The sequence below is a fragment of the Onychomys torridus genome, chromosome 14 (genome assembly GCF_903995425.1).
Source record: "Onychomys torridus chromosome 14, mOncTor1.1, whole genome shotgun sequence".
NCBI classification, from domain to species: Eukaryota; Metazoa; Chordata; class Mammalia; order Rodentia; family Cricetidae; genus Onychomys; species Onychomys torridus.
In genome coordinates, this window is record NC_050456.1 from 4,598,793 (window position 1) to 4,880,290 (window position 281,498).

Genomic DNA, 281,498 nt, shown 5'->3' on the forward strand with positions numbered 1-281,498 from the left:
AACATACAATTTTTGGTAATCAGTTTGTGAATTCTCTAAGTTATCAGACACTCCTTGTCCTCCGGGTAAGACTTTACTTCTTTTTTGGAAAGTTGGAATTTGCTCATATTTTTTGTGTTTATTTGATTGTGATGGTGTCAGGGATAAATACAGAGCAGTTGTTTTCAATTTTCCTGAGCATATCCTGTGGAGTGCTTGCTTAAACAGATTTTGAGCCCTACCTTGGGTCTCCAGTAGGAATTAGGTAGAGTGTAATGAGCTGATGGTGATAGTGATGAGGAACCACTCTCTGAGAACGTCCTCAAAAAAAAGTCTGGCCTCTCCTTTTAGTCCAAGCGTAGGAGGGAGGGAGGATAAGATTATTTGGAGAAGAGATTTGCTTCAGGTCAGAAACTCAAGGGTGTACTTATCTTGTACATTATTCCAAGTCTGGAAATGTCTTTGTTCTCAGAAGACATTCAGGCACTGAATCGTGTGTGTGTGTGTGTGTGTGTGTATGTGTGTGTGTGTGTGTGTGTGTATGTGTGTGTGTCTGTGTCTGTGTCTGTGTGTGTGTGTCTGTGTTCTTGTTTATTTAGCAAGAAGGCCAGGCCTGCCATTTTTATTTATGAAGTGTAAGTAAAATTTCACCAAAGCCCAAGAAGACAGTTGGAGACATTGGTTTCCTGACATGTTGTATCTCATGACTCCCAAGTTGATGAAAGTCCCTCAGCGAGCCACCGTGGGGCTGGGGTGCCTAACAACCAGAAGCTTTGTCTCCAAATGTGTGCTATGTGCAGGATCACTATAAACAGGGGTTCCCTGTAACATTTATGTTATTTCTAACTCTTGGGCTCATGAAACTGGGATAATGATGACCAAAAACTAAAATTGTTTAGATGTGAGTGTAAAACAAAACAAAACAAAGAAACCCAACAGCTGACGTGGGGTGGCAGTACATGTCTTACAGAGAGGGTCGGTGACAGAACCTCAACAGCATGAGACAGAGTTTCAGGAACATGAAGATCTTTCTTCCTACTGGCCTTGCATTTTTGACTCATTATTTTGTTTTTCCCTGTACACTTTTGTGACAATGATGAAAAGGCAGACACAGGATTGACTGAGGGCCAGATGTGGTGGGATGTGCAGGAACTATTTGCTGCATGAATGGTGTAGGAAAGAACACATAAGACAAGGGTGAGGCTTCTGTGGGAGTATTGACCCCATCTTCTGCCCAAGTGCTCCATCTAGGCTGAGTGAAGGGGATCCTACCATGCTCCCTGCCTCAGATAGCACTGCCAGAGAACTCTCCCACATCTGAATCCTCTGTGTAGTGAAAACTTTGTATGGAGCTTGTCATGGTAAACGCTTAGCAAAATTATGACAAATAAGTCAAAGCTTAGGCGTCAGTTCCCTACTAGTGTTGAGTCCCTCTTAAATGCTCACAGGAGACTACTGTGATTCCTATGAAACAAACTCGTCCGGACACTGGGCAATGAAATTGGTTCCCTGCACTCACTGAGGTTAGGTTAGCAGAGAAATCATTAAACCAAAGAATCAGTGAACCAACAATTTTGGACAGCTTTGCAAACAAAGAGTGGTCTAAATTTTCTTCAGAAAACAGAACCAAGAGGGTATTACTTGACTATGAAGAATTGCCTCCTGAGAGACTGATGGTTTTTTAGGCTGGACTGTGAATAAGGTTGAGACCAGGGCAAGCGGGAGGGATAATTCCATTTCACGCAGGAAAGTCTAAGAACCAGGAGAACTCATGGTTTAATTACTAGCTCCATTGAGTCAATTATTAATCTTACCCAGAAATAACCTTAACCACACAATCCAAAACAATGTTCAATCTGGACACTCACTCCATGGCCAGTCAAAATAACATGCAAAATTCACTATGACCCCTTGGTATTCAAGATGTGTAAACATGCAGGAGTAAGCTAATAAACCAAAGCAGTTAGCCAATACTGTGGCTGGCTAAGATGATCAATCCAAATCAATCAAGCACTATGTAAAAAGAAAAAAAAAGTAGCTGCTGTTCTAGAGGGCCAGGTTCAATCTCAGTACCCACGTGGGAGCTCACAACCGTCTGTAACTCCAGTTCCAGGGTATTCAGTGCTGCCTGCTGGCCTCTGTGGGTACCAGGCATGCAAATGGTGCAGACATACATGCAGGTAAAATATCCATCCACATAAAATAAAACTGAAATAAAATAAAAACAATAACTTGTGGTAAGTTCATCTTAATCTTTTATCTTATATAGTCTTCACTATGGGAACAGTTCAATATTTTAAGGGTGACACGGTTTGCTTAAGATCACAATTACTTTTTGAATAATGTTGTCATGGAATTACTTACTGGGAAAATGTCTCTGATAATATATGTTTAAATGCAAGTTTCAAGCTCTAGAAAGTGAATTGATGCAATAATGGCAAAATTCAATGTCTCTGGGCATGTTCTTTCCAGGAGCATCGTGTGCTCTCAGAGAATGTTGCCATTCCCTGGACTCCTTTAGAGTAACGGGAACATTGGAGTGCTCACAGTGGAGCCTTCTTCGACCAAATGCACAGAGAAAGATCATCCGAACTTGTTACTTAAATACCTGGAGTAAAAAGAACGTTTGCTGCTCCGTGGGCTTGCTTTATTTGTTTGGAACCAGTGAACTTTATTTAAAGATGTTAGGGCTGACATGTTCTTCACTAAGTCACAATTAACTCATATGAAGTTTTTGTGTTATTAGAGCATTTTAATGTCCAGCGTGTTCTTTTTCATATTCCCTGAGTTCCCCTCTGACTTTAGTAGACATGAGGCCTGGCATCATGGCTTACTGGAAAGTGAAGCCATGTGAATCTGGCAGAGAGGAATGAAGTTCACAGGAAGTGTTGAGTGCAGAGCCAAGGTTTCTGGGAGTAGTTAGGCAGGAATCGAAGCCTGGATTCCACTTAGCTCTTGGGAAATGGTGGATATCCTTTTTCTCCATCTCCTTATCTAATATTGGGGATAGCAAAACAATTTTAGAAGGAAGCAGGCTTATTAAAATACTTTGAGAGATGGGACACAATTCAGTAAACATGAGGGCTGTGACTCACAGAGCTCATTTTCTTCCTTGAGAGTAACAGACTTGATGCTGAAATAAATTAAGTCCTGCCTCTGCCAAGCATGCCAAAAGTTATAGACAAGATGAGTCCTGCTTCCCAAACACTTCCTTTATTTTATAATTCTTCAATTGAAAAATTTATGGTTCAGCTGGGCAAGCACAGGATATAGAATTAGCATTGCATATATTTGAGGCATAAAACTAAAGTCAACTTGATCTGGATTTTTCAAGTTTTCTTCTCTAAAATGGGCAAGCAGGAAGAGTGTGTGGGGGAGTTGCTTGAGTCCTGCTCGGCAAACTACCTGAAACCATAAAAACTGGAATAGTTTTCCAAGGTATATTTTTATTATATAAACCATATACAAACAATGCATTTAACATATATTTAATACTTAGATATGTAAAATATAATTTAGAGCAAATTAATGATAGAACTATTGGATGCTGTATGTAGCTCCCACAGGGTGCTGTATGTAGTTCCCTCTGGATGATGTATGTAGCTCCCACAAGACTCTTTTAGACATAGCTACTTGCTGCCACTAAGGACACTTAGGCCAGCATCTGGTAAACAGCCTTCCTGCATAAATGACCATGAAAAGCTTCAGAAGACAGTTACTTCCTTCATAGTTCATTTAGGCCTTAGGAACTTAGCTCCCTTTCCTACTTGATAGGTTTTTCTGCCCTAAATAATGAGTTCCTCTGCTGGTGCTGTAAGTCAGATCAAGTTGAATTGAAAAAGTGTAACAACAGGTTTATTGAGGGCAAAGCAATTCCAGGCAGATTCACCTGTCCCAGAGCTCAAGGCCAGAGGAGTCACATGCCTGAACCAGGGCAGGAAGGTTTTATAGATTGTAGGGGAGGGGTGATGATGTGTCTGCCTCAAGTTGGGTTTGTGTCCAAGTAGGATCAAAAGCTGAGAGCTGGGGTTGGGGATTTCGCTCAGTGGTAGAGTGCTTGCCTAGCAAGTGCAAGGCCTTGGGTTCGATCCTCAGCTCCACATTAAAAAAAAAAAAAGCTGAGATCTTAGGTGGGGACTTGAATGACTGGCAGCATCAGGGGACAAAGCTGCAATACTCACCAAGAACATGGAGCTGAGCTTTTGGTGACTTTCCTTTGGAGATTCTAAGTGAGAGAGGGGCAGGGGAGGAATGGGGCTTCCTGGACTGTGAAGGGACGAGCCAAAGGCTCCAACAGAACAGTGCTATAGTCTCCTTCTTTTTAATTTCATGCCTGTTGATGACTCTTGAACATAGCTACAGATAACATCCTTCCTTGTAGGAAACTCCTCCTGGAATTTGACTCCAAACACCTTCCTAGTCTTTACAGCACCCAGGGAAGAATATCACCAAAGTTCTCTCACACTTCACTGCCTCCTTCCATTCCCTTTTGTAAATAATTGTTTCAACTATGCCTGTGGTTAGAACTGGGACGCTTAAAAGTATCACATTTCTAAAGATGGCACCAGAGATGAGTTAAAGATCTCTCCAGAAGGCCCCAGGCATGGCGGCGTGGCAAGCCCCCATTGATGTCACTGTCCACTCAGGGCTGACCCTATCCTTCCTTCTTGCGGAGACTGACTGTGGTGTGGGAATCCTCCTTTGCCTTCTCTTAAGCCAGGGCAGATGGTGATGTTTTTCTCTCAAATGTGAAGACTTCTCTTTCCAGCTGTAGCATCTACACACCCAGTCCAGGAAGCATTTCCCTCGGCATCCTGTTCAACAAGGACGAAGCTGCGTGTTCCAGGGAGGAATGCGCAGAAGGCCTCCTGCCTTCCTCAGCCTTGGCCCCTTAAAAGGGAGATGATCATAAAGTTAAATATCACCGAGTATTTCCTCTGAAAATGAGTCGCACAGATGTGTGCCATCATCTTGCTGCTATCCTCTCATTTCCAGGACAAATAAAAGCGGACGCTCCATGTGGCTGGTGTCTGTTGTGCTCGCTCCCTCTTTGTGGATGAGATGCATGTTGCCAAAGAGTTTTTGTTGTGGCTTGACTGGTTGTAGTGGTTTGTAAAGTGAGTGTAGCTGAGAGAAATTTTCCATCCGTGAAAATGAGGAACACCACTTTAAAATTTGAGGAGTAAAGGAAGAATTGTTACAAAATAGCAAGTTGACTCAGAAACCCAGTGATGACAACCTGCGTAGGCAGATGCTTGTGGTGGGAATAACTTGGCATTTGGAATCTGGAACCTCCATTCTGACTTCAACTCAGCCAGTAACTGTTTTTCAGACACTGGTGGAGACATGGCTAGTAACCAGATGCAGAGGTCTGCAACCACTAGCTAGAGAGCTAATGCTGGGCTTTGCTGTTGACAGGGCAAGTCTCTTCTCTGTGCCTCAGTTTACTCATGTATAAAGTGGAGAACACAATGGTATCTACACCAAGATTTTCATCAAGGTTAAATGTGTAAATTATTTTATATGATTCATAAGATTCTAAATAATCATAAATTGAACATTTCATCTCTTTCTCCTCTTTGAGTTCTTCGTCATTATCTGCCAATCTGCAACTTTTCAAGTCCCTCTCTTCAATACAATGGTTCTACATAGGTAGGAATTTTTCTTTTCTTTCTTAATTTTAATACAATTAGCATTCAAGTAGATTGAGAGCCATAGAGCCATTTATTTTCATTAATTAATGATATGCCAGAATTTTATTTTAAAATATTTCAACCATGATTAACAGCTCACTGTTTAATCAAGAGGAGCTGTTCTTAGGAATGACACAAACAGAGCATTGTCCCTGACATGCTGTGAGTCTGGAGAACCAGACCCTGAGGGGAAATCAGTAATAATGTTTCAGTCTAGTCCTAGACTTGAAGTACCTGGGCTTCGTGTCCTGGCTCCCATTGTTCTCTCTACTGGAATTACTCTTGGCCTCATCAGGGTACAGACAGCAGAGCCATCCCTTAAGTCACTCACTCAGTTAAGAGATCCCTTGTTAACAAGACTCTCTACCCTGCCGCGTTCAGTGTGCTCTACTGTGAAGTACTCTTCCATGTGCTGGTCTCTGGCTTTCACCACAGTCTGTGAGGCTCATAGCTACATGGTGTAGTTCATTGTACCATAGATTGGAGGAGAAAAGCTTTATTCTTTCATAAATTGAAAATGATGTTTTATAAATAGTAGTTTTAAGTTCACAGCCAAACCAGGAAAGCGCAGAGATTGTTGTACCACACCCCTTATGCAGTGTCCCCGTCACTATCAGAACAAATCCCCAAAATCAGGGTGTTAGGATTTTATATTTGGTGAGCTTGTACTGATGCATTATTATCTCCTAAGCACAGTTTACAGAGTTCCCTCTGCTGTGGTGTATTCTAAGTATTTGGATTTGAATTTGCTGTATAGCTGAGGCTGGTCTTGAACTCCTGATATTCTTGCTTCTACCTCTGAAGATCTAGGTTTTCAGTCATTGTGCTGCTGCACCGAGCATAACTTTCTTACTTTAAAAACAAGCATGTTAGTGGATTTATTCTAGATAAAAGAGACTCCCTTTCTCCAGTCTGTTGTTTTTAGTTTATCACAATGTATTCCAAGCTGTGCAGGCTGTCTTCCTGGATATTCTTCAGTAAGTGCCTTCTCAAATAGCTTTCTAATAGCCTCAAGTTCTCTTTTGTAACTCATTTGCCAGGAAAGAGTACCAATTATAATACACAGTGCATATGTGTATCAATATATGCACACTTCAATTATTTACAAATGTATGTGATTCTAGAAAGAGCAAATACTTCTCAGTAGCTATGATCCTGTAGAGAACCACGTAGAAGCAGAAAGATAGTTTTATGTGAATAATTTCCTAACATAGATTCTTCAAGTAGTTCCCTTCTTGGCTGTGAAGAACCATTTACCTGTATAGGAGTAATGATCATCTTCCCCCTCAGCAACACATGATCGTAAAGATGACTCATTCTTTGGATTCCATTCCATTTGATCCATTCCCTTGGATTCTGATACATGGTATTGTTTAAAATGCTTACATTTGATCTACACTGTTTAAGTTGCCTTTTAAAAAGGAAAACAATTATCCAGACATGTGGTAACATATTTAAGCAATATCATAGGACAAGTAATAAAATATACAGTGGCTTTCTGGCCATTCCTCCTCACACCTATTTATCCCATCCCCACTTCTTTCCCCTCAACCTGCAGAGCTCAACTCTTACTGAGCTCTAGGGATGCCCAGTGTTATGGTTTGGCTATGGAAGGCCCTCACCTCTTATAAACTGGAGGCTTGGTCCCCAGTGTGCAGTACTACCTTAGGAGATGGCGAAAGCTGTAGGAGGGAGGACATGGGTTAGAAGGCTGTATCTTGTTCTCAGCATCTCTGGCCCTCTCTAGGCTCTGCTGTGGTTATGTGAAGAAAGGTGCTTCCTTTCTTTGTGTTCCTGCTTTCAGGGTGTTCAGCCTCTTGTAGATCCATAGCCATGGAACAAGGCAATATGGATGGAAACTGTGGAGCTGTGAGCATAAATACATCTTTCGTACTGCCAATCATTTCCCTTACATATTTTCATGACTGAAAGACTAATACAGAGGGCCGCCTCGACCAGCAAGGATGACTCAACACCGGAGCTCTTCTTTAAGCAGTTTATTCAGGACCTTGTTAGTAGTGATGTCTCTCCCCGGGCAAGCCTCTCCCAGCCCTTAAGTAGGTCTGGGCTACCAACCCCAGACAGCCACGTGGGCACTATCCATAGGTCCACGCATATGCAAGCGGCACACAAATCCAGCCATAGCCAAATAAGGAGCTGTTTATCACAAAGAGTACTTGCCGTCGGGAAGGCAGAGGGTGGAAGCCAGCGCCAGCTTTAAGGTGCGGCTACACGCAGCTCTCTACAATTTTCCTCTGATTAATGTGAATTATTTTATTCTTCCTGTAGTATTTATGGCTTCTTGAGGTTTTCTAATTTACTTTGAGTATTTGTTTGTGGTCTACCACCTCCCATTCCCCATGTAGATAGGCTTTCTCAAGAGCAGACTTTGCTTTCTTACAACTTGTTCTCAAATGTACCTGAAACAGGTGTCCAGTAAGTATTTTCTCAAGGGCAACTGGTTTCATAAGCTTTTTTGAGATATAAATGACAGACATTGTATGCTCTAGCTGTAGGGTACAACTGTGTTTTGAGAGATTTCTGTCTCTCTCTCCTCTCTCCTTCTATTTAAATATTTCTCACTTCTCCCTCCTCAAGAGTACCCTGGGGTGACTGTGGGAGTGGGTCTCCACACTCAATGGGCAATGCAATCAATCCTTAGCAAAGGACAATGTTGGGGTACCACAGTATCCAATCTCATATAGAGTCATAGTAACAAAAACATAATAAATTTACACAGAAACAGACACACAGACCAATGAAATAAAGACTCATAAATAAACCCACACAGCTACAGCTACTGAGTTTTTGACAAAGCATCAAAAATACACACAAAAAATAGAAAAAAATTTACAAATGGTGAAAAAAGAAAGATTCCTATGTAGAAGACTGCAACTAGATCCATATTCCTCAGCCTGTGAAAACATCAATTAACAATGGACTGGAGACCTCAGTATTAGATCAGGGACTTTGAACTGCTGGAAGACAACACAGAAAGGGGGCTTTAAGGCGTTGTCTTACATAGCGTTTTCTGAGAAGACGCCAATAGAGCAAATAAAACCAAAAATTCACAAATGGGATGACATCAGTAAAAGCTACATAGCAAAGGAAGTGACCACAAGTAAAGAAACAGCCTACAAAATGAGAAGTAGGTGAAGAGCCAGCTTATGGGAGTATATATGACAAGAGAGTCACCCGTTCAAGTCAATGGGTTAATGAACAGAATAGAGAGATGCTTAGAGCAGTTTAACTGCTACCAGGATTGTTATCCAATGTATCTGTGCCCCGTACAACTTCCTATATCCCTTTGTAGTCAACTTACTCCTTCCCACCCCTGTTTCTCAGTGAACACTCACTCACTTTTGATTACTGTAATTTTGCCTTGTGTTTAAATTTAAGTCACAGGGAATTACATATTATAAAATCTTTTCTACCTAGTTTCTTCTTAATATTTCCAGCCAGTCTGAGTCTTGATTGCAGAATTGAGGCCATTAATATTGAAAGTTATTATTGATTGGTTTGTGCTGATTTCAGTCATTTTGATTTTTTTCTGTTTGTGCTCTTACTTGTGCTTTGCATTTCACTGACTAGAACTTCAGTGTTTTCTCTCTTGAGTATCTTGCCTGTGTTCCTTCCTCTCTGCAGTCTGAAGCATTCCTTCCAGTATTCTGTTCAGAGTTGGTTCATGGGACATGGAATTGTCTAGGTTGTTTGTATGTATTGTGAGAAGTTTCTATTTCTCCTTCAACTATGGCAGATAGTTGCTGGGTACAGTATACTAGGCTGGCAGTCATAAGCTTTTAGAACTTGAAAGAGATTGCTCTAGTTTCCTCAGGCATTCAGTGTTTCCATAGAGAAATCAGTGATTATCTTGACAGATTTTCCTTTACCTGGGGCTTGTGGTTTTTGTTTGTGTGTTTTTTGTTTGTGTGTTTTTTCTACAGCATCTTTCAACATGCTTTCTTTGTTCTATAAGTGTTTTAACTATGATATGCTGTGGGAAGTTTCTTTTTCTGCCCATTCAATGTTCTTGGTGTTTTGTGTATATGTGTGAATATGTCTTTGTTTTTCGATTGCAGAAGTTTTATTCTCTGATCTTGCTGAAGATCTGATCTGTGCTGTTGACCTGGGGTTCTTCTCTCTAATCTGCTTATAATGGGAAGGTTTGTTTTTTTTTTTTCATGTGTCTCATGTTTCCTACATGTTCCTCTCCTTTCCTGTGCTCGCTTATTTACTTACTTACTTACTTATTTATTTATTTACTTACTTACTTACTTACTTACTTATTCATTCATTCATTCATTCGGATTATTTGCTTGTTTGGTTTAATTCTCATACTTTATCTTCAAGGACGGATATTCTGTTTGGTCATTCTACTTCCAAGACTTTCCCTTGGGCTTTCTCTCTGGGTTGTTGAGTTTATCAGTTTTATCTTCATTTCAACTAGAGTTTTCTTTACTGTTTCTCTTCATTGACTTTGGTCTTCAACTCCTGGATTATCTTCAGCATTTCATTCAGCATTGTATTTGTATTTTCATGTATCACCCAGGCGTTTTTTCTCTTTATGTTCACTGAGCTGCTTCTTTGTGTCTTCTTCAAACTCCTTGAAAACTTTGATTGTTTTTTAAGATTCTGTAATCTGGAGTTCAAGTACTGACTTCTCATTGTAGAACATTTCTACAGGACTGGAGGATTTGGAGGTATGGATATTACTTTGATCTTTTATATTGCTTTTACTTTTTGCACGTGGACCTGGACATATGGACTTCTTTTGTTAGTTGAGCTGTGTGTCTGATACAGGCATAGCAGGCTGGGGCAGAGTACATGGTTTGTGGGTTGGTGTAATGCATGTGAGTCACAGTCCAGGGTTTTCATTTCTGGTCCATTGGGTGTTCTATGTGTAGGTGGTACTGACTAGACTAGGACACTGGGTGTAGGATTTGGGTTTGTTTCTAGAAGTGAGGATCAGATAGACTTACCCCACTGGTCCCTAGGGCAAGATGTGCAGGACTTGGCTGTGCAGAAACATTAGATGTAGAGCATGAAACATGGTATTTTACTTTTTGAAGCTAATGTTAGTTGGAATGTCACCCTAATTTCTTTCTCTGCAAATTTATTATTTATACAAGGAAAAGCCACTGATGTTTGTATGTTGATTTTGAATCACAGTATACTGTAGAAAGTATCATGTATAAGAGTTTTCTGGTGGAAATTTTAACATCTTGCAGATGCAGAATCATATTTTCAAACAGGAATTTCCTGTTGGCATTTTTCATATTTCATTTTCTTTTCTTATTGTTTTACTTAAAACTGAGCGATATATTGAATAAAATTATAGAGAATAGGTACCCTTATCTGGTTGCAGATAATTTGACTTTTTCCCTATTTATGTTCCTTTTATTTCTTTCTCTTGTTATAGTCTAGATAAGACTTCAATCACTGTATTGAAGAAAAGTGGAGAGGGTAGGCATCCTTGTCTCATTCTAGAATTTAGAGGAAATGCCCCAGCTTTCTTCCATTTATTATGGCATTGGCTATAATTTTGTTAAATAAAGTTTTATTATGTTGAGGGATGTTCACTCCTATTGCAGTTTTTATAGTTTAGTGTTTTTATCTTGAAGAAAGGTTGACCTTTGTTGAACACCTTATGTATCTATTGGGATGAAGACTGTATGTTTTATATTGTAAGTTTCTTTATCTGCTGAATTGTAATTACTCATTTGCATGTTAAACCAACCTTATATTCCCAGTACAAAAACCAAAATTGTCATGGTAGGTAATCTTAACATATCCTCCAGTTAGGTTCACAATAATTTTGTTGACAATTTTTGTCTAATTATTTGAAAATTTAAACTGATAACTTACTATTTTTGTATCTTTGAGTTCAGTAGTTGGATTATCCTCTTTTGAAAGAATCATGTTGTCTAATATTTTAATGTTGTTTCCTATCTTACCCATCTGTCCACTAATGTATCTCAGATATTTTGGGCCACGGACTTACATATTGTGCAGACTACTTTTGAATGTTTACCCCTATTACCACTTGGTCATGTGAGAAGAAAACCTGAAAAAAAGATACAGAAAAATACTTCAAATAAATTATATATCATTAATATATCACCAAACAAGATAAGGAAATAATGCAGAATGTGCTATGAAAATCAAAATTATTAGGTTAACTGAAAATTTTACATGGATGAGGCAAAGGAAGGGGCTGGGAAAGGGTTAAATAAGGGAGAAAACAGGAATGATGAAGATTGTCATGGAGGGAAGAGAAAAGTGCCAAGATATTAAATAATGTAAGAAGAGGAATAAAACATAACATTAAAGATTACAATGAAAATCCTGCTAAATACCTAATAAAAACAAAAATGAGAAGGGAGCGGAGGAGGGTGAGATGATGAGCCAGGGGAAGGTGATGTAGCAACATTTCTCCATAGAAGTCAGAGACGGACAGTCCTAGGTATAGGTGGGGGGAGGGGTGTCAGTGAGTCTGTGGATTCTTGTCTCTTACATGTTTTATGTTGCTGTTGAGTCTATGTTGGAAAAGATTTTTAGGTCCACCAGAGCCATCAGGGATAATAAGCTGACTATGGTACTATGCTTCCTTCTTTGTGTCTCATGGCCTGTGATGGCCACAGTTGGATTAGTATTCTGGGCCAAACAGTCTCACTGTCCTGAGATTTCCCATATTGCACTGTGCCAAGAAGGTCTTGAGGCCATTGCTCAAGTTCATCACATTTTCAGGAGTTCAGTTTTAATGTAAGATAAACTTTTTATTCAGAGAAGGTAAGCATACATTCACTGGATGCACACATACACACACATCTGAAAGGGATTCAAGGAGAGAAAGAGGAACGGTAGTGTTCATCCAGCAGGAATGAGAAAAGAAATGGACAGAGTGAGTAGTAGGAGCTAGGAAGAAAACTGAGAGTACCAGTAAAAGTGAATCGAAATGATTATTAGGTTACCACTTGCTAATCTGTCAGGGAGAGAATGCTGTGTGCAGTTAATGGCCTCTTCTGTGTATGGAGATTATGGTCTCCTCCTGATTTGTCTGTCTTCAGTGGGCATTTGCCGGTATTAACGGAGCTCTACAAAGATTTCACACAAAGCCAGGAATGTTTTAGGTCAGTGTCCTCATTTTATTATCCGTTGGCCTAAAGAACGCTGCCTATTAGATAGCAAGATGCCTTTTGAAGCGTCAGTCAGTTAAGAGGAGCCGCATTCAGTCAGGAAGCTCTAGGGAAGGGACTAGGGGCCTGCCAGAATTTCACATCTCCCAGCCAGGATCAGGTCATGTGATTGTGTCTAACTGCAATGGACTCTGGGAAATAAATGAACAAACTGGTTATGACAGTCTCTGTTTAATAATGCTCAGTGCCTGAGTCTGAGTATGTTGCTTTTCTAAGGAATAAGGTATTGAAGTGCTGGGTAGCAAGGGACAGTGCCTGTCACACAGGGCCATCAGCTATCCATCACCCTTTTCACTGAATGTATATAATGCAGGCAACTTAGTTATCAGTGGAGAACTGTATCCCAAATATCCCTGTAAAAGCTGATATTCCTGGATATTCTAGTCCTTTAACATTTCTCTAGAGGAAAGTGCAGCTGATTTCTTAGATTTAATTATAGGTAGAGCCAGGATAGAAATAGAGCAGGAAGAAAATGCATCCTATTTCTTAAAATGTGTAATGAGAAAAGATGACAAAACTTTCATTAAAAATAAAAGACCAGAGGAGACTGGGAGTATTCAGGGTGATATGGCCATAGACTTTTTCTTTTTTTCTTTATTCTTCTCTTGTACATTTCATCCCAACCACAGTTTCCCCTTCTTCCTCTCCTCCCAGTCCCTCTCCCCTCCTCCTCTCTCCCCCAGATCCACTCCTCCATTTCCCTTCAGAAAAGAGCAGGCCTCCCATGGATATCAATCAAACATGACATTTCAAGTTACAATAAAACTAGGCACACATCCTCATATCAAGGCTGGACAAGGCAACCCAGCAGGAGGAAAGGGGTCCCAAGTGGAGGCAAAAGTCCCACAGGATGACCAAGGTACAAAGCATTACATATGCAGAGGACCTGGGTCAGACCCATGCAGGCTCCCTGAATGTTGGTTCAGTCTCTGTGAGCCCCTATGAGCTCAGGTAATCGATTCTATGGGTTTTCTTGGGGTGCTCTTGACCCTTCTAGCTCCTACAGTCCTTCCTTATCATCTTCCTCAGGATACCCTGAGCTCCTCCTAATGTTTGACTGTTGGTCTCTGCATCTGCTCCCTTCAGTTGCTGGATGAAGTCCCTCTGATGATGATTATGCCAGGCTTCAGTCTATGAGTATAGCAGAATATCACTAGGATTCTATTGCTGTGATGAAACACCATGGCCAAAAAACAAGTTGGGAAGAAAGGGTTTATTTGGCTTATACTTTCCCATCACAGGTTACTGTCAAAAGAGGTCAGAACAGGAATTCAAACAGGGCAGGTGCCTGGAGGCAGGAGGTGATGCAGAGGCCATGGAGGAGTGCTGCCTACTGGCTTGCTCCTTATTGCTTGCTCAGTCTGCTTTCTTATAGAACCTCAGACCACCAGCCCAGATGTCCCTGCCTACAATAGTCTGGGCCCTCCAACATCAATCACTAATTGAGAAAACACCTTACAGCCATATCTTATGAAGACCTTGCCTCAATTGAGGTTCCCTCCTTTCCATTGATTCTAGGTTGTGTCAAGTTGGTAAAACAAGCTAGCACAGTTAGAAATATTCTTCTACATTTAAGTCATTTTTTTTTCATTCTGAAAGAATACTTTAAATTTTATGGGTAAAAGAAACAATGAGGCATTTTAGAGGTGACATACACGTTCATTTTATAGATGATATGAATAAAAAATGATTGAGGGGAAACAAAGTATCTATGCTCACCTACACTTATTTTTGAAACTCTGATGACCTGGGCTCCAGGCCAAAGCCTGATCCTAGAAGGTGTACTGAGCTCCATTGTAGAGATGTGGAAACAGTCATTGGAAAGAGTGAATAACCCAGATTATGTAGCCATGGTGGTATTTTTGGCTACATTAGGAGCCCAGAGGAGAAACTTTCTAAATCTTATACAACCTAGCAGAGTAGTGCTCACCTTGGACTGCACTGGAATCATTGGTTAATACTTAAAACTCTGGAAGCCTTATTCTTACCCTACAACAATGAACACTTATTCACACCCAAACATCAGTACGCATTTAAAACAAAAAAATGTAATAATAAATTGAGGTACTTTTGTTATGCCACACAAGGATATAATTTTTTGGTCATGCATACCTAAAGATATGATTAACTGGGTTGCTGAATCAAACTGATTCACAGCTCATGGCTTCTTGAACATTCGGTTTTGTGTGCTATTTTATGACTTGAAAGCAAACACAGACATGTTTCTTGTGTCTTATTTGAAATGTCACCAGGTGGCATCATCTTTTATAGTTATTCCTTTTATTTTCAGATGAGTCACTCTGAGGAATATGCTCAGTTCATGTTGCAACTCAGTCCTTTGCACAATTGACCCAAAGCTTCCTTTATCTGTGTGGGGAGTCTGGGTGTTTATAAAGAACAATGGAGTCATTTAGAAAAGTAAACCATGATTTCTGCTGATGCTATGCAGAGTATTTTAAACTCTGTTTTTTATTTGTTATCCACCTTAGTCCACTTCCTTGAATAGGTTAAAAACTGCTTATGGATCAAGGGTGGGTGGGGTGGGGGTTTGGGTGGGTGTGGTGGGGGGTCAGAGTGGGTGGGGTTGGGGGTTGGAGTGGGTGGGGTGATGGTTTGGAATGAGTGGGGTGTTGGAGTGGGTGGGGTGGAGGTTTGGAATAGGTGGGGTGGGGTGTTGGAGTGAGTGGGGTAGGGGTTTGGAATGGGTGGGGTGGGGGGATTGGGTGGGTATGGTGGGGGTTTGGGATGGGTAGGGTGGGGTTGGGATGGGTAGGGTAGGGTTGGGATGGGTAGGGTGTGGTGTGGGGTGGGGATTTGGGATGGGTAGGGTGGGGGTTGGAATGGGTGGGGTGGGGTTTGGGATGGGTAGGGTGGGGGTCTGAGGTGGGCTGGGTAGAGTGGGCCAAGAAGACTTGACCCTGGTCTTTGAGCCTCATAACTGATTTAAATTCTGGAAATGGCAATTGAATCATTTACAGCTTTCACATTCTCAATCTTTCCAGCCTATTTAATTTAATGTTAACTGGGAAAAGATTTCCAGGAGAGTTCAATTTAACCTTTTGGAACTGAGAATGTGGTTTTACTTCCAGATGCATCTGTGTCCATGTGTACACAGATACCATATTAAGTCTTACAGTTGGGTAAGAAGGAAAAGGACAGAGACCCAATTCTGTTAGATTATTCTGTCTTGGGATCAAAGCAGAACTAACTATTCCTACCACCTCAGAGTCCTTCCCCTCAAACCCTAGTTAGACAAATTGTTTTTTCAAGTGCCACTTACGTTCCTCACATGTTTTTGGGGAATTGGGTGTATGTACTTTAAAAAATAGTATGTACTTCAGCCCCTTTGTTGTTTTAAGCAATACAGCCATGCTAAAATGGTTGATTTGAATCCCACACTTACCATTTAATAGCTATGACTTTGGGAATTATGCTTAGCTCCTCTGAATCTGAGTTCATTAGTCCCAAAATGAAGATAGCATTGTCTATAGCTAACTGTGATTACAGGAATTAAAAAGACACGATTTACATGTGCCACACTTTCTTTATCCATTTTTCAGTTGAGGGGCATCCTCAGCAGTGAAGAACAATGATATCATGAAATTTGCAAGCAAATGGATGGAACTAGAAAACATCATCTTGAGTGAAGAAACCCAGACTCAGAAGGACAAACATCGTTATGTACTTACTCATAAGTGGATACTGGATGTGAGGGAAGGGATGGCCAGACTGCAACCCATAGCTCCAGAGAGTCTAGCTAACAGGGAAAGACCCTAGGAGGGACACATGGATGACCCTGCAAAGAAGAAGTGGATGAGATCTACATGAGTGGACTGGGTGTGTGTAGGGGTGGCAGAAGATAAGGAATGGGGGATGAGAACATAGGGAAATGGGAGGGTCAAGCTGGAACAGGGACAGAGTGGGAGGGCAGGGAGAGAGATACCATGATAGATAAGGACATCATGGGAATAGGAAGAGGCAGGGTGCTGGGGAGTCTCTCAGGGTGCCTGGACTGGTCTACTCTGGTGACCGGTCTAGCGAATAACCTAGCTGTCATCATAGAGCCTTTGTCCAGTGATTGATGGAGGCAGATGCAGAGATCCCTGGCCAGGCACCAGGCTGTGCTCTGGAATCCAATTGATGAGAAAGAGGAGGGATTCTGCAGGTGAGGGACATCAAGATCATGATGGGAGGACATGCAGAGATGACCAGCCACACTAGTGGAAGCCCATGAACAGTGGATTGGTGGCTGTGGAGCCCTGATGGGACTGGACTAGGCCCTCTGGATACAGAAGACAGTTGTTTGGCTTGAACTGTTTGGGGGGCACCCAGGCAGTGGGATTGGGATCTATTCATGGTGCATAGGCAGGCTTTTGGGAATCGGGTACCTGTAGTGTGATGCCTTGTGCAGTCTTGGTGCAGTGGGAAGGGGCTTGGACCTGCCTAGGCTCAGTGTGCTGGGCTCTGCTGACTCTCCATGGGAGACCTTGATTTGGGGGATTTGGGGATGCAGGGTGGCTTGGGAGAGAGGGCTGGGGGGGGAATCTGTGTGTGGTATGTGGAGTGAGCAGAAAATTTCTTAATAAAGAAAAATGAAAAAAAGACATGATTTATCTGGAAGACCTACTATAAAGTCAAGATTTTATTAATTATTTATCTATCTATCTATCTATCTATCTATCTATTTATTTATTTATTTATTTATTTGTGGTTAGCTAAGAAAGGTCCCCTTTCCTCGTTGTTTTCTTCACTCAAAATACTTTCTCTCAAAGAAACTGGCAATCGTTGGCATGTAAATAAGAATTTATGTTACTGTTGATGATTCCTAGGGGAATTCTCCAGAAGTATTAGCAATGGGTAATAGTAATGCATGCTCTGTCTGCACATGACAGTTGCAGGTGGATAACATCTCTTCACAGTAGTGGAGGAAACTCAGTGAAGGTGGATGTTTGTCTGCTCAGGGGTCAGCGAAGTCCTGACCTTCCTGCTCTTACATTCAGTACTGTGTTTGTGAGGGGGGCACCTAAGCAACTCAAGAAAGTCAGGATGGAGATGCAAAGGAGGAGACGCATGTCCTGGAGAAGGAAGAAGGTTGGGCATCTGTCTGAAGAAGCAATTAAGGGAACCAAAGACATGCCCTGTGTCTCTTTAGTGCACTAGAGAAGACACCTCAACAGAGCCCACATCAGTCTGGTGCATCTGAGACAATCTACACCAGCATGACTTGAACTAGCTAAACACTTTCAAAGACACTCTTGTTAGACATAGGTCAGAAATGCCCTAAATCTGATGTTCTGGATCCGTTGACTTTTTGTTCTAGGTCTAGGGAATGTAGAAAGGCTAATAAGGCCAAATTCTGCTATCTCTTCCTCTTTGAGGTACTCCTTACTTACAAAAGGAGATTTAGACACCATGATCCCATAGAATTTGGCATAGAGAAACTCAAAGCAAATATTTATTTTGCAAGGATGGGTTAGCAGTGTAAAGGTAGAGAGATTGACCTTGTCCAACCTTAATGAAGTTATTTGAGCTGTTAATGGAGTACATTATCTCTGATTAATAAACATTAAGAAATTGCCATTTGATTTCTGGTAAATATTTAATAACACTTGTGGACTGGACAACAGAAATGGAGTAAAATTTAAAAAGAAGCTACGTTTTGTCATTTGGCTTAAAGTCAACTCTAAGCTATTACTCAAAGAAAGATTTGTGTTGGATGGCACTGTTCCCCTTTGTCACAGTCTGTTCTTGAGGCTGTCAGGTCCCGCCCTGTGGGAAAGTGGACAGCCTCAGTGGACCCTCGGGCCAGCTGGCTGCCTGTTGCTGACTCACCCTAGAAGCACAAACCTTGCTCCTTCAGGTTTCTTGAACACACTGCTGTGTCATTCAGAAACATCTTTTGGCATAAGTTCTGTGTGATTAGATTCAGCTCTTTAGTAGCCCAGGGTCTGAGATTGTTGATGTCACAGGGGACCACAATACTGGCATATGACTTCAAACAAGAGATCAAAGTGAATTCCCAGACCAGTTCCAAGTGGGTTTTGAAACTGCTGGAAAGGGACATCAAACATTCATGACTCATTCAGTGTCTACACCATCAAAAGAAAAAAAAAAAAAAAAAGAAAGAAAGGAGCACTCAGTGGGGGTCTGATACGTGTCTAGTCGTGAATCTGCTTACTCTGATAGACCTATTCATTATGGATATTTGATCCCTAGTTTGCATTCTGTCCCAGTGTATAGATGTCAATGCAGTATTCTGCTATCAAACATGATTATAGGACAGCTTTGGCCAGTCTAAACATTGCCTAGGAGTTGTTTACCATGCTTGATTTATACTCCTTCTGGAGTATGCATGCTATTAATTTCTGCTTGAGAGTTTTCAATAAAGCAAACATTTACACAAAGAGGGTGATTCCCTATTTGCTGCAGGCTTGGAGCAAGCAAGTGCTACCTAAATAGACATAACCATATCCGGATTCCCAAGACCTCAGACTCATTTAGTCACTGTACAAGTTGTGCCAGAAGGCAAGAGACAGTGTCTTTCTCCGAACATATAACAATGTGTCTTGTTCACTGGCGGGAGTTGTGTTCACATGACCACGACAGGAGAGCTGTCCTGTGTGTCTTCTTCCCATCCCACTTGTGACTTAGCAGCAAACAGACACACTTGACACACTGACAAGCTTCAAATAGAGCAAAGGAGGAGGAGAGATGTCAACGTGACTTTCCACAGGAGTTACCAAGAATTCATCCCCCCAGAGGAAGTTGTGAGTCACAGCTTGTCCATGGAAGTATTTGCCAAACCTTAATGTTAAGAGCTGGGGGTGTTAAGCCATCCAGAAAATGTATTTATGAACTTTCATTCCTCATATGCAATGAAAAAGAATAGCAATCAAACTCACTCTTCTCCACAAAAGTCGGGATTTATAATGCCAATATGCCAGTCAAATTTGATACGCTGACTCAGCAGCTACACATTAAGGCTAATCACACTCCAAGAAATTAGGGAGTCTCCGGGGCTGTACAACTTGTTGTGAATTTGAGGCAGATAGCAATATGTTCTGTACAATAGGATTCATTTGAAAACTAAATTGAGATAAATAGAAACACAGTAACACTTCTTACAGCTATCCCTAGATTGAGGGTGCAGAACTCTATGGAGTTTGGGCATCTCTGATAGAAACGCTCATCCTTGGGGCTTGAGACTTGGCTACAGTGAGGTCTAGTGGAGGTGGCTGTTGTAAAGGAGCAAGAAAAGGAAGAGTTGCTTGCCTTGTGGGACAGCTCTTGGTGTCTCTCAAGGAGAATCCTGTCATATTGAATTAAACCTGAGCTCTAACACCCTAAGAAAACTACATCTCAGTCACCCAAATGAAAGCCTTAGAGCTAGAATGGAATCCCTGTGTAACATCTACAGTCATACGAGTTTGAATTCTATTTTGAACCTGTAAATAGTTCTTTTTGTTTTTAACTGAAGTATTAGAGATATGAAAAAATAACGTTAGTAAGTGAAAACTTAAAGGTCAATATATTACATGAATTTTTTAACAAAATATCTGATATTTTTAAGTAAAATAAAATAAATTAATTAAAATCTTAATTCTCTGAAATGAGAATCCATTAAATCACAAGAACACTATTTTAATCTACCTAATAGTTTGCAAAATTTTAGAATTTAGCTATCTTTTCATTTTTTGAGACAAGGTCTTGTAGCTGCAAGTTTTTCTGTGTCCTGGCCTGCTGGTGTTTGGGACAACTCTCTCCCACTCTTGTCCCCCAAGTGAACACACAGAGGCTTATATTAATTGTAACTGCTTGGTCATGGCTCAAGCCTTCTGCTAGCTAGCTCTTACATCTTGAATTAGCCCACAACTGTTAATCTATGTATCACTGCATGGTCCATGGCTTTACCTGTGTCCCATCACATGCTGCTCCTGGGCAGCTGCTCTCATCTCTCTCTGCCTTCTCCCTCTCTTTGAATTTTCTGCCTGCCTCTAAGCTGCCTTGCCCTAGGCCAAGTGGCTTTATTTATCTATCAATCAGAGCAACACATATGCACAGCATACAGAAAGACATTCCCCCATCAAGGTCTCATGTAGCCCAGGCTGGCCTTGAACTCCTGATCTTCCTGTCTCCACCTCCCAAGTTCTGGGATTATAGGCATATACCTCCATATCTGGTTTGAAAACTTTCATCGGTAAATGTCAATACCACCCTCCTACTCCAGAAAATTTCGCTAGTTCCTTAGAGGAAACTGCTTCCTTCATCTCTTTCTACCACATTTTCTCCTGTAGGGCAGTCAAACCATTGAGTATTGAAGCCAGTAGTAATTAAACACTGGTGAGGAGCATATTGGTCAGAATTACCATATGTACCATGCCAGGCTTTCCAGGGCCAGCAAAGCAATAGTTTATTGACTGTAGCTATATGTGTGACGAAGGTCATATAATTAGGGAGTTGACAGTGTCTATTGAGTCACTTGATGTTTTAGCACACGTCTACTTTGTATCAGACACAAGTCAACATTATCACTTAGTGCCTTTATTCTCACAAGCTAATGTCCTGAGAGGAGACCAGTACCATCTCCTTCTCTTTTGTATTGTTTCCTAAACTTTCTCTGTCTTCACATGCCATCATGTTCCTCGATTTATCCTGCAGGTCATCTGCTTCACTCTGCTATTGCAGAGGTATTGAGGCCTGGCCAGGAGTTTAGCCAAGAGTGAATAGCGGCAATGTGTCAGGACAAGACAGCTTGCTAGAGAGAAGCATGCATGAGAATGAGACCCAGGAGGCAGGTGAGGTGCAGAGTCTCTGGGATGGGAGAGTGAAAGCACTGTTTGGCAGAGAATTACCACCCTGCAACAATCCGGAACCTTTCCTACTCTGCTGTTTCTTGTGGCCTTTTTGGTGGATACCTAAGTGCAGAAAGTCTATGTATTGGCGCCAAGTATCCCTGACCAAGAACACTCAAGCTTGCCTCACCTTGACTGGCTAAAGTGGAGACTGTGGGGCAGAAGATCATCTGGACAAAGGGGAAGCATGAGCGAGTGTGTGATGCTCATTGTCTTAGTCAGGGTTTCTATTGCTGGGATAAAACACCATGACCCAAAACTGTTGGGCGGGGGAGGGTTTATTTGACTTATGTTTCCATATCACTGTTCATTATCAAAGGAAATCAAGACAGGAACTAAAACAGGACAGGAATCTGGAAGCAGGACTGATGCAGAGGCCAGGGAGGGGTGCTGCTTACTGGCTTGTTCTCCATGATTTCCTCAGCCGACTTTCCTCTAGAATTCAAGACCACAAGCCTATAATGAGCTGGACTCTCCTCACATTAATTACCAATTAAGAAAATGCCCTACAGGCTTGCCTACTTGCAGCCCAATTTTTTTGAAGACATTTTTTAGATTGAGACACCTCTCTATGATTCTAGCTTGTGTCGAGTTGACATAAACTAGCTAGGAAACAAAAGAAATTGAAACTTGATTAAGTGCAGATGGTTCATAATTTATTCTAACAGCTTACTGTGTGGGTGGCATTCTTCAGTGCAGGATGATGGAGAGACCTCACTGACAAATTGGGGACTGGGACTAGAAGAAAAGCATGGGTAGTTCATTTAAGGGAGCTGGTGGAGTGGATGAAAATGGGGGGTTCAGCCAGGGGGATCTCCATAGATGACTGAGTCAGGAAGGGATAGGATGCTACAGTGCCAAGTATGACTTTCACATTCCTGGAAATTTTGTTGAGAAGAACAATTATCTGGAAGCAGAATTAAGAAGCAAGGACAATTGCTGAACCTGCTAGCCTGGTGACATTGGAACATGAGAGAGAAAGTAAGAATTCTGCAAGTAGACTGTGGAGGAGGCAGTGTCCTTAAGGAATTCAGGGCTCAGGAAAAGCAATGCCAATGAAGGTTTCTGTGAGGTCTGAGGACACCCATAGACCATGCTGATAATAGATCAGGCTTGCCAGAGAAGAGAGAATAAGAAACCAGATTATAGCTGACTGACCTCTTGACTTCTGTTTCTGTACAAAGATACCGTCTGACAGAAGCAACCTAAGGGGGAAAGGGCTTATTCTGGTTCACAGTTTGTGCCACAGGCACTGTTCAGCATGACCACAAAACCAAATTGGTAAGAAGTTGAAACAGATGACCCTATCTCAAATGTAGTGAGGAAGCAGGGAATGATGGGTGCAGACCGCTGCTTGGTGCCTTTTCTCCACTAAAACAGCCCAGGATCCCAGCCAAGGAATGGTGCCACCCATACTTGTGAATTGACCAGCTGAAGGACCTTCACGTAACAACCCATCCTTAGAGTTCATGAACAAAACCACTATAGACAGTTCCATGAAAGCATCCATTTTATTCTTTGTTGGTGAAAGTTAAGGAATAGGGTCTTGTGCTATGTGATCAGTACATGCTTACTTGTAAGAAACTGCCACATGCTTTCCCAAGTGTCTCTATCAGTTTGTGTTTAAGTCTGCTCACATATGAGTTGCATACATTAACTTGTGAATGATGAAAAACTCCATATTTCCACTTTAAACTCTCTTTTTCATGCTGTTGGTAGTTTGCTGGATCCAATTTGCCAAGTATCTTGAGGAATTTTGTCTGTATGGTTGGAGGGAAGGCTCTGGAATAGTTATTTACTCCTTTATCTGGTTAGTGGTCACAGTAGGTCTGGCCTTATATAAACTAAGTGAGGACACGCTCCTTGCTGCTATAGGTTTCTGAGGTTTTCTCTATAATTCACATTATCTCAAGATTTTGATATAATCTGCCAGTATATCCAGGTAGTTCCGATATTTTCCTTGTTGAGAAGTTTTAGCTACAAATTTTCTTTGAAAGGTTGATAGGTACTTAGGTTTGTATGTTTCTTCCTGAGTGAGCTTTGATAGTGTCCCTTCAAGAAATTTGTCAGTTGCATTTGAGGTATCAAATTACTGATGTTTATAATTATATCTTTAATTATATAATTATACCTTTTTCCTGTCTTCCCTTCCTTTCTGCCTCACCCCTTTCTTTCTTTCTTTCTTTCTTTCTTTCTTTCTTTCTTTCTTTCTTTCTTTCTTTCTTTCTTTCTTTCTTTTTTATGGCTTATGAGATTGTTCCTCTTACTGATCCCTTAAAACACAGCATTTGTCTTACTAATGTCTCTGGTTGGGTTTTCCCCAGTTCTATGCAGTTTTCTTTTCCTTACTGTTTCCTTCCTTTGGGTTTTATTCAGTCCCATGTTAAGGGAAGTTTAGATAATTACTTTTAGCATTTTCTGTATAGATATTTAGTGCAAAGATTTCTCCTTACTGACTTTTTTCCCCAAAAATCTTTATGTGATGATTTACTTTAATTCAAATATAGTTTCTAATTGTCTTATCACTCTCCTCTACTAACAATATATAAGCTTGTAGCTTAATTTCCAAGTATGTAACAGCTTACAATATGTTCTTGCTACAGATTGCTGGATTAATTTTCTTAGTATTAGAAAACATGAGTTAGTTACTTTGTTCTTGGCGGAACTTGACAGAAGCGGCTTAAGGAAGGAGCTACTTATTTTGTGTCATGGTTTAAAGGGAAGCAGTCCACCCCAGTGGAGAAAGGGCTACACTCACATTGTCTCAGTACATGGTGGTGGGAACAGGAGGGTCCGGTCACATTGTAGTGCCCACAGGAAGGAGCAAGCCTGGGGCAGATATGGAGTAGAGCTGGAACTCTAGAGGCCCACAGGGCTATGAGCTAGGGAATAAGTGTTCAAATACAAGAACTTACAGGAGTCATCAAATAGCCAAACCATAGCATTTTCCTCTGGCTCCCAAAGGCTCATGACCATCTTTTACTGAAACAGGTAGTCTGATGAACTACCTATATTTTCAATAATTATAACACTGTTAAAAATCTGTTTTTTTTTTCTGAGACTCAAGGCAGTCACTTAACTACTAAAAACAAGTTATAGAGTTCTAATACACAATGACATAGAGTAAGCATTCCTATTCTAACCTATTTGAAAGGAGAGAATTAACAGTGTAGCTGAAAAAAAGTCTCAGCTGAAGCAGGACTGAAACCAGTAAATACAAACTCTATAGCTCTGTCTGTCCTCCAGAGTACAAACACTGCACTCTGGCATCAGCTCGGTTGCAGTGTGCTTGTGTGGCCTTGTCTTCCCCACCCTGCTGCCTTTAGCACACATACGATCTCTGTTGGGCCTGGACCTGCTGTTTTTCTTGGCATATGTCTCATGTCCTTGGCATCAACAGCAGAGTGGAATCTCCACTGCAACATAAGCACCAACATCACAGAGTCACAGTCAATATCTCAGGGCCTCTCTGCTATACACTGCCTTCCTCCACTAACTGTTTTCTGGAACTTTGGACCAAACTTCTTCCATCCACTTTACTTTGGGGGTGTTATGTTAATCCAAGTCCAGCACTATGTGGACAGTGCCAGGTTCTGGTGGCAGCGTGAGATGAGGTAAAGCCCATTTTACAATAGCTCCCTGGTCTCTGATGGCTACATGGCTGACACAGGGTAAACATTTCTCCAGGGAGCACTGGTAGGGTGTGGTGCCCCAGAACCAGAACTCTCTATATGGGAACTCTCCATTTAAACAAAAAGTTTTTAAAGAGAGTTTATTTTTTTCCATACCATGGAGGTTTTTTTTTAAATAGAATATTTTAATTTATTTTTGACAATTTTGTGTATGTAAACAATAGATCTCACTCATCTCCATCACCAACTCCTTCCCTCCCCCTCTTCTCAGGCACCCACAACACCTTCCTCCCCAGTTAATGTCCTTTTATGTTTTTTCATGACTGACTGAGTCCAATTAGTGCTACTTGTTAGAAAGTTGATTGATCTTGTTGACTTAATCTTATGCAGGGAACATAGCTGCATTTATTCTGTGAGTACAGTGGCATATCACGTCCAAGAGACCCCCTTCCCATCCTCCAGCTCATGCATCTGTCCTCCCACTCTTCTGAGATGTTTGCCAAGCCTTGGAGTAGATGGGTAGAAGATAAGATGTGCCACTTAGGCCCAAGTACTCGCTAGTCATTTATTGTCAGTACTTGGACTGGTTATGAGTTTTTGCATTAACTGCTGATCACTCAGACAGAAGCTTCTCTGGCCAAGGTTGAGAGCAGTACTAATCTTTGTGTATAAACATAAACACTTAGAAGACAATTTGACATGTCCATCCAGAGAGACAGAAGCAGCGGATGTCCAGGTTTACAGTAGCATACATGAATGCTGCTTTCATCAAGCCCCAAATCCCATCCAAAAGTGATTGGTTCCCCCATAGCTTTTATGCTGCTTCTACACCATGGGTAAATATTGCCTGGAAGGTTAGTATTGTAGTGTGTGAAGGTCACTGCTGGCTAAACACCATCCACACATTTTCTCCCCTAGTGGACTAAATAGCACCTTCAGCTTTGAGATAGTTAGCCAGCAGAGAGGTTGTTTCTGAGCTCCATTCCAGCTTGATTTCTCTGTCCTGTTACCAAAGTGTATCAATGGGTCATGTTTTCAGCAGTAAAGTCTTACATCTAGTTCTGGTACAACCTGAAGATTTTGACAAGCTAAATCTTTTCCTCAAGGCACCATTAATTCCTGTTGCTCTAGTGAAAAGCTCTGGGTTTCTCTTTAATGATTCAAATCTCTGCAATGATTGCAGCTGCTTTCTCTGCCCAAGCATGTCCACAACGTTAAATGTGCTCATGTCACTATTCTTGGACATATTGTACACTTTTCATGTCTTTCTGTTCCACTTCCTCTTCCCTTTGGATGCTCACTACAGATGCCATAGCCTTCCTGTTTTGTTGTCTTGAAATTCTTCCAGTAAACCAATCACCACATTACTTTTCAATTCAGTGTAAGCTCAGTTTTCCTCACATGAGCAGAAATATCCAAGTACTTTGCCAGAGTGTAACACAAATGGCCTGTGTCCAGGTCCTGATATAGTCCTCCAGCCCCTGAGTCTCTTGATCTGGACTTTCATTGCTTATCTATTGTATTCTGTTCTTCTGAACTCCTTCCAGGATTGTACACTAAGCTCTGCTTGTATCACAGTTGGACTTCCCTAGCCACAGTTTCAACCATTTCCACATTCCTCCTACAAACCAGGTCCAAAGACCTACACTGTGGTCAGATGTATCACTGTGGGGAGACTCAGTGCCAATTATCTGTATTAGTTACTTCATCTTCTTGTGACTTAATACCTGACGAGAGCAAATGAATGCAGGAGAGTTTGGTTTTGATTCACAATTCCATCATTCTTGGCAAGGAAGACATGCTGGCTGAAGTGATATTTGTGGGTGGTGAAAGCTTTTATCATGGCTCATTACGTCCCAGCCAACCAGGAAGCAGAGAGCTTGGGCTAGAACTGGAGATGGACTATAATCCCAAGGTCCATCTGCTAGTGGCCCACTTCCTTCTGTTAAACCCTACCACTTAAGAGTTCCACAGCCTCCCAATAAGGCACCACTAGCTGGGGATGGAGTACCAAGACAGGTGAGCCTATGGGAGAAATCTCACGTCCAAACCCATTATATATATATATATGTGTGTATGTGTGTTTGTGTGTGTGTGTGTGTGTGTGTGTGTGTATGTATATATACATATATATACACACATATATATGCATACACACACACACACACACACATATATATATATACTGGGACATTGTGCATGCAGGATAAGAGATCCATCTCAGAGCTTCATTCTCACCCCTTTCTGGTCTTCCTTAGCAGTAGAGTGAAATTTGTTTCCGGATCCAGAATGTATTTACTTATCATTTGTACCTTGTGCACTTGAAAGAATGGCCATTCTGCCACTCTGGGTGGTTTTCTTTATCAACAGTTTGCTCAGGTTGGCCAATAGAATTTCTCAGGTTCTCTGTTACTTTAATTAATCACATACAGAGGAAAACATTTAATTTTTTAATTAATTATTTTTGTTTTTAGATACAGGGTTTTTCTGTGTAGTTCTGGCTGCCCTGGAAATAGCTCTGTAGACCAGGCTGTCTCAAACTCAAAGATCTGCCTGCCTCTGCCTCCTGAATGCTGGGATTAAAGGCATTTGCCACCACTGCCCAGCAAGGAAACATTTATGTTTCAATCTATAATGTTGAATTAGCTCATTTCTGCTTTAGCTGTATTAGTTTTCACATTTTGCTTTCTAAATCCTTATTTTTTGCATTTATGACTATTTTGTTTTATTGGAATTTACTCTTTTGAAGATATATATATATATATATATATATATATATATATATATATAATCATTCTTTTATTTCCCCCCAAAGATTCATTACTTTAAAATATACTTTAACATTAAGGTAATTGTTATAAATTTATTGTTTACCTGCAGAGCGTGTGTGTGTACATTTCCACATAATTTTAACTAATACAATTTTTACATTTAAAGTAGTTTTGTCACTAGACAATATTTACATGTTGCACTTTTGGTAGTATTTCCTACTTTTCAATTGTTTTGCATTGAAATGTGCTCTTAATAGAATTTTGATACTGTGGTATTGTATTCTCAAAAATATTGTGCAGGCTAATAAACTTATCTGGGGTCAGAGAACAGGACAGCCACAATATTAAACATGAGGATAGGCAGTGGTAGCACACGCCTTTAATCCTAGCATTTCAGAGACAGAAATACCTCTGGATCTCTGAGTTCCAGGCCACATTAGAAACAGCCAGGCATGGTGACACACGCCTTTAATCCCAGAAATCCAGCCTTTAATCCCAGGGAGTGACGGCAGAAAGTAGAAAGATATGTAAGGTGTGGAGACCAGAAACTAGAAGCATTTGGCTAGTTAAGCTTTTAGGCTTTGGAGCAGCACAGTTCAGCTGAGATTCATGTGGATGAGGACTCAGAAGCTTCCAGTCTGAGGAAATAAGACCAGCTGAGGAACTGGCAAGGTGAGGTAGCTGTGGCTTGTTCTGCTTCTCTGCTCTTCCAGCGTTCACCCCAATAACTGGCCTCAGATTTGATTTTATTAATAAAACTTTTAAGATTCATGCTACATGATACAATGATACAGTTAAATTAAAGCCACCAGTTTATGCCATGCCATCTTTTGCCTTCCTAGATTCTTCTTCTTCTGTATGTATTTGGACTGTTAGCTAATCATCTTTACTTTTTAGAAGTGTATTTAATCTCACTTCCAACTAACTTCAATGTAAATCTCTAAGCAATAATAGTTTATCTTCATAAAATAGTATACCTATTAACATATAGAGTGAGGGTTTTACAGTGTTATACTTCTTAAAATATCCTAATCTTTGGACTAATGTTTTTTAAAATAAATTTTACATATATATCTTCTATGACATAGAGTACATTTATACTTTTATTGAATTAAATAATCCATTATTTTAGAATAACTTGAAACTAGAAAATCTTAGCCAATAATCAAACTATGAAGATCTTTAATTCTTTGTACTCTATCTTGCATCAATTCTTTCTGCCTGAAGTATTTGCAACACTGCATGCAGTGTGCATGTTGGCTCTGGATGCTCTTCATCACCTGAAGTCTTGAAGTCTTGATGTGTCCATTGTTCATGAAGGGTATTCTCTGTATGTAGTACTTCTAGCTCTAGCACATTTTGTTCTTGATGTATCTTCTTGCTTTTGTACTTTGTAGGACTGATTTTACCTGTGTATGAATTCTACTTTGTTTAATGTTCCTTTTTTTCTATGGTTGTTCTAAAGATTTCTCCCTTTTTCCCATTTTCAGCACTTTATTATGGTGATATTTTATTTGTCCTGAAATGTGATTTTATTTGTATGTTAATAAATAAAGTTGCCTGGGGGTCAAAGGTAATAGCAAGCCATAGCAGAAGCTGGGCAGTGGTGGCACGCGCCTTTACTCCCAGCACTTGGGAGGCAGAGCTAGGCGGATCTCTGTGTGTTCAAGGACACAGCCAGCATGGAGACACATGCCTTTAATCTCAATACCAGCCATAGAAGACCTGGAGGTCTGTACAGACAGGAAGTGATGAGGAGGTCATGTGGCTGGGTTTACAACAATTGAGAAGGCAGAACAGAAAGTCAATAAAAGGACAGACACACAGGAAGTAGGCCTCTTGCTGAGGGGAAGGACAGCAGCAGCAATGAGGGTAAGAAAGGGTTTTTAGCTCTTAGCTACTGCTCTGACCTCTTGGGCTTTTAACTAGGCATTTGGCTCTCAGTTTCTTATTTAAAAAAGACTGTTACATCTACACTTTAGATAGGACAATACCTACTTGTACAAATATTTATTCCTGTAAAACTGTGACTTTGGGGATTTGAGATTTGATTCTCATTATAAAAAAAATCTTGAATATCACAATAAAATTTTATCTTATAGCCTGTCTTTGGGGATTCTAGTTGATATGCATTATGCCGTTTGATTCCACATATAGCCCTCATCTTAACTTACCCATCTGCATTGCTATTACTACAACACACCACAGACTGGTAATTTGTAATCAGCACAAATTAGTCTCTCCTAGTCATGGGGGCTAAAAGTCCAAGACAAAGACCCAGCTGCTGGGTTTCAGGTGAGGCTGCTGCTTGCTCTGGAGGTGACCACAGCTCTGTTCCATGGTGGGAAGTAAAAACTAGGCTCTTTTGTGAAGGCATCTGTTTCAGTGAGGAGATAGGAAGGTTCATGCACAGTTACCTTGAACACATCCCTCCCGACAGGGCCACTCGACAGCACTGGAATCTCACATGGTCCCTTCTCTTTCATTCCCTCTCTTTTGTTTCTCTTCAGGTAACCTCATGATGTGCCTTCAGTGGTGCTGTGTCTCCTGAAATGATGAGTCTCTTCTGCCTTTTCTCCCATTTTCATTTGACTCTTGCTGTTTCCATCTCTTTCCTGAAATTCACGTGTTTGTGCATTTTGAATAGTAATCTGGCTGGGAACTTTGAAATGTTTATTTCAGGGATTTGAAACTAAATTATGGCTCTGAGTTGTGATCTGCTTCAGTTTTATTCCTTATTTTTCTCCTGTAAGAGGGCTTTTTTGTTCTTGCTTCGCCTTCATTGTTCATCAGAGAGGAAAAGGTTTCCGCTGTTCTTGCCACTGCTGCTTGCACACATGTTCCTGGTGTTCTGTTCTGGCTATCCTGGGAGGGACAGCTTTTGCTCTAGCTTGCATGACAATGGATAACTGAGATGGTATAAACTCCATTTTTGACTAAAGTCCCCAGGGTTGGACAAACCATGTGTTACTATAACGAAATGCTGGGGGAAATCAACTTTAAAGACAAGACGATTTCATCAACTGGCGGCTTTTCAGGTCACTTATTGCCAGTTGGCTCTCTGACTTCTCCACTGTGGTTAGCCAACTCATTCTTTTAGGAGAGCACACTGAGGAAGCCTGTTCTCCTCATGCCAGAGGTGAGCCCATTGCAAGAACACAGAACCTCACCCTAGGCCCCGTCTCTTGAAACTCCCATCATCTCCCCAACTCCCAATAAGACTTTTGAGGGACACTTTTCCAAACAATAAAACCAGGGTGTCTCATGGTGGTTCATTCTTTGGACTAAGATATTTGCTAAAATTTGAATTGAATTTATTTTATCAATGTATATGGCAACCCTGGCTTCTCTGTAACTATTAGGAAAAATCTTACACTTACTGACTTATTCATTTAAAACATCTGTCTCTTTGGGCACTAGTTTAGTTATATAACCTCCCTCCAGTCTCCTTTATTCAATAAAAGAAATCAAGACTGGTAGACAATGAAGCTTGTTTTGATCACTATGGTAGGACTGGCATTCTTCCATATGTTTGTATCCTAGGTGCTGTTTAGAAGTCGGCACAAACTTTTGACTAAATATTTAAAAGAAAATTAGTTTTGTTTTACATATGTGAGTATTTTGTCTGCATGGATGTGTATGTACCATGTGTGGGCTTGGTGCCCAGAGTGGTCAGGAGAAAGCAACAAATCCCCGGAACTGCTGTTGGTTGAAAGCTGTCATATAGGTGCTGGCACCCAAGCCCATGTCCTCTAAAAGAGCAGCCAGTGCTCTTCACAGCTGTCATCTCCCCAATTGCTGCCCCTCATCTTAAAACGTTTTCACTTTTACTAACATCAGAATGCATGTTGAAACATTCTGATCTTAACTATTTTGGTATTTATTTTGATGACTAGATCTTGGCTTATGAAGTTCTGAACTCAGTCATCAAGTTAGTAAATGAGGCAACTGCATCCTTCAGAAGGTGCTGCACATGGAAAAGCCACGTCCTCAGGCAGTGGGTTGGACTTAGTAGCCATTGCCCCCATTCACTGCCAGATTGTGTGACAGTGACTCACAGGCACATTTCTAAATATACCAGCAGCCTTGCAAAGGGTTTCAGGGCTGTGTCTGTCAATTACGGGCATGGGAAAGGCCAGAAGAGCACAGGCTCTCATCCTCCTTCCAGTGCCCTCCCCGCTCTGCCTTGGGTGTGTTGAAACACTGTGATTGTCCACTTTGAAGCATTGTCTGTTGCTGAGGACTTCTTACTGGAAATGAGTGAAATGTCTGTGGGAGGCCACCCCGCTTAACGGCCCACTTCAGCTTTCAAAAGCCTTTTGTCTAATGAATGTGTCTCAAAAACTCTTCTGTGAGATTCACCAACCTCATTCCTTCCAAATCATCGATTACAGTCCACAGTCTCAGCTGAAGAAAAGATTCACTGTGGAGTTGGATGCTGGCCCTGTTTGCTGAAATCGCCTTAGCCTCTTCTGCTGCTAACAAAAGGAGCGCAGTTCTCAGGCCACCCTAGCTCTCCTCTCCACTGTGACTTCTGAAAGCAGAACGCCAGCAGCACTGAGCGATATAGAAAGTCTTCTGAGACTTCAATGTGGCCATAAAATTGGGTGGAATCTGACAGAAATCTCTAGAAATTAGCCTTGAATAAAAGAAAGTTGTTCTGCACTCCATTCCTTTGAACAGTGGTCCATTATTATTATTTATTTTTACTCAACACTGTAACCCTGCCAATATCTCTCAGCCTATATACATAAAGTCAGATAACAAGAATCTGTGATTCAAAGAGCATTTCAAATTAAATTAAACATTAAAAGACATTCTAAAATCAGTATTCAACTTTACATCTAGTTTGATTATCCCATTGGTAAGCTGTAATTTCAAGCAATTCACACAGTCATATCCAGATCATCCATCACAACAGTTAATTTCAGAAACCTGTCATTGTGTTCTGTCCAAGTATCAACATTTCCCTGAAGATTATGGCACATACTTTCCCATATTATTTAGACATATAAAGAATTCCAAAGAGAAACCTTTTTCTTTTTGTCTGATTTTAATGTGAATCAACTATCCCCCTCTCTGAATCATTCAGAGAACTTTTAAACAGTGCTTATTACTTTATTATCTATTATTTATCTATTACTTATTATCTGTGATCCATGTGCTTATGGCAATGAACAGCGAGGTTTATAAACAACTAATTCTGTGATCATCTGCAGCTTCCTGAAGGTCTGGAACCACATTATATGCTACTTGACACAAAAGTAGACCATACTTATTTCTGAAGAAAAGTAATACTGGTTGAGACTAAACCACTTAGATATACTTTGTACTACAACTAAATTAATGATGCTAGAAAAAAATCACCTAGCAACATCTGACATTAAAAGATTCCACAACAAAAGTAAACCACATGAAAGGTGAGAGAGAAGACAGCCCAAACTTCATGCTGTAGGAGTCACAAGGAGAGCTCCCTGTGCCCTGAAATAGGGAGGGAGAAAAGAAATGAACACTGAGAAAGACCTACAGAAAGCAGAAATAATCTGACGTATATTGCTCACCCACTGGATTTATTGTGGATTTAAGTTCAGCTAACTTGAACTTAGCTGATTATCTTTGTCTAAGAGAAGCAGGTAATGCTATAATTAAAGTCAGGGAGACTGAGCCAGAACGTCCACTTTCCCACACTTTCTTGACACTGAAAAACATGTGGCTGGTATGCCAGTTTGTAGTACGTTTCCATGCAAGGGGTGCTGATGGACCAGGCTGGCCACACTACTGTCATGGGGTGGATGGTGTAAGAAGGACAGCGAAAGAGTGGATGGCTGCTGCTGGGTTTTCAGGATGCCCAACAAACAAACTCAGTGTTCTACATGTGGGTTTGGCTCCTCTCTGGATTATTCTGAATAACCCATATTAAAAAAACTAAAAGACAAAGAATTACGTGTGTATATGTGTGTACATGTGTGTGCATGTTTGTATACATGTGTATGCCAGTGCATGTGCCTACATGTGCACATCTGGGGACAGAGGTTGACATCAAAGTGTCTTCTTCCAATTGCTCTCTCCCTCATTGTTTGAGACAGGGTCTCTTCACCAAACCTGGTGTTCACAGATTGGCTAGCCCAGCTGGCCAGCAGGTCCCAGGGATCTTTCTGTCTTTGTATCCTCTGGCTGGGATTGTAGGTGTCTGCCACCATGCCCCAGCTGTTTACCTGAGTGCTGGGATCCAAACTCAGGTCCTCATGTTTGTACAACTCTTTACCAACCAAGCTGTCTCTGGGCTCCAAGACAAAACATCTCTAAGGTAAAATGTTTGGTAGGGATTACTGGTGGATTAACTGGAGAGGATGTTTTTATAGTATGTGGGGTAGATGACCCACTTTCTAAGGCTATGGGAAAATATTTATCTGGTGAAACATGGGAGTTTTGAAAGTTTTACATTAAGTGAGCTGAAAACTCAATGCTTTTTTTGTGTGTTTTTCAATAATTTTCTCATTCCTTTCCTCCTTTACTCCCTTTCCTTTCTCTTCCTCATTTCCCTCCTCTCCCTCCCTTCCTGCTTCCCTCCCTCCTTCCCTCCTTCCTTCTCTCTCTCTCTGTGTTCCTGCTCTATGGATGGTTCAGTAAGATGATGCATATTTCTTCATGGTAAGTACCTCAGGGCATGTGGGTAGAATGTTTGGAAGGGAAGATACAAATGGCATGATGTATTTGGGACTTAGTGAACTTGCAAACATATCTGGCTTTTGGTGTGTGCCCAACCATTTTGTGATAGGTGTATGGCGTTTTTAACTTGGTTACTTTTCCAGAGTCTGGGTGCTTATGTTTTTGTGTGGCTTAAGCTTTTTGTTGTTTTGTTTGTTCCTGAGCTATGGTCTGAGTCACTCACCAACCAATAGATATCACCCCATCCCCATATTTGAAAGGAACCCCAAGACTCTAAACCAATTAAGGAACAGAAGACCCAGCAGAGCACAGCCTGCTCCTGGGCTTGACTCTACTTGCTTTCATGACCTTGACCTGTTTTCCTCAAAGTGAATAAAACTAAACTCAGGTTCTCCTTTCTCTGTCTCTACCACATAGAGCTACCAAGTAAGTACTATGCAGTGTTCTATGGTTAGAAAAAATATCTCATTGTTGGTGCTAAAAAGAAAAATTAGAATGAGATGGGCAGGAATATAGAAAGTCTTATTGCTTAATTTTGTCTCTCCTGGCACATGGTGGGGCCATCTTTTTGGTTCATCTGTACATTAAATGACCTATCACATCTGACTAACACTAAAACATTCATTGCTTTTTACTGATTTTTCTCAGCTTTAGTCTTTATTTCTTTGTGTTTGTGGATATCCTGTTCTCAAAAACCAAAAATAAAATCAAAATACAACAGTAAACTCCCACGACTGAGGACGTTTCCTTTGTAGAATGCCATGGGTCAGTGGGCTCAGAGACACAGTTCTTTGTTACTCAGCTGCCCAAAAGCACTGATGGCAAGCTTCCTGAGTCTTAGCTGGGATCTTGCTTTGAGGAAGGTGAATTCTTAAACCCATCTTAGCAACAATGTTTAAGGATGTTCAAGGTTATCAAGTCCAAGATCCATTAGAGAGTTACACCAGCATTTCAGTATGTCACACAGACTCAACACATATACCATCCATATGGGTAAAAAGAATTTTCACATTCATATGGACTAAAAGTGAAAATAACTTTTCTTTTTCAAGAAACATCAATATTTTGATGTAATATGTGGTATGAACATATTTTTGGAGATTCTTATTTAGATGGCAACCCTGAATACAATGGTTTATTTTAGTGACTCAACTTTGAAGGATTATTTTTAGTGAAGTCAGCTCTAAGTGAGCATGAGAGCCAGGCTGGGTAGATCAGAAGTCAGGCCAGCAGGGCAGTGTTGTCCATTGTTTTACATGAAAGTTCCGCATTCTATGATCTATGCCATTAGCATGAAGTGGACCAAAACTGGTGATCTGCCTGTGTGACCCAAGATTCTTCTTCCAGTCAAGGTTAGCACTTTATATTGCTGGGCCTGTTTCTTCAGATGAGTTTATTGTTAATGAAAGACTTCTATGAAAATAATGTGAATATGAACACCACACACACACACACACACACACACACACACACACACACACACACGTGTGTGTGTGAGTGAGGCATAGAAGACACAGAATGCTACCTTTACGGGCAAGTCCTTCACTTCTCACTGCTGTACTTTCTTTCTTCACACTTCCCAAATCAGCATCCTACTGAGCAAATTGGCCAAGCTGGTTTTCTGGTTATTTGGGTTAAATTGATTAGGATCTATTTCCACTGGGAAACCTAAATTTCAAACAGTAATGAGACTCTCTGCTGATGGTTTGATGTTAGGAAGAGGACCTTTCTCCCAAAGAGAACATTCCCTTTGTGTGTGTACCCTCCATGATTCCTGCTTCTCAGGACAGTGTTGGAAAGGTCAAACTTGAATAATTACACTGCAGTCCTTGATAACTGACTCTGCCTTGGAGCTGGCACAAATGAGCTGTGATACTAAAGCCCTTAGTGATAGCATGCTGGGTCCTCTCTGTGACATTTACTGTAAAAATCCAAAAACAAACAAAGCTTACTGTCCAGAAATCATTTTATTAGGATTTTCATTGGCATTTTTAATTAATATATTTCTAGTTCTCTTCAATAAAAATGTAGAGTATGTGGTGGAGGGATAGGTAAAGGAAGCATCTATTTTTTTTTTTATTGCTTGTAACTTCTGGTTTCATTTTCAGCCTCATTGTGGACAGTTTTCTGTGACAATATCTGCTAAGAGTGATTCTCAACCATGGACAATGTTCACAGCAGGTCAACATTTATTCACGCAAAGTATTTTTGCTACTAGCATTTGCTATGTGGAAGCAAGAATTCCTACCAAACATCTTGCAGTGGCCAGAGATGCTCCTTAACAAAGAGCCCTGATGCAGACCTGTGGACTCTTTCCTAGTGTTGGGCTAAATAGCTACCTGCTCCCCACTGTTCACTTGGGAGTTGTTTCATTGTCCCCTATTGTAAGCAACTTGTTGAATATTCTTGGTGGAATTTTTGTGCAAACTTGTATTTAGGTTGACCTAGATGGAAAAGAAAATACTGTTTTTAGACATAAAAATTACTCCGCGAAATGCACTCTTGGAGGTTTTAATCAATGTTCTCCAGCTGTTTTTCTAGATGGTGTTTGAACATTAGCACGACAACAAAAGTCCTATCTTGATGATTACTAAAGGCCTTCTGCTTACAATACCCCAGCTTATTTAAAATGGTATTTTAGCTTTAGCTAGGTTCACACGAGTTCCATAAGACAGAAATGGAGGACATGAGCAGCACCTATGGAGGACATGAGCAGCACCTATGGAGGACATGAGCAGCACCTATGGAGGACATGAGCAGCATATAGGGGCTCCTAGTTTCACTCTAACCACTCAGAACATTTTAGAGACAGAAGTTATTAGCTGAGGTTTGTGATACCTGCTAATCCTGTTTCAAGGATGGAGCCTTAAGACTTGGCCATATCCTACAAGCAAGAGGCCTTTATTTGATGAGAGTTTACATGGTTTTACAAAGCCCATATTTACACAGTCAGGTAACAAGAGAATGACATTAGTTGAGAGCTGAGTGTAGAACCCAGGGTATAGCAAGTGTAAGGGTTCTGTCTACCTCGGAAGACTTCCCTTCTCTATTCCACCAAGAGCCAACTGATGCGCCAAAATCAGCTGGAAGCAGTCTTTGAGAGGAATGATGCCCCTATTCCCATCTACCTGCTTTTTTTATAATAAGTGAAAATCTGGGATGTAAGGGTTCTGTCCTTAATTACATCATCATCCTGGGACATGGGCCAGCCTAAAAAGCAGGTGGGCCCTCTGTGACCCTCCCCCTTTCTCTTTTCTGCTTTCTTCCCTCCACTTGGTCTCTCTCCCTCTCTCTCAATAAAGCTCTAAAAAGGTAACTATGGCTCGTGACTTTCCTCCAGCATGCTCCTCCGCCGGCATGGCTGCCACGGGCGGTGGCCAGCCACCAGCAGCACCGCTTTAACCAACAGCAAGTGCTCTATACACTTTACTTATCATTTCTTTAGACCTAACACAACCAAATTCTTGAAATCCTGGGGGCAAGTCCTTGGCCCACATTCTTTGTTTTATAGAAAGAGCACAGCAGCTTTTCATTCTGTCTAAGAATGAAAGCAAAATGTTAGCTGAGGACGATGCTCAGTGGTGGAGCACTTGCCTTATCAGTAGGAAGCCCAGTGGTGTGCATGTATATGAATAGGCATGTTCTCATGTGTGTGGATACTCATGTATGGGGATGCATATGTGTGCACATCATTGAGGAAACTCAAGGTTGACATCAGGAATCTTCAACTGCTCTTCCACCTTAATTGAGACACAGTCTCTCAATTGTATTCAGATGTAAATCTGGCTTTTTCCCTTTCTCCACAATTTCCTTTTTCTGCTCTCTGTGTGTTGTGATTATACACAGTCAGCTATTACTACCTGGAATGTTTGTGAATTGGGGGAATCTGAACTCTGGTCATCATAGTTAGATGGCAAGTGATCTAACCACTGATCTACCTCTCAGTCTTCACTTTCACATACTTTTGGAAGTGTTTCAATCTTTATGATTAGTATCTGTGAAATACCTCTTCAGTAGCCTGGTTGATGAACCAAAACAGCTTCCAATTTCTGCTAAATTTAAAATGCCTTCAGGAAATGTCTCAAGCTTTCTTCAACTCTCTACCTGGCCCCCACTACTGTGCCTTATGAGTCACAGGGGCTCAATATGTGTATATTGAGCCAAACAGAACATGATCCATTTCCCTCAATCTGTGATTTCTAACTCTGTAGACTGTTAAGTAAAAATTAAAAATGAATATTTTAATGAATTGTTTTTCCTTAGCATATTAAATATATCTTTCTCATTCTTGTTCCCTTCTTCTCTTGTTATTCAGGTCTCTTATATTTCTGGGGCTTGACAAACAGTGGTATGTAATGAAAGAGAAGAAAATATCAGAATTACCAATGCTCTATGTAATGAACCACAATAATATATTACAGAGATTCAGCTGTGTATTAAAGCCAAATATTCCCAGACCATTTGGCAAACAGTTAGGCTCCTTTGAACTGCTAAACTAACAGTTAGTTAGATAACTAACTCCCCTACTGAGCCTAGGAGACAAGCTGGCTGGAGACACATAGCTTTGTTTCTTGTGCTAATGAAGCTCAGACTAGCCCCTTGCCTTGAGGCCTAGTGGCTCTCCAGAGCAACTAACTGAGAACAAAAGAGGTTTTTACATATCAAGGTAGAAGGTAGGGTGGAACAAGATTCCTGAGAAGGCAGAGAACCACATGGCCAGGGGTAAAAAGAAGAGGTGTTTTCTGTAGAGGTAGATAGAAGACGTGGCTAGGGGAGAAGGGAAGAACACAGAAGTAATGTAGATGGTAAGGCAGAACTCTTGTAGAGTTCATCAGAGCCAGGAGTAGAGAGCAAGTAGAGATGGAGGGCGAAGAAACAGAGGATGAAAATGAGGCTGGAAGCATAAGAGCTTAGTTGTTAGCAGGACTATGAGAGGGCAGTAAAAGAGGACAATGAGGAACTTAGTGTCAGGACAGAACTGAAGCTATGGAGACAGGATTCCATCTCAGAGAAATAAAGTAGATGGACAAAAGCTTGGTGTATCTAGATTTATTCCTGCCCTGAATGCCTGATGGAGGTGAAGCTGTAAAGATAGAATTTTGTCTTAGAGGAATAAAGTCAACATAAGAGGATAGTGTACATAGATTTTTTCCCCCCCTCAGGCATCCCACACCAGATGTAGCATCTTCCCTTGACCCTGGGTAATCCATAGCTTTAATTACCCTAAGTTTTACCAGGAGGGTTTATATGTGATTCCCTTAACAGACTCCTAAGTAGTAGATACAGAACTTTACTGTTTTTGGTAGCTTTTCCTTAAGGAGCTAGAATTGACCACATATGGATGGATTTTTCTCTGTTCTCTTGAGAAGGAAGTTTCTATCCCTATTTTCAGAAAATGAAGCCAGTCAACCTCCAAAGGGAACAAGCTATCATGCCATCAGACTTGCAGTACTGCTAATTATGCACAATCATCAAGGTTCACTTTTTCTAGACAAAAGTCCAAGGGTAGCAGTGTTCCAGTTAACAGCTCTTCCTCCCAAGCAGGAGGGCAGCTGCTAGCAGTATCAGAGTCTGACAGGCCCATGACTCCAGAGAGATACATTTTCCCACCCTCAACCCCTCCCCAGAAACAGGTACCAATGGGCCATTGGGGGACTAGAGAGTACGATCCCTCTCTGGTTAATGCCTGGTTCACTGATGGGTCAACAACCAAAATGAACAACAAAGTGAGATGGAAAACAGCCACTTATAGACCTGGGGATGGAATGGTCATTATTGACCAGGGCACTGATAAATCAGCCCAACATGCAGAAGTTATAGCCGCACTATTGGCAATAAGACAAACCATAAAGGACAATTATAAACAAATTTATTTATACACCGATTAATGGTGTGTGGCAAATGGCATAGCAGTATGGTCAGGTAAATGGAGAAATAATGGATGGAAAATTAATGGTAAAGACATGGTCAAAGGCAGCATGGCAAGAATTGGATGAAGCAAGCAGACTAATCAAAATCATAGTATACCATGTAGATGCGCACACCAAGAAACAGGACGAGACAAATAAAAACAATGAAGTAGTAGACAAACTAGCTTCAGCATTAAGTATACAATTAAAAGGTACATGGAAGGCAAACATTGATCCAGAAACAGGAACAGGTAAAATACAGAGAGAATGGATACAGGTAAGACCATTAACTAAGGACATACTTATAAGCACAGAAGAGATACTGAAACTCCATGAGTAGTTAGGACATGTAGGTATGCATGCACTAAAAAGTTGGTTTGATAAAAGAAATCTTAAATTAACATGGCAGACAATAAGGAAAGCAATCAATAGTTGCAACAATTGCCCAAAGGCTATGACAAGATTAACACACAATTACCAAGGGATAATAGGACACTGAATGGAATTTAATAGAATCTTACAAATAGACTTCATAGGACCATTAAACAATTTCAAGGGGAACTATTGCTGTACCATAGGAGGCATAACAACAGGTCTTGGGATGGCCCAAGAAAGCACACACCCATACAAAAACACAACAATACTTACAGTTTGGGGATGGTGCGCAGCATATGGAACACCTGATATAATACAATCAGACCAAGGAACTCATTTTAGAGGAGCCAAAACACAAAGAATGGCTAGAAACTTAAACATTCAATAGGATTTCCATAGAGCCTATACTCCTACAGCAGCAGGAGCAATAGAAAGATGGAACGGAATGATTAAAAAACAACTAGAGATGCATAAGAGAATACCACTGTCATTAGCAATAAAAATAGCAACTTATGAATTGAATACCAGACCCAGAATAAATAGGAAGTCACCAATAGAAGAAGCTATACAAAAACAACATACAATAGATTATCCTACAGTTATAGATAGAGAAGTAATAAGGAATCCTAATTGTCTTTACAGGAACCAGAAGAATAACAAATTATCCCAAGCAGAAATAATAGCACCAGGAACAGGAAACAACATGTGGATAACTCAAGGTAAAAAGGACTTGAAATTAGCCAGGCTGGAGGATACAGCATAAATGTGTGTCAGGGAGGTGATATTCATATGAGCAACTCTCCTGACAATTTGGCTAATAGCCATTGCAGTATACACAGTACTGCCAATCTTAGAATTTGTCTTTCCCTTCTGTAACATCATTTACCAAAGAAATGACTCACACAACACAGTCAACAATATCAATCCTGGATACGCTTCTGCAGCATCCAGAACAGCCAACTTCACAGTATGTTGGATACACTATCTGCACAGGAGGCAATAAGAATAGCAAATGTGATGTACAAACTAGAGGCAAGCGAACTATACGCTATTGGGGCCTTTGTGTACTCATTTTTCTATCTCAGGTTAGTAGATGCAATGGCACACCAACGCTAGCACCATTGGACAGTACACCCACAACAGACCCACAACCACACCACATGTTATACAAGTGGGCACTAGGAAACAGAAAACTGTTGCTACACCAACAATGTATGATCTAGAAATTACCACTATATTGGTCAGCAGAGAGAAGATTTACACATTATATAGGGAAAACACATAGTTTTTGGCAAAAATATGCAGCATGTTTAACATATGGCTGTTATAAACGTTGCGATCAATATAGAATGGCACTTAGTATATACCATCCAAACAAAGAATATATGTTAGAATCAGGAGATAGTGTTAACACCAACATACATGAGCAGAACCCATTAAAATGCCATTACAATGAATTGTGGACCAACAATACCAATCATGCAGCCATATACAGCATGTATTGGACAAAGAATTCACATATCAGAATAAACATATTAAGGGTAAACTCACAATATAGAACCAATACAATGGGAATAGAGACAGAACCAGAATTTGACTGTGAACTAGGCATAAATAGCTCCTTTGTGAGACAATATTTTGCACCAGTAATAGCACAATAAATGGAGGAGATAGATCTGATGTATAAGACATCAGAAAGGTGGGAAGAACAAGTATATAATTACAATGATGATTATTATGATGGTGATTTCCCTGCTAGTACACCTACAACACCTACAAACAACACCTAAAGTAACTACAACAACTACAAACCCATGAAACCCTGTGAATTGGACTGCATGCAATAATGGTGAAATGGTAAAACGATGGCCAATAGTATCTGGAATAATACCGTTTCCCAAACCCTGGGGAAATAGATGTCCTACTAACTTATGGAGAAACATTAAAAAACATAAATTAGATGTACCAGGACAAAATAATACTAACTGTTTATGTGTAGCAGACTATCCTAATTTACCATTCTATGGTAACTTCTCTGTATTATATAGCACAGATAACCCATCAGTAAAAGGAAAGGAATGGAAATGGGATGACTGGACAAAGATATTGTAATTAGGAGTAGAACACTGGAGATTTCCAATCATGCTTACAGATATTATACAAGAACCTTGGGCTTCAATGAGACACATAATGAAACCTAAATATGATTGCAACACAGACCACAACACACATCTGCATACTTACAGTAAATTACACATTACACAGGGAAAAACACTCTTTTGCATATGCATGTATAAACATGTCTGAAGCAAAGACAAACATTAGGCAAAACAACAATACGAAAACCATAGTGGACCTACATATAGGACCTACATATACTGGGAGAACATCAAGGTCAGTACAAGATTTAATAGCAATCACAGATACAATAGGCCAGGAAATACCATGGCTAGGAATTTTTGTAGACAGTACTGCAAATATAACAGCTACTAAACAGGTCCAGGCAATAATGAGATTCAATGATGCCCAACAAGTAATTTGGGACTTTTTAACCTAACCTTAGCAGAATCACTAACACAAGGTGCCACAAACTTGAGAAACAAATTATCATGCTTTACCGAAACAAATAGTGCAGCGGTATGGACTAACTGTACCACAAATAAAGCAACAACAACAATAAATTTGAGTATATGTGGTAAAATTACCATAATAAACAAACATATGTCACTAATAAAATTTGACAGCACACCAATATTAACCATAGGCATGATACATGAACCAAAACATAAAATACATAACATGCTAGGTGGCAGTAAGATATCAATTTGCTGGTTTCACAAATCTAAAGACTTACTAGACATGCCCATACCCTGGGAAGTCAGTGCCAATGTTACTACAGATGAAGTAGGAGCAAAAATTATCTTCATATTTAACAGAGCAATTGAACAAAAGGTATACAATTTCACAGGTATAAGGGAGGTAGAATATATCCCACCGTATGTACAAATGACAAAACCTATGAGAATAAATAAGCTAATGGATCTGGATGACCTAATGGTACATTATAAAAATGGGATAACTAAATCAGGTAGTTTTTGGCAAACTTTGGATTATGAAATGGATAGAGTAATTGAATTACAGCACCATAATCTCCCATATTATTTCTTCATGCTAATGCCAAATCCACAATATAAAGAATGGAATAAGACTGAATGGGTAGTACAAAAACCTAGAGGATCAATGAAATCACATACACAATATTGGGATAGAATATATTATCTCCCAATATCAAGAAGTAAGGATTTTCTCAGCAAATGTTCCAATACACCATTAATTATATTTAGAGGAAATATGACCAGACCAAATAAAGAAAATATTGGATTATATACTGTTCATTTTCCAAAAGGATACTTAATACCACCAGAAGGAACCCCAACTAGGCACCAGCTATCATACCAGACCTAAAAAGTCCAGCTAAATTAGTTTTATACTAAAAATTGAAATTGCAATAGATTTGACAGCACTGAAACCACCTATGGAATATTGTAGTGATGTGAATTTTAGATTCGATTTAGACTACTCATCGCCAACAAGAGTAGGAAGAAAACCACTACAAGCAATGGCAGTAGCAGCCTTTATGGCAGGAGCAATTTTAGGTGGAATAATGGGTGGAGGAGTATCAGCAGCAATGAGAGAACCAACAGAGGCAGAAATATACCACATACAAGAAGTAAATAAGAAAACAGCAGAAGCTTTAGCAGCTATATCAAATTCTATAGATGGAATGCATACACTAATATGAACTATGCAAGGTGAGATAAAAATGTCACAAGATCTTTATAAGGAACAATTCTCCTATCAAGCAAAACTTATTAATACTGACCATAACATGATGATGTGTCAAATGTATCGAACTCAAATCAGTAATATGGATAATGAATTAAATAGTTTATGTAGCACAGGGTTAGGGAGAAGAACAAGAGACTATCAAAGCATACTAACCCCTGAATATGAAAGTTCATTGCACAGATGGATTATGCAATATACATTTATTACAGATCTTCTTACAAAATTCATTTTCAGCATATCATTCCAAGGCAATACCACAGCTATATACTGAAAGAACAGGAGTATCAGAATGGAACCACTAATACTTAGCACCCACAGACCATTACTTATGGACCAATATGAATGGTACACCGGTATACATACCATTAGAAAACTCTATATCTTTAGGAGCAAATACATATGTATATTTACATCTACCAGAAAGCACACTTGAAACTAGTCAATTGGCAGTAACTACCATCACACAGTCACTAGAAGATACAGGAGATTATACTTTCTTGATATATGCTAAATATTTACCCACTTTAGTTAGCTGCATAAATCTTAATGAAACCACAATGAATGATGATATCACAACATTCAATATTACAGAACCAGGATGCTATATGGTACACAACTATAGCATCCTACAAATGAATTTCACTAATTATGATGGTAAAAACATAACCAAACAAAGAGTGACCACATTAACACTAGAAGAGAAGCATTATTTTGATATTTCACACTTATTCAATGACCCAACAGAATTAGAACATCACAAAACATTTGTAGAACAAGCAATAGAGTTACAACACATTGCAGATTTCAATCAGAAACAATTAGAATCCATACATAACAAAATTAAGGAACAAGTTGCAGCCATATATACATCACAAGCACAAACACACAATCTAGTGAATTTGTTAAGAACAAATACATAAATAAACAAGGACTGGGCGAAACAGATGCAGAAATGCAGCTTATGGGATTATTTAGGCAGACTAGTCAGATTAGACCTAATATGTACACCAGTTTACACATGGTGGCATTGGATAAAGTTAGCAACCTTTTGGTTTTTAGTAATTTTCGGGATAAGTATTGCTTTATGTTTGTCTGAAAAAATCAAATGCTTGATAATAACTCCATGCTTAAGATGTCTTACAGGAATCAAGTAACAGGAAACCCACTTTGGAATCCATCAGGCAGATGCTTCAATTTACTTAGTACAAATGGAATGTGTAATTTACTATATACCACATACCAAAAATATATGGAACCATTGACTGACATTTTCCATAGAATAGGTATATTATCTATGGCAGGAATGATACAGGGATACAAATACTGCACCCATAAATATGCAATGTTCCACCTATCAGGACCAGGTGAGGTAGACAACCTCCCAATGCTCTTGATGCACTTAACATTCCACTTGCCAATAGAAGGAGGTACACATGGTATGAGATTAATTGGAGATGGATACATGAGATATTATGGAACCATGCAATCTAGTATATATAGAGTGAATGTAATGTATAAAATACACAGAAATAACATGGATGCAGCCCTACATATAAGTGCCGCCTTAGCTGCAGCATATGTGGGCCATGGTAACCACAGAATATATGAAACATATAGAACATGGCTAAAACATAATCCTGCTGAAGCATTAATAAGCATTGACAAAGATTTCCTGAATGACCCACAGTGGGAAACAGGAGAACCAATGTATTTACAAAGCATATGTACTAGAATATTGTGTAGAGATTTTGTTATAGATGTGTTAAAAGAATTTGCAGCTTATAGCACTTTGTTGAAGTTATATAATCCATATATAGATAAAAATATAAACATAAACGACCCAGAATGTGAAGAATAAGAATGCTAGGATTAACAAATTAGGATAATATATTGTAAATTCCCAGGCTGCGACCTCATGTGATGCCTTTTATGTTGAAGACATTTCATGCATCAGGGGATGGAATGTAAGGAAAAGTAAGGCCTAGGGTGAACAACCCTGGTCAGGAGTGATAAGCAATAGAATGATGTAAGAAAACCACAAATGGAGTAGTGATAAGCTATAAGCTATATGTGGATGTAGGGATAAGACTAGAAACCTAGCCAGAAAAGAATATAAAAGATGAAGCCCCAGACCCAACCAACAGAGCTCGTCAGTCCCTCGCTTGAGACGACTCTCCTCCACCAGAGACATGGGATCCTGTCCCCAGTGCAGACGTGGCTGACCAGAGGAGGGCTGACCCAAGATCCAGAGGAACAGACATGGTAAGTCCGGACCTGTATACCTGGAGAGGTACTCCTGCTTCCACTTGGAAGACAGGATAAATATTGCTTGTAATCTTACTGTGTGAATAAATGAGAGTTATACCAAGTCTGAATCAAGAGTGATTATTCCTCCCCCGTAACTGGGGTATGTCCTAGCTACAACTATGCATTTGCTAGCTCCTTGGGGCTATTTCATGAATTCTGGCTTTGTTCTTACTCTTTTATAAAGACAATATTTGCATATTTTTCTACCAACTACCATATATCCCATAATTTTAGTGTTTAGGTACTCTTCACTTCTCCTTGAATTAATTTTGCTTTTTTTTCTTTATTATAACCATCTTTGGTGTTCATGAATTCCACCTCATTTCTGGATTAAGCTTATAAGTGGTTTTGAAAACACCAGTGTTTAGACATTTATTTTCTTTGTATCTTTGGCTTAATTCATTTCTGTTCTTATGTTTATTGGTTTCTTTTTTACAATTTTCTTTGAAACTTACTTTTAATTTTTAAACATATTCAGTTTCCAGTATGATTGTATCTATAACTTTGAGTAATATTTTTATTTTCTAAATACATGGAAGTTTTCTGATGATCTCTGCATATTCATAAATGTTATTGTGAACTGCAGAATGATCATTCTTCAAAGCATTTTAATTTTTTTTTTTTTATTTGTTGGTTTTGATTTTTTTCAAGACAGGGTTTCTCTGTGTAGCTTTGGTGTCTGTCCTGGAACTCACTCTGTAGCCCACACTGGCCTTGAACTCACAGAGATTCTCCTGGCTCTGCCTCCCGAGCGCTAGCATAAAAGACGTGTGCCACCACCACCCAGCTAAAATTTGTTCTTACAGCAACTTTATTATTCATTTATGCATTAAAATTTATTAGTTACAATGGCTTTATCTGTCAGATTACAGCACATAGTTGTGTCATTTAAATCTTTCATTACTTTATTGATATTTTTGTCTGATGAATTCACCAATTATGCCATACACTCTGAAGATCTACTGGTAGGGCATGAATTTATTGCTTATTATTTCATAGTTTTTTATTTCTTGCTTGGTATATGTTAATTCTCTATACTAGTTTGCAATTTTTGAATCTACCTGATGATTTAAATCTTCTATCCATAGTGATTGTGCTGTGGATATCGCTCTGTGTAAATAAAGTTCTGATTGGCCAGTGGCCAGGCAGGAAGTATAGGCGGGACAAGAGAGTAGAGAATTTTGGGGAGTAGAAGACTGGAGGGAGACACCGCCTACCACTGCCATGAAAAGCAACATGTAAAGACACTGGTAAGCCACAAGCCATGTGGCAAAGTATAGACTAACAGAAATGGGTTAATTTAAGATAGAAAAGGTAGATAGCAAGCACCCTGCCACGGCCACACAGTTTGTAAGCAATATAAGTTTTTGTGTGCTTTCTTGGTTGGGTCTGAGCGACTGTGGGACTGGCGGGTAAGAGAGATTTGTCCTGACTGGGCCAGGCAGGAAAACTCTAACTACATGATTGGATCTGACAGTGATTTATTGGGATGTCTATTTTATATCGATCTTACAGTGATTTATTGGGGTACCTATTTTATATTGATCTTACAGTGATTTATTGGGGTGCCTATTTTATATCAGTTTAGCTGTCATACCTTCCTTTTCTTTTTTGTCTAAATGTGTTTTTATGTGTATATTGTCTATGTTTATATATGTGCACATCATCTAGTCTCTTTTAGGGTTGACCTAGTGTTTCAAAGACCCAATTCAGTAATCTTTGCAAAATCAGAGATGGGCATCTACCAGTACGTTTGAAGTTCAGGACATTTCCATCACTTGAAAATCTGACCAATGCCCATTTGCAGCTCATCTGTGCTCCAAGACCCATTCAACCACTGGACCGCTGAGCAGTGGTTTTGCTCTGTAAATGTGCCTCTGATATTTCATATTTGATATCTACACACAGATGAACATAAATAAATGTATATTTAAATCTAGGTTTGTCTATGCAAGGAAACAGGCAACATTTGCCTTTCTTTTCTGTTTTTTCACTTGACAGTGATTCCCAGTTCAGTCTCTTTTGCTGCAAACATAATTTCATTTGTTCTGTGGCTCAGTATGTCTCCATGAGAACATGTATGTAGCCGTAAATTTTCTCAGGTTCCACTCGGGCTCATGGTCCCTCAGCCACTTATAAAATAATCATTCAGAAGCTTAATATTAATTGCCAATTGTATTTGCCTATAGCAGGCTTCTTGCTAGCTAGCTCTCATAACTTAACTCATTTATATTAATCTATAAGTTGCCACATGGCTGCCGCATTACCAGTCTGCTGGCACCTTGCTGCTCCTTTGGTGGCAGCTGGTGTCTCTCCTCCTCTCCTTTCTTCTCTCCATCTACCTGCTTGGGTTTCCTGCCTGCCTCTAAGCTGCCTTGCTATAGGCCAATGCAGCTTTATTTATCAACCAATCAGTGCAACACATATTCACAGCACACAGAAAGACATCCCATAGCACTTGTATCATATATTCTTCATGCATTCATTCGTTGGTGGGCATTTAGCCAGGATTCATTACCTGGGTTTTGTGAGTAGAATGGCAATAAACAGGATATGCAAGTCAGCTGAGCTGCATAGCTTTATGCTTCTGGCTTTCTTTATGTGGCCTTATTTTGTCATTGTTAGTGGCTTAGTTTTATTTTGTTTGGTCATGTGCTGAAAACTGAGTCTCTACTAGGTTTAATGCTGTGGTGCTTATGACCCATTTTGTGACTTGTACTCCCTTCATTGTTGAATAGTATTCCTTTTGGGGCTATATTTGTTTTTTCCTTATTTGGTTTTCTGTACATTTTATGTATACATTTCAGAATTCATTGAGATGCCTAATTTAAAATTTTAAAGTAATTCTCCCCAACTTTCATCTTGATAACTGCCAACTTTCACTGTCTCTTCAGAATTCCACTAACACAGACGAGACATTCATTAGATTTTTATTTTAATTCTCATTTAAAAAAAAAAATTACGTTATCTACATTCTGGGCAGTTCTCCTGTTTTTCATACTCTAATTTACTACCTAAACTATACTGTGAGTTTTTACACACACACAATACACCACACACACACATCACACACACACACACACACACACACACACACACACCAAACACACACATACCACACACACATAATACACACACACACACCACACAGACATACACACATCAAACACACACACACCACACACACACCACATACACACACACACCACACACACACATATACCACACACACCACACACATAAACATGCACACAAACACACCACACACACAATACACCACACACACACACCACACACACACACCAAACACACACACACCACACACACATACACACACACCACACAGACATACACACACCAAACACACACACACACCACACACATACACACACACGCACACACCACACACCACATACACACACACACACCACACACACATACATACACACACACACATACACACACACACAAACATGCACACACACACCACACCCCCCCCCACAATACACACACACACACACATACATACACACATACATATACACACACACATACATACACACACACATCACACATACACACATACACACCACACACACACCACACACATACATACCACACACACCACACACACACCACACACACACACACACCACACACACACACACACACACACACACCACACCACACACACATACACACACATTCACACACACACATCACACACACATACCACATACACACCACGCACACCATACACACACACACACACACACACACACACACACACACACACATTCACGCACTCACTCATATATACATTTCCTTTCTAAAACTACTTACCTCATTGCCAGAACCATGTGTTATTTCCCCATTCAGATGCTATATCTATAAACATAGAAGCCACACTTCCTGTAGTGTGGCTGTCAGATGATGGCAATATCTGCAGTCTTTGTGGATTAATTGTGCTGCAGTTGATAATGCCTGCCTATGGCCTCACTTCCTTGTATGATATATTTTTTGGCTTTGAAGTCTTGATCCTTAATTTCATTAATTCTGATTCTGTGTGTGTTTCTGCAGAATATGTTGTTTCTTGCCAAGTTTCTCTGAGCAAGTGAGCCCAGAAACTTAAGAGCACGATGGTGTCACTAGGAAAGACACCTTCATTTCTCACATTTCTTCATGTATCTTTAGGTTATGCAAACCATGAAAATTAGTGCTGTTTCCATTTCTTTGTTCATTTTAAAGCTTAGTTCATGTTTCCATTTCATAATATTTTTAGATACTAGGAAGATTTTTAAATTAATCTTCACGATTTTTTAAAGAAAACCAGTAGGATTTGAGGTTTCAAGTGTAATATTAAGTGCCCTAAATAAACAATTTGGAACCTTAAAAGTTCTATATGATAATGAACTAATGCAGCAAGTCCTTGTGTCTATGTGTCCAGGACACAGCTAGTGACTCTCAGCTGGCTCTCTTCCCTTCTCTGTGTTATGTAAAGATGCCATCAGGAAGTCATCTTTTTGCAAGAAGAGGTTTAGTTGTTAGATATTCTGCAACCCACAGACTAATTAAATCCTTATTTTCTTTTTTCTTTCTTTTCTTTCCAAAATGCATAAATCATCCACATACAGTACATGCATATTTTTAAAATCCTCAGAGTGGAAACATTTTAAGACTAAGTAGTTTCTTCTTCTACCCACTTGCTCATGCAGCAACAGCCACAATTTATGCATGGTTCTAAATCATATTTCATTGTTACATGAAGCAAATGGACTTCATCAGGCTCAGTTAGAGGCATACTTCCTATTCGCTTATAAGAGAAGCATCTCTTAGTACTTTTGTAACATATTCTGGGGTTTCTTTTGATGATGCTGTGAGGAACTTTCATTATGTTGTGGTTATTGACAGTCATCTACACTGAGAGTCAAGGCATTTGGCTTCCATTGCTAAACCTGTGATCTTAAAACAATGGATGTGATTTTCCTCCTTAATACCTCTCTTCCAAGTATATTATTTTCATAAATATAGAGATCTTTAGTTTCCTGTGTGGAAAAAACTCCTGACCCAATATAGGTGTTTATCAAAACTTTTTTAGTGTGAATAAATTTACATGCCAATTTTGATCTAGGATTTCAGGCTATTATTTATCTGATGCCACAACTTTGGAAACTTAACTCCAAATTCTATAGTCTCAGGGAATACATTTTGCCATCCAAACAGCTAGCCTTAATATTAATAGTAGTGGGTAGTGAGGTCATGGACTCTGACTTATATGATGCCAGCAAGTAGTATTGAAATTAAAGGTAATCTCAGTCCACATTGTTTTCTTCTAGACCAAAAGCACATGTAAAAGCATGTGTCTGATGTTTTAAAAGGGATACATTTTTCAGATTTTATAGCTGTCCATTATGTTTAATTTGGGGGCTGAGCCTTTAAGTCCAGCAAAAATTTTTTTGAACATGCCACATTGCTCTATATAACACTTTTACTGATGAAAAAAAGATTGAGCATTCTTTCCTCTACCATATGGATCCTGGAAAGTGAACTCAGGTCATCAGGCTTCACAGTGAGAACCTTTACTCACGAGTCATCTTGCTATCCCAGTAAGATTTTACATTTTTTTACTTATTTAGCTATGCAGCTACCATTTTCTGGAGGGTGTAAGAAGGATAAGGTATTAATTACTGGTGACTTTGATTTCTCAGAGTTTAAAATGTCTATATCTTTGGAAGTCAAGCCATCTTATGTTAGAGATAATCACCAGGATTGATATTAGGCACCAACTCTCGATATAAGGTCTTACATCATGTAAATTGTCTGAATGTTGATAGTTGGAATGCTGTTCTCTGATAATCTTTTTGCATACTGTAAAGATGTGTCTCTGCCTAAGGTGCCTTCTGATTGGTTTAATAAAAAGCTGAATGGCCAATAGCTATGCAGGAGAGGATAGGTGGGACTTCCAGACAGAAAGAGGAACTGAGAAGAGGAATCTAGGCATGCAGATTTCACCAGCAGACTTGGAGCAAGTCAGTTGTGCTATACTGAGGAAGGTAAAGAGCCATGTGTCAGATTATAGACTAAAAATATGGGTTAATTAAGGTATAAGAGCTAACTAGAAAGAAGCCTAAGCTAAAGACCAAGCTTTCATAATTAACAAGTCTCCATGCCATAATTTGCAGGCTGGTAGTCCAAAGAAAGTCCAATGAGAAAGCTTACTACATATGGCGCCCAACATCCAGCCACATAAATTCACATAGGGCTTGAGAAAGCTAAAAATAATAATTCTGATCAGAGTCAGATACAGCTTCCCAGTGGCCTTGGTCTCTCAAACAAGCACAGAACTTGTAACATGCAGAGGCACAGCCCTTTTAATACAGCCAACCTTGAGCAGCCTGTGTGCTACTGGGGCAGGAGACTAGATAGAAACACCTGCTCTAACATAGACGCAGCAGCTTCCTGGAGCTGGGACCGTAAGGCTGAGGGGGGCAGAGCCAGTTGCTAGTGCCATGTACTAAGATAGTCACACAGTAGAGGGCCTATCCACCACCTAGCAGTTTAAGCTTTGGCTCATACAGTCAGAGGATGCTGCAGGTGCTTAGTAAAGCTAGGTCCAGACTGGAAAAAAAAAACCTAAACAAGTAAACAATGCTTTAAAATGTGCTTAGATGCTTAAGGACAAAAAAGAAATTGAGTATATAGACAGTCATAAAAATAAAAAATAAAAAATAAAAAAAATAATAAAGTCTTTAAAGAAAAAGCAAAGTAATTTAAAAAAAGCCATGTTAGGATGAGAAATACATAGGACATCTGGATCCCATTATTTGCTTTGTTGACTTTAAATTTTTTGAATGTTGTTGACTAAAGGACAAACAGTACTAAGAGACATTGGATTATAGAAAAAATGCTAAATTAAACCAACCTATATATTTTAAGAATGTCTTAACTTCAGAATGGAAGTCAGGAAATATGTTGCATTGTGGGAGAGGTTATGCCTTTATTTCCACCGGAAACAAAAAGCTATGGATTCCTTCAAAATTAATGAGGATTAGGTTTAACCAGGGGAGACCTCCTGAAAATCTTGGCTACAGTCATGAAGAAAGAAACCAAGAAAACCTACAGGACAGGTGACATGTATCCTTCTACATGTATCTTCTACATGTATCCTTCTATATGGAAACAACTCTGACACTGGATGTGATGTGATAATTCTTGTTAGCTACAGAGTTCTCGTGACTTATTGTTTCCTCCCATCTTTTCATATGGCATGGCTGGAAATTTATATTATGGTTTGGTTATGCAGTTCAAATGAGCTTATAAAGTTGACCAATGCCTTTTACCTGCTCAAACATAGAATAAAAAATCATCTTTAGCTAAATTGTGCACACTGCACATTTTATACTTGTATTAATGTGTATATGTTACCTTTAAAAGTTAGTGTATTTTTAGAAAAAAAAAAGGACCAGACACCAATAAATGCCCTGGCCAGCAGGGTTTCAACAGGGGCCACCCACCTGTGGGAGTGAATGAAAGGAACAGGGGACATGGAAGATGACAGCAAGACAGGATTCTGATCAAGCTACAAATTTTATTTTCCTCAGCAAGGCTTATATAGCACAGGAGGGGAGAGGGCAGGAAGGAGGGAAGGGGAAAGGGGTGTGCAGAATGTGGAAGGGGTGCAGGACGTGGGGGACAGGCAGATCGTGCAACTGCAGGATGTTGGCTAAGGGCCCATTTGTTCTGTTGCTAGGCTACCTGACCATGGAATGCTCTTTACATTCGGTTGTCATGGCACCTGACTGTGGAATGTTCTCTTATCTTTGGGAGCCTCTGGTTAGTAAACAGGTGTTATTGCTCTGGGTAAGGGCAGTGGGCTTATGACTTGTTCTCTGGCATAGCTAGTACTTTTCCATGGTTCATTTTTGGTTCCTGACATCTTGGTCCCTGACAAATAAAGACAAGTAGCCCAGGTGATCCAGCTTCTCAAAATGCCTCTGTTGTGGTTTCCTCAAAGTTCTACATGCAGAACAACTTCAAAGCTGCTGGCTGAGATGTCCATTCTCACAGACTACTCCAGCCAGGACTTCAGATAACCCCGCTACTTTCCCATTACACAGAGACTGGACAACAAATAATACAAATAGATCTCCTAGGACTTGACCATTACCTCAATTTTCTTAGGGCCCCCTTAGGATTCCATATCCCCCAAAGAAAGGAAAGCAGTTTCGAGAACATGACACCCACATTCCCAAGAGGTGGGGTGGGTGGTTTTAGTCATTTGGTGGTTATGAATGTTTATCATCATTTAAGAGGGTTGGTTGCAAGTTGTTAATGGTCATGGTCAGGGAGGAAACTAAGCAAGGGAGTTTGGATTCCAAAACCTCTTTCTGAAAAGAAAAAAGGGGGAATATGGGAATTGTTGGAGGAAGTTTCTCCGTTCCATCTAGCCCTGTGTTCTGGACAAATCTCTCCCACCCAAGGTCTCACAGCCACTTATGAAATAATCACTCAGAGACTTATATTAGTTCCAAACTGTATGGCCTTGGCTCTTATATTAGCTAGCTCTTTTAACTTAATTCAACCCATCTCTATTAATCTACGTTCTGGCATGTGGGTTCATGGCATTGCCTGCCCTCTCACATTTTGCTTCTCCTGGTGGTGGCTCACAGCTTCTGCCTGACTCCACCTTCTTCATCTCTGTCTTCAGTTTGAATGTATCACCTAACCTTATTTTGCCTCACAATTGACCAAACAGCTTTGTTTATCAACCAGTGATAGAAACATATATTCACAGTGTACAGAAAGATATTCCACAGCAGGGAGTGATAGGATAAAATAGTAGATTATTGAATCTACTTTTAAACTAAAAAGAAACTATTAATCACACATTTTTTACATTGGTATGGATTTTTATATAATGATAAAAATTTAAGGTTATTTTTGCTATAACATTATATATATATATATATATATATATATATATATATATATATATTCCTACTCTTGTCTAGGGCATTGTACCTATGCAGCTAATTAAAAAATGTAAAGTTCTAGTCTTAGAAAGCTATTATTTCAAACTCTTTAGGATATAAGATAACAATCAAACTAGTAGTAAGGGCTTAGATGTAGACAGAAATAAGCTCTATTTAGCCGCATGTATTTTAGATAGATAGGTGGTCTTCAAACACTTCAGAGACCTATACAATATGGCATTACAATGTTTTAATAACATAAATCTTTTCATGACAGTGAGATACATCCGCTCCTGGAAGTACCAATTTACTTCAAAAAAGGATAATGGACAATGAAGAACCTCCATAAGGAGTATGCTTTCATTGTGACAAATTCAACCACTGGGCAAGAGATTGCTAGTGTCTCAATTGCTGACAGTATGCTGTCCAAGTTGGACATATGGAGCACAAAAGAAGGTGACTGCCAAACTTTGCCAAGACAAGAAAATCCTTTAAAAATTCCTACTTCACAGAAAAGTCTGTCAGATAATCTACATCTGTAGGCTGAAGATGGATACTCCAATGTTATGGAAGAACCTTAGGTGACTGTCCAGGCATCCAGATCTCCCTGTCATTTCTATAGTTTTAGAAGTTGTTTGCTTTGCACTTCCTGTTTACTCAGGTAAAATTTTATCTTTTTCTGGTTTCTGATAGGGGTTGAAGACTAGATAGTTATACCATTTTTTTAAACCAAATTTCAAAAAATTACAAAAGAGGTATAAAGTGTGTAGGTTTGAGAGGCATAAAAATTTAAGTTGTTTATCTAAAAAAATGTCTAAAAAGATAGTTTAAGGCTGGTAATAGAAATTATGACAGAAAGTGAATGAGGAACAAAACTTTGGACTCACCAAGATAGGATAGATAATGGAGCATTTTCTCTGATTTTTGCCAAAAGCAAATGGACTGGATTTTGTAAATGTAATTCTTACCTGATAATTGTTCTTATTGTATACAGTTTTAATATGTTAGTATTAAAACTTTTCTATTTAGTTAGAAAAAAGGGGGAAATGTTGTGGGAAAGTCTGTTTGCACACTGAAAAATGTGTGGCTCTGCCTATGGTGCCTCCTGATTGGTTTAATAAAAAGCTGAATGTCCAATAGCTAGGCATGAGAGGATAAGCAGGACTTCCAGGAAGAAAGAGGAACTGGGAAGTGGAATCTAGGCAAATGGATTTTGCCATCAGACTTGGAGCAAGTCAGATGTGCTGTACTTAGGAAAGGTAAAGAGCCATGTGTCAGAATATAGATTAAAAAATATGGGTTAATTAAGTTATTTAAGAACTAGTTGAAAAGAAGCCTAAGTAAGCTAAAGGCTGAGCTTTCATAATTAGTAAGTCTTCATGTCATTATTTATAGGCTGGTAGGCCAAAAAAAGTCTGATGAGAAATCTCACTGCAGTGTGATTTCCAGTGAGAAAGGTGTCAGAATGCAGATGGTGGGTCCTTGGATTATTTCAGGTGAGTAAGGTGGCTTAAAGGTGAAAGTGGATTGATAATGACAAGGCTAGGGAGAAGAAATGGTTTCTGAAAGAGAAGATTGGACTCAGTTGTATTGTATAGGGGAAGAAGATATCAGAAGATGGAAAGATCTCCCATGCCCATGGATCAGTAGGATTAACATAGTAAAAATGGCACCCTTACCAAAAACAATCTACAGATTCAGTACAATCCCGATCAAAATCCCAATATAATTCTTTACAGACATTGAAAGAAATATACTCAATTTCATGTGGAAAACAAAAACCCCAGGATAGCTAAGATAATCCTGTACAATAAAAGAACTTCTGGAGCCATCATCATCCCTGCTTTTAAACTCTACTATAGAGCTATAGCAATAAAAACAACATGGTATTAGCATTAGAACAGACAGATTGATGAAGGAATCAAATAAAAGACCCAGGCATAAATCCACACACCTATGGTTTTTGACATCTAATTTTCAACAGAGAAGCCAAAATTATAAAATGGAAAAAGAAAGCATCTTCAAGAAATGATGCAGGCCTAACTGGATGTCAGCATGTAGAAGATGAAAATTGATCCATATCTATTGCCCTGTACAAAACTCAAGTCCAAGCAGATCAAAGACCTCACCAAAAACCCAAATATACTGAACCTGATAGATGAAAGTCAGAGTTAATCTTGAATGCATTGGCACAGAATAACTTCTTGAACAGGACACCAGTAGCACAGGGACTAAGTTTTACAATTAACAAATGAGACCTCATGAAATTGGAAAAATTCTGTGTGGCAAAGGATACCATCAAAGAAAAAAAAATGACAGCCTACAGAATAGGAAAAGATATTCACCAGCCCCACAGCTGAAAAAGGGCTAATTTCCAAAATGCATAAATATCAACAAACCAAATAATCCAGTTAAAAATGGAGTATAAATCTAAACAAAGTATTCTCAACAGCATAATCTCAAATGGCTGAGAAACACTTAAATGGATGTTCAAATCCTTAGCCATCAGGGAAATGCAAATCAAAACAACTCTGAGATTCCACCTTACACCCATCAGAATGACTAAGATCAAAAGCACAAGTGACAGCTCATGCTTGGAGAGGATTTCAAGTAAGGGGAACACTCTTCCATTGCTTGTGAGAGTGCGAACTTATATTGCCACTTTGGAAGTCAGTGTGATGATTTCTCAGAAAACTAGGAATCAATCTGCCCTAAGACACAGCTATACCACTGTAAACAGAGGGTTTTCTCTGTCCTGCCCTATCCTGCAGATGCTTCTAAATAATCACTCAGGTTTATATTAATTCTAAATGTTTGGCAGATGGCTCACTATATTACTACTATTTAGCTCTTACATTTAAATTTACCCATATTTAGTTTCTATGCTTTGCCACATGGTTTGTGGCTTGTTACCTCATTTTCTATATGTCTTGCTTCCTCAGAGGCTGGCTGGCTGGTGTCTGCCCTGTTTATGCCTTTCCTCTTTCCAGAATTCTCCTAGTCTGGTTCTCACACTCAATCTCTTCCTGCCCAGCCATCAGCCAATCAGCTTTATTATTAACAATGGGCACAATCCACAGCATTTCACCCTTTTTGTCTAATTAAAAAGGAAAGTTTTAACCTTAACATAGTAAAATTATATACAACAAAATAGTTATCAAGCAAGGACTACAATATCCAGTCTATTTGTATTTGGCAAAATTAAAGAAAATACTCTATCATCTATCCTATCTTTGTGAGTCTAAAGGTTCATATCTAATTTACCTTTTGTCATAATTAAGGAAAACTATAACTATCTAGTCTTCAATTCCATCAAAGACTACAGAAGGATATAATATTACCTGAGTAAACAGGAAGTGCATTGCAAGCAACTTCCAAAATTCTAGAAATGACAGAGACATCTGGCTGCCTGGATAGTCATCTAAAGTTCTTCTGTAATGTTGGGGTATCTATCTTCAGCCTACAGGCCTAGACTATCTGGCAGACTTTTTAGTGAAGCAGGAATTTTGAAGGATTGTCCCACCTATATTGGCAAAGTTCATCCATTTCTTTCTTTTGTGTCCTGCAGAATGTCTGGCAGTTTCTTCTGTGAAGTAGGAACCTGAAGGACTATCCTATCTTGTGTTGGCAATGTTTAGTGGTCACTTTCCTGTGGTTCCTTCTTGTCCAGTTTATATAGCATACTGTCAAGCAGTCCAGGCAAGAGCAGTTTCTTGCCCAAAGGGCTAGTAGCGTTGCCATTGAAAGCAAACTTCATAAGGAAATTTCTTTGATGCCTATCATCCTCTTTGAAGTAATAAGTGCTGCCAGGTCATCTTGGAACTCTCATCCAATAACTGATGGAAGAGGATGCAGAGATCCTCAGCCAGGCCCCAGGTGGAGCTCCAGGTGTCCTACTGTCGAGAAGGAGGAGGGACTGCAAGAGCATGAATTATTGAATCCAAGATTGCAAAAAGCACAGGGACAAATAGCCAATCGAATGGAAGCACATGAACTGTGAGCCAACGGCTGTGGAGCCCCCAGCTGGATCAGGCCCTCTGGATAAGTGGATAATTGAATAGCTTGATCTGTTTGGGAAGCACCCAGGCTGTGGGACCAGGATCTGTCCTTAGTGCATGAGCTGGCTGTTTGGAACCTTGGGCTTACACAGGGACTCATGCTCGGCCTGGACAGAAGGGATGGGACCTGCCTGTACTGAATCCACCAGGTTTAGATGGGTCCCCAGGGGTGTCTTGGTCCTGGAGGACATGGGAATGGAGGGGAGGGGCTAGGAGGAAGGTGGGGATGGGGGCAGGAGGGGGGAGGACAGGGGAACCCATGGCTGATGTATAAAATTAAAACACATAATAATAATAATAATAATAATAATAATAATTTTAAAAAAGGAGAAAAAGTTTAGGTTCTTAAGACATTTTAAATGTCATATTCTGTAGGTCTTTGAAGATTACCGACCAAATTGAAATATATCTTTGTATACCTAAAAAGCCTAATATGTTTGACTATATAGTTGACTATTAATCTGTATTTTTTAAATTATACATTACATTTTTATATAAGCTGCATAAACATAATACCTTAAACAAAGAGTGGCTTCAAATTTGTATCAATAAACTAATATTATACCAATGCAAAATATTTTGAGATTAACAGTTGTTTTTTGGATTAAAATGGATTTAATAATCTACCTTTTACATAAAAATCTACCCTTTTCCCCATCATCTTTATGTAATACCCCATTTCTTCTTTAAAAAGTGATTGACTATGAACATTAAAAATTTATAATCAACCTTCCTTAAATGAAAACAAACATTCATAAACAATATTTTGAGAATTTGGGCATAGTTCTCTATACTACTTCCTGCTGATTGGGGATGCTGATAATCTTATGGGGACATTGAGGACATGTAGAATTATGGTCAAGTCCTGACTAGAGCATTTTGTCTGGCTGGCCCATCTCAGCCAGTGGCCTTGAAGCTGTTTTGGATGCAGAATTCAGAGGAAGCTGTAACAGAAGTTTATTGAATTGTTGGCTCATCTGCGCCATCCATTTTTATTGTTGTCAGGTCCCCTCATTCTAAAAATATATAAACTTTTGGAGGTAATATACATGTCTGCATCAATATAAATATAAACTGTGCATTGTACACAAAGGTAATTTTTTTGTTTTATGTTTGGGCAGGTAAAGTACATGTTATATGTCTTTTAGTTACTTTAGGTTTATTTTTTTCATGTCTGTAGTTAGGATTTCAGGGGTCTTCCTTGATCAAACCTGATTTTCTTTAACCCAGAATGAACCTACAGCCTTTTATTTCCTGTGGAAACAAAAGCATAAACTCTTCTCCAAAGTAACATACCTTTTGACTTAAATTTTGAAGTCAAGACATTTTCTAAATATATGCTGGATTAATCTAGCAACGTTTATTGTCAAATGTCTCTTAGCAGTTCTCGCTCCTTCCTCTGTAGTCAAAATATTTAAAAAATACAATAATATATAGTACCCAGTCTCTCTGTGTATATTCCATCTTTATGTGTTTTTTCTTTTATAGTACTTTATTCCCTTTCTAAGGACTTTATTTTACTATTTTAAACCTATCCTGTATGCTGTGAATATGTATTGTTCTCATTGGTTGATAATAAAGCTGTTTGGCCAATGGTGAGCAGAATAAGGTTAGGTACTACAATCAAACCAAAGACAGAGATTAAGAAAAGCAGAGTCAAGTAGACATGATCCAGCCATCCAAGGAACAAGATGTCACAGAACCAATAAGGCATGGGCCATGTGGCAATGCATAAATTAATAGAAATGTGTTTATTTAAATGCAAGAGCTAGCTAGTAATAAGCCTGAGCTACTGGCCAGGCATTTATAAGTAATATTAACTCTTTGAGTGGTTATTTTGGAATTAGCATTGGAAGAGAACCATCCAGTTATATACCCAAAGGATGCTCAGTCTTCCAAGAAGGACACTTGTGCAACTATGTACATAGCAGCTTTATTTGCAATAATCAGAACCTGGAAACAACTTCGATGTCCCTCAACTGAGGAATGGATAAAGAAAATGTGGTGCATTTACACAGTGTCATATTACTCAGATGTTAAAAACAAGGACACCAGGAAATTTCCAAGCAAATGAATGGAGCTAGAAAAATAATCATCCCAAACATGGTAACTCAGACCCAGAAAGATGAACCTATACATGAAATATTAGCTATAAAATAAAGGATACCTATGTTACAACACACAGACTCAGAGAAACTAGGCAACAAGAAAGGTTCATGAGGAATGCCCCAATCTCCCTGGGAAGGGGAAATAGAAGAGATTTTGTGAATGTATCGAGGGTGGGTGGGGATGGAAACATGAGTGATCAGGTTGAGGGCTAGAGTGGGAGAGTACTTAAAGAGGCTACTGGAAAGGGGGTCATTTTGGGGTCAGATAATAACTTGTCACAAGGGAATCTCCTGTGACCAGATTGGTACCTAGCCCAATTGTTATCAGAAAGGCTTTATCCAGCAACTGATGGAAACAGATGCAGACCTATAGGCAAACATTAGGTGAAGCTCAGAGAATCCTGTACAAGAATGGGGGAAAAGGATTGTAGGAACCAGACAGGTCAAGGACACCACAAGAAAATTCACAGAATCAACTAGCCTGGGCTCAAAGAGACTCGTGGAGACTGAAGGGACAACCAGGGAGCCTGCATGGGACTGACCTAGGCCCTCTGCATATATGTGACAGTTGTGTGTCTTGGTCCTCTCATGGGACTCCTAACAGTGGAAACAGGGGCTGTCTCTGACTCTGTTACTGGCTTTTAAAGCCCTACTCCTTATACTGGGTCACCTTGTTCAGCCTCAACACAGGGAGGTGCTTAGTCTTACTGCAACTTGATATGCCATGTTTTGTTGATACTCATGGGAGACCTGCCCTTTCCTAAACCAAAGTGGAGGGGGAGTGGATTGGAGGGTGGGAACGTAGTGGGGCTGGAGGGAAGGACGGGGAGGGGAGGAGGGAGGGGAAACTGCAATCAGAATGTTAGATAAATTAATAAGTCAATTTATTAAACAAAAATTAAATTAAAAATGGATTGGATAGTATTTATAGAGTGTACTATGTCCATCTTTGAGCCAGTTTCTTTACTTAGCTTTATCTATCAAATTAATGTTTTATTTTTTAATCCAATGTTTTCATAGTAACATTTCCACTTATTTTTTTAAATTGTTTTCTCCTACTCTTTTCCCCCTTTGCAGAAGTCTCTGTCTCTCTGAGGACATTTTAAAAATACTTCTTGATTTACTAAATCTACTTTTTCTTTTAGTGATCTTGTTCCTAAGATGCTGTATTATTTTTCTCCATGAGTTCAAGTTACCCAGTATACATTAGCTGCTTAGAAAGTGGTGCATGTGAAGAACAACCTTTTGATGGGTTTAGCTGTTTTTACTTTTCCCAAAGAAAGCTTTTTATGAAGGCCCTTGGGACAAGACTGAAGAAGTAAAGAATAATGTGGGAGATTGAAAAGAGGAAGTGGGGTGGGGATAGACAGATGTGTACTCATGGTGTTAACCCTGGCCTTCCAGTCATGCTTGAGGTGAGCTTTAATGGTTTTTGGATCCTGCTGTGGTAATTTGACCATTCTGAGCTTTCTCATTCCATGGAAGAGAATTCCAGGATGATTATCTGCTAGAATAATTGAAGAGAGGAAGAAACAGAGACACATACAGAATTTCTTTCCACCTCATGCATTGTGCCCCTACATCTGAATGGCTGCCTGAGTCCTAATAGAAGGAGCTAGACCATGGTAAACGTAAGAGAGAACCTGCTTGCTGCTTCGGTGGTGTGACTGAGCATCGTTTGTGACAAGGAACAGGTAGTGGATATTTGTGTGATACACATGACCACATCATGGTGCTTCATATCAGTAAGTGAGTTCTTGAAAGCATCCTCCTGATAGCCATGTCCTCTTATCCCATGCATTCTTCATGTTCCTTGAGACAGGGAAATGAGACCAGTCCTAAGCTCCTCACCTGTGATCTGGGTGAGCAGAGGCTCCTGGATCCTCCTGTGATTCATTGTTCATGGTCTAGGGATGGGCAGCCCCTTTATCTTGTAGGCAGTTGATGTGGCAGACCAGTATAGAACTAAGTCCCTGCAGCCCTACAGATCAGCATAGGACAGCCTATAAGACAGTCTTCCAGAAAAGCCCTTTGGAGACAAACATGAGGGTCAGCCATAGGAACCTGCTGGAGTCTCTAGAAAATATAAGCTGGCTTCTCCAGAGGCAGGCGCTGCCAGCACTGATGTTATAGTTTATTGAGATCAAATCTTAGAAACCTCAGCAGTAAGAAAGGGGGAGTGGAAGTTCAAAAGTGTGTTTGAAGAGGCCAAGACCAGAGGCCCTAAAGTCTGCTCCTCGCTTCTCAATGAGCATTCCTACTCTGTAAGGAAAAATCTGCGTATGTAAATGTACTTCAATGTAAATATACCATTGGGAAATTTCCCTGAATTTTTTAACATGGGCAAAAATAGTTACCTTTTTTCATTTAATATTTCCCTTTACTGGCCAAGTTATTCCTATGTACACACACACACACACACACACACACACACACACACACAGAGACACACACATATGTAAAATCTGAGCCAGCTTGCATGGACTGGGCTCCACAGGGTAAAGCTAGGAAGTAGCTTTACTTTTCTTCTTTCAATGTAGCAACTCTCTAGATGTTCTTTCCTCACACCTGGTGACAATTTCTGGTCACATTCGTTCTTGAGGTATTAAACATTTAGTGTGGTCTGGCATTGAGCTCAATGATCCCTTTTCCTTTGGGGCTGAAGCCCCAGGTCTGTCTCCTTGCTTCACATCTCCCTTCTGTTCTTTGTGGCAGAGTCCTCTAGGTGTAAGGGGGTGGGAGGGGCGAGACATGAAAGGCAGGAAGGACCATTTTGTTTGGTGGTCCTGTCTGGGAATTTTATCTTTCTGTTTTTTTGTTTTCGTTTTTTCTTTGTTTGTCATGGTGGGCTCCTCACACTGACTTGTCTCTAATAGAACATCCTTGTGGGTTTTCTGAACACGACTATTGTGTCTGTCCCTGTCCCAGAGACTGTGCAGTACTTTTCTGCTGGAATTGTACTCTGGCTGAATCATTCCATTCTGTGTCGCTTACTACTACCACAGCGCCTGTTCACTCCACAGTTTTGCTTGCTCTGGGGTTACTTAGATGAGGTACCTGACAGCTTGTGTTTGGTGTAGTTGTTTCAGGCCATTCAGCTCATTGATAATTGGCTTCTGTTTCTGCTAATACAAGCTGTTTTGAGAAGTTTATCACCCTACTCATTGATAGTATGTTGGAGCAGATCCACAGGTTTTTACATCTCAGGAGGTAAGAGAGGAATGTGTGTGTGTGTGTGTGTGTGTGTGTGTGTGTGTGTGTGTGTGTCTACACATATATGAGAGACTTCAACCTTTTATCCATTCAAATTCCATGAAAGGCAGAATTTATGTGAGTAAAATAAGGCAAGTCAATTGAAGGCACTTATATAGTTTAGTTCAGAATCGAGCCTAAATAGCAATATACAGTTTCTGTTAGATAGATATGATCAGGATGTGATGTTTGGTTAAAAAATAAACACCTAGAAGAAGATTCATTTTGGAAACAAATTGATCTCAATTTGCATCCCAAGACTCCAGTGGCCGAGCAGCGATCCAGTAAGCAGCTTCGTGTATATAAGTGTTTCAGTTGCCCAGCAGAGCAAGGCTGTTTTTCTTCCCAAGTGCCTGTAGATGTCACTAAAGTAAATGGCACTTTTACCTTTGATTTGATAATGGAGCATAACTACCCAGAGGGTGAAAACGGGTATTGTAAAGTCCTTGTATGTGTTACATGACGTCATGAACAAGCAGCAGCTTGACTCTTTTAGTTTCCATACACAGTAGGATGTGCCAGCTCCTGTCTTCTTCCCTCCAAAGATGTCTCCTATAGGGCAGGAGACAAATTTTTTTCTCCTGTATTTCATATCAATGCTCACTCATTAGATACTCTTCTTCAAACTAAACACATTGTTATCTCACCAAGGAAAAATCACACGTACCTTGGTGATAAAGGGAGAATGAAGATAAGAGGCATCTTAAAACACGTTTGGGTAGCATTCAATTCTAAACACACTTCTGTATTTTTTTCCTCTTTACTGATTTTAATGACCTGTACATTTTGATTTTGGTTATCTTTACCTCTCCTAGGGAAGAGAAAATCTAATGAAAAAATGTTGCATCAGCAAGAAGCTTTCACAGACAAGAGGGGATTTTATGTAACCCAGAAAGCTGTTTGCTCTTACATTTGATGCTGTTTAGGACATTTTTCAGCAGGGATGGTATTCATGTTAAAGTACACAACATTTCATCACAGAGTGGCTAAGACTGAGATCTACATAAGGAAATTGACAAAGAGTGGATAATGGGATATGAAATGTGTAGACAGAGAGCCTTTCTTAAGTTAGCAAGTAGTTTGCAGGCCTAAGAAAATGTGCCCTCTTTAGTGACTTATGGTGTTGAAGATGAAATCTAAGCAAGTGGGCTTAGATGTAGTAGTACATATCTGTAATTTTAACACTTCAAATGTAAAGGCAGAAGAGACAAGAGTTCAAAGCTGGCTTGGGCTATAGCAGACCCTATACAAGTCACAAAAAAAATAAAAACAAACAAAGAATAGAGAAATCTAAGCAAGTGAAAGAGCAAGCATGAAGATAAGGCATTTGAAAAACACGAAGTTCTATGATAACAATTATAGTTCAGGGACAGACACGTAAAACATTGAGAGCTGTTTAGAGAGTCTGACGGGAAAGGCCATCCAGACAGAGTGGACAGGAGTGACTCTTGCATATGTGTAATAATAACTGCGTGTTCCAGTGTTCCATGAGGAGGACTTGACATTGAGGCTCCTTTGTGTGGTTTTTACTCTTCATGGTGAGTGCGCATGTGTGAGTGGTAAAATGTAATCTTAAACTTCAAAGTGGCATAGCCAGACTGTAAGCATTGAAATCTTTCCCACAAATTCTAGTCCTCCTACAGGCATATCCTAAAGAACTCTTTCTTGTGCATTACTGACAGTTACTTGAAGAGGATGTGCCCCATTTACACAGGACAGAGAAGATGCTCTGGCCTCAGGGGCTTTCCTTAGGCATGGAAAGAGAATCCATAACCCCTTTCTTCTGTCTTTGACTCTACAGCCAGAATCACGTGGCTGAAGCTGCCAAGTTCTGCTGCTTGCTGGGGCTGAAACAGGGCCCCTTCATTCAAATACCATTTTCACCAGCTTTTTGTTCTGATGGTTTCCTTCACTGCCTAAGCTTGGCTGTCATGTAACTCTCTGTAGACTAGGTTGGCCTTGAACTCAGAGATCCACCACCTTCTGAGTGCTGGGATTAAAGGTGTGCTCCACCACACCTGCCCCTGTGCTTTTCTTTAATTCCTTTTTACAATTTGAAGGTTACCTGGATGGGATCTTTCTCTGAGGTCATCACTACCTTTATTCCACTTAGCATCAGACTTTTCTTTGATGTTTACACTTCACAGTGCCCATTTACTCCTCAAACTATACATTTTGTATTTTTTCCTTGTTCAATTTTGCTTCTTTTCATTACAGATCTGCAGGAATCTGGCCGCTAATAGCCACACAACACAGTCAAAGCTAGGTCATCTGGAAATGTCCTCTGTAAGAGCTATATATCTGTAACTCCACTTAAGCCTCAGGCAGATTTATTGGATAAGGGCAGAAAGCAACCACATTCTTCATCAAAATATCATAAAAACAATCTCTAGGCTACACATTAATATTCTTCTTCTCTGAAACCTCTTGAGCCAGGCCCCCACAGTTCAAATCAGCCTCAGTACCACTGTCTTCCACGTTTCTACAAGTATTGCCCATTAAGTCTGGCTTAAAATGTCTAATGGTTTTTCTCATCCAAAGTCCCAAAGTGTTTCATATTCTTCCAAACAAAAGCATAGTAAAGCCTATCACAATATTCCACTTCCAGTACCAACTTCTGTCTTAGGTAGGGTTTCTATTTCTGTGAAGAGATACCATGAGCATAGCAACTCTTATAAAGGAAAACATTTAATTGAGGCTGGCTTACAGTTCAGAGGTTTAGTCCATTATCATGGTGGGAAGCATGGTGGCATGCAGGCAGACATGGTGCTGGAGAAGCCAATAATTCTACATCTGGACTGGCAGGCAGAAGGAAGAGAGAGTGACACTGGGCCTGCTATGAGTTTCTGAAACCTCAGAGACCCTCTCACCCCCAAGTGACACACTTCTTCCAACAAGACTACAACTCCTAATAGTATCACTCCCTATGAGGTCTATTTTCATTCAGACTACCACACAATCCTATAACCACAAGTTGGACACACCAAACTAAATGAAACAGAAAGCCAGTACAAAAGACTGGAACATCCCAGCAGACTCCATCTTGTTTAAATGAACAGCCAATAGATGAGCACTTGCTAGCAATAGGGTAGAAAATTTATTTATTCATTGTGTATGTGTGTGTGTGTGTGTGTGTGTGTGTGTGTGTGTGTGTGTGTAGGGGGAGGCTTGCATGTACCCAGGAATAAAGATGTGTACATCCATGTGCTGCGTACCGGTCAGAATATGACTTTTGATGGTTTCCTCTGTTTCTCTCCCCTTTACTGCTTTGAGATAGAACCTATCTCTGAACCCAAAGGTTGCCATTTCAGCTAGGCTGGCTAGCCAGTGAGTTCCCATGATCTCCCTGGCTGTGCCCACAATGAAGTTACAGGCACACACAGCCATATAGGCTTTTATATGAGTTCTAGGGTTTGAACTCAGATGCTCTTGCATGCATGGCAAACACTTTTATCTACTGACCCATCTCTTCACCCTAAAGGCTCGTATATTATGATGTGACTAAAACTTTAGTTTTATGGATGATGAAAAGAGTTGATGCTTACAAGTTTGTGAAATATTAAGAACCATTGAATTGTATATTCCAGAAGGATCATCTTTTGGTTTGTAAGTTATGTCTTGGTGAGATGGATTTTTTTGTTGGATATCATGAATTGAGTTTGAATTTCCTTCCTGAAAGGAAGGGGGTGATTAATTCAAGCATTAAATGGTAATCAATAGGATCCTTCCTCTCTCTTTTCTATTTATAGCAGCAGAGAGAATGTCTGGCAAACAAGTAATATGCCAGGATGTGAAGAGGAATGATGTTTTTTCATTTGTCTGTCTACAGAGGACCATTGTCCATGTCTCAGTCTATTAATGAGTAGAAATGCATCATCTTACATTTGGGAGGAGGACTGGGCAATGGTGGCACACACCTGTAATCCCAGCATCCTTTGTGAGTTTGAGGCCAGCCTGGTCTACAGCGTGAGTTCCAGGACAGCCAGTACTACACAGAGAAACCCTGTCTTGAAAACATATTTTTTTGAGGAGAATTCTAAAATAGAATTATATTTTCAAATAACCTATTTGCAGAGAATTGTGTATTTCTGTATTGAAATTTTATAGGAACTGGATTTAAATAATTCTTTGGTTTTCTATGAGCTCTTTTTGTTCAGAATCTGATTATACTCAGAAGTCTAAAGCTTTGAAACACAAACATAGTACTGTAAGTACAAATGACTTAGGCAATCACCTCCCTTCCCAAATGATAGGGAACAATCACATGCAGATCCAGGCAGCCCTATCACTATACAGATTACTCCAGTGGCCTCTAGGGTAGAGTGTTATGAGAAGCTGGTGAGGTTTTAGAACAAGAAAGTGGGAGTAGGCTTTCCTATGCAATGTGCTCCATCTACAGACCCATGCTCCAAGCCCTTCCTTGGATGTGAGCCACTCCTCCATGCTTTACCATGCACCACTGCTCTGGAAGGTCAGCATGAACTGGATTTGGCTGAGATGTCAGAAGTAGATTGGGGGGTGTCTCTGTGGTGACAGTCTCAGCTCCTTGGGCTCTTTCCTTCCCTCCTTCATCAATGTTTGCAAAGGCTAATGAAAAGATATTTAAAAAACATTTTTTACCTTCAGAATTAAAATACCATTGGAAGAAAAGATTTATATAGTTACAGGAAACTCTTTTAAAAGCACAGGCAAAAGGCATGCTCTTTCAGGCAACCTAGCAGAGATAGGTTAAACTAGATTCAAGTTGAAATAATCTTAAAGCTCAGGTCCTCCAGGGCTGCTGGAGATCTGACCTCAGGTTCTCATGCTTGTTCAACAGGCACGCTATCCCTGGAGCCAGCTCCTCCACCCCATCACTTTTTCATATGAATGTTACTTCTGCTTCATCAAATACAGTTTCAGTTAGCTGAATTCATTCTGGTTTATTGTTTGTATATTTAATTGATGAATACTTGAGTGAGTCTAACTTGTGAAAGGTCTTTCAGAGATTTTAGTTTGGAGTAGCGCATAAAAATGCAATGATAGAAAAAGTATTTCATACTAAAAGAATTGAGAACTATTCCTATAAGCATTAATGTGCATGCTTTTCATTTTGATTTTGTTTAAAAACTCTACCTTGTTTTTTTGTTTTGTTTTGTTTTTGCTTTTTGTTTTTCTTGCTAGAGTTCTTTAATTTTCTTCTAAATTCTATTCTCAAGTTGCAATGCTCCTATCAATTTTTTGCTGTGGTCTGCAGGTGTAATTGGGGCTTGACCTTGCGTTGCTAGACTTGGGGTCTCGTTAATCTTTGACACCAGGTTCAGCTCTGTCCTCTTTCAAATGAGTGGGAACTAGTGATGGGTTTGTGACCTGCGTCTACTTGGACTTTCCTGAAACTTCGGGCTTCCCTTTCAACGTTCAAGCTTCCCTTCCCCAGTAGCCTCAGCCACCCAGCACCTGATGGTTATTACCTCTTTTTCATGTTTGCCGTCTTTCTCTCATTTCTTGATTTTTTTTTTTTTTAATTCTCTGGATCTTCGAACATTTCTCATCTCTTCAATTTAATTTCTTGTATCCAGAATGACCCTCCACCTCTTCCTTTTCCATCTCTATGATGGACCAAACTCAATAAGTGTTTTCCTTTGGGGATTTGCAGGATTTTTTTTTTTTTAAACATTTATTTTTAGCCTACTGTAGTTCTATTAAATCCAGACTTCCTCCCAGTTAATCCTGAGTTTCTGTGGATTATCTCATCATCGTATCCAAACATACTTGCCAAATATACAGTCTTCCTCTTGGCATGGGTCAGTCCCCTGATCTTTCATGAGCCGCTGAGGCCTTTGAAGTACCAGTCCTCTCTCTGCTGCTGGCAGCTGGCAGATGCACAGCTGCCCGAGGCTGATAGGGGGATGGGCAGGCATCATTGCCAAATAGCTGTGGCATGGTAAACAATGCAGATACCTAGCCAAAGCCTTTGCTCTTTACGGTTTGGCTCTGAGGTAAGCTATTGAAAAAAGCTTAGATTGTGAAAAGCTAGAATCTCACCAAATACTTAAGTGCAGAATCCTCTTTGTTAGAAGAGTATGTAAGACATTTTTATAAGGAAATCATTGTCATCCTGTACTGACTGACCTTTAGTCTGAGAGAATTTATTTGCTCTGACATTCTAAAATTAATGTGGATAGATTTGAACTGAATGAAACCACCACTGTGGATCCTGCCAGAAGTATCCAGAACTTACGGCTGTTTGCAAGCCTCGTGTACTGCATGGATGATGGACCGTATGGAAGGGATGGACCATCTGGTGTCAGATGTCTAAAATTACCTTGTGTAGAGTATTGAGTTAGTTTAAACTGAGCAACAGTCAAGTGTACGCAACAACGCCAAGGGCCCGAAGAAGCCAGTTTGATCTCATTAGGAAGTTCTGTAGATGGCGAATTCAAGAGCTTCTGTTTACGGTGCCTCAGTGGGCAGTCAGTGTGGGAATCAGCAGAACATAATTAGAAGCTGCTTACTGTAATCTCACACCTGTATAGCATAATTTTGCTGCTTAGTGGAGTCAAACGTTTTCTGGAAAAGGTATTTTATTTTGTTTTGTTTTGTTTTGTTTTTCTAGACAGGGTTTCTCTGTGTAGCTTTGTGCCTTACCTGGGACTCACTCTGTAGCCCAGGCTGGCCTTGAACTCAGAGATCCACCTGGCTCTGCCTCCCGAGTGCTGGGATTAAAGGCGTGTGCCACCACCGCCCGGCTGAAAAAAATATTTTCATAAAAACGTTACTGATATTTCACATTCATGTGCGCATGAAGAAAGCTGCAAGGATGTGCTCTCGGTCCCTAAACTGGTGCCCATGAATTGATCACCAAAGAGTGCTGTGGCCAGGCCAGCCTTTGGTTAATATATGAAAGCATATGTTCCAAGTTGCTCAGAGTTTGCTATTCAGATATGAGGCTCTGCTGCTGGCAGGCTGTTCTAGCTGTCTCAGTTTGTCTTTTATGTAGCAAGGGTTGTGTGACCAATTCAAAGGACAGAGCTGGCATTTCGGGATCTTAAAGTACAGGTTACTTTTTGCCTGTTGTTAATCAAGACTTGTTTAATATGAACCACTTGAACTGTGGGAGGATTTTGTGTGAGACTTGCTTTCATTGTAAAACTATACTTTTCACTGGATAGTCAACTTCTAAACCAGCTTTCAGCAGTCATAAAGAAACAGGACAGAGTGTTGTCGTTTTTATTGTGAATGCCTAGTTTATATTCTTTAATTTGTCTTGCAAAAATTTTTATGTGGGAAATTTTTAAATCTTTACATCTTTAATCTCAGTGTCTGGATGCCTAATGTGATGGTAAATGGCTGTGACACTTGGGAGATGGAAGCCTCAGGACTGAAGAGTTCAAGTCCAGCCTGGGCTACCTGAGACCTTGTCTCAAAACCAAAGCCAAATACCACAACAAGAAAGCAACATGCAACTGTGCTTATTAGAATGAGATGTTCCCATCATCCCAGCATCTAAACACATGGTCTGGGTTGGTGTAGCTCTTCCAATTGGCTTAGGAAGTGTGACCCTGATGAAGGAGGTGCATCACTGAGGCTGGGATTAGAGGTTTCAAAGCCCCATGCCACTCCCAGTTTGTCCTCAGTTTCTTGCTTACAATTTGAGGTGTGAGCTCTTGGGTTGCTCTCAGCGGCCATTTTATCAGGATGGGATATTTTACTGAAGCTGGTGCCTATGTGACCAACTCTGGGAAGATTTTCTATAATAGTCATTTCACACAGTTGTTTTCTTTTTCCTCTTCATTTTTTGGAATAGCTACTGTGACATGCTGAGAAACAGTTGATCTTTCTATTTTGTCTTCTACCTATTTATTGACTTAGTGAATTGGTGAAATCTCAGAAGTTTTCAGTTAATGGTTTTAGATTTTCTGGGAAGAGTATACTATAACTCATTTCCAATTTTGCAAACTCTTCAGGATCTGCTTTAAATTGTATGTAGTTAGTGGAAACTCCTGGAAATATTCTAAATATTGGAGATTGTCGACACTAATAGCGGTTACTAAATAGGAGAATGTTATCCATTTTAGATACCTTTGCTTTTTTTTTTTTTTTTTTTAAGCCTTTATACCTTAGCTAATTCCTCCCCTCAGGGCCCAGGGAACCCTGCAGGAGAGGAGGCAGGAAGAGTGTAAGGGCCAGTGAGGATGGAAAGCATCAGGGAAACAAGGCTGTCTAGACACAACAGGGTTACATACACATGAGCTCACAGAGACTGAGGCAGCATGCACAGGGCCTGTGCAGGTCTAAGCCAGATGGGGTCCAGTGCTGAGAGGGAGTAGACACAAGCCCTCGTTCCTCACCCAGAAACTGTCTCCAACTGGTAACTCTTCACCAAGGAAAAAAGAGCTCTCTCCCAGGGAGCCAGCCTCACTGGTCACACAAACCACACTTTAAGAACAGAGCCCAGGCCCAGCAGCGTGTGGCCGACACAGAAAGATGTCTTTGGAGAGGCGGTTTTGTTTTTCCCTCACAGTGGTTTGCCTGGGCTTTTGTTTGTTTGTTTTCCCTTTACAGATCTTTTGCTTGTATACTGTCTTTGTGGTTTTGTTTTCTTGGCTTTCTCTGTGTGTGAGCATGTGTGTCTTGGTGTCTTCACACGCTTCCTGATGCTCCTTGTGTTTTTCTTTGCCTCCCCCATTTGTTCTGTCCTGTTCCAGTTTGTGGCTTTTACCCTGTTTCATTTTATTATTATTATTGTTTTTTTCAGATACCTGTTTGTAGTCTTATGAGAGAGAAAAACAGGGTACGGATTGGATTTGGGGTTTGCATGGCAGGGGACATGGGGAGGACCAGAGGGGAGCTGGGAGAGGGAAAACCATAATCAATATATTATATGAAAAGATATATTTTCAGTAAAAGAAATTTGAAACCAGGAGTCAGGATTTCCTTTCATCAAAATGACTATTAGCAGCTGGTGATAGAATCAAATACTTTGTATGTTTGCTGTGGGTCTTCAGATAATATTTTTCAGGAAAGGCTTCTTAATTAAAAGCTCCATTTCCAAGGCGATAATTCAGAATGCAGGCTCAGGGGAGGAGAACATGTGGCCCACCAGAGCTTGTGCTGCCATGAATTCTAAAGTGGGAACTGGCTTTTCATTTATTTTGTTTCTCAGTCATATTGCAATTCTAAAAACAAAACTGAAAAAAAAAATTTAGACTGGATTTTTCTTACCTTTCATTTATTTGTTGCCTAGGGCTCAGAGATGGATATTTAGTTTGGAAATTTTTCTGTTTCACAAAAGGACTTGCTGATGTTTTTCTTTCGCATAACTTACTTCTTCTCATACTGGTTTCAGGAAATTATCTGCGGCCAGCTCGCTGCTTTGTTATTTTTGTTAGCATATGACTCATGTCCTTTTGTCTTCCTTCCGTCATTTAGTGTTTTTAAACCATCTTAAAGGGAGCCATCAAGGGCTTGAGTCCATACAGCAGTGACAACAAAGCGTGTAAACATTGTGTGTTCCTTAGGGCTTCTATTGCTGTCATAAAGCACCGTGACCAGAAGCAACTCAGGGGAGAAAAGGGTTTATTTCTCTCAGGGTCCATATACAGTTCATTATCAAAAGCAGTGAGGGCAGAACTCAAGCAGGGAAGGGACCTGGAGGCAGGAGCTGATACGGAGGCCATGGAGGGGTACTGCTTACTGGCTTACTCATCTTACCTGCTCAGCCTGCTTTCTAATAGAATCCAGGACCACCAGTCCAGAATGGCAGTGCCCATAATGGGCTGGGCTCCCCCACATCAACCCCTGATTAAGAAAATGCCTTGCAGCCCAATCTGATGGAGGCATTTTCTCAATTGAGTTTCCTTCCTTTCAGATGACTCAAGCTTGTGTCGAGTTGACATGTAACTAGCCAGCACCATATTGAAAGAATCATTTAACCAGTACTTTTATATTTAATGAGTTTGAAATAGTAAGACATTTTGTGAGTTACCAGAGACTCAGAGATTGTTATCTTTTCAAATTAAAAATTTCAGGCTGAGGTTATTTATTCCCCCTTGGTAGGGGAAGCACACAGGAATCATACCCACCCATACCCACCTTCATTTAGGGCTTAGCATTTGCATCTTTTGGCTTACATTGTCTACAGATCCAGTATAAGTGAAATAAAGCAAGTGAATATATTTTAAAGGTCTGTTTTACTAGATAACATATATTCAGACATGGCTTTAGGGAAGACAAAATAGCTGTCTTTTCAATGGGTGTTTAAATTATTTATACTTAGATTAGATATCTACAAGAAATTCCATGAGTAACCTATATAATGACAAACAATTACTTAAAGTTGGGGAAAACCACATTGTGAGGATAAGAAATTACATAGCTACCTTTTTAAGAAAACATTATGTTAAAGGTTATAATTTTAAAATGATAGCCTCGGGGTGTTGCCTATCCAATGGAGAAAGGAAATGTTCCAAAGTAGTTTGAATTCTCTCTACTACTAATTTATGGAGTGGGACAAGTTTATTTCATTAACTTAAGGGGGGTTTGCTGATAAGTGAAAGTAATGCCCAACTCACAGCATAGTTTTAACTGCAAATCTCTATGCATGTGTATGTAAGTACATGTACACAGTTACATGTGCACAGGTGTGTGTGTGTGTGTGTGTGTGTGTGTGTGTGTGTGTGTGTGTGTTCTTTAGTGTTTCATTCCTTAGAAGACCCTGAGAATTAGCAAGGACATCTGTGACTTTACCTCATTTTCCTTTAGGTTATGAATGGGCATCTACATTTTAATATGACCTCCACTCCAGGATACACTTCTGTACATTATTATAAGAAGCATGGCTCAATCTTGTGTAAATGGATGGTTCTCTCCCTTCTGCAAGTTCCCAAATAACCACTCAGAGGCTTAATATTACTTGTAAATGCTTGGTTGGTAGCTCAGACTTATTATTAACTAGCCCTTACACTTAAAGTAGCCCATAATTCTTACCTGTGTTTAGTCACATGGCATTGTACCTTTTCCCAGTATGGCATTTTCATCTTGCTTCCTCTGTGTCTGGCTGGTGACTCCTGACTCCACCTTTTCTCTTCCCAGAATTCTCCTTGTCTGGCTCTTGCACTCAATCTCTTACTGCCCAGTTATCAGTGAATCAGCTTTTATTGTGAACAATGAGCATAATCTACAGCTGTCTAGCATACTGAGTCACATAGCATTTAGTTAAGGTCATGTTTTTCTTTTAAATTAAATGTTTTAGCCCATGGCATTGCCTCTCGTGACACATAGATGATTGTATGACAACCCCTTCCCCCCCACAATCTCCTCAGAACTTGCAGCACAATATATGGACTCCAAAGGTACAAGCCAGCCACAATTTTATTGGTATTTTACCCTAGAAATCATAAAGAAGAAATATTTTTAGACACTAAAAATAGTCAGCACCAACTGTAATGTCAAAATATAGAATTGACATATCTTTCTCTTGATTTTATTTCTAGGAGTGTTTCCAAACAGAATGTGTGTTGAGCTTGCTTCCTGATTTTCATGCATGCTTACTTTATGAAACAGGATGTTAAAATTGAGCTTTTAACATGACACTAAGATATAATGTATTTCCTAAGACTGATTGCCAGTGCAGAATTCACCAGTCTGGGTCCAGAGCTCTGCTTCCCAGTGCAGAATCCACCAGTCTGGCTCCGGAACTCAGGGTTCTCCACCAGTTGGCAGATTCATCAAGGCACAGATAGAATGGAAGAGAAGACCAATGGCAGGAGAGGATTTGGGAGAAAGCCATGCTGTGAGCTAGCTACACCCCTGTGGACAGTAGGCACCTGCATTTCCTGACCATTTCTGACTGTGAGCAGGCTTCCAGGGCACATTGGAGGCTTCATTGAGTTTCCTGTGATCTACACACAGAAGGCTGAGAATGCTGGCTGGTGTGTGGGTGATGGAGCCAATAAGAGGCAATGTCAGGATTTTCCTGTACTTATATAATTTAGTTTGTAGGGGAAAGAGATGTGTCTGCACTTGTCATGGACCCAGTATTGTACTGAAAACAGAATTCTCTCCCCCCCCCCCTCTCTCTCTCTCTCTCTCACACACACACACACACACACACACACACACACACACACACACATACACAGTGAGAAGAAGGAAAGAGGAAAGCAGCAGGGAGAGGAGAGAAGCAATCATTCTCTCACCCTTGCCTTTGTCATTTGATTTCTGTAGTGTAAATATGTCTATTACAACCCATGGAATCTTCCAACCTGAAATCATTGAGGTGACCGCACTTTAAGGTGGGACAGGAACATAAAGGAGCAAGAGAGAGTCAGAGAAAAGGAGAGGAGGTCAGAAGCATAAAGACAGTTGATCTCAGCTTTGGGAAGATGGAGAATTTATAAAACTACTACTTGGAACAGAATTATATCCTCTCAGAGAAAAAATAGCACCATGCAGGTTGAGTAGGTCTTCTAGATGATTTGCAGCCCCAGTAGAATGCTGGGAATCTGCTTTAAAAACCCAATCAAGACAGTGGATGTGAAGCCTTATAGTAACTGCCCACAGCAAAAACCAAGTCAGAAGATCTTGAGATGCACACTGAGGTTGTGGAGAAAGGATAAATTAATGTTAAACCTAGTTTAAAAGAGTTTTGATAGTGTAGCCTCCAAGACCTCTTTCCTACACACAGTAGACTATGGACAGGCCCAAGCTTTGGAGTCTGCATTAATCATTGTCCACTGCAGAAAGAAGCTTCTCTGCACAAGATTGAGAGTAGCTTAACTAATTAATTGATGGATATAAACATGAATATTTTAGAAGGTGAGTTTACAACATGTCCCTTTAGCAACTCAACAGTAGTAGGTTATGTGACTTCCTCAGCCATGGCTTTTGACAACATTTGCAGTACGAGGCATGAATTCCTCCCATGAGATAGACTTCAATTCCTATCAGAGCCACTGGCTACTACTGTGATAGTCGCATCACTGTGTCACTAGTGGGCACGTCTTGCCTGGCAAGTCAATATTGTAGTATAAAGCATCCACTCAGGACAAGAATGATGATGACCTTTCTTCGTCAGCAGCCTGCATAGCACCTTCTGGCATTGGGAAAGCAAGCCAACACTAAAGAAGCTTCCAGTCAATATTGTGATTATTGAAGAAGAAATTCTGATGAGTAAGTTGAGGTCGTATTTGTCTTAAAGTGGCCATGTGACTGTTTCTTTTCAAAGGGAAACCGTGAATGTTTTCATCTGATCCTAGAGGATCCTAGGAGGTAATTGTGGAATAGAAGTGTTATTTTTCATTTATGGTATGAAGCATGCTAGTTTAGTATAGAAGTCACACACACATAACTATGGATTCACACATGTATGTCAAGAGTTCATTGATAGGTCAAACTTCACTCCACACTGAATGTACTTTGACATAGCCTTTACAAGTTAGATATAGAATATGTGTACATGTTTTCATGCATGCATATGTTTTCATGTGTTTATACATGTTTTCACATGTGTGCCCTTGTGTGTGCATATATGTGGATACTAGGGGATAGTGTTGGGTATTTTCCTCAATTGTTGTTCACCTTATTTTTATTTGTGACCGAGGCTTTCATGAACATGGAGCTCACTGATTGGCTAGTCTCTCACTGAACGTGGAGCTCACTGATTGGCTAGTCTTTCACCAACTATAGAGCTCACTGATTGACTAGTCTCTCACTGACTGTGGAGCTCACTGATTGGCTAAGCTGGCTGACTAGGGATTCTCCTGTCTTCATTTCCCCTGTTCTGAGTTTATAGATGGTTATTCACACCCCACGTTTTATGTGTTTGCTGGGGATCAAACTGAGGTTTCCTACTTTACTGAGACAGACATATCCCTAGCCCAGAGTTATAAATGTTTTGTAGTAAGTCTGTACATGTAATTAATCTTCCCCTTGTGATATTTTGATTTGTCACAATCATGTGACATGTATGTACATGCATGACTCTTGATTTTTCTGTAACTTTATAAATGCTTTTCCCCAAAAAAATAAATATCATTTCTTCTACTTCTTTGTATAGTTCTCGTCTCAACTAAAACCTTTAAATTCTTACTCCCCAGTAGAAGGTATATTTTACAAATGCTTGTTAAAAGAATGGAATTTAACTTTGTTTTCAGTGGTTGTTGGTAGTTGAAGCAGAAGTGAATAAAAATGCACATAAAAGGGGGAGGAAGAATATACACATGCCACTATTAAAGCTTGGCTAAACTTGGTCCTTTCTCTGGAGAATATTACAGGGGGAAAATAACATAAACCTCCCTTACTATGTTGTTTTCTTGAAAATGGCATATTTCAATGGACACAGCCACTGAATTTATTTTAAAAATTAATTCACTTTGTGGATGTGGGCAGTGGTAGAGCGCTTGCTTGTCATGCACAAACCCCAGCATTACAAAACCACAACACTACAAAGAATCAGCATATTTAGAGGCCAGTATGATAGCTCTGCAGGGAAAGGATCTAGCCATGCACACCATTAATCTGAGTTTTATCTTGGAATCTACATAAATGATCGAAAAATGGGACAAATTCAATAAAGTAGTCCTTTTCCACAGATGCCCCATGGCATGTGCATACACCCCACATCATACACAATCACAGCAAAATAAAATAAAAAATGGGTGTGTTTCATGTATATACATGACAATATTTTATTAATTGGTTTCCAAATGAATAGTGGAAGTTCAAGCCACTCATAATGGAAAGAAAAATGAGTGTAAAAAAGTAACTTTTATAAAAATGCTATACCCTGGACATATTTAAACCATATTTGATTTTTAGAGACTTAATCTTACTACTTTTTAGTTTTCAATTGTATCATTTTTATCATGCTACATAACTCTAGGAAGAGATTGTTGGCATTTTTTTTATTAGTATGATAGATGAACTTACAATCACAGTGGTACCACATGGTCTGTGCACAGTGCTCTATCTGTGCAGATGTTCAAAGACATGGAGTAATATTTTCATGTCCTGTAATAGGGTGTTAGGAAAAAAATAATTAATGTTCATGTAGCAGCTGATATCAGAATCCTCCTTAAAAACAATGGTATTACTTTAAGAGATCTTTGAATAAAAGGTTGGATGAACAGATTTTGATATTGCCTGGTACTCAGGTTTAGAAAAAAAAAGGCAGACAATAACCATCTTCAACAGAGAATGGGAAAACCTGTTAATTCTTCAGAGAGGGAGAAGAGAGATAGTAGAGTAGATAGAGTGGATTATGGGAGAATGAGCCAACAGGAAGAAGAGCATTGGGTTAGAGGAGGTCCAGGGCAGTGCCTTGTGTGGATGCAACTGAAGGCATTTTGAAGTTGGATGACACGTGTTATTTAGTTCAAGTTGATCTTGTAGCTGGAACATTTAAAAAACAAAAACAAAAAACCAAGAACCAAAAAAATTAACCCCTTTTTCCAGTCTAGAAACCTTTTCACAAAATATATTCCCTTGATTTCTTATTATATTTGTTTGTTTTGTACAAACAAAGGAAGACTTTTCAAATTTAAAATGGCATAGTGGCATACATGGAGAGTAGGTGTGTTGACAGAATGCTAAGTGATCCAGAAGCTGAGGAGACGTTCACTCTCCCTATCCAAAGTTAGGAATTATGGTGAAAATGGTGAAGACTTTATGATTCAAACATCTGTGAACTTGTTTGGAAGAAACTGGTTTCCTATTTATTTGCTTCCTCTTTAATTTTTTTTTTAAATCAGAGTTTAGGTGCTTGCCTCATACAGAGATTGCACATATTTTGCTAGTTATCTCTGAGTTTTTTACTTTTGATGCAAATATAAATAGTGTTGTGCTTTTTAACTTTTAAAATTGTGTCAAGGTGCTTTGCTGATATGTATGTTGTGCAATGTGTATGCTGTACCTATAAGGCCTGAGGAGGACATTGGATCCCATGGACTGGAGTTAGGCTGTTGTGAGCCATCATGTGCATACTGAGAATTGAACCTGAGTTCTCTGGAAGAGCAGTCATTGATCTTGACAGCTGATCCATCTTCCCAGCCCCTGTGTGCTTTTGTTTTCAGGTCTGAATTACTCATAATGCTATACAGGAAAGCAGTGAGCTGATATATAAAATTCATATTCTGTAACTTTTCTATGAACACTTCTTACTTTCAGAAGAGGTTTTGGCTGTTCTTCCAGGTGTTCTGCATAGACAATCATGTCACCTAAAACCAAGACAGTTTTTCCTCCCCAATATGTATAAGTTTTCATTTCTCCTCTTATTTCATTAGTTGAGATTAAGAAAAGAAAACATACTGGAAGATATGGTGAGAGAAGACATGTTTGCATCATTGTTGATCTGATGGGAACATCTAGCTCCTTAACAGTAAGATATGACTTGTAAGATTTAGATGTGTAATATTTTCATCAAAAAAGACACTTGTGTCAATATTCAGAGTTTTTAAAAATCACAGGGAGCTATTGGAGCTTTCTAAAGGCCTTTTCTCTGTTGATAAGATTTTTTTTTTAAAGAATGGCTGCCACATTGACAAGATAGATCATATCTTGAGCTATAAGAAATTCTAACACATGTAAAGGATAGAAATCATGTAACCACAACAACTGGAAAAATGGCCAAATATAACTGGTACTCTTATTTCTTTAGCTTTGCCTGGTTGTCTGTTCATGATTGTATTGTATTCCATATGTATGCCAGAAGTGAGTGAATTTCTCAAAAAGTGAGAAAAAGCTGTACATAAAAAACCCACATGACTTTGTTCTTTCTGATCATTAGCTGTGCAGGTTAATGAGCTGATTCAAGAAAAAGTTTGCAAGGAAGTGATGGATATATATTTGAAATGTGTCCATGTAATATTTTTAGTTTCAGACTTGTTAATTCATAATAATATATTATTTTTTATTTTTATCCTATGTCCTCGACCTTCCACGTGCTAGAGTTGCATGTATTCACACAATATCTCTGGTTTGAGGGTGGACACTGGGGAGCAATTGTTGTAGTACAGTTAGAATTTCCTTCAGAAATGGGCCCTATTATTTCCCCGACTTTGAAGGTATGCATCATGTACTTATTGGGTAATATAAGTCAACATATTGATATTATTTTAACTAGCAACATTTTAATTAGTATTTCAGCCAACACACAGGGTCTTGAGGTTGATGATATACTTAAAACACACACATACACATTTACAATATAGCACAGTGTAACCAATAAAAATGTAGTCTTTTAGAGACTTGGTTGAATGGTCACTTTTTATTTCCATCATTGCTCAAATACAAGATTTTAAGATGCCACACTCTAAACGTCTGTGGGTATTCCTGTTGTCCATTTCTGATGAAAGCTACTGTGCATTTGCAGTTCATGTCCATGGCCTGAAGCCTCACTCTCCCAGTATCTTTATATTGTAAAACTGCCAAACTGCCTTAGAGCACGTGACCCTCGACATTTTCATGGACGAAGAACTAATAGTGAGAGTTCATGGTTAAAAATAGAGTATTAATGAGATAACTGTTTCTAAATCTATCAAAAATTCAGCAAAAACCAGGCAAGTTGATTCCTTGTTGTTTACTCGCATGTGTTACTGTATCCATGTGTCTATGACAATATGAATTAGGCAGAAAGGCAAAGAGTTGAGAGCATGGTAGCAGTTTATAAATATTTGAAGGATCTAACTGTCATGAAAAAGCAGACTTTGATGTTCATCATGGGGAATAATAGATGGAAATTAATGCAGAACCACAATTTTAAGGCAGTCATCAATGCAGCTCTACTGGGAAGAAGAAAAATTGCATCGTGAATAATCATGTTTCTTTTGATTTGAAATTTATTGTGTGAGAGAATATGGTAGTGTTCTTTGTGTGCAACTAATGTCTCTGCTTGTTCTTTAAATTTTAAAGAGCTTTGGCCCATTTAGAGGTGCAGAAGCTAAGTGGAAGAGACACGTGAGTCTCTCAAATCTTAGCCATTGCAGACTAATTGGGCATCTGACCATGAAAATACCCCACACAAACAGAAAAGCTTTGTGGAGGTGAAGCTGGTGTTATTGTCAGTGAGTGCCTGGAATGCTTCAGAGAGAGCATTTAAATGCCTAGTGACTGACTACTCAGTCCTGTTTTCTTATTTAGAAACAAATCAGGCTTCTTTGTCAACATCATGGTATACTACCTCTTTGAAGGTGATGAAAGGCGTATTTCTTTACCTTTTCAGTTTATTTATTTGTGTACCCCTTTTTGTAGTATGCTTGTAGTGTTTGGAATTAGGCTATTATGAGGCACCATGTCCATGCTGGGAATTGAACTGAGTTCCTCTGGAAGAACAGTCATTGTTCTTGAAAGCTGATCTATCTTACCAGGCATTGTATTGGGATCCATAAGGGCACTTTCATGCAAGTATATGATGTGCCTGGAACTTTCCCAAGCCTGCTTCAGCTCCCCATTCCCACTTCTTCTCCTCATGTTAGTCCTCTTTGTTCCATTGGACAATTCATTCTACTTTTATGTAATGTGAACATTATAATTTTATGCATCAATATAGAATCAATAAAAAATGAGAGAATTTGTCTTCTTAATACACTTAATTTGACTATCTGTGGTTGCATCCATCTTCCTGCAAACAATATAATTGCATTCTTCTTTATCGTAAAAAGCTTCCAGTATTCATATACCATATTGATAGATACCTTGTTTGGGTCCAGAGCTTATGAACAATGTTATAGTGATCATCTATATTCAATTCTATCTGATTTGTTGACTTGGAATTTTGGTAAGGTTCCAAGAGTATAATAGGTAGGCCAGATGGGAGATCTGTTTTTTGGTTTTGTTGTTGTTGTTTTTTCAGCTGTTTGAGGCACTTCCACAGTGATTTCCATAGTGGCTAAACTAGTTTACATTCTTAGGAGCAATGACATAAGGATTCCCTTCTGAACACATTCTCCCTAGTATTGAAAACACTTTTTTCCATACAGTATTTTCTAATCTTGCTTCTTCTCCCATAACTCCTCTAGACCCTTCCTACCTTCTCACCTCCCCATCCACCCAACTCCATATCCTTTTTTTTCTGTCTGTCTTTAGCAAACAGGCAAATAACAACAACAAAAAACCCAAACAAACCAGAATTAAAAAAAAAACAAGACACACACACACACACACACACACACACACACACACACACACACACACAAAGCCACAACAAGCACCAAATCAGAACCTATGATATATAGACAAAAGACTAGCAATAAAAATGCCCGAACAAAACAATATGGGACAAAAATTCTATAAAAATACCATTGAGTTCATTTTGTATTGGCCATTTTGTTGGGTGTGGGACCTGCCCTTATGTGAGATGCCATTGGAAATAACTAATTTTTCCATATTAGGTATATGGTGATATATTGTGTACCCTAATAGTTTTATCTGAGGATCAGACAACACAGCAAGCCACTAGATTAGACATAGCGGCCAGATAGTGGTAGCACACACCCTTAATCCTATCATTGGGGAGGCAGAGATCTGTCAGGATCTCTGTGAGCTCAAGGACACACTACAAACAGAGCTGTGTGAATGAACAACTACTGAAGGGTAGCTAGGATGTCAAATACTATGTAAGGTAATTGTGGAGGTGGTAAGTGAATGAATGAAGGAGATAAGCAAAGAGGAGAAAAAGGCTAAGTGAACAAAGAGAATACAGGGAGGAAAGAGAAGAGCTGTAGAGAGGAAGAGATAGTTACAGATTAGAAAAAAAATGTAAAAAAAGAATTAAAAGGAATGATGTCCCCATAGTGAAAAGTTCATAGACAAAATTAGATAGCTATAAGAAAAGTAAAAACCAAAGGCACAAGGTTTTTCTTTTGAATCATTAGTGTAAAGTCCAAATGCTAACCAAGTGCGTGTGGAAGGGGAGCAGAGGCCAAGTGTAGTTGGAGAGCTTCTCTCCAGGTGCCACCAAGTCCCTGCCGTTCCACAACCCACATATAAAATAATCATACGGACACTTATATTATTTAAACTGCTTGGCCATTAGCTCAGGCCTACCATTGTCTATCTCTTACTCTTATATTTAGCCCATTTCTATTAATCTATACTTTGCCACGTGGCTCGTGGCTTATCTGTACCTTACATCTTGTCATGGTGGTGGCTGGCTGTATCTCTCTACCCAGCCTTCCACTTCCCACAATTCTCCTCCTCCTTGTCCCACCTACCCTATCCTTCCTGCCTGGCTACTGGCCAATCAGCACTTTATTTATTTTAACCAATCAGAGCAACACATTTGACATACAGAACATCCCACAGCAGCCAAGAAGGAGGAAGTATGATGGAAAATGAGAATACTGCTCCTAGATGGAAAGACAACCATAGATATTTGATGATGCTGTGGAATAATCCTTCTGAACACTGTGAAGATGTGTCTCTTTCATGGTTAATAACATATGATTGACTAACAGCTAGGCAGTATTTTGGGGGTAGAGAGAATTCTGGGGAGAAGGGCATAATCAGAGGAGACACCATGAAATGCAGAGTGAGCAAAATGGGAAGCAAGTACATGAGGGAAAAGAGCCCCAGGGATCATATAGATTTATAGAATTGGGCTAATTTAAGTTATAAATGTGAGCTAAAAACAAACTTACCAGCTGAGAATTTATAATTAGGAATAAGTCTCTGTGTGATTATTTTGGGAAACTGCTCCACCTACATGTGGCACCCAAACATCCAGCACCTACATACATATAAGACCTGAGAAAGCTTTAAAAAGGTTCTAAAAACACAAAACAGAGACAATTGCAGCATCCTAATCTCATGACTCTCATGTGGACCGTGGTATGGAGATGTGTCTCCTAACCCCTGCCTGCAGGCTTGAGTCATCAGCACAAGTACCGCTAGAGCGATCCCCACCAACACACCATGTACTGAGCCGCATGGTGGATTTAGGTTTTGTTCATGCAGACAGAAAAGATTATAGATGTGCAGTAAAGATTGATCCAGAAGGAAAAAAACCTCTACATGGTTACAGTGTGTTTAAAAATATACACAGGCTTGGAAGAGAGAAGAGAAAAGGTATATACAGTCATAGATTAAAAGATAGTTTAAAAATAATAAAGTGCTTAAAAAGGAGTAAAGTAAAATTAAAAAATAATAAGCCATGGAAAAATGGGAACTACACAGAGAATCTGGATTCTGTGTGTTATTGTGTTGTCTTTAGATTTTCTGATTACTAAGGAATGGCAGCTGCTAAACACATTGGATTATGAAAACTGCTAGATCAAAACAATCTATATATTTTAAAAATATCTTGACTTCAAAATGGTAGTCAAAAGATAAGTTACTTTGGGAAAAGGGTCATGCTTTTGTTTCTATAGGAAATGGATTCACTCCAGGTTGATATGGATCAGGTTTGACCAGGGAAGACCCCATGAAAATCCTGGCTACAGATGTAATGGAATAAACCTAAAAAACAAAACAAAACAACAAAAAAAAAACTATGAAACATGTAATATATATTTTACCTGCTCAAACATAAAACAAAAAAATCTTTTTTGGCTAACTTGTATATAACACACAGTCTATACAGACATGTATGTTACTTTTGAAAGTTTATATATTTTCAGAACAAGGGGACCAGACACCAATGAAAATGATGTCCCAGATGATCTAGCATCTCAAAATGCCTCTGTTACAGTTTCCTCAGAGATTGTTTTAAGGCTACTGGCTAAGATGGTCCAACCTCACACACTACTCCAGTCAAGACTTAGCAATTATCCTGGTTTTCTCAAGGTTTCCCCAAAGAAACCAGTGCCCATAAACAAGAGGAAGTAGTCTAGCTAATGATGCTATCATTCCCTAGAGATAAGGGATGGGTGAGTTTTGGTTATTCAATTGATTATGGATGTTTGTCATTGTTTTAGGTGAGTAGTTACAAGTTGTTGTTGATTATAGTTAAAAAAAAAAAAAACCTAAACAAAAGAGTTAAATCCAAAGATCTCCTAAAGGAAAAAAAAGGGATAGGATATATAAATGATAACAGGGTAGATTTGAATCTATTTTAGTTCAAAAAACAACTATTAATCTCAAAATATTTTACATTGCTATGAATTTTTGTTTCTTAATAGAAATTTAAAGTTAATTTTGCTATACTGAATGTATGTTTTTATTCCTGCTTGGGATATTGTGTTATGTAGCTTATTTAAAATTGTAATATATAATTAAAAAATACAAATTAGTAGCTAGTCATCTATAATGATCAAACTTGTAGTCATATTAGGTATGTTTTCAAGGTTACATAGATATATTTAGATAGATAGATTGTCTTCAAACACTTTTTTTTTTTTTGAGACAGGGTTTCTCTGTGTAGCTTTGCGCCTTTCCTAGAACTCACTTGGTAGCCCAGGCTGGCCTCAAACTCACAGAGATCCACCTGCCTCTGCCTCCCGAGTGCTGGGATTAAAGGCATGTGCCACCACCGCCCGGCCTGTCTTCAAACACTTTAAAGACCTACAGAATATGGCATTTAACATGTTTAATAACCTAAGGCTTTATATGACAGTAGACATGTCTGCTCCTGACTGCACCAATCTACTTCAATAAAGGATGATGGGCATCAAAGAACCTCCAAATGGAGCTTGCTTTTTTTATGGCAAAAGCTAGTCATTTGGGCAAAACACTGCCCTTGCCTCAATTGCTGACAGTATACTGTCCAAACTGGACCAGCAGGATGCAAAAGAAAGCTTCTCAAAAATGTCTGTCAGATATACTAGGTCTGTAGGCCAAAGTTTGATGCCCCAACATTACAGAAGAACTTTGGGTGACTGTCCAGGCAGACAAATGTCCCCATTGTTAGGTAACATTATACCATTCTGGGGTCTTTGATGGAGTTAAAGACTAAATAATTAGACTTAAAAATTTCCTTAGTTATGACAAAAGATAAATTAGATATACAACTTTAGACTCACAAACATAAGATAAATAATATAATATTTTCACTGATTTTGCCAAATACAAATGGACTGGATATTGTAATCATAATTCTTACTTGATAACTGTTTTTGTTGTATATAATTTTACTATGTTAAAGTTAAAAACCTTCCTTTTAATTAGACAAAAAGAAGAAAATGCTCAAAGAAGAAGAAGAAGAAGAAGAAGAAGAAGAAGAAGAAGAAGAAGAAGAAGAAGAAGAAGAAGAAGAAGAAGGAGGAGAAGAAGGGGGTCAAGATCATGATGGGGAAACCCACAGAGACAGCTGACCGGTACTGGTTGGAGCTCACTGACTCTGGACTGAAAGTCTGGAAACCTGCATGGGACTGAACTAGACCCGCTGAATGTGGGTGACAGTTGTGTGGCTTGATCTGTTTGTGGGGTCCCTGGCAGGAGGACCAGGACTTATCCCAGGTGCATGAACTGGCTTGTTGGAGACCATTCCCTGTGGTGGGATACCTTGCTCAGCCTTGATACAATGGGGAGGGGCTAGGCTCTCCTTCAACTTGGTATGCCAGACTTTGTTGACTACCATGGGAGGCCTTACCCACTCTGAGGAGTGGATGGGGGTAGAGTGGGAGGGAGGTGAGGAGGTGGGAGAAGGGGAGGGAGGGGGAACTGGGGTTGGTATGTAAAATAAAAAAAATTTAATAAATAAATATATTTTAAAAAAGAAAAAATAAAAAAAGAAGGAAATGCTGTGAATTACCCTTCTGTACACTGTTAAGATTTGTTTCTCTCACTGTTAACACAAAGATGCTTGGCCAATGGCTAATAGGATTTGGGTGGCAGCGGGAATGCTAGGAAGAAGAAGGGCAGAGTCAGAGGAGACACCAGATGATGCAGCGAGCACATGGGAAGTACATACTTGAGGTAAACCAACCTTTTGGCAGCACATAGATGAATAGAATCGGACTAATTTAAGTTATAAGAGCTAGCTAAAAACAAGCTTAAGCTATCAGCCACGAATTAATAATAAATCTCCGTGTGGTTATTTGGGGAGGAGCTGGCAGGACAGAAAAGTCTGGCTACATATGGATTTACAGGAATAACAAGAATATTAAAGAAGTAAAAGTCTCACTCAACACAGCTTTAAAAAAGGAGACAGGAATCATATTGAAAAAAAAAAGCAGTGGTGTTATGGCAGCTTCTTTCTAGAACCTCAAAAATTGGAGCCTGTTATGTGGGAAGGGTCAGATGCACCTAGACTCCTGTCCTTTCTTTGTCTGTTCTGTGGGGAAGTCAGATGCATTGGTAGACTCTTGTCTTTCCTTTGCTTTATGATAGCATGGAGTTTGTACTAGAAAAATGTCTGATGTCCCCCAAGTAGGCTTAAAAATGGCAGTTGTCTATCTCTCCGTATCAGAGGTCTCTGCTGGCTACACCAAGCTTTGCAGTCTGTGGACTGAGAAGATTCTCTCAACTTCCAGAGACACCCTAGACTGTACCCCATGTTTATCCCAAGTGCATCAGGAGTGTAGGAAACAACCACATCACTGACTGGTTCAGGCAGACCACTTATCTTTGTCTTTTCAAGACTTCTGATCACTGATCTCCCTGCTAGAGGGATACTCCTGAATCCTCCACCTTATCATCACGCAGTCTTCCTGTTGTCCACATAAACTTCTCTGGGTCTTCCCTCACCCAGGGGCTGTGGCAAGCTCAACTGAAATTTGAGCTTGTGGATATTTTCTGATATGAGTCTCCTAACTGGAGTTAACACTGCTCAACAGGGCAGAAACCCTGCATTGTACTAGAAACTTAGCCGATCACCAGGGGACTAGTGAGGGCATGGTTCTTAGAACAGAATCTACTACCACCACAGTGATAGACCAACATATTTCCTAGCTACATTCTATGTCTTATCCTTATAACCACAGATAAGTATAACTATCACCCTCATCAAAGACACTTCTCTTTACAGTAAATGGAGACCATCACAGAAAGCCAAAGCTAGACACAATGCAGAGATCAACAGATCTTGGGGAGCCCAGATCCAGTGGATACAGTCACATCACAGATCCTGTACCTAAGGTTCAAGAACATCACAGAAAGAGGGAATGGAAGATTGTAAGAGCCAGAATACTAGGAAGTCTGCTATGAAACAGTCTCTTGTAGAAATGACTACATAAACAAGAAAGGGACATAGGAAATATCAATGGACATATCAATGTGTAAGGGCCAAAACATTCAAGATCCAACTGCTAGACAAAGAATGATAGGCTAATAATGACTTCTAGGAGAGGGAGAATTAACGATTCCAATGGATGAGCCCCTTACTGATTACTTAATGCAAAGTGGTTAGCTTTCAAACCATATACATACAAACAACTGGAGTGGACTCAGTTGGTTCTATTCATATATTTGTGTATGGACATACACATGCATGTGCACACACATATGGTACAAGAAAAAAAGTCTGTTAATTTGAGAGTAGGGGGCATGGGAGGGGTTGGAGACAGGGTACACAGAGAGGCTTGATGGAGGAAAGGGAAGGGGAAAAGTAATAATTATGTTTTAATTAAAATGTGTTAAAAATAAAATGTTTTTGGTGTAGAGTGTAAAGCTTTTTTCTCATTTATATCATATAAAATATTACTGGGTAATATACTTGTATTACATGTATATATTTGTATACATTTATATATATTTGTATAATATGTATTTGTTGTAAATGTATATATTTGTACACATGTGTATATTTTTATTATTTATTTGATAAAAATGGATATATTATGACAGCAGTGAAAATGTAGAACTGGAAAAACATTTCATTAACTAGAGATAAAAATTAAAAAACATATATCAGTATATTTAATTGGTAAGATTCAGAATCACTTGCATAGAATCATATCAAGAGTCAGGGTATAGCTAATCTTAATTGGTGGGATGCATACTGTGTTCCTGAATGAGAATCTTTGCTGACATAACAATGTTGTAGTTTTACAAACTTACAAATACAATGAAATTCCTGTTAGAACACCAAAAAATTGTTTTTACTGAAGTACACTGCAATTTTGTTTTTAAATTGGGAAAATTAAGTCTCAAATATAGTTTGGAAAAAAGTGAAGGTGGATTTAATAAAATTAATATGGTTTCCATATGAATGTAGAAAAAGACATCGATGAAATAGAATGAAAAACCAAGTAACAACTATTAAATATAAAAGTATAATTTAATTTAATGGGAAATGTACGGCTTATTAAGCTGTGCATATGTTGACTCTCCCTTTGAATGACAAGTTGGAAGCTTTCACTCTGACTGCTTGTTATAGATGGCTCAGATCTCATTTTTTTTCAACTTCCAAGCTCCACCCCTTCAAGTTCCATCTATGGTTCCTATAAGTGATTAGCATTTGATAATCTCTAGAGCTTAAAGCTTCATCTGCCCTCAGAAGCACAGGCTCAGAGAAGAACCTCATACAGATCTTGTTTGGGAAAGGATTACAGGATTCTGGTACCCATGGCCAAGCCTGAACTGTAATACAGACTGGTAAAGGATGGAAAGTGTGTTACTAGTTTCCTTCCATGTTGCTTTGATAAAATGTTCTGACCAAAAAGACTTGAAGTGTGAGTTGGAATCAATTTTTTCTTTTCTAAGTGGATTTTGTCGCTATAGATAATATGACAGCTATCTAAATAGAAAAATAAGTAATGTGCAAAAATATCTTTACTGCAGAGAGATAGTATCAAGCCTGATGGATGTAACCAGTCTCTTTCTTCTGATCCCAGTAATTATGACCTCTTTCCTTCTGGCAAACTTCAGATTGCTTCCAGAATGTTCCCCAAAGACCAGCCATCTTCTAGAACAGCATCATGTTATTTCCATTAGTGTCAATGAATGAACCAGCTAGTTCATGGAGGAAGAAGGTCATTGTAATTCAGCTGCTCCTGCGTGCCACCCACAGGGGATGCATTATGCTCTGTCAAGAATGTACTTTTGTCCTGCAGACTGACCTAGAATATGGGGTCAGCTGTGCCCTCTGTCAGATTTATTTCACAATCAAATGATTTATCTGGGGGAGAGATTTAGGAACTAACTGTTGCAGTCTGGAAGGGACATTTTAAACCCCACTAGAAAAGATATCTTTTAGATCCTTTGGCCAATCTGATCTCTGATTCATCCATAAACCAATGTTCCTGCTTGCTGTTTATAGAATTAGGTAAACGTTTAAAAGTTACATCTTAAAGCAGATGATAAAAATAACCAAAATATTATAATAAAATATAAAAAGATAAATAAGTATAAGAACCATAACACAGTAAAATACAAGCCAAGAATTAATAAAATAAAAAGATTAGAGTTGATAATGAAAACTGAAAGATTAAAGAAAATCTTTGAATTAAAGAGTAAATATTAGCTATGAGAAGTCCTAGCACAGATAAGTCCTAGCACAGGGTGTGTATATGAAGAACTTGTGATAACAATGGTTAGAATAATAATGATGGCAGAACCCGGTTGTTAAATGGACCATCTGGGCTGAGGCTGTGGACAGTCCCTAAGCATCAGCCGCCCTTCTTGGCTTCGAGTCTTGACAGGCATTCTTGTTTCCCAGATAAGTGGTTTTATCAGCAAAGCTGGGAGGTTTGAACCATGAAGGTCCCTTCTTGTACTTTCCCTAATATGATCTCACCCTTTATTTCCAGTCAGGCAGAGATTACCACAGTTGCATCTCCCTACAGTCTTTGTTATAACATATTTAAATATTTATATTTTTTACTTGTTTATTTGAACAAAAAGAAATAATTAAAATGAAAATCCCCTAAATTTTACATGTAGCTATGTGCTCATATTTTCCAAATAAGAATCATTTCATTTGCAAATCTGATTTGAATTACTCTTATGCCAGCAAGGGCCAATTTATATGCCAAAATTTTCATACAAAAAAATTCTTAAAAATAAGCCACCTTCTTTATTATCCAGTGTGTAATGTGAGTGGCCCTGACTGTTTTGACCAGTCTACAGATAGTTTAAAATAGTTTAGAAACAAATAGTTTCGCCAAATTTTTTCCTTCTAATTGAATACAAACAACAAATATTATTGAATTGATGTAATTGATAAGAATAATGAATATGCTTTTTCTTATAACACATTTAGTTCATTTAATTCTATCAACTTTAGATAATAATATGGACAGAATGATTTGATTTAGAGAAATACTTTTGAATGAAATTTCACCTGACTTAATTCCCATTTGACTATTGTGTTAAACCAAGTTACATGGCATATAGAAACATGCTTTGAGGTGATGGGTAGTAATTATCCTATCAAATGACATATTAGAATAATCATGATTCAGAAGGATTTTCTGCAGAAGAGGAGGCTGAAAGAGTGTAAGAACCAGAGAGGATGGAGGACACCAAGGAATCAAGGCCTTCTTGAGACAAGGGGACTGACAGACAGATGAGCTCACAGAGACTGTCTCCATGGGTTTGCTTTAGATGGGGTTCCAGAGCTGAGCGAAGAGGATACAAGCCCCCATCCCTGACCCAGAAGCCATCTCCAACTGAAAACCACCTGCAAATGAAAAATTAGTTTTCTCCAAGGAAGTCTTAGTGGGGAAACAAACAACTCTTATGCCAGGTTCTACAAACAGCAGTAGATGGCCAACACAAAACAAACTCAGTGGTATCTTGGAGGGTGTTTTTTTTCTCATAATGTTGTGAGGACTCTTTTTTTCCATCCTACAAGTCCTTTGCATATATACTATGATTTCTGGATTATGGTTTTTTATGGGATTCCTATGTCTGCAAACATGTATGTCTGTGTCAATATGAGTTTCTTGTGCTTTTTCTTTGGCTCTTTTTCTTGTTTGATTGTTTTGTCCTATTACAATTTGTTTTATATTTACCTTATTTTATCATTATCTTTAGATGCCCATTTGTTTTCCAAGGAGAGACAGAAAGGGTGAGAGTGGGATAAGGACAGCAATAAGACATTTATGCATTAAATATTCTTTCTGATTCATTTCAGAATGAATGAAATCCTTCATTGTGTTAAAATTTCACCAGTAATTCCAGGCAAAGTGGCACACATTTTTAATCTCAGCACTAGGGAGTCAGAGGAAGGCAGATCTCTGTAAGGTTGAGCCAGCCAGAGCAAGTTCTAGGACAGCCAAGGCTGTTAGAGAAACCCTGGCTCAACCTGCACCCCCACCACAAAGATTTCAGCAATAATCTTGGAAATAGTTAAAGGGCTGTTGAGATGGCTCAGCAAGTGAAGGTATTTGATGTCTAGCCCAATGACCTGTGTTTAATCCCCAGGACTCACATGGTAGCAGAAGAGAACTTATTTCTACAAGTTGTCCTTCATGCCCCACATGCATCACATGGCATTTGTGCACCCACATATGTACACATACCAAATTTATCTAGAAATAAATAAGTGCAATATATACTTTTAAAAATGTGGATTCAGTATAGAACAATAGGACACCAACAAACAGAACTATCCTTAAATGGTTAGCAAATGTTAATTATTTTGGCTATACATTTTAAACTAGGAAGAGTTTATACCAGAATAGTTCCAGCTGATTTTAAAGTCACAGTCTGAAGGATGCCTAGGAATTACTAGAAATTCTAAAAGCTAAGAAAACAGTAAGTGAGGTAGCTGGGCTAAGAGAGCCAATGAGAAGGCAGAACAGCAAGTCAATAAAGGCGTGTGTAGACAGGAAGTAACTCGCATTTGGAAGCTGCAGAGTTGGTGAGGTAAGGTTGGCTGCTGGCTTTCCCTATTTCTCTGATCTAAGGCTTTAACCCCTATATTTGGCTCCGTGTTTTTTATTTAATAAGACCATTTAGAAATTTGTCAACATGTCTCCTTCTCTCTCCCTTGCTCTCTTCTTTCCAAGCCTATATTCCTCCTCCTACTTATTCTCTCTGCCCACCAGCCCTGCCTGTTCCTCTACTGCCTAGCTATTGGCTGTTCAGCTTTTTATTAGAACAATCAGGTGCCTTAGGCAGGCAAGGTAAAACAGCAACACATCTTTACATAGTTTAAAAAAATGCAGCATAAACAAATGTAACAATTCTTTGCCTAGTTAAAGTAGTATTCCACAACAGCACTTTCAGGGATGATATTGTTAGTGTTTATTTTTAATTTCCTTCCATCACAAGTTTAGTGACCAAAGAGGGACAATTAATCTCTGTTATAGGACATTGTCCATCTTAGCCTTTGGCTGTGTAACATACACAAAATCATCAATTTGTACCATGTCTTTGTTTCAGAGGAATCTTACTAAATTTTGTGGAGGTATTTGCATACTTAGATTTTTCCATGGCCAGCACAAGGGACACTTCTTTTGGGATTGTAGAAGTGATAAGTATTCTTTGCTTTCTATAATGAATTTTAATTTTGCTTGGTATACAGAAAAATGATTCTTTGCTGTCTTACAGTATTCTAATATTATTGGTAGTACCTTATACTGGGCAGAAAATGCTAGATTGGAGGACAACATATATGTATTCCTTTTGTCTCATTTATACATCTTACTCCTCCTGCACTCCTTAAGAACAGGTCTCTGTGTAAGGTTGGCTGATCTTCCCACCACCCCACAGACTTTGTTCTGCACATCAGAACTGGGGTGTGGCTTTACTAAAGAAGAAACAAGAATATTGAGGACTGGATACCTGGATATAGAAGCTGTAGAGATACAATATCTAATTGGCATAAGGGACAGGAAGCACAGGTGCTCATTTGAAGCATTTACTTTTTCCCCATACAATTTTGTGATGGCTTTCTATCTTTTCTTAGTTAAGGTTTCAACCTCTGTGAAGAGACATCATGACCATGGCAACTCTTATAAAGAAAAACATTTTATTGGGGCTGGCTTACAGGTTCAGAGGTTTAGTCCATTATCATCATGGCAGGAAACACGGTGGTATGAAGGCAAAATGGTGCTGGAGAATGAGCCAAGAGTTTTACATCTGGATCCACAGGAAGAGGGAGAGAGAGGGAGACACTGGGATTGACTTGAGCATTTGAAACCTCAAAGCCCACCCCCAATGATATACTTTCTTCAACACCTACTCCAACAAGGCCACATCTCCTAATAATGCCACTCCCTATGAGCCTATGAGAGCCAGTTTCAACCAAACCACCACGTGCCTCTAAAAGGCAGCCAGCATGAACTCAAGGGTAATACTTTAACTTCTCTCGAAGTTTAGGCCTGCTCAATTTCTACCCCCAGATAATTGCTCACAGAGCAATAGTCCAAAGCATGGCCTGTGTTCAACTGCTGTGTGATTGATAAATAAAATTCTAGTAGCCAGGCAGGAAGGATAGGGAAGGCAGGACAAAGAGAAGAATAATTCTGGGAGGTGGAAGGCTGAGGCAGAGAGACGCTGCCAGCCACTGCCAAGACAAGTGAGATGTAAGGTACTGGTAAGCCACAAGCCACGTGGCAACTTATAGACTAATAGAAATGGGCTAATTTAAGATATAAGAACAGCTAGCAAGAAGCCTGCCACAGCCATACAGTTTGTAAGTAATATAAGTCTCTGTGTTTACTTGGTTGAGTTTGAGCAGCTGCAAGACTGGTGGGTGAAAGAGATTTGTCCTGACTGTGGGCCAGGCAGGACTGGAGAAAACTCTAGCTACATTCAACATCCAAGTTTGCATGTGTATTTTATTTTTTCAATTTTTGTATTCTTCTTCCCCTGGCCCTGTCTCTATAATTACCTATTACATATTTTCTCAATTTAACTTTTCATCTTAGAATTGGGAGATCTTTGGGATTTTTTACACATTCTCCACAAAATAAGGATAATTCCCATGCCCTTTTCCCGTACTATATATACATTTTCATACCAGTGTGCTATTCTTGAAGACAGTTCTTTTTGGGCACGATTGTTCTTTGGGCAAGGCTGAGATGAAGATTAAGCTGGTTTAAGTGGTTGAATGAAGTGTAAATTAGTTCAAGCTAATTATTACCTTAATAAACCTAGTTCAGAAGGATTCAAACTAGATTAGTGTAGCTAAATGGTAGCTCACAACCTGTAAGTCTAGTTCCAGAGGTACCAATACCCTCTTCTGGCCTCTGAGGACATTGCATACATGTGGCACACAGACATACATGCAGGCAAAACACCCATACTCATTAAAACAATTCTTAAAACATCTAACAGTGAATAGACCTGAAATTGGAGATTGAATTCTGGTACTTAGAGTGCTCTTATTCATACACCATGATTAGTATATAGTAGGAAAAGATTAGGAGTGTTTTCTTCATTTGGCATCATCAGATACACACACACACACACACACACACACACACACACACACACACACACATTAGTTGTGAAAGAATGAATTTCTCAGAAGTATGGGTACCAACAGTCCACTTTGAGCCCAAGAAAATAATTTCATATAGAGAAATAATTTTATTATATAAGTGGTAAGAGGTTTACTAAAGTCTTAGAAAAATATATGAAATTTGTAAGAAATATGTAGTCTTTCGAACATTAGTTCTGAATGGTAAAAATTACTCCTACAGGAGACTATGAAGACAGACAGCAGTGTACCTTTTAAACACAATATTAATAAGGGAGATGGGGAAATAAAGGAGAATGCTAAGACTATCCAAATTATTTCCATGTGAAATGTAGTTTATAAAATTTCAAACCTTGTATTACACTCTTCAGATTTAGTAAACATCAGAAATTAGTTGTGGGCATTGGGTTGCCTCAAAGTCAAAGAAGAGTGTCTTTATTATAAGGATAAAATGTAGGGTACAAAAGTCACCTCCCTTTGAAGAAGTATTTATAGCTAGCTTTTAAAAATACTTACCTAAACAACTTATTCACGAACCATGTTTTTTCAATCAATTCTTGGCAACATATCTTAAATTAGAATTGGAACTGCTCCATTGAAGTCTCCCAGTGAAATGAAAAATTAACTGCTGATTTCAGGCTTATTGAAGTATCCTTGTGAGAATTAATTGTGCCAAAGGTGCTTTGCTTGTAACTTACTCACCATTTGGCTGAGGTGGAAAATAGAACTCTAGGTTTTCACATCTTTGCCTCTAAGGCCATCAACTTCCTTCCAGTCAGAACCTCTGAGGACAATGTATCTTTTTTTTTCCTGTTGAAAAGTAGGGCTTGTATTGAAAACAGGATATTCTGCGGGTCTCTGACAGAGTTGTCTATTTACAGTCATTGGATGGATGATACATAAGGTCTGTGTTGTCTTTTGCGAAAAGCTTAAATGTTTTGGTCCTTACTGTGCCCCTACACAGCAGCCAGGTTACAGTCAAATCAGAGACAGTGAGTTATGGGTATCACTGTATGAACTGCAGCAACTGTAGAGCAGGGGACCAGAGAAGGAGAGAAAACTATTATTAAATCTGACCATTAACAGATGGGAGACATCTTAAAATTATCCAGTCCAAACTTAGACAGCACTAAGATGCTAATTATTTAGACTTGTTTTCTAAAGTACACAGATTGTTGAAGGCAAGAATGAAGCTTCACTTCCAGCATCCTTTTCTGCAAATGGATTAAATAAAGGTCTGCTCTTTCACATAGGAAGGAATCCAAAGCTCTCCGTTTGCCCACAGGCACACTCATTCATGCCTTACATAGGGAATTACCATGATTCAGTAAGAAAAACAACAACAAATCATGTCTGTTTTCACTGGAGTTGAGCTACAAATGTTGTGGCATACAGTTACCAAAAACCAAAGATTTTGTACTGTTTAGCTGATTCCCCCCATCTGACCATTGGCACACTCTTGGGTCTATATAGGTGAGAACCATAATTACTGCACATGACTTTTAAAGTAAGAAACAGCATAAGATCACTTCATTGGGTGAAAATTCACTTCTTGGATAAGACTAAGACATCAGTTTTCCAAGATGGCAGAACATTGGGCTCATTTAGGGAGAGGAAACTAAGAACATCAATGCCTAGATCCCACCACGGAGGTTTTTATTTGATTAGAGGTGTCACATGGATATGAGAATTTGAAAACTCTGTCCAGAGCCACTGGGGAAAAATGGTCCTGTTGTAGCATTTGCTTGAAAGTTGTATGGAAATCCCAGATCCTTTTCTCTTCCTCTGTCTTGTACCTCAAAGCTAGTGTGGCCTTGTGTGTCTCTCCAGCAGCAGGTGCTCTCACGATAGAGGAGCGGAAGCAAGAGTGTAAGCAGAGTATACTGCCATGCTGGGTCAGAACCCCCCATCATGCTTCCAGATCTTTCAGGGTTACGCATGGTAGTATTCCGTATAGAACTCGGTCAGCAATCAGCATTTAGTACAGTTTGATCTTGTTTTACATGTTGTTGATTAGTTATTTAATGTGAAAGGAATTCCCAGTTGCCAAGCCGGCAGAAAGGATTTGATACATTTTTTCCTATATTCTAGAAATACCTCAGTGTATGTATTTAATTTGTAAAACATACCCACCCAGATTGCTATAAAAGTAGCTACTGTATTAATTGTGCTAAATAAAATTTAAAGTTCTTTTATAAAGTTATCTATGTGAGAATTAAAAAAAACTATTGTGTTATAGGTGTGTGTGTCTGTGTGTATGATGGGCATACAGGTGTGTGGGGTGTACACATGCCCATACTTGTGCATGTGGAGGCAGGAGTGTGTAAGGAGTCTTCCTCTGTGGTTAACCATCTTATTCTGAGACACGGTCTTTCAATGAATCCGAAGCTTACCTCTGCTTGCAGTGTGCTCCTGAGACCCTCTTGTGTTTGCACACCCATGCTGGGATTATACACGTGGGTTTCCATGTCAAACTTTTAAGATGGTGCTGGTGATTTGAAAGCAGGTCCTGCTTTCACAGAAGACACTTTCAACTTTTGAACCATTGCTGTGGTCCACAATTTTGTTAAAAATTAATTTTTTGAGAATTTTTTATATGGGTTCTATGTTTATATCATTTCAACCCCTCATTTCACATCCAACTCCTGTTCTGTTCCCCTCCACTCCCTCTCAAATTCATAACTTTGTCTTAATTATTATACTTAATAATTATATATAATATATAAAATAAATATAATGTGTATATAATACTTAAGATACACATATGTATCTCTTGCTAAGGCTCTTTAGTATTACTTGTGTGCACACATGTTTAGAGCTGACCACTTGGATGAAATAACCTATGAGGGAGCTTGTCCCTGGGGAAAGCTGATCATCTTTCTCACAGCAGCCATTGATTGCCTATAGATCTTCATCTAAGGCTGTGGAATTTCCCACATTCATATTTGCATGTCAACTGCACTGTTGTTATGAAGATTGAATTTAGGGAACCATAGTTTTGAGAAGTCATGGGTATAGCTCCCTGTCTTCTAGGAGCCATCTCTCTAGCCCCCCAGATTGATATTTTTAAGTCTGTGCATTCTGACCTTCTAGCTGGGAAGCAGAATAAAATAGCTTGGTTTCTACATTCGGCATCCCGATGAAGAGGCTTCCTGATTCACAGGGTGGGCTCAGGAACTCAAATTGATGTTCTTACCTTCTTCAGTGATCATGTAAACAAGAGACTGCTTGCTGCTCTTGTCACAGGCAGTGAAGTCTGATTTGTGTAAGCTTTAATGGAAATATTGCTCAGACTCTGTCTGAGCAGAATACAATTCTTCTAATAATCAGCTTTTAAAACCGTGAGAAACTGTGCTGTGGATACAAATAGTTGCCAGTGATTTTCTCTGATTGTTGGGATCACTTCTGATTTTCACATGTTTGATTAAACTTTTGTATATTTTGAAACTTATATCAATGATTATTTTTACAATCAAAAAGAAACCTTCCATATGTGCTTAAAGTTGTCAATAGTGTTATTTTTTTAAAGAATATGTTCATCTAGACAAGATTGTCTTTTGTTGCTGTTGGAGTAGGCATGTGGGAGTGCATGCATGTGTGGGTGTGGGTGCCATGCACAGCATGTGGAGGCCAGCAGTGACTTCATGTATCTTCCTTTATTGCTCTATGTCTGACTCACTGAGATATGGCCCTACACTGACCCTGGAGCTTTCTATTTCATTTTGGCTAGGCCAGATAGCCAGTGAGCTTCTGGATCTGCCTGTGACCATCTTAAGGGCTGAAATTAAAGGCATACACCACCAAAGCTGGATTTTTATGTAGGGAGTGGGAAGCGACCAGCCAAGCCCTAGGCAAGGGCTTAAGGATGGAATGTTTGGTGTTTCTCATCCTTAAATATGTGTATAATGTCATTTCCGTGTGGTTTCCGTTCATCTGTCTGGGATGGAGTCCTAGATGATGCTACCGATACTTAGACAAATACATCTGGAACAAGGAGGCTCTTGTTGCAGAATATTTGTTTACATTGTGTGTAGATATATCACTATTATTGGTATAATAAAGAGCTATATGGCCAATAGTTAAGTAGGAGAGAATAGGAGGGACTTTTGGGCAGGGAGGAACTGGGGATGAATTTAGGGATGGGGGGAATCACCAGCCAGACATGAAGCAAGCAGGATGGGCAGTGTGGAGATGAGATAATGTGCCATGGGCCAGATGTAGATTAAAAAATATGAGTTAATTTAAGTTATAAGAACTAGTCAGGAATAAGCCCAAACTAAGGCCTAGCAATAATAATAATAATAATAATAATAATAATAATAATAATAATAAAATGATAATGTCTCCATGTCATTATTAGGGGGCTGACGGTACAGAGAAAGACTCCCTACAGGCTCTAGCTGCTCATTTCATTTCAAACTCTGGCTTGCACATAAAGCACCTGAAGTGCTTATTAAAGTGTAGACCACTGTTCTGACCTCTGAGTTTGAGTAAGTTTGGGGTGTGTCTGAGCATTTGCAAGTAGGTGCCCAGTGGTGCAGTTGCTGTTCCAGGAGATCCTGGCATGCCCTGAGTTAAAGCCTTATTATCCTGGCCCCCTGGCTCCCACACATGACTATGACATCATCAGATTTGGCATAAATGCAGAATCGGGCTGATTGTGGTGGCTCACACCTGCAGTTCCTATATCAGGGAGACTGAGTCAAGATTTCTGCTAATCTGAGGCAAGCCTGGGCTATAAAGTTTCACAAACTAACCTCAAGGTGATCCTGGGTCACAAAGTGAGATCTTGTTTCAAATATCCTGCAGAAAACAGACTAGAACAAAACACAAAGCCACATTTCAGGCTGCAGAGATGGCTTAGCAGGTAAGGGCACCTGCCACCAAGGCTGGTGACCTGGGTATTTAAAGACCCAGGTTTCACACAATGCACTGTAGAGTTCAGGCATGCACATGTGGACAGCTGCAGAATTAAATGATTTCCACGTTGGCGTTTGGTCTGATCTATCTTTCATTTCCTCACTTTTTGAATGGTAATGTTTACTATGTGCTATTTTTTATTTTATAGGAGCTTATAGTTAAAATTTTTGTATTGACCATTAAAATATGTTTGGGCCTTTGAATGGAGGGTTAGGCTGATTAAAACTGTGGATATTTTTAAATCGAACCAAAAGCATTTTGCAATATCAGATGCCATTGGAGGCTAGAGGCAGATGTTATGGCTTGGACCTGAAATATTCCACTGAGGCTCATCCTGTGATTGCTGCTTCCCTGCCTAGGGTGCTGTTTTGAGAAGCTCTGAAACCCTTAGGATTTGAGCCCTGGATGGCAGAACCAGGTCATGGTCAGATTTTCAAAGATTGTATTCCAATTCTGGTAACTCTCACGTTAACATGGTTGCCTTTCCAGACAGCGTAAAGATGGTCTAGTTCCTATGTGGCCTTTTGAAGACTGCTATGTTTCTTACCAAAGCAAACATCTCTCAATCTTCTCTTAAGATCCATTATATCATAATGGCTGTGTATGTGCATAGAAATAGTTGATGTCTTTCATTCAGAATTAAATAACCTAGATTAGAAATGTAGAAACCCAGCAATATCTACTACTAAATATTTGATTCTTTTCTCTGGAAAACTAGACAAAAAATATTTGCCTTTTGGATCTTTTGTGAGGTTTGTATGTGAAAATAGACATACGGTGTTTTGCACATTCTTGGTACAAGATAAATAATAAGTTATATGTGCATATACAGATATAGCACAAGTACATAGCAATGTAAACATACACAGACAAATAGATATTGACAGAACCCTGTGTGCAAATGAAATCTGAGACTTCATAGTCCCTGCTCAAACTGCTAGACTTCCCTAGGAATCTTTGGACAGCATCATCAGCCTAACTATCACCAGAGCAGATAGAACAAAGATAATACAGTCATTGTTTCATGAACACCATTCTTTTCTTTCTTTCTTTTTCATACTACATATTGAACCCAGGGTCTCACATTGTATACTACAACTGAGCTATAACCTTAATGTCTCAGAAAAAATAGTTTAGTTGTCTGGTAGGAAGTGACCATATATTATAGGACAGGGCCTCTTTAAAAGGTTCCATTCAACTTGTCTCATGGTTTCTTCTACAGAAATGGTGGTGATCAAACAAACTGTTTAAATAAACCTATAGAAGAAGAAATAGTAGTGTGTGTCAGGGGATGAGGGTGGAGTCATTGTCACTCGACATGCTTCCTTGGGAGAAAATGTGGAGCAAGAGAAATGGGAAAATGACAGTTGAGATTTTACACATGGAAATAATACAAAATTATTTGTCTTTGCATGTTGACCTATCTGGAGAACTCATTTTCTTGCTAGGGCATACACAATCTTAACCCAAGAGTACTTTGAAGACAATCCAAACCATCCAACTTAGGGACAAAGAGAACATGTCTCTCAAGATCAACTGTCTTGCCTAGGAATATCCAGATGGAAGCAGAGAAATATTGTGAAATCATTAATGACTGTTTTTCCCAGATCATGTGTGGTAGAAGATTAATTACTGTGAACTTTGTGATGCTGTATCTAATTCAGCTTTGAACCATAGCTTAGAGGAAGTGTTCAGTATATTTATATTACAAAACACTCAGGAAACTATTAGTGTCCAACTAATGTGTGAAGTAATTAGTACATGCTGGTTAAATGTTGGTTTAATATACTCATGGAAGCCCACAGAATGCTATGATGATAACTTTTATAATTATCCAAGTTCATAAATTCTCTAGCATTGAAAAGAAGAAGAAAATTAATTAATAGAGGAATGGGGAAACCTTCCATTTCTGCCTTATTCTATAAAGCACAAATTATATACACAAGGAAGAACACAGCAAAGGAACTGACTTTGAAATACAAAGAAAATTTTATTTGTAACATTTGTGTTCAAGTGTTTCTCTGTTAATACAGTAATCATTTTTTAAAAAGATGAAAGTCTTTTACAAATGACTTCAAATGCAATACCTTTCTGAAGAACAATAACAATTACCAATAACAGGTTATAATGAGTTAATAAGAATGAAGAAGAACTAGAGCTCAGTGTAGCTCAAATGCAGAGCATTGGCCAGGCAGTTGCAAGGCCCTTACTTTAATATTCAGTGCTCAAAAAAATGAAGAATATAAATACATGAATGCAAATATGCTGAATTTTAATATGATTAAAAGTGAATGAAAATGAAACTTATACATAATTTTGGATCATCTTAAAGACCTAAGTATTTTTGTAATTAAGTAACCTGTTAGTTTGTATAGCATTTACTTGTAGTTCATTGTCTGTTTCCAAGGTTCTAGGACAGACAATCATTTTTATTTAGTAACTTCCCTTGAAGGGCTTCTGTAAGGAATGCTGAGAGCTGGAGAAATATTTTTCACCCAGCAAAGTGCATACAAATTGGTTATCCAATACAAAGTGGCCAGCTCTGGAAATATATATACAAGTGACATACAGGATGAGCAGGTTATATTTAGGAATACACACACACACACACACACACACACACACACACACACACACACACACATGAAAAAAAGAGGTCGTGAATTTGAAAGAGAGAAAGGAAAGATATATGGGAGAATTTGGAGGGAAGAAAGAAAAGGGAGGAATTATGTATTCATAATCTCAGAAAAAGAGAGATACATAAAAGCAATAACCTTAAAAATGTAAGAAATTATCAGAAAAATTGGAGAAAAATAAATCTAATTTAAGTAAATGTCCATTGAATTCTTTTTCTTTAAAGATTTACCTGTTTTCACTCTATGTGAATGTGTGAGTGCTTACCTGTGTGTATGAACCACATACACACTGGTGCTCATAGAGCCTAGAAGAGGGCATTGGATCCTCTGGAACCGGAGTTGCACATAGCTGTGAGCCTCCCCATATAGGTGGTAGGAACTGAACCTAGGTCCTCTGCAAGAATACCAAGTGCTCTTAACTGCAGAGCCACCTCTCCAGGTCACATTTAAGTTTTTGTATCATTTTGCTCTCGGAAGTAGACAGATATTCCCCAAAGCTCCTGCAAAGAATACAGATTTGACATGCTCTATGATCACAAAACTCTAAAAACAATCATTTACTTCTCTAACAACATGTAGTTATGTCATACCAGTAGGGAGGTGGACAGTTTCCAGTCTGGTAAAGAAGGATGCTAAGCTTCTAAGTATACATGATACACAAATGAAAAAATTGACAACTTTAAACTTTGGTGAGTATGATATAAGATCCTTGTAGTTACTATACACTGAATCTTATTTAAGCTTAATAAACTAAAATTTCAAGTGAAAGCAACAGCTCATGTGATGGGTATAAGGTAAGAAACCTAAATCAATGGGGAGAAATATACTGGAGTGGGGGAGAACTTTTCTTTTAGAACTCACTAGAAAAGTCTAAAGTATTACATTTTATATCAGGACCCAGAACTACACATGAATATTGACATATTTATATGTATAGTGGAGGAAGTCGGCGTATACAGAGTCTTCTCCCTCGAATTTTGTCTGCAGAGCCATCTGGGCAAATTTCCTCTGTCTTTTATAGAACAGGAGAGCAAAGCAGTAATGACACTATGGCTCACAGAGAGAGAAAAGGGTGTGCTGCTGAAGACAGTAAGACATTTTTTCCAGAAGGTTCTAGAGAAGAGGGGTACAAGAAGGTATGATGCAGTTTTGACTTTTCTCTGGAGACTTTGAAGGTCTAGTTCAGTGAATCTGAGGAACTCTATCTAATCCCAATCCTTTGGCAGCAACGTTCTCAGTGTTTTGTCCATGGACCCTGTTGATTAGAATTACTCCATCTCCTCTATAAAATACCTACGCTATATGATGATGACTCCTGCCAAAGAAGACTAGGGAACCTAGAACCAGGACCTGGAAATGTGGACTGTCACAGTCCTCCCAGGTTACTTAGGATGCACAAGATAGTTTGGGGTCCATTGATACAAAGTGTTAATGACTAGATTTAGTTAATGACAACATATGAACTATTAATGACTACATTTATTGTAAACCTAATTCAGCAAACACTGCAATAGACATACATGCTTATTGTGTAACTTTACTTCTCTCCAGAAGATCCATCATGCTATTCATATTTGACCACTGAGAGGGAGAGAGAGAGAGAGAGAGAGAGAGAGAGAGAGAGAGAGAGAGAGAGAGAGAGAGAGAGAGAGAGATCAGTTCAGAGAGTTTGTGTATAATGTTGAATTTGTATTTGAATTCTGTACTGGCTGGTTTTGTGTGTCAACTTGACACAAGTTAGAGTCACCAGAGAGGAAGGAGCCTCAATTGAGGAAATGCCTCCATGAGATTCAGCTGTGGGGCATATTCTTAATTAGTGATCAAAGCTGGAGGGCCCAGCCCATGGTGGGTGCGGTCATCCCTGGGCTGCTGGTCCTGGGTTCTGTAAGAAAGCAGGCTGAGCAAGCCAAGGGAAACAAGCTATCAAGAAGCTCTCCTCTACAGCCTCTGCATCAGCTCCTGCCTCCAGGTTCTAGCCCTGCTTAAGTTCCTATTCTGACTTCCTCCAGTGATTGAGTATGATCTGGAAGTGTAAACCAAATAAAGCCTTTCCTCCCCAACTTCCTTTTTGGTCATGGTGTTTTACCACAGCAATAGAAACCCCGACTAAGACAGTCTCTAAATGATGTACCTGGGTTTACTTCCTTGAATTCTAGCCACCTTCCCTCTTGCATCAAACTCAATGAGGAGATGGGGGTACTCTACACTGTTTTTCCCACCAAACAGCCAACTTATATGAGGTGTCTGAATCCAATGAGAGAATAGTTCCTCATTTCCCACCAGCAATGTAACAACCAGCAATCACTTCAGACACTGTCAACAGATTCCTTGGAGAAAAATTACCCTAAGGAGAGAATAAACTTTGATTAAAAAATTTCCCATCCTGTTGGCTCATCAGGGACAGAAAATTTTATCTATGCCCAGAGAAAGGTTCCTTAAGAACCACTGAGACCTCACCAGTGAGCACAGGCCTGTTGGGCAGTCCTGAGAGAGCAGATTAAGGATCTTCCCTGAAATGTCAAGACTGACAGGAGAGTGAGAGCAGCAAAGGCATTTGAAATCAGCTCTGGTGTGGGAGTATAATGAAGAAAGCGGTGGCAAGCCCAGGGAAGAGCTCTTACTTGGCTTTGATACATACCGCCTTCTCTTTCAGGGAATCGCCCCCTCCCTGTTTTAAATAGAATCATTTTCATATGAGCTGGAAAGCAGTAAATAATTAAACTAATTTGTTTGTGACTGTGGTTCAAAGAAGCCTCCAGAAACTGTAGTCCAATAATTTTACATGGCGAAGGCCATCACAATGGCAAAGCCTCATGAGGATAATGCGCTGGGTGTGGGGTTCAGGAAGACTGGTTTCAATTATTCATCCTTAACATCTGGAAGGGCATTTGGCTCTTATAATTTGATTATATTTAGGATTAGGGTAACTTCATTGTTGAATGTTTCTAAAGCTACAATTAACTGTTTATGCACTATGCAAATCCCTTCAATTGTGATAATAAGCACATCAACTTAGATTATGAATGGGGCCATATCACTTGTAAATTCTCTATCCAGATCAAGTTCTTACATCTGTTGCTTTTAACAGATTTTTTATTTACTTCTCTTCCCACCTGCTACTCTCTTCCTTCTCCTTTCTTTGAGTTTTTACATTTTATTACTTGTGTGTGTGTGTGTGTGTGTGTGTGTGTGTTCCAATTACCATTACCTAGGACCCCTGTTCTGTGTCATGCTGTGGTGAGCTCTTTCAAATTTGTCAGTCTTATTTAATAATTCTAATGAGGCGGATTCACTCACTTGGCAAATGTGAAGTACCTTATATATCTGGAATCATACCAGAGCTGGATATACAATGTTGAGTATGGCACAGTCCTACACTCCTCCTCTATTGGGTACTACGGGGGTCCAGCCCCTTGATAGTCCCCTCCCAGGGTCCAGGAAGAATCTACAACTAGCTGATAATTAATCTTTGATGGAAAGAAATGAATCTATGTACACAAAACTCCTTAGTTCATACACTTTATTATTCTGTGTCAGTTCTCTCTCTACACAGCTTCTATTCTGCTCTCATGCCCAATTCCTTTCTTGCCTGATTTCTCTCTATGTTTATCTGCTGTCCCCTTTAGGTTCTATCTTAATTCCTTTATCTTAATTCTGCCCCTTCTAGGTTCTCATCCATCTAGTTCCTTCCCATCTTAGCTCCTTTCCCATCTCCTTCTCTCTTATCTTCTTTTTTTAAAAATTTTTATTTAAAATTTTATTTTAATAATTTTTATACAATTATTTCTGAAAGCATACATAAAAATGATTTCTTTAACTTGACATTAGAATCCTCCTCTCCATCTCCTCCCATTTGAATTTTTAGTATCAATAGAGCCCAGATTATGAAGACATTTAAATCCTCCCGCTCTCTTTCTTCCTCAGAATAAAACCACAAATGCAGTGAATTGGTCATCCATTGAAAGTCACATTACCTTGTCAGCTACCAGACAGTTTGTTTTGTTGTTTATTATTTTTAATTCTCTCTCTCTCTCTCTCTCTCTCTCTCTCTCTCTCTCTCTCTCTCTCTCTCTCTCCCCCAGGATCCCAAGATTGGTATTTCCTATGTCATTGATACCACATTATTTAGTGAACAGGGTCTGGGAATCTGGGGAAGCAAAGTTTGCTGGGTAGAGTGGGAGCAAGGAGCATCACAATTCATCCTTCCAGAAGTAGTAGAGATGAGTTGGGCACAAGTTTCCGTAGTGTAGTGGTTATCACAATTTGTCTAACACTCGAAGGGTACCTGGTTTGAAACCAGGCAGAAACAAGCAATTTCTTTTTTTCTCCTACTTCATATATATAGCTTAAGGACTTTCTGCTAATGAACCTAATCCTTCAACTTCATTTATTTATCATGGGAATGTGTGTGTGTGTGTGTGTGTGTGTGTGTGTGTGTGTGTGTGTCCCACTTTCATCTACACTCTTTTTTCCAATCCATTATTAGTTTACTTGGCACTACACCCCTGGTCTAAGTCTCCAGATGCAAGATGTAGTCTTTTGTCCTTAGACTTTGTTGTCCTCAAAGAACTTGAAGTCCTAGCAGGTCCAGCGGGTCGGAAACACAGTGCATCCACAAAGGAAGAACACTACAAGAGCGGTGTTTTGAAAGTATGGGCTGGACGCAGTGTCCTCCCAGTTTACCCCGAGGCCCTAAATCATCCATGGCGCAAAAGCAGAAAAGAAAGGCAAAGCACTCAATAGAGAAAGGGAGAGGAGTCCTGGGACACATTCACGAGAAGTGCCAGGCAAGTAGACAGGCCAGGGGACAGCTGTAGGAAGAGCTGGCTTGGTCACACCTGCCTCTGGTCCATGGTGTCCCACAGGCATCTTTCCTGGATCTCCTGCTGTCTGCTCAGTTTCCAAAACTACCCTGGCTTCAGCCTCTTCCTCTTTGGCCATCCTTACCTGCAGTTAGGAACAGGCAGACAGTTGGGGACAGGGAGGGCTCAGCCACCAGGAGGAAAAGCAACAGCGCAGCCTGCGTGACTGCTGGTCCCCTATCCACACACCTGGACAGGGGAGCGACTTAGTTGGTTGCATTGCATTGCTCAGCCTGCACCCACAACATCTTCACATGTATCGTAGCGCCCGAGCTACCCCCAACCATTCACCATGTGCAAGCGAGGGGCTGTGGATCAGAAAACAGAGACAAGAACCGGGGGTCATTCCTCTCAGCAGAATGCCATTTATTGAAAGAGGGAGAAGGCCTTAAATACCGGCTTACAGCACAATGGGAGAACCTCAGAGGGCAGAAGTTCCAGAAGTTCGCCACCAATGTTTTACATTCTTGCATCCTAGATGTTTACACCAGGAGGAAGGAAACCCGCAGGTGATTCGCATAGGGAGTGTGTTGGTTAAGCGGCTGCTCTCAAGGCTGGCGACCACCAGTGGCCAATAGAGAAGAGTGCTGGTTGGCAGAAAAATTACCAGCCATTCTAGAGCTTTATTGGGAGAGGGGGGTGGGGAGAGAAAGAGAGAGAGAGAGAGAGAGAGAGAGAGAGAGAGAGAGAGAGAGAGAGAGAGAGAGAGAGAGAGAGCGAGAGAGCACGCAGAGGGGAGAGGACAGACAGAAGGAGAGAGAGTGCAGAAAGAGAGCACAGAGAGAGCCCGCCCGATTTTTTTAGGCAGGGACAATGCAGGCTGGTGATGTAATTAAGGACATAATCCTTACAGGGAGGACATCTGGTCAAGGTCAGCAAGCAAGGCAGCAGCTACCCAAAACGGGGTGGGGGGGGAAGGGTCCTACATTCACACACCAAATAGAACATGCTTACTCTTTAGCTAGGCGATTTGTCTCTCAGCAGTACTGTCAGACTTGAAAGTCACACAAAACATCATCCTCCAAAGGTGTCCCCTTTAGAGATCCCACATATCTGGAGTACAGGCACAGCCAATACAGGTTCAAATCAGCCCAGTGGTGGCAAAACACCTCAGGTCACCTGCATTAATTAGTCCAACTTCACCCAAACCACACCAACATGGTGCTCATTAAGTAGTTATGACCGCTCGTCCCAGAATCTACAGATCAATAAATCCAAGATACTTAAAAACCCATAGAGGTGAAGAGTGAAAAGATCCTAGACTCATTTTGAGAGTTTTCTCAGAGTTCCTCTTCTTACATGATTTTTCCTTTTTCTCCCCCCACATTTTTGCATATTAGACTTATTAGAGGTGTGTCTCTCCATGCCTTCTCATCTCGTTCTTCCTCATCTTGTTCCTACCCACCAGGCTCTTCCTCATCTTCCATCTTGTTCCTCTAGTACTCTCTTTTAACCTTTCAATCTAGTTCTTCCCCATCTAGTCAGTTCCTCTCCAGCTCTTACCTCTCTAGTCCTTCCATTCTCTTTTCTCTTCCCTGTCTCGCCATGAAGTTCTCTCCCTCAAACTCCTCTGAATCTCCTTATCCAAGGTTCTTCATTCTCAAGTTCTCTAGGGTATTCAGTTATAAACCCAAGCAATAGTGATCCTCCCCCTCCAGCCAGGTCACCAGACTTTAATTCCAATGTGGTCATAAAGGCAGGTAAGAGTTTTCCTCAGGCAGTGACTGGCAGGCTTTCTTTTACAACCCAAAAGGGGAGTTTTATTTTATTTTTTATTTTTTAATTTTTTTGGAGCTGAGGATCGAACCTAGAGCCTTGCGCTTGCTAGGCAAACGCTCTACCACTGAGCTAAATCCCCAACCCCAAAAGCAGAGTTTTAAAGGAGGAAGTCAACTGAGAACTAATGATCAGTTAGCATATCAGAAAAAGGGAATTTGTGTGCTCAAACTACAGCTGTATAAGAAAGAAGGGTCTCACCTTAAATCTCACAAGCAATAAAGCTATCCCCTGACCTAGGAACAGGTGTTATTTCCTCAAGAGTGGCCTTGCATGCTTGATAGGTATTCTAGATAAATACACTGTTAGGAGTTCTGGAAGGACACAAGAAAATCATTTTAGGAACCAGCTAATATATGTGTGTGTGTGTGTGTGTGTGTGTGTGTGTGTGTGTGTGTAAGGAACATGTAAGGCCTAGGGTGAACAACCCTGGTCAGGAGTGATAAGCAATAGAATGATGTAAGTAAACCACAAATGGAGTAGTGATAAACTATAAGCTATGTTTGGAAGTAGGGATAAGACTAGAAACCTAGCCAGAAAGGGATATAAAAGATGAAGCCTCAGACCGGAGCAACAGAGCTCGTCAGGCCCTCGCGTGAGACAACTCTCCTCTGCCAGAGACATGAGATCCTGTCTCCAGCGCAGACATGGCTGACTGGAGGAAAGCTGACCCAAGATCCAGAGGAACAGATGTGGTGAGTCTGGACCTGTACACCTGGAGAGGTACTCCCACTTCCATTTGGAAGACGGGATAAATATTTCTAATAATCTTACTGTGTGAATAAATGAGTATTATACTAAGTCTGAATCAAGAGTGATTATTCCTCCCCTGTAACCAGGGTATGTGCTCGCTACAGTGTGTGTGTGTGTGTGTGTGTGTGTGTGTGTGTGTGTGTGTGTGTACAAAAGTTAAAATATCACCAAGACTTCTTAAGCCATGACTTGACCTTTGGAAAAGTCCTTGACTTTTCCAAGTAGTAGCTTTTGTGATAGTAGCTGGATTCCATTACATTTTCCTGCGGCTTGCAGTACTCCTCCAATGAATGGGGAGATAGATGTATAAATTCTTTCAAGAGGACAAGAAAGGAGAGGGTTGTAGGACATTCTCCTGCAATCTCCCTCACACCTTGCCAAGTAGATTGAAAAAAAAAGCATTTCCCATAACTGTATAAGTTTTTAGAAGGGCCAATTACACCTCTGTGATGAGATAGGCCTAACACTAGGGGAATGCGTGAAGTTCTAGAGATGGTCTTCTGGGGCCAGAGTCTGGCTACAGTGCTTGGCATTATTATTTAAACTCTCATTCCTATATCTTCAAAGAAAGAAAAGAGATTAGTAATAAAACCCACTTTTAAAATTAGGATAAATTATTCATTTGAGACAATCCAAGCTGGACTCCCTAAATATGACATTTCCCTTTACATGAGTAAAGTAACTGTGGAATTGATTGTACTTTATTGCCAATTACTTTTCTGTTACAGGCAGAAATACCATGAAACAACTATTTAGTGAGGTATATTCCTATATTTGTATGCATTTTGAATATATATTATCTATAAATAATATAAAAATCAAATAGTAGAAAGAAGGATACCAGAACCCATTAAACAGTTATAAATTATGATTAGTAAAGGGACAAATAATTGAGAGATAAGATAGACTATTCCTCACAGTATATCAACAGAAAATACTATGTAGTGCTTCTTTTTCTTTCTTTTTTATTTTTTTTACTCTTCTCTCATACATTACCTCCTGACTACAGTGTCCCCTCCCACCACTCCTTCCAGTTGCTCCCCCTCTTCTCCATTTCTCTTTAATTTCTCTTCAGAAAAGAGCATGCTTCCCAAGGATATTACCCAAACATAGTATAACAGGATGCAGTAAGATTAGGCAAAAACCCCTGTATCAAGGCTGGGCAAGGCAACCTAGTAGGAGGAAAAGGGTCCCAAGAGCCAGTGAAAGAATCAGAGACACCTCCACTCCCAATATTATGAGTTCCAGAGGGACACCAGGCATACAACCATAACATATATGCAGAGGACATAGGTCAGAGTCAAGCATCCTCTGTGATTGCTGCTTCAGTCTGTAGACAGAGATTTTTGTCAGGACTGCTGGTTCTCCAAATAACCACACTGAGACTCATTATTAATTATAAATGATTGGCCAGTAGCTTAGGCTTGTCTCCAGCCAGCTCTTACAACCTGAATTAACCTGTTTCTATTCATCTGTATGCTGTCCTGGGACTCATTTACCTCACCTATGAAATTTCCATGTTACTTATTCCATGTCTGGCTCACAAATCCTCAGACTCCACACATTTTCTTTACAGAATCTCTCTGCCCTGAAAATCCTGCCTAGCTAATGGCCAATCAGCTTTTTATTAACAATGAGAGCAATGTATTTTCACAATGTACAGGATTATTCCACAGCATTTCTCCTTTTTGTCTAAATAAAAAAGGAAGGCTATAACTTTAATATAATGAAATTATATACAACAAAAACAGTTATCAAGTAAGAATTACAGTTACACTATCCAGTACATTTGTATATGGCAAAATAGAGAAAATACTTTATTATCTGTCCTTCCCTAAAGAGTCCAGAGTTTTGTACCTAATTTAATTTCTACCATTATTAGGGAGAACTGTAAATGTAATTATCTAGTCTTCGACCCCATCAAAGACCTGAGAAGGATATAATGTTACCTGAGTAAACAGGAAGTGTAGAGCAAGCAACTTCCAAAATTAAGAGATATCAGAAACAGCTGGCTGCCTAGACAGTCACCCAAGGTATTCTGTAATGTTGGGGCACCTATATTTAGCTTACAGGCCTGGCATATCTGACAGACTTTCCTGAGAAGCAAGATTTTTGTAGGACTATCTCAACTAAGTTCAGCACTTGCTTTCTTTTGTGTTCTGTTTCTCCAATTTGGACAGCATACTCTTAGAACATGAGGCAAGGGAAGTTTCTTGCCCAGGCACTAAATTTTGGCACAAAGGAAGCAAACTCCATATGGAGTATCTTTGATGGCCATCATCTTCTCTGAAGTAGATTAGTGCTGCCAGAAACAGATATGTCTCATTGTCATCAAAAGCCTTATATTGTTAAAATATCTTAAATGCCATATTCTGTAGCTCTCTGAAGTGTATGAAGACCAGTTGCCTATCTAAAATATGTCTGTTTAACTTTGAAAACAGACCTAACATGACCATGAGTTTGACTATTATAGATGACTAATAATCTGTGATTCTTAATTATATAATAATTTTTGAATGAGCTGCATAAACACAATACCTTAAACAAGAGTAGAAACATACATATAGTATAACAAGATTAACTTTAAATTTGTATCAATAAACAAAAATCCATAAAATATTTTGAGATTAATAGTTAATTTTTAGATTAAAGTAGATTCAATAATCTACCCATTTTTCTATCATTCCTATATCATATACCCCTTTTTTCCTTTAGAAAGAGGTCTTTAAATTTAACTCTATTGTTTAGCTTTTTTTTCACTATGACCAATAAGAAGTTGTAACCAACACCCCTAAATAATGACAAACATCCATAATCCATTGTATAACCAAAACCTACTTATACCCCATCTCTTGAGAATGTAGGTGTCATTCTCTAGACTACTTCCTGTTGTCTCTGGGCACTGGTATCTTTGGGAAACCTTGAGATAATTAGGATAATTGTTAGGTCTCAGTTGGAATATTTTGTGAGGTTGAATCATTTTGGACAGCAGCCTTGAAGCTGTTCTGGATGCAGAATTCTGAAGAGCTATTTTGAGATACTGGATTACTTGGGCCACCTGTTTTTATTGGTGTCTGGTCCCTTTGCTCTGAAAATACATAAACTTTTAAAGGTAACATTCATGTCTATATTAACACAAGTATAAACTCTTTGTTGTACACAAGTTAGTCAAAGTTGATTTTTTTTGTTTTATGATTGATCAGGTAAAATATATGTTATATGTTTTGTAGTTTTTCTAGGTTTATTTCCTATGTCTGTAGCCAGGGGTCTTCCCCAATCAAATCTGATCCATATCAATCTGTAATAAGTTCCATAGCCTCTCATTTCCTGTGGCAATAAAAGCATAACCCCTTCCCTAAAGTAACATATCTTTGGACTTTCATTTTGAAATCAAGACATTTTTTTTTAAATATATAGGTGGGTTTAACCCACCAGTTTTCATAATCCAATATGTCTTAGCAACTGTTGTTCTTTCATTTACAATCATAACATAACATTCTGCTGAGATGAATGACCCGCTGTCTCTTGTCTCTGTTTTTCGATCCACAGCCCTTCTCTCAGACATGGTAAATGGGTGGTGATAGCACGGGTGCAACCGCTACAAATGGAGGTCCCACTGAGATCTGAGAAAGAAGGGACATGCTGATGGACACCTGAAGGAAAGGCTGGCCAGCAGTTTAAAGAATAGAAAAGAGAAGAGTAGGGTGAATTGATATAGGTGCAGCTAGCTTGCACTCAAGGAACAGTTAATTGTACTGCTGAGACGGCAAGGCACTGTCATTAAGAGCAAGATGGCTAAAGGTTAAAGGTTGGGTTTCTGGGATTAAAGGCATGGGTGACCATACTTAGCTGTTTCTAAAGTGGCCTTGAACACACAGAGATCCACCTGGCTCTGCCTCCCAAGTGCTGGGATTAAAGGCATGCACACCACTGCCCAACTTCTGCTATGGCTTACTCTTCCCATTTTCTAGCCACCATTTTTGGCTTTGTTCTAGTGGCTGTCTGTTCTCTGACCCCAGATATGTTTATTTTGGGGAACACACAATATTTCAGGGAACACAATACCCACCACCTTTCCCCTGTTTTTTTGTCTAAAATTAAAAAAAGCTTATAACTAATACAAGAAAAACCATATCCAATAAGTATATACAATATACACAGTCAAGATTACATTAATGATGTCTAGTCCATTAACATTTGACAGATTCAGGCAAAAAAAACTCCATTATATATAATAATGTGCAGTCCAGTAACATTTGATAAACTCAGACAAAAATTTTCATTACTTATCCTGTTTAAAATAAGTAGTTCCTTTTTAAAAGTATTGTTCTTTTCATAACAGATTCAGTAATCTACCTTTTGTCACTTTTATATCTTCTTTTTCTTTTTAGAGTAGATTCAGTGATCTACCCATTTATCCTATTATTTCTTTATCTTTTTTCTCAGGGTAGATTCAATGATCTACCTCATATCTATATTCTCCTTTTTCCTTTTCTTTTTTAAACAAAACCTCTGAATCTAATCTTCATGTTCAGCTTTTTTCCTGACCATTAACAATTAACAACTTGTAATCAATCATCATAAACAATGACAATATCCAAAACTCATTAAAAGACCAAAAACTTCCCATCCCACCTTTTGGGGATGTGGGCGTCGTTTTCTTAAAATTACTTCCACCTTTAGGGGATCCTGAAAAGAAAATTTTGGGTTAATTGTCAAGTCCTGTAGCATTTGTCCCGCCGCTGCACAGTGAGAAAGTGCAGGGCTTGTTTCAAGTCCTTGTTCAGGTAGTCTGTCAGGCTGGATCATCTCAGCTAGCCATCTCAAAATTGTCCTGAGCAGTTTGTAATCCAAAGTTGATCTTTCCATGGCACTAATGGCTTTACCACAGTCCATGTGAATTCATCTTTGTTGGGTCCCATCATTCTTTTGAAGATTTCAAAGTTAGGCATGATCATGGTTCCCTTTAGATTTTTTTTTTTTTTTTTTTTTTTTTGTGCATCCTCTGTGGTTTGGAGCAATCACAATCTCATGTCTGTCTGTCTTTCGGAACCATGACCATTCTTCCCTAGAAGAAAAATCTCTTCAGCAATTTCTCCCCAGCATTTCTCTTGCCAACCTTCTCCAAACTGACCTTTGCCGATGCTTTCTTGTAACACACTGGTCCTGGCAATTCTTCTCTGAACAAGCAGCAGTAAACTCTTTGTTCCAGGTAGCAGTATCACCAAAGTCACCAACACAATGAGAAGCAGCCGGCAACTCAAAGCAGCAGTCACTGCCTCCATGGTCCCACTGACCCTGTGTTTCTGCCCCGGCTGAAGCTTCTCCTAGGCCGGCCTCAACTTGGGATCCTCCTGCCCCTGCCTTCTTCAGTAAATCCCACCGGCATGTGCCACCACAGCTGGCCAAGTGTAGCTGGGGCATGAGCTAGGGCTCACAAGGCCACAGGCAAGAGGCTTTTTCATGAATTTGTACCACGAACGTTGGGCACCAGATATTGGTGAAATTATTAAGGCCACTCCACGTAGTTAAAAGGGAGGTTTATTTTGTGGGGTAACTTACAAATGAAGGGGTAGGTTGCAGGGTCTAGCAAAGGTATAGCACAGTCTGGCGGTGTTCTCTGGAGAACTGCTTGGTTTACCTCCAGTGTCCAGGGTCCCAGAACCAAGAGAGTGACCTCCTCCCAATCCTTGGTCTTCTGCTTCCTCCTCTGCCCTGCCTTGTGGGCGAGACCATTACCGAAGCCTCAATGGGGGTTGGAACTTCCAGGCCAATGCTGGGATGGCTATCCACTACAAGGAGATCCACTACCTGTTCTGGGGATACTAGAGGATTAGGATTTTTTCCATAGGGGGTCACTGCACAGAAGCCTTCAATAATACAATCGATAAAAATCACTTGGAGGGCTAGAGAGATGGCTCAGCAGTTATGAGCACTGGCTGCTTGCTGTGGATATCGCTCTGTGTAAATAAAGTTCTGATTGGCCAGTGGCCAGGCAGGAAGTATAGGCGGGACAAGAGAGAAGAGAATTCTGGGAAGTAGAAGGTTGGAGAGAGACACCACCAGCCGCCGCCATGAAAAGCAACATGTAAAGACACCGGTAAGCCACAAGCCATGTGGCAAAGTATAGACTAACAGAAATGGGTTAATTTAAGATAGAAGAAGTAGATAACAAGCAGCCTGCCACAGCCATACAGTTTCTAAACAATGTAAGTTTCTGTGTGCTTTCTTGGTTGGGTCTGAGCGACTGTGGGACTGGCGGGTAAGAGAGATTTGTCCTGACTGGGCCAGGCAGGAAAACTCTAACTACAGCTGCTCTTCCAGAGGTCCTGAGTTCAATTCCCAGCAACCACATGGTGGCTCACAGCCATCCGTAAATAGATCTGGTGCCCTCTTCTGACCTGCAAGCATGCATGTAGGCAGAACACTGTATACATAATAAAAAAATAAATCTTAAAAAAAATCACTTGGAAAAGTGATGGACCTATTTGGGTGGAACAGTGGCCCCTTGCTATAGAAACATTGGAGGCTGTGAATGCGTTAGTTAGGGAACAGGTAGATGTTGCACAAATCATTCCTCCCACTTCACCTTGGAACACACCTATATTTGTTATTAAAAAGAAGTCAGGAAAATGGGGGCTGTTACAGGATCTTAGAGCTGTAAATAAAACCATGCTTCTCATGGGAGCAACACAGCCTGGCTTGCCTGCCCCTGTGGCAATTCCTAAGCATTGGCATTTAATTGTGGTTGACTTGAGGGATTGTTTCTTCACCATTCCTTTACATCCCGAGGACAGTCCTCGATTCACTTTTAGTGTTCCATCAGAAAATCTCAAAGAACCTTATCAGAGATATCAGTGGGTGTTCTTGCCCCAAGGAATGGCCAATAACCCTACTATATGTCAAATTTATGTGTCTTTGGCCATAGCCCCAGTTCGAAAAGCTTTTCCAGATGTTTATATAATTCACTATTTGGATGATATTTTATTGGCTGATAAAGATAAAAAAAACCTTTTTTTGATGCCTTTTCTAAATTACAAGGGATTCTTACCCTGGCTAATTTGCAAATAGCCTCAGAAAAGGTACAGGTATCCTTTCCCTATCATTATTTAGGTCATGAATTGTTATGCACAGGCATACATCCACAAAAGATTACTCTGCGTATGGATTAGCTTCGTACACTTAATGATTTTCAAAACTTTCTGGGAGATATTCAATGGCTTTGGTCCACTTTTAAGATTCCAACAGATCAACTTCATCCTTTGTCCAATGTCTTAAAGGGCGACCCTGATCCTTTTTCTCCCCATGAATTAACAACTGAAGGGTGTATAGCCCTACAATGTGTGCAAGAGGCCTTAGAGCAGGCTCACATGCAATATATATATATATATATATATATATATATATATATATATCTTTCATCTCCCTTGTTGTATTTGATATTTTGTTTTTCTCATTCATCTACTGGAGTGTTTTGGCAAACAGGTCCTATTCTATGGGTACATTCCCCAGCTTCTCCAGTAAAAACCATTACTCCTTATCCTCAGGCTGTTGCTCAGATTATGTTTAAGGGAATTAAGATCAGTGTTCAAACTTTTGGTAAGAAGCCAGATATTGTGGTGACCCCATACACCCAGTCTCAAATAGCATGGTTGCAAGCTAATGATAATGATTGGGCCATATTGATATGCTCCATGCAGGGTCGGTTTGATACTCACTACCCCTCCAATGATGTGTGTCAATTTTTAAAATTGCATCCTGTTATATTTCCCAAGATAGTACAGATGAATCCTGTTCCTCAGGCCCATATGGTATTCACTGATGGCACTTCATGTGGTTTTGCTGTGATAGTTTCTGGTAACATAGTGAAGAGAATGAAAGTCCAGGGCACTTCCGCCCAGATGGTGGAGGTACAAGCACTTTTGCTTGCTTTACAGATGTTTTCTGATGAGCTTCTAAACATTTATACTGATAGCCAATATGTGGCACATGCCATTATCCCTTTGGAGACAACAGCCTACATATCATCCATTTCTCCCATTCATGAATATTTATTGAAAGTGCAAGGACTCATACGGTCCCACTCACATAACCTTTATGTGGGTCATATTAGAGCTCATACCCAATTGCCTGGACCCCTAAGCAAAGGTAATCAGAGGGCTGATGCCATTACTTGTATGGCTGTCACATTAGTTTGTTCTACCTTTGAAAAGGCTATTCAGTTTCATCAATGTTATCATCTTAATGCTGGATCTCTTCATCATCGTACAGGCATAACCCAGGAACAAGCCATCCACATAGTTAAGTCATGTCCTATTTCTGCTGAATTTTTACCTGTTCCTCGTTTGGGAGTTAATCCCTGAGGACTTTTACCTAATCATGTGGGGTAGACGGCATCACACATGTGCCTTCCTTTGGAAAATTACAATATGTCCATGTGTCTATTGATACATATTCCTCTCTAATTTTTGCCTCTGCCCATTCAGGAGAGAAGGTTAAAGGTATAAAGAATCATTGTCTTCATGCCTTTGCTTACATTGGAGTGCCAAAGTGCATAAAGACTGATAATGGTCCTGCCTACAGAAGTACAGGATTTTCAAAATTTTGCCAAGATTTTTCTATTGTTAATAAGACTGGTATTCATTATAACCCTCAAGGACAGGCTATAGTAGAATGCTGCCATCGTACCTTAAAAACATATTTTGCTAAAGTAAAAAGGGGGGAGCTAGGGGCTCATCTCTCCTCTCCACATTCTATTCTTTCCCTTGTTTTATATATTTTAATTTTTTTATTGGTGGATTCTGCTGGAATATCTGCTGCAGATAAGCACTGGAGGGCTCCTGTTGCAAATCATCCTCTGGTGCAATGGAAGGCTCTTTCTACTGGCACTTGGAGGGGACCCGATCCAGTGTTGGTGTGGGCCTGGGGTTCTGTTTGTGTCTTTTTGCAGGACAATAAGGTTCCTCTTTGGGTTCCTGAGCTCTGTGTGTTCCCTGTGGCTGCTGCCAAATCCCAACATGGCAGAGACCTAATAGGCCTTTGTGAAAAACTATCTCCTTCTGATGCCAATGGTGATTGAGAGCCCAATATGGCCAGCCTTGGCAAGCATTAATGTAAGCCTAGGAACTGTAGCCATGTGGTTGGATTCTTCAGAAGGTAATGTATGGTAACTGCTTTTTCAAGGATGTTTGAGAACATATCACCCAGACACCTTGGAGATTAAGGATAACCCTGAAGGTCACTGACCACCATCTGTTAACAGTAGCATGGCAGCTATGCCTTTTCCTTTTTGCAACCCTCTTCAAACTGGTGTAGTACCTACTTCTCAGAAGTGGCTCTGTGCAACATTTATTGGCCCCCTGAAATTCATTTAGCACCCTTTGAAGATACCTTTAAATCTGTGAACCTGAATGTAGCCATTATGAGACCATTAGTTCTGCTGCTTGTGAGCTGCCTATTTTTCTTTATGGTTCTTAATTGTTCTTTTGCAGAGCTGCCAGCTTAAGTCGTGCTGGGATCAAGAAAAATGGGCCTTGGTGGTTTGTGTTCCTGGAGTTGTGTCCATGCCAGTGGATGATCACATGCTCCAGAAGAGAATTTGACATCACTGCTGCCGTTGTTGCTGTTATAACAGTGACAACCACCGCTACTACTGTTTCTGGGATTGCCATTTCATAATTGGTTACTACAGCTAATACAATGGAAACTCTGGCAGCAAAAGAAGCTACCATAATTAATCTTTCATTCTATTGGGCATGATAAACTTAATTCAGTAGTTATATACATTTCGATTGGTTTTGAAAGTTATAAATTTATAAACTCAAGTTCCATTTGCTTTGGGAATACCATCTTACAAGGACTCCAATTTGCAGTAAGGCTCGAAGGAAGGGAATGGCTCAATTGCCTTTAGCCTACTGGCTATGCGTGGGTTAGGACTTCTGTTGGTCTTTTCTGTGTTAAACACACAGATTGCAAGCCCAGCGCCACTTTGAGATCTTTGGCAGCAGTTAACTCTACAGCTCACATGGTTGAGCCTGTATGATAATAAGTATTCAGAGACGGGTAATACCTGGGGGGCCCTCACCAACCTAAGACTGTGTGGCCTGGACAGGTGTGTCCATGACAGGTAAGGTGACCTGCTGATGTCCCATGCAACTTAAGTCAGAAGCTCATTTTTTAGTAAAAAGGGGGGACCTGTAGGGCCCTGGCCCCCATTTTGGGTAGCTGTTGCCTTGCTTGCTGACCTTGACCTTGATGTCCTCCCTATGCTGATTCCCTCCTGGTTTCCACCCTCCTGAATGCTTAAGGGAAGTTCCTTGTTTGTGTATCCAGCATATTGGGCATTAACAGCTTAGATGCAAGATTGTAAACATCATTAGCAAACTTCTGCCCTCCAGGGTTCTCCCATTGTGCTGTAAGCCTGTATTTAAGGTTTCCTCCCTCTTTCAATAAAAGGCATTCTGCTGAGACGAATGACCCACTGTCTCTTGTCTCTGTTTTTTGATCCACAGCCCCTTGCTTGGACATAGTGAATGGTTGGTGGTAGCATAGGCTCAACCGCTACAGTAAAGAGGACCCTAAGAAAGACACAGGGATCGCCCAATGACAAAGAAATGGATGAGATCTACATGAGCAAACCAGACATGAGGGGGTGGGTAATGAAGGGCAAGGGTCGGGGGAAAGAGAGCTTAGGGGAGCAGGAGATCCCAGCTGGATCAAGAGCAGAGAGGGAGAATAAGGAAAGAGATACCATCATAAATGAATATCCCATGGAAATAGGAAGAAGCAAAGTGCTAGAGAGGTCCCCAGAAATCCACAAAGATACCTCCACAATAGACTACTGGCAATGGTCAAGAGAAAGCCTGAACTGACTTACTCTGGTGATCAAATGGCTGAACACCCTAACTGTCATAATAGAACTCTCATCCAATGACTGATGGAAGCAGATGCAGAGATCCATGGCCAGGCCCCAGGTGCAGCTCCAGGAGTCCAATCGTCAAGAGAGAGGCAGGATTATATGAGCAAGAGATATTGAGATCATGATTGGAAAAAGCACAGGGAAAAATAGTCAAACTAGGGGAAACACATGAATTATGAACCAATAGCTGAGGATCCCCCATTGAACTGGATTAGGCCCTCTGGATAAGTGAGATAGTCAATTAGCTTCAACTATTTGGAGGCCCCCAGGCAGTAGGACTGGGACCTGTCCTTAGTGCATGAGCTGGCTCTTTGGAACCTAGGGCCTATGCTGGGACACTTTGCTCAGCCTAGGTGAAGGGAGGAGGGCACTGGACCTGTCTCAACTGAATTTACCAGGCTGAGCTGAATCCTCAGGGGAGTCCTTGCCTTGAAGGAGGTAGGAATGGGGGGTGGGTTGAGAGAAGAGGAGGGAGGACAGGGGAATCTGGCTAATTTGTAAAATTAAATTAATTATAAAATTTTTTAAAAATACAATCATAAAATCTAAAGACAACACAATAACATATAGAGTTCAGACTCTCTGTATTTCTCATCTTTCCGTGACATTTTTTTTTTTTTACTCTATTCCCTTTTAAGGAATTTATTGTTTTTAAATTGTTCTTTAATTTATGAATGTCTCCACCCTTTCTCTTTTCTCTCCCAAGCCTATGTATATTTTAAAAGACAGCATAACCTATTTAGAGAATTTATCTGTCTGGGTCTATCTTTACTGAGCATCTGTATTGTTTTTTTTTTTTTTTGTTTTTCTTTTGGTTTTTTTTTTTTTTTTTTTTGATTGCATGAGATGAATCTTAAAGTGCTGTCAGCCACTGCTGCTTAAACTATGTCAGCCACTGCTGCCAGTGTAACTTATCTTAGTACATGGTGGTGGTGCATGGCAGCTGGTGGCTGGCTCCTCTGCAGGCAGCTGCTGGGAGGTGTTTCAGTACTGCATCAGGCACGACAGACATGAGACTAGGAAGCTGTATTTGGCTCGATTTTCACGTGTTTAGAACATCTTTTAAGCTTTATCAGGTTTTATGTGGATGCAGGTGCTAGATATTTGGGCACCATATGTAGGTAGAGTTTCTCTGTGTCTCAGCAGCCACTCCCAAATAACCATTCAGAGACTTATTTTTAATTATAAATGCTTGGTCTATAGCTCAAGTTGGTTACTAGCTAACTCCTGCATTTTAAATCAACTCATACTTTTTGTCTACCCTCTGCCATGTGGCTGTAACTTCTTTGAATATGGCACATTCATCTTGTTGCTCTCTGTGTCTCCCTCAACTCTTGAAACTCCACCCTTATTAATCCCAGCATCCTTTGACTTTCTGTTCTGCCTATACCTCCTGCCTAGCTACCCTTATTACATCAATCAGAAGGTGCCTTGGAAAAGACACATCTTCACAATGTACAAAAATATTATTCCATAACATCATTCTGTGTGAGCTCCTATGAGTCCTGCTTAGTTGGTGTCTGTGGGCTGTGTTCTCCTGGTGTCCTCAATCCCTCTGGCTCCTACAATTCTTCCCCACCCCCTCTTCTGTAGGGTTCCAAGAACTCTTCCTAATGTTTGACTGTGGGTATCTGCATCTGCTCCCATAAGTTGCATGATGAATGAATGAAGCCTCCCTGATAATAACTGGGACAAGGCACCAATCTATGAGTATAGCAGAATATCATTAAAAATCATTTCATTGGCTTTTTGCTAGTCATGTTTGGTTCTATACTAGGTCTCTGGGATATTCATCCTTGGTTCCTTGACATCCAGTCAGTGTCAGGTATGAATTTCCTCTTCTGTCATGGGCCTCAAATCAGACCAGTCATTGGTTGGCCACTCCCTCATGTTCTATGCCACCTTTGTCCACCTTTATTTTAGGCAGGACAATTTGTAGGTCCAAGAATTTGTGGCTGGATGGTGTCCCAGTCTCACCATTGGAAGTCTTGCCTGGTTACAATGGTTCAGGCTCTATATCCCCCCTTTACTAGAAGTTTTCACTAGAGTCACCTTTATAGATTTGAGAAAGTTTCCACTGTACTATGTTTCCACCACCCAACCCCTCCTTTTCTCATTCCTACCTAACCCCAGTCCAATCACTGAATCTATTTCCCCTTCTCAGGGAGATCCATGTGTCCCCCTTTGAGCCCTCCTTGTTATATAGCCTCTCAGAGTCTATAGATTTTAGCAATATTTTCCTTTACTTAACAGCCAATATTATAAGTGAGTATGTACCATGTTGGTTTTCTGGGTCTGGATTACCTCACTCAGGAGAGTTTTTTTTCCTAATTCCATCCATTTGCCTGCAAATTCAGTAACAGCTGAGTAATATTCCATTGTGTAAATGTATCATATTTTTTATCCATTCTTCAGTTGAGGGATATCAAAGTTGTCTCCAGTTTATGGCTATTATTAATAAAGCTGCTATGAACATAGTTGAGCAAATGTCCTTGTGGTAGGATGAAGCATCATTTGTGTATATGCCCAAGAGTGGTATAGCTAGCTCATGAGGTAGATCAATTCCCAGTTTTCTGAGAAACTGCTATATTTATTTCCATAGTGGCTGTTCAATTTTGCATTTCCACCAGCAATGGAGAAGTATTCCCCTTGCTTCACATCCTCTCCAGCATGAGCTTTCACTGTGTTATTGATCTTAGCCATTCTGACAGGTATAAGATAAAAATCTCAAAGTAGTTTCCTTTGCATTTTCCTGATGACTAAGGATGATGAACATTTCTTTGTTTCTTAGCCATTTGAGATTCCTCTATTGAAAATTCTGCCTAGGTTGGTACCCCAGTTTTTAATTGAATTATTTGTTGATGTCTAGTTTCTTGAGATCTTTACATATTTTTGATATTAGATCTCTATCCGATGTGAAGTTGGTGAAAATATTTTTCCATTCTGTGGACTGCTATTTTGTCCTATTGATGGTGTCCTTTGCCTTACAGAAGCTTATCAGTTTCATGAGGTCCCATTTATTAATTTCTGATCTTAGTGCCTGTGCTATTAGTGTTCTGTGTAGGAAGTTGTCTCCTGTGCCAATGAATTAAAGGCTACTCTCCACTTTCTCCTCCATCATGTTCAGCGTATCTGGTTTTTGGTTGAGGTCTTTGATCCACTTGGACTAAGTTTTGTTCAGGATGATAAAAAAGCATAATCTCTCCCCCAGAGGAACATATCTTTTTACTTAAATTTTGAAGTCAAGATGTTTTTAAAATATATAGGTTGGTTTAATCCAGCAGTTCCCATAATCCAATGTCTCTTAGCATCCAAAAATTTCAAAGAGAAGAATATAACATACAAGATCCAGACTCTCTGTGTATTTCCCTCTTTATGTGGCTTATTTCTTTTGTATTACTTTGCTCCCCTTTTAAGAACTTTATTTTATTATTTTAAAACTATTTTTAAATCTAAGACTATAAATACTCGTTCTCTTCTTTCTCAAGTCTACACATATTTTCTGAGGCACTTTTTATCTGAATCTGTCCTTACTGTGTATCTGTAACCTTTTCTTTCTGCATGAGCAAAACAAACTGCTGTGTAACCTAAATCATGGCATATTGGCATCTGGCTCCTCCCTCTCAGTTCTCTGAGAATCTAGTCTTCTGGTGGAGTTCTGTTTACACTGCCAGCTTTGGGAGCCATATTTACCACACCAACTCTGGGATATTTCTGAGTCCAGGCTGCCACTGAGTTGCATGCCATTTGATGTTCATAAACACCATGTAAGTATTTGGCAGTGGGGCTTCTTAAAAGAGCTGCCCATTTTTGACACTAGCATTGAGCCAGGAAGCAGTCTTTTCTGCTTGCCGCCAGCAAATAGAGCCCACCTGAGAAAATGCTGCTATCAAGAAGCAGGGTTGACTCTGTTCTTGTGTGTCTATAATCCCTTTTTAAAGCTTTTGTTAGCTTCTATGAGGAAATTCTGACCCTATGTTGGAATCCAAGATGCAATAGAATATATATTTTATCTGTTCAAATGCATAACAAAAAATCACCTTTAACTGACTTATATACAATGCATAATGTATACTTGTACTAATACAGATATATCTGTTACCTTTAAAAGTTTATATATTTTCAGAACAAGGGGACCAGACACCAATGAAAATGATTGTCCAGGTGATCCAGCATCCAGAACAGCTTCCAGCTTCCATTTCTTTCCTGCCCACCAATTCCCAAAGAACCCCTCAGAGGCTTAATATTACTTATAAATCCTCAGATAGCTTAGGCTTGTTACTAGCTAACTCTTACACTTAAGTTAACCCATATTTCTTATCTCTGCTTTGCCATGTGGCTTAGTACCTTTTCTCAGTACAGTGTGCCCGTCTTATTCTTTCTGCATTTGCCAGAGACTTTTTCACTCCACCCACTTCATCTTAGTGTCCTCAGTTTGATTGTACCACTTAACTTTATCCTGCCCTGCTATAGGCCAACCATCTTCTTTATTAACCAATGAGAGTAATACATATTCACAGTGTACAGAAGGATTATTCCACAGCACTCAGTGTCCATATTTTGTTATGTCCCCATTTTGTTAACTTGGATATTATCTCTGTGTCTTTTTTTGAATAGGGGTCTATCTTGTTGATTTTCTCTAAGAACCAACTCTTTGTATTGTTTTCTTTGTTCCTATTTTATTGATTTCAGCCCTTAGTTTGATTTTTTTTCTGCTTTCTACTCCTCTTGGTGTATGTTTGCTTCTTTTTGTTCTCAAGCTTTCAGACATGCTATTAAATTGCTAGTATTAGATCTCTCTAATTTCTTTATGTAGACACTTGGTGCTCCTAGAACCCTTTTTTATTATGTCTCATGATTTTGGGTATGTTGTGTATTCCTTTGATTCCTAGGAAGTCTTTAATTTTTTTATTTCTTCCTGGACCCAGTTGTTGTTTAGTAGGGAATTGTTCAATTTCAATGCATTTTTAGGCTTTCTGTTGTTGTTGAAATACAGTTTTTATCTGGGCTAGTCTGTTATGATGCAAGGGATTTTTTCAATTTTCTTGTATCTGTTGAGCCTTGCTTTGTGACTGAGACTGTGGTCAATTTTGGAGAATTTTTTTTTCCATTACTGAGAAGAAAATGAACTTTTTTGTGTTTAGGTGAAATATCCATTAGGTCCTTTTGGTTTATAAAGTCTATATTATAGACTGGTATAGAATGGCTACACCAGCTTGCTTCTTAGGTTCATTAGTTTGGAGAAATTTTTTTTTCAACATTTTACCCGAGGTAACGCAGCCAAAGGAAAGATCCTGTTTTTTTTGTATATTCTGTTAGTCTGTGTCTTTTTATTGGGGAATTGAGTCCATTGATATTGAATGATATCAATAACTAATGATTGTTAATACCTGTTATTTTTTTGTTGACAGTAGTGATGTTATTGGTGGTGGTGATGGTGTGTGTTCCTTCTTTTGGTTTTTCTGGTGTGAGTTTATTAAGTTCCCGTGTTTTCCTGAGTGTAGTAGTTAACCTCCTAGATTGAAGTTTTCTTTCTAGTAACTTCTGTATCTGTAGATAGATATTGTTTAAATTTGACTTTATCTTGGAATACCTTGTTTTCTTTGTTTATGGTGATTGAAATTATTGCTGGTTACAGGAGTCTGGACTGACATCTTTGGTTTCAGAGTCTGTAAGACATCTGTCCAGGCTCTTCTGGCTTTTAGAGTCTCAATTGGGAAGTCAGGTGTAGTTCTAATAGGTCTGATATTATATTTTACTTGGTATTTCTACCTTGCAGTTTTAATATTATTTCTTTGTTTTGTATGTTTAGTGTTTTGATTACTATGTGTTGAGGGGACTTCCTTTTCTGGTCCAATCTATTTGGTCTTCTGTATGCTTCTTATATCTGGTATGAATTCACATCATGCACCTACAGTTGGGCATGCCCTGCAGACCTAGACACTTCCGCCTAGTTATTTCCAGTTCAAAATAGCCATTTCTGGGTCAAAACGTCTCTCATGACTAGGACCCCATGGCTTTGCATGGTTGTATAAAGTGCGCAGCGCAGCCATGTGATCTACATGCATATGTGGAGTAGCCACATGGTCCGTGCAAACACAAGCGCGACCCACCCTTTAAAAGCTGACACCATGTTTCCCTTGACCTCACTCTTTCCCTTGACCATGTGTGTTTCCCACAGGCCTGTTCACATCTGTCTCTTTCTTTCCTATCTCAATAAAAACTCTTAGTGGATTTGTTGTGTTTCAGGACGTTTCCTTGCAGGTTAAGAGCGCCACCAAATAACTAACAATATCATTATAGGCATCTCCTTCTTTTGTTTCAGAATATTTTTTATGATTTTTTGAAAATATGTCTTAGGCCTTTGAGCTGGGACTCTTCTCTTTCTTCTATTCCTATTATTCTGAGATTTCATCTTTTCATTGTGTCCTTGATTTTTTGGTTGTTTTGTACCAGGGATTTTCTTTAGATTTAACATTTTCTTTGGCTGGTGTATCTATTTCTTTTATCATTATCTTCAATGCCTGAGATTCTTCCTTCCATCTCTTGTTTTCTGTTGGTAGTATTTGTGTTTGTAGTTCCTGATTGCTTACCTAAATTTTCCATTTCCAGAATTCCTTCAGTTTGTGTTTTCTTTGTTGCTACTATTTTCAATTTTCAGGTCTTGAACAGTTTTATTTGTTTCTTTCAACTGTTAGTTTTTTCTTTGTTTTAGTTCCTCAATTTTTTTTGTTTGTCTTTTTTTCAATTTCTTTAAAGGATTTATCTACCATTTCTTTAAGAATTTCTATTATCTTTATAAGCTCTTTTCCTGTGCTTCCTTTATGTTGGAATATTCAGAGCTTTCTGGTGGTGACATATTGCCCTGGCTGTTGTTGATTGTGTTCTTACTGTGGTGTCTAGGTATCTGGGTTTGAGGTGATTATAGGTCTAGGTGCCTTTTTCTGAGTTTGTCTTTGTTGGATAGATGTTTTGTTCCTTGTTTTCTGTTTCCTCTCTGGTCTTCTGGTCTGTGTGGCCTGTGTTTGAGAAGAATTTCTTTGCATGAATTGGGGACTGGGGCATGATGATGATGAGGAGAGGGGTGGATTGTTGATAGTGTGGGATGGGAGCATGTAGAGTGGAGGATAGCCTCAGGTGGGCAGCCTATCTAGAGTTTTGATGGTCCTGGTCAGCAGGGAGTCTCTGCTTGAGTATGCCTACCTGTTCTTCTGGCTTGTGTGGCCTGCAGTTAAACAGAGGTTGTCCACCAGAGTTGGGGGTGGGGATGTTATGCCCAGATCACAGGGACCCCCCAAAAAAAACCAAAGATACCGAATTCTGCATGTAAAAGCAAAGAGCCTTTTATTTCAAGCTCTGAGTTTGGTCTCTCTGACACAGTGGTGAGAGGAGAGAGCCCTGCGATCAGGTGGGGCAGAGCTTTTATCTTAGCAGAGTTTGGGGTAGGGGATTTTCAAGGTCCAGGACCCTGATTGGCTGACAATTGTGGTATCTGTAAAACAAAAATAGGTGTGTGCTAGACTCAAGGACATCTGGCCACCTTATCTAATGATTAGAATGTTTGGGATGTCAGGTACTTCCTCACCCCTGGGTGGTATCAACTTAAGGCTTTTCCTAGATCTGGGTGTTGCCTGCCAGTAAGCCTGTCACAGAAGCTGTGTCTAGGCCCCTAAGCCTGTCATGGCTGCTGTGTGGTCAAGCTGTTTTGGGGCCCTTCATAGGCACAAGGCACAGGAGGTCAGGGTGGAAGGATGGTGGAGGATTGTGTCTGTGGGAACTGGGAGAGTGGGGAAGTTCTGCAGGTGGGCAGCCTATATGTTCATCTGAGTGGTGTGGCCTGCATTTGAGCAGGGGATGTCTGCCAGAGTTGGGGTGGGACATGCAGGGAGGGGGGGGAGGGGGAGAGTAGTAGTGGAGGATGTGTCTGTGGGACAGGAACCTTTGGAATGGGAGTGTTCTGTGGGTGGCTAGTTTACCTGCTCTTCTTGATTCACATTGTATTACTTAGTGAAATCATTATTTGGATACACAGAAAATGTATAAAATAGAGACAATTTCATTAAAGAGAGCTGTTTTTTGGAAATGGATATTAGGATAGAAATTTTGAGAATGTATTCTGAACTTCAATAGTGCATTGCAGGATATTGAGATGGAAGCTAGGACCCTAAGCAATCAGTTCTCTAGTGACCATTTCTCTACTCCTTTGAGAAGTGGCATGGATCTTTCTCTGTCTGTGAAAGAGAATTGTCAGGAGAAATCTGCAGGCCCTTTTGACAACTGAACTCTGTAAGTTCTGCCTTATAACTAGTACAATTATTTTAACAAGGACATGTTTTTAAAAGATTTATTGAATATATCAAAATTGGTTCTTTTGTTGCATGGCTGCCAGAATCACTTACTGTCAGTCTTGTTGGGGCCAAAATCTGTTATATTTGCTAACATCAGTTTCCATAAAAGACCAAGAGCAGATAAGGAAACAGACCATACCTTTCACCTATGTCCAAAGGTGAATGCCACAGTACCAAATTCAAATAAGTACTCAGAGAGCAGCTGTTGTGATGGAGAACATAATGACTTCCCCTAGCTTGAGGTCTTCAATCTGGGAAAACTTAAAAAAAAATTTCTTTCATGCTAAAAAATAAATCTCAAAAATTTAATCAATACTAGGACTGGGAATCTTATTTTTTTGAAAAACTGCTTTCTACTGCACCCTTTGAGAATAAGATTCTATACCATAAATAACATTTTAGTACAATTGTCTAAATGGTTTTGTAGACATTTCAGAAATACTAGTCTCCTTTCCCTACTGTATATTTTAAATATAAAATGAATGGAATGAAGATGCAGAGGACATTCTGAGCAGTTCTGTCATGTTCTGCAGTGGTGTGGTGGAGCCTCTCAAGACATCCTGGTGCCTCTGTTTCCAACTCTCAGCTGACTGTTACACTGGAGACTTGACATGGGCCATAGGGATGTCTATATCATGGGAGCCAGCTTATAGTACATGGCTTCTTATTGCTGTTTGAGAGCTAACTGTTCAGTATTAACTAAGACAGCACTAACAAGGAGCATCAGTTCCTTCAAGAGTCTTTTGTATCATTCAAGGCCATACTAAAGACTTCATCTCTTTGTCACTGTCATCAAATTTACATAGTTATTTGTTGAAAACAGGAATCATAACTAGACAAGTGCCATATATATATGAAAGCAACTGAGTGGTTGGACTAGAAATGGCCCCCATAGGCTCATATATTTTAATGGTTGGTCATTAGGGAATGAATCTACTTGACAGGGATTAGGAGATGTGGCCTTGTTGGAGGAAGTGTGTTACTGGGAGTGGCCTTTGAGGTTTCAAATGCTCAAGTCAGGGCCAGTGTCTCTCTTAGCCTACTGCCTGTGGATGTGGATGTAATACTTCCAGATACCTATCCAGTACCATGTCTACCTATATGCTGCCATGCTTCCCTCCATGAAGATAATGGACTAAACCTCTGAAACTATAAGCCAGCCCCAGTTAAATGTTTTCTTTTAAAAGAGTTGCTGTGGTCACAATGTCTCTTTACAGCAATGGACATTGACTGAGACAGAAGTTGGTACCAGAAGTGGTTCCAGAGCAAAAGAATATAAAGATGAGTCTTGTAAGTATCTGGAAATGGCTTTTCAATTTCTTAACACCTATAAGCCCTGAAGCTTCTCCTGGGAGCTATTTTATAAACTTAAGGAGACAAATGCATTTGATTATTCTGATTTACCAATCATGAGTAGGGACAGACTTAGTGACTATATATGTGAAACTTTTGACAGTTTGTGGAAAAATAAGGAAAATGATGATGATGGTTGGTTGCTCTTAGCATCTCTGGATAAATTGACAAAGGATAGGAATGAGCTTCATGATAAAATTAACCAACTTCTAACATCTCCAAATACAGTGAAGGACAACAATGAACTTAGTGATAAAATTGAATGGCTCCAGATGTGTATACACAGTCTAGAGGTTTCAAAGTTTGCCCTGGAAAAGAATCTTTTCTCCAGCAGCCACAGTGCTCAAGTTACAGAAAAATCAAGCTCAACCCCTCAATACAAGGTTAGCTGAATTACGACAAAAATTAAATCATATCCACAGTTTCTGTTGATGGTTGATTAGTAAGGACATTAATTGTTAAAGAATGGAATTCTGTACCTTGGGATGAGGATGTGTGGGAGGCGCCTATTGAAGTTGAAGAATTTTGCCTTTTTCACCTTTGAGTGAGGAAATTAATCCTCATTGTCTGCTGAATCATCAGTGATCTTCTATGAAATAGATGCCTCACGGGCTACCAATAGTTGCCTCTAAACCTATAATCAGCCTTAACTCAAACTAGAGGGGGGTAGAAAATGAAGTCCATGAGGAGGTTGCTACTTAGATTGCTAATTCATTCAGGCAGAAGTCTGGGGAATATGACTGGGAATGGAGTGTGTGTGTGTGTGTGTGTGTGTGTATGATAATGGCAGAAGGGACATAAAATTGGATCAGGCTAGGTTTATTGATATGGGCCCTTTGCATAGAGATTTTCAGTTTAATATGGAAACTTGCATAGTTTAAAAAGGTGTCAAAAGTTTGTTTGAACGGTTGGATGAAGCATTTGTGGAAAGATGGCCTCCTGAAAAGTAGTTGGAGATGCTTGATATCCCTTGGCTTAGTGTTGATGAAGGAATTTTAAGACTCAGGGAAACTGCAATGCTAGAATGTATATACCATGTAAAACCTACTCTACAATGGGAAGGTGTAGTGCATAGCTGTTCCAGGTTTGACCTGGAAGTACTGCCCTCACTGAGGCTTCAGTAACTGTCATGCCTACAAGGCAGGACCAAGACAGGAGCCCTTAAGACCTGAGATCCAGATGTGCCGGCCCTCTTGGTTCCTGCATCCTGGACACTGGAGGTAGATTGAGCAGAGTTCTCCAGCAAACACCGCTGGACTGCACTACACCTTTCCTGGACCTTGTAAGTTACCCCACAAAATAAACTTCCTTTTTAAGTACATGGAATTGCCTTAATACTACAACCAATAGGAAGGTCCAGAAGACATGTTCTTCACTCCTTCTATAAGACACAGGATGTGAGAGGGGCACCAGCACATACAAAAAGCCTTGTTGTTGCCCTTTCCTCATGACAGACCTTAGGGTTGGAGATGCTGCTGCTCAGTTGGATGAATTAAATGCATTGGTTTAATTGGGCTCTGAGGTAGCAGGGACAGGTGGCAGCACTGGATCACCAAGGACAAGGTGATCACAGTTTCTGTAGTTGGCAGCATAGACAAAGCAATGTTCACCATGGCCTGAGCCGTAATGGTCAGCACAGGCAAAGTGAATTGTATGGTGGTATGACTGGTATGGACTTTTGCACTGGCTAATCAATTTTGGCATTTCCAGGCATGAAATAGATAAGAAGCCTACTGAATTTTTTGTTTTATTTGTAGAAGCAGAAAACAAATACTCAGAATAATGGAAGAAAGGCTACACTGGACTTTGGCAAGAGCCTACATATCATTTTCTAGATGAGTCAGTTTGTGCCCTGGGGGAAAGGAAACCATCAAACTTTCTGGGGTCTATTGAATACTGTGTCTGAATTGACACTGGTTCTGGGAGATCCCAAGAAACTTTGTGGCTCTCCAGTTAAGTTAGGGGCTTATGGGGGTCAGGTGTGAATGGAGTCTTGGCTCAGGTCTGACTCACAGTAGGTCCAGTGGGTCCCTGAACTCATCCTGTGGTTATTTTCCCAGTCTCAGAATGTACAATTGGGAAAGATATACTTACAAGCTAGCAGAATTATCACATTGGTTCCTTGATTTGCGAAATAAGAGATATTATGGTTATAAAAGGCTAAATGGAAACCTTTAGAGTTGCCTTTGTCAAGGAAAATAGTGAATCAAAAACAGTATTGCGTCCCTGGAGGAATTGCAGAAACAAGTACCACCATTTAAAGACTTGAAAGATGCAAGGATAGTGGTTCCCACCACATCTCCCTTTAACTCTCCTATCTGGCCAATGCAGAAGACAGATGAATTGTGGAGAATGACAGTTGACTATGGAAAATTCAATCAGATAGTAATTCTGATTGCAGCTGCTGCACCATATTTGTTGTCCTTACTTGAGCAGATTAACACATCTCCTGTACACAGTTTACAGCTATTGATCTAACTATTGACCAGTACCTCTCCATAGGACTACCAGAAGCAATTTGCTTTTAGTTGTTAAGGCCAGAAGGATGCTTTGACAGTTTTACCTCAAGGATGTATTAACTCTCCAGTCCTCTGTCATAACTTAGTTAGAAGGGATCTCAATTTTCTGTCTTTTCCACAAAATATCACATTGGTGCTCAATATGGATGGCATTATGTTGATTGGACCAAGTGAACAGGAGGTAGCAACCACTTGGAACTCATTGATAACTCACATGCACATGAGAGGATGGGAAATAAATCCAACCAAGCTTCAAGGGCCTTCTACCTCAGTGAAATTCTTAAGAGTTTAATGGTGTGGGATTATGCAGAGATATTCTTTCTAAGGTAAAAGATAAGTTATTATACCTGGTCCCTCCCATCACCAAGAATGAAGTGTTTAGTGTATTGGTTGTAGTATTAAGGCAACTCCACGTAGTTAAAAGGGAGGTTTATTTTGTGGGGTAACTTACAAGTAAAGGTATAGGCTACAGGGTCTGGGAAAGGTGTAGTGCAGTCCAGTGGTGTTCTCTGGAGAACTCTGCTCAATCTACCTCCAGTGTCCAGGATCTAGGAACCAAGAGAGCCGGATCATCTGGATTTTGGGTCTTAAGGGCTCCTGTCTTGACCCAGCCTTGTAGGCGTGACAGTTACTGAAGCCTCAGTGAGGGTAGTACTTTCAGATCAAATCTGGAACAGTTACCCACTACATTAGTGGGCCTATTTGGATTCTGGAAACAGAACGTTCCTCACTTGGGTGTGTTGCTCTGCCCCATATACCAAGCTGCTAGCTCTGTGTGGGTCTTGGAACAGGAGAAGGCTCTTCAATAAGTACAGGGTACTGTGCACACTGCTCTACCACTTGGACCATATGATCCAGCAGACCCAGTGGTACCTGAGGCATCAGTAGGGATGCTATTTGGAGCCATTGGCAGGTACTTATAGGTGAATCACAGAAAATACCTTTGGGATTTTGGAGCAAGTCTTCACTATTATCATCTGCAGACAACTCTTCTCCCTTTAAAATAGAGCTCTTGGATCTGCTATTGGGCCTTGGTGGGAACTGAATATTTGACAATGGGCCACTAAGGTGCAATGTGACCTGGGTTACTCATCATGATCTGGAAATTATCTGACCTACTAACTTATAAATTAGGACATGTACAACAGCAATCTAACATCAAATGGAAGTGATACACACACACACACACACACACACACACATGTATGTATGTATGTATGTATGTATGTATGTATGTATGTATGTATGTATGTATGTATTTGGCCCAAAGCAGGTCCTGAAGGTACAAGAAAGTTCCATGAAGAAGTTGCATAGATGCCTATGGTTTCTACTCCTGTACCAAGTATGCAACTAGAGCTTCATCAGATATTCCCTATGATTGATTGACTGAGGAAGAGAAGACTGGGGTCTGGTTTACTGATGGTTCTGCACATTAAGCAGGCACTACCCTGAAATGGACAGCTGTGGCTTTCTGGGACAACCATGAAGGATAGCTATGAAGGGAAATCTTTGGAGTGGGCAGAACTTCAGAAAGTACACAGGGTACTGCATTTTGTTAGGAAAGAGAAATGGCTGGATGTGCTATTGTTCACTGACTCATGGGCTGTAGCCAGTGCATTGTCTGGATTATGAGGGACTTGGAAAGAACATAATTGGAAAATTGGGAGGAAAAACATCTGGGGAAGAAGTATGCGGATAAATTTCTCCAAATGGGCAAAAGAGGTGAAGATACTGTGTCTCATATAAATACTCATCAAAAGGTGACTTCAGTTAAGGAGGAGTTTAGTAATTAAGTAGATAGGATGAATTGTTCTATGGATAGATAGTCAGCCTCTTTCCCCAGCCATTCTTGTCATTGCCCAATGGGCCCATGAATAAGCAGCCTTGGTGGCAGAGATGGTGGTTGTGCATGGTCAACAATATAGACTTCCACTCATCACGGCTGACCTGACTTCGGCTGCTTCTGAGTGCCAGATCTGACAGCATAAGGAAGCACCATTGAGCCCTAGATATGGCACCATTCCCTGGGGTGTCCATCCAGCAACCTGGTAGTGGGTTGACTACATTGGAGCACTTTCTCCATGGAAAGGACAATGCCTTGTCCTTTCTGGAGCAGATACTTATTCTGGCTATGGATTTGCCTTTCCTGCACATAATGCTTCTGCTAAAACTACCACAGTGACTTAAAACTTAAGTTTTTATTGTGATAAGAAACACATAAAACTTACCATAATCATCATTTTTTCAAAGTTTGTGTGTGCATAATGTTTGTGAGTATGTATGTGCATGTGCACAGTATGTGTGGCATCTTCAACGATTATGGTCAACCTTATTCCCTGAAGCAGGGTCTCTCAGTCAAGTCCAGAGCTCACCAGTCATGTTATTCCAGGTAGGCAGCTTGTTCTGAAGATCTCTCTGTCTTTCCAGAGCTGGAGTTTCAAGCAGACTGCATCTCTACATCATGTGGCTTCCACTTGAGTTCCGGGAATCTGAATGCTGGTCCTCATGCATGCATTTTGAGCACTGAGTCATCTTTCTAGCCCCTGGTAACTATTTTTAAATGTGTAGTTTAGAAGAGCATGTAACTGATTTTTATTATCTATATACTGCTTTGTATAATGGAAGATTGCCTTGATTACAAAATAGCTATTTTTTTTTTTTTAAATTTACCCCTAAGGAAGTGGTTAAAATCAGTCTGGTCAAGCACATGCTTTTACAGTTAGGATTTGGCTTATACATTTCTGACTAGTCATTCAGAATCCTTTTCAACCAATTTCACATTAGGACAGCCCTGGAGACACAGGTGGCCAGAAATCCTGGACATCCTTTTTTAGAATATTAAAGTTATGTGGTTCATATTACCTCCAGTCTATTCCATTCTTAGGGCCAAATTCCTAGGAAAGGGCTGAAACTCATCCAGCTCGGGTCAAAAGACACTGCTGTGTCATCTCTTGCTTACTGCATGGCTCATTTTGCAGGTTCGTTGGTCCCTTACAGTACCCAGTATTCAGTTCATAGATCTTATATGAAAAGATGGTAAGAGGTGATTCTAATGGTAATAGTCAAGATATTGACATTGCGTTAAGAATGCCTAGAATAATATTAATATAGCAAAGTATTCATAAAATTAGCATACAAGTTTATTAATTTGTAAGAGGAGGAAGGGAATTAATCAACATAATTCATTCTGGACTGCATCTGGTTAAAATTTTAGCTGTAAAATTACAAATTAATTTCTTGGATTTAAGCAGAAAGTGTTCTTTTTTGACAAATTCGGCATTAGTTAAACATAAGCACATGCATTGTCATATTTTTCTAATGAGAAAGGGGCTTTCAGAATAATTTTTACCCAATTTAAAGTGGGCAAACTGACAGCAAAAGACAAAGTGAATAATTCTCAGGCACCCAACAGTTTATAATGAGCTCTGCAAGTCATGTCCCCAAGAGACAAATAGAGGCTAGGGCACAGGGTAGTGTTTGCACAGAGACTTGGCTTGTAAATTATTCCTACCTGTTTTACAACATCCACAAGCTAGGAAGCCTCACTTAAAATTTCTTGCACCTCAATTTCCTGCCCATTAAGCATGGAAAAAAAATACCAATTTGACAGAGTTGCTTTGTAATTTTAGTTAAACAACACATTTGAATATCCCTGAGAGTTGTGGTGTTTGTGTTTCTGCTTAGTTTCCAGTTATAGGTTACGTCTTAACTAGCCACATTCTAATGTCTGCTTTACATTTCCCTGCTGTCTCCTTTTTGGCATGCACTTGGGGAAGATGCCATGGTAGACTATTGAATACCCAAGATTATCTCTGATCTCAAGCAGCTAAACACAAAGCTAAATTTACTGTGAGGGCTCATCATTAGTGTTGATCTTATAAAGCCATCTCTAGAAAGTACTAGCCAAAAGTCTAGAAATGCCACTATCCTCATATTCAAGGCTGTATAGTCCTCACTGTGAGGAGAATAAAAGACAGTGGGGCTTTGAGGTGGTATCCTCGGAAGGGTGTTTCTGAAGGAGGGCTCTTAGCAACACTGGGTTCAAGTGAACATAGCTTTACTACTGGGTGCGTGGTCTATGTAACAATATATTTGGATTTTGGTTCATCAGAAGGCATGCTTTCATTTCCTCCTTGTCCTCCTCCTCCTCCTCCTCGTCCTCCTCGTCCTCGTCTTCCTCCTCCTTCTCTTCCTCCTCCTCCTCCTCCTCCTCCTTATTCTTTGTATTTTGAGACAGAGTTTCTTTATATATCCTTAACTGTCCTAGAACTAGCTCTGTAGACCAGGCTGGCCTCCAACTCACAAAGATCTGGCTTCCTCTGCCTCCTGAGTGCTGGGATTAAAGGTGTGGGTCATCACCAACCAACAGTAAGTTTTTCTTGAAGTACACTTACTAAAGCTTTGTTACAAACATAATTCACTGAGCAGACAATGAAACACCACCATAATTTACCTGTAGATGCCAGGACTGGCTCTCATAGTTTCTTTGAGTCCCATAGATAATCACAAGCTGGGAGGCATAACAGAATTCTCATCTCGCAGTTGACATCAGGAGTCCAAAACAACCCATAGCAATGCCATAGTCCCTTTCCAAGCTTCTGGGGATCCTTCCTTGCCATTTCCACCATCTGGTGCCCCGACTGTTGCTGGGCTGTGCCAACATAATCCCAATCATTGTCCTCTCTAACTTGGTTTCTGCTTTCATATCTTTGTCCAAACATCCCTCCCCTTACAAAGAAGCTAGTATACTGAATTAGGACAACTCTCATTCACCACATCCCTGTGTTCACTACAACCTCAGATTCTGTTTCCTTGTCCTTTCATAGGTGTGAGGGCTTAGGCCTTTACCCCATATTTGAGGGGAAAAAAATCAATCTTTAAAATCTGTTTATCAATAAGTCATTACTTTGATATTTTTACTAAAGGTTTAGTTTTGCATAATCTTATTTTCCTTATTGAATATGTCATTAAAAGACAAGGCAGGGAGTTTATTAAGCTTATAAAACAGCTCTGGAAGTGGTAACCTTAATTGAACCCACTAGGCAGAGTTTAAGCAGAATATGCTTTCTGTTGTATGGACCAACACCATATTTTGTTGCTCTCTGTAACTGTGCAGCTCATTCAGCAGTCGAATCCACTGGTTTTGTAAAGATCATCTGAGAGGAATGTAAATGCCCTTATTGTGACTAAATGTTGCAAGGCACATTCTGGAGCTATTTCGTAGTGCAGTACTTTGAACTATGCATAAAAGACAAGTGTCAATGCTGGTTGTCCCCTAACCCCAGTGACATAAGCAATTAGGGAGGACAATTTAAACCCACTATCAAGCCAGCCATAGCAGAAGTGTCCCCTCATCGGTTTACATAAGCCTCTTCTTGTCCTCCATCTTAGGCCGTTTGCCAACTGTGCTCCAGGAGCTCTGCCTGGTGGCAGCAAAGCCTACAGCCTCTGGCTTCCAGGACTGGCATGCACTCTTTCTTCTTGACTTCTTACTCCACATCAAAAACTAGGACCATGAAGACATCTTTTGAGGGAGAAAAATGACACAAGCCACTACCAATGGGGACAAACCAGTGAATGAGCAAGGCAAGATGATCTGGAAAGCATGGGCAAGAGCTTGTATTAGAAGAAACATTGTGTACTCACAGAAACAAAGCATTGTGCATTTGTATATATATATATATATATATATATATATATATATATATATATATATATATATATATTTGTTGAGAGAAGCATATGGTAGTGCTTCATATATTTGATGAAATTGAAAACATTTTTTTAAAAAAGAATTTTTAAGAGACATAATTTATAAGTTAAAGTTTTCCAAAGTAGTCATAATGAAATATACTGAATTTTCATATATGGAGTTAAATAGAAACTGTTGGTATAATTTTTGTCAAGATTTATAGCAGTCACTACTAGTAACTAGTAAATCAGGAAATTGATTGTTAATTGTGCCAAGTTATTTATAAACTTCAGAACATATTCTGGTGTGTATATGCAAGACCAGGAATTGATGGTATAAGTTGGGATCCTTAGTTTATATGTCTAATATTTTTCAAAAAATTAAGAAAGTAGATTTTGCCACAGAAATAACTGACTCATGACACATGGATTCTCAGTTTGATCTTTATTTTTAGTACCTCAGATATGAAAGAATGAAAAACATGCTAATTGCTTCATTCTTTAAATATCCAAGTTAAACACCCAAGGCAGCTAAGTGACCGACAAGATGATTGAGGACAATTGAAGTTATTAATGCAGACTTTGGTTGACTTAGCTGTTCCAAATAGATTTCATGCTTTGTATGGAGAGTTTATTTTCTGTCATTTACACACCCCCAAATTTCTCTCTGTATTAAAAGTTCTGAAAGTATTAGCTTATACTACTTATACTCCAAAATCTTTGAGTCCTTCATTTTCAGTGTTACTATGCATGTCAAAGCTAAAAGCAATAGACATTGCTTATTCAGAGTATTAGGGCCTCTGGCAGAGGGTATTTTAATTGATGTCATATCCTTTTAAACAAATATATCATTTCTTCATCTTCATCAAAGTTTACTTGATGAATACTTCCATGACTGACAATTCTGAATTCAGGGCCTTTTTTTCAGTTACATCTATATTTAAAATTATTTCAGGAAAAGTAGGATCTGGGGAGGTGGCTCAGTCAATGATTAGCCTAGCTGAGGTGGTAAATCCTAGGTTCAGTGGGCGACATTGTCTTAAAAAATAATGTGGAGATTCATCAAGGAAGACACAGCACTGACCTCTGATTGTGCACACACACACACACACACACACACACACACACACACATCCCACCCACACACACTTAGAAGATAAACTTTTTCCTTCAGAGTTATCACTGGTCTTCCAGCTTGAACCCATGACCTATTTTATAGATCACTTTCTAAAATTTGATTTCCTTTAATAAACTTGTCTCAAGCTCTTTGGAGGACAGTTGTCAACTGTGCAGGGGTTTGAGACATTTGGCAGACACCTCCAGTTTAATCCTTAATTCAAAACTATGCATTCCTAGTCCAGGAAGCTGCAAAGCAACACCAAAGAGAGTTCCAACTTAGTTCAAAGCTCATCTGAAGAAACTAGCAGCTGCAGATGGTGACAGGCCAGGGTGAGAGTGCTGTGTCTGAAGGCCACAGCATTTAAGTCCACAAACTTCACTTTTAAGCTTCTGGAACCACCAGAAGGATAAATCAGAACTCCATATGTCAAACGCCTGGTGTGATATAACAGAAAACCCTCCACTGAAAGTAGCTGAGGGATTTCAACCATGGGAGAAAATGTTACTATGGCAAAAGACACACGGGAACTTCTAGCATAGACTCCTGAGGTTAATGTCAAACAGTCATACCACATTGTCTTTCTGAAGCCCACAGAATAAAAATAGACAGAACATGGACAGATGAGCTTCATTTAAAGTAAATGTTAATTATTAAAGGGATACAAATGTATTCCTGTGCTTAAGCAGTAGGGATTTCTGCAAAAGATTTAGTCAGGGATTTCAACCCATGCATGTACATATTTCCACAGAGTAAACTCTGCTTTAGATCTTTCAGGAAGTGTTCTAGTTTTCAGAATTCACCTGAATTACTTTCTGCATGAAAATATACATGAAGGAAAACTCACCTGTTTTCTCTATATGGTAATTTTAGTTTATAAATATTCTTTAATTTGAATAAAATGTTTTCTCATCTCAAGTTCAATTGCTAAGCTTACAAACTTCCTGAATGTTTAACACACATGCATCCAGTGAAAGGCTAGCAATAAACTTCTGTAAGATCTTTATTTCCATAGAACATAGTCTCTGGAAATAAAATTCATAAATGTACTCCATATCATACTCATTACTTTTTTCTTTATTAGATTTAGGGTACCAGGTCTTATATAGAGTAATGTTCTAGCTGAACAGTGGGTCCTCATTGATGATTCAGAAAACAGAATTTTGAGGGTCAGAACTACAGCTTAGCAGATAAGGACACTTGCTTTCAATCTAAGGACATAGTTCACACCACAGAACTCACATGGTGGAAAGCAAGAACCACTCCTCTGACCTCCGCATGTACACATGGTATGCCCTCGTGGTTGCTCCCCCAAATGTAATATAAAATTTTTAGAAAAAAAACAAAATGGAAATGGAAGTTTTAACTTAATGTAAATGTGGAATTAGATGTAAGAAATGGTAGAGCTGGTGTAAGTTTTATCTGGTTTCTTCAATGATAGTATCTTACAAAACTACCACCTATCATCACAATCAAGCCATTTACATCCACATACAAGGTACAGACATTTCTTTTAAGAGATCCTTTTCCAGTTTAGGACACATACATTTCCAATTTGCAATGATTATGAATGATGCTGGTATAAATGTCTGTGCATAAATTTCTGTGTAAAAGCAAGTCTTAACATTTCTGGTTTCGTAGTGCTCAGGGTTTTAGAAAAAAATAAAAGCCAAAATGTTTTCTGCAGTGGCTGGATTATTGTAGACTGCCACTAGCAATGTCTGAGTGATGCAGTTTCTCTGTATCTTCCGTAGCATCCAGCAGAATCAATAGGCTTTTATCGTAGACATTCAGGTAGATGTGCAATGATATCACATTGTTGATATTTGTGTTTTCTCAAGATAACACTGAGCAACTTGTAGACAGACAGATGGTCTTATCTGACACCTATATGTCTTCTTCAGTGACATCATTCACATGTTTTGCCCATGTTCTAACTGGATTTTTCATTTTTATTATGTTTTTAGAGTTTTTTACACAACTTAGATGCTAAGCCATTTATCAAATATGCCAGCAGGCTCCAGTTTGTTCTTCCATAGTCTTGGCAGAGTCCGCTCAGTTTTTATTTTGATGTAGTACAATTTATCAGTTCTTTTTATATTGAATCATATGTTTATTGCCAAGTCTAACACTCGTTCTTTAGACCTAGGTGCAGATCTATTGTCTTATTTTTTTCTGAAAAAGTCATAGTTATGTTTTATGTACGTAAGTCATTGAAATCATATTGACATTTACATTTGTTTTGGGTGTGTATTGTATGTATGGTGTATATAGGAGGGAGCTATTGTGCAAGCATTCAGAGACCACAGGAAGACATTGAGTGTCCTGTGTTTGTCCACCTTAGTCATTTGATACCATTTTTCACTAAACATGGAGATAAACTAGTAGCCAACACCAGTGATCTTCCTGTCTCTGCCCCACACAGCGCTGGGGTTATAGGGGTTCACAGGCATGCCCCAGCTTTCTGTGCGGACTCTGGAGTCTGAATTCAGAACTTTATGACCCACTGAACCATGTATCCTGTCCCTTTTAATCTGCCTTTACCATCTTCTCTTTGCTTGTTCTGCAGTCCAGGACTTCCGGTACTGGGTTAAATAAGAGTGGCAAGAGAAACCTCCCTGTATTGTTCTCAGTTTTAAATAGAAAGCATCCAGCTGTTTGCCATTAACTACATAGTGTTAGCTGATTGTTGTATCAGTTGTACAAGTCGTATTTTGTTCTATGTATTCTTTGAATCTTTGTCAGGAATAGTCATACATAGACTTTTATCAAGTGGTTTTTCTTCTTTAGTCCACTAATATAGTAGATAATGGTGAGTGGTTTTGATTGGTGAATTAGCCCCTGCATCCCTGGAATAAGCCCGAGTTAGCAGAAAAAATACTAGAAAATAGTTCAACTGATGACCTTGAAAGCAAATGAGGAGCTGTTAGTACTTTATAGAAGCAAGAAAAAAAACTTCCAGGCTCAGATTGTTTCACTGCAGAATATTGTCAGTGACTAACATATTTATCATCTTTGAGGAAGTTTAGTGACATAATAATAATTGCTTGTTCTAAATTAAAATAAACTGTGACTTTACTTTTTATATTCTTAAGAAAGCCTTGTATCACTATATTTAGACTTCAATGTGAATTATATTTTATAGCCAAAATTGATTTCAGGGAAGAATTCATATTATAAAAATTATTTATGTAGCTCTGTTTTTTGGGGTGAACAATAAAACTTTTATGATTAATTCGATTCCCCAATAAATGTTGTCTGTGAACTATGTCATATCTGAAAAAGTCTTTCTATTGAATAAACAAATCTCTAATGAAAAAAACAAAGAAAAATCATTGCAAGTATTTAAGTAGAATGAAATAAAATGTTTATTAAAAAGTATGTTGCAAGTGGAGGAAGAGAAAAGACTCATAGTTAAGGGCTACATGGTATAAAGGAGATAAAGAAGTGAGCCCAGACAAAGAGAGAGAAGAGGATTCTATGAGCAAAGGGCATCAAGATCATGATGGGGAAACCTACAGAGACAACCAAACCAAACTGGTGGGAACTCATGAAATTTAGATCAATACCTGTAGAGTCTCCATGGGACAAGACTAGGCTCTCTACATTTGGGAGACAGTTGTGTAGCTCGATCTGCTTTAGGGGGTCCCCTGGCAGTAGGATCAGAATCTATCCCTGGTGCATGAGCAGGCCTTTTTGGATCCCACTTCTATGATATGATACCTTGCACAGCCTTGAGGCAGGGGAGGTGCTTGGACCAGCCTCTACAAAAGGCACCTCCAGAGAGGAGTGGCAGGTGACATGCCAACACCTGGTTGAGTTGGTTAAGAAAATAGGACCCATGTCACTCTTCAGTGAACATGATTAGGTGCCTTATGAATACTACACTGAACACCAACTTCTGCTTAAAAATCCAAATACTCCACAAGTTATGTGTTTTAAAGCAATCTGATTTTAAAGTCAGAAGGAGCATTAGAAATGATCCAGCCCAAGCCTTTCATTTTACAGATGGCCAGAGTGAGGTCTAGAAATGTTAGATAGCTGCAGAACCATGTGCATAATTTAGCTTACCATTCTACACTGCTACTAATAACAATGAACATTTATTGAGTGTTTAAATAGATACTAGGGCTAATTTTACTAAGAGCTTCACTAACTCAATTCTCCAGATAACTTTATGGAGAAAGCTATAGTGAAAACAACATCAAGGTACAAAAAGTTCAAGTGTCTTGTGCAGCATGATATGTCTAACCAGTTTGCACATATTTTTTTCTGTATATTACGGTCATTAGCTCTAATCGCTACCATTTTTTTCCAGATGCCTATCTGTATGATATGGTGGCAGACACCTTTAATCACAGAACTGGGGATGCAGAGGCAGGTTGATCCCTGTGAGCTCCAGGCTAGTCAGGGCTGCATAATGAGAACCTGTTTATGTTTAGATTCTGCTATATATCCAACTCACCTGAACATCAATATATTTATCCATTACTCTTGGTGGAGAATTTATCTACTTGTTATGCGTATGGTGGTTGAAGGAATTACTCTATGGGCATCAACCATTATCCTTCAAAGCAGGCTCTGTATGACATTGATTTGTTATGGACTGATCATGGTAAGAAACCCATTTGTAAAATAGCACTAGTGTTTATGCTTGCCTAGCTCAGCCCTACCACTAACTTCACATGACTCACTAGATGGCCTTTTTCCAGCATGTAAGTTATAATTAAAGTAACAGAGTGCTTTTCAGAGAGCTGCACAGAATCCACCACTGAATTAGGAGCCATAGTCAATGTGCATCTTGGAAGTAGAAAGTGAGGTTTCTTCTTCATTTCTTAGATAAAATGAAGTAGCGAACAACAATGTTCTGTTTCTTGGGTTTTAAAGATCAAATTCTTCACGATTCAGCTAGATTTTCATTGAAATTCATCACAGTCTCCTCTGCAGCTGTGGCCTTAAAATACCATTTCTGCATTTATTTTAGCCTCGTGGAATAACTGCTGAAACCACAGAGTCAATCAGACTCAAAATGCCCCAAATCCTTCCTGCTTTGGAGTTTTCCATCTTCACATCAAAGCATTTCATGCCCGTCAGCAACTTTTTAATGCGTTTGCTCCTTGTGTGCACAGCTTCCATTTAAAGACTCCCCTTTGGCTGGCTTCTCTGATGAAGTTGTCTGCTTGCCAGGAAAACAATGCAGAAGTTACAACAGAGGCTCCAGGTCCTCTTTTTAGAGGACGTGAGTTTCAGATGATCACGAACTTCACTTTTTGAGACACTACCGTTCTTTATACAGGAGCAAAGCTTACAACCTGTAAAAAAAAATTATAATTGAATAGAAAAGATTCAAATGAGACTATCATTTACAAAGAGTCAGAGACAATAGGAGTAAAGACTGGATTCTATTAAAGACAATGTCACGTCCGTGATTCAGAGGGTAAATGGAGTTCTATCTCCCGATGCTACACATATGTAGCAGGCTGCAAATTATTTTTTTCTAAGAACATTAAAAAAAAAAGCTACCTGATTTGAATAGTCTTTCACTAAAACAAAAAAAGAAATAACAATGTATGTAACAGTAGATTTGCAAAAGAATTCGCATTTCCAAGAACAATGTATTTTTAGAAAATTTTAATATTCATGAGTTATGGGAAAGTAAGGAGAGCCAACACATCCTTTTCTTTGATCTAAATGTTCAACTTCTTGTGCAGAGCCAGGCTTCATAATAAAACCATTATTACTTTTAAAACTGGGTGGCATTCATAAAATACTTTGAACCTTTATGATTATAAAACAGTAAACCTGTTTTTATTGGTATATCTTGTTTTGTTGTTGTTTGTTTGTTCTTTGGTTTTGAAACCTACTTCTTTCCCATCTAATCAAGCCATAGTACAACTAGTCCTTAACTTAAAATGGCTTGACTTGAAAAAGTGATTAATATTCACCAAATTCACTAAAAATGATCCAACTATCCAGCAAAGTTTCCCCTGCCCCTAGGGTAGGAATATACTGTAACCCACTCTACCCTGATGCTGGAAAAAAGCAGCTAGCTCCAGGCTCTTATGGGTTAAACAACACACACTCAAGTACTAGTTTACAGTGGTATGCAGTAGGCTGATTTATCAACGCATTTTTCATTTTTGATGTGTGTCTCATCACCATATTATAAACACAGAAGCCGCATTTCTATGCTGAAGAATGGCACTCAGTGAAACTTGGGTTACATATCCTTTTTCTCTAAAGCCCTTAACCATGGTCAAAGCCATAGCTTCAAGTCTACCAGCAAAGGCTGAAAAAAAAATCATAAATGGTTACTAGTAGTGGAAAGTGAGGAAGACGGGGTGTGCAGAAGTGACCTCAAAGTGGCTGCTGATTAGCCAAAGACAGGTGCATATTATTTTTTCACCAGTTAGTACTGAGCTCCAGGAAAAGCTCACTTTTTAGCCAGGGGCTTTATTTTGCTGCTATTGGAGCTGCATGTCTGTTTTGTCCCATTTTAGGATGGTGCGTGCCACTCTCCATGCTGTTGGTTATGGAGAGAAGTGACACTGGAGTAATATCTCCAGCATGAACTCCATATTCAAACTGTTTTATTCCAGCAATCAGTAATAACAGTAACAGAAAGTGCCACAGTAATATAAATATTGATTTTAAAATTTATTTTCTTCAATTAGCATACAAATTAATGTGTTTCCTTACAGCATTTCCTACTAATTAGCTTTTATTTTCCTCAATCTGCTCACTCTCCAATCTCTGTTCTTTAGAGAGGAGGGAGAATGGAAAATTTTCATTGTGAATAAAATACATTGTTTTAATTATTTTACATTTTTGTTAGAAACACATGCCAAGAAAATGTAATTCTTGTAGTATATCCCTTGATTAAAAATTTTCACTTAAAACCACTATCTATTTATTTTTAATAAGAGATTTTATGTTGACAAGTCAACTATAGCATGGTTTTCGCAAGGTTAGAGTACAGTCTTAGCTGTAATACAGACAGGTTGGATAATGTGAGTTCACTCACGACACACTAAGAGGTAACATTCTTAGTTCTGACACATATCTCATAAAATCTACATTGAAAACCAGTATGGAAAATTTTTCAAGGAATTTATCGGCAAACTATGAACGCAGATCATCTTTATGGGAAACTAGAATCTAAGTGAAGATGCTGATTGGAAGATGGCAGGAAGATCAAGGTTAGTGGTCAAATTCTAGAAAGTTAGCTTTCAAGTCAGTGACACTCTGAGAAGTCTAATATCACATGCACCCTTGGCTTCACTCGGGAACCCACAGACACAAGCTACTGTGGATCTGTTGCTTCCCACAGCATTATCATGAACACTGTATTTCCGAGTCCATGAAATATTATTCTTGTCCACAGGATGAGTAGCAGATCTTTGTGAAGTTATTTAGAAAGGGACCCTTCCCTTTGTCAGGAGTCCAGGTAGCATCCTGTTTGTTTATCTATTGATGGCCATGTGGATTACTACTGCCTGGTTAGATAGGTCTTTCATAACAATGGTTTCTTGTTCATATCCGTGATATTTTAGCCTGATATTTTTTCACTTTACAGAAAAATGCTAACCATAGTTTTTAGCTTTCCTTAATAGGTTACTATAAACTTAACTTTCTTGGGGGGAAGGGAATCAAAATATAATAACACTTAGATTTTATGAGTCACTTTTGTACAACAAAAAGAATTATTCTTGATCTATCCAGACCCAGTCTGGTATTCTTTAAGGGAATGTGATCTCTCATAGTCATTCTTATTTTGAATTATGAGAACTTGACCAATATTCACCATTAACTCTAGGATGACTCATTCAAACTATTCTGCACTTGATTAGCTGAGACCTCATGGTGCATTTTTCTGCAACTTCTTCAACAACTGTGATTAATCAGAATTTTGGCAGCAGACTTTCCACCAAGGCCATGTTTTAGTGAATGACATTTCTTTGTGTTAAGTCTCTGGGCCCCAAGGCTATTAAGATTTCAGAGTTGGATTTCTCCTCATTCTTCAAAGCTTTCTCTTTTGGCTAAAAGTGAAGTGACAAACCAGCATCTATTATGGGGGGGACTATGAGTTAATTTGCCTTTAGACAGACGCTGACAACACTGAACCAGTTGAGTGTGGCACGTGACCTTTGGAGAAAGTATTTTGAAAGTTGTATCTAAATGAAGGGTTGAAAGATCTGTGGTATGAGTGAGCCATTGAGAAGGAGTAGCATTTGTTCATATGGACTGTTGGGACTGTGTTCCTCAGAACACATCAAATGGGAGATCATTGGCCAAAGCATGGAAAATAAAACAGGGTTTATTATTTGTTTTATTGTCCTAAGATTCTGCTTCTGAGTTTTGAAGAGTCAAAAACTTGCTTTTCTTTACTAATGTCTAGGACCACTGTATTAGGGATTATCAGACTGAGAGATGTTTGACATGAAAACCAGCCCAAATTTTCCATTCCTGATCTTTATGTGTCTGTCTGGCAGTAAGTCATAATTTTATTCTTTGTACTATCTTTTTTCTTTCTTTCTTTCTTTCTTTCTTTCTTTCTTTCTTTCTTTCTTTCTTTCTTTCTCTCTCTCTCTCTCTCTCTCTCATCCTTTCTTTCTCTCTCTCTCATCCTTTCTCTCTCTCTCTCTCATCCTTTCTCTCTCTCTCTCTCTCTCTCTCTCTCTTTCTTTCATTCTAATCTCTTGATGTCTATGTTCTCTGCTCTTGTGTAGTTGTAAATGACACTTACAAGGTCTCTAACCATTGGTGGGGATAATCCTTGCTTTCTCAAGCATATTGTAAAGAAATGTATCATAAAAGAAAAAGGTAAATCAGTTCGGCAACTTAGAGTCTTTGAGTTATTGTATAAAGTACTAAGACCTATGGGATAGGTCTAGAGAAAAAGGCCTTACAGGTACGGTACAGATCTAGTTGGCTAAAGACTGTTGAACTGTGACTAGAAGTAAAACAACACATGAATTCCACAAGGATATGGATGAAAGACATGGTAATATTGCCATAAAGTCCACAGAAATGTTTAGGTGAACAGTAGGAAAATACAGATCCAAACTTACAATAGATACTTGGATAGAGAAACAGGGATAGCTCAAGCAGAATAAGTCCTGTAGACTTGGTGTATGGTATGTACACTTCCATATTCTTAATTTAGACAAATTGTTTCAGCATAGTGCTTGAATTCATAAATCCACCATGCTCATCTGGCCATGATAATTATGGATTTATTACTTTTGTGTTGGGGGCTATACTCATGGTTCTAAAGTTAATTGGATGTCTGTTTCCTTAGACCAAAACCTATATTAAATATTACAATATTGTTAATAGAGTTACAACTTACTTCTAAGGCTAGGGGAGTTTTGAAAGTTGTACTCAAACCAAAGTTAGAAAACTCTGCAGTATGATTGAGCCATTGATATGTGGCAGGGTTCATCTGAATTGGCTATTGAGACTAGACTAGGCTGCTCATTTTACAGAGGATCAAGCTAAAGTTCAGAGTGGCTCATCAACAAAGAGCCATAGTAATAAAAGGTAAAGCTTGGACTTTAGTTCAAACTGATTTGACTCCATTGATCAGGCATTTTGCTGAATGTAAGTATTTATAGTTCTAAGTCCATTGGAAACCTTGGTGTCCTGCCAAGATACCTAGTTTTCCACAACAATTCCAGGAAGGTTTGAGGGTATGTGGCATGAAAGGAATAGAGTTGTAATTTTCAGGTCAGATGTTGTAAAACCAGCAAGAAATCACCAGATTTTCCACTCACAAACCTTAACTGAAGTGACATGGCCAGTCAGGGTCACCTTTCCTGGGGCAAGCAGTGGAACTCTTTTTTGTTGCCTATTTATAATCAAATGTCTTTCACCTAAATATTTGTTTTTAGGAATTGGGCAGGCACAGGACACTAAAAAAGCTAGAAACAATCTCAGACTTCAAGGAAAAGACTAAAAATACAAAATAATGGCCAATGGAGTCCACCAAATTAAGGCACAATCAATATTCAAAAATGCACCACAATCTGGCCTGTTTTTTCATCTTATTTTCCTTTTCAAAGAAAAAAAAGATGTCAGACTATGTAAGTAGTTTTGAGCCTAGAATTTTCAAAATAGATCACTTAATTTACTTAGTAGGTGGAATACTACACATACATACATTTACATTGCTAGTCTGAGTGGTGAGGAGGGTGGGGAAGAGAGGAATCAGAAAACCATTCCTGAAAAAAGTGAGCTTTGAACTAGATTTGGGAAGGTGATGACTAGGAGAGAGGAGAGAGATGCCCTGCATGTGGAATAGAATGTGTAAGGCAGTGTGGTTCCTAGGCTTGGGTCCTGTTTGTTGTTCCTGGGATGCAAAGGAGGTGGGAGACTGGTGGACTGTGGTGGGAGACTGGGAAAGGGACATAATGGCAGTGAGCTGCTGGGTAACGAGATCTAGGGTGCAGGTCCAGAGAAGGGGGCCTTCATTATCATGATTGGTAGGAAGGCACTGAAACAACTCAAGAGAATTTTGGTCTATCTGGATATTTCCCTTCCTTACAGATACACATTTCCTGGGGGTCTCGTAATAGCCTTGCTTATGCCCAGCTACCTCAGACTACATGCAATTTATTTTCTCCACATTACTTCCACAGAATGCAGGATCTTGGTAAGACTCCCACTGAGGTTGGGTTGTAAAGGAATGTGGTAAGTGCCTGGGGCACTTTTGGGGGCCACTTTCCCTGGAGAAGAAAAGCTGCCATGCTGGAAGAATATTATTCAGTGCATGCAGAAATGTGTATAAAAGAGATGATGGCGACTGCTACCTCAAATGAGAAATTACATTATAGCTACATAGCTAAACTGCTTCCAGATCCCTAAGCTAGATAATGAGATATGGTCATTGCTTTAGGGTCTCAGTTTGGGGGCAAATAGGTAACACTTAGAAAACAATGTTCTAGTTGTATTGGATTGGGAGTGCTGTACAAAAAAAAAAAAAAACATTGTGTACTCTTAGCAAACAAAGGAAATCACAATCATATTTCTAATAAAAAAAAAAGAGTTCTTTGGAATTTTGCCTTAGCTCAGATTTAAATGCACATCAATGCCACATATTAGATCATTTTACATTTAGCACTGAATCCACCCTCTTATAAGAGAGTCCCTCCAAATAAGGGTGGTACAAGAGGGCTCTGACTGTTCTTCCAAGAAATGAATGTGCACTCTCTCAGTATTTGCTCACTAGTAGAGAATTTCATCTGCATTACATCATGCTTTTTTGACACCAATGAAGAAATATAATAATTTGCACCCTGCATGTCTTGAGGATTAAATGAGTCAACATGTGCAATGAACCATTTATGCTGAAAGACAATTTCAAACTGGAGTTTACATCACAAAGCCTATGGTGGTGTTAGCTTAACAGGCTCAGTGTCCGCCATCAGCAGAGCACGGCCACTTAAGAGTGTGGTGACGCTTTCTGGTTTCTGGTTTCTGGTTTTTTGTTTTTTGGTTTTTGGTTTTTGTTTTGAAATGTTCTGGCTCCTTCTGTCCTTTTTGGTCTCTGATCCTGTATATTCAATTTAAGTTTGAGAGGAAGGCGCTGGAGCCCAGTTTATACCTCTCCAATGTGTCAGCCTATTACTACTCTTTACAAAGCTGGGAATGTTTTGATCTTTGCAGTGAAGGAAAGGTATTTATATTATGCTTAAAAATAAATGCACTAAGGGCTGGAGAGACGGCCCAGAGGTTAAGAGCACTGGCTGCTCTTCCAGAGGACCAGGATTTAATTCTCAGCACCCACATAGCAGCTCACAAACTGTAATTCCAGTTCTAGGGGATCTGACACCTTCACACCAATGCACATAAAATAAAGTTAAAAAATATTTAAAAAAAATTTTTTTAAATGCACTAAATAATCCATGGAATAGACTCCAGCTGGCTTTATTATAGCAGGTTAAACGTGAACTTTGTGTTAAATTTTGAGAACAGGTCTTTGCAAGCACAGTTTCAAGGTGTACAACAATTTCATTCAATGATGGACCACAAATGGGATAGTAGGTCCATGAAATTATAACCCAATGATGTCCCCACCAGCTTAGTTTGTGTAGCTACAAGCTTGAGTGTTTATATGACACTGTCACCTGACAGTAAATTTCTTAAACTGTGACCCTTTGTCAGTTAATCATGAATAGTTATGTAGTATTTAACAATATAGTTAATAAATATTCAAATACAGATTATCTTCTGATAAATGTCTTTCCTTGTAATTGAATAACAGCTTACTTGTATTTCTCAATAGTGTTACATTTTTTTAAAGAGGTCTGGATTCTTTGAATTATAATACATCTGATCACCTGTGATGGATAGTTTTAATTGCCATTATGACACAATGTTGACTCACCTGGGAAGTATGAGCGAGAGACTGTCTAGGTCAGCTAGGCCCCTTGGGAACTGTCCTGACTGCACTGTCTGATATGGGACACCCTAAAAGTGGACAGTACCATTCCCTGCATTTGTGTCTCAGGCTGTAGAATACAAGAGGAAGTGAGCTGAGTGGTAAGAATTCGTTTCCTCTCACTCTTGGCTATTTGTATGACTAGCTGCTTCAAGTTTCTACCTTGAATTTCCCATAATGATGGACTGTAACTAGAATGATGAGCTACAAATAAATCCTTTCTCTTCTATGTTGGTTTTTGTCAGGTATTTTATCATAGTGGCAGAAATGGAACCAGAACACTACCTTTTCTATAATTTCTTAAAAGGATCAGAAAGTCTCCAGGTAGTTAGTGGTGGTGCATGCCTTTAATCCCAGCACTCAGGAAGCAGAGCCAGGTGGATCTCTATGAATTTGAGACCAGCCAAGTCTACAGAGCGAGATCCAGGACAAGCACCAAAACCACAGAGAAACCCTGTCACAGTGGGGGAAAAAGGATCGGAAAGCTTATTTAAAGGTTTATATATTTTTTAAGGCAAGGCTTTACTTAAGTTCTATAGTAGATAGTGGGGAAGCCCATGCCCTGTTTCTTCAGCGCCCAGCCTTTGATGCTGAAAGAAATACTTGTGTCTCGGTTGACAACCTTGGAGTTGCCAAGCCTGTTCCTATATGCATTCTAGCAGTTCTTCCCTCTGTCCCTACTAAACATTACTTGCCAAGTATGTGGACTTAAATAATGGTCTCAGCATATATGTTTTTTTGGGGAAAATAAACATACTTCCAAATTTTCTAAAAATATTTCAACCAGTTCCAAATTATGCATTAGAATGATCTTTCATTAGTGACATTTTCATGGGAAAGTGTGCCTGGATGCCATTTTAGGAAACTTTGCACTCAAGCCAGAACAGTATCAGAACCACATTTTAAACAGACAATAGTCAGGATTATGGCAAAATAAAATACTCAAAGTTTTTTCAGAAGAAATAATAAAAAGACCTATTATAAGGATGTCTACATCTTGTTACATAAAAGGCAAAATCTTTCCCAGGTACTTTACATAAGCTGTTTGCAATTCCTTAACTTCCCTTGCCTTTTGGTAGGTCTTGACATAGTTAATAGACACAGTTAGAGAATTAGTATAAGTGAAGAAATGTATAGTAGCCAGAGAACCAGTCCTTCAATTAGAGGGGCAGGGACAAAACCCTTAACTCTGTTCTAAAACCTGGAGAAGTGAGGCTAGGGATTTAATCAATCATGTTTATACAAAACTATACAATGGAGACCCCTCAGGTTGATGAATACAGAGAGCACAGGGCACTTCTTGTCTTATACATCTCTTTCTCTTAACTGTTCCTGAGCTGCACTCTTATGATAAACTGGTAAAGAAAAGTTAACTATTCTTTGAGTTGTTCAAGACACTTTAGAAACTATCAGATCATTTCTCTGCCCTTTAACGCTGTATTTTCTATGGGTTATCTGAAACTGGTTATTGGTATCCTGGAAAGGCAGCCTTTCAAATCCTGTCTTTTTTGTGGTGGTGAGGGGGAAGGTTTTTTTTCACTCATAGTTCCATATAGCAGTTTGTTTTTGGAAGCAGTGATGGCAGGAACTCGTGCAGGGTGGGAACCTTGTAGATAGGAACTGACACAGAGGCCATAGATGGATGCTGCTTACTGGCATGTGCCTCATGGTTTGCTCATCCTGCCTTCTTATAGGACCACCAACCCAGAGATTGCACCACTTATAATTGGCTGGGCCCTTTCCTATTGATCAGTAACCAAGCAAATGCCTTACAGGTTCACTTACAACTTGATTTTATGAAGGCATTCTCTCAATTGAGGCTCCCCTCTCTCTAATGACTCAAGTGTATATCAAGTTGATATAAAATTAACCAATTTGACCCCTTGTCAACTTGACACACAAACACATCCCTTTTCAATTAGATTGCATGTTAATATTAATATCACAGCATAAAGCATAAGTAACTTTAAAAGTCCAACAGTCCTTACAAGATTCAAAGACATTAAAGGTTCAGTCTCAAAAATACTGAATCTCTTTAAAAATCTAAAATATCTCTTAAAAGTTCCAAGTCTCACAACTGTGGGCTCCTGTAAAAATCAAAATTAAGTTGAATACTTTCTTGAAGAGGGAAGAAACAGGTCACAGTTATAATCTGAAAAATGTCAAACCAAATCCCAACAGTGTACACAAATCACTGTCTGATTGTCTGGGCTTCACTATGATCCCCTGGGCTCCTGCAAGGGCTTTGAGTCACTTCTCCAGCACACCCCGCTTGTCTTTAGGCTCTGGCTGGCTCCACTCTACTGCTGCTGCTGTTCTTGGTGGTTATCCCATGGCATTTACATCTCTAAAACTGATGGGGTTCCTACTGCAACTGGGCTGCACTTTCACAGACAGCTTCTCCTAGGCTCTCTTCTGGGACTCCAGCCTGTTACACAATGCCAAGCCTTAGCCACTCTCCATTACCCCTTCACACCTTCAATGACAGCACTTCTTGGGTGACTCTTACACTCCAAGTTCAGCTGTCAGGTATGGTCTTGGCCATGTCTAGGACACAGTTTCTAAAGTGACAATCCAAGGGAAACACGTTCAGAAGATTTTAAACAGTGAGTCTTTTTACTGGAGCCCCAAAAGGGGGAGTCATCAAGGATGAATTCTTGAGAGTTAGGGTCCCTCAAGAGGAGCCTGTTCACTACTTAATTTCCTGAACTGGAAGACCCACTCTGCTTTCTTCCCTGCTCTCTACAGACCCATTCTCAGCACCCAATATCTCTGTTCCCACTTTTAATACACACCCCCACTTGCCTTTGGCGGTCACTTTGGTGATCATCATCAAGCATACTTCCAGGGATTTCTTTTGGGATGTTGTCTAACTTTTGCATCTTGGTGCAATATCATTGGTGATGTAAAAGATTCTGTAGCTGCCTTTCCTACCTTGTTCTTTTCCAGAACTTTGCTGAGCACTGACCCTAAGTTTGCTGCAAACACAAATTTCACCCCATGTATCTGTGTGAATATGTGACTTACCTATCAATGATTCCTTAGTTCTTAATACAGTACCCAAGACAGAAGGAGAATTGAATAACTACACTTCAGAGATAGAAGGATGGTTCTCAAGTTAAAGCCAAAGTGCTCGCTTCCATCCTGCTGTTTTCACTGGGAACATCTGTTCCCCCATCCGTTTTTATGAGAGATTATATACACTGAGAGTGTAATTGAGTCAGCCACAGCCTTCTCCTCTTTTGGCCAACCAGCATCATTTCCATGATCCCTTCCTCTTAAGCCTGGGTTTCCAACTCTTTAATCATCTCTGCTCTCTTCTGGATCCAAATGTCCCACTTCTTTTAAATTGTGTAGACCCAAATGGAAATCTATCATAATGATGCTGTAAAAGTTTGGCAATCTCAGAGGAAACCATCTGTTTGGTCCTTTCTCATTATCTTTTTGCTGCTTTTTCATTAAGAGATTCTCAAGAAAAGCTATAAAATTTGTTTTTTAAATCAATACAATGATTTTCCTTCTGGCCTGGCTTATTATTTATACACATAAACAACTCCTAAATAGAAATAGGTTCCAAAATGGAAGGTTTGTACAACCACAAATGGAAGCTTTTATACAGTATTGGTAAATGTGCTGCATGCACATGTAGGACCCAGATCCTGGTCCTAGTCTGCTTTGCCTTTTTGGTTTTCAACTGTGCATGCACACTGCAATTGCTGCACACTGCAATGTTGTACACTGCAGTTGGTGCACACTGCAATGCTGCACACTGCAATGCTGCACACTACAGTTGATGCACACTGCAATGCTGCACACGACAGTTGATGCACACTGCAATTACTGCACATTGCAGTTGGTGCATACTGCTATGCTGCACACTGCAGTTGGTGCACACTGCAATGCTGCACACTGCAGTTGCTCCTCACTGAGTTCTTTCTTAAGTTAAAAACACTTTCGTTATCTGTGGTTGAACCTTTCCCATGCTCTTAGTATACACCCATTAAGAATTTACAAATAGCAATACTATGCAGCACTTATTATGTGCCACAGGAAATATTTATGTATGTGTTAACTTTAACCCTATAGCAATGCAGTGAGCCAAGTACCATTGGCATTGATGTTGTTCTGATAAAGAAAATGATGAACAGAAACTAAAGATTTTACATAAGAGACACTTGGCAAATGAGTGTCAGATCTGGGATTTAAACACCAGACTAACCCTGCAGAATGTCTTCTTAGAGAAACATGCTACATATTTATTTGACCTTTGTGTAGAAAGGTTTTTTTTTTTTTATGCACAAGTGGAAATCTTTTGATTTGATATTTCAGTAAAGATTGAATTACCTTTATCTAAAGTGCTTGGGATCAAAAGTGTCTCAGATGGTGTGTATGTGCACATGTATTGTGGGGGTGTTGCTTTCAAAATCAGAATTAGATATCTTGGGATGGAAACTGTATTGATCTGATAAAAATGGCCCCATATAAATGGTCATATATTTAAAAGGTTAGTCATCAGCACATGGCACAATTTAAAGGATTAGGGGGTATGGCCTTGCCGGAGGAAATGTGTCACTGGGGACAGGATTTAAGGTTTCAAAAGTCCATGCCAAGCCCAGAGCTTCTCTCCCTCTCTGCCTATGGATCGGGACATAGCTCTTAGCTACTGCTTCTGTGCATACCTGCATGCTGCCATGATAATAATGAACCAGCCTGTGAACCTATAAGCAAGCCTCCAATTACATGGTATCTTTCATAAGGGCTGCTTTGGTCATGGTGTCTCTTTATAGCAATAGAACAGTGATTAAGACAGAACCCAAGTTTAAACACAGAATTAATTTATGTTTCATTCACATCTCATATTCATAGCCTAAGGCTAGTGATACAAAGTAACTTGAAGGAATTTATGACTAGAGCAGTTTTGTAGACTTCTCCACTTGTATCATGTTAATGATGCTGAACCTGCATAATAATTATACCCCAATGCTGTGGTTAACTTAACTGAAGAAACACTCAGGGCTGTTTGAATCCTGATACATATCAGTGAATTTAACTTTCCATATGCATTACGAATGCAACTTCCAGCAGCCCCAAACAACTGTAAAGTAGGTTCTGTCCTACCTACAAAGATAAAAGAGTTCTTCTTTTCTTTCTGTTTTTTTTTCCTGTCAGAGTACAACACCCTCTCTCCCAACTTCTGCCTTCTCAGGGGATGTTGGAGAATGTCCCATGAGAACCAGCTGAACTGCTAATTGGTGATGTGCAGATGCCCCAGCTTCTGCTATTTGGGTTGTTTTTCAACATTTTACTTAATGCTTGATAAAAGTAACATCACAGCTATCTTATTTCATTGAATTTAATGTAATACCAAAGCACAGTTGCTTAAACTGAGAAGTGCAAGTGTTTCTTTACCTGTTTAAGAAGGTTTGTTTGGAAAACTCCATGAACCTGATTCCAAATGTACCTTTGTGCTTACCAGCTGCACCTCGGACATGAAAGTAGTAGGCCTTTAGAGAAATTCCAGCTGATACTTTCCACAAGTCCCAGGATGTTATATGCATGACTGAGGAAACTTTCCAGTTGATTAAGGTGCCTATGTGAAATCCTGTGTACCTGAATTCACTTGGCATGGTGGCATTAGCTTATAAGCCTAGCAGTAGGTAGGGAGAGGGGAGCTGAGACAGATGGGTTCCTGTAGCTTATTGGCCAGCCAGCCTAACTGAACTGAGCTCCAGTTTCAGCGAGAGACCTTATCTCAAAGAGAAGGATAGAGCCAATGTAGGGAAAGCTTGGAGCTCTGGCCTCCACATGCTTGTGCACAGGCCAACTGTCACATGTATAGGCACCACATATCAAAGGACAAATAATATGCCATGTTAGCAAATGTTCTGGCATCACAGAGATCCTGATGAGGGAAGAGTTTGCCTTTTCATATTATTTCATTTTCTTTTTTAAAGTCTGTGCAAATATTTTACAGGGAGTTGTTTGAGCAGTGAGGTGATAGGCCACCTTATTTGCATATATTGCTTTCTGAATTCAAAAGAAACTATTTAGAAATGCTAAGTGCTTATTGAACTCTGTCACTAAAATGTAGTGAACATGTTCCTATCATTCATTAGTTTGATTTTGAAATGTGCCTATTTTATAAATTTTAGACTTTTGTATCAAAAGGATCTAGCCTGATTGTTTTAAGAGAATGCATTTAAATGGAGTTAATCTATGTTCAGCTAATAAATGGCTAAAGCCTGAACTAAAATCCAGGTCTCCCTACTCTATTCAGTACTAATCCACAGAACCATTCCACTTGCTATATTAATACTTATACTTTTCAAGTAGTGTAATTTTCAATTGCGAAAATTTAAGTATGTACTAATTGTTAAACTGTACACCACAGCAAACTTTAGGATTGATAGAAATACACACATTACAAAAAATGACTGGAGTAAAGTGCACTCAGATCATGATGAAAGACGCACAGTTAGAGGAAAACTCATTGTTTTAGAGATAGAAGATTCTAGATAAAATATCACTTCAGGCTCTGGTGGGTGAAAGACACCCACAGAGCCGCTCAGTTCCTCATGGCCTGACCTACCTGAAGTGTCCACAGGCCTGCCTGATGCCATGCGGCTACAGCCAGGGTCTATGTTGATGTCCATGGCTTCAATAACCACTGAAGGCCATGGTCAGACACCTGAATCCATGCTGGTGTCTGAGGGCCATGCTGCCACCAGGACCATGCTAATCTGGATGGCCTGTGATGCTAACTGGTGCCAAAGTGCCATCTAGTCCATGGCTATGACCTGAGGCTGTGTCTGGGTCCATGGCCGTACCACAGCCTGGGGTTGATGTCTGTGGCTCCTGATAACTCTAAAGTCCATGCAACTACCCAGGGTCTGGGCCGTCATCTGAGGACAGGTGGGGATCTGAGGGTCATGTTGCACCTGAGGCCATACAGATCTGAGCAGCCAGTACTGACACAAAGTGTCATGGTGCAGGGCCATGCCAATCTGAGTCACCTGGGGTCATGGTTGTTGGTTTTAATGCGGCAATGAAATGTTATTTATTAAGTGGCACTGTTACCTTATGAGAAATGCCACGAGGCATGACAAAATCCACTACTAGAGTTTTATTAAGAGAAGGGAGGGACAGAAGAGAGCATGACCAGGCCTGTGGAAGACACATGCAGAGAGAGGGGGGGGGGGGGGGGGGGAGAGAGAAGGCGGGGAGGAGAAGGAGAAGGGGGAGGAGTCTGTGATCTGCTTCTTATGGATTCCCCTGTACATGCGCATATGGGCTTACAGAGCTGCACCACACATGTGCATAGATTGTGTGATCACTCGGCGTGCAAACTACGTGACCATACAGTACACAGATTATGTAGGACATAAGACCGTTTGCTTGGCTACTGAACTGCGCATGTGCCATCATGTAGCTGGAGGAGTGCCCAGGAATTCCAACAATGGTGACTACCAGTGTTTCTGATTCTGTGGTCCTACCACAGTCAGAGTCTGTGATGTCCGTGGCCAGTGGTGCCACCAAAGGCCACATGGATACCCAGGGGTCTAGGCTGCATCCGGTGGCCATGTTGATGTCCAAGGACTGTCCTACTGCTGGGACCATGCCAATCTGAGTAGCTTGTGCTATTATCTGGGGCCATGGGGTTGCCAGGGCCAAGACTGCTGCCAAGGGCTGTGTCTGGGTTGTGGTCCTGCTGCAGCCAGGGTCTGTGTTGATATCCAAGGCTCCTGAGACTATCTAGGGCAGGGTCGATGCTGGCAATCTGGGCTGTGACCTGGGGCCATGTTGGTATTTGAGGGCTACACTGCCAAGGGAGCAATGCCAATCTGAGTGGCCTGCATTGCCACTGAGGGCCATGGTGACATTCAGACCCAGGCTACTACTAAGCACCATGTCTTGGTCCATGGTCCTATGACAGACGTGTTCTGAGTTGATGTCCATGGCCCATGACACCCTCAAAGACCCAATGGATGTCAGTGGGGTGGGTGGGTGTGGGGAGGGGGCTGGGTCACAACCTGTGGCTATATTGGTATCTGAGGGCCATGCTGCTACTGGAACCATCCTGATCTGGGTGGCCTATCAGAGTACTGGGTGCCACACAGAGCCATGGTGTTCTCCGGCCCATGTTGCTGCCATGGGCCATGTCTGGGTCCATGATCCTGCTGCAGCTGGGGTCTGTGATGATGTCCATGGCCCGTGTCACCACAGAGGGCAATAGGAACCATGTGTGTTAAAATTCAAGGGCTGTGATGGACTGGCCCTGGGATAGCTAGCCCTACCCGTCACTAGACACTGCATCAGAAGAGCTGACCCTGTCCCCCATGGGAGAGCTGGCCTCCACACTGGGGAGAGAAGGTCCCACCCCTCAGCATGGGTATGGAAGAGCTGGCCTCCACGGCATGGGCCTAGGAAGCTGGGTCTGCCCCTTTCCTGAGAGGTGGTCCCAGTGGGCAGGACCGACAAGCCCAGCAGGTCACCTACCACCCAGTCCCACATCCTGGGCCTTGGGTTGGCCCACCTTGACATCTACCATGTCTATGACCTGCTGGAGTGTGTGAAGAGACTGGTTCTGAGGAAGGATAACCACAGAATCTCCATGACTTAGAACAACAGCAGGATGTCTGAGAGGAGTTTCAGTGAGGGTGCACTAATGACGGTGTGGCAGCGCCTGGAACCAGACCAATGACTCCTTACAATGAACCATTTGTGGGTGGGGCTGATTAGACAAAAGGGTACTGCTCCCAGGCCACGAGGACAAAGGAAGAGGTATTGGAAAGACAGAGGAGTGAGGTGGTTTTGTTTTGCTTTTAATTAATTTGGAGGGGCATGCTGCAGGGGTGAGGGGCAGATATGGAGGGACAGGGAGGTGAGTGGGATTGGGGTGCATGATGTGAAATCTCCAAAGAATCAATAAAGAATTATGTTTTTAAATGAAGTGAGGCGTATAATGTGAGTTTGTTTTTGTGGAATATGTAAAATATGGGTTTCAGTAAACAGGTGGGAGTTAGCACATTGTTAACAGACATTTATTATGTGACCTCTGAGGTGAAGCTTGAAGTAGGATGAGTACCTTAGGGTATTTTCATGTGATAGGTGATGTTTTCTTTTTTATATCTTTTCAAAGTATATTTGAATCAATAGCCAGGCATAACTTTCTCCATCTTATTAGAACATATTCCTGAGTGATATGTTCAGTGTTTATGAGAGTATAAATATTTACTACTCACCTTCTTTATTCCTCAAAATATAAACATTTTAAAATTGGAAAAAAAAAAAAAAACTGACCTGAAATTCATACACTGTCATTTGTTTGATTGGTTTTGTAATGGTATCTTCTTGGATTTAGACATCCTAGAAACACTAAATATTTTCCTACTTTTTAAAAGCTGGCAGAATGAAGATGCCTATAAAATCCAAGAAATGTATTTTATTAAACAATTTCACAGTTGGGCAAACAACAAAGCAATGGTAAGCTGAAAGGAAACAAAGGATCAGATACTCAGCATTGGCACTGATGGCCTAAGGTATACCTCGCTCTCACACAGCCTTGAGGACAATGATCATGCAAAGCAATGGCTTCCCTGCTGGAGTCGGTCTGACCTCTGTGGGGGGTCGACTCTACTGCTGAAACAGACACAGATAGGTTCCAGGAACCAGTGAACAGATGTAGATCCCTGGTGTATCCTTTGGAGCTGACAAGAACTCACCTGCTCTGCTTCTTAGACTACTTATCTATGTGAGGTCAGGGAACACAGTCCTCCAGGGTGGTCCCTGTCCAGATAGAGACCTTGTGCTCTCTGCAGTCATGCTCTGTTGGCTGAAATAGGGAGGAACCAACTGTCCCTTTCTTTCTTTCTTTCTTTTTTTTTTTTTTTTGACATGAGAAATTGTTTCTGTTTATTAGAGTAAAATAACCAAATTTACATTATCTCTATTTTTTTTTATTTATTGTATTTGTGTTTTAATTTTACATATCAGCCACGGATTCCCCTGTCCGTCCCCCCCTCCGCCCCAACTCCCTAACTTCCCCCCAGCCCCTCCCCTCCATTCCCATCTCCTCCAGGGCCAAGACTCCCCTGGGGATTCAGCTCAACCTGGTGGATTCAGTACAGGCAGGTCCAGTCCCCTCCTTCCAGGCTGAGCAAAGTGTCCCTGTGTAAGCCCAAGGTTCCAAACAGCCAGCTCATGCACTAAGGACAGGTCCGGGTCCCACTGCCTGGTTGCCTTCCAAACAGTTCAAGCTATTCAATAGTCTCACTTATCCAGAGGGCCTGTTCCAGCTGGGGGCTCCACAGCCTTTGGTTCATAATTCATGTGCTTCCATTCATTTGGCTTTTTGTCCTTGTGCTTTTTCCAATCCTGGGCTCAACAATTCACGCTCCCACAGTCCCTCCTCCTTCTCAACAACTAGACACATGGAGCTCCACCTGAGGCCTGGCTGAGATTCTCTGCATCCACTTCCATCAGTTATTGGATGAGAGTTCCAGCATGACAGTTAGGGTGTTTGGCCATCTGATCACCAGACTAGGTCAGATCTGGCTGTCTCTCGACCATTGCCAGTACTCCACAGTGGAGGTATCATTGTGGATTTCTGGGGATCTCTCCTTCACTTTGCCTATTCCTGTTATCATGTCATCATTCATCATGGTCTGTTATTCCTTGTTCTCCCTTTCTGTTCTTGATCCAGCTGGGATCTCTTGCTCCCCTAAGCTCTCTTTCCCTTGAACCTTGCCCTTCATTATTCCCACTGTCGTCCAGGTTGTTCATGTAGATCTCATCCATTTCTCTGTCATTGGGCAATCCCTGTGTCTTTCCTAGGGTTCCGTTTTCTATGTAGCCTCCCTGGAGTTGTGTAGCAGTCTAGTCATCTTTGTTTTACATCTAGTATCCTACTATGAGAGAGTACATACCATGTTTGTCTTTCTGAGTCTGGGTTACCTCACTCAGGATGATTTTTTCTAGATCCATCCACTTGCCTGCAAACCTCATGATGTCATTGTTTTTCTCTGCTGAGTAGTACTCCATTGTGTATATGTACCATATTTTCTTTATCCATTCTTCAGTTGAAGGGCATCTAGGTTGTTTCCAGGTTCTGGCTATTACAAAAAATGCTGATATGAACATAGCTGAGCAAATGCCCTAGTGGTATGATTGAGCATACATTGGGTATAAGCCCAAGAGTGCTATAGCTGGGTCTTGGGGGAGATGGATTCCCAATTTTCTACGGAAGCGCCATATTGATTTCCAAAATGGCTGTACAAGCTTGCATTCCCACCAGCAGTGGAGGAGAGTTCCCCTTGCTCCACATCCTCTCCAGCATAAGCTGTCTTCCGTGTTTTTGATCTTAGCCGTTCTGACAGATGTAAGGTGGTATCTCAGAGTCGTTTTGATTTGAATTTCCCGGATAATTAGGGATGTTGAGCAATTCCTTAAATGTCTTTCAGCCATTTGAACTTCTGTTGAGAATTCTCTGTTTAGTTCTATAGCCCATTTTTTAATTGGACTGTTGGGCATTTTGATGTCTAATTTCTTGAGTTCTTTATATATTCTGGATATCAGCCCCCTGTCAGATGTGGGGTTGGTGAAGACCTTTTCCCATTCTGTAGGCTGTCACTTTGTCTTGTTGACCATGTCCTTTGCTCTACAAAAGCTTCTCAGTTTCAACAGGTCCCATTGATTGATTGTTTCTCTCAGTGTCTGTGCTATTGGTGTTATATTTAGAAAGTAATCTCCAGTGCCAATGCATTCAAGACTACTTCCTACTTTCTCTTCTATCAGGTTCAGAGTAACTAGATTTATGCTGAAGTCTTTGATCCACTTGGACTTAAGTTTAGTGCACGGTAACAGATATGGATCTATTTGCAGCTTTCTACACATTGACATCCAGTTATGCCAGCACCATTTGTTGAAGATGCTTTCTTTTTTCCATTGTACATTTTTGGCTTGTCAAAAATTATATGTTCATAGGTGTGCGGGTTAAGGTCAGGGTCTTCAATTCAATTCCATTGGTCCACATGGTGGTTTTTATGCCAGTACCAAGCTGTTTTTATTATGGTAGCTCTATAGTAGAGCTTGAGGTCGGGTTTCATGATGCCTACAGAGGTTGTTTTATTGTAAAGGATTCTTTTGGCTACCCTGGGTTTTTTGTTTTTCCATATGAAGTTGAGTATTATTCTTTCCAGGTCTGTGAAGAATTGTGTTGGTAATTTGATGGGGATTGCATTGAATCTGTAGATTGCTTTTGGTAAGATCGCCATTTTTACTATGTTAATCTTGCTTATCCATGAACATGGGATATCTTTCCATTTTCTGACACCTTCTTCAATTTCTTTTTTCAGGGACTTAAAGTTCTTGTCATACAGGTTCTTCACATGCTTAGTTAGAGTAACCCCAAGGTATTTTATATCATTTGTGGCTATCGTAAAGGATGATGTATCTCTGATTTCCTTCTCAGCCTGTTTGACTATTGTATATAGGAGGGCTACTGTTTTTTTTTTTTTTTTTTTGAGTTGATCTTGTATCCTGCTATGTTGCTGGAGGTGTTTATAAGCTCTATCATGTCATCTGCAAATAGGGAAAGCTTGACTTCTTCCTTTCCAATTTGTATCCCGTTAATCTCTTTATGTTGTCTTACAGCTCTGGCTAGGACTTCAAGTACTATATTGAATAAGTATGGGGAGAAGGGACAGCCTTGCCTTGTTCCTGATTTTAGTGGTATTGCTTTGAGTTTCTCTCCATTTAATTTGATGTTGGCTGTTGGCTTGCTGTAGATTGCCTTTATTATGTTTAGGTATGTTCCCTGTATTCCTGATCGCTCCAAGACCTTTATCATGAAGGGGTGTTGGATTTTGTCAAATTCCTTTTCTGCGTCTAGTGAGATAGATGATCATGTGGTTTTTTTTTTTCTTTGAGTTTGTTTATATGGTGTATTACATTGATGGACTTTCGTATGTTGAACTACCTTGCATCCCTGGGATGAAGCCTACTTGATCATGGTCGATAACTGTTTTGATGTGTTCTTGGAGTCTGTTTGCCAGTATTTTATTGAGTATTTTTTGCATCAGTGTTCATGAGGGAGATCGGTCTGTAGTTCTCTTTCTTTGTTGCATCTTTGTTTGGTTTAGGAATCAGGGTAATTGTAGCCTCATAGAAGGAGTTTGGTAATATTCCTTCTGCTTCTATTGTGTGAAACAATTTAAAGAGTATTGGTATTAAGTCTTCTTTGAAGATCTGATAGAATTCTGCTGTGAAACCATCTGGTCCTGGGCTTTTTTTGCTTGGGAGACTTTTAATGACTGATTCTATTTCCTTAGGGGTTATTGGACTATTTAAATGATTTATCTGGTCTTGATTTAACTTAGGTATATGGTACCTATGCAGAAAATTATCCATTTCTTTTACATTTTTCAGTTTAGTGGAGTAGAGGTTTTTGAAGTGTGACCTGATGATTCTCTGGATTTCTTCATTGTCTGTTGTTTTGTCCCCCTTTTCATTTCTGATTTTGTTAATTTGGATGCTCTTTCTCTGTCTTTTGGTTAGTTTGGATAAGGGCTTGTCTATTTTGTTGATTTTCTCAAAGAACCAACTCTTCATTTCATTAATTTTTTGTATTGTTCTCTTTATTTCTGTTTTATTGATTTCAGCTCTCAATTTGATAATTTCTTGGCGTCTGTTCCTCCTGGGAGACTTTGCTTCTTCTTGTTCTAGAGCTTTCAGGTGTGCTGTTAAGTCGCTATTGTGAGATTTCTCCAACTTCTTTTTTTTTTTTTTTTAAAGATTTATTTATTTATTATGTATACAGTATTCTGCCTGCATATGTCCCTGCAGGACAGAAGAGGGCACCAGATCTCATTATAAGTGGTTGTGAGCCGCCATGTGGTTGCTGGGAATTGAACTCAGGACCTCTGGAAGAACAGTTGGTGCTCTTAACCACTGAGCCATCTCTCCAGCCCATCTCCAACTTCTTTATGTGGGCATTTAGTGTGAATTTCCCTCTTAGCACTGCTTTCATAGTGTCCCATAAGTTTGGGTATGTGGTGTATTCATTTTCATTGATCTCTAGGAAAGTCTTTAATTTCTTTCTTTATTTCTTCCTTTACCCGTTGGTATTTCAGTTGAGCGTTATTCAGTTTCCATAAGATTGTAGGTTTTCTGTAGGTTTTGTTGTTGTTGTTGTTGTTGAAATCTAACTTTAAACCAGGGTGGTCTGACACAACACAGGAGGTTATTCCAATTGTTTTGTATCTGTTCAGATTTGCTTTGTGGCCAAGTATGAGGTCGATTTTGGAGAAGGTTCCATGGAGTGGTGAGAAGAAGGTATATTCTTTTTTGTTCGGGTGGATTGTTCTCTAGATATCGATTAAATCCATTTGCATCATAACATCAGTTAAGTACATTATTTCTCTGTTAAGTTTCAATTTGGCAGATCTGTCCAGAGGTGAAAGTGGGGTGTTGAGGTCTCCCACTATTAATATATGGGGTTTTATATGTGATTTAAGCTTTAGTAATGTTTCTTTTACATATGTGGGTGCCCTTGTGTTTGGGGCATAAATGTTCAGAATTGAAACTTCATCTTGGTGGATCTTTGCTGCAATGAGTATGTAATGTCTTTTGATTGATTTTAGTTTGAAGTCTGTTTTGCTGGCTATTAGGATGGCTACACCAGCTTGCTTCTTAAGACCATTTGATTGGAAAGTCTTTTCCCAGCCTTTTATTATTATCTTTGAATTTGAGGTGTGTTTCTTGTATGCAGCAGAAAGATAGGTCCTGCTTTTGTATCCATTCTGTTAGTCTGTGTCTTTTTATAGGTGAATTAAGTCCATTGATATTAAGGGATATTAATGACCAGTGATTGTTCATTCCTGTTATCATTTTTATTTTTTGGTGGTAGTGTGTGTGTGTACTTCTCTTCTTTGGGGTTTACTGCTGTGGTGTTATCTATTGCCAGTGTTTTCATGGGTGTATCTGCCTTCCTTAGGTTGGAATTTTCCTTCTAGTGCTTTTGGTAGGGCTGGGTTTGTGGATAAGTATTCTTTAGACCTGGTTTTGTCTTGGAATGTCTTGTTCACTCCATCTATGATGATTGAAAGTTTTGCTGGGTATATTAGTCTAGGCTGGCATCCATGGTCTCTTAGTGTCTGCATTATATCTGTCCAGGTCCTTCTGGCTTTCAAAGTCTCCAATGTGAAATTAGGTGTTATTCTGATGGGTTTGTCTTTATAAGTCACTTGGCCTTTTTCCTTTGCTGCCCTTAATATTCTTTCTTTATTCTGTACATTTAATTATTATGTAGCAAGGGGATGGTTTTTGGGGGGTCTAGTCTGTTTGGTGTTCTATAGGCTTCTTGTATCTTCATAGGCATTTCTTTCTTTAAGTTGGGAAAGTTTTCTTCTATGATCTTGTTAAATATATTTTCTGTGCCTTTGAGTTGCTATTCTTCTCCTTCCTCTATGCCTATTATTCATAGGTTTGGTCTTTTCATGGTGTCCCAAATTTCTTGGACATTTTGGGTCATGACTTTGTTGGTTTTAGCATTTTCTTTGACTGATGAACCTATTTCTTCTACCGTATCTTCAACACCAGAGATCCTCTCTTCCATCTCTTGTATTCTGTTGGTTATTCTTGCCTCTGAAGTTCCTGTGTGTTTACTCAGATTTTCTATTTCCAGCATTCCTTCTGCTAGTGTCTTCTTCATTTTTTCTATTTCCCTCTTCAGGTCTTGGACTGTTTCCCTCATCTGTTTCATAGCTTTTTCATGATTTTCTTTCTGGGACTTATTGTTTTCTTCTGCTTTATTTGTCCTTTCATCTTTTTTTTTTTTATAGTGTTCTTCCCGTTTTTTTGTTTGTCTGTTCCTCCCCTTTATTTTTGATTTCTTCTATATAAGGCTCTAGCCTCTTCATGATGTTATTTATAAGGTTGTTTTCTTCTGCTTCTTCCATTCTGTGATGTTCGGGTCTAGCTGTTGGAGAAGGGCTAGGTTCTGGTGATGCTGTATTGCTCTTTATTTTGTTGTATGTACTTCTGCCTTGAAGTCTGTCCATCTCCTCGTGGATTCGTTGTTGGTCTTATCAGTGCATTTGGTCCAGAGAGAGCTGACAGATTTAGGGAGCCTCTCTCTGGTCCAGATGGAAGCTCTAGGCCGGATGGGAGCTCTGGACCAGATGGGAGTGGTGGCCGAATGGGAGCTGGGGGCTGATCTCTGAGTCTCAGGAAGTGCCTGGGGTCTCCGTATCTTGTCCAGATGGGAATTCCTCTTGTCCAGATGGGAGTTCCAGGGCAGGATGGAAGCTTTGGTCCAGATGGGAGTTCCAGGGCAGATGGGAGCTGGGGGCTGGTCTTTGAGTCTCAGGAAGTGGCTGGGATCTCCTTATCTTGTACCAATGGGAGCTAGGGCAGGTTGGGAACTGGGAGCTGATCTCTGAGTCTCAGGAAGTGGCTGGGGTCTGGGGCAGATGGATGTGGGTGCAGGCTGTGGAGACTGCAGGGTCTGCCTGCAGTTTTGGAAAAGGGGGACCTTCCTGGGGGGCCTGCCTAATTGCCAGAAACTGGGGCCAAGTTGGGCAGGTCTTCCAGGGATGGCTGGTGCCCAGGGCTGGGACCCAGGTGCGGGCCTCTCTGGGTATGACTCCAGGCATTCACCACTGGTCCAGAGGAGAGTTCCAGGGTGGATCCAACCTTCTCTTTCTAATCCAGAATACTCAACACTTTGAAAAACCTGAGGAAAAAAAAAGCTTATATTTATTTCATTTTATTTATTTTTAACTAGAAATAAATGAAGGAAAAATGGATTCTAGTGAACTTTAACCAATGTCCTTAAAGAAAAGAAAGGAGAAGGAGATTGCTACTTTCTTGTAGCTTCCTGGAAATCAAATTTTTATCACAAAGTAAATTCTCATTTCTATTCTACAACTTATTTCCAAATAGTTTAATAACATCATTGTGTTTACCTGTCATCTGTCTACACATAGAGCTATCTATCTCTGTTCATCAATAAACTATGCCAATGTAAGTTAAGAATATTTAAATGTTCATTGTCATACTGTTTCAATCTCCTCATATGTCTTAAAATCTTTAAAATAAAAGCTTTATGGATTAATGAAGAAAAGAAAAATAAATAAATAGACAAAATTCTCATTATTGCATCATTACCTCCTTCCTGGAAATTATTATTTCTACAAACCCTCACTTATATATTTTTAACATAATTTGCTTTAGTAGGAGTATGTAGTATATGTTATTTTTATTTTAACATTTTCATATGTAGAAATGAAGCTTTGAAAAATTTAGTAACTGGTCACACAAAAGTCACTGGATCAAGAATGTACATGTTGTTCTTGTACATGTGAAGTGCCACGATGGGGAGACGGGGCTGGGACAGTAAGAAAAGGAGAATTGCTAGGACATCAAGGAGGCCAGGGATTGGCTCAACAGGAAGGAAAGTCAGCACAAAAGGGCAACTTTTTCTCACACATAAAGGAAAACGTGTTCCTCATATACCTGACAAGATAAAAACAAAGCCTGCACACTTTAACAAAACATAACACACCCATACTATGATTTTTTCTAGAAAAACTTTGAAGTAAGATTTAGGATTTTCAGGCAAGTTAAGGATATGTTGAGATCATCTGTCATACCTGAGTATTATAAAGGCTCATTCAAGACAAAAATATTTTGAGCTCTAATTTCACAACTGAAAATGAGGAATAACACGTAAAATTAATTTCTCAGCAGAAAGTCATTGCTACTGTTGGAACTGGAACCAGATTTTTGAGTGTTACTTTCACAGTCTCATTCCATCACAAATCACAATGTGCTGTTGAGGATAGGTGAGGGAGAAAGGACATAAAGATGAGCATCTTCAGGAGCAAATTGGGAATCCACTAAAATGTATTGCTTCAATCAGTCCATGAAAACATTTCCACCCCCCACAGAAGCTGTAGAAAAATTGGGAACTCACATTTCTCTCTCTTGAATGTGGAAAGTTTAAGACAGTAAGAAGACAGAATGGAAGGAAATGGCAAAACGAAGCAAAGGCCATGGTTTAGTGATAGCTAATCTGAGTTGATTAGTATTTCTCTTTAAGAAAATTTAGGAGACCACAAGCAACAGGATTGTGATAAAACTGCCATTAATTTAAATATCAGAAGAGGAGAGAACCAAGGTCACACAGACAGAGGAACACCATTCAGACTGTACTTTATACGTTATTACAGTAAGTATTTAACAGGCTCTTTATATAATATATGCCTATGTCAGAGAGCATTAGCAAGCCCACTGACCATTTCCTGATACAGGAATACCAAGACATTGGCAAACACCCCCAGGCAACAGAGCTGCAGTCATTTGTTGACTTTGCTCCATGATCTGAGCTGTACTACAAGACAATTGACATATTGCTTTCATTGAATCCCCCTAGCAGTTCTGTGAGGCATCACTGTTCTCATAGCAGAAGAGAAAATCAACAGTGAGAGTGAGTTTTAAATATTATCATACATTCTCCTGCGCCAAACTCTGCCACTGTCTTCCTTAGATGGTATCTATAGTTTGATCAGGAAGAGGAGTTTTTCTGAAGACGTGGAAACCAAAAGCTGTACTTCTGGGAGTGCAAGCCAAATAAGAAGTTTTGATGACAGCGTGGAAAATACCAGAGACAAAGAACCCAGCACAGTGGTTCTCAACATTCCTGATATTGTGACCCTTTAATGTAATTACTCATGTCCTTTAATACAGTTTCTCATGTTGTGGCGACCCCCAACCATAAAATTATTTTGTTGCTACTTCATAATTATAATTTTGCTACTGTTATAATTCATAATATAAACATCTGATATGCAAGATTTCTGATATGCTACTTCCAAAGGGGGTTGTGACCCACAGGTTGAGAACCACTGGCCTTGCACAAGGCTTAACAAGGTGCTTTGTGTGTGTGTGTGTGTGTGTGTGTGTGGTTATGCTGATGAAAAACAAAGGAGGTGTCTTAGGATGAATAATTGTAGCTGGAAGGTTTCTCCAGTCCCACCTGGCCCTGCAGTCCTTGAGTAAAACAATCACTCAGGGGCTTAATATTATTTATAAACCATATGGTCTATGGCAGACTTCTTGCTAGCTAGCTCTTTCATCCTAACTTAACCCCTTTCTATTAATCTATGTTTTGCCACATGGCCATGGCATTACAGGTCTGCTGGCATCTTGCTTTTTCTTTGGCGGCTGCTGGCATCTTCCCAGACTCTGCCTTTTTCTTTCCTGTCTCTTTCCTTGGATTTACTGCCTGCCTCTAAGCTACCTTGCCATAGGCCAAAGTAGCTTATTTATTACCTAATAGGAACAATGTATATTCACAGCATACAGAAAGACATTCCCCCAGCAAATAATAATTGGTTAAATAAAGATTTTTAGAAGAACTATGTGGATTCTAAAATTTTTAAGAAATGCAAGGAAGCACTTGCAGATGAGATCAACAAGAAATAGCATACTTGGCAGAATGGAATAGGTAAATCCCATGGAGACATGAGGGGTGGATGCATGGTCACTACAACACCTCAAATAGTACAGATCATCGTGTTGCCCTTTTATTTGTTATACAAGATAGATGAAGGCATTTAAAAGTTAGGAACTTCAAAGTTTCATGATATTTAGATTCCTTACAATTGTCTGTTTTCTCCCATACTTTTTTACTTTAAAGCTGTATCTATGAGAAGGTGCATGCTGGGATTGATTGTTGGAGACATGATTACCTATTTTCTTATGTCTCTTGAGCATGCTGTACACCACGGTAGATGAGTCAACATTCAATTTGAATTTGTAGTATCATCTTTTCCTTTTTTTTTAGGAAAATACTCATGAGGTCCTTGAATGGTTTTAAAGGAAAAAAGAAAAAGGAAAACCCTTAAACATTCAGAGTTGTTATCAGTTATTTTTAAGTGGAGAGTTTCCATTATACAGCACAGTATTAAACTTTCAGTCTCACAGATCAAGTGCAGAGCTGTACTTCAATGCCATGTTTCTTAGGGTATCTTAGCACATCTGAACAATGGACAGGCCTCTTCTGTTAAAGCTATGACTTGGAAATTGTTAAATCATGTCAATTTACATTTTAAAGATGTCTAGAATATGAATCAAACTCTTGCCTTTGTAATTTGTTAGAAAATGACATTTTAAAAAGATACAAGTATTTAATGATTTTTCTATGTAAAAAAATAAGGAAGCATTTCCACCTTTCCAAAAGTAAAAACACAAAGAATCATGATTACCCTTCTATAGAAGAGCACATAGCAAAGGGAAGCAATGTCAGCCTCCAAGGACCACAAACACATATTTCCTATATGGCTGTTTGTGGGTCTCCAGGAAAGGAGAAGGATGAAAAGCTTCATGGGATTCTTTTTCAGTTGCTAAGATCAACACAGGAGCTGATCTTTTTGGTCCCTGGGATTCAATGCTACTAAGAAAAACAGTTTTTATGAAATCCACAGCAATGGTTCTGCAATCCCAAGTCTGTACTTCTCCATAAGAGAAAAGAAATTATTCTCCCCACCATATAAAGCAATATAACCCATTACTTGAAAATTAGGCATAACAAACAATGACCTACTTTATATACTTTGTAATTTTGCATATCTGCAGAAGTTTTTGCTCTCAGTTTTCTAGGTAAGATGCTCCACAGTGTGATTTACATACTTAAAAAAAATCCATGGATTTTTGTAAGCATGAGTGCTTACTTATTGAATCAAGGTCTCCTGATATGGTTGATGGGACTGAAAACCAGGCTCACGTTGGAGGGGTCTCAGCAAGACTGAGACTGAGACCATTTCTTTGCAAGCAGTCCTTATCAGAAGCAGAGCCTGGTGGTTGTCAGGATCAGCACAGTTGTAGTTGCCAGGATACAATGACATTTGCAGATTATATAGGGTGCAATGATTAATCTCTACAACTAATTGTCTAGCCAAGCTTCTATTTGCTTCGCTGACTTTTAGGGAATGCAGAAATACACAGGTGGCCTGATAATCCACTGCCAGAGAGGATGCCTCAGTTTCTCAGGAACTGAAAGGCATATTGTGGTCCAGGAACTCTAATCTGAAAAACCTATGATGAATGCCTCTCAAAGCAGCTAGACCAGTACAACCCCACAATTCCCTGCAGATTTTCTTTGGTTGCATTATCCTGTCAATACAGAGACAATTAATTACACTGTGTACTGAGTTCCTAGGGACCCTTTTTGAACAACCTTTCTTAACTTGGGAATTAAGCTACATGTCCTCATTAAAAACAAAACAAAACAACAACAACAACAAAAAAAAACTATTTAGAAAGGTATAAATTTAACTAGTTCTTTGTTCAACATTATTTATTGTTTCCATATTTCTTTGTTATTAATTTTCATTCACTGGAGTTTGTTTACAGTGGCATTCCTTTGAAAGTTTAAAAAATGGAGATCAGTTAGTTTTTTTGGGGGGCTCGCTAGAGTGTCTTATGAATGAACACATTGTTGAAAACAATGATATAAATTGCTAATTACAGCACTGAAATTTCTTAGCAGGGCATGGGTGCATGCACCTGTAATCCCAACTCTCAGAAGACAGAAGTGGGAGCAAGTTTGGGACCAGCTAGGGCTATGTATAAAGAATGCTCAAGAACAAAAGGATTGAATTTTCTTAACCCAAATTTTGTTATTAAGATAAACTTTTATGTGACAAGTCACTACACTTATTGGTATAAATGAACCTTACACTAAGAATATCAAGAATACATATTTACCTTGTTTAAACATATGACGTTTCATTTGTATTTTATCTCCTGGCCTAATATAAAGCCAAGTTATAATTAAGATATAGGAAATTAAGAATGTTTCATTTAAGGTTATCAAAATAAAATAAAAATCTGTCAAACAAAATGGAATAAATACAGATGAAGGTTGGTGTCTACCCCCACATTAGTTAAATTCAGTGATGGTTATGTATGTTTATGGTAGAAGTTGATTCATATCCCCTGCTATGAACCAGTATTTTCACTGAGATGATTTATTCTTGTTACCAAGGAACAAAAAATGAGGAAAAGAGACCAGAAATGGGAAAATACTAAGAAATTAGTGCTATATTAGCAATATCATATGAAACAAGACACCCAATTAATATTCTTATAGCTTCTTTTTACCCAGGTACTAAGAATTCATTGTCAGAATTCTCAGCATGTCTCTTGAAAGCATTTGAAGAAACCATAGAGATGATGAATTATTTTCTGGAAATATGGAGTTAAATAGAAATGACCAATCTGTCTGGTGAAGAGGCTACATTGGTTTTGCTGGCTTTGGAAAATGACTATGCCTACATTCACCTTCATATCCTAGAGCAGCCCACCACACCCCTAGAGATTCCCACTTGGGATCTTGAAACAAAATTTGATTTCAGTCTCTACAATGAACATATGGTTGGTGTACAAATAGCTTCTAAGCCTTTTGATGTTCGTCGAGAGGAAGGAGTGGGGAGCTGTTTCCTGAAGAGTGTGGGCACCAGGGAGCATTAAAGAAAGGGACAATGGCAGAGGAAGCGGCAGTCCTTTGCACTCATTTTGTTTTGTGAACAATGTGTCTCAGGAGTTGGGGCCCTAAAGCGCATTGCTGGGGGTTCTGATCTTATTCTCACCATTGCCTTAGAAATAGCACACAATATTCCTGTATTTCAGACTGACTTTAGAAAGCTGAAGTTGGTTCAGAAGAGTTACAGAAGATAAACGATTTTAGAACTGACTCATTCCAGTAAGAGGAGTAGATGCAGTCATGAATTTAAACACAGATGGAGATCCCTCTTATCCACTAATAAAACATGAAAAGGTGAAATAATGAGATTCCAGAAGCACTATGACCCAGACACAGATGGAGCCAGACCCTACACTGAAGGATGGGGGAGGGTTGGGTGAGATCAGTTAGAAAACAGCTTCTGCAGAAGATTTCAGCCCAGCAGCAGCTACGGGGTGGGGAACTCACATAGGAAGAAATATTCTGGACTCACACTTTTGGACCCAAGAGAAAGATAAACAGTTGCTATTCCACTTACAGAATAAGCTGTAGAGCATATCCCAGGTGATAGCATGTGTGCGAGTGTGTGTGTGTGTGTGTGTGTGTGTGTGTGTGTGTGTGTGTGTGTCTGTCTGTCTGTGTGTCTGTCTGTGTGTGTGTGTCTGTCGTGTGTGTGTGTGTGTCTGTCTGTCTCTGTCTGCTGTGTGTGTGTGTGTGTGTGTGTGTGTGTGTGTGTGTGTGTGTGTTTGTCTATCAGTCTGTCTTCTGTCATCTCTGTCTCTCTGTGTATCTTGCTGTCTGTCTCTATCTGTCTCTGAGTGGGTCTGTGTCTGTGTGCATATATGTAAAAACCCATACTCAGAGTAGGGAAAAAATATTGGCCAGTGTATAATTGTTTTTTTCTGATTAGATGATTTTATCCTTTTACTTTTCTGGGATTTGTTCTACCTGTTTTGGGTTTATAATTGAGTTGTCTTTCTTTCTGTTTATTTTACTGTGGTCTCTCTTATATTGTATCTTATTTCCTTCCCACATTTCTCCTTCTTGCTTATAACACTGAATATATTAATAATTCATTAGTTTATAAACTCCAAGTTAATCTTATTAGTATGTCAGCTCTTTTCTTGTGACTTTACTGGGAATGTAGGTAAAATATCCAATTGCTTTTGTCATATTTTAATAATTTATTTGTTCTCAAATTATTGCTTTTGTTACTGATATCCATTTTGTCCCCTTGAACTATTGGTAGAGAGTATAAATCCAACACATCACTACTCACCAGACATCTACATAAAATGAATTATCAACCAATTAGTTAATAAATAATTAAGAGTTATATGATGGCATAGAAAACCCTTTCAATGAAATAATAGCAGAACATTTTATGAAAAAAAAAGGGAAAAGTTGGGGACACACAAATACTGGAGGCATATATATAAATATCCCCAAGAGAAATGACCAGAAAATAACCCTTCTCACATCACATTAGAATTTAAAATCATAATAATACAAATAAAACAATATTAAAAATGGGAAGAAGACACTAGCTTAAAAAGACAAACTCATCAGAATAATATCACATCTTTCAGCAGAAACTCTGTGAGCAAAGGGAAGAATATATAATCCAAGCCCTGCTCATAACTGCCAATCAGTATGTCTAATAGTTAGAATAGTTTGAAACTGATGGAGTAATAAAGACCTTCCTCAAAAAGCATCAGCTTAGACAACCATGATCAATAAGACATCACTGTATAAAATACCCAAGTCAATTCTAAACACAGAGGAAGAATCGTGGCCACAAATAGGAGATCCTAAAAATGAATAAACTTCATGAGCAGACACATTAGAAACTACGAAAAAATATATCCAGTTCAGTAAACCAGCAAGGTCTGAAGATGAATATAGAGTTACCAAAAAACAAATGAACAAGCAAACACCAAACAAACAAAAACACCAAACCCAACAATATTTGAAGCAACTTGGAAAGAAACAAATAACAAACAGAAACAAGCAAATACTCTAATAATGACTCTGAATTAAATAATCAAAACCATGCAATGAAAAGATACAGATTAACTGAATATGTGCAAGATCTAAGTCTCTGCTGTCTGTGAGAGTCACACCTCACTAGCAAAAACAGACTGGAAATGAAGGAATGCAAAGCTAGATGAAGTGAGCAAGTGAGAACAGGTGAGAAGCAGGAGTAGATGCTCTATCTGACAACTAAACTTCAGGCCAGAATTAGTCGGAGGAGACAAAGAAGGTTAGTACATTTTAGTAAAGACTATGCCAGGAAGATATAATGATGGTAAATGCTTGTGCACCTGGACATAAAAAGACAGACGAGTCCACATAAAAGAGTCGGGACTTCAGTATCCCACTCTCGTTAATAGAACTGTACCATACTCTAATGGCCTCCACAGACGTCCAACAGCTGCAGAATACATATTCCTAGAAATCCATGACCTCTTTTTTTAATAGAGCACACTCTATACTATAAGTCAAATCTTAATAGACAAAAGAGAAACAAATTCATTTTCTCCATGTTATCATATCATAATGGAACAAAACTATATTTTAGTAGCAAGAGAAACAACTATACAAATACATGAAAATTGAACACTCAGCTTTTACATGGTCAGTGGATCACAGAAAAATGGGGATAACTTTTTATAAATCTCAGAAACCAATGAAATAAATGTATAACCTACCCAATGCTTTAAAGGTAACAATGGCAGTACTAAGAGGGAGGATTACAGCTAAAGGTGACTGCATTTCAAAGAGACTCCTGCAGATGACCACACCAATAAAAATGCAGAGCTGTGGAACCCATTATCAATGACTATATCTACAAAACACTCCTGCACCTAAGGCCCCAGGGGAACAATGTAGAAAAGCAGGTGGAAATACTTTAAGAGCCAAAGGATCACAAGGTTTGCTGTGAGATTGTGTCTTCTAGTAATATCAGAAGCTACACTCATAAAGTCTCATTAGCATGACTGATTAAACATGAGCTGAACAAGATGACATCAATGAATATGCCAAGCTAGACAGAGAAAAGCCTGCAAGGCCTCAAATCCACAAATCCACAAATCCACAGGCAACTAAAGAAGGCTAGGAGTGGTTGGCAAACAATTGGTTAGTCCAGTGCCAAATGATGAGCCCTGAAAAAAACACATATAGGTAACATTATATTGTCTGAACAGGTTATACTTAGGAATACATATGTATATAGTACTTATGTACATACACTAACAATTAGTGAAAAAGAGGCCATGAATTTGAAGGAGTGTAGGGAGGGGTATATGGGAAGGTTTGCAGGGAGGAAGGAAGGGGATATAATTAAATTATAATCTCAAAAGTAAAAAGAAACGATCAACAAGAATTCGAATAACTTAATTTGTAAAGACCTTTCAGAGCATCATTAAGAAAAAATTTAACCCAAAGTCAGTAGAAAGAAATAATAAAGATCAGGGTAGAAATAAATGAAATAGAGACTGAAAGTATAATACAAAGAATCAACGAAACAGAAAATTGAGCATTTGAAATGATAAATTGATAAAAAATTTAGCTAATCAAAACCAAAGGAGATAAAAAGACCCAAATTAATCAGAGGGAAAAAAGGAAGTTTCAACAGGTACCAATGGAATCCAGAGGATTATTAGAGAAAGGTTTGAAATTCATGGCTACCTAAGCATGAGCTGGTGTGGAAAGGGAAGGCTCAGGAGGTCTTAGCCTTACACAAAGAACTACAGGCAATTAAGGAATGCTGAAATGGGAGAAATGTCTTCCCCAGGCATCTAATACCAAATGTTCAGCCCTGAAAACATACCTACAAGTAACACTAAACAGACTGAGAAGGTTTCACTTATATATTTAGCAGCACACACATGCACACTCATATAACCACAATTCAAGAAAAAGAGGCCATGAATTTCAAAGAGATCAAGTTATGCATACACGTGAGAGTTTGTAAGAACCAGACTGCCTCCATCTTAGGCTTAAAAGTCAACTTACAGTAAAGACAAAGCAGGTTCGTCCCTGTTTATGATTAAACATGTTTCTCAAGGATTGGACTGTGCCCCACCTGTAACCTTAACTACAAATGGTTCTGTGCTGCCTGTTCCAGGAATGGTAATCACATCTTTGCTTTAAAAAGTTGCTCATAACCATCTTGAAACCCTTATGGCCACTGATGACCACCTTGTTTACCCACCTTGTAACCATGTCTTTGTTTCAGGAGGAACTAACTTGTGATATTCTGCTCTTGTAATAACTATTTTGCCCACCAAATCCCCCATTTGGAAACCCCCTGCCCCTGAGCTATGAAAACCTTGTCTTCCTCACATTCAATGCTGACCATCCAATGCTGACCTCTTGAGCCCTGCCTTAGGGGGAGGTAGTCCCTATACACAAATAAAAAAAGCTTGCTTTAATTAATTTGACCATGATGATTTGGGTCAGTGGTCTTTCTTCTCCCATATTTGGGATTAACATTTGGAGAGAAGAAAGAGAAGAGAGAAATCATACATTATATTAACTTCAAAATTTTTAAGCTTATTTTTAAAAATCTTGAAGAAAGCATTCATAGATAGCATATAAATGACCACAATTAAATAAAGAGACTATAAAAATTTGAGCAGATCTAGAAATGATGAATGAAATTGAAGCAGTAATAATCCAACAAAGAAAATACCAGGACCAGACAGTTTGCTGCTGAATTCTCTTTAAGGAATGAATACCAGTGGGTGAGGTAAATGGCTCAGTGGCCAAAGCCCTTGGGCTGCAAACAGGTGGTGGTTTTGGGGGCTGAGTTAGGAACCCTAGCACCCATCTAAAAGACAGGTTGGTTGACCTGCATATCATCCTGTCACTCAGGAGGAAGACACTACATCCCAGTCTTGAGGAGTTATCGTATTCTTGAAAAAAGAAGACATTCTTGTTCTGCAAAGTCCAAACAAATATAATTAACACCACACTTGTATTCTGTTGCTCAAATAGCATAGGCATAAAAAGATAATCTTCACAAAATAAATGACTAGGACTCTCTGGGAAATCATTTAAGGCAAAGAAAAAACAAAAAGCTCAAGAGTAAATTAAGACAGACAAGAAACCAGCTGGAAGAAATCAGACAGGCAAAGCAGGCCAGTCAGCTTGTGTTTGGGAAGTTGAAACACAGCATGAGGCATTTGCACATTTACACTAACAAGATCTATAACCTTTGTCAGGCTTTGAACTGAACTGAATACATGACTTATTTAAGGAGAACTAGTAGCTGGGAACGTGTTGAACTAGCAATGTCAAGACCAATCCTGAAGATGTTTTCTTACACCAGAGACTTTGTACCATGAAGGTTACTAGTCAGTGGCAGATCGTCCTGCTTCCAAGTGGGAGTCTAAGTGATCTCAAGAATGTGTGATTGATCATATCCCCAGAGTAGTTAAGAAGGCAAAATCCTTGTAAAAGAGAAAATAGTGCCTATGTTGTCTGGAGTAAATATAAAGCAGGCAAGAGGTGGGCAGACCTTCAACAACACACTTATCACTGGGACAAAAGCCCTGGCCTCATCATCCCTGAATCACTACCACGTGCATCTGTGAATATTCAAAAACTCCACAAAGCCACAGCAGCACCTAGAATGCATCTTTATCTATCAAATCCACCATCTTTCCCAAACAGCTCCCTTTGATGTTGTGGAGGTAGATTTCAATGATGCCAGATAATTCCAGGCTGGAGGGTTCATTATACTCCAAGGTTATTATTGGCCTTTTCATCATCAGCCAATAACAATGCTTGGGAAGTTATACAGTATATAGACCCACCACTGCCAACATCTGCATAAAGGCCCTAGGGTTGGCTTCTCCCTGGTACTCATTCAGAAAGTCAAAAATTAGAAGAAACTATCTAAAATGGAATTTTCAGAATCAGAGAACCCTTTCATCTAATTGGAAGATGGAGAGAATGGGGTTTTAAAATGCAGCCAAAATTGATAGATGTCAAAAGAGAGAACACTGGCCAATAGAAGAAGTAGAGACATTTCCAGCCTGCCTTTTCTTTGGCTGTGCTGTCAGAAATACAGAACAGCTGTCTCCCCTGAACAGGTTCCTGCTTTGGATGACTGGGGACCCTCATGTGCCCACTAAATTTTCCTCAAGTATATTCACAAATCAATACAGTACTTTCTATATAAATTGATCTTCTTCAAAAACAACTTCATCAGGGTATGGCAGAACTTGTAAAGTTCTCACATTTATCAAATAAAAATACAGAATGTCTAGCTAAATTTGAATTTCATATAAACTACAAGTAATTAATAGTATACATACCAAATATTAAATGTTAACTATTTTTGTGAACATTACAAATATTTATGCTACAAACAAGAAAACATTATTTACTGGTATTCTGACCTACAAATTTGATTACATCAGACATTTTACCTAAGTTGAGAAAGGGAGAATAAAATAGCATGGCATGGTGAGATAGACCCCAAATGAGAAGTACAAAAGTTGAGGCAAAGATAGACATGCGTTGCCAATGATAAGTGGATGCTATCTATTAATGCCTGTATTTATTAAATCTGTTCTGAAGATTTTACTTTGGGGTGGACATAATAATATGCCAATAATAGTGCAATTAATATACAGACAGGATCACTACAAAGCTCTTCCAATGTAAGAATTGGATCAAAGTATATTTATGGAGTATTTGTTTGCTGAATTATAGTGAAATTCCAGCACGTGCTATATGTCATAATAGAAAACCACACCGATTAGTGAATAATAAGTCATTAAGTATAAATACTAGAAGGGCTAGGCATGAGCTAGTGGTAGAGTGGCTTCCTAGCATATGGAAGGTCTTGGGGTTAAATTAATCTTCTAAGAAAAGCAATAAAAGAGAAATAAACTACAAGGGATGTTGTGGTTAGAATCGGGGAAGGTGGTTGTCATCCCAGGCACAAACCATTGTTTTTGCACTCTGATGTAGCTAATGGCAGTGGCCTTGTTTCACTTCTGCTGCTGTGATAAACCACCGACCAAAGGCGACTTGGGTGCGGTTCATGTGCCTGGCCCTTCCACACCGCAGTCCATCACTAGAGGAAGCCAGAGCAGGAGCTCAAAGCAGGAGCTTGAAGGCAGGTGCTAAAGCAGTGGCCAGGGAGAAACCCTACCCACTGCCCTGGCTTTTGCCTCTGCTCAGCTTGCTTTCTTGTTGAACCAGGACCACTGGCTCTGGGTGTGATATCACCCACAGTGGTTTGATTTCTCCTCCATCAGTTAGCAATCAAGAAAATGTTCCACAGGCATGTCATGGGCTAATCCAATGAAAACAATGTCTTAAAATTCTCTTTTCCAAGTGTGTTAAGTTGACAAATAGAAAGAGCCATCACAGGTAACAAAGGAATATGGACTCTCAGAAATAAGAGCCAGAAGTCATAAGGGTGAATTCATGAGTTAGGTGACATAAATACCAAGGAATTAAAATACAGCAGTGATCATATCTTCATGAAAATAGGTTATGGAGAGTCAACATGGCTGACTAAGACATCTAGCATTCACATCCTCCCCTAAAAGAACCAAAATAATAGGGAGGTACCTGGCTGAACTTTGAGGCTGGTGACCACAGAGGAATACTGCAAGTCAACAAGAGAAAGCCTAGACTCTGGTAAGGTCCAGAAACTTAAACTATCTGGGGATAACATCATAAAAAGAGAAACAAAAATTCCTCAGAACTGCCACCACAGTTCCACAGCCAGAGGATGGTGAATTCCCTTTGCAGAGGTCAGGGTAAAAGAGAAAGTCCCAGAAAACACCACCAGTGAGGAGCCTGGAAAGTTTCACAATAGTTATAGGCTTTCAGGAAATTGGGCAATCTCAATTTACTCAGTGCATCTGGGAAGTATCTTACATCACCTCCCAGTGGTGCCCAGGCTGTGAGCCTAGCGCTTTTTTGAGAAGTTCAGTTGTTGTCTGACCTTAGACTCCTCCAGAGGTCAGCAATCACTACCTGTTCCCATCTCTGGGATGCCAAAGGTGGCACTGGGTCAGTGGACAGCTTTCTCACAAATCTAGCAATGTGATTCTAAACCAAGCCCGCTGGATTCCCTACAGTGTTTGGGGGTGGTTGCTGAAGGGTGTAGGGGAATTGAAGTATCACCTTTGAGAATGGATGGGGCCAGAGCATTTGCCCTCTGGACTAAAGGAAGACATGATCTGGGGTCAGACTAAGACAGCCCTTTGAGTTCATAGGATTCTAGCTGAGCCATGGCTCAGGTGCCTGTTGCTCAGAGGCTTGTGGAGAATATGGTTTCTACTATTTCCATACCCACTGCAGCTCACTGAGGCAATTGTGAGAAACTGACTGCCTCTAGCTATCACCCTGCCCCTACTGCTCCGAGCTACCACCTGGCTTCTGCTTACACAGTGCTGCTGAAAGGGTAGGCAAACCTCCAGTTCCCATTGGTCTTAATTACTATTCTATTAATGAGAGGCAACACCATGACCAAGACATCATATAGAAGAAAGCATTTAGTTGTGTGCTTTCTTACAGTTTCAGAGGGTGAGTCCATGGTCATGGTGGAAGGCAGGCAAGCAAGAAACTGGTTGACATGGGCTTTTGAAACTTCCAAGGCCACTTCAGTGACAGTCCTCCTCCAACAAGGCTGCACTTCCTAATCCTTCCTAAACAGTTCCACCAACCAAGAATCAAACACCCAAATAAAAGAGCCTATGGAGGCCATTCCCATTCAAACCACCATAACCTACTGTCCCCAGGTGTATATGCATCAGGGCCACAGAGCATATTACAGTTCCGGATACTATACTACCTACATTGTTCCACCTCCTGCTCTTTACCAGCACCTTTGTCCAACCACAGAACTGGGTGTAAATGTAACAGAAGTGGTCTTATTGTTCCCATCACTGTCTATAACTAATGGAAGCTCTGAGCTCTTACCATTGTCCTGTCAGATGACATGTACATGAGACTCCTCTGTAGTCAGAGTTTTCCTGCCTGGCCCACAGTCAGGACAAATCTCTCTTACCTGCCAGTCCCACAGTCACTCAGACCCAACCAAGTAAGCACACAGAGACTTATATTACTTATAAATTGTATGGCTGTGGCAGGCTTCTTGTTATCTACTTTTATCTTAAATTAACCCATTTCTGTTAATCTATACTTTGCCATGTGGCTCGTGGCTTACCAGTACCTTACATCTTCCTTGTCATGGTGGCAGCTGGCAGTATCTCTCTCTGCCCCAGCCTTCCACCTCCCAGAATTCTCTTCTCTCTTGTCCCGCCTATACTTCCTGCCTGGCCACTGGCAAAACAGCATTTTATTTATACAGAGCAGTATCCACAGCACTCCTCACTATTGCTGGAGTTGTTAGGACCTGAGGCTTTTGCTCATAAGCTAGCATTAACAGAGTCCCAGAAAACCCTGTTATCTAAGAGGGACTACACCAACTGTGGAAATCGCCACAAAGGAGAACCCTATACTATTGCATGCTCCACAATTACCTGAGTTGCTACAGCCTCTCCATTTGTGTATGTGTGCATATATGCTCATGTTGATGTCAGAGCACCTTCTATCATTTTATCTTCTCTTGGTACAAAGTCTCTTGTTAAACATGGAGCTCACTGTTTCAGCTAAGCTGTGTGACTAGTGAGCTTCGAGGATCTTCCCATTTTATGCCAAAGCTGAAGTTACAGGCACATACACACCTTGCTTTTAGGGGTCACTGGTGATTTTAACTTTACCCACCAATCAATCTCATAGCCCCTAGAGTGTGTGTGTTACTTTATCTTTGGCATAATGGCTGTGCCCTAGTTTACTATCTCAGCCAGCAATTGCAACTCTGCAGTGACTGGCCTGCTTCTCTAGCAGTGGCCTGGCCACTCAGGCAGCAGCTTAGCAGGAATTTTGTTCCCATAGGCAGTGGCTCTGTTGCTGCCACCAAAGGTAGCTTTAACTATATCTCTATCATTCTATTTATAAATAAGACTTGAGAGTCAAAGGCTGGAGTGAAAACCAACAAGCTCACAGAGGCTGAGTAGCAAAAAGCTAACTTTCTCCCCTTGCTGGCATCTCTGAAATCCCTATGCTTTTGCTCCTCCAAACCAGAAAAACTCGTGCCACTCCAAATGCTGCCAACTACTTCCTGAGTTTCTCTCTCTCCTGGATGCCCTCTCATGCTCTATGATTACTTTCTGTCAATGAATTGCTAACTCAGCCTCTTGACCCAATGTTAATTTTATTTAATCAACACAAATGCAAACTCAGGATTCACAGTATGATCAAATATCCCCCAACAAGTGCATCCATACTCCTAAATGAGCTACAGAGGATCTTTCCAACTCCACCAGAATGATCAATAGGCACAGAATCCTTAACTATAGTCAAAGAAGCTACATCAAACCTAAACTACCCACCTGGAAAGAAAGCTAGCACTTTATAACAACTGAAACTCCCAACACAACTTCAGGAAAGAGTCACATACAAAAGAGGCCATCCCTAAATGTAGTATAGAAGCTCAAATCTCAATAAAAGAGTGCAGAGACCTTTTAAACCACAAAAAAACCTGATCTGAAAAGAGGCTTGCAATGGAATTTTAAAGAATTACATAAAAAAAATAGCAAGACATTCAAAATAATTCACATAGTTCAATAAAATTGGGAACAAAATGCAGGATCTCAATGAGTACATTTCTGGATGATCAGTTATATAAAAATATCTATAAAAAGTGTTCTGGCAAACCAAGTTCCTCAAATCAAAAGATCATACATCATGATCAAGTTGGCCGTGTTTCAAGGACACAAGGATGGCTTAACATACACAAATGTGATGTGGGACTTGCCCCAGGGATAGACATCACATCTCAATAAAATCATAAAAGGCCTTTGGAAGTTTAACATATGCTTATAATTAATTCCATAAAGGAACTAAGAATACAACAGACTTCAACATAAGAAATGCTACACAGAATTAACCTATAGCCAAAATATGAGAAAACTAGGAACATTTCCTCAAAACTATGGGCAAATTAAGTGAACAGACAGTTCTCAAAAGAAGAAATGTAAGCAGCCAATAAATATATGAAAAAAGGTTGAATATACTTAGCCTTCAGAAAAATGCAAATCAAACATGACATTCTGTCTCACCTCAGTCAGAATGACTGCTGTCAAGAAAACAACAAGTAACAGTGAGGACACGAGAAGGAGAGGAACCCTCTATACTGCTGGTAGAAACTGTTATTCAAGGCAGTCACTATGGAGATCAGTACAGAGATTCCTTAGCGAACTAAAATGGAACTACAATGATCCAGCTACACTGGTCCTGAGATATACATACAAAAGAATTTATGACAGCATATCACAGAGTTATTTGTGCATCCTTGTTTATTACTGTACTAGCTAAAATTTGGAATCAGCCAACATGTCCACCAAAAGATAAAATATAATATAAAACACATACACACAGTGAAGTTTCATTTAGTCACAATGAAGAACAAAATTATATCATATGCAAAGAATCTAATGAACTGGAGACCATATTACGTGAAATAAACCAGATACCAAAGGATAAAATCACACAATTTCTCTCATATGTTTGGGATACTGCTTTCAAAATATGAAAGTGGAAGTGGGTGCTATTTGGAGAAGTGAGGAGGATGGGGTAAAGTATAGTATTGGCAGAAGTTAACTGATGGAAAATAAAAATAAAATAACAGTATATGAAATGTATGAAAATGTCACAATAAAACTCATTATTTTGTACTCTGCCCCGTAGTAAGACTTTCTTTTGGGATAGCCAGCCCTCAAATAATGACTCGGGAACTTATTATTAATTATGAAAGCTTAGCCTTTAGATTCGTCTTATTCCCAACTAGCTCTGATAACTTAAACTTACCCTTTTCTATTAATCTATATTCTTCCATGTTGCTAGTTACCTATCCTAAATAATGTACGCCAGACTCCCACAGTGTCTTGCTGGCATCTCCCATACACCTAGATTCATTCTGAGTTCTTCTCTCTCCCTGGAAGTTCCACCTAGTCTCTCCTGCTGAGCAATTGGTCATTCAGCTCTCTATTAAACCAATCAGGTGCCTTAGGCAGGTGAGGCAAAACACAGATACATCTTTATGTAGTCTAAATAAATATCTCCCAACATTTCCCTATTTTTGCCTAAATAAAAAGGAAAGGTTTTAACTCTAACACAGTAAAACTATATATAATGAAAAAAATTATCAAGTAAGAATTAAATTTACAATGCCCAGTCAATTAGTATTTGGCAAATTTGGAGAAATTACACTATTATCTGTTCTCTCTTGGTGAGTGTAAACTTTTATACCTAAAGCACTTTCTATCATAACTTGCAATACTAATCTAAAATTATCTTTTTATACCTTAAAACGTTTTCTTAGATAAACCACTTAAGCATTTGTGTCTTTCACCCTTTATAAACTTTACATCTCTTTTTGTAACTTTCTTTTCTGAGTTTGGTAACAAAGAAAATGGTAAAACTCTACCTAGTCTTCAACTCCATCAGAAACTTGAGAGGGATTAAAATAATACCTTAGTAAACAGGAAGTACACAGCAAACAACTTCTAAAACTACAAAAACGACAGAGATAGCTGGCTGCCTGGACAGTTACCCAAGGTTTCTCTGCAACATTAGGACATCCATCCCTGGCCTGTAGGCCTAGACTATCTGACGGACTTTTCAGTGATGCAGGAATTTTGAAGGAGTGGCCTACCTTGTTTTGACAAAGTTTGGCAGTCATCTTCTTTTGTGTCCTGCTTGTCAAATTTGTCTGCAGTCAAAGCATGGGAAGGTTCTTTCCAGTGGCTAACTTTGCCACAAAAGAAAGCAAACTCCACATGGGGGTTTTTCTATGCCCATCATCTTCTCTGAAGTAGTTTGGTGCTGCCAGGAGCAGACATATCTTACTGTCACGAAAAAAGCCTTATGCTATTAAAATGTCTTGAGTGTCATATTCTGTAGGTCTCTGAAGTGTTTGAAGAGATCTAGTTCTCTAAAATATATCTATGTTTGACCTTGAAAACATACCTAACATGACTACAAGTTAGTTTGTTGTAGATGACTAACTTCTAACTGGCATTTCTTAATAATTCTAAATAGTTTTTAATAATAACTTTCAAGGACTAGAACTTTACATTACACTTTTAAATAAACTGCATGGATAAAATGCCTTATAGTATGTTGTTAAAAAAAATCTTAAATTTGTTTCAATATACAAAAATACCTTAAACAAGAGTAGAAACATGTAGAGTATGTTATAATAAAGATAACTTTATATTTATATCAATATACAAAACTCATACCAATGTAAAATATTTGAGATTAATAATTGGTTTTTAGTTTAAAAGTAGATTCAATAGTCTACCCTTTTTCATATCATTCTTTTTTTTTTTTTGGTTTTCAAGACAGGGTTTCTCTGTGTAGTTTTGCGCCCTTCCTGGAACTCACTCTGCACTCTGTAGCCCAGGATGGCCTCAAACTTGCAGAAATCTGCCTGCCTCTGCCTCCCAATTGCTGGGATTAAAGGCGTGCACCACCACCTAGCTCCTATCATTCTTATAACTCCCACTTTGTCATTTCAAAAAGAGATCCTTGAATTCAACTTCCCTTGCTTAGTTTCATCCCTGACCATGACAAATAGCAACTTATAACAAATTCCTCTAAATCATGATAGAAATCCATAATCCACCAAATGACAAGAACCACCCACCCTCACCCTTCCTCTTGGAAATGTGGGTATATTTTTTTTGAGCTGAGGATCGAACCCAGAGCCTTGTGCTTGCTAGGCAAATGCTCTACCACTGAGCTAAATCCCCAAGCCGGGTGTCCTGTTCTTAAAATTACTTCCTGTTGTCTAGGGGCAATGACATCTTTAGGGGACCTGAGGAAACTGAGATAATGGTCAAGTCCTGGAAGAGCTAGCTATTGCTCAGTCTCTATGAAATGGAAAAGTGGAAGGCTTATCTGAAGTCCTGGCTGGAGTAGTCTGTGAGGCTGGATCATCTCAGCTAGCAGCTTTGAAGTTATTTTGGATGGGGATTTTTTTCTGTTGGCAAAATAATCTCTGTAATTTTTTATTTTTTTGAATTTTTTTATTTTTTTCATTGTTATTTTTATTTTTTCATTTTTCTTTATTAAGTAATTTTCTACTCACTCCACATACTATCCACAGATCCCCTTCTTCCCTCCTCCCACCCTTCATCCCTCTTTCCCAAGCCACCCCACATCCCCATATCCCCCAAATTGAGGTCTCCCATGGGGAGTCAGCAGAGCCCAGCACACTGAGCCTAAGCAGGCCAAAGCCTCTTCCCACTGCACCAAGGCTGTGCAAGGTGTCACACCACAGGTACCAGGTTCCGGAAGCCTGCCCATTGACCAGGGACAGATCCCGATCCCCCTGCCTGGATGCCCCCAAACAGCTCAAGCCAAAAAACCGTCTTCCAAATACAGAGGGCCTAGTCCAGACCCATGGGGACTCCACAGCCACCAGTCTTCAGTTCATGGGCTTCCACTAGTGTGGCCGGTCATCTCTGCATGTCCTCCCATCATGATCTCCCATCATGATCTCATTCCCTCACCTGCAGTATCTCTCTTCTCGCTCATTGGATGGGGATTTTTGAGGAAACGGCTACAGAGGCATTCTGAGAGGTTGGATCACATGAGCTACTTGTGTTTATTGGTGTCTGGTCTTTTTGTCCTGAAAACACACCAACTTTTAAAGATAACAGACAGATCTGCAATAACACAATTATGGAATGTGTGGTGTACACAAGTCAGCTAACAATGATTTTCTGTTTTACATTTGAGTAGGTAAAAAACACAACTTTATAACTCTGTTTTGACTGCATAATCAAATTGTAATATAAATCTTCATCAATGCAATATGAAAGGATGGCATGTAATAATAAGCCATGAGAACTCTGTAGCCAACAAGATTCATCACCTTCCAGTCTCAGAACTGTTCCCATGTGGAGGAATTAGCATATATATCGCCTGTCTTTTATGAATTTTTTTTTGGTTTCTTCTTCCATGTCTGCAGCTAAGATTTTTCAGGAGGTCTCCCCTGATCAAATCTGATCTTCATCAATTTTGAAAGAATCCACAGCTTTTTGTTTCCTGTGGAAACAAAGGCATAACATCTTTCCCAGTGCAACACGTTTCCCGACTTCCACTCTGAGTTTAAGACATCCTTAAAATATATATGATGGTTTAATTTAGTAGTTTTTTTCACAATCCAATGTCTCTCTGCAGTGTTTGCCCTTTGCTCAGCAGCATTCAAAAAATTCAAAGTCAGCAAAGCTTCATACAGGATCCAAACAGCCTGTGTATTTCCCATCCTTGTGTGACTTATTCTCCTTATGTAACTCTTTCTTTAAAGACTTTACTTTAATATTTTTAAAGTATTTATTTTTTATGACTGTCTATATCCATTTTGTTTTCTTTCTTCAGCAACTAAGCATATTTTTAAGCATATTGTACTTACATAGGTTTTTTTCAGTCTGTACCTGACTTTCTGTGCATCTACAGCCTTCTCTGACTGTGTGAGCCAAACCTAAAACTGCCATACCAGCCACCATATGATCTGCTAAGCTCTAGAAGCTGGCTCTGCTTCCTTCAGGACCTCAGGCAGCCACAGAAGCCATGCTAACCATCCTAGCTGCATCTAACTATTCCAGCTCTGGGAAGCTGCTGTGTCCATGCTGTGGCAGGCATTTCTATCTAGTCTCCTGTAGTAGGACAGTCCCACAGGGTTAAGGAAATTGGCTTGAACCAATTGCTAAGGCATGTACATAACATACTTCCCCATGAGCCAACCTGGAATCTGCCTGAGGGCCTAGCAACAGGTGCTGTCAGAGTTCCTGATTGTGCCCAGCCAATGAGGGATGATCACACAATGCCACCAGATTGGTACACAGCCTTGGTGTTGGGAAAAGGGTATATAAGGCCTTCTTTATTAAATAAATGAGTCTGTTATTTGCCATCAACTGATTCCTAATGTTCATGTTGTTGACGATACACCTTCCCCAAGGGAACCTTTAGGATCCAGTAACATTTGGCACCAAAATGTAGGACTTCTGTTACTGTCTCTTTCCCAGAACAGGTTCTTATCACCTCCCTCCCTTCACTTGTGGCACTGGAAGGCATCCCCAAGACTGTGTTTTGGTGAGAAGGCCCCTCAGTGTTGTGTTCTTTCTGTCCCTTCAGCAGGGAAGCATTGGGACCCCATTTCTTTCCTTCTTTTGTGTTGTCTGTCATGGTTGTCTGCCCATCCCATTAGGAAGGCACATTTTTTTCTGTTTCAGTTCGCCTGGTGCCTCCACATAAGAACTGACCCCCTAGAAGGTGGAACCAAGGCTTAGTTCCCAAATGCCATCCTTCCTCCAGAAATACCATGTTGTCATATGGTGTGATCTAAAGAACCATGGAAGTCCCTCACTAAGCACAAGACAGGGTCCAATACAAATTTCCACCCCTATTGACTGTCATCTTCTCTCTGACTGTTGTTTGCTTGCTGTTTCTCCCTAAAAGATGGGTAATCTTTTCATCACCCCCACTCCTTCCATGTCAGATATCTCTATAATATCCAATGATGAGGAGACAGTTTGGACCCCATGAAATCTGTCAAGGAGAATGCAGCTGTCATTAAGTCTTGCACTGCTCGGCCCCTCTGCTCCACTACCAATTCTGGCAGCTACACCTCTGCCACAGTATTCTTTGGGTGATCTATTGCAATACCTGCCTACCTCAGGAGGTGGCTACTCTCCTATAGCACCAGGCCTCCTACATCCCTCACAACCTGTGCTACTGTCAGTCTATAATCCCACAGAAGCCTTCCTAGTCAAAGTGGGACCAAATGCCTATGCCTAGCCTTGGATTCCCACCCTTATAGCTTATCTTTCCCTTTTCCAGAAGGCAGCCAATGAGTCAGGCCAATTCCCATTACTTTCAGCTGGTCCTTGCTCAATGGTCCATGCAGCTACAAATTTATTTCAGTTGGTATCATTTGCTTAAAGCTGTGTTGGAGCCTGCAGTCTTTCTCAGTTGGAGATTGGCCTATGATGATCAGGCAGAATCCCAGGTCAAGATGAACATCTTAACATCTTGGTGATCTACAATATGCTCACAGGACTCAGGGAATATGTTCATCCTGTGCACCAGGCATAGATTGGCTTGAATGCCTATTTTCAACAGGTCTTGAACCTGGCCCTCAAGGCTCTCAGAGCCAACTCCCTAGAACCCCTTGGCTTACTTTCACAATCTTATCCAACAGCCAGGGGAGCTCTTTACCAACTTCCTGGCCCATGTCAATGAGGCAGTAGAGTGCAGAGTGGATATGGGCCTCACTAGAGAGATGTTGATTACACAGTTGACATGAGAGGGGCTCAATGCCCAAACCCACATGTGGTTGCAGCCATGCAAAATGAGGACATACATAAATGGGTGCAGGCCACCAGAGATCTGGACCCCAGCACCGGTCACTCTTACCACCTCCCTGGACACTCTCCTGGCTGACAAGCAGTGTACTAATGATACTCCCAAGGAGCCCCAGGTAGATAGATAGAACTTACGGGGCATGTGGCAAACCAGGCCATTTGTGGTATGACTGCCTTCAGGCAAAACCTAGGACCCAATGCCCCAGATGCAATATGGAATTTCATTGATCAAAGAATTGCAGGCCACAGCCTGCCAAAACATCAGTCCCTTTAAACTCCAGGTGGGATGATTTTCAGCCCCATTAGAAAGAGGAGGCTCTAGTAATCCAAAAATCTATTGGACGATGCCCATTTTTCCATATTCCCCAATGCTGACATCTATCTTGATGGACAAGCTGTCAAAACCTTGGTTGACATGAGTGCAGATGCCACCATTTTAACAGAGCCTGAGGCACTTCACTTCTCTCACTGGAAGTTGAAACTCAGTCCCCCATTAGTGGTATGGGAGGCCAACTGAAACCCATCCAGTCCATTGGAAGGATCTTCATGGCAACTGGGGAGCCATTCACCCTATCATTTCCACTATACCTAAGAACCTGTGGGACAGAGAGATTTTGGAGAATATGGGTATTGTCCTAACTACAGATGACAAGGCCTGTGGTTGATATATTGTGCACCCCAATAATCATATCTGGGGGTTAGAGAACAGAACAGCCACTATATTAAACTATATTAAACATAGAGTTAGGCAGTGGTAGCACATGCCTTTAATCCTTGCATTCCAGAGGCAGAAATCCATCTGGATCTCTGTGAGTTCAAGAGTCAGACATAGTGGCATACATAATGCCAGGACTTGAGATCTCATGTCTTGCTTGGGAAAGACACACTCCTTTAATCCCAGGAAGTGATGGCAGGAAGCAGAAAAGTATATAAGGCATGAAGACCAGGAATTAGACCCCTTTTAAGTTTTTAGCAGCAGATCAGCTGAGATCCATTCAGATAAGGACTCAGAGGCTTCCAGTTTGAGGAAACAGGATAGGCTAAGAAGTTGGTGAAGTGAGGTTAGTTGTGGTTTGTTCTGTTTCTCTGATCTTTCAGCATTCACCCCAATACCTGGTTCCAGGTTTGTTTTTATTAATAGGACCTTTTAAATTTCACACTACAAGGGCGTTTTATTTATTTATTTATTTATTTATTTATTTATTTATTTATTTATTATATTGAGGTCCATGAAAAGGTGGATCTTGCAGTTTGTGACCCTGCATGAGATCCACACACCCAGTTCTAAGGGCCATTGTCTTCATAAGGTGCACCACAATCAAGGCCCCTAGCCCCATTCCATTGATATGGCTCTTGAATCAAGAAGGCCTATAATTGAAGGTGGAACAGAGGCCTATAATTGAACCCAAGATGTCAATCCTAAAGTAATTAGTTACAGAACAGTTAAAGATGGGGCACATAGAACTATCCACAAGTAAACATAATACCTGTCACATATTAGATCTCACTTCAAATTACTAAGAATATTGGCTTGAGGAAATGAGGTCACCAACACCATCATAATAATAACCAGTATAGGTCTCCTAGAGCAAGCCAGGGCTCTTCACAGCAGTTCCATCTGTCTCCAGAGAATTTGCACAGATTCTTCCAGAATTACCAGTTTCCCAATGTAAACATTTGCCCTGGGCATGTGCCACTTGTGCTCCTCTTGCCCCTTAGGACTGCTTCAGTGTTCAGGGGTTAATTGTAGCTGGAGTTTTTCTGGTCCTGCCTGGCCCATAGTCAGGACAAATTTCTCTTACCTGCCAGTCCTGCAGCTGCTCAGACCCAACCAAGTAAACACAGAGAGACTTATGTTGCTTACAAACTGTATGGCCACAGCAGGCTTCTTGTTATCTAGTTCTTATATCTTAAGTTAACCCATATCTATTAGTCTGTAAGTTGCCATATGTCTTGTGGCTTACCGGTATCTTAACATCTTCTCAAGGCAGTGGCTGGCAGCATCTCTCTGCCTCAGCCTTCCACTTCCCAGAATTCTCTCTCCTTGTCCTGCCTATACTTCCTGCCTGGCTACTGGCCAATCAGTGTTTTATTTATTAACCATTCAGAGCAACATATTTAACATACAGAACATCTCACAGCAGTTAATCCCTGGGGCTTATTGTCTAATGTTATCTGGCAGATGGACATTACACATCATGCCCCCTATGGCAATCTTAAATATGTTCATGTGATAGTAGATACCTGTTCCTCCTTTGTGTATGCCCTCACCCTTTCTGGAGAAAAGGCCATCAATGCTATCAAGGCCCTTAAGTCAGCCATGGTAGTTATGGGGTTACCCTGAGTGCTTAAGACTGACAGTGGCCCTGCCTATGCTTCTCAACAATTCAATAACTTTCAGGGGTCCTGGAAGATTTTCCATACCACTGTCATCCCCTATAATCCACAGGGATAAGCCATTATGGAGAGGACCAACAGAGCTCTTAAGGAGCTGTTGAAAAGGACTACCACACCAGAGGCTAGAAGAAATTCTCATCTGGTCTTAACAGAATTCCTTTTCCATATGATATTTCTCTGTTTTGATGAAAAGGGGCTCAGCCTGGCCTATAAGCACTGGGTATGTCTGCCAAAGAACATGCCTCTGCCCCTGGTGAGATGGAGAGATCCCATCTCCCTCCGATGACAGCCACCAGCCCCCTGCTAAGCTGTGGGAGAGGGCATGCTTGTGTTTTTTCTTAGAGTGCCACTATGCCAATATGGGTCCCAGTAAGAGATGTGTGCCTGGCCACAGACCAGCCTGCTTCCACCAAGGAGGAGACAACCCAGGATGGGCAATGTAGATACTCACCTTTGTTGCTCTCATTGCTCCTCTAAAGGCTGAAGACTTGCAGACCTCTAGTATGAGTCTTAACAGGTCTTCTTAATAAAAACAAACCCGAGGCCAGTTATTGGGGTGAATGCTGCAAGATCAGAGAAGCAGAACAAGCTACAGCTATTTCACCTTGCTAGTTCCTCAGGTGATCCTGTTTCCCCAGGCTGGATGCTTCTGTGTCCTCATCCCAATGGCTCTCAGCTGAACTGTGCTACTCCAAAACCTGAATGCTAAACCAACCAAATGCTCAACTAACTACATGTTTTACTCCCTTAGTTCCTGGTCCTCAGGCCTTAAATACCTTTCTCTTTCTGCCCCCACTCCCTGGGATTAAAGGTTGGGTTTCTGGGATTAAAGGCATGGGTCACCATGCTTAGCTGTTTTTAAAGTGGCCTTGAACTCTGAGATACCGCTAGCTCTGCCTCCCTAGTGCTGGGATTAAAGGCGTGCACCACCACCACCTAACTTCTGCTATGGATTGCTTTTCTCATTTTCTAGCCACCATTTGTGGCTCTGTATCTAGTGGCTGTCTGTTCTCTGACCCCAGATAAGTTTATTTCGGGGAACATACACTATTTCAGGGAACACAATACCACCACACAGACCCTCACTTTTCCTCATTTTGTGTGATGCCTTTTGAGATGAGGAACATAAATTTAGCAGGCCAGGAGCTAGCAAAATATATTAAGGGCCCATGGTCAGCTAAGTTTCTATATTATTCATGACAGATAACACACAAATTTTCCAACTATGTCAGACAAGAGCAAAGGTTATGGCCTTTGACTCTTCAAAAAAAATTTGAAAAGGTTTGGCATGATATAAAAAGGCTGTTTGATCCCTATTGGTTTTTCACTTATGTTTTGATTGGTGGGATGGAGCTTTTAATTTTTCTTTTTTTTAAGCTTCTCCTACAGCACATGTAGCAACACACATGTAGTGACTCTACAGGTGTTAATGGCTCTTAGATATCCAATTCATAGTCCTCCACAGGAGGTTATGCATGCCTGGTTTTCTGAAATTCAAAAGGCTACTGCCTGATCCTCACTCTGGTGACTCCCCAGAGATGAATGCTCTTTGAAGGCTGATAGTCAATGATGGGTTGGAGCTTATTTGACAAGCCAACCTAATACAGGCACAGTCCAGTTGCTGCGCCCCCTTGAGGTGGGGGTCAACAAGGCTGAAGCAAAGAATTCTGACTCTAGCTGAACACACATGTAATAAAACAAAAGGCTGAATATATAGTAAGACAGGCCCATAGGGTCAAGGAAATTGACTTGAACCAATTGCTAAGGCATGTACATAACATAGTTCCCCATGAGCCAACCTGGAGTCTGCCTGAGGGCCTAGCAACTCGTACTGTCAGAGTTCCTGATTGTGCTCAGCCAATGAGGGATGACCACACAATGTCACCAAATCGGGACACAGCCTGGATACTGGGAGGAGGGTATATACGGCCTTCCCCAATATTGAATAAATGAGTATGCTGTTTGTCTTCAACTGACTCTTGGTGTCTGTGTCATTGACACTGAGGCTTCTTACCCCCTCTTCCTGAGGGAGCTGTTAGGATCCAACAACAGTATCCCTCCTGAGTAGCAAGCTGGCTGCTCAAGTGCTGGGCTGCACAGCAGGACCTCTTAATGTAGCCACACCCCTGTATGCCACAAGTACTGGGCCTACTCAAGAGACCTCAGTCATCAGGAAGCTGTGTCTGACTACATGTTCAGAATTTCATTTTCAGCTTTCTCAGACCCTGTGTGGATTATACATGTTGAAAGTTGGGTGCCAAATGTATTAGGACTTTCTTTTGGGCCCACCAGCCCCCAAGTGTTTCTATTAATCTATATTCTAGTTACCTATCCTCTATAATGTATATCAGACTTCCTCAGTGTCTCACTGGCATCTCCCGTGTGCCTAGATTCATTCCAAGTTGCTCTCTCTCCCTGGAAGTCCTGCCCATTCTCTCCTGCCACTCAGCTCTTTATTAAATCAATCAGGTGCCTTAGGCAGGTGAGGCAAAACATAGACACATCTTCATGCAGTGTAAACAAATATCCTACAGCACTACCTAAAATCTAACAACTAAACATCTTAACTAAATAAATAAAAACTTATACATTAATACCCTTCTCATATTTGTTACTAGCAGAAAACCAGATGATATATATATATATATATATATATCTTCCACCAGGAGTGGGCTAAACATTTTATAATGACAACATAGCATTTTTCCTAGGAATGGCAGTGTACACATGGAATTTTATTTTTCCAATTATTGTAAATATTTGTTTTATGGTTAAGTTAGCTTTTCTCCTACAGGCCATTAGCTTCTATGTACTTCTAAGCATATTGTAGATCCATAGAAGGCAGGAGCTCATTTGTCAACCTCTAAAGGAAACTATGAGTGCTGGCCCCTCTAGCTGCTTTCTGTCTACCAGGAATAATCCCAGCCTAGCTAGGACTTCTGCCTATGTGCAGCTATTCTTGGAGATTGTGACTATTCACATTCAGGACAATTTCATATCTAACTGCCTTTCCGCCACACCCATGTATATTTTGTCATATTTTCTAATACCATCCTTATATACTTTAGAACTATATTATTACTTCTTATATATTTTCCCTAAATAAATTTCATTTTACTGTGATTGGCACAAGAAGAAGAAAATGTTATGTAGAGGGAGTATTTAATAATATACAAAAATGTTCATGTTATCCTGTTGGAACACCAAAAATGTAGGCTAGTAAATTGAGTATACAATATTGACTTTATTACAAAAAAACTGCATGGGGAAAAGACTGGAAAAATAAACTACAGGGTGGGTAATGGTGACTGATTAGTGGTCAAATTATGAGGGCATTTCATGTTTCTTCATATATTTCGCTACTTCCCATGAGCTATACTTTTAGACCTATATATTCTATTTAAAACAAAAATAAAATAGAAGCAAACAGAACCTTGTAAGTAAGATTGTGGGCTAGAAGCTGCCTCAGGTAACCTTGCAGAGGAGAGAGAGGGCTAATATTAAAAAAAAAAAAAAAAAAAAAAGACTAGTCCAAAGACAGATAGAGAGGAGAGCATTAGAGACCTACAAAGGAAGTGAAAGGATATTGAAAAAATGCAGAGAAAAAGATGGGTGGCACATCTGACTTGGGAAGGGAAGCAAAAACTACCTCCAACAGGTAAACAAGAGGCAATCTTAGTGTCAGGGCAAATCTATAACTTTCATAGGCCTCAGAAGTTGGTGAGACCTCGATTTCTCCAGCAAATGGGTCAACAAAAAAAGTACATTTAGTCTGTGTGACTCAGACCACAACATCCAAATGTCTCCTTGAGAGACAACCTGTTCCTAAACACTGAGCTAACTTGATTGAGGGCTGAGAATAGGGAACAACTTTAGGTTGGGGAGCCTCAATTTGACATGCCACAATACCAAGTTAAGACAAAGCACAAAGAGGCAATTATGGAGGAGAGCAGAAGGAATCCCCATTAACATGCCAGGTGGTGTGGTGGTAGACATTTGGAACCAGAAAGGGAGCGTATAGGGAGAGGTCACCCTACCTTCAGTGACTGAGAGCAAATCTTGAAAACTAAAAACAACCCAGGAGTTTAATATCTCTGAGACCTAGGCTACCAGGTGGACCTAGGTCTTGAGCAGCCCCCTATCTACTGTTCAATGCAGTAGAACCTGAGAACTCTGAAGTTTTAGTTGTGTTATTGGTACCCAGAGCTACGTCAATGCAGCAGGGCAGTGCTAAGGAGGTCTTGAAAATAAGATGAGTCTTCTGCTTATACATTTTCCAGTGATGTAGTTCCTTTCTACTTAGGAGAGAGCACCCACACCCCAGCTAGAACATTATCCATACCAGAAGAGTGTTAAGAGGTGAGAAAACCTGCTCAGCTCAGACCTCAGAGTTAAGTACCGTGACCAGAAGCCCCTATGTGAAAGGGGGAAAGCTACTAAGTTGACGACAGAGCTGGTGGACGGGGACACTTGCCCAGTACAGATTCAGTAACAGCAAAAACCAGATGAACAAGAGTAGACAAGTTCAACTGACTTCCCAACCCCTATGCAGAGAACTGGCTGACTTCAGTCTTCAAGGACCTGGAAAGAAGCCTCCTCTACACTACATAGAATATTAAACAAACAAACAAACAAAACCCCTCCAACCTGGAGAGATACCTCAATGGTTTAGAACACTTGTTGCTCTTACAAAGGAAATTGAACCCAGTTCCAGGAGGTCTAATGCCCTTTTCTGGTGCATTTGGTGCCAGTATACAAATGTAGGCAAACACATATATAATGAAAATAAATAAATATAAAACATGAAACACTTATGCTTTCTTTATTTTTATTTTTACTAGACCTAATCAGAATTTTTATTTCATTGTGGTTAAAAATGATGTTTTTGTTATTCCTCTCTATATAGTCATCAAATTTAATTTATATTCTTTTTTTGATACTGTGTAGTGGCTTTTCATTTCTGTCATTTCTTTTCCTTGTTTTTGATCCTATATTTCCTCATCTTCAGTAGTAGTCAGGCTTGACATTATAGGCTTTGTTTCTCAAAAATATTTCTGTGTTCATACTTCTACCACTACCTATATCATATTTCTCTAATTTTAAAATTTTATTCATTCTTTAGAAATCATTTAAAAATAGTTTTCATATTTTCAAATCTCAGTCTTTGTTATACTCTCCCCTCCTCTTCTTATTTTATCTAAGCTTGTTTTATATCTATTTCTCCCCCTTTCCCAGTCTCCTTCACTTCATTTAATATTTGTACACCTACTATAAATAATTTTAACTTCATAGCACAGTCTAAGTAGTGCAGTTTTCTGTTTCATGGTCACTTGTGATATATTAGTGAGCTTTAATCAATTTTGAGTTTATTTTTATATCATGAATGATTTTCTGCTCTTACAGAAAATGTATGTTTTCTCCTCTCTTGTGTAGGCTGTTGGAATAAGAAGATGCCCAAATAAAGCTTGGAGAAATATCAAAAACAATAGACATACAAATAGCAATTCAGCAATATTGAAATATGTAACACAAAGATACTGAAATATGTAAAATGCTGGTCAAAAGTCTCAAAAGTTACTTGTAAAAGTGACGAATGGTCTGAAGGAGAATAAAACCAAGTAGATGAATTTAGAGAATAAATTAGTAACATGGAGATAAAGTCATCAAAAGAAAGAGAGAATAAGCAATAGTTAAGAGAATGTAGAAAGTAAACAATGGAAGGCAAAATTACTAAAACACTAAGTATGACTAAGAACACAAAGAACAAAATCACAACAAAATGCCTGCAATAAACATACACCTTTCAAATAATAACTTCAACTATGAATTGTCTCAACAATTTCAATCAAACAACACAGCTACATTAGTGTACTCCTTCAATCCCAGCACTGAGAAGCAGAGGCAGGTAGATCTATGTGAGTTCAAGGCCAGCCTGGTCTACATAGTAGATTCTAAGACAGCCAGAAATACAGAGATATTCTGTCTCAAAAAAAGGAAAAAAGGATAAACAAAATAAAAGAAAGACAGAGAGAGACACAGGCTGGCTGAATGTTTTAAGAAACATCATCCATCTTTCTGTTGTCTACAAGAAATTCATCTTAGTTGTAAGATGGGAACTACTGTAAAGTGAAAGGTGGAGAAAAGCACTCTGCGCAGTCGGGACCAGGAAGCAAGCACTGCTCTCAGGGTCTGACAGGGTAAACTTCATTTCATTTCTTTCTTCTTTCTTTTTCTTTCTTCCTTTCTTTGGTTTTTTTGGCTTTGGTTTGGTTTTTCAACAGCAAAATAAACTTCAAACTAAAAGTAATCGGAAGAGGATACACTGGAGAACCCAATTTAATAAAAAGCATAAAATTAAAATTAAAAACACAGATTAAGACCCACCTAATAATGGTGATTTTAATACTTTACTGTCTCTAATAGACTGGTCACCTGAACAAAAAAAAAAAAAATCAGAATTAAAAGACAGCATATATCATATAGACTTAATGGATACCTATATAATATTTCACACAACCACTAAAAAATATACGTTCTACCCAGCAGCCATGAAAATTTCTTTAAAATAGACCATAAAACAAAATCCTGGGACACAATATCTTAAATACAGTAAAGATCAGCAAACAAATCACTAGTAAACACACAAACTCATGGAAATTAAACAATTCATTACTGAACTATGACTAGATCAAGGAGGAAAACAAGAAAAAAAATCCTAGGACTAAAAGGAAATTAAAACAAAACAAACCTCTGGAACACATTAAAATCTAGAAAGTTCTATGGGGAAAACCTATAGCTCTAAATTTCCTCAATTTAAAAAAAAAAAGAAGAGCACAAATAAATGACTTAATGATACAATTCAAGTTTGAAAATCTAAAAGAAATGCACAAATTTCTCGATTCATCCAAACTACCAAAATAAAACAAGAAGAGATTAAGAACCTAAGCAGATTCATAATAAATGAGGGGACTGAAAAAAAAAGCCTTATAATGGGTGTGGAGGCCCAGGTTATGATAGATTCACAACAGAATTCTACAAGACTTTCAAAGAAGATAGCCAATGATCTGGGAATCTGTTTGTCTATGTTCTCTCTCCACCTCCAGCACTGGGGTACAGTAGTAGTATACTACCATGCCAAACTTTTTTAAGTACTATCAAGATCCAAATTTAGGTATCCATACTTGTGCAACAGGTATTTTACCAACTGACCCATCTTCCCAGCCATATATATACTTATTTTTATACTTAATGTATGCATGTATGTTCAATATTTTCAAGTTTCTAACATTCTAATATATGTTATATATTACATTTATATGTTAATATATACATTAATATATTACATTTAATCAAATTCTATTGAATCTACTAAAAGTTTCCCATCCTTTAAAAAAAATCCTTATATTTTTAAAGGGAAAAAGAAAGAAAAAAGAAAAGAAAGAAATAGAAGGAACATTTCCAAATTTCACAAAATAAGTATCACTCTAATGTCCAAACCAGATAAAAAACATAAGAAATAAAGGAAGAAAGAAAGTAAACTATTGGCCAATGTTCCTAAATTTAAAATCCTTAGTAAAATACTTGCAAACCAAATACAGACATATATCAAAAAGATTATCTGCTGTGATCAAGTTGGTTTATCCCAGAGATTCATGGATGGTTTGTCATATGTAAGTCAGTAAATGTAATAAATCATATAAGTGGTCTTAAAGACAAAAACCACATATAGTTTCAGAAAAAAATCCTTTGACAAAATCCAATATGATGATAAAAGCCCCAGAAAGAGTAGAACTGGCAGGAATATCCTTCAGTACAGAACAAGTGTGACAATCCCACAGCCAACACATCCTAAATAGAGACACACTCAAAACAATCCCATTAAATTCAGGAATGGAACAGGGCTGCCTGCTATCCCCATTCCTATTCAATGCTGTGCTCAAACCATTAGCTGGACCAGTAAGTCAAGAGCAGGAAATTAAATGAATAAAGATAGGAAACCAAGAAGTCAAACTACCCCTTTTGCAGAAGACATGATATTATACATAAGGAATCTCAAAAATTCTACTAGAAAACTTTGAGAAATCACTCACATTTTCAGCAAAGAGGCAGCATACAAAATCAACTTACAAAAATTGCTTTCTTGTACTCCAACAACAAATACACTGAGAAAGAGGTAATGGACACAGCCCATTCACAATATCCTCAAAGAAAACAAAGTATTGAGGAATAAACCTCAACAACAAGGTGAAAGACACGTTCAGTGAAACTTTAAATCTTTGAAGAAAGAGATCAATAAAGACAAGGGAAATATGAAGACCTCTCCCACGGTGTACTTTACAGAAGGAGAAAATGATCCTAAATTACAGAAGACACTAGATACCTAAAGAAATCCCAAAGAAAAACATTAAAAATAATAATGCTGGAGGATACAATTCCAGACTGGATTTTATTGCAGAGCCATAGTAATCAAAATGGCATGGTACCAGCACAGAAACAGACTTGCGACCAGTGGAACAAAATAGAAGACCCAAACATGAAGATGTGAAACCACAGTCATCAGATGTTTGACAAAGAAGCCAAAAACATACACTGGGAAAACAGCACCATCTGCAAATGATGCTGGGAAATGTATCTCCATATGCAGAAGAATGAACTTAGACTTGTGTCTGTCACTTTGCACAAAAACCAACTCCAAATGGATGAAAAAAGTCTCACTGTGAAACCTGAAATAATGAAACTACTAGAAGAAAATATAGGCAGTTCTCTACATGATGTAGGTGTAGGCAAAACTTCCTGAGTAAGATTCCCTTTCCCCAGAAATTATGGCCAATAATGGACAAGTGGGACCTCATAAAACCAAAAGGCTTTTGTACAGCTAATACAACAACTGAGTAAAGAGAAAGACTGCAGAGTGAGAGGGAATCTTTATTGGCTACTGATCTGACAGATTATTAAAAGGCAGAATATGTAAAGAACTCAGAAAATGAAGACTCGAGAAAACAAATAACCCAGTTTAAAAAAAAAAACAAAAAAAACCATGGGCTGCAGTAACATGGTCTGGAAAAGCTATAAGGAATCATACTACTGTTTACCTAAAAATTTAAAATAAAAACTATAATTCACAAATTAAGTGTATAAATATACATACATAGTTGAAATGAAATTGTCTCATCTAAACTGAGAATGATCTCTCTAAGAGCCAAAGGCCACTGAACAAAAACCCCAATACCATGCATGAGAAGCCCTTTTGAGTTGTCTGTCGGAGCCGTCCAAGGGACTCCCAAAGCATATAACCTATTGCAGTTGCCTAGGTTCGTACCTCTAAGTGGAAGGTTGGAGGCTGTGTCTGGATTGTGGAAGACATCATGAACTTCAGACCTCTGAGGGGGAACTGACCTTGATGTCGTGTCCAACGGGACTAGCTTTCATGGTACAAGAAGGCATCACGCAAATTTCTAAAGAAGGCAAGCAACCAACAGTCCTTCTCAGCTATGATGTCTACAATCCACAACAAAAACCAGCGTCACACAATAACCTTAAGAGTGCAGTAGCAGCATGCAGACCTAGGAAGTGATCAATTAGACTGAAGACTCACCCAGCAAATGGGAAGTCATATCTGGTACTGGAAACCTAGCCAACTACCAGGGATAGTAAAGTTATAGATCATAGAGAACCCACAACTACTACTTTACTAAACCAACACAATCCCTAACTATATTCTAAATACTTGTCCTCATACCCATAGGTAAGTGTAGTCCTCACCCCTCATCAAAGAAGATTCTCCTTGCAACAGAGAGACCAATACAGAAAACCATAATCAACCAAAATGGATAATTGTGGAGCCCAGTCTCAACTGATACGTTTACAATACAACTTCCTTACCTAGAGCTTGGGGAGCATTGTGGTAAAGGGACAGAAAGGTAGAACCAGACAATCAAGAAGTCTGCTGAGACTGTATCCTATCAATGTCAGAAGTTACCCCTATAAAGTCTCACCAACATGACTGCCTAAACGTGGGCTGAACAAGGAAAACAATGACAGACACGCCCAGGTGGACTGGAGAAAGACCAGAAGGCCTTACCATACACAAAGAACTACAAGCACCCAAGGGATGCTGAGAATAGGACCCCCCAGGGAAGAGCACTCCAATTGGTTATCCAACACCAAATGGGCCACCCTGAAAATATACACACAAGACTAAGCAGGTCATATTTAGGAGTATTTATGTGCATACATATATGCATATAATGACAAGGAAAAAGAGGCCATGAATTTGAAAGGGAACAAAGGGAATATGGGGGGTAGGTTAGAAGGAGGAAAAGTAAGAAGGGAATTTAATTTCTTTATAATCTCAAAAATAAAAGAGACCATCAGGAATGGGCTACTGATTTGAAAAGAGTTCTCAAATGAAATAAAATGGCTAAGAAATACCACAAATGTATTCCTCATCCTTATAAATTAGAGAAATACAAACCATAACTTTAGGGTTTCATCTTACCATAATCAGAATGACTAAGATCAATAAAACAGCTGAGAACAAATGCTGGAGGGTGTGGGGAAGAGGAACTCATTTACTGCTGGAGGATTGCAAACTGGTCAGCCACTGTGGAAATCAGTGTGCAGAATTCTCAAGAAGTTGAAAATAAATCTACCATATGGCTCAGTGATACCTCTCCTATACCAAAAGAACTCAGCATCATTCTGCACAGACGCTTGGTTATTTTCATTTCTGCTGTACTCATAAAAGCCAGAAAATGGAAACCACCCAAATGTCCTTCAACTGCTGAATGGATAATGAAAATGAGGTACATAGACATTATGGGATACTATTAAGCTGTATATCAGAATGAAATCATGAAGTTTCCATGTGAATGGATGGACACAGGAAAGACCACACTGAGAGAGGTACTCAGTTCCAGTGGTGAAGAGCTCCTGCTCCTCTTGCAGTAGTCCCAGGTTCAATCCTCAGCATCCACATTGCACACACACCTCACAGTCAACTGTAACTTGAGATCCACTACAGTCTTCTTGCCTCATCTGGTGACTGTATGGTACATACACATACACATTAAACAAACAAACAAAACCTGGACAACATAGAAGAAATGGATACATTCCTGGACACATATGACCTAAAAAATTAAATCTAGATGATAATGATAATATAATAATAATAATAATAATAATAATAATAATAATAATAAATCAAGCAGATTCATAACAATTAGTAAGAGTGAAACAGTATAAAAAATCTCCCAACAAAGAAAAACTTAGGACCAGAAACATTTGCTGCCCCACTCTAGCAAGACATTTGAAGAACTAACAACAATACTCTTCAAACTGTTCCATAGAATGGACAGGAAGGAAAACTACTAGGTTCAGTCTGCATGTCAGTTTACTCTGATTCTAAAGCCAGATGAGGTCACAACAGCAATAACCAAAAGAAAACTACAGGCCAGTTTCCCTGAAAAACTTATACATAGAAGTCCTAAATAAATACTTGCAAACAAACTCAAAAACTCAATGAGAAGATTACATACTAGGAACTGGAAGGATGGTTTGGTCACAAAAATGTTTGTTGTGCAAACATGAGAACCTTGATTTGGGGCCCCAAACTCATGCAAAAAGATGGTCATGATAGTATGCACCTATAACACCAGTGTTGAGGTGTTGAGAAGACGCAGACAAAAGGATCAATGAAACATTTGACCAACTAGTTTTGTCAGATTGGTGAACATTAAACTAAATGAAAGACCCTATTCAAATAACAAAGTGTAGAACAATAGATAAAGACATACAACAGTGATCTCTGGCTTACCTGCCCACCCCTCACCCCCACCCCCACCACCACCCACCACCACCTCACCTGCACGCGAGTGTGTGTGCGCGCGTGTGCGTGCACACACACACACACACACACACACACACACACACACACACGTGTGTGTCCCTTCATGTACATTCAGACACATACAAAAACATTAAAAATATGCTCACATCACACACATATAATACAAACACAAAAGAAAATTATATACTATGTCAAAGCTGATTTCATTCCAGATCCATCTAATGAGTAAGTATAATGTGTCACATAAACAGATTCAAGGACAGCTATCATACAATACTCTCAACAGATGTGATTTATCAAAGCTCATATCCCTTCAATAAAACAAAAATAAAACCAAAAACCAAACAAACAGTGCAAAAGCAGGGGGCCGAAGGAACATACCTCAGCATAATAGAGAGTTCATGTGACAGACCTTTGTCCAACATTGTAGTAAATGGGCAGAAAAATGAGGAACAAGACAAGGGTACTTGTTCTCCACACCCTTATTCAAAATAATGTTCAAACTCTCAGCTTAAGTCATAACATGAGAAATAAAGATACAAATGGAAAAGGAAAAATCAAGCTATCACTATTTGCAGGTGGCATGCTCCTTTACTGAATGACCTAAGACTTCTTCCACAAGACACTTAGCACTGACCAATGCTTCAAGTAAAGTATCAGGATACAAAATCAACATTAAAATGTCTAGTTTTGTTTTGTTTTTGAGACCCATTTTCTGTGTGTAACTCCGGCTGTCCTGCTGCTTATTCATAGACAAGGCTGGTGTTGAACTCAGAGATTCACCTGCTTCTACCTCCTAAGAGCTAAGATTAAAGGTGTGTACCATTACTGCCCTGCAAAAGTCTAGATTTTGATACATATTATGAATAACAGGTTTTCTGAGAAAAATCAGGGGCAAACATTCACAATAACTGCAAACAACCACTACCACCATCACCAACAAACCTAACAATAAACCTAGCAGCAGAGGTGAAGGACTTCCATAAAGCAAACTATAAGGCACTGAGGAACTCAAGAAGACACGAGAAGATGGAAAGAGCTTCCCTCCTCATGGATTGACTAAATTATATTGGGGTAATGGCTATTATACTAAAAGCAATTTACAGATTCAATACAATACCCATTAAAGTTTTGATGGCATTCTTCACAAAACTAGAAAGAAAAAGTTCTGAAATATTTCACATGGAAACACAAAATATTCTAAAGAGCCAAAGCAATCCTATGCAGAGAGAGCAATGCTGAGACAATGCTGTAACACTTGACCTCAAATGGCAAAGGCACAAAACCAGGATCATATTGGCACAAATGGACACAACACACAGACTGACAGAATAGAATAAAGAGCCCAGAAACAAAACCACGCAAGTACAGCAACTGATTTTTACAAATGTATCAAAAATGTACATTGGAGAAAAGACAGCTTCTTTAACAAGTGGTGCTGGGAAAACTGGACCTCTACATATTAAAGAATGAACCTAGATCACTATATTTCACCGGTATAAAAAAAAATGGATCAAATAACTTTATGTTAGATCTGAAACTATGACATGGGCACAGAAATCCATAAGTAAAATAGTTTAAGATATTTGTTCACAAATATTTCTTAAAGCAACTCCATAGCAACAACACAGTAAATAATCCCCAACATTAGCAAATGGAATTCCATGAAATTAAGAACAAAGGAAATAATCACTACAGTGAAGGAACTGTTCACAGAGTGACCAAAAAGTCCCTGCCAATCACATACAAGACAAAGGATTAATGTTTAGAATATGAAAAGAAAAAGTTAAACACCAAAGACAATAGATCATTCAATTAATAGGTAAAGTGGAAAACTGAGCAGATAGTTGTTGGGTTTTTTTTTTTTCTGGTTTTTTGAGACAGGGTTTCCCTGTGTAGCTTTGTGCCTTTCCTGGAACTCACTTGGTAGCCCAGGCTGGCCTTGAACTCACAGAGATCCTCCTGGTTCTGCCTCCCAAGTGCTGGGATTAAAGGCATGTGCCACCACTGCCCAGCACAAATAGTTTTAATAAAAGACATACACATGGTCAATAAATGTTTGAAAAAGTGATCAAACATTTGTACTATCTAGTTTTTGTCAACTTGACACAGCTGGAGTCATCTGAGAGGAGTTAACCTCATCTGAGAAGATTTGGCTGTAGGTAAACCTGTAGGGCATTTTTCTAATTAGTGATTGATGGGGAGGACCCAGCCTATTGTAAGTGGTACTACTCCAGGGCTGGTGGTACTGAGTTCTATAAGGAAGCAGGCAGAGCAAGTCATAAGGAATAAGCCAGTAAGCAGCACCCCTCCATGGCCCCTTCATCGGCTTCTGCCTCCACATCCCTGCTCTGTTTGAGACCCTGTCCTGACTTCAGTGATGAACAGTGATGTAGAAGTAAATCCTTTCCTCTCCAAGCTGCATTGGTCATGATGTTATATCACAATAGTAATACTGTAAAACTAACTAAGACAATATCAAGAAAATAAAAATTCAAACTGCTTTGAGAATTTATCACAACAGCAAATGTTAGAGAGGACATCTGGAGTGAGTGAGTAGCCTTGAGCACTGACAGTCGGAACTCAAATGCGCACCACTGTGAAATCTGTATAGACAGTTTTCAAAACACTAAAATTAGAGCTACCACCTGACCAGCTATCTGACCACTCTTGAGCATATACCCAAAGAACTCCAGTTCGACACACCAGAAAGACACTTGTATATTCATGGGTATTGTTTCACTACTCACAACCACACAGAAGTGGGAACACCTAATAACCATTGACAGATAAGTAGATAAAGACAACATGGTTAAGGGAACAATGGAATTTTAAGCAGCCATAAAGTGAAATGAAGTCATGCCATTTGGGGGAAAATGGGTAGACCTGAAATCATTACATTAAGCAATATAAGCTAGATTCAGAAAGATAACTCATATTTTCTCTCATATTCACAATGTATATTTAAAATTGTGTGTGTGTTTGTGTTTGTCATGCAACTAGAAAGAGATTCATGAAAGAAAGAAGAGGAAGACACATTAGAGTGGAAAGAGAGCAAGCCGTTAACAGCTAGGCTCACAAGCAAAACCCTGTGGGCAAAGAAATACTTGTGCTGTGGCAGCAGATGAGGTCCAGTGCACAGAGGGGAAAAACTTAATTAGTGGTTGATGGGGGAGGGCCCAGGAAAAAAACAGCCAGAAGGGGAGGCAGGGACCTTAAGAGAGAGCATTGTGGGAGGAGGACAATGAGAGGGGGACATACAATGACTTGGATGGAGGTAGATGCCATAATAAAACCTATTACTTTGTATAGTAAGTTTTAAAGAGTAAAATAAAAAAAAAAAAAACCTTGTGAAGCAAGATGGAGTATGTAACAGTTTCACACTGTTCAGAAAGCATATATAAAAGAAGAGAATAAAAGTTTTAAAATATATACGAACAAAATATAATTGTGAAAAAAATTGACAAATAGCATTTATCAAGTAAATGTAAATGAAAGCCATACTCAAATTTACTAATAGCCAGGACATAACTTCAATATAAAGTCCAAATATACCTTAATCCCTAGAATATGAATCTATATTCACTTGGCACCAGTATCTGTAATAATAAAATGCCGTACATAAACTAACCCTATAGACTGCTAAAAAGCAAAACAAAGTGAAAAATTAACTAAGGTTTCACTTCAAAGGAGAATATTTTATAGCCATCAAAATTTGAATTGTAAGTCTATTTGTAATGATGAGTTTAAAGTATAATATTTAAAAATAAGTCAGATAGAAATAAAAGTTCATGGTATGATAATAGCTTTTTGGCATATTTTCGCAAATGTCAGTGAGTATTCCATTCAGAAAAACAAACAGGAACATGCCCTTTAGTGTGATGACTTGTTTATGGACACAAGTTCAATTCTTCAGAAAAGGAAACAGCTCATTTTATAAGCCAGTGGCCCACTGATTATGGGGGAGGGAGTGGGGTTTCTTAGGCTATATTTTTACTTTGTGTTTTGTGCATTTTTGAGATTAACCGCAGGGCAATTTGATATGCCACATGGAATGATACTCAAAATATGGAGTGAATCTCGACAGTCCCTAGAGTCAAAACTCTTTTCATAGCAGTGACATTACTTGGTTTTTTTTCATTGTGCAGTCATTTTTATTAATGCTAAAAGCCAACAGGGGGTAAAACTGCTGCTGCCTGAGCAAGAGCCAAAATGGACCAGCTGTCACTGTAGTCTCCGCTGTCCATATTCACCTTCAACAAGAAGACACATTTGCAATCAAAACTTTATTTCAAAAAGGAAAGTTTTTCTTTCAGAATTCCTTTAAAGCATAAAATCACTGTTAAATTTCTGCCTGTGTGTGTGTTGTGTTCCTAATATTCTCTTTGATACAACTATAGCAGGTAAAACAGTTGTCCTGAGATGAAGGAGTTCTGGGATTGGTTCAGCGGTGACCTGTCACCTTTTCAGCATATAAGGGCCGCTGCCACTTAAACATCACTTTTACACAACAAGATGGCTGACAGAACACTGTGGTAGTACAGATCTGAGATGTGACAGACATTTCTTAAAATGATGAAAGCAGGTATGCAACTGAGAGGAAAAGACAGAGAGTCCTTTTCTGGTAAGAGCTGAGCTTTCAGGTGAAAATTAGAATTTTGGAAATATTCATCACTATCAGCTTAAATTTCTCAAAGATTTTTCGGAAAAAAAGGTTTGTGATACTAAGTGTTATTAAAATTATATGTGATATTATATTATAGTAGTACATAAAATATTTATAATAAAGTAATATTCAAAATATGATGGAATGAGTTGGTACTTGGAGAAGATATATAGCTTATTGAACCAGTGTTTTTCAAATAACTAATTTACAAAGTTACAAAGGCATTTATGGGTTTTTACCCATGATCTATTCAGAGTTGTAGGGATGGTTTTTAATATTAAACTTTCACTAATATCACAATTTTGGATTACACACTGCATCAATATTTAAGCAGCTCTCATTGATTATTTTCTAGGCTGAGGAGATGGCATAGTTGGTAAAGGGCTTGCCATGTGGGCATGAGGATCTAAGTCCTTAGGATGCATGTAGAAAGCTTGTCATGGTGGTGTGTACCTGTGATACCCTGGCTGGGTCAGTACTGAGGCTGATCCTGGGTGATTTTTAGCCGAACACAACCTGGGCATCTGCATCAGTATATAATTTCACCATCATGAAACTGAGTCAGTTCAGTGAGTTCCAGGCTCAGTGAGAGACTGTCTATAAAAACAAGGTAGAGACACAATTGAGGAAGCTGCCCCATGGGGATCTCTGGCCTCCACTGTACACACCTGTGTGGTGTACACGCCTGTGTGTACACCCTAATATGTACTTGCATAGACACATAAACACATACACAATATACATATTCACACAAAATTCTTGTCTAGAAATCTGGATATAACATTTTCTTTATGCATCTTAACACAAAACAATATCACTAGAGAGTGAAAGTAGATTTGAAATCCATTCTTGATAAAGCCCTGGATGTTGTGTGGATTTCCCTGGAAAGTTTATTTTTATTTGCTCCCATTAGTAAGGACAACAGGCCAAAAAAATGATTTTAACCAAATCCAGCACAGTGACTTAATGAAGTTATTGGGGTTACTTGATGAACCAGCCTGCCTCCATCTTAGTTTTGAAAGCCATCTTATAATAAAGACAAATGAGGCTCATTCCTGTTTATGATTAAACATGTTTCTCAAAGATTGGGCTGTGCCCCACCTGTATGTAACCTTAACTACAAATGGTTCTGAACTGACAGTTCCAGGAAAAAGCAACCATGGGTCTCTGTTTCAAAAAGTTGTTATGACCATCATACAATCTTACCTTTGTTTTTAAAGGTTGTTATGACTACCTGTTCTTATGACTGTCTTGTTGTACCCACCTTGCAGTCATGTCTTTGTTTCAGGAGGGACTTCCTTGTTATGTTTATATTCTACTCTGAACCCCTGCCTATTTGGGCCACCAAATCCCCCATCTGACCCCTATCCCTGAGGTATAAAAACCTGTCTTTCTCTCACCCAATTCTGACCTTTGAACCCAGCCATAAGTACATGAGGCAGCCCATGTATACAAATAAAAAATCTTGATTTAATTAATTTCTGGCTTTAATTGATTTGGCCATGCTGATCTGAACCAGTGGTCTTTCTTCTCCTGTCTTTGGGATTAACATTACTCACAGGAACATGACCTGGGCATCTGCATCTCTATATAATTTCACCATCATTAAAGCTACATCATCATCCTTTCCTGAGAAGCTTGTACTATAGAAAAGTCTGCTCCTCCTAGTAATGGTCTGCTGCTTGTGGGTCCCTATGAAGAGGAGAGCCCTCTCAAGTGGTCCTCTCATTCCTGTAGGAATGTTCAGGTCCAATCTAAAAGGGCATGCATGGTGATCGCAGCTACCCTGATTCATGGTGGCAAGAATCACAGTGTGACTTTCCTGATTGCTGGGATCAAATATACACCTAAGGAGAAACAACCTAAAAAAGGAAGACTTGGGGGAGGGATGCATGTTTGAGATGAGATCACTGCAGCAAAGGCATTGTGGGGTGGACTTGCGGCCTCAGTCTCCTTGCTGACATCTCAGTGGACCAGGAATCAGGAAAGAGGACAGAAGCAAGGTTGGCTTTGTTTCTCAAGTCTTGCCCCTAGAGTCCCACTTCCTCCTGCTGCACCCCACCTCCTAAAGGTTTCATCACATCACCAAACAGTGCCACTAGCACAGAACCAAAGATCCAAATACATGAGTTTGGGGACTACTACATACTAACCATAACACATGTCCAGTTGAGAGGAAATAACAATGTGAAGTTTAGAGGCATTGCTAGTATTTAGATGAATTAGGATTGTTGTTACTTTTCTAAATTCAATTAAATAAAATAACAACAATTACTTATAAGATGATCTTAATGTGACTTAATTAAATTAATTTTAAAAGATTTTGTCTTTCATATTATAAAGACAGAAGTCAATCTTAACTGCTTTTGCAAGCTATCTTAATAATGTATTTAATACCAAAAATTCATTATATCAAAATATCAATTATATATTCAAAAGACAATAATATAAAATCACGATTACACTGGTGGCACATTATTTCTCTTGTTCTACAGATCTAACATACTACTTCTATACACTTTGAATCATACCTCGAGATCTCTCTCTCTTCCCTTGACAATCACCATTTGTCTTTGTCTCTGAACAGGATTATTCTATATGTCTCATACATAAGGGATGATATAGAATTAATAGCCACCATAATCAAAACAGTATACTGATAGATGGTTATGCTGGCTGCACAATAATATAAATGTATTTAATATCACCAAAGTGTGCACTTAAATGTGGGTGAGAAAATAATGTTCGTTCTATGTATTTAAAGATTAAAAAAATGAGGAAAAATAACCTGGCTGTTATTTATGAAGCCCACACTTCACAAAGTCCTCCATAGTATTTGTACACAATGCTCATAGTTTATGCTTGTTAATCTTTGTGTATTGCCATCCTTTGCAAATGGTTTTAATATTTATGTATTCATGCTTCAAGGAGGAAGGAGACAGCTGTCACTCATCAGCTTTTCATTTTATGAGTCAGGACTTTGTCACATGACCATTCACATCTTAAAGACAAGCTGGTAATTGTTTAATCTATCATGCTGCATTCACATGGAGCTGGCAGACAAGTGAGACAGGCATGTGAAATTAATGTTCCATCAGGTAGTCCAAGTGTCTGCACCTCAGCAGGCCAAGAAGTCTCACTAATGACAGCTTTCCTTCATGGAAGGAAAATCAATAGACACTGACTAGCCCCAGGAACAATTACAGTAGGGCTGTACTTCCTCCTGAGTGAAATGATTAATAATAGATTTGACTGGATGGCCAGAGGTGATACCAACCACAGAAACACACCAGGGTTGAGAAGTAAACAGTAAATGTGAAACTTGTATTTGAAAAGAAAAAGGCTGGTATATGATATTCCCTGTGGACAGAACGTTTTTAAGATCAATAACCTAAATACAGATCAGCACACTTCACAGCTTCTTACTCTCACTCATGTGGTCCACTGTGTGTAAGGGAGGGCAAAGGGATGGTGCCATGTTTGTCAGCTCACCCCGGCTAGAAGGCTAGAACAGACCCAGTTTAGGCTGGCTCTGCTTCCTTTTCTTCCACTGCATGATGGTGTGAAAACAATGTGCATTCAACAGTCTGTGACTTGAACTTTGAACTTTGACCTGTCCTTAGACTAGCAATATTTGGGTTCAATACTCTGTTTCCACACGGAATGGTGGAAGTAGGCCACAGTTCCCAAGCAGACACAGAATTGTGAGGGAAACAAACAATATTCTGTTATGATGTTCTGTGTAGCTAAGTTATGATGCTTGAAGGTGAGGCATATTTAATGTACTTTTAATTTCAGCTGCTTTCAACATATAAAGAGTTATTGGAATATAACCCTAGTAGAAATGGAAATGGGTGATCAGAAGATGGTGTGCAGATCCATTATCAGCAAAAATGGTGGGAATCCTTCCTCATTCCCTACTTACTGAGCACAGCTGTCTGGCCTGGCCCACTGAGTTAAAACAATGGGTATGGTACAGTTCTCATTCCAAGGCTGTTGATTCCAGGGAAGTTTGCTCTGAATTTTTTTTTAATTTTTATTATTAAGAAATTTTCTATTCATTTTACATACCAACAACAGATCCTTCTCTCCTTCCTCTCCTCCAGCCTGTCCCCAAATCTACCCCCCATTCCCACCTCCTCCAAGGCAAGGTCTCCCATGCGGAGTCAGCAGAGCCTGGAACATTCAGTTGAGACAGGTCCAAGTCCCTCCTCCCTGCACCAAGGCTGCACAAAGTGTCCCACCATAGGCACTAGGCTCCAAAAAGCCATCTAATGCACTAGATATAGGTCCCGGTCCCACTGCCTAGGGGCCCCCTAAATAGTCCAAACTGAAAAATTATTATGCCTATCCAGAGGGCCTAGTCCAGTCCCATGGAAGCTCCTCAGCTATTGGTCCACAGTTCATGTGTTTGGCTGGCAGTGTCTGTATGTTTTCCCATCATGATCTCAATGTCCCTTGCTCCAAGAATCACTCCTCTCTCTCATCGATTGGACTCCTGGAGCTTGTCCTGGCACCAGGCCGTGGATCTCTGAATCTGCTTCCATTAGTTACTAAATGAAAGCTCTGTAATGACAGTTAGGGTATTCACTAATCTGGTTACCAGATTAGGCCAGTTCAGGTACCCTCTCAACTACTGCTAGTAGCCTATGGTGGGGCATCCTTGTGGATTCCTGGGAACTTCCCTAGCACTCTGCTTCTTCCTATTCCCATGATGTCTTCATTTATCATGGTATCTCTTTCCTTGCTCTCCCATTCTGTCCTTGTTCCAGCTCGAACCTCTTGTTCCCCTATGTTCTCATCCTCCATCCCTTGCTCTCCGTTAGTTCCTTACTTTATTTGCAGGAATTTTGATCAGAATATTAATATAAAACCATGGATGAAATGGCCTAACATCAGAATTTGCCTCTTTTTCCAAACTTGACAAATCCTAGCACTTGGTTATAAGATCCTGTCTCAAAACAGAACTTTTTAAGTGGAATTTGCTCCACAACTAGAGTATCTCATGCAAAACAAATGACTTAGAGACTCTCATGGGAAAAAAGCCTGGAGACACTGGTCTTTTTCATTTTCCTTTTGAGACAGAAAACTAGGGTTTTTGTTTGTTTGTTTATTTGCTTGTCCACCCTTCCTCCACCCCAAGGCTGATCTTTAATTCCTTGGGTAGCCAAAGATGTCTGTCTCCTGGATGCTAGGATGACAGATTTATGTCATCACACTTGCTTACTCAGTGCTGAAGATCAAACCCCAGCTTCTTGCACACTGAGCACTCTATCAATTAGGCCCAGATCTCTGGAGCTAAATTTATTGATGCAAAGTTTTTAGGAATTACTTTACAGTAGTAGGAGGAAGAACTATCACTTTGCCTAGAAATGGGCAAAGATCAGATAAGAAATTTCAATTAGCTAGGAGGAGTAAGTGAGTTGTAGCTTCTTTCTTGGAAGATAGGCATACACAGACAATTCTGATAGGAATTCCAACCATTCCTTATGGTCCTGCATGCCCAGCGGCACACTTAGTCATTTCTGCCTAGTCATTTCCAGGTCATACGTCCTGCATAACCCAGGCCCCATGGGTGGCAGCTCTACCACTTGATTTACATGCATGTGTGGTGTAGCCACATGGGCCTGTGTGCGCAGGTGCAAGCCTGCCCTTAAAAGACAGACCTCATGTTCCCCCACCCCCTTCTCCCACACATGTCCTTTCAGCAGGCCTGATCATGTCTATCCCTTCCTCCTTGTTTTAGTAAAACTCTGGTTAGTGGATTCTGCTGTGCTTTGTGACTTTTCCTCACAGGCTAAGAGTGCTGCGAAAACCACCACATTCAACCTTCCAAAATTTCTGTGGTATAAAATTAATGTGTACATAGTATTTTACAATAATTTTTTATCTGATTAAAAATAATGTTATACCAAAATTTATTTAAGGCAGCTGTGGAAATTCTTGGTGCATTTTTTCCCCTGGTTTGGAGTTTGGTATCAGCCCCACCCAACACAAATTAAATACCTACTCAAATCTCTTTAATAGCTCACCAGTTCTAAACACCCCAAGCCACGGTATTTTGTGGGTTTGCTATTCTAATGTTCTGCTTCCAAGCCTGTTCAAATCTTTAATGTGGAAAGGAAGTTGAGAAAGGAAGAAATTACCAGGTTTGTGTGACTACCATGGGAAGCTGGAAAAAGAAATCTGACCTGCAATATCTTCATTAAACAACCAACTCTGTAGCACAGGAGATCTTTAGCGGTCGGTTGTCTTTCAGTAGAACCATGAGCCCAGTGTCTTAACAACAAGCTCTCTACACAAGCCACAGTACAGGCTGTTGCTCCTCACACAGAATATCTTTACTGTGTAAAATTCTATAGCTGTATGTTTTTTAGGGTTTATGTATCTTATTGAAGACCGTTGTGAATTTCAGTTCTCTGCTTAGTTTTAAGGCTGGTCTGATTAATGGTGTTTTGGGTTTACTGCTTTCATGAAATAATTGCTTTTCCACATGAAACTTCATTTATTTCATCTTCAACTTATGTGTTCTATCAAGTTTATGCCTCTCCAATAAAATTTCAACAACTCCTTAGTTTATGCATAAAATTCAAAGTATGTGCAAGAATTAAATGTGTGTATTCAATAAAAACTGTGGAGCTCAAATTAAAAAGGGGCATGAAGAGCAAGTACAGAGCGTGGAGTGCCGACTTTCACCCAGTCTGGATATTACCAACAGCTTATCTTTCTCAGACTCCTTTTGTTGTTTTTGTTTTCACATAAAAAATGTTAGGACATTGAGACAAAATGTTATACTTTTTATTGATTGTAAAATTATATAAGACTCCTAATAGTTAAATAATATGATACACTGTGTTTACAGTGCTTCTTAAAATCTTCCAGTATGGACTGGCCAAATGGCTCAGATGTATGTAAGGGTTCTTGACACCAGTCCTAAACACATGCCTTTGAATCCTGGAACCCATGCAGTAGAAATTGATAATCAAATTCCACAAGCTGTTTCTTGGCTTCCAAATGCATCATTGCATGAGTATTCATCTCTCTGTCTCTCTGTCTCTCTGTCTCTGTCTCTCTCTCTCTCACACACACACTACAAATAAATGTAAAAAATATTTAAAATAAATAGATCTGCCCTGTTCTACCAGAGGGTACCAAAGTCCCCAAATTCCCAGGGAACCCCTCCACCTGATCATAAACCACCAATACTTTCCCAGAACCCATCAATGCTGTGGATATCACTCTGTATAAATAAAATGCTAATTGGTCAGTAGCCAGGCAGAAAGTATAGGCAGGACAAGCAGAGAAGAGAATTCTGTGAACAGGAATGCTGAGTCAGGAGACACTGCCAGACACTGCCATGACAAGTAACATATAAAGATACTGGTAAGCCACTAGCCATGTAGCAACTTATAGATGAATAGAAATGGGTTAATTTAAGATAGAAGAACTAGATAGCAAGAAGCCTGCCATGGCCATACAGTTTGTAAACAATATAAGTCTCTGTGTGTTTACTTGGTTAGGTTTGAGCAGCTACAGGACTGGCGAGTGAGTACTCTAGTGGCCAGGCCACTAGAGAAAACTTCAGCTACACACTGAGCCTCAGCCAAATAGCCACTCATCTCTTCATCATCCTATCCCAACCCACATCTCTGCTAGAGGCCCCCTGCTCCACCAGAGGTCACACTGGCTCTCAGAATCTCAGAGGACCCTCTATAGACCAACCAGAACTCCAGTCCCTAATTCCAGTGAAAGCCCCTGCTCAAACAGATGCCACCAAGCCATCAAAAGTCTAGCCCCCAACTTGAGTGCAGATTCCACCCCATTCAGCCAGAAGAAAAGAGAGGAAATAGAAAACAAGGGAGTAAAATACTCGTCCAACAAATATAAACTCAGAAATCAGCATCTAGACCTATAATCACCCAAAATCCAGATGCATAGACACTAGTGTAAGAACACAATCAACAGCCAGGGCAATATGGCACCACTAGAGCTCAGCTATCCTATTACAGCTGAAACACAAGAAAACAATCTTAAAACCAACTTTATAAAGATGATAGAGGTCTTTAAAGAGGAAATGAATAAATCCTTTAAAGAAATCCAAGAAAAAAAAAAAAACTGTTCAAGACCTGAAAATGGAAATAGAAACAATAAAGAAAACACCAACTGGGGGAAATAGAAAATCTAGGTAAGCAAACAGAAACACAGATGCAAGTATCGCTGCAAGAATACAAAAGATGAAAGAGAATCTCAATCATTGAAGATATGATAGAAGAAATAGATACATTGGTCAACAAAAAATGTCAAATCTAAAAAAAAAAAAAAAAAAAAAAAAAATCCATCCCTGACACAGAACATCCAGGAAATCTGAGACACCATAAAAAGATGAAACCTAAGAATAATAGGAGTAGTAGAAGATAAGAATTCCAGATCAAAGGCACAAAAAATACTTTAAATAAAATTATAGGAGAAAATTTTCCTAACCTAAAACAGGACATGTCTATAAAAGAATAAGCAGCATACAGAACAACAAAAAGAATAGACCAGAAAAGAAAATCCCCTTAACACATAGTGTTCAAAACACTAAATATACACAACAAAGAAAAAAAATATTAAAAGCTGCAAGGGAAAAAGACCAAGTAATTTATAAAGGCAGACCTACTAGAATTACACTTGACTTCTCAAAGGAGAGTCTAAAAGCCAGAATTTCCTGGACAGATGTGCTGTGGAGTCTAAGAGACCATGAACCACTATGCTCAGTACAACTTTCAATCACCATAGATGGAGAAAACAAGATATTCCATGACAAAGTCAAATTTAAACAATATCCATTTATAAATCCAGCCCTACAGAAGGTACCAGAAGGAAATCTCCATCCCAAGGAGCTTAACTATACCCCCCAAAATAAGGTAATAAATAATCTCACACCAGCAAAACCCTAACAAGGGAAACAAACACACAGACACACTCACCACCCACCCACACAACCAACAACAATATAATAACAGGAATTAACAATCATTGGACAATGATATCTCTTAATATCAATGGACTCAATCCACCAATAGAAAGACATAGGCTAAAAGAATAGATACAAAAATGTAATCCATTCTTCCTGCTACATACCAGAAACACACATCCTCATCAAAGATAGACATTCTCTCAGGGTAAAGGTTTTGAAAAAGATTTTCCAAGCAAATGGACCTAAAAACAAGTGGTGTGCTCATTCTAATATCTAACAAAATAGACTTCAAAACAAAGCTAACCAAAAGGGATAGGGAAGAATACTTCATACTCAAAGAAAAAAATCATCCAAGATGACTTTTCAATTCTTAACATCTATGCCCCAAACACAAGGGCACCCGTGTTTGTAAAGGAACCACTACTAAAGTCTAAATCACATGTTGATCCTCACATATCAATCCTCACTTATTGGTGGTGAGAGACTTCAATACCTGTGGCTGCGTCCCTGCTGAGCTACTCCTGGCTCCAGAGAGTAACACCTAGCCCTAATCAATCCTTTGTTCAACCAATACCTATAGTGATATTTTATTTGTATTGAAATGTGATTTTATTTGTATGTCAATAAAGTTGCCTTGAGGTCAGAGCAAGCCAGAGCAGAAGCCGAGCAGTAGTGGGGCACGCCCTTAATCCCAGCATTTGGGAGGCAGAGCTAGGCGGATCTCTGTGTGTTCAAGGACACAGCCAGCATAGCAGACACACGCCTTTAATTTCAATACCAACCATAGAAGACCTGGAGGTCTGTACAAACAGGCAGTGACGAGGAGGTCATGTGGCTGGGTTACAACCAATGAGGGAGGAGAACAGAAAGTCTTTAAATAGACAGGACGCACAGAAGTAGGTCTCTTGCGGGAGAGGAGGAACCGCAGAAGCAGTGAAGGGTAAGGTTTTCTGCTTTGGCTCTGACCTCGTGGTTTTTAACTCTGCAACTGGCTCTGTGTTTCTTATTTAACAAGCAGGATACATCTACAAATACCTTTTGTTTCTCATGTTGTCCTATATGAATCTTGTCTGAGAGTCTCCCAGGGATCAAAGGCCTATGGAAAACTTGGTTCAGAAAATAGTGGTACCTGGGAAATTGAGGAATTTGCACTTGGCATTTTATTTTTGGAAGCTCCTTTCAGGTTTCTTTGAAGATACAGAAATTAACTGGCTAAACTGTAAATAGAAAGAAAATAAATGCCCTGGACAAAGGTAAAAGTACTTCAGTCCTTAGAGGCTAGACCCCCTGCAGCCATGAAAGGCTAGATTCATTCTTAAGATGCCTCTGAGTCTTCTTGCCATGGATCCGCATGAACCCACACACCCATGCCTCGACAAATACACAAGTCTCACCAACAGACAAGTCACCCAGACAAAAATTAAACAGAGAAATACTGGGACTAACAGATATTATGAACCAAATGGACCTAACAGGTATCTATAGACCATTTCACCCAAACACGAAAGAACACATCTTCTTCTCAACACCTCATGGAATGTTCTCAAAAGTTGACCACATACTCAGTCACAAAGCAAGTCTAAACGAACAAAAGAAAATTGAAATAATTCCCTGTATCCTATCAAACCAACATGGGTTAAAGCTAGATATCAACAACAGAAACAACAGAAAACCCACACACTCACAGAAACTGAACAACTCTCTAATGAATTAGCACTGGGTCAAGGAAGAAATAAAGAAAGATATTAATGGCATCCTAGAATTCAATGAAAAAAAATGCACAACACACCCAAACTTATGGAACACAATGGAAGCAGTGCTAAGCAGAAAGTCCATAGATAGCACTTAGTGCCTGCAATAAAGGAATTGGTGGGATCTGATTCCAGGAACTTAAACAACAGCACACATGAAACCTCTAGAACAAAAAGAAACAAACACACCCAAGAGGAGTAGACAGCAGGAAATAATCAAACTGAGGACTGAAATTAATAAAATAGAAACAAAGAGAACAATAAATACAAAGAGGAATTTCAAGATGGAGTAATAAAGAAAGTTACCATCAGTATGCATATATTCTTTTCCTGCCCCTCAGATAAAAAAATTAGTTCTCACCAACATCATGGATTTTTCTGCAAACTCTGGGTGTGGTCTTGGGGCTGGTTCTCTGAAACTGCAATAAAGAACACATTAAAAAAAAAAAGACCTTCCACCATGATCAAGTAGGTTTTCATTACAGAAAATCTGTCAATATAAGCCACAATATAAACTGAAGGAAAAAAAACACACATGATCATTCATTAGATGCTGAAAAATCCTTTGACAAAATCCAATACCCCATCATAATAAAAGTCTTGGAAAATCAAGGATTCAAGGGACATACCTAAACATAATGAAAACAGTATACAGCAAACCAACAACCAGCATCAGATTAAATGGAGAGAAACTCAAAGTGATTACACTAAAGTCAGGAACAAGACAAGGCTTTTCATTCTCTCCATATCTATTCAATTGAGTACTTGAAATTCAGCCAGAGCAATAAGATAACTAAAGGAGATTAAGGAGATATATGTTGGAAAGGAAGAAGTCAAAAATGTCACTTTCACAGATGATGTGCTAGTATATACATCATCAACTCCAAAAATTCTACCAGGGAACTCCTACACCTGTTAAACAACTTTGGTGAAGTGTCTGGATATAAGATTAACTCAAAAAAAAAAAATCAGTAACCTTTCTATATATACAGAATAAATGGGCTGTGAAAGAAATCAGGAAAGAACACCCTTTGCAATAGCCAAAAATAATATAAAGTGTTTTGGGGTAACTCTAACCAAGCAAGTAAAAGACCTGAATGACAAGAACTTCAAGTCTTTGAAGAAAAAACTTGGAGAAGATATCAGAAGATGGCAAGATCTCCCATGCTCATGGATTGGTAGGATTTGCATAGTAAAAATGGCAATATTACCCAACTACAGGTTGGTAAGCAATCTACAGGTTCAATACTATCCCTATCAAAATTCCAACACAAGTCTTTACAGACCCTAGCAAAGACTCCTAGCAATGGGGAATATGGAGACTGAGTAGGTCTGTTTGTGTAACCAGGCAAGGCTTCCAGTGGAGGGATTGGGACATCAACCCAGCAACAAAACTTTAGATGTACAATTTGTCCTACCTGCAAGATGTTCTAGGGTAAAGGTAGCCCAGTCCTTGTGGGAGTGGCCAACCAGTGACTGGTCCAGCTTGAGACCCATGCCATGAGAGGGAGCCCAACACTGATACTGCCTGCATGAAAAGGAACCAGAGTCTGGATGGCCCAAAGACCTAGGATAGAACCAAACATGACCAGCAAAAAAAAAAAAAAAAAAAAAAAAAAAAAAAAAAATCAATGAAATGATTCCCAATGATATTCTACTATACTTGTAGACCTGAGTCTGGCATAATCATCATCATCATCATCAGAGAAACTTCATCTAGCAAATGAAGGGAGCAGATGCAGAGAGACCCACAGTCAAACATTAGGTGGACCTGGGGGCAGCCTGTGGAAGATGGGAAGGAAGGATTGTAGGAGCCAGAGAGGTCAATGACACCACAAGAAAACCCACAGAATCAACTAATGAGAATTTCTTGGGGCTCACAGAGACTGAACCAACAACTAGGGAGCCTGCATGGGTATGACCTATGCCCTCTGCACACATGTTGTGGTTGTTAAGCTTATTTTTGTGAGACTCCTAGCAGTGGGGGCAGGGTAGTGAGTATCTTTGACTCTTCTGACTGCTTTCTGGACCCTTTTCCTCCTACTGGGTTGCCTTTTCAAGTCCTAATATGAGGGGATGTGCCTAATCTTATTATAACTTGATATGCCATGTTTTGTTGATATCCTAGGGAGGCCTGCTCTTCTCAGAAGGGAAAGAGAGGAAGAGTGTTGTAGGGGAGGGGAAGTAAGGGAATGGAGTAGGAGGAAAGGAGGGAGGGGAAACTGTAGTTAGGATGTAATATTTAAGAGAAGAATAAATAAAAAGAGAAAATAAATAAATAGATAGATAGATAGATAGATAGATAGATAGATAGATAGATAAATGTGTGGTATATCCAGAACATTCATGTTGTGACTCCATGGAGCACTTGGCAGTTTTCATTACACATCAAACATACCATTAGATTATTTATTATCTCTTTGGGCATGCCTTTGCAGGTTCATTTACGAGGAACAGTTTTAGGAGAAATGTTCTAATGAAAAAAGAACAGGATTTATACTTTCAAACCCTTATCTAGTGTTGTTGGTAAAAATAGAACCTGCTAAACCTAAATTCAAAACACCTTTAGATTAATTTAAATATTCAGCAGATTTTGAGACTCAAAATAAGCAGACTCTAAATGTTACAACATGAATGCATTTTATAAAACATCTCATGAGGGCCGGAAAGATGGCTCAGCTATTAAGAGCATCAGCTTGCTTTCCAGAGAATGAGAGATTCCCAGAACCCACATGGTGCCTCATAACCATATATAACTCCAGTTCTCATGATGCTCCCTTCTTGCTTCTGTGAGTACTAGACATACACACATGCACAGTACATAGACATACATGCAGATAAAATACTCATACATATAAAATAAAATTAAACAAAAATTAATCTCAGAAATCATATCCCCTTTTTCATTAGCATGATATCAAAATACAACTTTCTCCAGGGTCCTACCTGAGATGCCTGTCACTTATTTCCCTTCATACTGTGAAGTGCTTTAGATTTTTAAAACCACATCTAAAGGTACAATGATGCCATAGGATAATAATCAACACTATAAGCAAGCCTTGCTTTCCTGGTCTCATAAGCAGCGGTACTTGAGAATGTGGACTATGTCTTTAATGAAGAACTTGGTAGTTGTCTGCATGGCTATCAACTTCATACTGTCCAGTGAGGACTGAGCAACATTTCCCCTACAGTGTGATCAACAAAGAGATTGCTGGTTTTCCTCCTTTTGAATGTGCTTGTTTACTATTCTAGTGTCTGAGTTTCAGACTGAATGACTTCTATTATGATCAGTCCACCTGAGTCTATTTGAGGAAATACACTCATGAATACAGAACAGAGTAGACAGCTGAACTTGTCCTCTGATCTGACTAGGAGTGAATCTACCTCGAAGGCAGGAGCAGGGAGAAGGGACATGTGACCCTTCCTCTTCTTTTAAAATCATGTACAACATCAGGAAGCACTGCCTCCTTTGGACCGTATAGCCCAAGGTCATGGGTGGAGCAAATACCAGTACAGACTTCCTTACCCCAAACTTTCCTAGGTTCTCGAGTTTCTTTCTTTCTTTTGTGTCAACTCATATAGGAAACATACATATCCATGGAAATAAACATGAGGTACTACCTACCATTTTAACATTCCTTTCCATTTGTTAACATGTTTCCAAGTCTTTCCATTATTTAGTCAACACATACACTCTAAGCACATTTTACACTCTGAGCATTATGCTAGGTACTATCAGCATACAAGTAGACATTACAGGTTTTCTCCACGAAGCAAAATCCCTCTAGTAGATTAGACAGACATACTCCCGAGCATCATAGTGCATTGTCATTAAGCACTGACAGTGAGGTTGGCACAGATGTGAAGATAATTTTGAAAAAAAAAAAAAAAGACAATGATCGTAAATAGTTTTAAAATTGGAAATAATGACGAAGCGCAGAGGCTTGTGTGGCCATAATTGGAAATGTTAGGGAGCTTAGATGTGACATAGTCTTTATCGTATACATATATATTCCACATCAATCATGCACAATTTCAGTATAAGCAATGATTTTAGACCATTCACACTGTCTATCCACTGTTTTCTTACACCTAGATCTCTGTCATACTTGTAAAGAACATTCATATTCTAATCCTTTTCTAGTCATTTTCCTAGCCAATATCAGTGTCACTGCAGACACTGGTAAAATTACATCAGTTTTCTAATCTCAATTGCAGGACCAGCAAGCTAAATCTTTACACACACACACACACACACACACACACACACACACACACACACACACACAGACCAGGACTATTTCCCAGGCCTTTCAGTGCATCACATTTTCTATTCTAGACTCACAAACTCTTTGTAGTACATTTCTCTGAACCCAGCTTTCACCATGGCAGTTTCTTTAAACCATATCAATGCTACAACATTTTATGTTTATTTTCTATTTTCTACCTTTTTTCTTGTCTTCATTCCTGAACCTGTGAATGCTTAAACTTCAAGGCTCATCAGTATACCTACATGAGCCCAGGTGTGCCTCCTGTAGGCTCTGCAAGAAACATGAAGTTAATCTCAGTCCAAACTATCTCTTTCCTCTTACTCTCAAGGAGTTTGACACCCGCAGAGAAGGAACAAATAGGTGTGATGGCACAGTTACCATTTAGCCCCACCCAGCTCCTCGTGGTGACGGTCATCATTTCATTTCACAGGTCCACCAGAGTCAACAGGTGTCATTACTAGCTGTTTTAATTATCAACTTCAACAGATGATGGAACCAACTCACAGGAAAACAATGAGCATCCAACAAGCACTGTTTTGGATTCTTCATCATCTCCAGCATGCATGGATCTGCATGGATCTGCATGGGTCTTTGCTTGTCCCATACAGTTATAACAGAAAGAGCAGCATCCACCTCCAATGATGGTCTACCTTCACTCTGGCTCTTTTTCTTCTTTTGTGCTAGCCAGGCCTTCCTAAAAGAACAAAACAAAAATGTGGTGGTATTGTGTTCCCCGAAATATTGTGTATTCCCTGAAATATTGTGTGTTCCCAGAAATAAACTTATCTGGGGTCAGAGAACAGGACGGCCACAATATCAAACATGAGTATAGGCAGTGGTAGCCTTTAATCCTAGCATTTCAGAGACAGAAATACCTCTGGATCTCTGAGTTCAAGGCCATATTAGAAACAGCCAGGCATGGTGACACACGCCTTTAATCCCAGAAATCCAGTAGAAAGATTATATAAGGCATGAAGACCAGAAACTAGCAGCATTTGGCTGGTTAAGTATTTGGCTGGTTAAGCTTTTGGGCTTTGGAGCAGCACAGTTCAGCTAAGATTCATTGGGATGAGGACTCAGAAGATTGCAGTCTGAGGAAACAAGACCAGCTGAGGAACTGGCAAGGTGAAGAAGCTGTGGCTTGTTCTGCTTCTCTGCTCTTCCAGCATTCACCCCAATAACTGGCCTCAGGTTTGATTTTATTAATAAGACCTGTAAAATTCATGCTACAACAAAACAAAACAAAAAACAAAAACAGAATCAGTGAGCAAGGGGAGGGAGAGAAAGGATGAGGGAGAGTTAGGTGGAGTGTGGAAGAGAGGGAGAGGGAGAGGGAGAGGGAGAGAGAGAGAGAGAGAGAGAGAGAGAGAGAGAGAGAGAGAGAGATGAGTGCAGGTAGAAGACAGCATCGGATCCCTAGAAGCTGGAGTCATATGTGATTGTAAACTGCTCAACATTGGTGCTGTGAACTGAACCCAGCTCTCCTGGAAAGGAAACAAATGTTTTTAATTACTAAGTCATTTCTCCAACCCTTGTTTTTATTTTTAATTTGTACATGCCTAAACAATACATGTATTACTTCATAGACATAGGTTTATAAACTCAATTAACATTGTCAGAATTCTATAGCTTTGTGACATATACCTATGATCATACAGAACAGCTTTGGTTCATAATGTCATTAAATATATTGTACACCAACTCTTTTCAGGTTGTTGTTATTATTGCATGAAACCATGGATTTTATAAGTTAAAAATACCTGACTTCAGTAATTAAGTGCTACTGCCGACATTCTTGTACATGACTCTTTATGTCCTTGAGTTTCTTTAGACTTGTGAACCCAAGAACAACTTTATATTTACTACAGCATGTTAAATTAGTTTTCAGAATAATAATTCTGATCAGTCTTCATTGTCAAAATGCAAATATTTGCTTTTCCTGTTGTTAAAATTCTTCTCTTTGAGAGATATAAACAATGTCTAGCCCTCCTCCTATGGTGCCAATAATAGAACAAAGTGTGCTTTTGCCAAAGTTCACTCTGGGAAAATAATGAGTTGATTAGACATACTTACAGAGCAATGGACGTGGGGGCTTATGGTCAGGAGCATGGGTGAATTTATGTAGCTACAATGCAAGGACTGCACCCTGCATGGATGATGACTCCCCATGGATGGGTAGACAGTTTCCTCCCATAATCCTCCCTACCCATATCATCTAGCCTTACTGAGACCAAGAGACCACATGCAATCAGGGAAGAATTGGACACAACCAGTTAGGAGTGAAAGCTGGATACTCAGGTAAGGGTACCGTGCCTTCCTGAAGTCTCCAAAAGGGAATGTAAATAATGAATAAGCTCAGCTGTGATGATCTTTGGTCAACAGGCCCAGTCCAAATCCTGCTGATGGCCATGGTTTGGCTCAGAAGATTCTCCTTCATGACAGTTCCATGTCCTCAACAATATTGTCATGTATTTTCCTATGGGAAACCTGTATGTGAGAATAAGAATTATTATATTTTATTGTTTTTAAGTTTTGTTCTATTAGTGATGGAATTTACATTATTTCATGTTTTTATATATCATATCATTTATGTTTCTTCTTCTATTCATTAAGTTCATGCTCGTTTTTTAGTTTTAAAATCATTTAATAAGTTATTTGTAATTACTGTGTCTTAATGATATAGATGCCAAATGTATCTTTTCCTTTGTAGCATGTATTTCATCCCTAACTTTCATATATTTATTTACTTTGATGGAGTTTCATTATATGGCCCAAGCTGTCTCTGCCTCTCTAATGGTGGGATTACAGGGTGCATGCCACCAAACACAAATGTAGGAAGGCTTTTACTAACCACTTCTCAATTTTATCAATTTATTTTCATGAAAGTTTTCCCTCTTCCATGGTCAACTAAATATTTTCTGGCTTTTCTATCTAAAACTTTTGAAATTTTGACTTTTATATTCAATTATTTATATACAGCATTTTATGAGAAATGTGAAGCATGAATCCATTTTCTTTAAAAAATAATGGGTATTATTCCTGCCTGCCCAGCCTGCCCAGTGAGATCAGCTTCTGGGTGTACCGCTTCCCACCTAAATCCAGGTCTTTGGGGGCTCTGCTCCCACAAAAAGCACTTGTCCCTTTGAGTTTCCATTTCATGAACAAAAAGAAGATCCACCTGGACTTCCCCAAAGTTCTCTGCATTTTGAGGTGTTGGGTAGAGTTGGGGGGTTGAGTTGGGGTTCATAAGCCATGATGCTTTTTAAAGATAGAAGTCACATCTTTCCTCCTCCTAGAAAACTTGTTACTTTCTTAAGTATCTCCTATGAAGGCATCTGCAGTGGTTCATTAAGGATAAATTCATTAATTTCATTTATACTAGAGAAGGCAGGCAGAGTGGTGAGGCTTCTATTAAACTTGAATTAGAAGATGAAGTAAAATTGGCTCTGAAAAAAGGACAGGGAAAGTATGAGACACCAGTACATTGAGGTGTTCAAGTCACACAGAACTGAGATGGACTGGGTGTTGAAGCACAGTGATCCAAACAGCAGGGACAGTGCCTATGATGGCTATGTGGGGCTTCAGGGATTCCTGTTTGTATGCACAAAGGTGGAAATCTTTCAGGTCTTCTTAGGGTTGGAAATTACTTGTGGACCTGAAGGGCAAGATTACAGGGGAGGCCATTGTTCGATTTGCCTCACAAGAGTTAGTTGAGAAAACTCTAGGGAAGCATAGGTATTGAGGTGGTCAGGAGCAGTCAGGAGGAAGTTAAGTCATACTCAGATCTACCTCTCAAGTTCACATCTTTATAACTTCAGGCAGAGGCCTGGGCTGTATGACTGGCCTGGCACAGCCTGGAGGTACATTGGTGACATGTGACATGTTGATCATGTACTGACAAATAAAGCTTGCTTGGAGTCAGAGGGAAGAGCTAGCCACTAGCTAACCAAAGAGGTTTGGAGGACTGTAGTGAGAAGGACAGGAAGTGATAAGATGGGCTAGAGAGAGGATTTTGGCCCTTTGGGATGGGAGGAATGGGAGAGGTAGGAAACAATTGTGGCTGCTCCCCTGCTTCTCTGATCTTTCAGGTTTTACTCAGATATTTGACTCCTGGTTTTTATTGATAAGATTAACTAGATTTATATATCATCTGGCAACCAACTTTTGGGGCACAAATTCACTGAAAAAGCTGCTTCCCGGTGGCTTTGCAGCCACCAGCACACACCAGAGCCAAACATGGGAACTGCATCCAAAGGAGTCACCACATTGCAGGCTGGCTTTCCCTTTCTTCCCCAAGTGCTCTGAGGGAGTCTGGGAAGTTTCTGTTGCAGCCTCTCTGCAGCAAACTTCACAGGTACCTGGGCTCTGAATGCCACCAGAATTGTCCCCTCACCACCAGCCAGCTCTACCTTCAGGCAACTCTGTGCTTTCACTTCCCACTGGTAACACATGCTGCTTTTACACGTTTTCCTGTGAAGACAGCTAGCTCTTTGGCTCCCTTCCACTGACAGGTTGTAGGCTTTCCCTGGACCCCTCCTCAGGCTGTTGACACATGATCAGTGGTAGCTATCCTCCACCAGGCTGTGTACCTCCTGTGTTCTCCACTCAGACATGCTATCCAGCACCAGCCAGCCTTACATTTCACCATTATTGTCAGCAGATTTGGGGAGACAATTGGGAATTTTTAAAGAGGGAATTAGATTAATAAAAAAAAATTCCCCACATTAAAAAATTGGAAACACTCTTACAATGGAGGGAGTTGGGTCTCTGTATGCTTACACATGGATGGTTTAAAAGTGGAACAATTAAATAAGGGAATAATTAACTTACATGGTATTTACATAATGGCAATTATAAATATAATTGGTTTAATAATTTTTGTTTTATCCCTTAAAGTTGGTTGTTATGATACAGGCCTTAGAAAAGATTACTACTGGTAATATGCAAGCCCTATAATTAATTACTAAAGAAAATAATGGAATTTTGATTGATAACTTATAAGCCTTAGAAAGATTTATTAAAACAAATAATAGAGATATCCAGATACAGACAGAGGAATTTAAAGGACAACTAACTTCACCATTACATTATAAAATTAGAGAGGAAAAGCTCAAGGTTGTCAACCAACCTATTTAATTTATCCAGTCTCCTTACAGGAACAATTTCCAAATGACAAGTATCCCCAAGGCTATGTAAGAGCTGACTGGATTCCTGTGTAAATGTTAGATTTGAGGATATTTAAGGAAGCAGTAGTCTCATATGGTATGCATTCACCTTTTGTGAAGTAAATGTTAAATGCTTCAATTAGTAACCAAATTGGCCTACAAGACTGGAAAGACTTGGTTATAGCAGTGTTGGAAACTGGTCCTCAATTATAGTGGAAGAACTGGTAGAAAGATGAGGCTAGGACTATTGAACAATTGTGTAGGGCTAGAGGTATTTAAATTTCCCAAGACCAACTTTTTGGAGAGGGCGATTATGCTGATGTACAAAGACAGTCCCCATATAATGACCACACCCTGGCTCTTGCCATGAAATAGTTTTTAATGCTTGGAACAGATTTTCAGAAGCTGGAAAGAGAACTGAGTCATTTACTAAAGTTATACAGGGCCCAAAAGAAACCACAGATTTTTTTTTTTTATATAAACATTGACATCAGCTGTAATAGAATGATACCAAATTCAGAAGCTAGACAAATAATCATCAGATCTTTGGCTTTTAAAACTGCTAATTCATAAGGCAAAGGGGGTAAATAGGCCTTTAAAAGCAAGATAAGCACCCATAGAGGAATTGATCTGAGATAATACAGTCAATATTGAATCTTATAACTGTGATGATGCTTAGATAGGAGAGGTGATTTCCAGAGACTTGAAGAAAATTTAAAAAGCCAAGGGTTAATTGTAGCAAACAAGGTCATCTAAAAAGGGATAGTGCACAGAGCAGTGCTAGAAACAATGTTTATTCTAATCCAAACAGAAGTCTCTTGCCTTCTGGAGTATGCAGAAGATATGACAAAGGCCAACATTGGACCAATGAATGCAGATTAACAAGAGACAGACAAGGTAACCCTTTGCTATTGGGAAATGTCTTGGGAGGGGGCTCTCACAGGCCCCCATGTCAAATTTGGTTCAGTCATTCCCTTTCACCATGGGGAAAACTCTTCCCCAGAGCAGTTAAAGGAACTAATGCCTATTGTAAAAAACCTTACTGCTCTGGATGATACAACAGCTTTAGAATATAAAACAAAAATTTCAGAATACACTATAAAGTAAATATTTTGACAAACTTCTATAAATGATCCAAGAGCAAAGCTAAAAATACAAATAAATGACATTGTAATTGAAAGTCTTGTGGACACAGGGGCAGATGTAACAATAATTGCACCAGAATCTTGGCATTCAAATTGTCCTCTTCGGGAGGTAAATGTTTAGGTTTTAGGGACTGGAACTTCATCTCAGATAAAACAAAGCAAGAGATAGGTCAAATGTATAGTGCCAGAAAAACAGAAAGAAAAATTAAAGCCATATGTGGCTAATATAGCAATGAATTTATGGGGATATAATTTGTTACAGCAATGGAATACCCCAATTAACATTCTTCCAAACCTAGAAACAAACCACAAACTAACATATATTTCTGGGGAAAGTATTAAAAGGTATTATAAAGAACAGTCACTGACTGGTTGTACAAAAACAGGACACAACAGCTGCTGATCTTTCAAAGGTACCAACAGCTCTATCTTTAAAATGGTTAAATGAAAAACTTGACTGGATGGAACAATGACTTTTGACGTCAGAAAAATTACAGACCTTAGAAGAGCTGTTACAGGAGCAGCTAAATGCTCGATATATTGAAGAACTGACCAGTTTTTGGAATTCTGTATTTGTTATTAAAAAGAAATCTGGAAAATGGAGAATGGTAACAGAACTAAGAGCCATTAATGAGGTGATTTAGTCAATGAGCTCTTTAAAGACTGAAATTTTCCTGCCTTCTCTATTACATAAAGAATAGACTACTATAGTTATTGATTTAAAAGATTGTTTCTTTACTATACCTTTACAAGAGAAGGATAAGAGAAAAAAACTGCCTTCATGGTACCTACTTATAATAATTCTCAGTCTGTTAGATATCAATGGGAGGTTCTCCCATAAGGGATGTTGAACAGCCTCACCCTTTGCAAATATTTTGTATGACAGCCATTGGAAATGATTCATGTACAGTTTCCTCAATCTATAATTTACCATTATATGGATGGTATCTTACTAGCTGATTAAAATATAGTTACTTTAGAAAAAATGTTTGAAGAAGTAAAGAAAATTTTGCCTTGTTGGGGGTTAAAAATTGCTCCTGAAAAAATACAAAGAGGAGATTCTATTAATTGCCTAGGGTATAAAATAGGCTTATAAAAAATTCAACCCCAAAAAGTACAAATCAGAAGAGATAAATTGCAAACTTTTAATGACTTTCAAAAGTTGCTGGGAGACATTAACTGGCTACAGCCCACAATTGAATTGACAATTCAAGAACTGAGTAATTTGTTTCAAACATTACAAGGTGACAAGAACTTAAATAGTCAGCTGAGAATTGGCTTTGGTAGAAAAGAAATTACAGGATGCACATGTGGAATATTTGGATCTGGAGCTTGATTGCATTCTGGTTATTTTATTTTCTATATATTCCCCTACAGGGATTTTAGTGCAAAGAGAACATAATATCCTAGAATGGCTACTTTTACCACACAAACAGAGTAAAAAATTAAAGAACTATGTAGAAAGGATTTCTGAGTTGATTATAAAAGAAAAATTAAGACTTTGTCAATTGATAGGAATGGACCCAGCAGAAATTGTAGTACCTTTTACTAATGCTGAAATTTCCTCTTTATGGACAGAAAATGAACATTGGCAAAAAGCTTGCAGTAATTTCGGGGCATAGATTAACAACAAATATCCCAAAATCAAGAGAATATATTTTATGAAGAGAACTAATTGGATCCTTCCTCACATTGTATGGGGAACACCAATTTCTGGAGTCTCTACATTCTATACTGATGCAAGAAAATCAGGAAAGGCAGGTTATAAATCAGGCAATTTAAGTAAAGTGGCTTGAAGCCCTTACGATTCTGTTCAAAGTCAGAACTATATGCTATTCTCATAGTATTATTAGATTTTCCAGAACCTCTTAATATAGTTACTGACTCTCAATATGCAGAAAGAGTTGTTTTACATAATAAAACTGATGAATTTATTCCAGATGATACAGAATTGACTTTGTTATTTATTCGGTTACAAGAAATAATCAGAAATAAAAATCATTCCTTATATATAACATATATTAGATCCCATATGGGTCTACCATGCCCTCTATCACAACGTAATGATGAAATTGATGAACTATTGGAAGGAAATATGCTAGAAATCTCAGTATTCCATAAAAAAAAAACCAATGTCAATAGCAAAGGTTTGAAAAAAGATTTTTTTTTCCCATCACTAGGCAACAAGCCAAGGAAATTATAAGTAATGCCCTACTTGTTCCTTATGTAACCAAACTTCACTACTTGCAGGAAATAACCCAAAGGGTACTCAAAGAAATAAAATTTGACAAATAAACATGTTTCATTTTTCAGAGTTTGGAGAATTAAAATATGTACAGCACACTAAACAAAGATATGTAGTCAGGATTTCAATGGTCAACTGTTTTGAGTTCTGAAAAGGCTGATTCTGTAATCATACATTTGTTAGAAGTTATGGCCATCATGGTGATACCTGGACAAATTAAGACTAACAATGCTCCAGCATATGTTTCCAGTAAAATGAAAAAGGTTTTGCCTATTACAATATAAATCATGTTACAGGCACACCACACCATCCTATAGTGCAAGCAGTTTTAGAACATTCTAATTGAATTAAAAAAGATATGCTTAATAAGCAGAAAGGGGTAATAAATAACCCCAGAGATAGACTGTACATTGCTTTAACTTTAAATTTTCTGAATGCTAATGAGAAAGGAATGACAGCTGCAGAGAGACATTGGATAATAGAAAAAACTACTGAATTAAATCAGCCTGTATACTTTAAAGATGTGTTGACCTCAGAATGGAAACCAGGATATGTGTTGCACTGGGGAAGAGGTTTTGCTTTTGTTTCTACAGGAAACAAATTGATAAAGGTTTGATTTGAACAAGAGAGACCTCTTGATTAGAAGAGATGCTAGTTCATCAACCAGAGTGATCATCCAATTTAAATTAACTTATACAACTAACAAATGCTTTTCATTTAATCAGATATAACTTTCTAAAAGGGAAACTCCCCCAAAGTTAGGGTTGGGGCAGGTTTTTTTTTGTTTTGTTTTGTTTTGTTTTTTGTTTTTGTCTTTCCAGGAGAATGAAGGCATCAAGCTAAGGAATCTGAAGACCACTGGACAAATGAGACATCTGAAGAAAAAGGACAAATTATGCAGAGAAAATGTCCCAAGAGAAAGTATAAATTGACCTATTGGTATATCACATTTCCACAGGATAAAATTTCTTGTATCTTCCCAAATGATTGTTTCTGCTGTTTGCTAAAGACATATAATGTAAATAGTCTTTCTGCAGTCCCAGTTCAATTGAAAATTAAATCTGGCTTCAGAGTTGAAGCAGATCTCTCTCCTTTTCTAAATCCAAGCTTGCTTGATAAAGGAAAATCCAAAATATCTAATCTTATGTCAGAAGAGCCACCTGATATGTGACAGAATAAAAACCAAAATTAAAGGACTATTTTTTTTTGCCACTAATCTCATACTCTTTTGGTTTTATTTTGACTCTTTAAATTTTTTCTTAAGGTATAAGTGTTATTTAAAATATTTATAAAATTAAAAGAAATATGTTATAAACTTTTTGTCATGATATTAATGGTCATCTAGAGTACTAATTCTAGAAAAAAAAAAAAGCTTCACCTGGCTTCCTGTACATAACTTCTGGTTTGAATCTCTAACAGGTAACTAGGAGACATTAAGTTTTTGTACTCTAGATATACATAACAAATTATGGTTCTTTAACCTCTTTGAGATCTGTTGCATATGACATTTAAAATGTCTAAGTTTTTTGCAGTGAACCATGACCATGCCTAACAGTGACCTTTGAAGTCCCAAAAGGAGGGTAGGGCCCCACGATGATGATTCCATCTGGACTATGGTAACACCACTAAGATGACAAATAGCACCCAAAGATCAGATTTGGACTACAAACTGCTCAGGACAATTTCAAGTTGGCTAGCTGAAATGGTCCTGCGCCACAGACTACTCTAGCCAGGACTTCAGACAAGCCCTGAACTTTTCCATTATACAGAGACTAGACAACAAATGATACAAGCCAGCTCTCCCAGGGCTTGACAGTTATACCAGTTTTTTTTTTTTCAGGGACCCCTAAAGATGCTGTCACATCCAGACAGCAGGAAGTAATTTTAAGAACACAATGCCCACATTCCCAAGAGGTGGGGTGGGTGGTCATCATTTAGGGGAATTAGTTACAAGTTGTTATGGGTAATGGTCAGGGGAAAGGCTGAAAAAAGGAAAGCAGATTCAGGTATCTTGTTCTGAAAAGAAAAAGTGGTGATATAGACATGATAGAATAAAAGGGTAGACTATTGAATCTACTTTTAAACCTAAAAAGCAACTACTAGTCTAGTCTTAAATAGTTAATATTGGTTTGGATTTGTACATTGATACAAATTGGAGGTTATTTTTGTTATACCACATATATGTTTCTATTGCTATATACAATATTTTTGTATATTGATACAAATTTAAGGTTATTTTTGTTAGAACCTACTGTGCCTATGTTTCTACTCTTATTCAAGGTATTGTACCTATACAACTTATTTAACAATGTTATGTAAATTTCTAGTCCTTGAAAATTATTATTACAAACTACTTAGCATAATAAAAAAGTGAAGGTTAGTAGTTAGTCACCTATTACAATCAAACTTGTAGTCATGTTAGGTCTGTTTTCAAGGTCAAACGAATATATTTTAGATAGACAGGTGATCTTCAAACACTTTATAGATCTCCAGAATATGGCATTTAAGATGCTTTAATTACATAAGTTTCTTTTTAATAATAATGAGACATGTATGCTCCTGGCAGCACCAATCTACTTCAGAGAAAATGATGGGCATCAAAGAAACCCCATATGGAGGTTACTTTCTTTATGTCAAAATTTAGCCTCTAGGCAAGAAAGTTTCTTTGCCTCAACTGCTGACAGTATGCTGTCAGAATTAGACAAGCAGGACAGAAAAGAAAGTAACTGCTGAACTTGGCCAAGATTAGGCAAGACAGTCCTTCAAAATTCCTGTTTCACAAAAAAAGTCTGTCAGATATTCTAGGGTTACAGGCCAACGATGGATGCTTCAACATTACAGAGGAACTTTGACTGACCATTCAGGCTGTTTCTTTCATTTCTTGTTTTGGAAGTTGTTTGCTCTGCACTTCCTGTTTACTAAGATAATATTGTATCATTCTCAGGTCTCTGAAGGAGTTGAAGACTAGATAGTTATAGTTTTCCTGGTTAGCAAATTTGGAAAAGAAACTCACAAAAGAGGAATAAAATGTGTAAGGTTGACAGACATAAAAAGATAGTTTTGGGTTGGTAATAAAAATTAGGATAGAAAGTGAATTAGGTACCATACTTTGTACTCACCAAGATAGGATAGATAATGGAGTATTTTCTCTAAATTTATCAAATGCTAATGGACAAGACATAGTTAATGTAATTATTGCCTGTATATATTTGTATATATTTATTGTACTAATTGTATATAGTTTTACTATGTTAGTTAAAACCTTAGCTTTTTATTTAGACAAAAAGGGGGAAATTTTATGTGATATTTTGTTGTGTTCTGACAAAGCTTGCTTGGAATTGGAGGACAAAGATAGCCACTAGCTAACCCTAGAGGTTTGGAAGACTGTAGAGAGAGAAACATGAAGTGATAAGGTGGGTCAGAGACAGGATCTTAGCCCTTTTGTACTGGAGTAACTGAAGATGTAAGAAGCAACTGTGGCTGCTCCCCTGCTTCTCTGATCTTTCAGGTTTTACCCAGATATTTAACTCCTTGTTTTTATTGATAAGATTAGTTAGCTTTGCACATCACATTGTCATTGTGAAACAGGGAGGCCTGGATAGAATGAGGTCTGGTGCCTAAAGTATGGGCTATGGGAACTGTGAAGAATACAGTGGTATCAGTGATCATTATGGCCTCACTATTGACCTGTTTGGAGAAAACTTCAGTTACTGTCTCTCAGGGATGTGTTGTAGAATATTATTTTAAGATGTGTTACAATTGTTTATGCTATGGAACATTTGTTTAATGATGCAAAGTTATGTTGCATTCTTTTATGTTGCATTTGTTTAAATCTGTGAAGCTGTGTTACTTTGCCTGTCTAAAACACCTGATTGTTCTAATAAAGAGCTGAACTGCCAATATCCAGGCAGTAGAAAGGATAGGTGGGGCTGGCAGGCAGAGAGAATAAGTAGGAGAAGAGATATAGGCTCAAGGAAGATCAAGGAGTGAGAAAAGAAGGGGCCAGCTACACAGCCACACATCCAGACACAGGATACAAAGGAAAGAAAAAAATATACAGAAATAGAGAAAGGTAAAAGCCCAGAGGCAGAAGGTAGATGGAATAATTTAAGAAAAGCTGGCAAGAAACAAGTCAAGCTAAGGCCAGGTATTTATAAACAATAATTAGCCTCCATGTGATTTATTTGGGAGCTGGGTGGTGGGGCCCCCAAAAGAACAAGAAGCCAAAAGAGTAAAAACAGCCAACAACATGGATGTATGACCTCATATATGGAGATAGAAGTTCACAGCACAGAGCACCACAGGCCACTCTGTCCACATGAGGAGGCTGCCCTACAAAGCAATGGAGGGTGACTCTTACATCTCTTCTCCACTCAAACCTGTGAGAGTTCATAACGGAGACTGGTCCAGAAGAAAGAAAGATGGGAGTGAGTGCTGTTGAGTCTAACATCCACAAAGAAGCAGTGGCAGCTGTGTCAAAGGACAGGGTCAAAGTGCAGTACAGACACTTAACTCCTCCTGAATCCCAACACTCTTTCATGATGAAAGTCTTGGAGAGATAAGGAATGCTAGGACATACCTAATCATAATAAAAACAGTATACAGCAAGCCAATAGCCATCAACTTAAATGGAGAAAAATTCAAAGCAATCCCACTAAAATTATCAACAAGACAAAGCTATCCACTTTCTCCATATCTATTTAATACAGTACTTGAGGTTCTAGCTAGAACAATAAGACAACTGAAAGGTATCAAAGAAATACAAACTGGAAAAGAAGAAGTCAAAGTATCAATGTTTCCAGATGATGATAGTCTACATAAGTGACCCCACAAATTCTGCCAGGAAACACCCACAGCTGAATTCAACCACCGGACTAGCAATGGGGCTAGTAGCACCCAGGTGATTCCGGGCACAGGATATTAGCTGCCAAGCCACTTACAGTGGCCATGAAGAATTAGTGTTTATTGGCTGGCTCAACCTTCTTTCTTACTAGAACTCAGGACCATGAGCCCAGGAGTGGCTGCACCACAGTGGGCAGGGCCCTCCCACATCAATCACTAATTTAGAAAATTACCTACAGGCTTGCCTTGAGCTCCGTATTACCTAGACGTTTTCTCAATTGTGGTTTCCTACTTGCAGATGCCTCTAGCTTGTGTCAAGTTGACATAAAATTAGCCAGCACAATTATTTTATGGGTTTTAACCATTATTTTATTAAGTTATAAATAGAGTTGTAAAACATCAACCAGCCTTTTGTTTCTTGCATAAAACTTAGTAGTTAGTAATTCATGTGTGTATGTGACTATATTGCTGGATTTCCCTTGAATTTTGGAACAAGATACTTCCACCTCCCATGGTTCTGGTTCCGTATTCTGATGTGGTTCTTCACACTTGACCAACACTATTGGTGTCTTTCCCTCCTGTTTCTTGGTCACTCTGATCAATAGCTATATTTCATTTGTTGTTTCAAAAAGAAAATATGCTCATATTGAATGTCATCCTTGTTTTATTTTTCAAATGTTTGCAATTTATCTTTCATGCCACAGGCTATAAAAATACAGCAGATGACAACTGATTATTCAAAAGATCAACCCACTAGATGAATAACTCTCTGATGGAGGAACCTCGTCAAGCAAGGCTTACAAGGCCACAGGTTACTATGGATTTGGGTTGCTTCTGTCCATAATTTTCTTATGTGCTGCCACAGTTCTTTCCTTATAATAGCTATGGAGTTTCTTCCCATAGCCTAGATTGGTAGTTTGTTTTCTCCATGAAAATTCTGTGCACATGTATATCTGTGGATGGTCAGGAAAATGATTTCTTCTTAAGCTGTATCTCCTTCAAGAACATTTTAGCATGCTTTAACTCTTAGTGTGTCCTATCAGCTGCTTAAATTCCAATTCTGTTTCTCCAGCCTCTGTGGTTAGGACACTCTAAGACGACTCAGGAGTCACATCCTTACAAGGTGATCTCCACCTGTGTAGGTGGGAGAACATGTAGAAAAGGGAGATTTCATTGCTGACCTAGTTAGATAACTGTCATATTGCAGAAAGGTCTGTGAAATGGCATGGTTTTGAGGAACCAAAGAAAGCCTATATCTGAGGCCTAGGCCCACCTCTCCAGAGATTCAAGGAGATGAATTCTGCTAACAACCTGAATAATTCTGGTAGCACAGTCTTCTTTGGCACCCCCTCCAATAGGAAAGTAAACTTTGTATACTTTAATCACGGTTCTCGCCTCAGACCCAAGGCAGTAGATCCAGGTAAGCTGAGCCCAGGTCCAGGGTACATGGAAATGTGGAGCTAATACACATGTACTTCTCAAGCACTACATTTGCAGAAACTTGTTACATGGGAATACAATTAACATCGTGTCAAAACAGACCTCATTGTTACTGTTTCAACGCATGTTTGTTTAGTTTCCTTACCTTTACAAATTTATTGATTTATTCTTCATGACTCCCTGTATCTTAAAAGCTCTCATGGAGGGGGGCTCTTTGGGCAAATTGCTTGTTTGTTGTGTTTTTTAGTCTTTAGATCATGTCTCATGAAGCCCAGGCTGGCCACCAAAAGTCAGCCTGACACTTGTGTCCTCACCTGACCTTTCAAGTGCTGGGCTTAACAGGGAGGGGTGCACAACCACACTCAGTTTATATAGTACTTCGGATCCAACACAAGGCACGCTGGGAAACACTCTAATTGAGCTATGTTCCTCTGTATAAACTTTCTTGTTTTTTTGTTTTTAATTTTTCAACAGAAGGAAATATCAAGCTAGTTTACATTTTAATGTTAGAGCTAAATTTGAATCAGTTTAGTATCTATTTTCTGGCTTCAAGTATTTCTGCTATCATTCTGTTTCTTTGGTAGTAATGTTTTTTTCTCAGTCTCTCTCTATACATAGATGACCCCCTCTCTGTCTGTCTGCCTGCCTGCCTGTCTGTCCATCTGCCTGTGTGTGTGTGTGTGTGTGTGTGTGTGTGTGTGTGTGTGTGTGTGTGTGTGTGTTTATACATAAAATGTATTTTAAAGTGTGTTTTTCCATTTTGGTTGTATAATTTGGTGAAGGCAGTTTTCATTTACTGAGACTAGTGCCATCTGGAGTTTCTCAGACATTTGTCCCTTCCAGAATTAATCTTTTTTCCATTTCTTTGGAATTTATTCGATGAATTGTGATTTGACATGTTTCACATCTAGTCTTCCTTCATGTTTCTCAGCTGCTTTTATATTCCATCTGCCTTTCTGTGCTCCTTGGAGAGTTAATTCAGATCTAGCTTCCAGCCTCTCTATGATAGCTAACAGGCTAGGCAGCACATATTTCACTTCCAGATGCATAATTTACTTTTTTTTTGTATGTGGAGCTGAGGATCGAACCCAGGGCCTCGTGCTTGCTAGGCAAGCACTCTACCACTGAGCTAAATCCCTAACCCCCCATAATTTACTTTTTATTTTCACAAGAACTACACATTGCCTTCATAATCATGTCTTTCTTTTTCATATTTGGTTTTGCAAAACAATTTTTTGCTTTATGTTAAATTCCAATTTATGAATGTGACAGTTTCAATACTCAGACCCTACCAAATTTATTGTTTCTATTCAAATTTAATGTGTTATTTATTTCCTGTTTTTAAGTTCTGAAATCATGCTTGAAATTTACACATGAAAATTCTGGAAGTTTGACTTGACAGTCGATTCTTCTAGAGAAAAGTATTGTTTCTGTTTTCTGACAGATGCTAAAGGAAGGGTCAGACCCAGGGTTGCTGGCACCCTCTTCAGACTGTCCAGGCAGGGAAATGAGAGGAGCTTTGTTCAGGAAAACGGCCCGTGCCGTTAGGAAAGCTGAGATATTGAACAATAGAGCAGCACCAAGCTGGGAACCTAGCCAGAGTGTTGGTGCGCCTCTGTTCAAGCCTGCAAGACTGATAGCCATGAGCAAGCCCCTGGCCCAAAGACTAAAAATTCAGACCCCGAAGATGCAGAACAGGAGATGAGGGCCTGGATTAAGAGGAGGGGATGCTCACTGGCTTATCCTCTCCCTTCTTATTCTATCTAGGACCTCAGCCCATTGGCACCAGCTAACACCTGGAAAGCAAAGCATCCTTACTTGTGTCTCCTCTAGAAACACCTCCAAAGACACACCCAGAAATGATGCTTTACCAGCTGAGTGCATTGCAGTACAGTCAGCTAAACATTCAAATGAGCTGGCCTAGACCTTGTAACCCAGGACTGTTTGAGAACTGACTCTGATAGATGAATTCCTGGGAGAAGGGAAGCATTTTGAAGGTTGGTTTGTTTCTTCACTCAAGGCAGATTATACTGTTATTTTTCTAGTGCACACTGTCACTAAAGACATAGTTCTTTGTAGGTCCTACAATCAAGCCAATGCTTGTACTCTTGCAGAATTGAGTTTTTGTATGCCCAGATTGAAGCTGCAAGTCATGGGAACTAACATAGGACCTCAGAGCTCAGAGTTCTCTTACTTGGATCCTCCCGGAATTCTTTTTCTAATGGGAAAAATTCCACACAATATATTCTGATCACAGTTTTCCCTCTCCCAATTCCTCTAATAAAACCCTTTTCACTTTCTCAACCACTTTACTTCATGCCCTTCTCCCTCTCTCTCTCTCTCTCTCTCTCTCTCTCTCTCTCTCTCTCTCTCTCTCTCAGTCCTCCTCTCTTTAAAATACAGATACTTTTTATGGGTGTAATCGGTTCTTCTTCCATCTCAGACATACACTAAAACAAGCTTTCTATTTTGTATCTACAACTTTAGGTGCTTTGCAGCATGATAGATTTTCAGGATATTTACTCTGCCAATATTGTCGGAAAAGGAAACCTCTGTCTCCTCTTCACCTTCCTGTCACCAAGCTTTGCCCTGAGCATTTTTCAGAATCTGCTCTTGTTAAGGTCACCACTGACATCATCATTTCTAAGTAAAGTAAATACTCATCAACTTTATTTCACCATTGAACTTTTGAAATGCTTGTTCACGTGGTTCAGGAGTCACTCTTCCCCCTTGTGTTATAGTGTGCACAGATATGTGCATGATCATACAAACACTAATCCGGGAGCTCGCAAGCACTAATGTGATGTTTGCTTGCCATTACCAATCTTAATTGCTATTCTATAGTGCTTTTGACTCTAAATATGTTCACTCAGAAATATCATAAAAGCAAGGAAATATTCTATGTCCTCTTTATGCCAATGAGGTATTGAATACACATTTCAGTAACCTGGTTTATTGTAAGGACCATTTGCCCTTTTAAATCTGTAACAACATTGACCTAATATAAAAATGTACCAACCCAACCTTAGATAGTGCCTATTGCTTATGATTTTCATCATTATTTTACCCCTGACTCACAGTAATTCATTTGCTTAGAATTACTAGTGAATAAATGGCTAGATGCCATTTCATGGCATGTTTCTGCTTCTATCGCTGCCATAAAAATCAGCCTTAGCTGGGTGGTAGTGGCGCACACCTTTAATCCCAGCACTCGGGAGGCAGAGGCAGGTAGATCTCTGTGAGTTCGAGGCCAGCCTGGTCTACAAAGCGAGTTCCAGGAAAGGCACAAAGCTACACAGAGAAACCCTGTCTCAAAAAACCAAAAAAAAAAACCCAAAAGTCAGCCTTAGACAATGAGTGAGGTTGATGGTGCTAGCTAGCACCCCCAACTTGTGGCCTGTGAGCAACATGGGTCCCAGGATCGTTAAAACAACCACTATGACCACAATGCCATGTCACAGTTGGAGACCTCTACTACAAAATACTAGCTCGAATTCTGACTTCAGTTGTACCCAGAGATAAGACACAGCTTTGCCAAGATCATTTCAGCCATGGTTAGTAAAGAGGAGAGCTTGTATGAAATCCAAAAGACCAAATTCACAGAATCAGAAGGTACAATGTCGTTCCCAAGAGTAGGAGGACGGGAAGATATTAATCAGAGACAATAAAGTTTGAGATATATAGGATGAGTGAGTTGTTGGGATATAATGTACAGCATAGTGACTATAGTCAATATTGTATTGGATGCCTGAAAATTGCTGCTAGAGAACACAAGCATACATGCATGTACATGCATACACATACGCATGCAACACAACAATGTATATTTCAAAATGTACAATTTTCTATACTAACTTGAAAAATTAAAATAGCTGTTGCCACTCTAAATACCCCTCTGAGAACTGCCTCTCTCTGCTTTGTTGTTAAATGCCTTTTGAATCAAAGTATGTAAACGAAGGTGTTCAACTGACACTTGAGTGGGCATGTCTCCTCATCTCAGCCTAAGGAAGCAACGTCAGTGAACATGGATCTACAAGGCCCAGATGGAGTTAGCAGTTGGCCTGTGATGTGTATGAAGTAGGTGCTGTGGAGATTTCCAGTCTCCCCACTTTTACTCCTCCCTCCCTGGCTTATTCATCAATTACTCTGCATCCTTGGGGTGTTGCTCTTCCCACAGTGTGTGTTGTCCCCATCATTCCTCTCATGCCATCTGATGTGTCTGATGTGTTTGGCCTTGATCAGCTAGTAGAGTTGATGCCTGCATGCATGTGTGATTAGCCCTGATGTTCATCTGAGTTTAAGGCATGATCTTAAATGGTTTAATTATCTTAAAAAGACCTAAAATTCAACATGTTTGAAGTTCCTCTCCTATACATCAGTTATGAATTCTCATTGTGTCAGCATCCAGCATATTCTCACACAAGATTACTCTTTCCACACTATTTCGTGAGACAAAGGGAAGCCCACACATAGTAAAAAAAAATGACCTTATATAGATTAATCATCAGCTGTAATGTTGCCTACAGCTTTGGTAATTGCTGATGTAAAAGATGCTCCATTCAACTCTGAATAAGGAAGTTAAAAAATGCTTTGTAACTTCCAGATTCCTCTTTTCTGATGGATTCAGTCTAACTCTGGTTTCACAGTAATGTTCTCCATGACAAATATTGCTAAGGGCCTCATTTCAACAACATACCTATATTCATAAACACACAAGTCTCCAGAATAGAATTGCATTAGGAAAACTCAAAGCAATGGTGAATATGGAAACCTGTAGTACATCTTTGAGGTATACAGACATGACCAAGAGTAAAACTGAGCCCCCTTTGGAAATGAAGCCAGATTGAGGTGCTGCTGTCCCTGTATCACCATGGCCAAAACACAAATAGCAGTTATTATTTTTCAATCAATGAAGACATAACTTTCTACACTCCTCTGGCAACTTCATACAACAGCCAGTTCCCTGCTCATCACTCTAGTCAATAGTTTTCATGCCTTTGAGAAAATAGAATAGGGACACTTATATTATTATGGAGGTAGCTTACACTCAGGTAAAAACATCAGAAATAATAATCTCATTGACAACCCAACCTATCCATGAAAGACAGAAGTGGGAATTGTTGTACATAGTAAGAAAGGAGGGAAAAGGTTGAGGTATGGGGGCAAGTGCAAGAAGCCAACTCAACAAACTTCCTCTTGCAGTAGAATAAACTAAAAGGGAAGTATCCTCTATACCTTAGCAGGCCTCGAGAACAGTCTTTTTATAGCCAGCTGAGAGGATGTCTTTAGGATTTCCAAGTGTTTCGATATTTTCAGCATCAATCTCTTTAGCACCTGGGGTAACAGGAAGGGTGTGTGTGGCTCCACTATCAGCACCCCTGGAAAGGAAGCTGCAAAGGACCTCAGGGCTGCTGATTGTTTTCCCTTTTTAAAGACAGGCGGAATTTAGTAATCCTTCTACTTGGCTTTACTTGAATCCCATGTAAGATCAAAATAATGAACTGGTAGGTTTTGTTGATTTATTCCTTTTTAAAAATTTTGTTCTGTTTCCCTCTAAGCAGCACATAGGAGAGGGGTGTCTCCAGGTGCTGCAGCAATTTTTTTCTCACAGATTTGTATTTATTCAATAATTTTTAAAAAATGAAATAACTGCAGTGGAAGGATTAGCATTTCAGTTAAGGTTTTATATATATATATATATATATGTTTTTTAAGACAGGGTTTCTCTGTGTAGCTTTGCACCTTTCCTGTAACTCACTTGGTAGCCCAGGCTGGCCTTGAACTCACAGAGATCCGCCTGGCTCTGCCTCCTGAGTGCTGGGATTACAGGTGTGCGCCACCACCACCCGGCAAGGTTATATTGTAAGATCGACTTTAAGAGTAAATGACCCACAAAGTAAATAACGCATATATTCAGGCAGAAAACGTTGGCCATCAGAGTGTCACATGACCTTTAGATTTGGGGTTGACTTAGAAATTCTTATTTGTCTCTCAGGCTTTTTGTTGTTGTTTGGTGTGCGTCTGTGTATATTAAGTAATGGGAGAGAGGAAACAAGGGAGGAAGGAGGAGAGGAGGGAAAAATAGAAGGCCAAGCAGTATACTGTGGGACGAGACACAGATTTCCCAGTAGTGACTAAGGTAGTGTTTGGATGGAAGCTGGCAGCCATCTAAGGCATAGATGTTAAGCTCTGCCTCAAAGGATCTGTTGGACTTACATATATTGCACAGTACTCAACAAATAAAATTGAAGTGGCAACTTTGGATTTTGGGTGGCAAAACATAAATCTAGATATTTAAAGCACATTCATTGATAATATATCTCAAAATAATATCTTTGAAATTAGTGAATTAGTTTTTCACTGGGAATTATAATGCTGTCTTTTGGGTATATCCACCTAAACAGATGTGTCCAGAAAGGGTTTAGAGGTGACAAATACTTCCTCTTTACTCAAGGCTCTTTCACACACCCTTAGAATATAATGGGTAAGTCTTATGTTATAAGATTCATTCATTTCTTTCTGTCTTCAAAGCCCAAAGATCCATGAGAAGCCCCCATACACACATGCTGGCAGCAAAAGAGAGTCTCCATCACCCATCATTTTGAATGTGATATTATTTACCTTCAAGATAAAGTGTAATGGACTAAAGATGCACAAAAAAAAAATCCTATCTTTCAGTTTCTTATCAAATAGCTAAAAAACTTGGCTTTTGTAAATCTTTGCAAAGATTTTGAAAATAAAACATCATGTACTTGCAGATGCTTCAGAATAGAATGGGCAAAATTGAAGGAAACACAATTACCCTACATGTCATGGACATTCCCTTGTGGGAAACATATCCAGGAAATGAATAACAGTACCTATGAATGGATTTCAAAGTGTGCAGCACAAAATTGCAGGTGCATCTTGGACAGTCTTGTGGTTACTGCCTGTGGTGACTGCACAGAATTTACAACTCAGAAGTTCTCAACCCATCATGGCCACACCATCAGTGACTTCTCACAGAAACAGTCCAACTGGCAGCTTGCATCCATAGGAAGGAGTAGCAAGCCAGATTGTGTTTTTTTGCTTGTTATTTTGTCCTGTCCTCTAGCAGTCTTTAAAATGGTTGCTCTTACAGTGTTACATTCCAAAATGGCTGGGCTAGTGACAGCTGCAACTTAAGGCACAGGGAAGAAGAACATCTTGTATTCTTGCTTGCTGGGACTCTGAGGAATCTTAGAGAATGTTTCCATCATTTCATTCAAGTGTGAGTTGAATCAGTTTACATATTCAATTATTGTATTTGTTTACAGACAGAAATTGCATTTCACACAACATTACAAATGTTTTTGAGTAAGTTTGTGGAAAAAAGAAAAAATAACTCCTATTTTTGTTGTTGTTGTAGGTGTTGGTTGGCTGTAGTGGTGATGGTAGTGGTAGTGGTGACTTTCTTCCCCTCAGGGATGGGTTAGGACCAATGACTTCATGCTTAGTGCTCTGACATTGAGCTATAGGCCCCGAGAAGTTCCCCCAGAATTTCCAAATCATCCTCGATACACTACAGATCCATTTTTTCCCATAACATGACCCTGTTCCTCAGTAGAGCATGTCTGCTGTTGCCTATCCTACCACCTGCAACCCCGTGGAACTTGATTATTTGTCTTGTGGTAATCCTAGTTGATGTGCAAATCTTAGAAAGGAAAAACTAGTGCCTTCTCATCTTAAAAGATACATGATGGGGTCAATTTCGAGAACAGATAGACAGCCTTAGAAAATGGATTCAGATTCTTCAGATAGGATTGAGGGCACTAGTGCAAAACTTTCCTTTCTGCATAGAAAAAGGAACAATCTATGCTAACTTTCTAGCTGCTTCAGAAAATGTTCTGAATTGTTCAAATAACTGTGTGTGAACTTCAACTGTAAATAATTGGACACACAGGATTAAAAGTCACAAACTCAAGAGAAAAGCAAAAGATGAATTCAAACATAAATTGCAAACAAGCACACAAGCAGAGGTCCTCTCTGTCAAAATATATGAAGCAATCATTTTTAGAGTTGTATAGTACAAGTTACTTTACCTGGAAAGGAAAAAAAAACCTGTCATTTGTGTAATTAACGATTGTTTACTTAGAACAACACTTTTTAGAAAATTTGTGATTTTTTAAACATAAGGACATAAAATGCACATTTTAAAAGATTTATATGAAAATGAAAAGAAAACTGGGAGTTTATTAGTGTTGGATGCTCTTTTGCTTGAAAAGAAAGCTGGCAGGGATACTTTGGCAAACATGCAGTGTGGAGTATGGCATCATGACTTACGGTGTCCTGGAAGAGAAGTAAGGGCTAAGGATTTGTGGTTTTGAACTTGGCCAAAGAGCTGCAGAATGAAGTTGGCCCATGCATCTCACAAGAACTCTCACAATGCAGAAAGAAATATTCAACAAAGTGCTAGATGATTCACTGTCAAGTCCTACTGCAATATTCTTAGCATCCCTCAATTATGCATTTGAAGATGCAACTCTTACAGAGAAGGATCTTTAGGACATTGATACAAACTTCTTGCACGCCACTCAAGAAAGCTACACTTTATCTTAAGTGATAATCAGGAAAGATTGATGGATATCAATATTTTAGTTACATGACCATTGACAAATATTTAACAAATCTGCCTATGTCCTAACCTCTCCAGGGAATCCAAATGTTGCCTAGAAAGACTAGTCAGAGCATGCCTTTGCAGAAGTTCTGTTTTCATGGTCTCCCTCAGCCAAACAGCACTTTTGTGAGGCATGGTAATTTAAGTGTCATAAAAGAAAAATACTTCCATGTGCTAGGAAGGGAGTCAGGAAGGACATCTTTGATACCACTTTCTACTCCCTAAAGGAGAGCTCAGTAGTCCATTCACACAATGACTAATAAAACATAAAGTGAAAATAGAGCTGACTGTCCAAAGACAGAAGATTAATGTTTAAGACATATTTAAGACACTGGATAATGAGTGCAGCCTTCTCCCACTGGGAGATGGAGGATGGCTTTTATTATTATTATTATTATTATTTATTCATCAGAAAGGGATTTTACTGTCTCAGTGCTTACATTAAGAATCAGAATTTATGCCAGGTGGTGGTGGCGCACACCTTTAATCCCAGCACTCAGGAAGCAGAGACAGGCGGATCCTGTGAGTTTGAGGCCAGCCTGGGCTACATAGTGAGTTTCAGGAAAGGCACAAAGCTACACAGAGAAAGCCTGTCTTGAAAAAAAAAATCAGAATTTCTCAGATCCTAGATCCTAGAAAAAGAGAGCAAGAGAGTACAGAAAAGTCCATAAAAATTATGTTTTCTTTATTACAAAGTCAATGCAGAAGTGTTCCAAATTTCTCCCCAGCTGCCGTTTCCCATTATAAACATCAGTTTTGATGAAGGGAACTCATTCTTGAGACAGGAAGGCAAAATTAGTCAGCTCGATGTGCATCTTTTAAAAATATTTCTACTCAATTATTGTTTGAATAAAGGGATCTCTTCTTTAACTATTAACAATGCATCCAGATTTGCTCTTCTTTCATGGTTCCCTGATTGGTTCATTTCAGAATTGTCATTCACTGTAGTTTCTGAATTTTTATCTTACGTTTCTTTTGCTGGTACCCTTCTACAAGCCCTGTTTTAGGGGTGTGTATTATTTTATTTCCATGGAAGATGGATTTTTTTTCTTCTTGTACCCTTTTCCAATGTACATGGCCAGTGTGGTTTAGGGGCTGTATCCAGTGTTCTGAAGTGGCATCCACTTGGGGCCTTTTGGAAGGTGGGGGGCACTTCTTACTTCTGTTATAGGGATAATGTGAGGAGCATATAAAATGGCCTAGTTATGTGTGCTAGGGCAGAATGCTAGAGATTTCTAGTTACTTTCTATCTAGGAATCTTACTATCTCCCTCCAGTTCCCTGTCCTTCCAGTGAATCCAATAAAATTACTCTCAAAAGAGAGCCAAGTAGTGTCATATACCAATGGCAGGTAGTAAAGGATTTGAAGATTTGCTATCCCAGCTGCTTCTCTCTCTCTCTCTCTCTCTCTCTCTCTCTCTCTCTCTCTCTCTCTCTCTCTCTCTCTCTCCCTTTGTGTGTGTGTGTGTGTGTGTGTGTGTGTGTGTGTGTGTGTGTGTGTGTGTGCTTTATGAAAGAGCTTCAGATGTGAACCTAAAAAGTCATGAAAGACTACCTGGCAGACCTAAGAGCATGACATTCTAGACAGGGGAAAGACACATCCACACATTTACAGTGAGCAACAGAGGGGAGAAGGTTGTATGGTCTTGTGTGGCAAGAGATGTTTCAAGAGAGACAATGAAAAAAGAAAGGTTGGGTCATGCTGTAAGCCTGGAAGAGAAGGATAGAATAAATTTGATAGGATTTGTCCATCAGTCTTTAACATTCACACTTGAACTCATTGTCAAGAGGCCTTTCCAATGTCTCAGAGGAAGGCAACTTTTACTTTAAAAGTCTGTCATTTTGAATCTGCTTTGAGAACTCTGTAACTCCCCTTCCCACTCCAGAGAGGACTCTCTGCTATTATTGAGGTAATAAGCAGTATCCTTTTAACCCAGTATGCAGAGTAATATCAACATTCAAAGCAAACACACACACACACACACACACACACACACACACACACACACACACACACACACACACACACACACACACTTAAAGCTCCTGTTCTTCCATAGGCTTGGGACTGGTACTGGGCACTGGGAAGCACTTGGCTCCTTCTCTTCTGGACTACCTCCAGCCTCATTTGCTGCTACAGTTTCATCTGACAAAGGGTGGGTACATATCCAAGTTTAACAGCTCATATACTAAAAGGAGTACTTGACAGAAAAGAATTTGAAGTTGTTGTTGTTGGGTTGTTTTGTTTTGTTTTTTAGCAAGATGACGATGATCATCTGCATACTTTTATTCAGCATTGAGCTGTAGGCTCTAGCTAAAGCAATGCAGACAAGAGAAAGAAGCAAGGGAACATAAGCTAGAAAAGAGGGAGCTAAATTATCAGTGTTTGCAGATGATGTGCTCTTATATACAGCAAGTGTCAACTCTCCACCACAAATAATGTGTTCTATGGAGCTGCAGAATGCAAAATCTACTACAAAAACTGGTAAGAATTTTTATATATAAAGAGTGAATTATCTAAACTAGAAATCAGGGAAGCAATCCCACTTGCAATAACAATATAAATACCTAGAAATACCATTAACAAAAGAAGCAGAAATCTCTGTAGTGAAACTCAAGAATATTAATGGAAAACTGAAGTGGCACCCACAAAGAAGAACGACATGCATGTTTGTAGATGGAAAAGTCAGTATTAAAATATCTATACTACATAAAAATTCAATATAATCCCCATCAAAAAATAATAATGATATTAAACATGAATCTTAAAATTTGAATGGCACTGCCCCCAAAATAGGCAAACTATTAGCAAACAGAATAAAGCTAGAAACACTATGCTTCCTTGCTTCAACATACACTACAAAACCAGGCAAACCACAATGAAAGAGTATCTTCCTCCAGCAAGAATGCTTATTATAAAAAACACAAGAGACAACATGCCTGTGAAAATGTGGAGAAAAGTGACCACTTTCATACTGTTGGTAGGAATGATAATAAGCACAGCCATTTTGGAAAATAGCATGGAGGTCCCTCAAAGAATTGAAAATAGACTATCAGCACTCTTATCACCAGATATGTATCAGAAAGAAATGAAGGTGGCATATAGAAGAGACATCTGCACGCCTATGCTTACTGTGGCACTATTCATAATAGCCAAGACATGGAAACTACCCAAGCATCCGTCAGCTGATGAGTGGGTGGAGTAAAGGCAGTGCCTATGGACAAGAGACAAGCACATACTGTTCAGCCATTAAGAATGCAATCACTCATGACAGCATGGAATTGGAGGTCCCTGTATTGCATGAAATAAGTCAAGCGCAGAATGGCAAAAATGACATAATTTCACTCATATGTGAGATATAAAAATTAATTAATTTCAAAGGGGTTGGGAAGAGAATTCTACTTACCAGGGGCTGATTACTGGGAAGGCACAGGTTGGGAGGGACTGAGCAGTGTTACCACATCCTGATTAGATGGATAAGAAGTCTTCGTGTGCTAGTAACTAAGAGACAGACTGAAGACAGTGCCATTGAGCTGCACATTTCACAATGCTAAAAGAAAAGAGTCTGAGTGTTTTTATCATGAGGGAATGAAAAAGGCTTGCTACAGGCGGGTTAACCTGCTTTACACACTGTCTACATGATTTATACAGTGTACACATGTTTCAAAACATCTCATGGCATCTTACACATATGTATGATGTTCTTATTTTTATGTATCTTAAAAATAAATTTAAATTTAAATGTTTTCAGTACCAAATTACAAAAGAAAAAAAAAACATTTCAAATATTAGCATCAGGGAAATGATAAAGTAAATAAAGGTATATCATACTGATGGAACATTTTGTTCCTGCTTAATAGATAGCTGAATATTTTATAGAGCATTGGTATCATTTGCCCCCTCCCCATCTATTTTCAAATCCTTATGTATTGGCCATGTCCTTGGGCACATGACAGCATTTCTCTAGGCCATCTTATCTTCTTCATTCATAATAGAAGAGAAAAATGCTAAGTTCCTCATGTTGTTCCCAGGAAGACATTTAATTATGATAGGAAAGAGTTTAAAGAACTGTCTGCTTATTCAGAACTTAACAAATATTAGCTACTATTATTATTGTATAATAGATAATATATGTATGCTTATATTTGGCCAGGCCAGTGACACACATATGAACAAAAGGCAGGAATTAAATATTTCCCAGTAGATGCATTTGCATTGTAGTCTTTGACTTTAGACTTCTACCATTTTATAATGAATTGGTTTGTTGTGATTTTCAACAATGGGCAGATTAACAGTCACCAGTTTGGAAGTCCACTGGGTCATCATAAATAGGAGAAACAAGGCATACAGGCAGAGTATAGGGTTACTAGCATAGTCAGGAAGGCCCAATGCTGTAGATAAAAGATACCTAACAGTGCAGGATGCTGCAGAGGTATCAGCAGGTAGCCTTTGGCCAAGGCTGGAATATCCTGACAGGTGGTGTTCTGCCATGAGAAAATCTACTCTTTCAGACTGAGAAGACAGTGAAGGAAAAGACATAGCTCGGGGAGAGGGTGTTTGCTGAACCAGTACGTTGTTGGCAGTAGTTGGAACATTTGACACCTTAGGCTCGTAGATCCTTGATGGAAGGTCTGAAAACAAACTACAGATTTGGCCTGTGTCTGATGCTTACTGAGTCTATCCTTTTATGGAGAATGAATGAGGTTTTCCACTATTACTGATGTAGTCTTCTACCTCAACTGCAACACAACCAAAATTGCTGCAACCATTGATTTTTCGCAATGAAAAGGTTTCTCAGTGAGCTTGCTCACACTAGTAGCTGAGACTGCCGGGGGCTCTATCTGCATCTCATGTCCCCAACCCTCCTTCAGAGATAACACACACCCAGCCATTTCCAGTTCACCTCTTAATTTCCTCCGCTTTTCACAGCTTTGGTAAAAACATCCTCTGCCCTCCTGCCTGGCCCTGACACCATGCCGAGCTCCATACCCAGCTCAGTTCTAATTCCTGATCCTCTGTGCCCCTGTTTGCTTTCCACTAAGGAAACTGAGTTCTGGACTTCTGCAGGTTGCTCAATTCTTGTCTTAAAATGGTTTCCATCTTTGCTTTGTTTTTGTTTATTCTGCCTGGAGTTTAAAAGAGCCTGTGTCCCAGACGTGGTTGGATATGAGCTTGGGTGCTCTATACCACAGTACATTTTACAACAGTGAAGGGCACCTATGTGGGTGGGGTCAATCACTCACTGAGGAAAGGAATGTGCAGATAGCCTGTATGCACAGAAAAATCTCTCCATCTTACTCATTCTGTTTCTGCTCAGAGTTGTCAGATGTAGACTAAATTTCTCTAACTTTAAGATGCCATTAGCATTTCTAAATTTGTTATGAAGAGTTTTAGATATTTAGCAATAATTTCCTAGTGCCAGAGCCAAACCAAATTGGTTTCTGGACCAAGATTTGCTTCTCTTTGAAGATTTTTAGATGTAACCAGAAATGACAAGATCTAAATTTAGAACACACGGACTAGAATGTACTGGGGATTATTTACAGTTTAGAGCAGCCCATTTGGAGACAGTTACATTCATTTTTGGATTTGCAACTAATAAGGAAAGGTGCCTGAAGATGAGACAAGGCCTTGGTCCTGAGTTAAAGGCATGCCAGGGCCAATACTGGCGAGCAGTGCCAATCACATCCCCTCAGCTCCAGTTTGATGCAGCAAGTATATGAAGTATCTGTCATTTCAACTCAGTTTTCACATGAAAAAGTAACACTAGCAAGCATTTGTAACCAGCAAACCTCAGGGATTGGCAAGGATGTGCCCTAAGAACACTCCCCTTTATAGCTCATGGGAATGTTAACTGGTTCCATATTTTTGTGGCAGAATTTAACACCTATCACCAAAGTCCCTTAAAAGTGCACATTCTCTACTGCAGCCATCCTACTTCTAGAGATTTTTCCTCAGTGATTTCCCTGGCTGTGCACCTCCAAGTGGCAAGTAGTGTGCTTATCATTGTACAGTCATCACAGCAGAAAATAGAAATGTACCAATTGAATAAAATAGTTTACGGCACACATACCTACCTCTGTCTACTCATAGCCACTGGAGGTAACCACAGCTGGGCATTCTGGGGAGAGAATTATTGACATGGAGAAAGGTTCATAGAAAAGTACCAGTCAACGGACCATCAAATACCTCCAGTGACACACAAATAACTAGGCCATGGCTCTGTAGTGTTCTCTGGAAGAGCAAGTGACACAGAAGTGACAAGGACCATGCTGCAAGCATACAGGTATTGCCACCTGGGGGGTGGGCAGTCTCCAGATAGCCCAGGGCTATGGTGTTGGTGTACAGTAAGAGTTTTCTGTCTGAGGGGTTAGGGGAAAAGACACTCACACACTCTCTTGATGGTTTTCTTCAGACCTTCTCTTTAATCTTCTTTTGCAATCTTAGTCTTTATTTTCCTGGTGATTCCCTTCTCTCATTCTTAATATTTCCCTTCTAGTTCCTTCTAACTCTTTCATTCTTGATGTTTTCCTTCTAGCCCACTTTAACTCTCTCTATTCTTTCCCTTACAGTTTATATACCCCAGCAAAATCTTTCAGGCAATATAAAAATTACACTGTGGTTACATTCTGTTTTTCAAGTGAATGAATACAAGTAAAAAACAGCATGTTTTCCATATCCCTTACATGATTAAACATTTTATGTATTACAGGTGAAAAACAAATTACCCCAAGAACCCACATACATTTATACCCAAGCAACTTGTTATAGATTAACAGTGTGGGCAAGCAAGGTATTCTTCTCAGTCAGGTCTTTTACTGGCAGGCTGTGTTTTGCAGTTACAAAGAAAGGGCCAATTACTTTATTACTTATCTTGAAAGGTAATCTTATGAGGAATCTTAAAGGAATCACAAATCTAAACTTTTATATATGAAAAAGAATCAGTCAGCTCTACTTTAAATCCTTAGGGTACCTACCCACTCATCAATAGTCTTTGTATCAGGAGGTTGAGGGAAGAAATGGGTTCAAGGAATTAATCATCACCTTTGGTCATCAACCAATCCTAGCAAGAAAAGTGCATCAGCTAGTAATAATTGGACTACTTTGTTCTTGTTCCCTGACCTTAAAGAGTTTCACATTCAACTATGTGCCTTTCTAAAACTTTAGATTATCTTCTTGGGTTTTTTTTACCTCAATGCTACTTGATGAAATCATCTTAGTCTAGCTTTAAGTTACTTTTAAAGCTTTATTTCAGCTATTATGTACTCTGAAACCTATGAACACATCTCCCAACATTAAGGTTAAAAGAATGTAAGCTAGCTGGACTAACTGGGACTCAATTGTTTTCCTTAATAGTTAACCTAAGCCATAGTCTAGATGGCTCCTTGATAGAACCTCATGTGTTCTACCTGTGTGATACTTTCTTGTTTTATTTTTATTCATCAAAACTAACATAACAAAACTATCATAAGCTAACATTATTATTATCATTAGACAGTGCAGCTTAGAAAGGAACCATCTTCATGATAATCCACAGATAACAATGTCAAGTAGAACGGGATCAACATGAGATCAACACACTGCAGTGGGGATCTCCGCACACCCATTCACACCATGTCAGATAACAGAGAAAGATGGCAGTAGCAAACAAATAAAGGCACAGCAGGAGCAAAGATGGTCTAGGGTCTGGGTCTGGGGGCCTTGCCTACCCGAGGTTTCCTCCTGGTGGGCTGACACCTTGAACCTCAGTTGCTGCTCCTCTGACATGGCCGCTGGCACACAGGGATGCATTTCAATTTATGTTAAGGCTTAAGGATAAAATAGGAAACTGTGATAGAGAGACTGGATGAATGTGAAATCCTTCCTCTTCTAGACTGTTCCTGAGGAAGAATTTTTTTTTCAATATGGCCTTACTGTGGAGCTGTGGCTGACCTAGAACTCACGATGTAGACTAGGCTAGTCTCAATGTCTCAGAGAGATCAATTGGCTCACCTCTGCCTCCCACATGCGAGGATTAAAAGTGTGCAGCCCACACCCAAATCATGTTTCAAGCAAAAGAAAGAATGCAAAGGGTTTGCAGAGGGAGGGTTGAGACTGTCTGTGTCTATGCTAACGGGAATGCCGGTCACGCTATTCTAACTACAGGAACTCAGACATGTTTTCTTGTATTTTTAATATATGATTGTATTTTCTACAGTTGACATGGATTTATTTCAACAAAGAATAAAAATGTAAGTAGTGAATTGTCCCTTCGTTGTTAACTCCAGGGGGGGAGTTTCCCAAAATGCCTGCTTACAGTAGCGAAGGCGAGTTCTTCATATGGACCGGTGGTGGGACTCATTCTACCCCACACTGTTCCAACAGTCTGTGTCACAGATGGTTTGTAGGTTGGCCCACTGCTTTACTAGGAAGTAGTAAATTGACCTAGGAAAGATGTGCCGCTGAAGAATAGGCTAGTCTAAAGCTGCAACTCACTAAAGAAACTAGCCCAGCCTAACATGGTGGCCTGGACAGAGCAGGGGAAATTACAAAATTATGACCAAGTGGTTTCCCACTGTTAAAAACAAGTGAGTACATCTGTTACCTTAAATACTTCTTTAGTTTAATTTCTTACTATATTTTAAGTTTTAAGTGTGTGTGTGTGTGTGTGTGTGTGTGTGTGTGTGTGTGTGTGTGAAGCTATGTGCATATGAGTGCTGAGGGGCCTGCAAGATGGGTACCTAGGATAGAATTCAAGCTCTCCAAGACAGCAGTACACACTCAGTTGCTGAGCTATCTCTCCAGCCCCTGATCTCTTTTCTTTATGATGAAAACATATACTTCAGGATTTTCTTTCTAGCCTTTTGAAATGTTCAGTACATGATTTCAGTAGCCTCCCTACTGTGCTGTATCACAGCAGTACTGATAACTGAGTGCTCCCTGCCCGCTGCTCCCCTCCCTGCTTCCCCAAGCCTCTGTCTGTAGCTAAACTATGCTCCAGGTCCCTTTACATTGAGTTTTACGACGTTTACCTGCCTTGAACATTACACTACAATGAATATGTGAATCATCACAATATTCTATAAAATGTGGTCTTTATGTTCCAATTTAAATAAAAGGATGAAATTAGCATGAAACAACTATCCTTTGCACATGACTTCCAGTAACACAAATCCACAAATAAAGACAGACCTGCTAGACATGATCTTACAAATGGAACATTCCAGTACCAGCACGACTTTCTAGGCAGTAGGTAGGGGTGGGGGACCAAAAACACATCTGCTTTCTATTGATTTTGTAGGGAGCGACTCACTGAATCACCGAATATCTTTCCAGTGAAATAAATCCTTGGGCTTCAGTCTATTTTCTGATAAGAGATTAACAAATGATCACAGGCAAAAGGCTCATTTGAAATCACACACGAGCTTCTCATCGCAATGATACATTTTTCATTTATATCAATTTCACTTGATCTCCACACACCGGTGTTTTTTATGGCAGCAGAAAGCCGTGTGACTAGAACTCCATGGCAGGCTGGTTAGCTCACTAGACACAGAAGGTCCGTTCCTCTGCAGATATTATGATGGAGTTCACAGTGCCACAGTAGGGAGAGGCTTTGACCTCTGCTGTGCTAAATTTTTCTGAGCCATTGCACCATAAAATCAAAATTAAATATGTGTGAGGTTTGGATAAATTATGCCTTTGGGGATATAGAAAAGGAGGGATTGTTGCTTTGAAGGAAGACCAAGAAGGGGGAAGTAATTTTCCACATAATTGTGGGCTTTAAGTTTGTTTCTGCTTATGGGACTTTTTGCACGTATCTCTGAAGTTATTTTAGACACTACCTTTTAATGAAAAGCAACATAGGTTCAGCATCCAAAGGGATTCGATGCACAGAGACAATAGTTAAAATGAAAGCTTGTACAACAGTTCCTTAAATGTTTTAGATGAATTTGTTGTTTTAAAACATTAAATGTCTCTGATGCTATTTTAAGTTTATGGTTTAAAGTAGTGTATAAGGCAGACGTATCTGTTTGTTTTCTATAAACAAAGGAACTATTTCTGTACTAAGTTATTGTGTGATTTCCTTCAACACTATAATAAAATAAATAATGCCCTCCCAAGATATCTGAGCCTTATATTCATGCTTAAATGGACTTCAAGGTATTGAGTCCTGTGTACATGGAACTGTGTGGACTAAAATGGACTTTGTGCATACAGCCCGGGATCTTGAAAGGGGGAAATTATTGAAGGGGGCCTGATATAATTATTATAGTTTTTAGAAAAGGGAAGCAGGAGAGTTAGAGGAGACAAAAGGTGGGAATGACACCAGGAAGGGGCCACAAGCCAAGAAATACAGGCAACATTTAGAAGCTGACAAAGGAAAGGAAACAGAATTGCCTTCCCCAGAAGAAGAGGCTCGAACCACACAGACGTTATCCATGAGACTTACTTTGCATCTCTAACTTCCAGAATTGAAAATAGGGAATTTGTGTTATTTTAGGCTACCATGTGGATGGTAATTTCTTACAAAGGCAATAGGAAGCAGACATAAACAGACATGTTCAAAATATACAACTGTATGTGCCACCTCATTTGTCTGGTTACTGGGGTTAATATTTGATTTCTACACGGTTACTGTAAATGGAACACATTGTTGTCAAAATATGATCTGCCATTGGCTCAGACTGCCTATGATAACCTGAGAAAGGATTATATATAGCCACTTTAGAGAAAATAATGAAGTTAAAATTTAAAATTAAAAAATCAGATAATGGGTGGCTAACCATTTACCAAAGGATGTTTTATTTAAGAACAAAATGATTGCGTGAGTTTTAAAAATTCTGAAACCACACAAAACATTTCAAAAGTAAGCCAACTATTGAAATTGCAAATTACTTCCAAATTCTGGGAGTGCATCTCCTTCATGCTGGAGCAAGCAGAGAAGTAAGAAACGGACCTGACTGTTCATGCAAATACCCACTCCTCAGACTTAAGTGTTCAACCTGAAGGCTTCATTTCTGTTCAGCTGTTCCCTGTTCTGAGCATACACATCTCTGGAATAGGTCTACATCCTGGGTCATCTGCTTTACTTTAGATTCCGCATTTATTCTAGAGTGTACCAAATTATGGCGATGAAACTCTCTGAAGGTGGCTGAATTGGGGCAGGTAGAGAAGTATTGGTAGAGAGTGAATAAAGGTACTAGCAGCCTGCAGGGCCAGCAGTGTTTGCAGGAAAGTGATAGACACTGTTCCCAGCTAATGCTGTCCCCAGCTAATGCTGACAGATTGCAGCCTTTCATCTCTCTCAGTGGGGCAGCAGGGAGAGGGCCCCTTCCCTCTGGCCTAGCGTCTGGGCCTCCATTAATAGCTCATGTCTTCCAGAGAGCCCCCAGGGCAATCACTTCTTACTGATATTAGAGAATCTGTGAGCAAGAACCATGAATTTCAAACAAATGTATTTTAATTCAGAGCTCTCTTAAAAATGAGAAACCCTGTCTTGAAAAACCAAAACAAACAAAAAAAGAGATAGTATGAAAACAAGTGGTTACTCTGGTATACCATTTTTATCTTTATGCAAAATGCCTGATGGCTTTCTATCTCTTCATTTTTGTCAACTGAATATCAGTAAAATATTTCCCACTAATACTGAAGGGAGAAAACCTTTCTCAAGACCACATAGAGCACATAACTAGTTATGGCCTACTGTAACTGCTTGTCAAGACAAGCTGTTCCAGAGCTTAGCTAGCTAGTGGCTGACAAGCAAGCAGACTAACTCATTTGGGAGTGACTCTGATGATGTGTTTGCACTTTATAGCAGATTGGAGATGTCTCACCCTCCAGCCAAGATCTGTTGCAGAGCAGAGTGCTGCTCTCACACTTCCAGGCCTGCACTGAAGACAGTGGGGAGAAGTTCTGTTTTGTTCCCACTGCCTATCCCATCTGCAGAAACTATAGCTCCCATGTAATTTGAGACATTTTGTTTAACTGAAATCCATACTACTCAGAAACAGAGCATTGGTAGTGTCTAGAACTAACTAAACAGAAAGATTTGCAGTCAATAAGTCTTTCTAACCTAACTCAGTGTGTGACACTCTCAACCCCCACCCCCGGGCCAGTGCAGTGGAGTTTAAAGGTCTCTTGCTGTGTTTACAGCTAGCTGCCCTCAACATAGTGTGAACCTCCTAAAGCAGTATTCTCTTTGGGGATGCTCTTGCTTCCTAGTGCCATTTCCTGATGCTGGGAGCCATTACAGAATGCTGCTAGCTTTGGTAAGGAGAGCGCTGAGATTCTGTGAAGCATCCTGCTGTGCCCAGGACAGCCTGGCACAGCAAGGAATGACACATTCAGAAGTGGCCCGATGGTACTAAGGCTGCTAGACAGCATCAGATGAGGGAATGATGAGAAGTGAGATAGGAGACTTGCTGGGAGAGAAAGCAAGGGCTGTTGTTCCTACAAAGCATTCTGCTGGTTTCCTAGCTGCAAATTTGCAAGGTTAACTATTACTGAAGAAGAAGAAAAGTGTCCCTGCTGAAAGGGAGATACAGATGCGAACCCATGGTGGCTCTGTCACTAAGGAATGCTCAGGAGTACGGCCCCTCTGTCCACAAAACAGAGATTTATATGTCTCATCTTCTTGGTCTACTGAAAGGAACACCCACGAGGAATTCTATTGGTTCTGTACAGAAGAATTCTCTGATTGGAGTTCTGTCTGTATCAGGAAGAAATTAATTTACAGTGGGAAGTCCTGCACGCCTTTCTGCTGAAGACTCAGTGTACACAGGCAAACCCCAGGCCTTGCCTGTGAATCCTCAGTATTCAATGTGTCAGCCCATGTTGGGTGCATAGCATGGGAAAGCTTGGTAGAAATGCAGATTCGTAGGACCTGTCCCAGCTACTGAATCAGTCTGGGTGACAACAGATCCCTAAAGGGTACCTGCAGGAGGAAGATCAAAAAGCATTGCCGGTACTTCTCATTCCTAGTAATGTGGACCTCAGTTTTATGTGGAATTTTGTGAGAGCCGCTGTGTTGTATGAAGAGAGCTGGTTTACCTCTTGGACATCACAATTCTCATTTACAAAAAGAAAAAACAAACAAAAAAAGAGTGAGGACAAGAGGATTGCTAAGTGGATTCTTCCTAACATTAACCCGTAATTATTGGGGTTGTCCTGGTGACTATCAATGTGAGAAGCAAAAGGTCATTGGCCAGTAGATACATTAACTAACACACACTAGTCATATATGCTAGCGAATCCATGCTAATTAACAATCGCTTAATTCTTTTGCAATTCTATGTACAAATTGGAACAGAACCTGCTGAGGTGATGAGGTGTGCCTGTCTCTTGCTACCTAAATCTACTCTTCATATAAGCATTCTTTCTCAGCCTAGTTGCATGAACATCATTTATAAATTAACCACCAAGTACTAATCTGGTCTGTAGAGAGTCTGGAAGTAAGACCAGATGAAAATAAAAGGTCTGGGCATCAGGGAATCTCCAAACAGCTCAGAGAGTTGAGGAGGGACCTGCAATTCAGCATCTTCCTCTGGAGAGTAATATGCAGAGATGCTTTCTTTTTTACACAGAAACTGCCTTGTACTCCTGTGGTGAACACTACATGAAGTATGCACACAGCGAAATGCTGAACTGTGAACTTGAAATGGTTATCATTTATCTGTCAATTATACTTCAATAAGGCTATGGCCTAGCTGGGTGTGTGCTGCACACTCACTTTAATCCTATTACTCAGGAGGCAGAAGCAGGTGGATATCTAAGTTCCAGCCAGCCTGGTCGACATAGTGAGTTCTAGGACAGCCAGAGCTACATAGAGATATTTGGTCTTAAAATAAAATGGGTGTAAGCTATATATGAAAATGCAAAAATGCTGAATTATGTACAACCCAATTAATATTTGTTTGGCTAAATTTTACTCTAAACAACAACAAAAAAAATGGAGAATAAGGTGAGAGAAAATGATGCCAGCCTCCACTGCCCTCTCTTGTGACATCCTGGAGGGGCATGTGGGGCTGTGTCATTTGAAAAAGTACAATAATAAAATACCTTTGTGTCATTAGCCAAGCATCGGGAAAATGTTTATTATGAGGTTGTAAATGAATGCTCCTCTGTGAGTTACACCTGAGCTCAGCTGCCATTCACCAGGAGCAGCAAGTCCAGCCTGATTTCTGCTTCTCGAGTCACTGAAGACCTTAGAGATTTGTGTCTGGTTCCCTGGGCACCTACCTGGAGGAGTTATCCTGACTGATTACGAATGTAACCCATAGCAGGCCCTGGTGCCAGGCTTGACATCCACATGGCTAGGTGGCATCAGGGCCATCTACACTCTGCTTCCTGCGGATTGTGTCACACCATGGAAACCACTCAGCTGCATTTAAATTGTGGAGAATCTCTAGCCTCCCTCATTGCTGGGGGATGTCTTTCTGTATGCTGTGGTTAATAAATGGACTGCTTTGGCCTATGGTGAGGCAGCTTATGGGCAGGTGGGACATCCAGGACAGAGACAGGAAAAGGAGAGGCACAGACAGAGAGGAGCCACCAGCGGCCGCTGCCAGAAGCAAGATGTGAAAGTGCTGGTAAGCCACAGCCACGTGGCAACTTTTAGATTAATAGAAATTGGTTAAGTTATAGGAACTGGCTATCGAGAAGCCTGAGCCATTAGGTCATACAGTTTATAAGTAATATAAACCTTTGTATGTTTATTTGTCCAAGCAGCTGCAGGGCAGGCAGGATACAGGAAAACTGACTACATCTCATAAGCCAGCTGGCATAATTCATAATGATTTTGATGGTTCATGTCATATCCCTGAGACCCTTGATGACTTTTCTTTTAATTGAAGCCTTTTAAGGATCTAATTTCTCAATTATTTACAATAGGAGCACTAAAAGAACAGGGGGAGAATCAGCTACTATGAACTTGTGAACATGAGTTTCTCCCAGCAGTATTGATGTCTGGTATCAGAGTTGTGGGCAGAATGATTTTCTTTTGTTCATTACATTCTTTGCTTTACTCTATTTTATTTCATTACTTTTGTGCAAATTATTCAAAAGAGAGCTGGTAACTAAGGGGGACTTGAGTTTGATGACAAGAGGTAAAATAATACAGTATGCGTAGAAAAAATAAATGGCGATGAAATGGAAAGGGTTAATGTAAGCCAGAGAGAGTGGGAATACAGCAAATGGATATACAATATGTCACCAAGCATTATCTCAGTTCTGCCCTGATTGTTCTAATCCTCCTGGTGCTCCAAATAAAAGAGAAAGTTACTTGTATTTTGATGAAGAGAAAACACGTTCTTTTCCTAGTTCTAACCATAAAAACAAAAGCATAGGAGTCTTATCTAAAAGATTTAAATGTGATCGCTACAGTAAATTGACTCACATGGCTTCCAAACAGCTTTTAGTACTAACTCTCTATGAAACTAAGATTTAAAAAACAAAATTGAAAACAAAGACAATGGAATTTTCTACAGATTGTCAAAATAGCATAGCTGACAAGTATTTTGATACTCAAGTTTGAACAAAGGAAACTTTGGGATCTATTTATATTTATAATATATGGAGCTGAGACCATGGTAAATACTTCAGGTGGAGAAAGAATGTTAAGGTCTTCACAAAGTAAAAACTTGACTAGGAAATAGGAGGCAGAGGGGAGCAAGTTCTTACACGTGCGAGTGCTGTGGGAAGATGGTGCATTCCTGTAGGATAGAAAACACAGGCGATGTGTTGCAAATTGTATCTGAAAATACAAACTGAGCCACAAGGAAACATGAAAAAAGAGCCTGGGATTTCGTCCCACAAGAGAGACTTTTTCAAAGTTTTCTTTGGAACACTAGAAAAATGTGAAATATTTTTATAGAGTTCAGGTATCAAGTTTGAAATAATCTGCACACCAGTTCATTTGAAAGTTACAATCTACACTAACACATTAAAAATGTTTAGCAAAGAGAACTAATTAACTTCTTTTTGCCCAGGTTTTTCCTGAACTCATTTGATTACCAGGTCTCCATGCCAACATCTTATGTCACTTACATTTGTAAATAGAATATTAAACACTTTGTAGCTAGATTCTGAAAATAGGGACTCAACATGCTATTGAGATGAAATCACCAAGAACATGTCATTGTGAAGAAGGTTAGGGCAAGCAGAACAGTAGACACTAACACAAAGCTCCTGCATACCTTTCATCCTAAATGAGATTCTTTCCAATTTACCTCAAACAAATGTAAAATGGAAGCAAGGAGTCCTCAAAATCTCCAAAACCCACCAAAAGTTTACACATTGAAAGCATCAGAGCTACTCCTATGTCAGGGTTCCTTGCTAAACCATGAAACCTGTTAATTACCTCCCTGGTGAAATCAATTTTTATTTTTGTATCTTTGAATATTTTTATTTATTATTTGACAATTTCATGCATGTACCATGTTCAGAAACAAGGCAAATTATCTCTCTCTCACCTCCCTGGACTCCTCTCTCTCACATAAGTCCTTTTGATAATTAAATAACCCACTATGTCTGGTTAATGCTCAAATGGCATGAACAAGCTTCAGTAGCCACATCCCTGAAGAAAAATGACTGCTCTCCCACTTGAGCCCTCCCCATGCATGCTGAAGTGTTGACTGGCTTGATCTTGTAACAGCCAAGACCAGAACACAGCACTTCCTGCACTCCTGCCCATCTTCCACCTCTCACATTCTTTCTGTCCTTTACCTGGAGATGTTCCCTGAGCCTTGTGAACGTGTGTGTATGCAGTTTGCTAATTCAAGGGAAATCAATAGTCTATTCTCCGAATGTTCTGACACTTTTGTCTTAACTGATAAAATCCTGTTTCTTTAAATGTCCATTTTGCAATTAAGGTTTTGTTTTTGTTTTGTTTTGTTTTTGATACATACACAGAGATTTTGCAAGTGTTCTTTGTACTGGGACATATACTGATTTCTAGATGAATGCAGGACGGAGAACGCTTGCTTTGAGTGTGCAGTGGGTTATCCTTCATTTCACACTTTCTTTGAATCAAGGAGAGAAACCTGAAACTTGGCAAGATGGCCAAATCATTCTAAAATATGTTTATAATACTTTTGTATATTTAAAAGAGCATTTCAGTTAAACATCAGTTTACATTTTAGCCTTAACACCATCAGATAGAGGGATAATTCTTCAATAGATGCAAGAATAACCTGAGTTGGATCCAGTGTAAAATCTTTGAGAAAAACTGTAAATGCTCAAGTCAGGCATATATTGAAATCAGTGGTTCAAACCACATTGTGTCCTACACAGAAGACCACCCTGAAATACAGCAGAACCCCCATGCAAGGATTCACATTTGCAGTTCTGTTACTCACAGTCCACCATGGTCTCAAGACACTAAATAGAAAACTACAGGACTATAAACTGACCTTATTGTATGATAATCAAATCAGTTCCAATATTAGAATTGAAATTTCTGTTCAGATAAAACACTGAATCAGTACCTGGCAAGGTGTTTATAAAGGACAATATCTTAACAGCTTGTGTTTGTTCTCACTTAGTGGGCTTCCTTTGGACTCTATGAAGTGATAATATCATGAGAGAGGTTTGAAAAAGACAAACTTACTATTTTTTCACACAAGCACTTTAGTTACAGAGTTATAAAATTACCCTCAAAATACCTGTGTTAATTTTAAATGCAGAAAACTGCTTGAAGATGTGTGTGTAAACATAATGTCTAGCCCACTTCAGGAAAGCCATTTTTCTTCTAGGAATCAGGCCAATTTGTACGGTGATTTGCAACCAGCAGACACATTATTAAGATCCTTCCTTAGAAACATGTGTGAGGCTGTGAGCAATGCATTTCCCGACTCCTGACATGAGGCAAACATCTGGAGAAGGCAAGGGTGCAGTGTGCACTTCCACATAAACTTGCTCTCTACAGCAAAGCTGGAGCCTCCTGGGAACCACTGTCTTGCTCACAAAGTGCAGTCTCTTTTCCAGAGGGACTTAAAGGTAGGAGGATCAACAGGAAGTATTACCAAACCTTTCTGGCTGTTCTCTGAAACAGCAAAGTCACTGTAGCCTGGGAGAATGCACAGGGCAACTCTTCCTATAGAAATTATGAAAATGGAGATGTTTCCATTCCAACTGCCTTATCCCTTAAAATCGGAAACATTTGTGTTGATTTCTAATGGCTACTATAATGAATTACTGCATTTATTGGTTTAGGACAATACAAATGTTATTTTAATAGAACCAGAGCAGTGGTTTTCAACCTTCCCAATATGAACTTTTTTAATACAGTTTCTCATGCAGTGACCCCCAACTATAAAATTATCTTCATTGCTACTTCGTAACTGTAGTTTTGCTAAAGTGATAAACTGTAAATATCTGATATGTGAACAAAGGGGTCATGACCCACCACAGGTTAGGAACTTATGAACTAGAGGACGGTAGCTCTGAAATCAAGGCATCGGCAAGGCTGGGCTTCTTCTAGAAGCACTAGGGGAGAGCTACGTTCTTGCCTTTTCTAGCTTCTTGGACCATTTTGAATTCTTTGGCATCTTCAACAATATCAGCACAGTGTCTTCTAATATTTCCTGCTCTTCTTTGCTTCTGTTCTCCCTCCCCTCTGACTCTCCAACCTTCCTCTTGAAAGAACTTCTGGTGATTACATTGAGTCTCTCCAGGTAATCCAAGACAGCCTATATGTCTCTGTCAGTCCATCAGTCATCACTCAGTCAGTCTGTGAGTCAGTCAGTAAATCAGTCAGTCATCTGTCTGTCTGCTATCTATCTATCTATCTATCTATCATCATCATCATCATCATCATCATCATCAATCATCTCTGTGTTTTGTTTTTTGACAGGGTTTCTTTATGTAGCTCTGGCTGTCCTAGAACTCACTCTGTAGACCAGGCTGGCCTCAAATTCAGAGATCCACCTGCCTCTGCATGCACCACCAATGCCCAGCTACCAGCCTTCTCTTAAGAGAGAAGGAGTAAGTTGTGGTTTCCAAGATTTCCATCCATGGTTTCTTGGCCATGTCATTGCCCAGTCAGTACACCTTGCAGGAAGGAAAGTTATAAATGTCTGTTCATTTCACTGAAATACAAAGAGGGGAAGGATTGTAGTCTCAAGTCCCCTTTCAGGACACAACTTCAATGCCTAATATCCACATGTCCTACTTTTTAAAGGCTCCTTTACCTCTCAATAAAACATAACTGAATGGGCAAGCCTTGGAGGATGTTTAAGATCCAGTTCATAGCATCTTCCCATCCCTAGGTCCTGAACTCAATAACAGCTACAAAATATCCCTTGCCACCAAATTAACATAAGCAGGAGTTCTATAAACATATTTTCTTGACCATTTTTCTGTGTATGACAACCAACTAGAGATTTCAGTTGCTTTGTAGAAATCTAGTTTAGTAGTTCATTAAAATGGAATCATTAAATTTGCCTCATGGGGATGTAAATGAGCTAACGTAAGCATCAGGTGGAATGGAAGACAGAGGAAAGCCTTGCGCTCTTCATCAGCAGGTCTACTCAGACATCCCTCCTTATCACTGAATATGAGGCCATGCTACCTCTTCGGCCCCAGTCTCCTCATCTCTAAGAGTGTGGATTGTTTTCACGAATTATTTTTCTGCTTTTCTGTCCTGTTATTTGAAGTCACTTACAATCAAGAAAATCAAGAGACGATGAAGGCCAGTCATGAGTAAGACAGAAATTTGAGGGCTGTAGAATGGATGAGCACATAAAGAACCCAAACCAGAACGAAGACCTATCAAGATGGAAGAGTGGCTGGTGAAGAGACACTGAGTGGAGACTGGAGGGCTGAGAGGGCTGAGAGAGAGAGGACCAAAAGGGGTGTGAGGAAAGCTAAAGCCCTGGAAGTCAGGGGAAGAAAGAGTTCAGTGAAGGTGGGTGTGATCATCCCCTCAGGAAGCATATGCAAAGGACTGGTGTGACCATGACAGCCCAGTGACACAGAAGGGAAGAACTGTGGATGTGAGGAGACAAAAACAACTTCCCAGCAAGGCAAACCAATCATGGGGACGGAGGACCGTGCTCTCCCAAAATTTATGGTAGCCTGTCCACAGGGAGGTCTACAGAAGGCGGGAAGTTAAGAAAACATTGGAGCTTCTTCTTAACTCCAAAGAATAAAAAGAAATGGTTAGGTCTAGGAACCTCTCCTCCTATGTATTACAGGAAAGCAAAGGCTAAGAATGGTAGTGCTGAAGAGATAAAGGTACAAGGAACCATTGGGTGAGGTTACTGATTTTATCAGTAAAACTGGAAGCAAGGTCAACTGCAAAATGTAAGACAGGAATCACAACCACCACCCAATTCCTCGGAGTGTCCAACACTCGGAGTGTCAGCAGTCTTGGAAGCCACTGAACTGAGTGCAGAGGTCAGAAAGATTATAGTCATGTATCATTATGCAGTGATATACAGTAAGAGATGTGATGCAGACTGTTTTGATGCGTACACATCACATCACCGAATGTACTATCCAAACCTTGGGGTTTCGGTCCACTGCACAACTTTGCTGTCATGTATGGCCACCAACATAAACACACTAGTGGTTAGGGCATCACTTTAAAACTTGAATTTGCTCAGATCAAATACTGAGAGAGAATTTAAATGAATTTTACATGAAAGACTTGGTGCTGGCCTTCCTACAAAGACTACCTCCACCTAGCAATCGTGTGAGGGTACAGGAATTGTTTTCTTTATACAGACAGAAGAATTTGCATGAAAACATTATTCATACTTGGTTATTTATTATCATATATCACTGTTTACATTTTCTTTTTGACACTTAAGGAGATTATAAACAAAAATCTCTGCATGGCATATATAAGCAATAACAGTCTGAAGGACAGCAGGAAGCTATATAAACCTAAGATCTACTCATACTGAAATAAGCTAGCTTGTGCAGAGTAACAACTGGAAGAGGTTAATACAATGGCATATTGTTAAGTGCTCAGGTGTGTACAAACAGCTGGATGGGAAGAACTCCAGTCTCATACACACAGCCTTAGATGTGGATTTCATCTAGAAGTTAATCCTTCTGTCCAGTAGTGCCTTAATAACTCCTTCTGTTTGGCATTTAGCAATACAGACAAATGCATATTCAATTTAATGTGATTTTATTATTCTTAGATGTTTTAGTTATTTATATAGATTAAAAACACACTATATTGCCTTTAAAACTTTCAGTTTTATGAGTGTGTAATTAAATGTTACCATACTTACAATGTCCAAAGTAATTTTTAATTGAACACTTGTTAACATGTTGCAGAGATTGACAAAATGATTTCTATGACAACTTTTAATGAAAATGGAGCATAAACCCAGACCACTGGTCTAAACCCTTAGTGATATCTCATGCTGGAAGCAAATTGTGAAATGTCTTAGACAGTCGTTTTTCAATGCTTAATCCTAAAGATTCACAATTTTGACTGAAAATGCATGGAATTAAAAAATACCTTTACCTGAAACCATGTTTACATACCTTCATTTTCTAAAAGAAAAATAAAAGAGCCTGTTTCAGTGTTTCTCAATCTTCCTAATGCTGCAAGCCTTTGATATAGTTCTCCAGGTAGTGGTGACCACAACCATGCATTTACTTTCATTGCTACTTCGTAACTGTAATTTTGCTACTGTGATGAATTATAATAAATATCTGTGTTTTCTGATGATCTTTGGTGCCTCCTGTGAAAGGGTTGTTTGACCCCCAAAGAGGTCAAGACCTACAGCTTGGGAACCAACACCAGCTCAAAAGCCTCAACTCATTATTTGATTTCTTAACAAGATACATTGAAAAAATATGCATATGAGGTAAGGACTAGTCTTAAATGAAAACTGAAAATATTTTACAGATTATTTTGTTCGTTACATTTATGCAATGCACCTTTCATTTCATTCATTAAAACATCTTGCACCAAACATGGCATCTTTAATCTTAACACTCCTCAAATATGAGAAAAACTAATAGCTTCCACTAGTATAAGAAGTGAAATTTATAACAAAAAGGATTGCAGACCCAACATAGCTTTTAAAGACAATTTATACACAATGGAATGAGTGCTTTGCTTAATCACTACAGAGCTAGGCAAACTCCTCTTCCCTTCCCTGCAGCTGGAGGACGCGGCTGCCTGGAGTCCTTTCCACGGTGGTGTCCCATTATCAATATAGAGGTGTTGGAGAAAGCAAACAGTGGTATTCGCAGAACGCCACTTCTCAGAAAACACTGTTAAAATGTACGTGCTACTGTCTTCATATTTATGTAATAATTAAATAATTTTAGTAACAGGTTATTTTGAAAATTTTCCACATAAGGCACAGAGGAACATCCAAAGTCCAGAGCAAGTATATTACATAATAAATAGTTATCTCTCAGTCATCATTGCCCTTTATCTGAAGGACAAGGGCAAGTAGTGCAGTAAAAACATGCCTGAATGAACAAAAACGATGGGATTTAGGATATTCCAGTAATAACTGTGTGCAGAAAGAATATTAATTCAAAAAAGATAAAGGTAGACAGAAAAGGATGTGAGGCACTTATATTAACAGTGCAGAAGGAACACATTGAGATTTTTCTTTTGATAAAAGCACCAAACCATTTATTTTAACATCTGAGACAAAAACAAGTTAAAAATATAGGAAATTAATTAGTCTTGTAACTCTGTATTTGGTATACTAACAAGAATCCTGAAGTTCAAAGCTCAAAGTACTTCACTGTTTTTCGGGCTGAAGTCACTGAGCAGAGGAATGCAGCTTTGCAGAGTCCTCAAGCTCTCTGCCGTGAGCACTGTGCACCCAAGGTGCGGAAGCCATGTCAATGCATGTGGTCTCTCCCTGCGCTCCCAGGGAGCTTCCCATTCTATAGGTGACTACAATATGTTTGTAAACTCCTTTTCCAAGCACAGAGATTCGAATCTGGTTTGGAAAAACAGTGCTGATGCCCAGCATTGACAGTTCCTGAAAGAATTTCATCCTGGCTTGAAGCTACAGGAACCCACTGGGTGTGCTATCAGGAAAAGACCTGGCTTCTGCCGGATGATGAAGATGAGCAGCCGTCTGCGTGTGACCCACGCTGTTTAATTCAGACGAATAGGTGTCATTGAACACTCCCCGATTTTGAAACTGAAAACAAAAAACAGCAGAGTGGCTTGTTAAGAGCTTTAAACACCACCTTAAAAGAACGCTCTAGACCCTTCAGTCTGCATCATTCTTGCTGTTCCTATAACATTACTTGATAGGTATGATTTAATAAATTTATTTGTAATACATGTTTAATTAACTTTTCTGCGAGTTACCAAATGGAAAATGCTTGCTTGCTGTGTTGGCTGGTTTTATGTTAACTTGATGCAAGCTAGAGTCATCAGAAAGGAGGAAACCTCAACTGAGAAAATGCCTCGAAAGATTAGATGGAAGGCGAGCTGGGCGTGAAGATCAGCTGTTTTCTGAGAGCACAGAGAAGCTGTGTTCTGGAGTCAGCCAAGGAGGCCCCTTGTGCTGACAGCTGCACCTGGTAGTGTAAGAGTCACCCAGGGGACACTGGTTTTGAAGGCATGAAGGGGTCATGGGGAGCAGCTGAGGCTTGGATCTGTGAGAGGCCAGGAGAGGCCATTGGTGAAAGTGCAACTTCAGTGCAGTTGAAGGCCCACAATTAAATGTGGTCATGGAGGGAAGTGGAGGCTTGGCACCATGAAGAGAGTCCAGGAGAGGCTATTGGTGAAAGTGCAGCCCAGTTGCAGCAGAAGACCCTAGCATTTTGGAGATGCCAGTCCCATGGGATGACCACCAAGAACAGCAGCAGCTACAGCGGAGCCGCTGGATCTTAGAGGATAAAATGTTAGGCTGCAGAGGGTGGAGCCTGAAGAGTAACCCATGCCCTTTGGAGGAGCCCAGAAGACTGGGAGTGGGTCCCAGACACTGGCCACTGAGTTATTTAGAGTTGGAGTTTGGTTTTGCTTTGATTTTACTGTGATTGTGCTTTGGCTCTTTCCTCTTGAAGTTAGAAGGTATTTAATAGTTTTTTGATTATAGGACCCTGCAGCTTAAAGACTTTGAACTTTTAAAAGAGATTTTGGATTTTAAAAGATATTGAATATTTAAAAAAAAAAACCTTTTAATGTGTTCAAATTTGTAAAGACCATGGGACTTTTAAAGTCATTTATCTTTTATATTTTATATATTTACATTTATCTTTTATATTATATATAAATATAATATTATAAATATATAAGATATAATTTATCTTTTATATTAGATATTGTATTAGTATTAATGTGCCATCTTGGGGATAAACGAGAAAAGAAAGGCTGACTGAAAAGTGATGTTTTACGTGTCAAGTTGACCAAGGGTCAGTCGTACTGGCTAGTTTTATGTCAACTTAACTTAGTTAAAATTATTGGAGAGGAGAGAGCCTCAATTGAGAAATTGCCTCCATAAGATCTGGCGGTAGGCAGAAGCCTGTAGAACATTTTCTTAATTAGTGGTTGATGTGGGAGGGCCCAGCCCATTGTGGGGGTTCCACAAGAAAGCAGGCTGTGCAAGCTATGGATGCAAGAAAGTAAGGAGCACTCCTCTGTGACATCTGCACAAGCTCCGCCTCCAGGTTTCTGCCCTGCTTGAGTTCCAGCCTCTCCTGTTTTTTGATGATATGAAACTGTGAGTGAAATAAACCCTTTCTCCTCAAGTTGCTATTGGTCATGGCATGTCACCAGCAACAGTAACCATAACTAAGACACTTGCCTTCTTACACCAAAACTAGGCTCATTTTCGGAACTGCTGGAGAAAAGGAAGGACAAGTTAAGAGTTCTATGGGGCCCAGAGGCTCCCTAGTAAGGCCTTACTCAAGGCCAGAAAGTCTGAGCTTGCCTTACCCAGCAGGGCTGCACAACAGGATGATTTGGCCAAAGGTATAGTTACGAGGTGTTGAAGGGTCTACACTTGGTTGTACATTGTGCTTTGGTCTTGAAAGGGGAGGTCTTTTGCCTCTCCCCTTGCTAGTGTATAAAAAGCTCATTAGAAATAAACTCAAGGCTGCTGGGTATTGACCCAGGGTCCTCCCAAAGCTATCCTGCATCTCTATCATTTTTCTTCATCTACTTCTATATTTCCTCACTAGCATTTCTCAGTTCCTCACTCCCCCCTTCAAGGGACCCTTTGATAGGTTAGAGCTGAACCCCAACACTGGACCCCAACACAGAGGGTCCCTTGAATAAGGCCTTACTAGGGAGCCTCTGCGGGCCCCCAGAGTTCATAGTCCATAGAACCTTCACATTATAATGTATAGTTGATGTAAAAAAATAAAAATAAGATAAGTCATAAAATCATTCCTGTAGCTGCTTCAATTAACTCATTTATTTTGTAGTGCTGGAGATCCAGTGAAGGGCCTTGCCAACCCTCTAGATCCAGCTAGTACATGCTAGTTCGGTGCTCTACCATGGAGCTATACTCAGGTCCTTTTAGCAATTCTATTCTGTCTCACTGTTTTCCAGGTTGCCTTTGAACTCTTTCTATAGCCCCAACATCAGGCATGAGAAGCACCCTTTTAAGTTGTTGGTCACGGTTTCATATAAGTAACATACAAGTAATATACAGACTGTACAGGTTGTATTTGTATATTCTGGCACACACACACACACACACACACACACATACACACACACACACCTGTGCATTCCAACAATTAAAGAGACCATCAATTTGAAAGAGAGCAAGGGGGGATAGATAGAAAGGTTGGAGAAGGGAATGGAAAGAGGGAAATGATGTAATTATATTTTTTAATTTCAAAAAAATTATTTTAAAAAATAAAATTTCATGTGTATGGGTGTATGGCCTGCATGTTTACATGTGTGACACAAGTGTGCAGTGTTCAAGGAGGCAGAAGAGGTCACTCAGTCCCTGGGAACTGGAATTATGGACAGTTGTGAGCTGCCCGGGTGGGTGCTGGGAATCAAATACAGGACCTTTAGTAGAACAAGCAAGTGTTAATTGATGAGCTATCTCTCCAGGTCCAAAATGTTGTTAGTTTTTGTAAATGTCATCACATAATGACTCATATGTACATTCATTTATCATTTACATTAGGAACATTTGGATTCCTTTTTCTAGTGATGTTGAATCATATAGTGAATTACTGCAGACTACTGTCATCCTACTATGTGTTCCTGTTGTCTGTCAGTACCCAGTGAATTACTGCAGACTACTGTCATCCTACTGTGTTCCTGTTACCTGCCTATCAATACCCATCAGCCAGCACAGTTCTGCTGCCATTTCCAGTGTCTGAGGAATCAGCTGTGGGTGTTTCCACACATGGATGTGCTAAGTAGTTCTACTCTGTGTTCTATGGCCTCCAGAGGCACCACTTTGAGGCAAATGATAATATGACAAAGTATATCCAATTCATAATTAATCAATTTTCTTTATGATAAATATTAAATTTGAATGGACCTGAATGCTATCAGGAAAAATATTAAGAAAAACCACCATCCATCATTCTCCCCCCCCCCGGCCCCCCAAATCCCACACAATCAGATAAAGCAGACATACTAATAATCTAGAAGAAACAATCAGGATTGAGATTCAAGCCACACTCAAATAGCAAACAGGGCAATGAACTTAATGTTAGTCAAGACATTTTTAGAAGCTAATCCAGTATATTTTCAAATAAACTAATATTCTCTAACAGAAATTAATTAGTGGTGAGCATGATATACCTTTGAGTGGCAACAAAGAACAGCTATTAAATTATGTTAACATCAACCTATTTTTAAGAAAATTATTTAAATAATTTATTTGTACTATTTTAAGTAAATTGTAACGACCTTTGTCATATGAACATAAATATACTAAATGCAGTTCTCAAGTCACTTGCTAATTAAAAGGGCTCTGACAATATGTTTCAGCATAACAGACAATATGGAGATGCTTAGGCCTGAGAGATCTATTCAGCTCTAAAAGCCCTTACCTTGTTTGGAAAAGCCTGGGAGCCTGGAACTGCAGGGCTGTACTGCATCTGGTTCACAGAGGTGGGCTGAGGCCCTGGCTGGCACTGGTACATGGACATGGCCCCAGCATAGTATGCCTGAGGAGGGACTATGGCTGACTGTGCATTTATCCCATGTCTTTGGTTTTCAGGAACTTGTAAACAAGTGACAAAATCTTCTAAATTAGAAGTAGTGGGGTGCAGGGGCGGCTCAAAATGCTTTCCAGGAAAGTCCAACTGTGCACACTTAGAGTGTTGTGGTAGCACAGACTGATTACAGGGAGCAAAGTTCTGTGTGTAAGGCATGCTGTCCACCTCAGACTTGTAGGGGAACTCCTGAACAGTGCCCTGTAAGTCTGAAAAGGCATTGTAATGTTTTAGTTCCTGCTGAGGACAGTTGAAAGGCACAGGAGGGGTGGGGTTCCAACTTGCAAACATGTCATTGACTTGCATATGCTTCATTTTCTGACCCAGCTCTTGCTGGGGTAGCTCCATCTGACCCAGCTGATGCTGGGGCTCCATCTGAGGACATATCTGTTGCTGGGGCTCCATCTGAGGACATATCATCTGTTGCTGGGGCTCCATCTGAGGACACAGCTGATGCTGGAGCTCCATCTGAGGACATATTTGTTGCTGGGGCTCCATCTGAGGACATATCTGTTGCTGGGGCTCCATCTGAGGACATATCTGTTGCTGGGGCTCCATCTGAGCCAGCTGATGCTGGGGCTCCACTGCCTGAGTTTGGTGCTGCTGTAGCTGCTGCTGCTCTAAATGCAGGCGTTCCTGCAGCATACAGCTTAGGTGCTGAGTCACAGGCTGCTGCTGGCTGGCTGAATTTAGCAAGGTCGACTTGTTTAGAGAATCTTGCACATATGTCAGGATTTCATCTGTTATGTCGATGTCTCTGAAGTCAACCTCACCAGACAGGTCAGTCCTGAAGAACTCCTCACTCCGCATGCGTCTGATATCATCAAAATCAACCCCTAGGTTTCTCATGATGCTGTACAAGTCATTGTTTTTATTGTCTGGAAAGAACCCCGGGGGGCCTCCAGAGAGGGCAAGGTTCATGTCCTGAGCATGTGCAAGCTGCTCATGTTTCCACACAGTCTCACTCCCTATCGGTGCAATGCTGTCTTGCCAACCACTGCATTCATTTGCAGAGTCTGTGAGGAAATGGCTGTCTAACGGTGCAGGACCTGAAGCAGGACAGAGATAGATGGACTCATCCTGTGGGATCATGGCATTCATCAGGGAACTGGGGTGGAGAGAATCCTTACTTGGGGTTGACTGGGGAGCCCAGTCTTTTCCACTAGCACTGCTTTTGATCTGGGTTGGTAAGGCCTCCTTCATGGGAGGGAAGGGGCTGGAGAGCTCATACAGTACAGCCTCTCCAGTAGCAAACATGAATGGCAGTGTCATCCTTCGCTTCTGTAAGTGTTCTCTTCCTTCTTCCTCCCTAACAGGGCGGCAAGAACAGCTGCATAAATTAACATTGCAACACACATGTTTTTAAAAGGAGAAAAAAGTAATTAAAATGTACTAGAGCAGAGCCTGATAACACAGAACATGGATTTTATTTTGAACCAAATTCTTAAGACTACTGTTATGCAAATATAGCTAAAACTATTCAGGAAAATTATATAATTATTGAAAAATTGTAAACAAAGTAATAACTAGGAGACATAAATGGAACAGAAAACAAATGGGCAATAGTAAAATCAATAAACGAAATGCTTGAGCCTGAAAGAGACTAATGAAGGCAGAGGTCTGCATGTTATATCAGTCAATGGATTTGTGAAGCACAAATCCATGTACTCTTATGGAGAATACAAACATTCACTATGGCCATGGGCTGATGACTTAGTTCTGGACAGATGTTGATTCTTCTCTCAAAGAGCTATGTCATCAAAATCCCATCAGTTTCATTGTTGGGAATTTACAATGCATTCTAAAGTGCATTTGGAAACAAAGTGTAAAC

At 39.5% G+C, this 281,498-nt stretch overlaps 1 protein-coding gene and 1 pseudogene across 2 annotated transcripts in view; one reads left to right on the top strand and one right to left on the bottom strand.

The window, feature by feature from the left end:
• The first annotated feature begins 112,595 nt into the window (after window positions 1-112,595).
• Window positions 112,596-241,380, top strand: LOC118595631 (annotated as a pseudogene).
• Window positions 241,381-274,213: 32,833 nt separating this feature from the next.
• Window positions 274,214-281,498, bottom strand: part of Ahr (aryl hydrocarbon receptor) — a 40,864-nt gene continuing 33,579 nt past the window's right edge. The window contains exons 10-12 of one of the 2 annotated variants that reach the window (XM_036206574.1): window positions 280,798-280,976; window positions 279,503-280,716; window positions 274,214-275,667 (exon numbers count right to left, since the gene is read on the bottom strand). In XM_036206574.1, the coding sequence (XP_036062467.1) occupies window positions 275,530-275,667; window positions 279,503-280,716; window positions 280,798-280,976 (1,531 nt within the window). In that variant the 3' untranslated portion in view covers window positions 274,214-275,529. Of the gene's footprint in view, window positions 275,668-279,502; window positions 280,977-281,498 lie in introns of both variants that reach the window. The other variant, XM_036206573.1, reaches the window with a different exon arrangement.